We start from the raw sequence: 288,358 nt of genomic DNA, 5'->3' as shown, positions 1-288,358 counted from the left end.
TGGTGCACGGGCTTAGTTGCTCCACAGCATGTGGGATCTTCCTGGTCCCGTGCTCAAACCCATGCCCCCTGCATTGTCAGGTGGATTCTTAACCACTGCACCACCAGGGAAGCCCCCATATAGTTTCTTAATAAAAATAAATGCAGCTTTACAAGATATTTTTTTGCAGGTTTTTCTCTTTTGATTTTTAGTGCATGCTTAACTAAGTATTATTTTGAGGACATAATTAAAAGTAAAATATGCCCTTAAATATTGAAGTGGAAGTTTGAAGGCAAAATGGTCTGTAGTCTAACTCAATAAATACATTAAAATTTTAGGTAAGTGTTTTTATTTTAATATGTATAGAAATTTTTATTGATTCACAGATTCTTCTCAGCCAATTAGTATCATAAATGTGAAGTATTTTATGTAAGTGAGTATTTAGATGGGAGAAGTCTATATTAATTCTGTAAGTCGTTGTAGCTTTCTTAATACATTCAGTTGTATATTTTCTTAATCCTTGAATTTTGTTGGCTGAAGACTAATCTGCATTACAGTTGGACATTCAGACAGTCAACAGTGTTGCTAGACACTGAGATATATGCAGTGGACGTGCAAATTAACAGCCTGATGTACTATTTTGAAATTGTTAATGCAGTTTGTATGTAATGTTAACTTTATGTAATCTTACAAACATGTCAATGTAAATTCCAAATTGGCTGTGGAGGGTGTATATATATATATACATGGAGACATATATACATACAAATACTTGTGCATATATATTTGTGTGTGTGTATATATATATAATTTTTTAAAGCGGGGGTAGGGTGATGTAGTCATTGTTGGAATATGAATAAAATACATGTAGTGAAAGAAAATCCTAACTACATGTAATGCTATCAGGAGCTTCCAGATAATTCTATAATAACAATAATAGATACAGTCTGTCACTGTGCTGAGTGCTTTGCCTGAATTGTCCAGTTTAATCTATTTAGTAAGCTCATGAGGTAGATACTGTTATATTCAATTTAGAGGGGAAGAAATGGATTTAGAAAGGGTAAATAACTTGACAAAGGTCAAACAACTAGTAAGTATTTGTTTTAGTTTCTTATTGCTGGTGTAACAAATTACCACAAACTTAGTGGCTTAAAAATCCTTACAGTTCCAGAGGTGAGAAGTCTGAAATGGGTCTCTCTATGCTGAAACCAAGGTGTTAGGGTTGTGTTTCTTCTGGGTGCTCTAGGGGAGAATCTGTTTCCTCCCTTTTCCATCTTCCAGCGGCTGCCCAAGTTCCTGGACTTGGTGGCCCTTTCCTCCATCTTTAGAGCCAGCAACATCATCAAGTCTGTCTCTCACTGCCACCTCTCTGCTTCTCTCTTCCAGTTCTCTCTTCCCCTTTTAAGAACCCCTGTGACGACAGTGGACCCACCCAGGTAATCCAGGACAGTCTACCTAGTTCAGGGTCATCTGATGAGCAACTTCAGTTCCATCTCTTACCTAATTCTCCTTCACCATGTGACCTAGCCTACACATAGTTACCAGATATTAGGTTCTCACCCTCTTTGGGGGCCATTACTGTGCCTGCCGCAGTGGTGTGACCAGAACTGGTACCCACCTCTGTCTGCCTCTAAAGCTCTTCCTTCAGGAAGTTGAAGACCCCAACCCTGAGGTCATTTTTCAGAGTGGTTTTGCCCTTACTGAACATTATCTCAACAAGGGTTGGATAACTTTCATAATACTGAAAGCTTACCTTTCTCATTGTAACCTAGAAAGTGAGCTCATTTATAAATTGCAGGTGCCCAATACAGTTTAAGATGTTTAATTGGCAGAAAAAGAGGGGCATGATTAGGATTTAAATATAAGAATACTAAATACAGTGCCTTACAGAGATTTAAATAGTAAATATTGTCATTGAAAAGTTCCTACTACTTAGATACTCTTAATGATCTGATTCCTGGTATTTTTGGCATTGCTTCAGACAGGAATCCATATTTTATTTTATTTTATTTTATTATTTAATGTTTTTAAAATAAATTTTTAATTTATTTTTTGCCTTGTTGAGTCTTCATTGCTGTGCACAGGCTTTCTCTAGTTGCGGCGAGCGAGGGCTACTCTTTGTTACGGTGTGCGGACTTCTCATCATGGTGCTGTCTCGTTGCAGAGCACAGGCTCTAGGCGCGCAGGCCTCAGTAGTTGTGGTGCGTGGTCTCTAGAGTGCAGGCTCAGTAGTTGTGGCACATGGGCTTAGTTGCTCTGTGGCATGTGGTATCTTCCTGGACCAGGGCTCGAACCTGTGTCCCCTGCATTGGCAGGCGGATTCTTAACAACTGCGCCACCAGGGAAGTCCCAGGAATCCGCATTTTATATCTGTTTTTGCAATTTTGATAATGGTTAACTAACTCATTTCAAAGCTCTTCTTTTCAAACTGATAGCATTGGTTGCCTCCAAGGAAAGGAACTGGCCGTCTCAAAGATAGGGGCAGAGGGAAGGGTTTTCACTGTGTGTCCTTCTGTACTTTTAAATTTTGATAACTGTGAATGTATAAGCTTAACACAAGTAAGTAAAAGTGTTACATTTTGAAGTAGAATAAATGAACAGCTCCTATTTTTTCACTGTCTTCACTCTGCTAGGATCACCCATTCTGTGTCATTCTTTGAGGAAAATAAGTTCTCAAGGAGAAAAATCCAAACCCATCAAACAACCCCTTAAGAAGCCAAAGTTACCAGAAGGTCGTTTTGATGCACCAGAAGATTCCAATTTAGAGAAAGAACCACTGACAAGTGAGTAGAGTAAACCTCCTCTCTTAATTTTTGGTCTCAAAGAAAGTGTTTCTGTCATTGAGAAGCAAATGAAAGGAAGGAAGCATGTTATTATTTATAATTCTTCATTGACAGTAATAAAGAATATTTCAACAATGAATAAAATTACCATACAGTAAGTCCTCTATATACAAACGAGTTCTGTTCCTAGAGCACATTCGTAAGTCCAATTTGTTCGTAAGTCCAACAGAGTTAGCCTTGGTACCCAACTAACACGATCGGCTATATAGTACTGTACTGTAATAGGTTTATAATACTTTTCACACAAATAATACATAAAAAACAAAGAAAACATTTTTAATCTTACAGTACAGTCCCTTGGAAAGTACAGTAGTGCAATACAACAGCTGGCACACAGGGGCTGGCATTGAGTGAACAGGCAAGAAGACTTACTGACTGCAGGAGGGAGAGGAGGTAGGAGATGGTAGAGCTGAGGGATTGTCAGCAATAGGAGACAGAGGGCAAGCTGCACTTTCACTCACCCCTGATGTTGATGGAATGCACGTTCATATCTTTGAAAGTTTGCGACATGAAGGTTCGTATGTAGGGGACTTACTGAATTGACTGTCAGTATGTATGGGTTAAAAAAAAGATTTCCAGGTCCCTGGCAGTGATTGATTATGTTTGATTAATTTATTTATTACACCCCATTATTCGCATGGCAAAATAGATGAATTAAGATGCAAATAACAGAAACTTACTTGAACAGACTTAAGCAGAAGGGTAGGGTATGCTGTTATTAAGGTACAGGGAACAAGTGAGGCTCCCTAGGGCAGTAATGCTGCTGGGCCTTAGAAGAAGACTGGGACCTCAGGACTAAACACTGTATGGAAACCAGGGTGTTCTTCCTTCTCTTGTCTTTGGTACCTACTCTTCATTGTTTTCTGTCTCCATACTCCCTTCTGAGTCCACTGGGCAGAAAGTAACTGCTTCTAGCAGCTACTCAGTTCAAGAGAACAACAAGACTGAAAATACAGTTTCTTAGTCCTGATTTCAGATTCCTTAAGAAGAGAGCTCCTTGGCCTTCCTTGGATCAGATGTCCACAGCCAAATCAACCAGTGGCCAGTGGCCTGGGTCATAGGTGAAAATGTGGTTGTTCTCACTGTAACTACATGGCTGGGGAAAGAGAAGGGGATGTTTTGGAGAATAAAGGGGTTTTTGGGCGGGAGAAGGGATGATAGACTAAACATTATTTTGTATTCAGTATATATAAAATTTGTTTCATGTCTTAAAGCTTTTTTTTTTTTAAGTACTACTTTATTTTCATGCTATATCCTTTTGTACCTTTGAATTGTGGAAAATGTGCAGATATTAGCTATTCAAAAAATAGCATTTCATACAGCATAAATGTAAACATACCACTTTGAAACTTTGGCAAGGCTGCCCTGCTTGTCTGGTTTTTCCAGTCTCATGAGTGCTAACCCATCTATGAAGTGAAGCATCGTAGGCAAGAAGATACCAGTAGAGGATACAGGGACCTGTGTCTGGAATTCTGCCTAGAATATAAAAGCGTTGGGGGTTTGCTCATTCATTAAATATTTCAGATTATAGCACTCTACCAAGTCCAATCTCATAACCAGATCAACCAGCCAAGGTGATGGAGGCTTTTAAAAAGTTGCCATTAATCTAGAGGTAAAATTCTTCTTCAAAGGTTTTAGCTAAGCGTAAAAATCTGAGAGGAAGTATTTCCTTAAGATGTCTCACACAAAAGCAGCAGTCTCAGAAATAAACACTCACATATATGCTTAATTGATTTTTGACATGGTTGCCAATACCATTCAATGGCGAAAAGGACAGTCTTTTCAATAAGTGGTGCTGAGAAAACAGGATATCCACATGTAAAAGAATGAAATTGGACCCCTTACCTTACACCATATTCAAAAACTAATTCTAAATATGTCAAAGACCTAAACTTAAGAGGGAAGACTGTAAAACTCTTAGAAGAAAATTGGACAGACTCTTCATGTCCCTGGATTTGACAATGATTTCATGCATATGACACCAAAAGCACAAGCAACAAATGTAAAAATAGATAAGACATCAACAAAATTAAGAAATTTTGTTCCTATGAGAACATTATCAAGAAAGTGAGAAAAATAACCTACAGAATGGGGGAAAATATTTGTAAATCATATATTTGAAAAGAATTAATGTCCAGAATAAAGAACTCCTACAATTCAACAACAACGAAAACAACCCAATTCAAAAATGGGCAAAGGGGCTTCCCTGGTGGCACAGTGGTTGAGAGTCCACCTGCCAATGCAGGGGACACGGGTTCATGCCCTGGTCCGGGAAGATCCCACATGCTGTGGAGCGGCTGGGCCAGTGAGCCATGGCCGCTGAGCCTGCGCGTCTGGAGCCTGTGCTCCGCAACGGGAGAGGCCACGACAGTGAGAGGTCCGTGTATTGCAAAGAAAAAAACAAAAAAAAAAAAATCTACATATGGAACAATTTCACTGGAAACTAGCAGAAAGACCCTGGTACAATCAAGACTGTAAAAAAATATCCACACATAATTGGGTAGGAAGGGAAGAAAAGTGATCAGGTCAGGACCTGTGCCCCTGGGAGAGGACTCAGAAGAAAATGGAGAATCCATGGTGGAGACCCACCATGGGCAGTGAGTGCTGAGAACCACAGATTGGGTGCCCTAGTCCTGGCGTCCTCCACAGGGGAGACGAGCTCCCTTGGCTGGTTGGAGGGCAACTGGGACTCCCAGGAGGGCAGAGGGACCTGGACTCCGCTTGTGAGGAGGGCGCACACAGGCTTGGCCCAAAGGCAGGGCAGAGAGAGGTCTGCTCCAGCAGCTGCCAAGTCCTGCGGCTGCCTCATCATGCACCCCAGCCCCAAGCCAAGCCAACTCTCTGGTCCCACTCATTGCATTCTGGGGCAGCCACTACCAGGAAGAAGACTCAGCCGCGGGACACAGCGGTGACCCAGCCCCAGGGTGGAGCCTGGGAGGGGTAGCGGCAGCCATTGTCGGCACTTACTCAAGTGGCACAGCAGAAGCAGCCCAGACCTCTGACAGCAGCTGGCCTGCCACAGCTCACTCCTGGTACACGCCGAGAGTCCACACGGGCCCCCCGCAGCTCTGCAGTGTGGCTCCACAGCCAGATGGAGGTGACAGGGGCTGGGGGCAGTGATCAGCTGAGAGGGTCAAAGTGCACTTGTACCGAGGCTGCATCTGAGTGGAGCATGGGAAACAAATATGTGCACCTGAACAGGCAGTGAAGCAGAGACAGCTCAGACCTCTGTCTGAGGCTGACATGAGCGGAGAGCCCACACAGGCCCCACTCACTTCAGCTCTTCCTGCTCTGGGGCAAGGAGAGAGGAAAAGACCCACCTAATGGGAACAGAGCCAGCTCATGCCTGACCCTCAGGGCTTCTGCTCCAGCAACCTGGGATCAGACCCCACCCCTGATAGGACAGTGACAGCACCTAGCAGAGGGGAAGTCCTGCCCCACACCTGGCTCCAGCTCTAGCCCCTCCACCAGCAGGCCCACCTCCTACCAAGGAGATAGCTGTCAGCACACCCTGAGGAAAGACATGATTTGCGTCCATGTCAAATTCAGTTCTCCCACAAAAGGCATTGGGCACGCGCAGTCTGTATAGGGGCACTCCTACATAAGAACACTCCTTCGAGGTAACTTTCACCTAAATTCACAGAGGCAGGAAAAGTTAAGCAAAATGAAAAGGCAGAGGAACTTCTCTCAATTGAAAGAGCAGTAGAAAACCCCTGAAAAAACTACTAATGAAACAGGTGACTAGATAAAGAATTCAAAGCATTGGTTATAAGAATGTTAACTGAATTAGGGGGAAGAATACATCTACACAGCAATGTTTTTAACAAGGAACTAGAAAATATAAAAAAAGACCCAATCAGAAATGAAGAATTCAATAGTTGAAGTAAAAAACACACTAGAAGGAATGAATAACTGGCTAAATGACACAGAAGAACGTGTAAGTGATCTGGAAGATAGAATAATGTACATCACCCCATCAGAACAGCAAAAAGAAAGGCAGGGTTTTTTGGGGGGGGGGTTTTGGTTTTTTTTTTTGTTTTTTTGTTTTTTTTGCAATACACAGGCCTCTCAGTGTTGTGGCCTCTCCCGCTGCGGAGCACAGGCTCTGGACGCGCAGGCTCAGTGGCCATGGCTCACCAGCCCAGCCGCTCCGCAGCATGTGGGATCTTCCCAGACCGGGGCACGAACCCGTGTCCCATGTCAGCAGGCGGACTCTCAACCACTGCGCCGCCAGGGAAGCCCAAGAAAGGCAGTTTTAAAAAATGAAAACAGTCTAAGAGATCTCTGGGATAACATATAAGGAGCCCAGAAGGAGGAGAGAGAGAGAGAAGGGAATTGAAATTGTATTTGAGGAAATTGTGACTGAAAACTTCCACAATCTGAAGAAAGAAACAGATATCAAAGTACAGGAAGAGGGTCCAAACAAGATGAACCCAAACAGATGCACACCAAGACATATCATAATTAAAATGGCAAAAGTTCGAATTCTGAAGGCAGCAAGAGAAAAACAGTGTCATACACAAGGAAGTCCCTATAAGTCTGTCACCTGATTTCTCTGCAGAAACTTTACAGGCCAGAAGGGAGCAGCACGATATATTCAAAGTCCCGAAAGGGAAAACCTGCAACCTAGGGTACTCTATTCAGCAAGATTATCATTAAAATAGAAGGAGTGATAAAGGGCGTCTCAGATAAGCAAAAGCTAAGAGTTCATCAATACTAAACTTACCTTAAAAGAAATGTTGAAGGGACTTCTCTGAGTGGAAAAGAAATAAGCTGTAGGAAAGGGGAATCCTGATAGGAAAGGCAAATGTATAGTAAGGACTGAGGACCAACCACTTAAATAAGCCAGTACAAAGATTAAAAACAAAAAATTGTAAAAGCATTTGGTTAACTGTTGCCTGCAGTGACCTGGGACATAGACCCCACATACCTAATGAACTTGTAGCTGTAAGGGAAGGGCTGGAAAACAGAACCTTAATAATATCTGTTGGTTGTTACTGACTGTTTGGCAAGGAATTAAAAAGAAAGAGATGAACTTAAAAAAAATTGTAGAAGCAACTGTAACTACAATAAACAGTTAAGAGATAAACATGAAGATCTAAAATATGACATCAAAAACATAAAATGTAGGGGAGAGGCGTAAAAACTGTAGATCTTTTCAAATGCATCTGAACTTAAATGACTATCAGTTCAAACCAAGTTGATATAGTTACAGGTCAACATATATGAATCCCATGGTAATCACAAATCAAAACTACAGTAGATAAAACTAAAAAGAATACAAGCATACTACTAAAGAAAATCATCAAACCACAAGAGAAGAAACGAAAAGAAGAAATGAACAAAGAAATAGAAAAACAACTAGGAAACATAAAATGGCATTAACTACATACCTATCAGAAATTAAATGTCAAAGGACTAAATAATCAAATCAAAAGACATAGGGTGATGAGGCCCTTCTATTTGCTGCCTACAAGAGACTCACTTCAGAACCAAAGACACAGACAAAGTGAGGAGATGGAAAAAGTTATTTCTTGCAAACAGAAATGACAAGAAAGTGGGGGTAGCAATACTCATATCAGATAAAGTAGACTTTAAACAAAGACTGTAACAAAAGACAGAGAAGGACATTATATAATGGTAAAGGGATCAATACAAGAAGAGGATGTTATCATTAACATAAATACTTGAAACAGGAGCACCTAAATATATAAAGCAAATACTAACAGACAAAAAGGGAGAAATTCACAATAATAGTAGGGCACTTTAACACCACACTTCCATTAATGCGCAAATCATCCAGACAGAAAATCGATAAGGCAACACTGGTCTTAAATGACACAATAGACCTCTTGGACTTAACAGATATATACAGAACATTACATCCAAAAACAACAGAATACACATTATATTCAAGTGCACATGGAACATTCTCCAGGATAGATCACATGCTAGGCCATAAAACAAGTCTCAAAAAAATGTGAGAAGGTAGAAATTATATCAAGCATTTTTTCCGACCGTAGCAGTATAAAACTAGAAATCAATTACAAAAAGAAAAATGGGAAAAGAACAAATACTTAGAGACTAAAACAACATGCTACTAAAAAACCAATGGGTGAATGAAGAAATCAAAGAGGAAATCAGAAAATACCTCAAGACCAAAGAAAATGGAAATTCAACACTCCAAAACCTATAGGGTGCAGCAAAAGTAGTTCTAAGAAGGAAGTTTATAGCAGTACAGGCCTTTCTCAAGAAAGAAGAAAAATCTCAAGTAAACAACGTAACCTGCCACTTAAAAGAATTAGAAAAAGAAGAACAAAGCCCAAAGTCAGTGATAGGAAGGAGATAAAGATCAGAGGGGAAATAAAATAGCGATCAACAAAACAATAGAAAAGATCAATAATACTAAGAGCTGGTTTTTTTAAAAGATGAACAAAATTGGTAAACATTTAGCAAGGATCACCAAGAAGAAAAGAGAGAAGACCCAAATAAAATAAGAAATGAAAGAGGAGAAGGAACAGCAAAAACCACAGATACAAAAAATCATAAGAGAACACTACTAACAGTTATATGTCAATGAATTGGACAACCTAGAGAAAATGGATAAATTTCTAGAAACATACAACCTGTCAAGACTGAATCAAAAAGAAGTAGACAACTTGATCAGACTGATCACTAGTAGTAAAGTTGAATCTGTAATTTAAAAACTCCCAGCAAACAAAAGTCCAGGACCAGACAGCTTCAAAGGAGAATTCTACCAAACATATAAAGAAGAACTAATACCTAACCACCTCAAACTATTCCAAAAAATTGAAGAGGATGGAACACTCTCAAATTCATTCTACAAGGCCACCAATAATTACCCTGATACCAAAACCACACAAAGACACTACAAAAAAAGAAAATTACAGGTCAATATCGATGAATATAGATTCTAAAATCCTCAGAATATTAGCAAACTGAATCCAAAAATATATTAAAAGGATTGTATAGGATGATCAATTTGGATTTATTCCAGGGACACAAAGATTGTTCAGTATTTGCAAATCAATTAATGTGATACACCACATTAACAAAAGGAAGGATAAAAACCAACTGATCATCTCAATAGATGCAGAAAAACCATTTGACAAAATTCATTATCCATTCATTATAAAATTCTCACCGAAGTAGGTATAGAGGGAACATATCTCAACATAATAAAGGCTATTTATGACAAATCCACAGCTAACATCATATTCAGCAGTAAAAGTTGAAAGCCTTTCTTCTAACTCAGGAACAAGACAGGGATGCCCACTCTTTGCCCCTTCTATTTAACATAGTATTGGAAGTTCTAGCCACAGCAGACAAGGAAGATAAATAGGTATGCAAATGTAAAGGGAAGAAGTAAAACTGTCATTATTTGCAGATCCATGATACTACATATAGAAAACCCTAATGTCTCCACCAGAAAACTATTAGCACTAATAAATGAATTCTGTAAAATTGCAGAATACAAGATTAATATACAGAAATATGTTTCCTTTACATACACTAATAATGAACTATCAGAAAGATAAAGTGAAAAAAAAATCCCCATTAAAACCACACTAAAAACAATACAATACTTAGGAATAAACTTAAAGGTGAAAGACCTGTACTCTGAAAACTATGAAACAATGATAAAGGAAATTTATAAAAGAAATGGAAGGTTATCCTGTGCTCTTGGATTGGAAGAATTAATATTGTTAAAATGGCCATACTACCCAAAGCAATCTCCAGATTAAATGCAATCCCTATCAAAATACTCATGACATTTTTCACAGAACTAGAACAAATAAGCCTAACATTCATATAGAACCACAGAAGGCCCCAAATTGCCAAAACAATCTGGAGGAAAAAGAACAAATCTGGAGGTGTCAAGCGCCCAGACTTCAGACTATACTACAAAGCTACAGTAATCAAAACAGCATGGTACCGGCACAAAAACATACACATAGATTAATGGAACACAATAGAGATCCCAGAAGTAAACCCATGAACCTTTGGTCAATTAATCTACAACAAAGGAGGCAAGAATATACAATGGAAGAAGACAATCTCTTCAGTAAGTTGTGCTGGGAAAACTGGACAGCTACATGTAAAAGAATGAGATTAGAACATTTCCTCACACATATACAAAAATAAACTCAATGGACTAAATATCTAAATGTAAGACCTGAAGCCATAAAACTCATAGAAGAGAACATAGGCAGAACACTCTTTGACATAAATTGTAGCAATATTTTTTTGGATCTGTCTCCTAAGGCAAAAGAAGTAAACAGATGGGACCTAATTAAACTTAAAAACTTTTGCACAGCTAAGGAACCGTGGACAAAACAAAAAGACAACCTGTGAATGAGAGAAAATGTTTGCAAACGATATGACCAACGCAGGGTTAATATCCAAAATATATAAACAGCTCATACAACTCAATATAAAAAAACAGTCCAATCCAAAAATGGGCAGAAGACCTGAATAGACATTTTTCCAAAGAAGACGTACACATGGCCAACAGGCACATGAAAAAATGCTCAACATCACTAATTATTAGAGAATTTCAAATCAAAACTACAGTGGGGTACCACCTCACACTGGTCAGAATGGCCATCATCAAAAAGTCAACAAATAATAAATGCTAGAGAGGGTATGGTTAAAAGGGAACCCTCCTTACACTGTTGGTGAGAATGTAAATTGGTGCATCCAATATGGAAAACATGGAGGTTCCTCAGAAAACTGAAAATAGAACTACCATATGACCCAGCAATTCCACTACTATGTACATATCCAAAGAAAATGAAAACACTAATTTGAAGAGATACGTGCACCCCAGCGTTCATAGCAGCATTATTTACAATAGCCAAGATATGGAAGCAACATAAGCGACCAACAGTTGAATGGATAAAGAAGATACACACAGGGCTTCCCTGGTGGCGCAGTCGTTGAGAGTCCACCTGCCAATGCAGGGGACACAGGTTCGTGCCCCAGTCTGGGAAGATCCCACATGCCGCGGAGTGGCTAGGCCCGTGAGCCATGGCCACTGAGCCTGCATGTCTGGAGCCTGTGCTCTGCAATGGGAGAGGCCACAGCAGTGAGAGGCCTGCATACCACAAAAAAAAAAAAAAAAAAAAAGATACACACACACACACACACACACACACACACACACACACACACACTGGAATATTACTCAGCCATTAAAAAGAATGAAATTTGCAACAGTGTGGATGGACCTCAAGAATATTATGCTTAGTGAAAAAATCAGAGAAAGACAAATACTCTATCACTTACATGTTGGAACCTAAAAAATAAACAGTGTCTATAGCAAAACAGTAACAGACTCACAGCATAGAAAACTAACTAGTGGTTCCCAGTGGGGAGAGGGAAGGGGGGGCCAAGATAGGGGTATGGGATTAAGAGGTACAAACTACTGTGTATAAATTGGATAAGCAACAATGATATATAGCACAGGGAATTATTGCCTTTATCTTGTAATACCTTTTCCTGGAGTATAATCTGTAAAAATAACTGAATCACTGTGCTGTACACCTGAAACTAATACAATATTGTAAATCACCTATACGTCAAAGAAAATGAATGAGTGATTAGACATTGTTTAAGAATTGGGATTCTTTCAAATAGCTTGTTCCTCTCCTGATCTTCCTGTGTACAGATCAGTACAGTGTATGTACTGAGAGCAAGACTGCAGCCAGAATGTGTGAATTCAAACTCAGTTTCATCACTTAGTCTCGTCTTCCTCATCTATAAAATGGAAACAATAATTGTTCCTGTCCCAAAGGATTATTATGAGGGTTAAATGAATTAATATGTATAAAGTCCTCAGAATTGGGCCTGACTCAAAACGGAAAATCCTATTATGAACATACACTGTTAACAATAATAACAGTTGTTATGCCCATAAATGGCAGTTTCCGGGAACCAGTTGCTGAAGCCAAAACTGTATGATGAGGAAAATTAATACTCATAGCTAAAATTATTTGAGCATTCTTATGTAGCTGGCACTGTGCTAGACCTTTTACATGCATTTCTTTTTTTATTTCTCAAGATAGTAAGGCAGGTATGATGGTTGTACCCACTTCACTGTTAAGAAAAATAAGGCATTGAATCAAAGTAATCTTCAAAGTAATCTTGTTTCAAAACCTTCCAAACCCTGTGGATTTGTACTTTGTATTCTCGGCACCCCTTTCCTTCTGTTCTAACCCAGCCACTCCTCAGATGAGGGCCTGAGAGTCCTCTGAGAATTCTAAGTCACTAATGCAGGAAATAAAGTAGATTGGACATGAAGACTGGGTGCTAAAGTGATTTCTCAAACTGGGGAGAGGAACCACTCTCTGGGGAGAGTTTGTTGAAGGACCGCATAGTAGTAGCCTCATCAGTAGCATGCAGCCTGTTAACTGTCAGCTCTGCAGCCTCATCTGCAGAATTGACCATAATGCTTCTCCCATCTCCACTGACTGCTTTTTTTTGCATCTCTGTCTTTCTTCAGAATTTCCAGATGATGTTAATCCTGTTACCAAAGAAAGAGGTGGACCCAGGGGCCCAGAACCTACCCGATATGGAGATTGGGAACGAAAAGGACGCTGTATTGATTTTTAAGCCACGTATTCGTTAACTTCAGTATCTTTTTCTGATTGTGTACATCTGAATTAACTTATTTTTGATTATTTTCTTTCTGTATATCCTTTAAGTCATCTAATTTCTATAATGTGTTTAAAAATATATATGATAGCTTTGGAAGAAAATATGCTGTTATAAATCAGGAAAGAGGAAGTATTAGCACATTAATTTTAATTTAAATGTATTAGGATATTTAAGTGATGATTAGAGCTGCAAACTTTTATTTCATCATGTTTCAGTTTAAGTTAATCAGTTGCTTATAAGATACAAATGTAAACTATAAGATACAAATACAAACTTTTTTTTAAAATGATTTTATTGCCATGTGCTAGGTAATAGTGACTTTATAAATGTGAGTTAAGTAATGCATTGTAGTTCGGTAAGGCCACAGTAACAGCAGAAAATCTTTAACTCTGGAGCCAGATCACTTGGGTTCAGATCCCAGCTCCACTACTTACTAGCTTATGTGACCTTGGGTAAGTTATTTAACTTCTCTGTGCTTCAGTATCCTTATGTGTAAATTGGAGATAATCCTAGTTCCACCTCGTAGGACAGTTGAGAAGATTAAATGAGTGAATACATGTAAACCACCTGGAGCAGTGCACACTAGAAGAGCTGAAAGTAGTTGCCTCTGGAGGCAAGTTGGGTGGACAGGGACTGCGGTTTCTCATTAGATGCTTTTTCTCTCTTAAAGTTCATTGGGGAAATTTAGAAAACAGTATAAAGAAGAAAACAAGAATTGTCTATAAAACCTCTATACCTGCTTACCCTTTGACGTATTGTCCTTCAATAATCTAAGTAAGTATACATGTTTTGTATATCTGTTATCCTAACAATTTCGTAGTGAAAATGATGTTTCACTATTTGAATCTTCACTTTCTTAATCACAAGTGATGTTAAACACTCTTCTCTCTGTTTATCAGCCTTTTGTGTCTTCTGTTAATTGCTTTTTCTTATCTTTTGCTCATTTTCTGTTGGATGTTGGTCTTTTGTTATCAATTTGTATGAGACTTTTGCTTTTCACTTGTGCTTATTTATGTTGAAATTTTTCTTATTTTTGTGGCGTCAGTTTTTTTTATCTTTGTGTAACTTGGTCTCTGTGACCTTAATGTACTAATATCCCTTCACAAGTTCCTTGGTGGTTCCTGTCCATGATGAAGTCTTAAGTTCTGTGTCCTTCCTGTTCTGACCCTTTACATCTGTTCAGGCCCCTCCTTCCCAGTCAAGCCCCACTACTCACAGCCTCTTAGACGTGTTGGTAGATAAACATGCCTTCTGCCTGAAATGCCCTCTTCTTTACTTTCTGCCTAGAAAACACCTATCAAGCTATACCTCACTTCCTTGACTATCTTTTCTGTGTCATTTCCACATTCAACTATTACAGACATACTGACTTGTTTTAGAATTAATTTTCAATTCTGCATCCTCCATTAGTCCATGGGCTTCCCTATCTGCCTTATATTCCTGATTGATTTCATTCCGTTTTGTACCCCCAATCGCAGCATGGTGCTGAGCATTTAACAAACACTCAACAAACGTAGGCTCAGTTTTGAATCATCCAGCAAAACTCCACAATGGCCCCCGAGATTCCCTCTCCCTGGTGTGCATGTGAATACGATGAGATAGTCATTCCCTTGATTAAGTTACATAATATGGCAACGATGATGGAATAGTCATTCTGGGGCTCAAGTTACCTATGTAAGAATCCACTGTAGCCAACTGGAGGAAGGTTCTCCTGCTGGATTCGAAGAAGTAAGATGCTCTGTTGTGAAAGTGCCATGGACTAGCTCCTGAAGGCAGCTTTCAGGAGCTGAAAGCCCCCCTGCTGACAGCCAACAAGAAAACAAGAACCTCGGTCTTCTTACAGCCACAAGCCTCTGAAGTCTGCAAACCACATGAATGGGATTGCAAGCGGATTCTGAGCCTCAGATGAGATCCCAGCTCCAGCCGACACCTTGATTTCAGCCTGGTGAGGCCCTGAACAGAGGACCCAACTACCCAGACTCCGGACCCAAGGAAGCTGTGAATAATGTTTGTTGCTTTAAGCCACTGGGTTTGCAGTAATGTCTTGTGCAGCAACAGGAACCTGTTACAGTATTCGAGCTGCTATTACTAGGGCATTGGCCTTGAATCTCAGGAGCAGTGACTAGGCTGGTTTAAGACCTGCAGTTTGATGAACTGGATCCTTGTCTTCATTATTTGTACACAAAATTCCTCTCAGACCTGCTTTGCCAAACCGTTGCCCTGTCTTTCTTAGGAGAAACGAAGCCCTACTACCTTGCAGGCATTCTTCCCAGTACCACCTCCCTAGTGATCAACAACTAAGTTGAGTTCCTGCTCGCAGGTTCCCTCTTGCCATGTTCTGTCTGCACGTGATTCCACTCCTGCTACTTTATGGCGCGTCTCTTTCCCTGTGGGACCGCGTGTGTGTGAACTACACCTATTTACTGTGACATTTTTGTGTGCAGTGTCAAGCCTGCTGGACTGACCTTCCTTCGACACCTGCAGCCTGGTCTCATTCAGTGCCCAGAAGCTGGGATTGTTTCCTTCTCACAATGTCCCCTGTAATCAGTTTCCTGGCCTGGTATTCTAGAATTGGGCCAGCTGGGTCCGTCAGGCGAGATAAAATAATCCTAAATCAACCTTAAACTGCTATAAGAATGCCCCAAATTCTTTTAGGAATTTATAAAAGAGTAATGCATTTTTCTTTAAAACACCCAAAATACTAAAAGATTTGGAATCTTCTGAGGTTTCTAATTTTTTTTGGGGGGGGGTTGTTTGTTTTTTGGGTATGCGCGCGGGCCTCTCACTGTTGTGGCCTCTCCCGTTGCGGAGCACAGGCTCCGGACGCACAGGCTCAGCGGCCATGGCTCACGGGCGCAGCTGCTCCGCGGCATGTGGGATCTTCCTGGACCGGGGTACGAACCCGTGTCCCCTGCATCAGCAGGCGGACTCTCAACCACTGCGCCACCGGGGAAGCCCGGTTTCTAATGTTGATAAGAGACAAGTAGCAAAAAGTTCCCCTTGGGTTGCAGGGGCATGGGATTAGAAAAGGTAGGCAGCGGTTAAGGAAGACGAAGTGGGGCAGGTCTAGCCAGGGTGCAGCCCAAGGGGAGACAGGAGGGCTGGGAGGCTTTAACCCAGAAACAAGCTTGGTCACAAAACGTCTGAGACCGGTCCTGGTTTTAGCGTAATTTTTATAAGGATGTAAGCTGAGCCACAGGCATTGCCCTCGTGTCCTGCACATGAACCAAGAACTTCAGGCTATGTAAGGCTGACCCCACGTACTTTTTAGAACCATTAAATTCACTTAAACTGCCCACATTATTTACATTTAATCTTTATTGAGGAAATCTAAAGAGAATTACTAGAAATGGGGATCGGCTTCAGCAAGTGCCAAAATAACAGAACAAAACTCTTTACCACGTTCAGATACTTTGCAAAATTTATACGAGTAATTAAAATGTAAAAGGCACGAAGAGTTTCAGACAAGAATAACGTTGATATTTTCAGACGCGCTGCCGAAGCGAAGCTCCTCACTTGGCACCGAGCAGGCTGGCTTGCATGATTGGCAGTGAGGGGTGAGCTGCTGAGGACGGCCTGCCAGGCTCCCCCGCCCCACCTGCCAGGCCTCTCCGCCGCAGGCCCGCAGGCAGGCCTTGTCTCCAACTCGGGTCGGGTCACCGAAAAGATGCTTCGGCGTGAAATGTCATAGCTGTTTCAGTCATTGAAATGCGAGATGGTTCCCGCTTTTCTTCACAGTGGACACACTAGATAAATCTTTCAGGGCACACTCAGAAGCAGTTCAAGACCTACATATCATGGTTTAATTTAAGCCCTCTCCTGAAAATTGCTTTTCCCCGGTCTTTCCCCACTACACTCTCCGATACTCCTCACATTCGAGTCACTCCCGAAGGCCCCCACGGTCCTTACTGGTCACAGTTGAAGGTATTAAGGGGCGAGTTAGCATGTGTAGCTCATTAGAAGGTGTTAATTATTTTTTAAAATGTATTTATTTGGGGGCTGTGTTGGGTCTTCGTTGCTGCGCACGGGCTTCTCATTGTGGTGGCTTCTCTTGTTGCGGAGCACGGGCCTAGGCACAGGGACCGCAGTAGTTGTGGCTCGTGGGCTCTAGAGCGCAGGCTTAGTAGCTGTGGTGCATGGGCTTAGTGGCTCCGCGGCATGTGGGATCTTCCCGGACCAGGGCTTGAACCCATGTTCCCTTCATTGGCAGGCGGATTCTTAACCACTGCAACACCAGGGAAGTCTCGGTGTTACTTACTTTTCATGCATTCATTGCTACTGGGTATTAAGCAGTCCCCTGTGGAAAGTGACCAGACATGTCATCTTTGTTATTGTTGCTTAAGCTCTTATTTGGAAGTTTTCAAAATACACAAAAGTAGAAAGAATAATACAGTGTGTCCCCCATGTACCCATCGCTCAAGTTTAACAGTTATTGATATTTATCAGCAGTTATTAATTTTGTTTCATTATCCCCTTACACTTTTTCTCCCCTCTGACATATTTTATGGCAGACAACTTCAGGCTGAATGTGTAGTTTTTATACAGAGGAGTTAAGCAGGTTTCAGAGGATTTCAGAGAATGGGTCCCTGGCTGAGCAGCCAGTCTAGCTGGGGGGTGACACGGGTGTATCAGCGTGAAGGAGGCATGAGCCCAGGGCTAGGGTAGCAAAAAATCGATGGATGTTTTTAAATATATCTTTTCTGAGAAAGAAACAATTGATCTTGACTGCAAACCAAAAAAACGGTCTTGTTCTTTTAAGGTTTTGTTTCACCTACAGTATAGGAAGATTGTGCTTATGTTCACTTCAAGATATTTATTTTAGACGTAACATACTTACAGTTACACTGGGTTTAAACATCCTGTTGTAAGCACGATGGTAGCCCATTGACTCTCTGTTTTATAGCCTGCTCTTAAAGACCATGACAATGATTTCGCAAATTTTAGAAAATACATTAAAAAGTTTCATCATCGCCTACATTCAGGAAAATCATTATTATGGGTTCAGTTCTCTTTGATTATATAGTATATTTCCATCTCTTTTCCTTTGGGAAAGTGGCAGTTAAAGTCTTTGGGGCTGTTGTGTTACTTACGGGAGGCTCTGTTTCCAAATCCTCAGCACGCGTCGTTCAGGACAGTCCCCCGTCTGCCTTTGAATGTGAATGTAACCCAGCGAATGCGTCCCTCTCGCGCGGGCGTGTCCGGCAGAGGGGGTGTGTCCAGCGCCCTGTGTGGCTCAGCCCTCGGTGCAGAGGCGTCCTCCCTGCTGTGGCTCACAGCCCGTCCGCGCCTCCGGCGCCCGCCTCCCCCTGGGGGTTGCTGAGGGCGCGGCCGGGGAGCGCCGACCTCCTGCACCTCGGCGTCCTTAGCCCTCCGTGGCTCGAGCCGGCCTCTCCCGAGGGCGCGGGTGACTGAGGCTGTGGTCGGGATGGCCCAGGACGGGGAGCAGCGGCACGCTGACGTCATCAGTTGCTCAGGAAAAAATCCACTGGGCTTTGTTCTCAGGTTACTGTTTCCCTTCATTGTGGTGGCCTCGGCAGTCCAGTAAGGCGAGGCCAGGATTGTGTTCTTAGGGTCTTTTTCTGCTCTTTGAGGGGGACTCAACCCGACCACCTCTGAAGGAGAGGGGAGGAGCGCGCAGGCTTTGGCTTCAGTTGGTACATTCCGGTGCCCAGCCCCAAGCTGCGGCCCGGAGGAAACCCCCCGGGGGGATGCAGGGAGGGTACCGGACGAAATGCCGAGCCCACAGTCTGGAAAGCTGCGTTTGTTTCCTCGGGCGGCCATAACAAGCAGCACGGACTGGCTTAAAACAATAGGATTTTTTTTTTTGACGGGGGCGGAGGGGAAGGGGGAGGGTACGCTGGGAACACTGTAGGATTTATGCTCTGCAGTTCTGCGGGCTGGAAGCCTGAAGTCCAGGTGTCAGCAGAGCCACCCTCCCTCTGAGACGCAGGCGCGCACCCTCCCTTGCCTCTTCCCAGCTGCTGCTGGCACGCCGGCAGCCTCTGCCTTCGTGGTCACCTAGCGCTCTCCTTATGTGTCTCTGGTTTCACAAGGCCATCTTCTTGTAAGGACACCAGTCATGTTGGATTAGGGGCCCACCCTCCTCCGGTACGACCTTATCTGGACAAATGACACCTTTTTTCCAAATAAGCGCACATTCTGAGGTATCAGGGGTTAGGACATCACCATGTCATTTTAGGGGAAACACATTTCACCCGTAAGAAGAGCACAAGGTACCGGTACCGACCTGGTGCGAAGGAGGTGCCAGCGGCCTTGGACTAGGCCCGGCGAGGCGGCGGCACGCGGACTAGCCTCGGTATCAGCCGGCTGAGGACCGGAGGCTCTGCCCGACTGCCTAGGCTGTGCGCGTCTAGAGACACTCACACAGCTCAGGACACTTGCACAACCCCACTGCACACCTCCCACGGCAGAGTGTGCTAGCGTTTCCGGGCGGGGGGACGTGGAGACGCCGCCCTCGAGCGCCGGGGAGCGGGGGGCGGTCCGGACCCTCGCACTGGACGTGCGCGTTCTCAGCGCTCCCCGGGCCGTCCCCACCTCCCGCCACTTCCTGCCACCGCCTGCTTCTCTCCAGGTGCCTCCTTCTCTCACTCACTGTCCACGGTTGCTGCTACTCTCCTTTGATTTTGCCGTTCGAAACTTTTATGGCTTGTGTACACATAAACAAAAAAAAAACAGGGTCACTTCCTGGTCAAAGGTGCCACCTCTTCCTGGTCGGCAGGCTTAGTAATAAAACATGTTGCAGTGACGGTTTTTCTTTAATACACACTATATAAAATGTGTAGGAAAGAGCCCGCTTCCCTGCCAGACGCTATAAGCAGCAGGGGAGGGGTAGAAAAACACTCCTCAGTCAGCCCCTGGGGGTTGAGAATATGGGAGGTTAGATTTTTTTTTCTTCCAGTTACATAAAAATCACAGAAATGCCCCATTTCTGCTCAAATTCATTTGCGATATCACCGCTCTGACTTTTCCTTAGTTGAAAAACTAGTATCTGTCTGCAGTTTTTTAAATCGCATAAATAGCAACCTCCCACTCAGAGACAAACTGGAAACCTCTGTACACTGTTCTCTAATCAAAGCATCTTCACCCCAGTGGCACAGAGGGAAAAAAAAAAATCCAAGAAATAAGGTCCATCGGGCAAACTATGAAATCATAAAAATATTATGTAAAAGCATTTTAGTTATATTTGATAATACAACTAATTTAGCAATAAAATTGCTAAACCACTTGATTTATTGAATACTTTAAAAAAGTTCTCCTTTAAAACAATGAGAAGGTATGGCTGCAGGAAATTGCCCTGCACCTTCCCTTAGTAGAAATCATTAAGGCGGTTTTAACCATCTGAATGCAGGATCGTTTTACAAAGAGGAAGTCTATTTTATAGTTATAAAATTTCACATAGATAAAATTTGTCTTCAGGCCTGTGCGTGTTTGTGATCCATTGCCTGAATTACACCTGCAGCAGCCCAGGGAAAATGACTGATTCACCGACTCATTCCTCTAAAGCTTTATCAGCCATAACCTATTAAAATGTAAACGAGGCCGGTGGGAACCAGAGGACGATGCCAGATTCTGTTCAACTGGGAGCAGTGCCTTGAGTCTGCTCTCGCAGGTGGACCAGCAAGGCGCAGATGGCATCTCTTAGGAATGGGACTCTGGGTCTGAGGAAGGGTGTGGGTGAAGGTAAGATGCTTATCTTGGAATCACAGCTGTTAGATCCTGACCACAGGCTGTCGATCTCGAAAGTGCACAGAGCTGATCTCGGGTGCAGCCTTGTCAGCAGAGGTGCAGAGCCTAGTGAGAGCACGGGCTGAGGTCGCCCTGCTGCTCAGAAGCTCCAGGGCCAGGACTGAGGTGTCCTCACCCCCCAGTCAGTGCTCAGAACCTCCTCCCACCCCGACCCCATTGCCGCTCTTGAAACTAACTTTCAAATGTCACTAACTTAGCAGGTTTCCGGTTTGAATTTGTTTTATTGGAGGAGTCTACGGTAGATCGTTAATGTAATATTTTCGTCCACATTTAGCCATTTCAAAGATTAACATATGGCATAGATGAAACTGATAGTCAAGCAGATACCTTCTTAACTTTAGAAATGAGTTGCTAACCTCCATTGCAAAATTCTCAGGAAACCTACTTGCTTTCTTAACTGCTTAGAGGACTTTAAAGGGAGGCCCTCAAGCACAGTGTTCTCTGCCTACCTGCCTGAGTCTGCTGTCCCGGCCTTCAGCATCTGGGTGACACTGTCAGCACTTCCGCTGCCCTTTGCAGCAGCAGCGGTGGCTGTCAGCCTGAATTCACCCCCTGCACACCCATCACCCTCAGAAAGGCTGGGAGCGTGTGTCACTCTAACACCAGGGAGCACAGGCATCGACAGTCTAGTGGCCTAGTTACATGTCATTTCCATCTAGTTCATCAGTTACTTCTTGGTTTTAAAAGTATGGATACAAACTAAATTACAGAAACCATCCATTTTCCTTTATTTATTTAACTGTCATTACTACCAAGCAAAACAAAAACAAAAAACTCAGTACTCGTTACATTTTGTTAGGTCAAACCAAGTTGTTAACAGGGTGAAGAGTCAGTATACAGAATATTCAGTGAAAATCACACGAAGCCACTCTAAAAAATGTCATTGCTTTTATGTGGAATCTAGAAAAATGGTACAGATGAACTTATTTGCAAAGCAGAAACAGAGACAGATGTAGAGAACGAACTTACAGATAGCAAGCGAGGCGGGGGGCGGGGGGTAGGATGCACTGGGAGATTGGGACTGACACATATACACTACTATATATAAAATAGACAACTAATGAGAACCTACTGTACAGCACAGGGAACTCTACTCAGTGCTCTGTGGTGACCTAAATGGGAAGGAGATCCAAAATAGAGGGGACATATGGATACGTAGAGCCGGTCCACTTTGTTATACAGCAGAAGCTAACACACCATTGTAAAGCAACCGTACTCCAATAAAAATTTTAGAAAATGTCATCGCTGCCAAGCCATGTGTGGTTCGCATTCCTGAGAACAGGTAGCTGGTGAGAGTGGAGGACAAGCCCTCATTCACCCTGGTGATTTTGACGGTGACTGAGCACTTGCAAACCTTTCCACTCCTCCCTTCGGCCTCGGGGCGGCCATCCCAAGGGAGGAAGGACCGGGACAGGTGAGGGTTGCGGGGTGGCCTGAGACGCTGCGGTGGGGACAGCACGTTCGAGCTTCCCCACAACGGCCGCCCGTCCCGAGGTGGTGACCGTGAGGGTGGACAGACTCTCCGTGGCGCGCGCGCACGGAGGCCCTCGGCCCTCGTGCTCAACGTCCAGGGGAACCTCCACCTCGTCCGCGTCGCAGGCGCCACGCGCTGTCCCGGGCGCAGGCTGGAGGGGGCGGCACGGGTGCCGGCCGGTGAGGAGGTCACCCTGTGTGGCCCGACCCGCGGCTGCCTGCCCTCCTTCCCCAGGGGCACCCCAGCTCTCATCGGAAGTCAGAACAGGACCCTGCCGTGCGTGATACACCCGAGACAGCCAAAGCCCACAAGGACCATTAGCAGATTAAATCGTTTATATTCATACTGGTGATGTTCCGGAAGCTCTCTGCCTCAGAGGCGCTTGCAAAGCAGCTGTGACTAAAGGCGAACAGGCGCGACACGTGAGTCCTCCCTCCGGTTCCTGCAGCCAGGAGCCCAGGCTCATCACATCCCTGGGAGATGAGATTTCTGATCGAGGTGGACCGTCTGTCTTAAGGAAATAAGTAACCTGATGTAGAAGGATCGTAGAGCTTGGCACCTGGCTCAGAGAGGGTGAGCGTGGGAAGCACAGGATCTCAGCAGTCTCCCACCCTCCAGCGAGAGGTTAAAGGGACACAACCCACCAAAGCAACCTCCCTCCACTCATCCGTCCTTCCTCAGGGGTCCATGGCCAGGTCAGAGGGCTGACCTCTACCAGGCGGGGAAAACTTGTCCACCAGGAAGCTGCTGGCCTGTCCACATCCCAGAGGGCTTTCAGACATTTGGCCTGGGTTCTAGTTTATGGATTTTTTCCTGTGATTGTGAAATAGCCCCTTCCAAATGAAAGATTGACATATTTATTTATCTGCAGAACTGATACGAAGAACGCCTTGCTGTTTCTGCACACGGTTTGGAAACTATGCTTTCACTAGCGTTCGTTAAGATGCTTTGAAGGATCTCAAATTTGAACGGCAAATTACCAGCCCAAACCAGCACATTCATTAACTCCAAGCAGAAATAAATCTCAGTTTGTGAGAGTGGTAACATTAGCTTGAAAACAGGATACACTAAAATTATAAAAATCAAAATAGACTGTCACTTTTACTTGGTTTGTACACATTTTCTTAAAATTACAAAAAGGAATCCATAGGATAATTCTCCCTACTAGCAATATACATATGTATGCATATGTAATGCTCTCAAGCCAGCTTGGATAGATTTTAAAACGTTGTATATATTCATATGTATGTGTGTGTATGTTATATGTTTTCCTAAACCTGAGCAGGGAGTTATTCTTAGAGAATAGGCTGGGACAGGGAAAGAACAAGACAAGCCTGGAAAATCTACTTTTGTCAGAAAGTAAGGCTGTGTTCAAAGACTAATAAAGAGAAGAACACAGGCGCCAGCTTCAAAACAAAGGTCTCCCGCTGGCCAGATGGAAACATTTTGAGGATAAATGGTGATCCGTGTTATGCTGTGGCAAAATACACTGTTGCCTCGGAGAACTCAGAAGGCAGATGCTGTGTCTCTGGACTTGCGATTTTAGGGGAAGGGATTGGTTAATATTTGCCGCATTTCACAAATTACCACAAAATGGATGGGGTCAGAGACGACTGGCTACTTCATAAGCAGGAAGAAAAGGGAATAGACAATCCAGAAATTCAGAACTTGTAGCATTGAGAGGCAGCTGCTACTCAACTGCAAATAATAAAAGATGAAAATAAGAGAAGTACTAAGTTTGCAGCAAGGACTAGACCAAGGATATGGCTGTCAAACCCATGGTTTACATCTCTAGATGGATAAAATGGCACCCAGTAATTTCTTTCATTTGGAAAGAAGGGCTCAAGAAAAACAGACTGAAGAGAGTGGCTCTCTAGAACTCCCCAGTGTTAACATCGTACCACAGCGACCTTATCATATTCACTCTCTGCTATCTCTCTCTTTCCCCATAGGTGCATGCACACACACGTATCGCTATTGCACTTTCTGTACCCTTTGAGAGAGTAAATGGCAGATACGATGCCTGTTATCCCTAATACTTTAGCATTAATCTATGAAAACCCACAGCTAACATCATACTCATGGTCAAAGACTGAGTGCTTTCCCCCTAAGATCAGGAGTAAGACCAGCATATCAGCTCTGCCCCTTCTATTCTGCATCGCCCCGGAAGTTCTAGACAGGGCAACTAAGCAAGAAAAAGAGATAAAAGTCATCCAACTTGGAAAGTAAGACAGTTATCTCTGTTTGCTGATGATATGATCATGTACATGGAAAATCTGAAGGAATCTACTAAAAAACGATGAGAACTAATGAACAAGTCCAGCAAGGTTGAAGGCTACAGGACCAAAATACAAAAAACAATTGTATTTTTATGTTAGCAATGAACAAACCAAAATGACATCAAGGAAACACTTTTATTTACAATAGCATCAAAGAGAAGAGAGTACTTATGAATAAATTTTTGAAAGGAAGTGAAAACTGCTCTGAGAACTGCAAAACATTGTTGATAGAAACTAAGAAAGACGTCAACAAATGGAAAGACATCCCCATTCATGCACTGGAAGACTTAATGCTTTCAATGTGGCAATACCCCCCAAATTGATCTATAGGTTCAATACAAACTCTCTTAAAATATCATCGGTCTTTTTTTAATAAGTTGACAAGCTGATTGCAAAATCCCAGTGGAAATGCAAGAGACCCAGACAAGCCAAAGCAACTAAAAATAAGACAAAACAAAGTCGGAGGATCCATGCTTCCTGATTTCAAAACTTACTAAAAGCTGCAGTAATCAAGACTGTGGTACTGGCATAAGGATAAACATAGAGATCAAAGGGATAGAATTGAGAGTTCAGAAATAACCCTCACATGGTCAACTGATTTCTGACAATGATAGCAAGACAATTCAGTGGAGAAAGAATCATCTTTTCAAGAAATGGTGCTGGAACAACTGGATATCCACACGCGAAAGAATAAAGTTGTACCTGTTCCTTATAACGTATACAAAAAACTAACTCAAAATTGATCACAGACCTAAATGTAAGAGCTAAAACCATTAAGCTCTTAGAAGAAAGCCCAGGAGTGCATCTTCACCACCTTGGGTTAGGCGATGAATGGTTTCTTAGATATGACACCAAAAGAAAAGCTGGACTTCATCAAAATTTAAAACTTTTGTGTTTCAAAGGAAAACATCGAGAAAGTAAATGACATCCCACAGAATGGGAAAAATACTCGGAATGCATATATCTGGCAAAGGACTTACGTCCAAAATATATAAAAAACAACTTAACTCAATAATAAAAATACAGGGAGCCCTGGTCCGGGAAGATCGCACATGCTGCGGAGCAACTCAGCCCGTGTGCCGCAACTACTGAGCCTGAGCTCTAGAGCCCGTGAGCCACGACTACTGAGCCCACGTGCCACAGCTACTGAAACCCGCACGCCTAGAGCCCGTGCTCCGCAACGAGAGAAGCCACCACAGTGAGAAGCCCGCGTGCCGCAACGAAGAGTAGCCCCCGCTCGACGCAACTAGAGAAAGCCCGCGTGCAACAATGAAGACCCAACGCAGCCAAAAATAATAAATAAATCAATTAATTAATTTAAAAAGCTCACCATTAAAAAATTTTACAATAAAAATACAAATAGGCAAAGATCTTAATGCACGTTTCTCCAAAGAACATATACAAATGACCGATGAGGATGTGGAGAGATGCTTAACGTCATTGACCATTACGGAAACGCAAATCAAGACCACAGTGAGACGACACTTCACATATACTGGGATGGCTATAATAAAAAGTAGACAATAGCAAGTGTTGGAGAGGATGTGGAGAAATTGCAAGCCTCATACACTGCTGTAGGAACGTAAAAGGGTGGAGCTGCTTTGAAAAAATGTTCCTCAAAATAGTAAACAGTTTAGCGTAATTACCGTACGACCCAGCAACTGAAATGAAAGCATGTCACACAAACACTCTAAATAAATAGCCATAGCAGCATTCTTCATAACATAATTGTTGTATTTTAGATCTCTGCTAATTAGGCTAGCAAGCGTGGCCCTTTGGTTTACTCTTAACTGATTTCTAAGCAGGTAGAGCATTTCTGTGTTTATCACTTTCACTTGTTTTGTTTTGTTTTCTCCATGTCTTTTGCCCAGGCTTTCATTTTATTTCTGTTGAGGTGTCTTTTTCTTATTGAGCTGTATGTGAAGCAGATCTTACTAAGAAAATGAGCTGCGTTTGACATGATGGGTGGGGAGGTCTGAGATTCAGGGATCCACTTCAGTACTTGGCCCAGAGTTAATGGTGAAAAATCATGAACAAATAAGGATATCTGCTCTCACCACTTCTATTTAACAATTTAAATAGTGGGCACACCTGCCCCCCAAAGTGGGAGCAACCCAAATATCCGATTTGATGAATGGATAGATACACTGTGGCATATACAGCAATACTGATACCTGCTACAGCATGGATGAGCCCTGAAAACACTATCGTACAAGAAAGAAGCCAGTAACAGAAGGTCACGTTGTAGAGTTCCATTTATATGAAATGTCCAGAATAAAATCTACAGAGACAAACATCAGCGTTGAAGGCTAGAAGGGAGATTGGGGTGGTGGGGAGGATGAGGGGTATGTGCTCTTGGGTCTCTTCTTGGGGCTATGGAAAGGTTCTAAGTTGATTCTGATGATGGTGGTACAACTCTGTGCCTATACTGAATACCATTAAATTGTTTACGTTAACGGGTAAATTGTATGGTCGTGAATTATATCTTAAGCTGGGTTTTTAAAAAATATGTGTTTATTAAAGTGAAAAAAATTTTTTAATACTGAAAGTTCCAACCAATTACAGAGTTTAAGATCTGTTGGCATTTCTTTTTTATTTTTACACTGAGGGTAAAAGACTGTGTTCAAAATTACCTGGATTCATTTATTTTTTTCTCTGAAGTTATGTTTATTTGAAAAACAACAAGGTTAATTTGTTTCTGTTTATATTCAGTTTTAGAGTTGTATCTACATCCTTACTGATGTAATTTTAGTTTTGAATATTTAAAACTTTTATGTTTCCAGAATAAAAACTGTACATGTTATACCCAGAACAGTGTTGCTCCCTCTCTTATTCTTTCAACTTTGTTCCCACCCAAGTTCCATGTATCATTATGATCAATGTCATTAGTTTCTTGTTATCTTTCCTGAGTTTCTTTTTGGGAGAAGATTTTTGAGAAGCAACGAAGTAAAACATGAAGCAGTAAAAACTGAAAACATAATAAAATTGGATGATAGAACTAAAGTAAAATGGATAGACTCACTTATTAAAGGATAATAATATCAATTTTGGACTTCCCTGGTGGCACAGTGGTTAAGAATCGCCTGCCAATGCAGGGACATGGGTTCAAGCCCTGGTCCAGGAAGATCCCACATGCAGCAGGGAAACTAGGCCTGTGTGCCACAACTACTGAGCCTGTGCTCTAGAGCCCGTGAGCCACAACTACTGAGCCCACGCACCTAGAGCTTGTGCTCCACAACAAGAGAAGCCACCACAACAAGAAGCCTGCGCACCGCAACGAAGACCCAAGGCAGCCAAAAATAAATAAATTAAATTTAAAAAAAATCAATTTAGATTACAAAGCAAAACCTAAAACTAAGCACTGAGTTGGACACACACATTAAAAAAGTGACTCAATTTGAAAGTAAAAGATATATCAAACAAATTCACACAAAAAGAAAATAGAGACCCCAATACTATTATCAAACAAGATCGAATCTATAGAAAAAAACTTTAAACTAGACAAAGAAGTGACGTTACAATGATAAAAGGGTCCCCTGAAAATGCACACACATTGGCCCAGCAATTCCGCCTTTATTTAAGATGTATGTAAGGTTATGACTGTGTTATTGTTATAATAGCAAAAGGCTGAATATAGTCCACTACCCCCAAATTTTGTCATTAGGACTGGTTGAATGAATTGTAGTGTGGAACACTGTGTAGCCCTGGAAGATTAGCCCTGCTAAGTGACAGCCTCCAGGATATGCTGTTAAGTGAAAAACGCAGGACACAGGACAGTGTGTGCAGCTCGCTCGCTCCTGTCTGCGGTCGTGGTCTGTGCCTGGACGGCCTCGGCCTGGGCTGCGGGGTGTCTGTCATTTCTCTGCAGAGGAGGAGTGGGGAACGGAGCTCGAGGGGAGGAGGTGTTAAAAGTGGGGTTTTTTTTTCAAATATTGAAATAGGGTAAGAAAATGCAAATGGGCTAAGAAAGTATACAGGTATACCCGTAAATAACAAGGCATATACCTTCTTACCGTATTTGAATTCTTACCGTATATGGATGAATTACCTTTTCAATTAAAAGGAGCCCATTTTAAAAGGCTTAAAAGATGAAAATCCCTTCCAGTCCCAAAATTCTATTATATTATCACTATGCATTACACCGTTCAGTAAAGAATCTTCAGGAATCCACTGTGAATTGAGGTGTGACCATTAGAAAATGGTTGTTCATGTGATTTGAGACTTAGGGACTGCTGCGTATTTTGTAAACCACGTGTTTAATTTTGTCGCCAGAGGTTTGGATGTCAGAATGTACCACAGGGTAAGTCTGGTTATTTCTTTCCAAGATGAAGTGGATTGTCTGCCAAGGCCAGCATCTTGAAGCCCGTGGGAAAGTTTTAGAGGAACGCCCCCTTCCTCAACGCAGAGAAGGCATCGAGGTGGAGTAGAAAGTCCCTTGCTGTTTGTTTCAGGCTGTTTGAATCCTGGCTAACCGCTTCTTTCCGTGTGTTCTTGAGCAATTCACCTTGTCTCCTGCAATCTAAGATTCCTCCTACGGAATGGGGGGCGGCTACTTCTGCCCCACTGGTCTCCTGGGGGGTTGCAGGGAATCAGTGAGGGATGGATAAGGAGAGACTGATCACATCTAAGGGGTTATTTATGTCACTACTCAGCACCTGGAGGTCACATTGGAAACACCCCCAAAAGGAATAGCCCGATACTCAGCTGTCAGCTTTCTGGAGTCAAGAAGACAGCCACCGTGGACCGGCTGGCTCAGAACACGTGGGGACAGCTGCTCACTGACGTGTGCAAGTTGAAACTGTCCTGACACATGCGAGGCGACTTCAGGGCCGCGGGGCAGAGACACTCAGGCTAAGATCGGAGGAACAGAAAGGACGGTGACCTCAGACTCACAGCTGTCATGGCAAACCTGCCACGCCATCTTGCTTTGGGGAAATTGCCATTTCAAAGGCGGGTAAAGACGAGTGGGGATCAAAAGGCAATGTTAATAACTCAGAACCCAGATTAACGGTCGGGAGGGCCCTTTCCACACGTGAGCCCAAAGGAGAGGAATGAAGGGAAGTTTTCCTCCATCAGGTAAGGACTGCGGGTGGATCAGAGTCGGCCCGGCCCAGTTCCCGAGGGCCCCGCTCAGAGGCAGGAAGGGGGACACACGTGTGCCTTCCTGTACAGTTGGCAGGTGGGCACTCACACACACACCCGTGTCTCCAAAAAGGACCCAAAGCTGTTATGCATTACCGAGGTATTAGTATGGCAAAAGGTATTGCTTAATAAGTCAGCACATGCATTAAGAACGGTCTAAAAGTCATTTATTGGAAAGAACAAGCCCCGTTTCAAATGGTAATTTTATTACCATTTTATGCCGAAGGTTATCATTTGTCTTTTTAATATTTTCTTTTATATCCGATTTAATATTTTTATGAGACAACTTGAATAATAAATCATAAGATATGTCTTTATTTTATTATTTTTTTTTTTTTTTGCGGTACGCAGGCCTCTCATTGTTGTGGCCTCTCCCGTTGCGGAGCACAGGCTCCGGACGCACAAGCTCAGCGGCCATGGCTCACGGGCCCAGCCGCTCCGCGGCATGTGGGATCCTCCCAGACCGGGGCACGAACCCACGTCTGCTGCATTGGCAGGCGGACTCTCAACCGCTGCGCCACCAGGGAAGCCCATGTCTTAATTATATTTGACCTTTCTGAGTTTTCTCACTTCTCTGCTGTTCCTATAACAGAATTTCATCAGCAACAAGAAGTTAAACAGAGGTTTAAAAAGAGATGTTTCTGTGTGATGCAGGCTCAGAAAGACTTACTAGAAAAGGAACTTGTGTTAAAAAGAAAGTGGGGACTGGATATTAGTGGCTGATGAGCTTAGTACGCCCCACAGAATGATAGATGCTTAAAAAAAACCAAAAGGCAAAATAAACTTAGGTTCCATTTATGGAAATAAAGCGCTCGGAGCACAGGAAAGTAGTAGTTCTGTTTTCTGCTGATCAAACCACAACCGAGATAAAGAGCTCAATTTGGGGGAACACCATCTAGGAGCGATACGGAGGAGGGCCTCCAGAACAGGGAGAATCTGGCAACAGCCACGGGAGGAAGCACAGAAGGCACTGGGAGGATTAGCCTGAGAAGAGAAGAAGAGAGGGACACAGGACAATAGTCTGAACTTAGACAGGAAGCCACCAAGTGGAAGAAAGTGTAAACTTGGGTTCTGTGCATCCACAGAACTAGGGTCCCTATGCAGAAATCAGAGGGAGGCATGTTATGGGGTAAATTATCTAAAATTATGTTCTTGCAAGTAGATCTCTCTGAAATGGAATGTGCTGTCTTGGACAGTAGCCGGTTCCCAACACTGAGGTGCAAGATAAAGGGACATCTGGGGCTTCCCTGGTGGCACAGTGGTTAAGAATCTGCCTGCCAATGCAGGGGACCCGGGTTTGAGCCCTGGTCCGGGAAGATCCCACATGCCACGGAGCAACTAAGCCCGTGCGCCACAACTACTGAGCCTGCGAGCCACAACTACTGAGCCCGCGTGCCTAGAGGCCATGCTCCGCAACAAGAGAAGCCACCACAGTGAGAAGCCCATGCACCGCAACGAAGAGTAGCCCCCGCTCACCACAACTAGAGAAAGCCCGCGCGCAGCAACAAAGACCCAACGCAGCCAAAAATAAATAAATTTTTTAAAAAAATGATGAAGGGACGTCTGTCAGGCGCACGGGGAGCAGTGCCTTCTAACAGAAGGAGACTCGTGCAGGCTGGAAACGTCCTGGTCCATCCTGCCGAGACCCGAGCCCCTACCACAGGGGCAAGAGCCCTAGAAACAGACTGGTGTGACTGAGGGACTGAATTATTTTGTTGTAAGTAACTGTAATGTAACCGTCCTATGAGGGTAGAGGGGACCACATTGGAAAGTGCAGCCGGAGAGTCTAGAAGAAATCCCTGCGTTGAGCTGGAGTGTGGACTAAACCACCCTAAGGGTTCCAATCTGACCTCCTAATGCTTCCCTCACCCCACTCCACTAACACGAACTGGCTCGTGTCTCCTTGAACCCCCCGTGCTATTTCATGTTGGTGAAGGTTTTGTCTGCGTGGAACGCCCTCCTCCAGCGAGGTCTGCTTTTCCTCATCCTTCCTCACATTCTCAGTGACTCTTCTTCTGGAAGACCTTTCCCCCTACCCCCAACACTTAACGTCTCCTGTGTCTGGGAAGTGTATCTCTTAGTGAGGGCATCATGCAACGTTCCAACCATCCGCTGACATCTCCCGCTCACCCCCTAGCTTGAGACTCCTAAGGGAAGGGCAGCTTCGTGTCTGCAGCATCTTGGGCTCTCCCATAGCCATGCCGCTGAGCAGAGATGGTGCGTGAACATGCCTGACGCTCCACCAAACACACGTATTTACAAAATGACACCCAGAAATCTCCATATAAGGGGGGATGTTACAACTTATCAATTACAGGTAAGGATAAAGAAGTCGAGTTAGTAAAATAATTTGTCCAAGAGAGAACAAACTGGTGGTTGCCAAGGGGGAGGGGGTGGGGGAGGGATGAAGCGGGAGGCTGGGGTCAGCAGGCAGGTGTGAGCTTTTATGTATAGAAGGCAACAAGGTCCTACTGTACAGCGCAGGGAACTATATTCAATGTCCCATGACAAACCATAATGGAAAAGAATATTAAAAAAGAATGTATATATATGTATAGCTGAATCACTTTGCAGTACAGCAGAAATTAACACAACATTGTAAGTCAACTCTACTTCAAAAAATATTGATCAAATAATATGTCCAATATCATGCAAAGAAAAGTAAGTAGAAGACATTGGCACATGATCGTATTTTAGCGCTCATCTCACTGCCTTATTCCTGAATATCGCCATGTCAAGTTAAATACAGTTACTTTGGAAGAATTTTAATTAAAGCTCTTAGAGCCACGAGGGATCTCAAAGATAGTTCCTGTCTTTTAGCAGTGAGATCCAAAAAGGCTAAATAAATTTCCCAAGTTTATTCAGCTAGGAAGTGTCATAGTTGGCTTTAAAAGCAGATCTCCTATCTATTAAGAAGGTATGCCTCTGATATACTAGCTGTTATTTTAAAATTGAATGTGTTCAAATTTTCCTGATTCCAAAATACTACCTGTTTTTTTACAGAAACATTGGAAAATACAGGGGAAAAATAGAAAAGTAAGAGAATAATGATCATCTATAATTTCCAAATGCAAAGTTTCAATCATTCCTTCCTTCTGTCAACACCCACCACCAAAGACCACCAGGAACACAGCTGAAGTTGAAATAAGTTGAGCTTATGACTCATGGCAGTGAGTGGGGCCGTACGCCATGGAGAAGGGGACAGTCTAAGGACGGGGAGAAGGGGTTTCGCTCTAGACTGGTTCCTGTCGGAAAGCAAGACAGTTCTGTGATTGGGTATCTCAAGTCTTTATCTATAAGGAGGGCAGGCTAGAAGGAGGATAAAGCTGTAATTTGTAAAGAAGCAGTCACTCACTTTGTCCAAGAGAGGGGCATTTGGGGCAGTTCATTGATCTTGCTTCTGTCTGTCCTTAGACACAACCATGAAGTGGCCTTACTTGTCCCATTTCGTCGTGATGTCAGAGTAAGCTTGCCCGAGGCTGGTGTTCTCTGAGATGCTTTTTGTCTGATTGGAATATAACACAGCCCAACCCTGTCAGGCGAGCTCTGAATGTCAGGGTGCTGCTTTGTGTCTCTCTTTCTCAATTCAACTCTTCATTCAATAGATATTGATTGAGTATTTACTTGTAACTCAGATAAATGCATCAGAATGTAGAGAATAGAGCCTGGTCCGTGTTCTCCTGGGGATTACATTCTAATGTGGGGACTTAACTAAGCAAACAAATAAATACATAAACCAAGGTCAGGTCGTGCTGACCTTCAGGGTCAAATGCCAGGAAGAAACCTAAAGCAAGGGAGGAAGACCCAGTGGTAGAGGTTCTGTTTTGGGGAAGCCCCACTTTGGGGCTGATCTGAGCAGAGATCTGAATGAAAAGAGGGAGTAAACCCTGAAAGGTCTGAGGGAAAAGAATTCCAAGCAGAAGAGCAGCAATTGAAAGTCCCTGGTGCGGAGAGTATGCGTGTTTATGTCTGAAGAACAGCCAGGGGGCCAGCGGGGTGGCAGTGACGAGGGGTCTGCGGTAGGAGAGAAGGTCCCAAGGAGGGGCCGGGAAGGAGGTCCGATCATGCGGGGCTTTAAAGCAATGATGATGCGTTTGGACATTATTCTAAGTGCGATGGAACTCACGTCCGGGCAGGCCGCGGACGTGACCTTGCTTACATTTTTAAAGGATCGTTCTCGTTGCTGATAAGGGGAGAATACCTGTGGGAGGGCAGCGGAGGAGAGGCGTGATGTAAGCTGGGAGACCAATTAATATACAACCAGTGCGTCCAGATGGGAGATGACGCACCGTTCAATAGGGCAGCCGCGTGCGTTACATGTAGCGACTGAGCGCCTGCACTGTGGTTGGTCCAAAGTGAGATGTGCTTTAAGCATAAAACACATGCACGATCTGGAAGACAGCTGAAAAATGATGTAAAGCATCTCTTTTATAATGTTTATGTTTATTACGCGTTGAAATGATAAAAATTTGTATATGTATGGTTAAATAAAATATATAAATAAAGTTGATTTCACTCGCTTCTTTTTTTATCGTGTTGATATGTATTGCAAAAATGAGTTTTCTACTTTTTCATCTTTTTATCTTTTAAATTTTTGTCGTCATATAGTTGATTTATAATGTTGTGTTAGTTTCTGCTGTACAGCAAAGTGACTCAGCCATACATATACATATATCCACCCTGTTTTAGATTCTTTTCCATACAGGCCATTACAGAGTATTGAGTAGAGTTCCCTGTGCTATACAGTAGGTCCTTGTTGGTTATCTATTTTATATATAGCAGTGTGTGTATGTCAATCCCAGTCTCCCAATTTATCCCTTTCCCCTTCCCCCCCCCCCCCCCCCCCCCCGGTAACCATAAGTCTGTTTTCCACATTTGTGATCACTTGCTTCTTTTTTAGCTTCTTTATATGACTGCTAGAAAATGTAGAAATATACCTGAGGCTCGCATTATCTTTCTACTGGTCTGGAGTGATGGGGTGAAGGTGCCGAGGAAAGGTCAGATACGTGATGTATTCCTAAAGTAACGTTGGCTTGTTCGCCGGGAGACTCAGTACGAGGCGGGCTGGCTTCGAACACGTGGATGAGACCACCGCCAGTCCTTTGGGGGGCGAGTCCGGGCGTGGGCGAGTGCAGAGAGGGTGGCGGTGAGTAGGAGGGCGCGGTGGTGCCAGGACGTCATGGAGTTCTGGGCGGAGGAGTTCGCGGCGGCCGGACGGCGGCCAGGAGGCCGGGAGCGGAGGGTGGGTCCGGCGCCCCGTGCGAAGGCTGCGTTGGGGAGCAGCGCGCTGTCCTTCCTGCCAGCACCAGGGCGGGCGGAGGGCGCGAGGCCGGGCAGGGGCGCGGGGCAGCGAGAAGCGAGCCATCTGCTGAGCTAACACGGGAGCTGACAGCCCGAGAAACAGTCCCCTCCCCTTGGAGAGTGGGAGAGAGATGTTCTGAGGGAACGTTTCAGCCCCCGGGTCACTGTCACGCTGTCCCAACGAGTCCTTCCACGAAAGGCAGAGACCCCAGCACCCTTCCGAGGCTCTGGCCTCCCGGTCGTTGCTCTCCTCCGGTCCAGCGGTCTTTTCCTCCGCTTTACCCCCGTGACACCCCAGACCCTACATACCCCGGGTCGTCATGTACGTGGTAACATTTACATCAAACTGCCGCGCCGCCGGGACTTCCATTTCAAGCCTCCACTTTCCAGCCACCGCCTTCCAGCTTCAGCTCATCTCCGCTGGTGCCGGAGTCCCGGCCGGCCTTCACTCGGCCCCTGCCACCCCTTCACTGGCCCTCATTCCGCTCCTGTGTCAGCCCCCGCCTTTCATTTTCCTTCTCTTCTTTTCTTTCATTATACAATACATGCTGTACTTCCTCCCATCTTACTAAACACCAGTTTTTTATCCAGCTGCCTCCACTGCTGTGCTTTCTCTCTTTCCCTGTGTAGGGGAAAAAAAAAAAAAATCTTAAAAGAGTTGCCCTGCATTCACTGCGGCCAAGTCCTTTGCTCACATTTTCTCTGGAACTCTCTCTACTCAGTCTTCCCTTACCACCCGCTATAATTCCATCCTGCACCGTCTAATGATTTATTCTCAGTCCCCATTTCACTCCATCTATCGGGTTTCATCTTATCTCATCCTTGTCTCCACTCGACTTCCAGGACGTTCGAGTTTTCTGATTTTCTTCTATCTCACTGGCCGTTCCTCTGAACATCAGAGAGCTCAGGCCTTGAACTTCTCCTTTTTAATCTCCACTCATTGCCTCGGTGATCTGATTCAGCCCCATGGCCTTAAATGCTTCTGACTGCCAGGTTTTGTCTTTGACTCCCAGCTCTGTCTTCTGAATTCCAAGCTTAGCTCTAACTTCCTGCCCCACGCCCCGCTGGAGTGTCTGATTGCATCTCAGATTTGGCCTATCCCAGACCATCCAGGCTTCCTCAGCCAGGGTGGATGGCAGCTGCACCTTCCCAGCTGTTCAGGCCGGAAGCCTCAAGTCATCCTTGAGTGCTCTAGGTCTCACGTCTCACATCCGATGTGTTAGAAAACCTGCCCATCTCTACCATCCTGGGCCACCCCCGGTCTTCCCTGACTGCCCCAAAGTGCGTGGCTTCATATCTCTTACCCTGTTGGTCTGTGATACACTATTGGATAAGCCCTGAAGGTGTGGAAGAAAATAAGGGTGTAAGGGAACACGGAGAAGCTTTCTAAGCAAAAGAAGATAAAAGTGGGAAAGAATAAAGAGACGTATTTGGAGGACTGCTAGGAGTTCAGACGAGGCTGGAGCAACGCACAGCGGCCAGGCCACAGAAGGCCTCCTGTTATTAGCGAGGGAGTGTGACCTGAGTTTTGCAGGCAAGAGGCGTCCTTGAAAGGTCGTCAGTAAGGGAGACGTAGGCAGATGTGTGTTGGAAAAATCACTCTGACAGCAAAGTGTAAGGTAAGGAAGGCAGGACACACACCTGGAACAGGGGTCGGGCGAAAGGAGGACCAGGGCCCGGAGTAAGGCAGGCCCTGCGAGACAGAGAAAGAGGAGATAAAGCCAAGAAACTGGAGAAGTGCAGCATCGATTAGGTGCAGCGTTGAGCCTGGGGAAAGGGGAGTCCGGGCGAGTCAGTTTCCTGCTGTGGGCGGGTTTGGATGGCGGATGGGGCAGGAGTGGGAAGCGTAGGGCAGGGACGATGAGTTTCTGCCGGGCAGACTGTTCCAGGTCCAGGGACACCCCGCTGAAGACGGCCAGGAAGTTGTGCATTTTATGGGTCAGGAGGGCTTGGAGAGAGGCTTGGGCTGAGGTGTGAGCTTAGGAGTTATTTGAACACACGCCCCTTTGTTCCGGCCTGAGTGCTGGAATTGCTCAGCAGTAGTGCCTAAGGGAGAAGAAAAACCCTCCCAGGTGATATTAGGGACGTGTGGAGGGAAGGAACCCGTGGGGGGTCAGAGGGCTGGAGGGAAGATGAGAACCAGGGAGGGGTGGTGTCTCAGAAATTAGTTGTCCTCACATGGCAGAGACAGAGTGCAAGCGAGCTCTGGTTTCTCTTCTGCTTCTTAGGAGAACTCTAACCCCATCATCGAAACCCAGTCACCTTCCAAAGGCCTCACCTCTGAACACCATCCCATTGGGGGGTGCAGCTCGAACATAAGAATTTGTGGGAGACAACATTCAGTCCATCAGAAAGATTAAAGGGGTTTTCTATGGCAGTCAAGAAGCATTTGGTGGCCTCGGTCGCAACAAACTTTGGTGAAGTTGTGAGTGTAGAAATCTGATGGCAGATCAAGGCAAAGGTCAGAGGACCAAGACACCCATCTCTGTCCATTGTTCCGGTACCTGCAGAGAAGGAGAAATGTGGGCATGTATTTCTCCACAGAGCTGTCTGGGGATGGGGAGATTTGAGCAGGCTCACAGGCATCTAGGAGGTCTCAGCAAAGAACAATATTTACATTTATTTCAATTTAATTTAAATATAAAAAATGAAATTTAAAAGTGCTGGAGAGAAAGGAGGTGCCTAATGGAGAAGGTCTTTCAGTTAACAGGAGAGAGGAAGAAGAGCTGGACAGAAAACAGGTTGCTTCTGCTGGGATTAGAGAGGAAGGAAGGCTGGACAGACAGTAGACATGGAGGTGTGAGCGCGGCCAGCTTCAGGGGCCTGCGACTTTGCAGTGGCCAGCCTCACTCTCACCAGGAGCCCTAGGCTTGTCCGCTTTCACATTCTTATTTTTTTTCTTTTTTTATGTTTGGAAGAATCATTAATATTCAGATTTTTAATTTTGAGTTCAAAGCCATTTGTAGTGAGAATAGAGAAGAGTTTTTGCTTTTCCAAAGTCAGAAGATTAAACCACATCGTTGATGGATTGATTTATTTTTATTATTAATTTTTACTGGAGTACGGTTGCTTTACAATGTTGTGTTAGTTTCCGCTGTACCACAAAGTGAATCAGCCATACGTATATATGTGTCCCCTCTTTTTTTGGATTTCCTTCCCATTTAGGTCACCACAGAGCACTGAGTAGAGTTCCCTGTGCTGTACCGTAGGTTCTCATTAGTCAAATTCTTAACAATGTTCTCTTTGAACTTGCGTCTCACGTGTGGAGTCCAGCAGGACCGTGAAGCGCGCACATGAACAGAGAAGGTATGCCTGGCGGCCGTGTGCGCACATTCAAGTTCAAGCCCACAGACATGACAGGTAGCAGCAATCCATTATTTGCATTAAAGCATATTGGGGAGTTATTAGAATATTTCTAAGAGTTCAGAATTTCTGGGTTTGAAAAGTACTGCAGCACTGCCAAGCACATTTCCATGGTATACATTTACATTTACGATTAGATTCAGACTTAACACAGAACTGATTTGTATGCAGGGTTAAAACTTTTTAGAAAAATTGTCCCACAAGAATCACCAGCTCTAGATGTACTAAAATTTACATTTCAAAATAATTTGTCAGAAATTTATCTCAATGTTGTCATAGCTTATAAAATACTTTTTTAAATTGAGGTATAGTTGATTTACAATGTTGTGTTAATTACTGCTGTACAGCAAAGTGATTCAGTCAAATATATATATATATATATATATATATATATACACACACACACACACACACACATTCTTTTTTTATATTCTTTTCCATTACGGTTTATCACAGGGTATTGAATAGAGTTCCCTGTGCTGTACAGTAGGACCTTGTTTTCTATCCATTCTATATATAAAAGCTTACATCTGCTCACCCCAGCCTCCCAATGCATCCTTCCCCCAACGCCCTCCCCCTTGCCAACCACAAGTCTGTTCTCTATGTCCATGAGTCTGTTACTGTTTTGTAGATAAGTTTATTTGTGTCATATTTCAGATTCCACATATAAGTGATATCGTATGGTATTTGTCTTTCTCTTTCTGACTTACTTCACTTAGTATGATAATCTCTAGGTCCATCCACGTTGCTGCAAATGGCATTATTTCATTATTTTTTAAGGCTGAGTAGTATTCTGTCGTATGTATGTACCACATCTTCTTGTTTCCATGTCTTGGCTATTGTGAATAGTGCTGCTATGAACATAGGGGTGCACGTATCTTTTTGAATTATAGTTTTGTCTGGTTATATGCCCAGGAGTGGGATTGTTGGATCATATGGTAATTCTGTTTTTAGTTTTCTGCGGAATCTCCATACTGTTCTCCATAGTGACTGTATCAACTTACCTTCCCACCAACAGTGCAAGAGGGTTCCCTTTTCTCCACACCCTCTGCAGCATTTGTTATTTGTAGACTTTTTTTTTTTTTTTTTTTTTTTTTTTTGCGGTACGCGGACCTCTCACTGCTGTGGCCTCTCGCGTTGCGGAGCACAGGCTCTGGACGCGCAGGCTCAGCGGCCATGGCTCACGGGCCCAGCCGCTCCGCGGCATGTGGGATCTTCCCGGACCGGGGCACGAACCCGTGTTCCCTGCATCAGCAGGCGGACGCTCAGCCACTGCGCCACCAGGGAAGCCCTGTAGACTTTTTAATGATGGCCATTCTGACTGGTATGAGGTGGTGCCTCATTGTAGTTTTGCTTTGCATTTCTCTGATAATTAATGATGTTGAGCATCTCTTCATGTGCCTATTGAGCATCTGTTAAAATGCTCTTAAGAGCTAATAGTTGCATCAGCAGAAGGATCCTTCTCAAAATGAAGAATTAGCAAAAATTATTTGCCATCTTGCATTTGAAAAGAGCAACTGATGTTGCTTTCAATTATACCAATTGGAAATGAAGCTGCTGAGGGCAGAAACAGAGACACAGACGTAGAGAAGAAACGTACGGGCACCATGGGGGGAAAGCAGCGGCGGGTGGTGGTGGTGATGGTGGCGGGATGAATTGGGCGATTGGGATTGACATGTATACAATGATGTGTATAAAATTGATGACTAATAAGAACCTGCTGTATAAAAAATAAATAAAAGAAAATTCAGAAAAAGAAAATGAAGCTGCTGAAAGTAAAAATTGTGCCAGCCTAATAAATGAACTTGTAGAAAAGTGAGCCGGAATAATCTTGTGATTAGAACGTCACATTAATAAAATATTGTCATGTATTATGTACAACTATGATACCAAAGATATTATTTTTTGCAATTTAAGTTTATGTTTTTATTCACCTGTCACTATTACTCCTAATATATATTGTCATTCATAAAATATTTTTAAAGGAAAAAGCTTTATATTTTAGTGCCTGTAACTGCACTTCTCTTCTTGCTTTTAAAATTAGGGGCCCTGCATTTTCATTTTGTATTGAATCTTACAAATCGTGTCGCTGAACCTGGGTATAAGGATGGGATGATGAGGGGGTCCAGGCCTCATGTACTTGGTTTCTTTTTTTCCTTCTGAAAAGTTAGAGGCAAGAAAATGGGGGTCGTGCGGGAATAGAAGCAGGGTGGATTCTGAGTGTTGGCGCCAGGGAGAGTTTTAAAGGTTTAAAATGTCAGGTGGGGAATCAGTAAGTCCAAGGGCTTTAAAATACTTTCAATATGATAATTTCTGTAAGGTGTTTTTTTTTGTTTTTTTTTTTTTACTACAGCTATACTATTCATTTTACGGCCAGTCATAAAGAAAATTACATTTGGGAATTATCCTATCTCTGCCAAAACATTTGCTGGGTTTCATATCATGTTGTAAAAAGGGGAATAAAATTAGCTTGGCTCGATATGAAATCCATGGTGTGCTAGGATCTCATCTGCTGTAGATGACAGAGAATCAGTGTAAAAGTGTGGTGTAAACTGTAAAGCCTTTTAGGTACTATAGTCATTACATTTAGTTTTAGTAAATGATCTATAAAATGTGAATTTTAAAAATGTATTTTTGTTTGTAAGAGTAGAATTTTCCAAATTATAAAATCGGCATATGCTCTTTGTTGAAAATTTGAAAATTTTGTCACATAGAGAAAAAGATTACTCAGAGGTCCTTCTTTCAAAGCTTACTACTCTTATCATTTTGATATGTTTTCTTACAGATATTTCCTAGCAAATGAATTAGAATGCAATTGTGATCATATATTTACGTGTTATATAAATTCTTCATAAAAATCATTTTAATATTTATATGATTGCCCCTTGTGTTGCTCTGTCACACATGATTGATCCATTCACCTATTGTGGGGCATTTAGGTTGTTTTCAACTTTTTTTGGTAATTTTATATAACTACCTGAAGATCCCTCATTAAATTTCATTGCAATTAAAATATTTCTAAAATTAAACTAAATTTAATCATATTCCACTTCTCTGCCTGTTGCTCCTTTCCCCCCCCTTTTTTTTTTTTTTCCCCCCTTTTTAACAAGCACAGAAAAATGTGACCCACTGACCTATTTGAATCTTAGTTACTAAGCCCACTGTGCGTAAAAAAAAATTATTCTTGGAAGGTGAAAAAACGCTAAGGCTAACCTCACAGGAAATTACCTTTATGAACTTATTTTCTGTTATATGGCCTCTCAATTGAAATGCCTGAGAATTTCTTAGCAGGGAAGAAAGGCAAAGATTCAGGTATCGCATGATAGATGAATTAATTAATCAGAGGGTCCCTGACAGATATAATAAGCTGTTTCTGTCACCTCCAAACTATTTAAATGTAAGTAGGTCATTTGGAAGCACATTTAGAGTTTCCCAAATGACCACGCTAACTAGGAATGTCCCTCTCTCTCTCTCTCTCTCTCTCTCCAGCTCAGTCTAACCATACTGGCTGTTCCAGGAAATTTATTTTGTGGTCAGCAGACTTGAAAGAGTTAAAGCTCTTTGAAAACGTCCTGCTCGTATTTGGGATTCGTTTACTGTACAACAGGATCTGGCTGATTAGGGCTTCAGATCGGTCTGAAGAAAATTCTATGTTGCGTGCATCCCTGAGATGCCCGCTGTCTCACCAGGAGCCCGCGTGAAAATAGCTTGGTGGAGTAAACTTGTTTTCGTCTTTTTCTTGCCATGAGTTTCCCACAGAAGAGCTGGCCTTTTCTAAAATGAGGTCGACTAGCCATTTATGAGATTTGACAAGGGACTAATTGGTACTGTAAGTTGATTGGGAGCGTATCTATTCTTATTTAAAAAATCACGTATCAAGAAGCACTTGTTTGGCGGCTGGCTTGTCAAACGACTTTCCCCAACCAGGGTGTTAACTTGTCACTGCTGCGTAGGGACACGAGTCTTTATCGCTGCTGGAAATCGGGCCCATCGCCGTCAGTGTCACTCCGCTACATGATCGGACATGGTTTTACAGGCTGAGGCAAGAGAGCACAGAAACCCTGACCTCTTGTTTTCACAGATGTGCCTTCCTTAATGTTTCAAGTTAGAGGCTAGGACCAAAATGCATTTGCAGGCCTTTCCTTTGAGGATTGAGCACCATGAAGGTAGGAGCCATCTAAGGAGGCTTCATGGGGAAACCCAGGTGAGGATTAGATGTCTCTGTAGGGCTGCAGGAGGGGGAGGGGGAGTGTTACAGGCCGAGAGACCAAAACGAACGAACACGTGACAGCTGGAAAGAGCCTGAAAGACGGGTGAAATCAGCCAGACAGAGAAGGCTGGGAGGAGTCTCCGGCAGAGGTCGTGGCAAGAGTGAAGCCCAAGTCGTATCGTGGGTGAGAACTCCTTTAGACTGGCCTCGTTCTAGGTTCCTCAGGATAATACCGTGAATCTAGCTGCACAAGGCAGAAATCTCAGTCATTCTCCCCCTCGCCCCAGCTTTGAGATATAATTAACAATTTAAAATTGTATATATTTACGGGTCCAACTAGATGATTTGCTATATGTATACATTGTGAAATACGCACCATAATCTCATTAACCTATCCATCACCTCACGGAGTTCCCAATTTCTCTCTTCTTCCCTTTCATTTTTGTGCTGATCGCATTTAAGTTCTACCCGCTTAGCAAATTTCAAACAGACAACACAGTATCCTTAGCTAGAATCTCGTTGTTGCGTGTTACATCTCCAGAACGTACTCACTTCAGGGTTGTTCCTGATCCCTCCTTCTCCCTTCCTGCCCCTGTTGTGCGTCGCTAGGTCTCATTGATTTCACCTTCTCAATGCTTCTCCAGTCCACCCACCACTGACCATCTGCGTAAGCACCAGTCATCACCACCCCATCCAGACCTCCGCCAAGGATGCCTGACTGCTGCCCCCATGCCTCCAGTCTACTCCCTCCCCTGCTGCCAGGAATGGTTGCTTCTCAGACATAAATCCGATCACGTCAGTCCTGGGTTTGAAACACTCCGACAACTTCCTATAGCTCTTGGGATGAAGACTGAAATGACAGTCGCGGCCAGAAAGGCTGTGTCAATCTGAGCTCTCCAAGAAGCAGCTGCTAAGATGGGATTAGACGTGAAAGATGTTTACTGGGGAGAATGCCTGTGAAGAGTAAAGGGGAGGGTGATAGGGAAGATGGGGTGCGCGGCTAACCCCCCGACAGAGTGGGGTGAGGGCGCTCACAGTGGCGCCCACCCCTCCTCTGTCCAGGCAGCAGCCCGGGGGAAGCCTGGCCTCGGAGACCACAGCGGTGGGTCGGGAACAGCAACGGCTCACGTTGTGAGTCGGCTCTGCTCCCCCGTGGCCGGAACCCTGAGTCCTACACTTTCACGACCACCCCCAAGGCTCCCTGGCTGGTTCCCCAGCCTTGCTTGGCACCATGCTGCCACTTATGGTCTCATACTCTCCACATGTCTTTTGTTACTTCCCGGAACAATGGCTGTTATGTGTTTCCAACCCCTCCCCAACACAGACACCCATCTATGCCTATTAATCTTTTCTAAAAATTTCTTTTATTCAAGTAGAGTGGATTTACAATGATCTGCCGATTTCTGCTCCATGGCAAAGTGACTCAGTTATACATGCATACGTTCTGTTCTCGAATATTCCTTTCCATTGTGGTTTATCACAGGGTGTTGAATAGAGTTCCCTGTGCTCTACAGCAGGACCTTGCTGTCTGTGCATCCTGTGGACACTAGCTTACATCCGCTCACCCCAAACTCCCAGGCCCTCCTCCCCCACCCCCCTCCCCCTTGGCAACCGCAAGTCTGTTCTCTAGTCTGTGAGTCTTTTCTGCTTCACAGATAAGTTCACTTGTGTCCTGTTTTAGATTCCACGTGTAAGGGACACCGCATGGTGTGTGTCTCTCTCTGTTTGACTTCCTTCGCTGAGTATGATCACCTCTGGGTCCACCCATGTTGCTGCGAATGTGTGCCTGTTAACCTTTTAGTTGTCAGCTCAGTTCTCTCTTTGCTTGGAGATTTCCATGACGGGGGCCAAATCTCCCTTTTTCATGCCCTCATGGCACTATGCTCCTTTCCTTCATAGCATTATTTGTGTCATTATTTGATTATTGTCTGTCCTCTCCACTAGACTGTGAGGTACTTAAGAAGAGAAAGCGTATCATTTTTACTCGGGGATATGTCTCTAGTGGCTAGCGTATAGTTGATGCTCAAAATAGTTCTGTGGAATGAGTGAATAATGAATGGATGGGTGGAAGAAAGGATGCTCAATGTACCTGCTGGTACCTTGGGCACGTTTGGTCTTTCGGGCTACTTTATCTCCCTGGAGCTGCTCTTTGATGTGAAGTCTACAGAGTCTAAGAAAATGGCCTTGGGTGAATTAGGGTCAGGGAAAGAATGGAAACAAAGAGGCCCATCTGAGTGCGAGGGGCTGATGAACCGAATCACGGGAGACATTTTTAAGAAGAAATGAAGTGCATAGGTCATTCATTGGACATTTCCTTTCCCTGGAATGGATCAAAGGTGACTCTGAGGTCTGAAGTCAGGTGACTGGGCTCATGGAGATGCCAGTTCAGAGGCAGGAAGGCGGAAGGCAGGGCCCCAATTTGAAGACGCAGATTTCTGCACACAGCCAGGCTCTCCCAGGGGACATGTTCAGTGGGCACTTGGAGATATAGAATGCAGCTGGTGGGAGAGGCCTGAAGTCCACGGAGGGTCCCCTCTTCCGAGAAGCCAGCCACGGCCGCTGGGTTGCAGAGTCTGGGGGGTCTGGGTTGGGCTAGAGGGTAGGGCAGCTCGCCCACACCTGCACCTGGGGTGGCGGGGAACAGGGAGATGCCCGAGAGGCAGCACCATGGAGAGGAAGAAAGGTTGTTTGGGTGTCTGACGAGCCGAGCACACAGTCAGAGGAGCTCCCAGTGCAAAGTGGCCAGGCCGAGATGTAAATTCTGGGTGGGAGCTGATTGGCTGGAAGCTAGGGCTCCAGAGGAGATGGAAGGTTTGAAGAGGGTGATGGAAAAGAGACCCTGGAAAATTCTCTGAGCCCCTCAGGAGTGGCTTTCAAGGTCTGTAGCTCTGGCCACGAGCCAGGGTAGGACCTTTGTGCTAGTTCCTCAGAGTAGAAGTGCTGAGAGCAGCGTTTCAAGGAAGGAGAGGGGGAAATTCTCAGCACAGAATCAAGAATAATGGGAACAAACGAAACCAAATTATGCTCCGTATGGTATAAAGTCCCCCAATACCCTTTTTTCAATAGTCTTTCTATTGAGATATAATTTATGTATAATGAAATGTAGAGCTCTTAGGGATATAGTTGAATGAGTGTTGACAATACCTGTGTATATAACTACATACACCACCACCCTGATTAAGATACAAAACATTTACATCACCCCAGAAACTCCCACCTGTGCACCCCACCCCTGCTCCCTCCCCAGACCACTATGGTTCTGATTTCTATTGCCCTATATTCATTTTGTATACATATATACATGTATCTTTTCTCTGCCATACACCAAGTGGTCTTTCCTCTCTTTGTGGGTGTCTATGTTGTGTTTGTGTATTGCCGTGTGTGTGCGTGTGTGTGTGTGTTCCTCTGGCCTCAGTACACTTGGCCTCTCTTTAACTCTCATCGTTGCTGGATCTAACTTTGTTCTGCTGGTTTCCATCCTGGGGGGCGGGGAGGGGAGTGTGTTGCACAGCTTATGAAGAGAGCAGGGCCTTAATGCCAGAAAGGACTGGAACACACATGCCAGTTATGCTACTTAATAGCTAGGCAACTTTCAACAAAGTATTCAACATCTCTGAGCCCCATTTTCTGGGCTGGTCGGTGAGAATTCCATTCTTCCTTCTAGGTGCATGGTAGGCTTGCACTGTTGGTCCCCCTGGGATTAGGAGGGGTCACGTGCTTGCGCTGGCCAGTGAGTTGAGAGTGGGAGCAGACATGTCATTCCTGGGGAGAAGCCTGTAAGACAGTCGCCGTCTTGCCTTTTCCCTGAAAGATGACAGAGTCGTCTGGTCCCTGAGTGAGGAGCACAGTTCCCACCAACCCGAGTCACACGTGGCGTCACCATGTTGTTTGCAGTCATTAGGATTTGGGGGTTATTTATTGCTCAGCGTGAATTCGCCCATCCTGGCTGATGCTTCCCAGTACGAATAGTGAGATGGTAGGATTTACCGCCACGGTTGGTGTGGGGATTATCAGTGCCCAGTGGCTCTTACTACTCTCATCCCGTCCTCACAGCTCATAGCAGAGCCTCCACCCGCATCTCACACGTGGCTCCCTCTCGCCCATGGCGCTCCAGCCAGATTCACTTCCTCACCCTGCCACTTTCCCTCTTTTACTGTGGAACACTGGCTCCATTGTGTTCAGACTCTCTAGATTGTTCCGCATCTTCTTCCTCCAACTGGAAACAGAATTTTAGAGCTGAAAGGGACCTCCCCTCTCTAAGAATCTGCAGAAACAAACCTTCAACCTCACTCCCCAGCCACCAAGCATCCACAGACACCGTGACGTCCTAGACGCCATCAGTACCAGTTCTGTTCCTCCCTGAGAGCTGTCATAGACACTGTCTTCTCCAGCTGTCAGCGTCCATCTCCTAAGGACGCCTGATCACCTCTGGCCCCAAGGAGCCTGTGGTCACTCGGCTGTCCCCACACTCAGCTCGGACACCTCCCTTCCTGCACCCTCCACGGTTCACGCTAGCACTGCTTCCTACCCACGTACCTACATCTTCTTCTCCTTTCTTTTCCCTTCTAACCGTCTCCACCCCTACCTCAACAGTTTGTTGAAACACCAGGCAGTCAAAGCCCCCTGGGGAGCCTCAGCAGACCATTTGTCTTCTCTTGTTCCTGGCTAACGGCCAGTTATGCAGGAAAACAGTGAACGGTACAGACCTGTGACTGCATGCTGTGTGTGTTGCCTGAAACTGAAATAAGTGACTTTTCCGGAGCAGCTGGCATTCGTGTGTACCCTTACTTCTCAGAAACCCCTCCTCCCATGGCCTCTGGTTCTCTTCCTGGCCGCACTTCACCTCTCTCTTCAACAGTTCACCGTTCTCTGTCCACTCATTTAGCTGGCCATCCCCAGCGTTTTGTCCCTGGGACTCTTTTTTTAAAAAATAAAATTATTATTATTTTTAAATTTATTTTTGGCTGTGTTGGGTCTTCGTTGCTGCACACAGGCTTTCTCCAGTTGCAGCGAGCGGGGGCTACTCTTTGTTGCGGTGCACGGGCTTCTCATTGGGGTGGCTTCTCTTGTTGCAGAGCACGGGCTCTAGATGTGCGGGCTTCAGTAGTTGTGGCACGTGGGCTCAGTAGTTGTGGCTCACGGGCTTCAGAGTGCAGGCTCAATAGTTGTGGCGCACAGGCTTACTTACTCCGCGGCATGTGGGATCGAACCTGTGTCCCCTGCATTGGCAGGTAGATTCTTTTTTTTTTTATAAATTTTATTTATTTATTTATTTATTTTTGGCTGCATTGGGTCTTCGTTGCTGCGCGCGGGCTTTCTCTAGTTGTGGCGAGCGGGAGCCACTCTTCGTTGTGGTGCACAGGCTTCTCATTGCAGTGGCTTCCCCTGTTGAGGAGCACGGGCTCTAGGCGTGCGGGCTTCAGTAGTTGTGGCACACGGGCTCAGTAGTAGTGGCTCACGGGCTCCAGAGCACAGGCTCAGCAGTTGTGGCACATGGGCTTAGTTGCTCCGCAGCATGTGGGATCCTCCTGGGCCAGGGCTTGAACCCACGTCCCCTGCATTGGCAGGCGGACTCTCAACCACTGCGCCACCAGGGAAGCCCTGGCAGGTAGATTCTTAAACACTGCGCCACAGGGGAAGTCCCGGGACTCTTTTGTCTACACTCTTCCTCCCAAGGAATCTCATCTACCCTATGGCTCCTATTACCATTTAAATGCAGATGACGCCCAATGACCAGCGCCAGATTCTCTTTAGACAGAGCTCTACAAGTAGCTATGAGGAGTCCCATTAGACCTAGGGACACCTTAAACTGAACACGCCCTCAAGCAAATAACTTTTCTCCTCCGACCCCAAATCTGTGCCGTCCTTTCTATTTTGAGCTGGCTTAACGGCATTACCGTGTACCTGTCTCCCGACTTAGAAACCTCAGTGTTTTTCTCACCTGCTTCCTCTCGACCCCTACAAACAGCTGCCAAATCTTGATGCTTCTAATTTTAAAGCAACATTTTATTCTCTCTCTCCCAAACTCTATGCTACTGGCTTAAAATAGGCTCAGCATATCTTCTTTGGACTGTTTTTGCAACCTGGTCTGTAATCTGTTGTCCTGATAACATTTTCCCCCATCCACGTTCTCTAGCTTGCCACTGCCGTTACAGAAAACAAAGCTGGTCAGGTCTCAGCGTAAATGCTTCTGGAGGCTCTGTAAGCCCAGAGGGAAAATTTCCAACTATGTTGTTTGGCTACAAAGCTCTTAACCTCCTGGCCCATCTTCACCTTGATTCGTTTTGTGCATTCACATGCTAGGTTCCTGTCCCTCCCAGGCCCACTGCTTCCAGCACGGACGGTGCACTTTCCATATATATTTTGTTTCGAACTGTCCCCTTTCCTCCTCTCTACCCCTATTCACTTGAAAACTTCCTATATCTGTTAAAACCAAGTTTAAGCATCACGTACTTGGTGAAGCCTTCCCCAGTTCTTCCAATTCCTCTACTGCTGTTCTGCTCCTTTGGCTCCCAGGGCACTTTAGATTTGCTGCAGACTACAATGTCGCTCTTCAATCTTCTATTCACATGTTTGTCTCTCACCCTAGATAGGCTGTAAGCATCTGATGGTCAGAGACCTGAATAAAAGTTGTTTAATAAATGTTGATATGTGAACGCAAAGTTGTTTTTGGTACCAGTCTCTTCTTTTCTTTTCTGTTCTTCTTACTACATCTGTAAAATGCAATCAACCTGAAGTTAGATTTTTCATGCCTCTGGGCTCACCAGCTAGAGCAGGGCTGTTCAATCATATAGCCACCAGCCACATGTGGCCACTGAAACCCTGAAGTTCAGCTAGTCCAAGGTGAAAGGAGCTGTAAGTGTAGAATACACACTGGATGTTGAAGACAATATGAAAAAGAGAATGTAAAAATATCTAATAATTTTTTAAATTACTCACATGTTGAAATGATAGTATTTTGGATACACTGGAATAAATAAAATGTACTATTAAAATTAATGTCACCTGTTCCTTTTTCTATCTTTAAAGTGGCTACTAGAATATTTGAAAGTACATATGTGGCATGCATCATATTTCTATTAGACATTTCTGTACCCCTTCAATCCATCATGTAGATCATTTCTTGGTGGTAAGCCTGTCTTTTTTATCTTCTTCTTTCTTTTCTGAATCCTTGCAGTGGGAGAATTTTCTGGGGGAAAAGACACTAAAAAATAATGTTGTTAACTGGTTACTGCGGGACTGACTTTTCCAAAACACCCTCCCCCTTTTTCTCCATGCTACTCTCCTAGTTGAAGAATCTATAGGTTTTCTATTGTGAACTGCATTGAGGCCAGATTGCTTTGTCTGGTGTGGTAAGCCTCCTTCAATCCTGCTGCACCTGACTTAGCCAGCCTCGTCTCTCACTTATCCTAAGTAGCACCCTGTCCTTGCATCTGTTTTCCAAAAAGCTGCTTGAAGTCTTCGTGTTTCTACGCCTGCTGGTCTTGCACAGAATCTCCCTTCCTGGCCCCCTTCTAAATCAAGCCAGCCTTCAAGACATGGCTCCTAACTTCCACCTCCCACATGAGTGTTTTTCTGTTTATTGGCACTCACCCTGATGTCCTCCTAGTTACTATTTGTTAGAGCCATGCAGTTTAAGCTGTAATTTGTTCATTTACTCGGCATCTGCACTGCCATCACCATTCAATGTAATTCCACAAACATTTTTCTGTGTCAGAAATGGGGCTAGGTGAGCACTGGGGCGTGGGGTGGGGGGGCGGTGTCAGCTTTCTGCAGTGCCTGGGCTAGGAATTGGCCCTATGATGCACAGATTCCTGCCCAGGGCCTTTCTTAGCGTCTGCCTCACCACAGGCAAGACCCATGTTTATTCTGATTCCATAAGCCCCATGTTAGAAATTGCTAATAAGCCACAACATGCCAAAACATTCACCCTCCCTCACCCAGGGTTCATATCTCACGGGCCTGAACTGGGCAGCTCTGGACTCCAATCAAGAGTGTCTTCTTTCCCTAGTGTTCTTCTTCTTGCACTAAAGGTCACTGTTGATCCAGCTTCTCCTTAAAGCGACACGGCCCAGAGCCCTTGGTTCCACGGCCACGCTCCCTCCCCTCCTTGTGGGAGGAAGGCCTTACTGCTTTGGGTCTGAACCTCAGCTCCTGCAAGCAGCAGCTCGTAACCTGGCCACGTACCCTCACTCCTCCGGGCCTCACGGTCCTCGTCTGCACCACGAGGAAAACACTATCAAGAGGGCTGTTAAAAGGATTAGACGACTTAACAGTTCGCGGCACAGAATAATCATCAATCAACGCTGGCCCTCAATACACGTCACATCCCCTACAATGCAAGAGGCGGTTTTGTCTATTTGATTCCATGCGGGTCTCTAGCTTCTAGGCCGGTGCCTGTTTCCAAAGTGCCCGTGAAGAAACGTTGAATGCATGAAAGAATCCACCCGATCACTTATTATTTCTGCCTTTCCAATGTCGCGCCGCAAGAGCAGAGGCAAGGAAGCACATGGAAAGGTCTTCCTTTAGCGGGTCGGACCCGAGGCCCCCAGCGATAACCGTATCTGCAAAGCGGGGAAGCCCATCGCTGGCAGCGCGCCGCGTCTTCCCGGAACAACGTGGGCGCAGGCCCGGATCTAAAGCACCCGTCTGGCCCGTTTCCCGGGAGGCCCGGCGCATGCGCAGAGCGCCGGCGCCCGTTCCTTCCTTCCGGCGGCGCCGCCCGGAAGCCTCGGCCCCGACTCCTCCCCCTCGCCGGCTCGGCTGTGGGTGCGGAGCCGGCCGGGTGAGGAGGCGGGTTAACGTCGGCGCTGTCGCCGCTGCTGCCGCCCCTCCTCCTGTTCCAGCCGCCGCCGCCGCTTCACGGCCGAGTTCTCGCGGCTCCGGCGGCGCCCGGCGTGTCCAGCTGCGCGGCCCGCACCCGCGTCCGCCCCGCCGCCGCGATGGCGACTCGCTCGTGCCGGGAGAAGGCGCAGAAGCTGAACGAGCAGCACCAGCTCATCCTGTCCAAGCTGCTGAGGGAGGAAGACAACAAGTACTGCGCCGACTGCGAGGCTAAAGGTAGCGCGGCGTGGCCTTCGGGGCGGGGTCGGGGCCCCTCAGCGACGCCCCGGCGTCCCGGGCACGGCCGGAGCGGGCGGCCGGGCAGGTGCCTCCGCGGGTGGGGCCGCCGGGCAGGCCGCGTCCCGAGCTCGGGCTGCGGCGCTGGGCGCCCGGGGCAGGGCTGACGGTGCGGTGGTCGGAGCGCACCGAGTACGGCAGCCGGGGCGGGCGTTGAGGGTCGGAATTCATCCGTAGTGTGTTCTAGTCTGGCTTTTAGCCGGAACCAGGAGGAATTTCATTATGTGAGTCTCTTGGACGCTGGGCTTCTGTTCCTGAAGCCTTTAATTCGATTCTCTCCGCCCACCTAGCTGGGGGGAGTATATATGTGGACACTGGTTTGTATGCCCCTTAAACGTTGAAGGTGCAGTTTCAAGATCCAGAGACGAGAAGAACCTAATTTTAGTTTGTTCAGTTGGAGGGCTTTTGCCTCAGCCTTTGAAATAGAGGCGCTATTTTTAGCCTGTATGTTTTGGCTTTGGAGATGTGATGTATATTTAATGTCTTATAAGTAATCTCACGGGAAAAATGTTTCAGAGTTTTTTAAAAACAAACCTGTCCTACGGCTTGGCAGTAAAATCTTGCTTATATGTAGGTTTGGTTGGTTTGGTGATAGATCGGGGGTTCTCCAGAGCAGCAGTCAGCCTTTGGGAACGTCATTTAAGATTTCTGCACTGTTTGGCCTAGACCTTTCCTGAAGCTTTCCTGTTCTTCCTCGATAGTGTACAAATAAGTCACGTCTCAGCGGGCAGGTAATGTTTGATGAGACAGCCACACAGCATCGGCAGGTTCCTCTACTACAGCTCCCCGGCTACTGGGAGGTCCCGTGGCCAGACTGCAACTGGACCATTTGATGAACACTTTTCAATATCATAGTAGGCCGCTTGGACCAACCTTATATTTACCTTTCAGGTGATGAGTTGGAAACGCCTGACTATTGCACTAATATTTGTTTACCTGATATTGATTATGTGTGTGGTTTTCGGGGAATACTGTTCGGTACTGAGGCTCAGTTGCTCACTTACCACTGCACTAGTAAAACCCTGGAAAATGGGCCTTTGAAAGGCCCGAAAAAGGAAGGAGCTGAGGTTTTATAGTATGCATTTTGAGTAATAAGTAGCATAGTTAGATAGAGATGCTAGTAAGCATTACATCTCTTCATTAAAAGTTGAATAAGTTTCAGCAGTTACTTTCCTTTATGTATAGAAATCATTCAAAAATAATTTTTGTTCGAGTTTCTTTCCGCCAAAGGGTATTTTGTAAAATCAGATTTTCACTAATGCTTCCTAAAATAATTTATAGGTTTAAAAAAAGCCATTATTTACCACATGTTGACATTTCCATTTACTCATTTTGGGGGTGGGAGAAGGAGAATCAGGTACTTCTCAAATTAGGACCAAAACGTTATTTCTTCTGACCGGAGGCATAGGGAGCGTTAGTTTTGCTCACTAGTTGGATTGCCACTGAGGTCAGCAGATATGTATTGAATAGGTGTCTTTTTTATTTAGGTTTGTTTGGTCTTCTGTTTGTGTTTGAGAAGTGGAGAAGGTGGGAGAGAAGAGAGTAGTACCAAGTGCTCAAGGATGTGCTGTGAAAGGCGTGACCACCACAGTCATGATTTAGAAAGGTCACCACTTTTTCCTGTTGCTGATAAATCTAGAATAGTGTTAAAATGATCTAAATTATTTCACTGTTTTGTCTTAATCCTTCAGGGGAAAACAAATTACAGTTCAAACCACTTGTTGGTTGAATGAGACTTGATTTCATAGTTGTCATGATTGAAAAAAATGACATGATTGGGCAGTTGCTATGAGTAAATATATTTTGTAAAGTTTTTGAGTCTTTGGTATGATCCAGCTCCATTAGGGAGCTCTCTTAGTGGAATTCTTGGCTTATTACATGATTTTGGATCCATTATTATGTATGCCAGGTGACACAGTAAATGTAGGTAGTGGAATTCTGATTATATGTACTATTGTTTTTTTTTTTTTTTGCGGTATGCGGGCCTCTCACTGTTGTGGCCTCTCCCGTTGCGGAGCACAGGCTCTGGACGCGCAGGCTCAGCGGCCACGGCTCACGGGCCGAGCCGCTCTGAGCATGTGGGATCTTCCCGGACTGGGACACGAACCCGTGTCCCCTGCATTGGCAGGCGGACTCTCAACCACTGCGCCACCAGGGAAGCCCGTATATGTACTTCTAAAAGACATGCTAAAGGTCTTATTTTACAGCTCAGTTACTATAAAGCAGTTCCATATTGTATATATGAATTGATGTTCTCCTCACTGCCTAATAAACTATATCAAGCTTTTCATATACTTTGAAGCTACTTCCTAGTTAATTCAATTTTCTTTCTTAAAAAGAATGCTTCTTCCACTGCTCTTTGTACCAGAGCTAAAGTTTAGGGCTAGAGATCGCCCTATTCTGTTGCCTTTTACTAACCAGCAGAAGTCTGTCATTTGGGTTGTGGAATTTTCTTACTGAGTCACCAGTGTGTGCTTCCCCATTTGATAGTGTTTGGGAGGTAAGGAAGGAGAAAAGGATGGCATAGGTGCCAGTTTCCTGCTCTTGGTCCTACTCGTAGCAGATCTGTTGAGAGACTGGAGAATAGGACAGGTAGATGGTACCGCCCGTCCTCTCCCTGGCCTCCCTGGGGCTCCGTGGGAGTTTGAAAGCAGTTCTGTTGCTTGCCGGTTGGTGGCGCTTCACAGAGCCGTGAGGATTTGGAGCCAGACCCATGTCGACTTAAAAGTTTACTTTTCAGTGTTTAAAGTTTCGTTTGTGGTTAATGCTAGCAGTGATTCTGAGCACGTACGGGTTGGCATGAAAATGTGTCTAAGTTTTGGGGGGTCAGAAGCAGAAGGTGTTTGAACCCTAGAGACTGCCTGGTGTGGAGAGGTTAAGCTCTTGGCCCAGATCACCCACTCATTTCTTCACTCCAGACATCTTGACTTGAGGACACACTGCTGCGCGCTGTACTGGATTAGAGGACTGAACATGTTCCTAAGACCTGAAGGAGCTTGTTTAATAGGGGCTGCATTTTTGTGCATGAATAATTCCAAACCAGTGTGCCCAGTGTTAGAATAGTGGTTGTGAGGAGTGCCGCCCTCGCCACTTACTTTGGGCTGCTCTTCTCCTTGCACCCTGACTTTTGTGCCTTGGTTGTCTTCGCAGCTCCTAGAATGCTGTCTCAGGGCCTTTGCATATGATGTTTCTTCTGCCTAGGAAGCTCTCTAACAAGTTTTTACCTGGTCAGTTTACCTATCTTCCAGTTTCTGCTTAAGTGTCTCTTTAAGGGAAAGGATTCTCCTTGATCTTCCCAGGTTAGGCAAGGCTTCCGCTTATACATGTGAGACGCACCCTGAGTCCTTTATTACACTTAGCACAATTGTAATTAAACATTATTTGGGTAGTTATTGGGAAATCAGGGGTTGGGTTATAGCTTAAGAGGGAAGAGACCTCGTCTGTCTTGTTTTGCCTTGTAGGCCCAGCCCTTGGCACAGTGGGTGACATATGAGTTCATGCGACTCAGTAAATATCATTTGAAAGAGTGGATGTGGATGAGCACGGAGCTGAGGGCAGGCGGCAGGTGTGCGGACGTGAGTGCACATTTGGGCATGAAGACCAACCCGTTGGGAAAGACTCCCAGAAGCAGTCTCCTTTGATCCGGCTCTGAACGTGGGTGGGACTTCAGCTACCAGGTGGAGAAGGAATTAAAGGGCACAGTCAGGTATATAAAACAACATGAGAGGTTTCCGTACAACCCTTTTTTAGGTAAAGTGTTTTTAAGTATGCTCAGCTTTGGTGGTGGCAGGTCAGAGGAAGAGCTGGAGTGGTGAGAGTTGGCTGGCAAGTCACCTGGTTGTGACAGTGGTCCCCGCAAGAGTGTAAGAGGACCTGAACTCTCTTAATGTGAATGTACCGTAAGTCAGACCACAGGGCAGGAAACAGAACCACCGTAGCTGTCATATAATTTCTATTAAGGAATAGGCCGCTCACAGCATCATTGAAAGGGCTGGAGGAACAAAAGTCAGGGAGCCACTACTGGACTTCTGGTTTCAAGGGCACACGCTGTTGCCCCTGCCACCACTGCCCTGCTGCTTCTCCCCCCCGAACTGATCGGAGAACCAGGACTGAGGCTGCTGCGGCTAGTGTCTGTTAGACGTTTTTGTCGGTTGCCCTGACTGTAGAAAGATGGCCTCTGCTGCGCTTGTGCCTTCCACGTGCAGACCACTGGCCGACCTCATTGATATCCAGTCCCTTGCCTTCAAGGGAGCCTTTTAGCTTTCTAGCTTCTTCACAAATTAGAAACGTGAAATGGAGATTGTGAGGCCCAGTCCTAGAGTCCACTGTGGGTAGCTGAGGACGGGGAACATTTTTCATTAAGTGTTTGATACTTAAGAGTTCTTATATAAACCTATTTTAAAGCAATTCTCAGGGCTTCCCTGGTGGCGCAGTGGTTGAGAGTCCGCCTGCCGATGCGGGGGACATGGGTTCGTACCCCGGTCCGGGGGGATCCCACGTGTCGCGGAGCGGCTGGGCCCGTGAGCCATGGCCGCTTAGCCTGTGCGTCCGGAGGCTGTGCTCCGCAACGGTAGAGGCCACGACAGTGAGAGGCCCGCGTACCGCAAAAAAAAAAAAAAAAAAAGTAATTCTTATTAAAAAGTAAAGTTCACCTTGAGGTGTTTATGATGATGTTGATGCTTGTAGGATAAATTCATGTAAACAGAAGTCTGTGATTATAATTCATCTAAAGAGACCTGCCAAGCTAAAAGTTCCCCCAGAATGCTAGGGGAACTTCAGTCTTACGGGTCCGTTTGTATAATTCTGTGGATCCCGAGGTTTTCCCTGATGATTATGTGCAGAGTTGTGGTGTTGAAGCCGCGATGGAAACCACGGGTCTCTCTGACTCATCAGTTTATAACTTTGGCTGCATGTGGTCCCCTGCTTTTTTCCTCCCAATACTACTTCTTTGTCTTTTTTTAAGATTAAAATGTCCTTTCACTACTTGATTTCATTAATTAAGTAAATTTACATCTCCTTAATTCTTGCTGTACAAGATACGTATATTGCCCTTACTGACCTGTACAGACTTGAACCCATGCTTTCTGTAAGGCAAAGTCAGATATTTGATATTGTAATTATATACTGACTACATTATAAACTCAAGCCTTTTCCTCCTGCTGCTGCTGCTACTGCTAGTGTTTTCCCTGGATAGAATCAACTCATTTTTCTCTCCATTTCTCAATAGGAGAAGATCAAAGAAACTTGGAGGCCATTTTGTTTATGTTGTAGTTATTATCGAAAGTGTTGCCTGCCTTACATTCTGACCACTTTAAAGAGTTGATTTAACAGACTTAAATTTTGTTGGTAAGTCAGTATTTTCTGGTCACTGCAAAGATTAAGCATCATGTCAGGTACTGTCAAGCGTGCTAAAAAGTTTTGCATGTGGCACACAAAGTAGTTAGGGATCTCAATAGATAAGAAACAATAATCAGTTAAATACTAATCTATTTGTAGATTATAAGTTCATTAAAAATGTAATATGGGGAGAACTCACTGTGACTTGGAGAAGGTAAAACTGTAAGGTTGGAAGTTCAAATAAAAAAAGCAAATAATATTACATACATACAAATAAATTAGATAGTGCTTCCTTCTTGCCAGGCACTGGTGTGATCATATATTTTACACGTGTTAATTAACATGTATAATAAATCCTCAAAACAATCTTTTGAGGTAGGTAATATTATTCTGTCTTACAAATGAGGAAACTGAGGCACACAGAACTTAAGTAACTTTCCCAAGGTCATACAGCTCGGAAGTGGTAGAGCCAGGAAGATTTTTTTTTTCGGCTGCACCGTGTAGCATGTGGGGTCTTAGTTCCCCGAACAAGGATCAAACCCGTGCCCCCTGCAGTGGAAGCGTGGAGTCCTAATCATTGGACTGCCAGGGAAGTCCCAGGAGTTTTTTCATTAAAATTTTTTTGGTGGCTGCCATGTATTTCAAGCACTTCTCTAGGAGCTGGGAATGAATCAAGGAGCAGGTAGATGAGGTCCATTTTAAAGGATCTGTTGGTCTGTTGGAAGCAGGACTGATTGCAAGGTCGGCCCCTGGCTGGCATCGGGCCAGGGGGTAGGGGTGGGGTTTGGATTTGGGAAGGGTCTCACCGCCCTAAGTGATAAGCCAGTCACTGTGGCTAAACTCTTCATACAAATAGTGTGGTTCATGCTGAACACCTGCCTTCCTTTTGGGAGTCTGGAAATGGCATGTGTGGTAGACAAGCCCCTGGGCAAAACCCCTTGGCATGGAGTCTCTAGTGAGCTTCCCTGGTTGGTGACACTTCACACCTGTTGTGAGAACTCATTGCTGAGAAGCATATTCAGTGCAGCTCCACTGGAAGGGGACACCTGCATGTCTGTGCCCGATTTCTCCGCGACTTCGCTCCTTGTACCTTTTCCTTTTGCCAGCACGCTTGGTGGCCTTCTGCTGTAATAAATCACAGCCACGAATACAGCTGTACGTAGAGTCTTGTGAGTCCTCTTAGTGAATTACCAAACCTGAGGGTGGTCTTGGGAACCTCCCAACATAGTTGATAGTGTGTATTTTCCTCCAGTATGTTAAGAGACCATGTCGTCTCAGCTTATCTCAGTTTGGTCTAGAGCCCAGCCTGGGGGTGCAGCCCAGAGGAGCAGGTGTGAGCGTTAGGGGAAATTCCGACTTTACTGGGATGAGATAGAGGTGGGAATCTGGACTGTAGAGTCAAGATTTTGAACCCAGGAGATCTAGCTCCAGAGTGTATGTTGTTAACTGCATGTTCCCTGTTTGAAAGAAAACATATGCTTTTGTAGTTGAAATTCTTGATAGAAGAGGTTAATTTGGGGAAGAGATTACCACCTTCAAGCTGACTTAAGGTATTTCTCAGAGAGATTATTGCCAAATGTATGCAAATGTGGACAGTATTTAGTAAAGCCGGGTGTGAGTCTTAACAAGCTTTGCCTCTAACTTGCTTGGTGAACCTGTCCTTGCTGAGCCTTACTGCAAAGATTTATTTCATCTCCCTCATGATCTGTGTTATTTCCTGAATTCCCTACCTGTGGTCACTTCTATGTCAGTATTTACTATTATTGTTAATTTTAAAAAATTCTATTTTTGAGGGTGTATAATTATTATTGAGGGCATGAAATAGTTTGGGGTCTTATTGAACTTTGGATCATGATCAAACCTTTATACTGTTTAAAAACTTTTCAATGATGACTTAGGTCTTGCTGAGCAAATTTACTTGGTATTAGTTTTAATTATCTCAAGGCATATCATGTAACTAACAGGAATATTCCTCACTGGTTGAGAGGTCCTGTTTTGTGGAATGTTTTCATTTTAATGCTTTCTTGGAGTAGAGTAAAATCAAAGAAATACCCCCTCTTCCAGTCAATCACTAAAGCCAAGACATGGTTTCATTCATCATTTTAAAGAAAAAAACCTATAGGTATATTACATTTTCAATTACTTGTGCACATTTATCAACGTCAGTATTTTTTGCCTAAGGTGTTAGGTGGAGTTTTGTTAACTCTGAATGGCATTTAGCTGTAGTATCATATAGAAATGATTTTTTTGAAAATATTTTACTTGAAACAGAGCTTTAGATGAGGTGCTGTTGGAAATATGTGCTAATTTCTTGTTCACATGTATTTTGAGTGGTAAATGTGAGGACTCTGAGGGTCCAGAGGGGAGAGAATTATAAGCTTTCTAGTAATCTTCTATTCTCTTCGACATCCTCCTCTCCCCAACAGCTTTTGGTCTTCGTTTTATAAGAGATCCAAGTGATTGCTTCTAAGAGTGATTGATAACAGACCTTCAGATGTCTGCCGTTGATCTTTTATAGAGTGCATTTCAAGGACCAACGATCATCTTGAACTCAAACTTAAAAAGAAAATAAAAGGAATTTTTAAAATTGTGTAGCAGATCGTATTTAGGATAGCTTTATCTTCCAATATAAGAAAATCTATAAAAAATTGTGGTTTAGTCTGGACTTTTTCTTAAAAAATTGAAGTATAGTTGATTTACAGTATTGTGTTAGTTTCAGGTGTACAGCAGAGTGATTCAGTTATACATATGTATATTTTTTCAGATTATTTTCCATTTAGGTTATTACAAGGTGTTGAATTTAATTCTTGTGCTATACAGTAAATCCTTGTTTTTTATCCATTTTATATAAAGTGGTTTGTATCTGTTAATCCCATAATTCTGACTTGTCCCTCCCCCAGCCTTTAGTGACCATATGCTTGTTTTCTGTGTTTCTGAGTCTGTTTCTGTTTTGTATATAGATTCATTTGTGCTACTTTTTATTTTTTAGTTATTATTTTTTGGCCGCACCGCACAGCTTGTTGGATCTTAGTTCCCCAACCAGGGATTGAAACTGTGTCCTCGGCACTGAAAGCGCAAGTCCTAACCACTGGACCACCAGGAAATTCCCAATTTGTGTTTTTTATTTTTCAGATTCCCCATATAAGTGATGTTATATATTTGTCCTTGTCTGACTCACTTCACTAAGTGTAATCTCTAGGTCCATCCATGTTGCTGCAAGTGGCAATATTTCATTCTTTTTTTGGCTGAGTAATACGGTCTAGATTTTTTTTTAGTTCATGCATTTCTACTCTTGAAAGTTGCTTTTAGTGTAGGGTGGTGATGGTGCACGGTGCCAAAAAACTAGCAGAAGTGTGTTTATTTATTTATTTTTTTTAGAAGTGTGTTTATTGAAGTGAAATGATCATTCCTGGTATATTAATTTCCTGTTGCTGATATTACAAATTATCACAAACTTAGTGACTTAAAGCAACACAAATTTATCATCTTATAGTTCTGGAGGTTAGAGTCCAGAAAGAGTCTTACTGAGCTAAAATTAAAGGTGTTTCTTCTGGAGGCTGTAGGGGAGAATCTGTTTTCCTATCTTTTCCAGCTTCTAGAGGCTACCTGAGATGTTTGCCTCCTCACGCCTTTCCTCCATCTTCAGGGTGTCATCTTCAGATCCTTTCTCTCTGCCTCTCTGCTTCCGTCATTGCTGTGATTACATTGACTTTACCTAGATAATTCAGGAGAACACTATCGCATGACTTTACCTAGATAATTTAGGAGAACACCAGTGTCCTTAATTATTCCTGCAAAGTTTCTTTTGCCGTGGAAGGTGACATATTTACAGATCCAGGTATTGGACATCTTTGGGGCCATTATTCTGCTTACCACAAGTGAATTTGTGATAAAGTTGTATATTGAACCTAGATTTTTATAATAGGTACTGCTCTGGATGTACTTAAGAGGGCATAGGGTGGTGAAGTGAGTACAGTTTAAATTAGCCATTCTCACAGAAATTATTCTTAAAATCTCATATGCACACAAGAGTCATTTAACGAACTCTTTGCAACATGACCATTTATGTAGAAAATCCTTAGAAATTTATAAAAAAGGTATTAGAACCAGTAATTGAGTTTTCAAGGTTGCAGGAATCAAGGTGATTATAGAAAAATTAACTATTTCTATATACCAGCAACAAACAGTTGGTAAGTTGAAATAAAACTTACCATTTGCAATTGTAAAAAAATATGAAAACTTAGTGATAAATTTAACAAAATATATGCAAGACTTGTATGCTGAAAACTACCACAGATTGCTGAGAGAAATTAAAGAATACCTAAAGAAATGGAGAGATGTACCATGTTTATGGATTAGAAGACACAATCTTTTTAAGATTTTAGTTCTTTCCACATTAATCTGTAGATTCAATATGATCCCAGTAAAAATCTTAGAAGCCTATTTTGGTAGAAATTGATAAGTTGATTCTAAAATTTATAATGAAATGCAAAGGAGACCCCCAAATCTGAACAATTTTGAAAAAGCAAAAGAACATTGGGTTTCTTACACAACCTGTCTTCAACAATTAATAAAGCTACTGGGCTTCCGTGGTGGCACAGTTGGTAAGAATCTGCCTGCCAATGCAGGGGACATGGGTTCGAGCTCTGGTCCGGGAAGATCCCACATGCCGTGGAGCAACTAAGCCCGTGTGCCACAACTACTGAGCCTGCGCTCTAGAGCCCGTGAGCCACAACTACTGAACTCACACGCCACAACTACTGAAGCCCGCGCACCTAGAGCCCGTGCTCCGCAACAAGAGAAGCCACTGCAGTGAGAAGCCCGCACACCTCAACGAAGAGTTGCCTCCGCTCGCCACAACTAGAGAAAGCCCGCACGCAGCAACGAAGACCCAACAGAGCCCCCCAAAAAAAAAAAAAAAAAAAAAAATATAAAACTACTGTAATCAAGACAGTGGTATTGGTCTAAGGAGAGACATAGATCAATGGAACACAATAGTCAAGAAATAGAGTCACATATAAGGTCAGCTGATTTTTAACAGAATTGCCAAGGTAAATTCAGTAGGGAGAGGTTAATCTTTTATACAACGACAGAATATTCCTCGACCTTTAACTCATACTGTGCTTGAAAATTAACTTGAAAGGAGTAATAAAAGTTGCTGAGATCTTGAGTTAGGCAAAGATCTCTTGGATAGGATACAAAAGCACAATCCATAAAGATAGAATTGAGAAAATGAACTTCATAAAAATTAAAAACTTTTGATTTTCAAAAGACACTGTTAGGGGCTTCCCTGGTGGCGCAGTGGTTGAGAATCTGCCTGCCAATGCAGGGGACACGGGTTTGAACCCTGGTCTGGGAAGATCCCACATGCCGCGGAGCGACTAGGCCCGTGAGCCACAGCTGCTGAGCCTGCGCATCTGGAGCCTGTGCTCCGCAACAAGAGAGGCCGCGATAGTGAGAGGCCTGCGTACCGCGATGAAGAGTGGCCCCTGCTTGCCGCAACTAGAGAAAGACCTCGCACAGAAACAAAGACCCAACACAGCCAAAAATAAATAAATAATAAAAATAAAGGAATTCCCTTAAAAAAAATAAGGACATTTTTAAAATGAAAGAGAAAATCATAAACTGCAGAAAATATTATATCTGATAAGGACCCTTATTTAGAATAAGAAAAAATTTGTACTAGAATGTTAATAGCAGCTTTAATTCATAATAGCCAAACACTGGAAACAATCCAAATGTCCATCAGTTGATAAATGCATAAACATACTATGGTACATCCATACAATGAAATAAAACTTTGCAATATAAAGAAACAAACTAGTGATACAGTCAGTAATGTGGATTGATCTTAAGAACGCTATGCTTAGTGAGGAATCCATACACAAAAGACTCCATGATATATGATTCCAATTATATGGACTTCTAGAAGGGTAAAACTTATAGAAAATAGATCAGGGGTTGCCAGGGATTGGGGGTGAGGGAGGGTAGCTCATTTTACTTTTCAAAAGTAAAATGCTGTACCAGTATGTTGTTTTATTCATTTGGCAGTATAACAATTGCTGTAGATTATATAGCAGGTTCTAAATTACTTTAAAAGTCTGTACAACTTATACACTCTTGAAGTAATTTTCCTCTTCCATGGTCTGAGTAAAGATTTTGCAAAAGTAGTACTCTTTCTTTTTTTTTTGCGGTACGTGGGCCTCTCACTGTTGTGGCTTCTCCCGTTGCGGAGCACAGGCTCCGGACGCGCAGGCTCGGCGGCCTTGGCTCACGGGCCCAGCCGCTCCGCGGCATGTGGGATCTTCTCGGACCGGAGCACGAACCCGTGTCCCTTGCTTCGGCAGGTGGACTCTCAACCACTGCGCCACCAGGGAAGCCCAGTAGTAGTCTTCTTGATCCTGGCTTAAAGGGTAAAGGATCCTTGATTGGTGCCCCTCCCCCTTCCCCCTCCCCCCTCCCCCTCCCCCTTCCCCCTCCCCCTTCCCCTCCCCCTTCCCCTCCCCCTTCCCCTCCCCCTTTCCCCTCCCCCTTTCCCCTCCCCCCTTTCCCCTCCCCCTTTCCCCTCCCCCTTTCCCCTCCCCCTCCCCCCCATTTTCACGTCTATCAGAATACTAATGAGTACTTAAAAATAGTTTGGAAATTATTGGTTTAACCTTTTGTTTTTTCTTGGGAAGTCGTGTTATTCATACACGGCTCTGAAGTTCCTTATGGCGCCTTTAGAACGTCAGTTTTTTGGTGCCCCTAGGGTGCAGGATTTTCTATTAGGCACTATGATAATTTGTAGGGATGTAATGCAAATACAGTGTATAGATAAGATCGCCATAATATTCACCAGAAGAATGCCACTTAGTACTGTGAACTCTGAGGAGCTCTACGGTGATCTGTCGTGAGACCAGTGGCCCGCTTCCTAAGACTTGGAAATCATTATTTGAAGGAAATTCAAATCATAATAAGCAACCTGGGACCCTTGGGAGTCTTCAGTTGCTTAGGTTCCCTCCCAGCTTAGTAAAGCGCTTGAAGGCAGGTCTATGCCTACGTATCTTTTCCTTCTCCAGAAGGTAAGTTGGATTGTGTCTTTATTAGTTGTGTGTCTGCTGCAGTTTCTTGAAATTTGTTGAAAAAATTAAAATTTACTTGTTATGTGGTTGTACATATAAGGAATTCCCCTATCATAGATTCCCTGATTTTAATGGCTTTCTGTTGTACTCTGCAAAGATAAGTTATTGTTCTATTAATATGCCCTTTCAGCATCTAGAGTTTGTAATCACAGAGGGGTTTTCCTTAAGTTTATGGCTTTTCTTAATAATTCTTTGCTGCTGTTGAGTAAAATTCTATTTTTTGTCTCAATGGAGATAGCGTACTCCACTCCAGTATCGGGGCTCATGATAGTAAGACATAAATTTGAATAGATATCTCCGAACAGAATTGTGCATCACATTTGATGGCAGACCATGGGGCATGACCTTGATAATAGGGAGCTGTACCTGCCAGTCTTAAGAGTGTGAAGAAGTCACGTCTTACATAGGTGGTTAGATTCCAAAATCAGCTTTAACTGTGCTTTACACCCCCTCAAAGAACAGTGCGTATGATTTTATGTCTGTAACCCTGGGTAGTTATTCTTATGAAAACTAAAATCTCAGTATGTTAGAAGAGTTAGACTTTCATTAAAGGAAAGAAGAGGGAAAATTTCTGCATTTTGAACTGTTCTACTTAAAGTTAAATATCACGTTCCTAATGGTGAGTGGGGCATAGGTGGATATTCCTCAATTGTTTCTCCTTGATGGTGATGTTTCCTGTATACCATTTTCATATTAAGCTTGTATAATCTTAATAAACATGTTGATAAGTTGATAGGATTATCCATGATGGTTTTTGCATGATATAATGCATATGAAGCATTTATACAGAGTCTGATAGATATAAGTAGTCAGTAAATGTTGGATGTGACTCCACAACCTTGCTTTTTGAACAGCAGAGAAAGGAGTGTGATTGGAGATAAACTGAAATGTGTGTAATTAAAGTCAGGTTCCTGAAATCTCTTAATTCTTAAGAGATTAAGAGATCTGTTGTCTGCCAGAGTGAGTTTTGAAGATAAAGAGAAAGCAGGTGCAGTCCTGTGTACAACTTCGCTGAACACTTCAACCACATCCATTTTACTAGGTATTTAAAGAGGATCAAACACGGTACCTTCTCTCGAGGTGCAAAATTGTGCTGTTACTGTGTTGACCAGAGCACTTAGCCATGTCAGTTCTCTCCCCCATGAACAGTCTTTTCCTGCTTTCATAGAAGTACTTTGTGCGATTCCACAGCAATCCCAAGGGCATAAGAATTCCCACATTAGAGATGGGAACCCTGAGACTTTAACTTGGTCAGAGTTGCTTTGGTGCCAGGATTCTGACTGAACTCTGACGAGACCCTCCAGCCCGTTGTGCTGCTTCTCATGTGAGATGTTTGTCTTGGTGTGCTGGAGTAGACCATGAGGGATTTTAAGAAACTGCTTTAACCACTTCAGATGCCCTGCTGGAGCCCTTTCCATGTCTGCTTCCTGCCGACTTCTTGTGCCCACCTGCTGGATCCTTCCTAGGACCTGCAGGAGGAAGGAAGGTGGGCTAAGCTTCCTTGGAGCCCCCTGAAGCGAGGCTTAAAGGGCTCCTGGTTTCCAGGGGAAGGAGTGTGGGGGGGATTGTAATCTAGTGGTAGGAAGGTTGACAATCTGTATTTGTTTCATTTCATATTTTGTTTTATTGTATCTCATTTCATCGTATTTTATTTCATAATTCAGTAAGAAAACTGTACTGATGCTCTCTGTTCCCACCTGGAAGGATTTCAGAGTAATTCAGATGTGGGAAAGAAAGCTTGGGTGCCAGAGGGAGACATTTTGCAACACACATTTAAAAAGACATGGCAGTCTTGTTAACATATTGATATAAATGCTGAAGAGATTGTCATAGATGCACAGTTTTAAAGTGCCCTTTATAGCTGAATTTTAAAAATAAAGGAAAAAATACTTTTTGCTTTCTTTTTCCTCCCAATTACTTTTTAAGAGAATTGTCCAAGGTTTCAGATGTAAGAAAATTGCTTCTTCCTCCTGATTTTGGCTAAGTTTTATTGTTGTGAAAATTTTCTGAATTGTATTTATTTTAACATGTATAGATGTATTTGATTATTTCAGAAGGGTTAACTTTTTGATGTGGTTATTATAGGAAGTAAAAGAAAAAGATAAATTCTATTGAAATATTTGATACAGATACTTTCTCTTCTTTGTAATGTGGTTTCCTCTTCTGTTTCCATTAAATTATTATTTTTATATGTAAAGGTCACTAGTCTGTTGCTGCTATTACTTCCCCCGTATTGTCACATTCAAATAAATAATTTTTCCCTGTGGAAATTGTGCTCAACTATTGTACAGAAGCAGTTTTCCCTATAATTATTGACTGAAAATTAGTTATTTGGAATTTTTTAGTGGAGACAGCGGTTTCACTTCCGTAGATAAGACAAGGCTATCAGGTGGTTGCCTTCATTGGGCTTTTATCTCTTGTCCCACATTTAGGCAGTTACACTTCTGATTGTTTTTAACTTATTTGTTAAAGTATGCCTGTAAACAACAGGAAACAGTGAGTGGTTTTTACCTAAAATAAATGTTTTTCTAGTTTTCAAAAAATAGTGGAGGGGACTTCTGGATTTGGGTGTGGCTTCGAGACTGGAAGGAGGTTCAGGTGTCGCTCCGTCCTAACAACAAGGAAAAGCTGAGCAGGCTGAACAATCAACAGCTCTTCTTAGGTCTATCAGAAAAATGCGGTCGCAGGGCAAGCTGCTGTCCCCCAGATTGCAGAGACAGGTGAATACAGAGAATCACAACTTCCATCACAACTCTGGGAACCAGTACTGAGCTGGGAAAACGCAAACTGCAATAGATGAATTGCTGGAGGCTCCCCCTGGGCGGACTCAGGAGGGCCACATATGTCTGTGAGCTCAACCTCAAGGGGCTCAGCGCAGTGCATGCCGGAGAAAAGCTCCTAGTGCTTCTGGCAGGAGGAGGGGAGAAGGAGCCATTTTGACATGCACCAGAGCGTTCTGTTCTTTTTAGCAAGGTAGGCCCTCGGGAGAAACTATTTAAATAGAGCTTAACTGACCCCGGCAAGGAAGTACCTAACTGCAGGCAGCTCTAGCCTTTCGAGTGATAGAAGGGAAGTCCCAACTCCTGCCTAATCTAGCCGTCCTGTCCACCCGAAGGAAGGGGGCGGGGGTGGTGGTGGGGTGGGGGAAGAAACGGAGAAGGTTTGTGACGTTCCCAGTACAGAGGCAGAGACTCACTGGCAAACTGAAACCTAGTCACAGGGCTATAGCACGCTCCACTCGCCAGCCCCTCACCACCACATTGCTGAGGCCTATTTACAGCAGTTTCTTTTACCCGGGAGGGCATGTCCGGCCGTCAGGTAAAAGCTACAAGGCATACTAGAAGGCAAAAATATCGTTGAGGTTCTTAAATTTCATAGTAAAACTGTTATCAGGTATTCGAAGTATGGTGATAGTCTGCAGCCCACACCTTGTGAGATATAAATGTAATTGGAAAAACCTGGAAAAATATTTTCATATGTTTAAACGAATGTATAAAACACATGTATATATTACTTAGTATGTAACGGCTAAAGTTACTATATGTTCAGATTGAATAAGCTTATTTATTCACATCAGATGTATACTAAATTCCTTAAGTCTAAAAGTTTTTATAGAGGGAGAGTATCAGTCCCAAACAATACTTACTGATCCGCCACAGCTGAGTAACAGATCTTTAGACCAGTACCACTCAGCTGAGCTTTAATCTCTATGGTACACCTTGAATATTTATTTTCAAGTTACTTGTAGAATTCACACAAAGTAAGGAGCATTATATTGATCAGAAGACATTTCATATATGTATGTGTCCCCTGAAAATATTTAAAGTAGAGGTTGTAATTATTATTTATGTTAAGCCTGGGTTTAACATCTCTTTACCAAGTCAGTGGTAAGGAAAAAGTTGGGAGTGGGGCTCTTCAAAGTTAAAAGGCACTATACTTTTTGAAAAAGTCCTTTACAAAAAAAATTTTTTTGTAGGCACATTTTTGGGAAGTAGAATATGTACTGAGTATTAGAGGACACTGAGAACTTACTGTTAATTTGGTAGGTGTGGTAATTGTGGTTATGGGGAAAAAACATATTTTTTAAAGCTTCATACTGAAGTATTTAGGGGGGTGATGTCTTTTGCCTGAAATTACTTTAAGAAGCTTCAACACACACAAAAGATGAAGATGGCAAAATATTAACAATTGTTGAATCGGCAGTGGGTATGTGGGTGTTCACTATACTATTCTTTATGTATTTCTGTATTTGAAACATTTTGATAATAAAAGTTAGGAAAAATTTCTAGTTTTTGTGCCTAAGGAATAAACTCAAACAAGCCATCAGCAAATAAGGAGGACCCTTCTGGACTTAAAAAATGTTCAGTTCACCTTGCTGTGCATTTTTTTCCTCTTCAGTTAGAAGACTATATTAGTCATCTAGTCTTGACTGACAGTATGTATCTGGACATTTATGTAATCTCATACCGAATGACTGTTTTTCAACATCCTATCAACTATTCTGAACATGCTGGGAGTCTGTGTAAACATACCAAGAGAACAAAAGAAGTTAAAAAAAAAACCCTTCAAATAAACTATTATTACAAAGACAGTGATTAGGGAGTAAATAAATTAGCTGTTGGCTCTTTATGGTAGACCCTACTCATTTAAGGATGCTGGATCAGAAAAAGGATTATCATGGAGCTGTTTACGTACTGACTAGCTGTTGTTAAGAAAGTGTTTGAAAATGTAGTGATGAGTGTGGTACTAATTTCTCTTCTTCCTTATCCTGTTTTTTAAGAAAACAATGAATGGCAACAAACCATGAAAATACACCAGAACCTCTAATGCTGATCCCTAACTTATATTTTATCCAGGGGTTACTTAAAGAAGTATTGGGAAGCAGCCGCATAGCACAGGGAGATCAGCTCAGTGCTTTGTGGCCACCTAGAAGGGTGGGATAGGGAGGGTGGGAGGGAGACGCAAGAGGGAGGGGATATGGGGATATATGTATGCATATGGCTGGTTCTCTTTGTTGCACAACAGAAACTAACACAGTATTGTGACGCAATTATACTCCAATAGAGATGTATTAAAAAAAAGTATTCATTTCACATGTATTTTCTGAGCACCTCTTGTGCGTAAGGCATGGCTGCTCATTGCCATACAAATTGACGTTGTATAAGGCGCTAATGAATCCTGACCCCAGAGCTGTCTGTATTTAAGACTTTCCATCGTAGGGGATAGAAAAGGAACTAGAGTTAACCTAAGTAAAACAGCATTGAGCATTGTTGTTTGTTTGATCAGAAGAAGAGGGAGGCTTGCCCCCCCCACAGGACTCAGTTCTTGAATCTCTTCGCTTCTGTTTGTATTCTCTTCCTTGCCAGTCTCATACAGTCTCTTGCTTTTAATTATCGACTGTGAGTGGATGACTTCCTGATACATATCTTCAGACTAAAGACTTGATCTCATCCCAGAACTCCATACTCATATATCCAACTTCGTGCATTGTTCATCCAGGGGCTCGAAATTAACATGGCTTAACTTAATTCTTCATCTTCCTCCTCTAGGCCTGCTCCTTGGACAGTCTTCCCCATCTTACTGTGCCCTTTTGCTCAGCCCCCAAACTTTGGAATTTTCCCCATGTGAACTGCAGTAGTCTCCCAATTGGTCTCCCAGCTTTATTCTTGCCTCTGTGTCCGGTTCTAACCCAGCTGCCAGAATGATCTTTAAAAAGTCAGGTTAGGTAGTCAGATCATGTCATTGCTGTACCGGAAACCCTCCATTATTTTTGTCTGTCAGAGTAAAAAGCCAAAGCCCTTAGAGCAATCCACACCGCCCTCCCTGCCCCTGAACTTACTTACTAACCAGGCTTCTGTCGCCGCGCCTTCTCACTTGATGTTCTCTCTCCCTGGAGTGTGCTTCCAGATGTGCACATGGCCTGGCCTCTGCTTCTAGGTTAGGTTAGGTCCTCACTCATTGTGTACTTAATTTTGTTTAATATTTGTCTCCCTTTCTAGGGTGTAGGAAGTCGGATTTTTGTCGTGCTTGGTAAATATTTGTTGAATGAATAAATGTCCGATGAGGGGGAGAAGCATGTTCGGCACGAGAACAACGTGTGCTGCCAGTTTAAGACGTTATTTATGAAAACTGAATAACCACGATACAAGCAGTATCTGAAAAGCTGATTTATCTCAGTGGTTCTTGGAAGTATTTCATGCAGTATATTAAGTGTTTGATGAGGGTCTCTTTGACTTTGGTGATTCTCTTTCTGGAAAATAAGACCTCACTCAATATTTTTCTTTTTCTAACTTTTTCTTTTTTAGCTGATGTAAAACTTTGTTTAGTCAGATTTATAAAAGCCACTGTTTTTTCTTTTTTTGCGGTATGCAGGCCTCTCTCTCACTGTTGTGGCCTCTCCTGTTGCAGAGCACAGGCTCCGGACGGGCAGGCTCAGGGGCCATGGCTCACGGGCCCAGCCGCTCTGCGGCATGTGGGATCTTCCCAGACCGGGGCACGAACCTGTGTCCCCTGCATCGGCAGGCGGACTCTCAACCACTGCGCCACCAGGGAAGCCCAAGCCACTGGTTTTGAATACTAGAATCATATATTCTTTTCGTATGTAAACAAGTTGAGGTTGTTTTAGTAGGGCTTCAGCTCTGAAAACAGAACACTCTGGGTGTGTTGGCAGAAATGCTTTACTATAGGAAATTAGGTGCTTGTGAAAGGCCTAGGAGGGGTGGAAGAGCCAGTCCCAGATCACAGAAGGGCTGACCTGCCAGGGAGCCGCCAGCCCAAAGGCTGTCCCTGGACTGCTCAATGTGAGAAAGACCCAAGTTAGCTGTGACCCTGGGACTAGAAAGCTGCAGCTGCCCTGGTACCCTTACAAGCCGGTACTGGAATGTGGGGTGTTCCCGTCATCCCTCAGAACCGCTGCTTCTCACCCAAGACTCAGCTGGAGACTAGACATTCTACCTTCCGGTTTTCTTGCAGAAAACAGCCAGAAAGGCAGGAAGATAGTCTCTACCTCACTTTTGCTTTCAGGTACTGCATGAGTGCATCCAGTTGGTAGAAACTAATTCTCATTTGGAAGTCTAACTACAAAGGAGTCTGAGAAGTAGAGCTTTTTGAGCTTTCCGTCCTCTGGCACCCCAGAAATTGGGAGGGGTTGGGCGGTTATGTGAACAGATCAATATTGTCCCCATGGCCCTGTCTTAGCTGGTTTCAGAGTGAGCAGAAGAACATCCACAGCCTGACCTGGGAAGCTAGAAGGTCCCCGGGCAGCCAGTTTTGTGGCTCTGCACCTCTGGGCCCCTGGGGCGTGGCTCCCCTTGCCTGCTTCCCCTTTCCTCACCACTTGCCTGCCTTGTTCGTTTGTTTGCCTGTGCCTCAGCAGCTCCTGAGTCTGTCTGACCTGCTCTTTGGCTTCCTGTAGGCGGTTGTCTCTTTCTTTTGGTCATAAGGGGGGGCTGCAGGAACAGCAGGTGGTGTTCCTTCTCCAAGGCCAAGAGCGGGCAAGCTCTCCAAGAAGGAAGCTTGGCGTACATAGTTAACACGTGAACACAAGACTAGTTGCCGACGGGACGTGGTTAGCTCTGGACGGGAGAAGGAGGTCGGGACGGACGTGGAAGCGTTGGGGAGGAGCGAGAGTGAGGGGGTCTGCAGGGTGAGGGGTCAGCTAGGTGAAGTCTCGACGAGAGTGACGGCAGGGGGTGCTGAAGGAGGTTTGAGGGTGTCCTCTGCACAGAATACTTGCTAATAGTAAGTGTCTTAAGAGTATCGATAATTCATAAGTAGTTTAAACTGATATGTCCCCTCAGGGATGGGTACTTACTTTCTAACTCCTGTGGCTGCAGACAGCCCTGCGCCAGAGCTTTGTGTGAGCGCGGAGCTTCCTGAGAGCAGATCTCGGCTGTGGAAGGCGCCCCTGGGAGCGCTGCAGGGGAAGTCTGCCCGCCAGCGGGCCCCCAGCCTGTCCCTGGGCATTTGTGTTCTTGAGAAGTTTCAGTAAATGGGGTTGATGCAGGCGGTGTCACACTTTTATACTGCATTTTTTGACACTCTTAAATCGAACATTTTTAATACGCTATTGGTCATTTCTAGTCTTTTATGATTTGCTCCTTTATTTGGAGGTGGGGATGGCTGTCATTTTCACATTTTTCTCATGACCAGTTGTTGGGTCATTCCAGGAACATTCATTCCTCTGAGTTTGGTGCCAGGCACACCATTTACCCCTAGATCATCGGTCCCCAACCTTTTCGGCACCAGGGACCGGTTTTGTGGAAGACAACTTTTCCAATGCCGGTGGCCGGGGGCGGAGGGGAGGGATGGTTCAGGCGGTAATGCGAGCGACGGTGGGGAGCGCCGGGGGCGGGGGGAAGCGCCGGGGAGCGGCAGGTGAAGCTTCATTCGCCTGCCTGCCGCTCACCTCCTGCTCTGCGGCCCGGTTCCTTAACAGGCTGCGGACCGGTACGGCCTGCGGCCCAGGGGTTGGCCCAGGGGTTGGGGACCCCTGCCCTAGATGCTCTCAGCCTGTGAATAAGTGACAGTCAAGCACTTTGCACGGATTTTCAGTCACTGAAAAGTCTACTCGTTTTGTAACTATGAAATTGTAAAAAGTTTAGAGATAGAAGAGACCTGTCAGGTACCTGGTCTGATCTCCTATTAGAGATTAATTAACTAATTAATAGGTTAAATGCCTTGCTCCAAGCTGTGACAGTGAGAGGATGTGGCAGTGAACCACATTTTCTGCTTTGTGAGGCCAAAGCAGCAGATGGTCTTCCAGACAACTGGAATGTGTTACTACCCTTGACCTTCAATGAAGGTATCTCTCAGCTTTTCAATTTTTAAATTCTCCTTAAATTCAGCCATTGTACAAAATGAGAAGGGAGGTAAATTCTGGGTTTTTGTGCTTAACCAAACTGTATCTGTATAATGGCAGAATATTAAGAAAAAATTGAATGAGGAATGATTACATATTAAGTATTTACTTACCTGTTTATTTAAACATAGATTTGGCAATAGCTGTGATACAAACATGCTTTAAAACTTGGAACGCTGTTTGTTGGTGTCTGCTGTGTTCATTGAAAGCACATGTCATCTCATGAAATAGTGTCAAGAATAGTTTAAAAAAGAGGTAGTTGTAAATACTGAATACCTTTCTGCTTGAGAGAGAAATTTTGCAAAGAAAAAGTACTAGAATATTTATTAAAGTAAACAAGCTAAAGGAAAACTGTAATATGCTTTCTCAAACTTCTGAACTTTTAAGCTGAATTTCTGAATGATAATCACCTGAACAAAGTGAGAAATAGGTTTGACGAGGCTTAAACTTTAGGACAGGTGAAACAAAGATTATTGATTCTTAAAATTAAGCTTCATTTTATTTTCTCCTTTTATCTTATATCACCCTGATGACCAGCGGACTCTTAAATGATTACCACAGTTTAACTTCTTTGCCAAAGTAAATCAACATTTGGAAAATGGCACAGGAATGCTGTATTTGTAGATTTTGTTAGTTCTCTAAAGAATCTTCTTAGTTTTATAGTCTTTATGGATGTTTTGAATTTATTTACATATTTATTCTTTCTTCCCAAGTTTAAGGAGGTAAATATAATAAAAAATGATGTACTTATATATTTTGTAACTTTTGCTCTGCTGTTACCCTTGAGAGGCACCCTAGTTCAGTAGCTCAAAGCATGGGCTTTGAAGGCGGAAGCTCTGTGTTGAAATCAGCTCTCCCGTGGTTGCCTCTGGAGCTCTTTTTCTTTTTTCTCCCCTCCTCTCCCCTTCCCTTTTTCTCCCTCCCTCCCTCTCTCCCTTCCTCGCCTCTTCCCCTCCCCTCCCTCCTTCCTTGTGGTGGGAGTGTGGTATTTAAACTTCTAAGCCTCAGTGTCACTACATGTAAAACGGTGATCCCTGTGTCACAGGATTGTGAGGGTTAACTGCGCTGTGAAGTGGTGCCCTGGCACAAAGTAAGGGTTTGATAATTTAGTCAGGTCTTTGTTTTGGTTTTTTAGCACTCGTAGTTATTTTACTACTTTGAAGGAAGCATTTGTGAATTATGTTTTCTCTGGTAAACAATGAAATTGAGCAAATCCTGAGACTGCTCCCACTCAAGAGTACTTTATGGAAGGCTCAGGAAAAGAAGGCAGCTACCTCTCTCTCTCTCTCTTTCTCTTTTTTTTCCCCCCCTTTATCTGCTGGTCCCTTAAGAGCAGACATGAGCTAGAGGCGTAGGACAGAAGCCCTCCTTGCCCTGCCTTGCCCCGCCTTGCCCCGCAGGAGCCTTCGCTCTAAGGGGACAGGCTGGCCGAAAGCACAGCGAGTAGGGCCAGCCTTGCAGAGGGAGCTGGGGAAGGAAGGGGGGAGCAGGCTTGGAGGAGGAGAGCGGCCGTCACTCTGGGGAGGAGGGGCTGGGAGCGGCTCGAGCGTCCACTGAGTGCACCGGCCTTTCCCGTTCCAGGCGCCAGGCGGAAGGCTAGGGAGGGGCTTGGGGGTCGTCGGCACCGGAGGCCTGCCCCGGCGCTCCCGGCCGAGGGGCTTGCAGGGCAGAAGCGGGGGCGGGGTCGAGGGCGGGGCCGCAGGGAGGAGGCGGGAGGGAGGTGGAGTCGCCGGGAGCTGGGGGCTGCGCGGGCTGCTGGGAGAAGCCTTGGGAGAGGGGCGGGCCTCGGGCCTCGGTGGTGCGGAGGGGAGGGCGGGGCTGCGAGGGGCCGTGGGCCGGTGGGCGGGAAGCCTCTCCGGCTCTCTGCGGGAGTGTGGTGGAGCGAAGCTCAGCCGCCCTGGAGTCGGCAGTGACAGGGCGGGTCTCAGCGTGCCAGCGTCTCTCTGGTGGTCCTCATGCACACCTGGGCCGCTTCTTAGCACCTTTGCCAGATGCCATTGTTTGTTTTGTTTTCCGCGTTTAGTTTATTTTTGAACGGAATGCTTTATTTTTCTACGGATTCTGACAGCTTTTACACTGTGAGGAAAATTGTTTAGAATTTATTTTGCAACCCATGGAAAAGTGTTAATATGTAAGTAAATGACCTTGAAATTAAGGCTTGGTTGACGTTTTATTTGCCAGGGTTATTTTGTTTTGTTTAAGGAATTACAGTTAACTCATAAATAAACTGATAAAATTGACAAAACTTTTCTGGGGAGACCTGTTAGTTTATTTTTGAAAAATATACGTTTCTTTTAGCACATTTCCTCTTTTACTTCTGCAAGTACAGTCCCTTTTGTGTAAGTGAATGTAGTAGTGTCTTTGGATTCAATCATTTGGACTTCTCAGATATTTGAAATTGGCATATGAAGTGTGGTGTTTGTGACGTCTCTCTGCCCTCTGCTGGTCAAAATGTACTATTGCTCTTAACTCTGTAGCTTCAGTCATTCGTTTGAATGAAATAATACCCTGTAATATCAAGAGTGGCCAAAAAATCAAATTTGGGGGAAAAAAACCTTTATTGTTTGAAAGGACTGTATTCTTCTTAGGGAAATCCTGCACGATGAATTGTTCTTCCCCAGAGGCCAATAGTGCTGTGGGTGAGAAATATGACTGTCTCTACCACACTGATGATCATTTTTATATTGTGTGTGTTCGTATTCTTTTCTGAACTTTTCTGTAAGTTCTAGATCTGCTCTGTCCAGTGTGGTTGGCCACTAGCCATATGCTGTTTAAGCGAACTTAAATATTCACTTCCTTACTCGCACTAGCCACATATCAAGGCCTGAAAGCCACACATATGGCTAATAGCTACTGTGTTGGACAATGCAGATTAAAGAATGTTTTCATCTCAGAAAGTTCAGTTGACAGTGCTGTTCTGAGTTTTAAATTTTAAATAACAAGGATTATCATTGTCATGAAGTAATCATTGTTTTTACATTTACAACGAATTTCTTTCTTTGGCATGTACCCTTTTCACATGAAAACAGTTTTAACTGAGGGAATATGTTTAGTAGGATTTTAGTTTATTAAGATTTTTTTGTACCATGTAATTTACTGCAATTTTTTTTTTTTTTTTTTTTTTTTTTTTTTTTTGCGGTACGCGGGCCTCTCACCGTTGTGGCCTCTCCCGTTGCGGAGCACAGGCTCCGGACGCGCAGGCTCAGCGGCCATGGCTCACGGGCCCAGCCGCTCCGCGGCATGTGGGATCTTCCCGGACCGGGGCACGAACCTTTGTTCCCTGCATCGGCAGGCGGACTCTCAACCACTGCGCCACCAGGGAAGCCCTGTAATTTACTGCTTTTATTGCCAAATGATTACGGTACAGTTTTCTCAATGTAGAGCATTGAGCATTTCTAGTGTTTTCTTTCTCTGTTTTGGAGATTAAATTTAAAGTTAAAAATATTGGCCATCTTTCTCTGTGCCATTTAATTGAGGTGATAGCTGCTTTCTCCTTTTGGTGTGTGTTTGGGATGGAATGAAAGATATAAATCAGAGCATATGTAGAGAAACTAAGACTTTGTGACATTGTGAATCATACTTAATATATGTTGATTGTTTAAAAAGAATACATTTTACCCAGATTTCTCTAACGGCAACATTTTGCAAAACTACAGTATCACAACTAGGATATTGACATTGATACAATTCCCAATTTTACAGTGATTTCTGCAGTTTTACTTGCATTGGTGTGTGCGTGAGGGCATGTTTTCTGTAAACCACCAGGATCTCTCGTGTTGCTCTTTTATAGCCACACACGCCTTCCTCCCACCCCCCCTGCCCCCTCCCATCCCTGCTTCTGGCAACCACGAATCTGTTTTCTACTTGTAAAATTTTCTTTTTTAAATTTCAACTGTTATGAATCTTTAATGATTATAAAAATGGCTTCAATTTTTTTTTTGACAAAGGAAGGTACCTTTTTTCTAAACATCTTTATTGGAGTATAATTGCTTTACAATGGTGTGTTAGTTTCTGCTTTATAACAAAGTGAATCAGCTATACATATACATATATCACCATATCTCCTCCCTCTTGCGTCTCCCTCCCTCCCACCCTCCCTATCCCACCCCTCTAGGTGGTGACAAAGCACTGAACTGATCTCCCTGTGTTATGTGGCTGCTTCGCACTAGCTGTCTATTTTACATTTGGTTCCACTTGTAAAATTTTGTCATTTAAAAAATGTTATATGAATGGGAACGTCTGATACTTTGGGATTGGCTTTATTTGCTCAGTGTAATTCTTGGGAGATTCACCCAGGTTGTTACATGTATTAATAGTTTTCTGTTTTATTAAGGAGTAGAATTGGGACTTCCTTGATGGCTCAGTGGTTAAGAATCCGCCTGCCAATGCAGGGGACACGGGTTTGAGCCCTGGTCCGGGAAGATCTCACATGCCACGGAGTAACTAAGCCCGTGTGCCACAATTACCGAGCCTGCGCTCTAGAGCCCACAAACCACAACTCCTGAGCCCGCGTGCCTAGAACCCGTGCTCTGCAACAAGAGAAGCCACCGCAATGAGAAGCCCACACACCGCAACGAAGAGTAGCCCCCGCTCGCTGCAACTAGAGAAAGCCTGAGCACAGCAACGAAGACCCAACGCAGCCAAAAATAAACAAATAAATAAAAATTTTAAAAAAGGAGTGGAATCTTATGGTATGTATGTCCTACAGTTTGTATAATCATTCACTCGTTGAAGGAACTCTGGGCTGTTTCTAGTTTTTGACTGTTAGAAATAATGCTGTACATTTGTGTAAGTTTCCGTTTATCTGGTGAGTGCCCAGTAGTGTAGTTGCTTTGTTATGGTGCAAGGGCTTCTCATTACGGTGGCCTCTCTTGTTGCAGAGCACAGGCTCTAGGTGCGCGGGCTCAGTAGTCGTGGCTCACAGGCCTAGTTGCTCTGCGGCATGTGGGATCTTCCTGGACCAGGGCTCGAACCTGTGTCCCCTGCATTGGCAGGCGGATTCTTAACCACTGCACCACCAGGGAAGTCCTCTTTAATATATTTTTATGTGTTGTCTAATCTCCTCTTAATTCTCTCCAGTGTGTTTTTTATCTCAGGCATTGTAGTTTGCATCTGTAGTAGTCACAAATACATACATGTACACACATACACATATATACATATATATACATTCCCCCCATCCCATTCCATGCCTCTACTTGTCCAGTTTTTTCTTTCTTTCTTTTTTTTTTTTAATTTATATTTGCTGTGTTGCGTCTTCGTTTCTGTGCGAGGGCTTTCTCTAGTTGTGGCAGGCGGGGGCCACTCTTCATTGCGGTGCGCAGGCCTCTCACTATGGGGGCCTCTCTTGTTGCGGAGCACAGGCTCCAGACGCGCAGGTTCAGTAGTTGTGGCTCACGGGCCTAGTTGCTCTGCGGCATGTGGGATCCTCCCAGACGAGGGCTTGAACCCGTGTCCCCTGCGTTAGCAGGCAGATTCTCAGCCACTGCGCCACCAGGGAAGCCCTTGTTCAGTCTCTTCTGTAACTTCTTGGACATATGGAAGTCACAGGTGATAATAATGTCTTTGTCTGCTAATCTTATTATTATGTTATTTTGGGGCCAGTTTCAATTGATTGACTTTTCTTCTTTCTGTAGATAGTATTTTCCTGCTTCTAGCATGCCTGGTAATGTTTTATTGGACGCTAGATATTGTGAATTTTGCTTGTTGGTTCTGGATTTTTTTTGTGTTTCTATAAATATGCTTGAGGGTTCTTTTTCTTTTGATGCAGTTATTTGGAACTAGTCTGACCCTTTCAGATCTTGCTTGTAAGCTTTGTTAGGTGAAACTAGAGCAGCATTTACTCTAGAGTTAGTTTTCCCTGCTAATAGGCAAGATTCTTCTGAATTCCCCATCTGATGCTCCATGAGTGATGAGGTTCTCTGGTCTGGCTGATGGGCAAAGACACGATTCTTGACTGTTTTGAGCTTTATGAGTATTCCCTCTAGCTGTTTTGGATGGTACTTTCCCTGTCTGCTGTGGTTTCCTCATACTTGCAGATCAGTAGTACTTGGTTGTGTACCTGAAGGTGACCTTTTACAGAACAGGCGTTCTCTGTGTGCCTCCCTCCTCTCCTATACTCTGCCTTAGGGAATCTAGCCATTTGATCTCTGTGGTCCTGGCTCCATTGTAGGGAGACCACCAGGCTGCTCCTCGATTTATCTTCCCGGTGCATAGCGTGGACTTCCCCCAGGCAGGAAGTGCTTCCTCTTCCGTCTCTTCATTCCCAGTCTCTTCAGGAATATTGTCTTATATAGTTTGTTTGAGGTTTTTTAAGTCAATAGGGTAAACTCAGTGTCTGTTCCTTCATGTTGGCTAGAAACCTGGAACTCAGTATAATATTTTAGTAGAAAAGGGGCACGAAAAGAAAATTAATTTTAAAACTTCTGTTTCTTTTTACTGAAACCTTAATTTTCCCTAGGCTTCCTGGAGAGAATAGTTACATTGAATTTTCTCAGAACATTTGTTTTCATGTAATGCTTAGAGCCACTGGCACAACACAGGAGGACGTGGCAGGACTACTGATGCTGCTGCTGCCCTGCCGCCCCATTTCAGTTCCAGGCCTGCCTCTGCTGACCTGGTGGACGCAGCAGGGGCCAGCCACCAAGTCCGTCCTCCCCGTCCTCTACAGGCTGACTTTGTTTGTAGAGGAAGTCTCTTATGATAAGCTCTTCAGATATAAATTTGATGTTACTTCGCTGACTGATGTCACAGAGTTTTTTCAAGTCAAAACATTTGATTATGGTCTGCAGCATATTATTACATATTTCATGTTTCAGAGATCATCACATTCTTTTTTGTACTATTGAAAACATCTGTTTATGTAATTATAGCTTGCTAGTCTCAAACAGGTACAGAATTTGGCTTAGTCTTTGCACTGAGTCTTCACGCTAAAAATGCAAACAAGACTAGTATGTTCCACAGTGATGTTTGTTGAAGTCGTGATTTATCAGTGTTTCATTGATTTATTACTGATGCCGAAGACATGAAGTGGGCTTAATCAGCCATCTCCATTATTTGTGAACGTGAAAAACAAAAAAGTAGTTGAACTTTGTAGCTAATTCAGAGTATCATGTTAGCCAACAGTTTCTGCTTTCCCCATATCAAGGCTTTTTTTTTTAAAGCCATAGTTTTAATATATAAAATATATATGTCAAAAATATAAAGACGCTAATTATTTAAATTCATTTTTTCACTTAATGTTGAAAGTTGGTGTTAATTGAGCCAGCATCTGAAGAGGTGAAGAAAAAGCAAGTTACTTTTTGTTAATGTGTAGTTAACAGATAATTGTAAACTCTGAATAATCGAGTATTCATTACGCTTTTTCTTAAGCTGTGGTTTCATTCATTTCACTGGCCTGTTCATAACTGTTCAGTGAGTCCTTGTTGCTAATAGCATAAAATCAAATTTGGGAGTCCAGACTCTTTGCAGTGTCTTCCGCCTGTATTTTCACTTATGCTCTTATCCTTCATGTTTTGTTAGAAGCTATTGACCAGAGATGCTATGTGCCTTCACTCTACATGTGTGTGTGTGGTTTTTAATCCTACTGGAATTACCTCAGGGTCTATGTGCTTGTTATTCTCTCCGTCTGGAACCCTTTCCCCAGATATCTGCCTGTTTCCTTGCTTTGGGGCTCTGCTCAAATGCCACTTCATCAGTGTTGTGTTCCCTGACCGTTGTATTTAAAATTGCATCCCAGCTTTTTTTCTAAGCACTTGCTATTCTCCGTACCCACTTAATTTTCTTTTCTCCATAGCCCTTATCACAATCTGAGATCCTAAACATTTTATAGCTTGTTTGTGTCTCTCTCTTGCTCCACTGGAACATGTAGCTCATGAGGGCAGGGACTTTAATGTGTTCTATTTCCCTTCTGGATCCCCACCATCTAGAAAGTTCTTGGCACATAATAAGCATTCAGCACAGTTTTGATGACGGTGAGTCAATGAATGAGTGAGTGAACGATTACCCTTCTAAGTCTTTTCTGCTCATCTGACCCTCATCCGTCTCCCCTGGCCCACTTCAGGTCCCACTGCATTCCGGAAGCTGCCTTTGAATGAAACTGCGTCCTGCTGCTTCAGCTCATCCTGATCTGTTCCTCCTTTGAACTCGTGGCATTTTCATATTAGTATAAGAGAGAATTTTCTGATAGATATAATTGCGTGTGGTTCGTGTAGGCTGCAAGATGGTAACACTCTATTACTTGAAATGTTTAAGGAGTGACAGGATGGCCTTGTCAGTAAAGGGGACTAGACTTGACATGTATAGTTCTCTCTGTGCTAGGTGCTGTAATTTCAAGGGACCCTAAAAGGTGTAGATGAAGTCGCCCTGTTTGATAGTTTTGGAAACTGATGTTTAGACGGGTCACATAATTTGTCTGTAGTTCATAGCCGTTTAAGTGTCTTGGCTGTTCAGACTTGGGTCTTTCTCTGTAGAAGAGCTGTTATGCTGCCTTCATTGAGTAACTACTTCATGAACCCAAGGTCCACTACGATTGTGTGAAGTGTGGCAGTTTGGCATGTTTACCAAGGAATGAAGGCCTGAATGGGGAAGAGTGATGACGCTTGGTTAGGGAGAGAAAAAAGTTAAAAAGTTTTGGATAATGGTGTAATTAGAAACACCCAAAGGGAAACAGAGGCGCCAAACCTTACCATTCTGTTCAAATCTTGGCCTGGTGATAGATCAAGATTTTGACGGCAAAGTTGGTGGATCTTATTTTGATTTCTTTAAGAAAACATTTACTGTTGGGGTTTATTGCTTTGGTTTTTATCTTTATATGATCCAAGTGATCTTACTTTAAAATTAAAATGAAAAATCTTAACTATTAAGCCAATCTTCAGAGGGGTAATACCTAGCATGCTTAATTGGGTTATATATTAATGAAAAATTAATACTTATCAAGGGCTTACTTTGTGTCGGATACTGTGTTTCACGAAGATTATCTCATTTGATGTTTTCCACAACCATAATTGTCAGCTTTCTATTTTCAGCACCATTTCACAGATAGGGAAGCCAAAGCTTAGGGAGGGGTCCAAACTCACACAATAAAATGGTGGAGTTAGCAGTGGCTCAAACTTTTGTCTTGGAGACACATTGAGAAAAAAACATTTCACATGGTGAGTCAGTACATACGTACGTATGACTGAAAGAACTGTTTCGTGGATAGTGACTCTTACTGTAATGTCGCACACTCTGTTCTGTTCTGTATTGTTATGTTTAACCCAGAATAGATATAACACATAATGGGCTGTTACCTGCAGTCTGAAAAATCTCTGTTCTTCACAACTATGCTGTGTATACTCCCTGACTTTATAAAATAGTAACTCACTTTTGGCTTCTTTACTTTGTTCTTTCATGCCTGCACCCTCTTTCTTATAACTACCAACATGTATTCTGGCAGCAGAAAAAAAAAAATTAAGTCTTGTAGTACTAAAAAAAAGTATTTTTCCCAAGTGGATTTTTATTTTAAGTTAAAACTAGTGAGCTAATTCCTTGTTTTTAGTGAAGATCATGTTTACTGATAGCACGTTTTGAACTTGCCTTTCCTCACAGTTTCACGTGGACCAGGCAGACCATGTTAAACTGTTTATTTATTTATAAGTTATATTATTTTTGGCTGTGTTGGGTCTTCGTTGCTGCGCACGGGCTTTCTCTAGTTGTGTCGAGTGGGGGCTGTTCTTTGTTGCAGTGCTCGGGCTTCTCATTGTGGTGGCTTCTCTTGTCACGGAGCATGGGCTATAGGAGTGCAGGCTTCAGTAGTTGTGGCACTTGGGCTCAGTAGTTGTGACTCCCCCCCCTTTAAACTATTTAATGTCAGTCCTGTTTCAGACAAATTTTAGGAGAAGAAATTAACTACCTAAGGTAGAAAGTTGCTGTGAGCTCATTTTTGAGTGTTCACACTCACTTGGCCTGTATTAATGCTTCATATTCTAGCCTCCAGAAAATGATCGATTAAAATAGCACGTGGAACCTGTCTTGTAATCAGCATTGTAGTGACTCTTTTTGAATCTTGAAAAGTTGTGCACAAACTGTCAGATGTTATCCCTACTTGTCATGTTGTTGCATTACTGATGCCACTTTACAGAAAAATGTGAATATGAGGTAGATCAACCATAGACAAGTAGGTCATACCAAAATGTTACTTTCAGATTTTTAAAAAAAGGATATTTTATTTATTTAGTTTTTAATTTAATTTTTTTTTTTTTTTTTTGCGGTACGCGGGCCTTTCACCGTTGTTGCCTCTCCCATTGCGGAGCACAGGCTCTGGACGCGCAGGCTCAGCGGCCATGGCTCACGGGCCCAGCCGCTCCGCGGCATGTGGGATCTTCCCGGACCGGAGCACGAACCCGTGTTCCCTGCATCGGCAGGCGGACTCTCAACCACTGCACCACCAGGGAAGCCCAAAAAAGGATATTTTAAAGAACATTTTATTTCCTTCCTAGTAAAATATTGTATGTTAAAATATTTAGTGTTTTAAAAAATAAACTAAAAAGGAAAACATAGGCAGAACACTCTTTGACATAAATCACGGCAGTATATGTTTTAGATCTGTCTCCTAAAAAAGTAAAGGGAATAAAAGCAAAAATAAACAATTGGGACCTAATTAGAGTTAAAAGCTTTTGCATAGCAAAGGAAACCATCGACAAAACAAAAAGACAACCTACTGAAAGGGAGAAGATATTTGCAAATGATATGACTGATAAGGGGTTAATATCCAACATATGTAAACAATTCGTACAATTCCACATCAAAAAAACAAACAACCCAATTAGAAAATGGGCAGAAGAACTGAACAGACATTCTTCTAAAGAGGAAATGCAGATGGGACTTCCCTGGTGCAGTGGTTAAGAATCTGCCTGCCAACAATGGGGACATGGGTTCGATCCTTGGTCCGGGAAGATCCCACATGCCTTAGAGCAACTAAGCCCTTGCGCTACAGCTGCTGAGCCTGCGCTCTAGAGCCCGCGAGCCACAACTGCTGAAGCCCGCGCACCCTAGAGCCCATGTGCCACAACTACTGAAGCCTGCACGCCTAGAGCCTGTGCTCCACAAGAGAAGCCACCACAATGAGAAGCCCGTGCACTGCAACAAAGAGTAGCTGCTGCTCGCCGCAACTAGAGGAAGCCTGTGCGCAGTAACGAAGACCCAAAACAGCCAAAAATATATAAATAAATAAATAGATTAATAATAAAAAAAAAGAAATGCAGATGGCCAGCAGACACATGAAAAGATGCTCAACATCGCTAATCAGCAGAGAAATGCAAATCAAAACCACAATGAAATATCACCTCACACCTGTCAGAAAGGCCATCATCAAAAAGAACACAAATCACAAATGTTGGTGAGGATGTGGAGAAAAGGGAACCCTTGTGCACTGTTGGCGGGAATGTATTGGGTTGGCCAAAAAGTGCCTTCGGTTTTTAAGTAAAAATAAAAGACACATTTCTCATTTTCACCAAGAATTGTGTTGAACAACATATTCACCCATTTTCCACTACCTTCTGGCAGTTTTCAGACAACTTCGTAATTCTATCTTCCCAAAACTTTTTAAATTTTTGAGCAAAGAACTGTTCCAGGTGCCTTTTACAGTCTTCCAGGGAATTGAAATTTTTCCATTAAGAGAATTTTGTAAAGACTGAAATAAATGGAAGTCCAAAGGTGCAATGTCCGGTGACTACGGCGGATGAATCAGAACTTCCCAGCCAAGCTGTAACAGTTTTTGCCTGGTCATCAAAGAAACTTGGAGTCTTGCATTATCCTGATGGAAGATTATGCGTTTTCTGTTGAGTAATTCTGGATGCTTTTTGTCGACTGCTGCTTTCAGTTGGTCTAATTGGGATCAGTACTCGTTGGAATTAATCATTTGGTTTTCTGAAAGGAGTTCATAATAGGGGACTCCCTTCCAGTTCCACCATATACACAACATCACCTTCTTTGGATGAAGACTGGCCTTTGATGTGGTTGGTGGTGGTTCATTTCCCTTGCCCCACGATCTCTTCCGTTCCACATTGTTGTACAGTATCCACTTTTCATCACCTGTCACAGTTTGTTTTAAAAATGGAACGTTTTCATTACGTTTAAGTAGAGAATTGGACACAGATATACGGTCATGAAGGTTTTTTTCGCTTAACTTACCTGGAACCCAAACATCAAAGCGATTAATATACCCAAGCTGGTGCAAATGATTTTCAGTGCTTGATTTGGATATTTTGAGTATGTCAGCTATCTCCCGCGTGGTATAACGTTCCTTGTTCTCAGTTAATGTCTCCATTTGATTGCTGTCAACTTCAGCTCGTCTACCCGACCGTGAAGCATCGTCCAGCGAGAAATCTCCAGCATAAAACTTTGCAGGCCACATTTTTTTTTTTTTTTTTTTTTGCAGTACGCGGACCTCTCACTGTCGTGGCATCTCCCGCTACGGAGCACAGGCTCCGGACGCGCAGGCTCAGCGGCCATGGCTCACAGGCCTAGCCACTCCGTGGCATGTAGGATCCTCCTGGACCGGGGCACGAACCCATGTCCCCTGCATCGGCAGGTGGACTCTCAACCACTGCACCACCAGGGAAGCCCCCGCAGGCCACTTTTGACACGTTCCGTCATCACAGCACCTTTTCCATACACTGCACAAATTTTTTTGTGTGTTTTGGTTGAGTTTTTACCTTTCTTGAAATAATAAAGCATAATATGCTGAAAATGTTGCTTTTTTCTTCCATCTTTAATATTAAAATGGTTCCACAATAATTCACCAATTTTGATAAGTCTTTTTAAATGCACGCTGATATGAAAGCTGTCTCATACAGTCTAACAAAATTGTTTCGAATGACGTTAAAGACAACTAAGTGCTACTAGAGCCATCTTATGGAAAAAAATGAACAAAACTTTCGGCCAGCCCAGTAAGTTGGTGCAGCCATAGTGGAAAACAGTATGGAGGCTTCTCAAAAAACTAAAAATAGAACTACCATATGACCCGGCAATTCCACCCTTGGGTATGTATCTAAAAAAACCAAAAACACTAATTCAAAAGGATGCATGCACCCCAGTGTTCATAGCAGCATTATTTACCTTTGCCAAGATGTGGAAGCAACCTGAGTGTCCATTGACAGATGAATGGATAAAGAAGGTGTGGTACATATATACAATGGAATATTACTCAGCCATAGAAAAGAATGAAATAGTGCCATTTGCAGCAACATGGATGGACTTGGAGGGTATTACGCTTAGTGAAGTAAGTCAGACAAAGACAAATACTTATGTGTGGAATCTAAGAAATACAACAAAGTAGTGAATAAAACAAAAAAGAGCAAAGACTCACAGATATAGAGAACAAATTGGTGTTTACCAGTGGGGAGAGGGAAAGGGGGGAGGGGCAAGAGGAAGAGGGGGAGGGGGAGGTACAAACTATTGGGTGTAAGATGGGCTACAAGGATGTAGTGTACAACATGGGGATTATAGCCAGTATTTTGTAATAACTGTAAATGGAGCGCAACCTTTAAAAATTGTATAGAAATAATTTTTTAAAAAAGTGAACTACACATTCTGTTGAGTATGTTTGCTGGAAGAAGCTGTTTGGCACTTTAAAATAACTGCTGTTGAAATAGTATTAATGGAACTACTGTTTAAACTTATGGGTTTAATTATGAAACCGTTTTAACACGATCTGTGTCCGTGTCTTCCTGGCCGACGCTTCTGTGTATCTGCCAGACCTTACGTCCTGAGGTCACCCTGTAACGTCTTCTCAACTTCAGCCTACTGGTTCCCCTACTGGCTGCCATTCTTCCTTTTTTGGTAAATTAAAGAAAAAGTAGTAAAAGGAATGTATGATACTTCATTCCCACATTTAAAGACACGTATAAAGTTGTTTTTTTTTTTAAGCAGCCTTACTGAGATGATAATTTACATGCTTTAAAATTCACTTCTTTTAAGTGTATACTTCAGTGATTTTTCATGTATTAGCAGAGTTTTGTAACTGGCACCGCTAGCACATTTAGCACATTCCTGTCATTCCAGAAAGATCCCTCATGCTTACCCACAGGCTCGCGCCCCCGCACCCCTACCTCCACACTGGTTCTTTTGCAGGTTAGTGGTTTAGCTGTTTACATGTGGAAAACATGTCTTATGGGCTGTTGCTGGCTCTCTTGGTCGTCCTTAAGCAGACCTGGCCCGAAACTTAGCCGACTGTGAGCCGTGAAAGGCAGTCAGTGCTCCTGGGTGAGGAATGAAGCGCCTCGTGGCAGCAAAACAGAAAGGCCTTCGTCCTCGGCTCAGCCTTGGTCCTGGCCGCGTTTTGGTGTAGGTGGCTCCTCTTCAGGACCCCTTTACTGCTTGGTGTGTCTCCCTTTCCCTAGAAACCCAGCCACCACTCAGGGTGCTGCCGTGTGGATTACCTTTCCTGTCCCAGGTGATTTTGCCCTCCTCCCCTCTGTTCCCCTTGGTCAAAATTCTCTATCCTTGGCAATTTCCTTCTCCAACAAATAAAACCAGACCAGATACAGTTCTTACTGCCTTTAATCTTGGGAATTATGAGGAAAGAATTAAATGAACTTTTAATAATGTGGGAAGAATTGATACTTCTACAGAGATAAAGAGATTATTTGCATCTTTAAATCTGTATTACTAGCTTCAACAATAAGTGACTTGGCATTTCAAACCAGTCATCCGGTGGAAGGGAATTTCGTTTGGAAGGATGGAATTATCATAGTAGGAGATGCAGGGTATTCACAAGTGCATTTGGCATCTGCCCATGGCATACTCTTAGCTCTCTCTCCCGCTTTATAGCATTTTTCCTTTGTTTTGGCCCAAAACTTCTCAGTCCTGAAAATGGTTTGGTAACATTATCTACTTCATATGTTTATTAGGATTAAATCAGGCAGGGTTCCTAGAAATACAATGAATAATGTCTTGCATGTTCAGTAAGATGTTAGTTTCCTCTAAAAATACTTTCCTGCATGTTTTGGCAGCAGTAACTCCGGTGGTACAAGGTCTTAGGTATCATTTGTAAGCTAGAGACTGCCTACGGTTTTATACCAGACGTTGTGCTGGGTACAGAGCATGCAAAGATCAATAAAATGAAGTCTCTGTGCTCAAAGAGATCACTGTGTCACAGAAAAGACAGCTAAAACAGTTAACTGTAAATCACTGTGATAAATGTTATGTAAAAAGTTTTAGGGGAATTAGAGAAGGCTTTATGGAAGGATTAAGTCTTGACAGGAAGTTACGTTAGCAGTTAGTGATATGTTCTTTGTTCCTCATAAAAAATTCAAAGAAGCTTTTCTGTTTGCTGGTCTGTCATGGTAATCAGAAACTTGAGAAGTTTCTTCTCAGAAGAGCATACGATTTCATCTTATTTCTCAAATGGTATGAGATCTATAAGGAAAGTATAATGAATTCTCAGTAAAATTCCTGTTCTTTTTTTTTAGATATATAGTATGTTTTTACATTATTTAGATATATAATGGTTTCTCATTCAGGAAACCTCAGTCTTTCTACTTTCTGTGCTGTAAAACTGTCTTTAATCTCTATCTGAAAGCTAGTAGTCACTTGTACTATACAAATTTTAGGTGCATATATATATCACAACCTAAAAAAAAATCAAATCAGTATTTAAATAAAGAAACTTAGCAGAAATCAGGTGCTGTGGTATTGTATTTCTTGGCTGCAGCATTACAGCACAGCTGAAGCTCTTCAAGGTGGGAGGGCCACTGTACATTTTACGTAGAATGCACCTTGTCCTTATACCTTGTCCAGACCTTACCTGCTGTAACTGGACTTACGTTTTAGTGACCACCTGAATTGCCACTGTCTCTGCAAAGCCTGTACTAATATCCCCACCCGACATTCATCTTTTCCTCTCGTGTTTCCACATCCTTTGCACTTACACTGTAACCACTGAATGACTTATTAGAGTGCAAGCTCCCTGAAGGTGGGATCTGTGTTTTGTTTCCTTCATTTAATACTTTGGTGAAACTAGACACTTAGTACATATTTGGTGATTTAAATTGAGTCTAGAAAACTAAGGTTTGATGAAAATGTGCTTTATTATTCGTAAACACCTCTTCTTACAATTTTGGCTCTGAAGTAAGGAATAAATCTCTGGTACGTTCTTATGACTGCTGCCAACATGCAAATATACTGCACAATGAATTAGGTAGATTACAGGCTTAGCTGTTGTAACAAAAAGACCCCCAAATACTGTGGCTTCAACAGGATAGAAGTTTGTTTCTTCACATTAGTCTGGAGATGAGCTAGTAGTTCTGTCCTCTTCACCATGAGGCTTGCATGTCTGGATCCAAGGTAGCAGGTTGTTCACTTCTTACCATCTTCTCAGCTCATGGGAAAGGGGAAGAGGCAAGGGGAACAGGCCCAGTATGGATAATGTCAGCACACATCATTTCAGCTCACATTCCACTGGCCAGGACTTGGTCATGGGACCACACTTTGCTGCAGGGGGAGCTGAGAAATGGAGTCTCTGTCTGGGCAGCCATGTCTGTAGTTAAAACTTGGGGGCTTTTTTTTTTTTTTTTTAATTAAAAGGAAGAATGGCAAAAGGATATTAAAAAGAAGTTTGTGCCTCATGGGTTTTGCCTGTGCTTCCATTTTTTTTTTTTTTTTTTTTTTGCGATACGCGGGCCTCTCACTGCTGTGGCCCCTCCCGTTGTGGAGCACAGGCTCCGGACGTGCAGGCTCAGCGGCCATGGCTCACGGGCCCAGCCGCTCCGCGGCATGTGGGATCCTCCCAGACCGGGACACAAACCCGCGTCCCCTGCATCGGCAGGCAGACTCCCAACCACTGCGTCACCAGGGAAGCCCTGTGCTTCCATTTTTAAATAAACAGATGGATTGCTTCAGGTATTAAAGAACTTGTGTATTTGACCAAGTCATCAGACTTGGCAGATTTTTTACTGCGCTGCCTGCTGCTTTATCTGGACCTTACGCTAGGTGATGCAGGCCATAGAGAGCCTTCCTGGTGAGAACGTTACCATTTACTCTAGTAGACATGACCAAGTACAAGCGAAGAGACAGCAGGTACTTGTTGGTATTGTGTGAGAGAAGCTGTCATGGGCTATAGACATTTAAAGGAAGGGGGAATGGAGGTATGGAGTCATACGGAAAGGCTTTTTGGAGAATATGGGACTCTGGTTAGGCCTTGAAGTTGAGATAGGATTCGTGTGGTCACAAGCAGAACATCCTAGGCAAGGGAAATGGTGTGCAGGAAAGTTTTAAGACTGGATAACTGAGTTGTATTCTAGGGAAAGCAATGAGTCTTCTGATTTCTGACTAACCAGTTGGCTCCCCGTGTGTGTAATTTGGAGTAGTGCAAAATAAAGTTGATTTATGAAGGATCAAGATTATAGATGTGGTACAGGTTTGGAGTTGGACACTGAAATGGAGAAAGAGTTTAACTGGGTAATGGGATTCAGATTAGGTAAATTTCTGCCCCCCTCCACCTGGTAATGGAATTCAGAATGAATGAATTCAGTCCCTCTTTCCCTGCCTACTCTCCACGAGGTCACGTATGCCTTCTCAGTTAACACATCCACACGTTCTGTCCGGGCTTCCTGGTGGCTCAGCGAAGAGAATCGGCCTGCCAGTGCAGGGGACACGGGTTCGAGCCCTGGTCTGGGAAGATCCCACATGCCGCGGAGTAACTAGGCCCGTGAGCCACAACTGCTGAGCCTGCGCGTCTGGAGCCTGTGCTCCGCAACAAGAGAGGCCACAACAGCGAGAGGCCCGCGTACCGCGACGAAGAGTGGCCCCCACTTGCCACAACTAGAGAAAGCCCTCGTACAGAAAGGAAGACCCACACGTTCTGTCCTAGCCCCATTCTTCTGGACTTCTCTGAAATTTTTGACACTTTGACCATCTTTTTTAAAAATTTTAACTCGGGCCTTCTCTGGTTTTGCACTGCTCTTCATTTTCTCCATAAGACTTAGCGTTCTTCTTTTTTTGCGCTTTTTGTTCTTGGGACTGCAGGTGTCCTCTTGAAGGCAGTGCTTTCTTTACACCTCCAGTTTGAGCTTTAGTCTTCTGTTCCTGATTGCTTGCTGGACATTTTCATCTCGATGCGTCACTTATTTAAAGCACTCAACAGATTTCCTGCAAAGCTTTGTGACTCTGCAAGGACCTGTATGCTTTAGATCCCTTTATGCTTTAAAGCAGAACTTGCAGGCATCTGGGTCTGTGCCTTCTGCCTATCACTGTGTCACTAAGTCTTGTCAGTTCTTCCTGGTGATTCTCACGTCCGTTCATTTCCATTCTTACTGTTGCCACGTTTATCAGTCTGAACAGGGTGTGTTTGGATTGTGAGCGGTCCTTGAGGACTCACTGATGATGAATATGAATCAAGGTGCCATAACCTCGGTGAGGCCAGATAGTACCTTCTGTTCTGTCGCTGGAGCTTTGCTTTCGTGTGGTTGAGATTATCAGCTGACTCATATGTGTTGAGTTGGTGCTAGCTTATTTGTGTTGTGTTTAGTGAGATGGTGATATGGATAATTTAATATTACCCAGTATTTGAATTCTCAATAAACTTTTGACTTCTTTTCCTCAGCAGATTTGATTCTTAGTTTGTTAAAATAAATCTTCACAGCTTAAGTCACACACTCAATAAAAATAATGAAAGCAGATCAGGAAGTATGCAGAGTGCTTGAGATGAAGACTTTGTCAAGCATAATCTAGAGTCGGAGGGTGAGGTCCGCATCGTGGCAGCATGAGACACCCCATTTGTCTTCCCCGCTCTGTCTACAACCAGTAAAACGCCTATAACTCAACATAGGTCCACCGCCTAGCACCCCAGATACGGGGGGGTTCCACACATCTGTCCATGTAAAGGCGAGTGGACTGGAACACACAGAGGGGGCTGAACTGGGGAACAGCTGAGGCAGTGCTTGCGAGCCCAGACCCATAGCCGTGGCGGCTGAGCCTGCAGCCCCAGAGAACCCAGTAGAAGCAGAGAAGGCCGTGCACACGCCTGGCCACTCGGCTGCAGCAGCGCCCACGGTCACGGGGAGCCGGGCAGCAGTGGAGGGGGATTGCGGCCCTGGTCCTCCAGTCATGGTGACGCCCCTGACTCGGCGGCCTGTGCATACCTGACAGCCCCATGGCCCTGGCTGCCCCCTAAACCCTCCCCTGGGGCAGCCGAGCTTGCAAGCCAGGAGACCCTGGACGAGGTGGGGATGCCGCCATCCCAGTGCCGTAGGTGGCAGCCCAGTACAGCAGCACCGGGAGCGTCAGGGCACCAGCGACCCTGGAGTCATGAGCAGCGTCACGGAGGGCACCAGGGACACCTCTGACGGGCGTGGTGGAGGGTGGAAAGTGCAGAGCCTCCTATGTGATCAGAGGCAGCGCAGGTAAGAGAAACCAAACACTGGGGCCCTAGCGCCACCTTCTGGAAAACAAAAGAAAGGCCTCTAATTACCAACCAGTTGAATCATTAGAATCAAGTTGGAGAAAAGCTTTACTTAAAGAAGAGAGGTGTTCACTACTTCAGATGCACTGGCAGAGGAACACCTCATCAGGTGACATGAAAAACCACGGTAACACGGCATCACAAAAAGAAAACGACTGATCTCCAGAAACCAAACTTAAAGTTGTGGAATATTGCAGTCTGACTGATAGAGAATTCAGAATAGCTGTCATGAAGAAACTCAACAAGCTATAAGAAAAGTCAGAAAGGCAGTTCAGTGAGCTCAGGAATAAAATTAATGGACAGAAGGATTACTTTACCACAGAGAGTGAAACGCTAAAAAAAGAACCAAACAAATTCTGGAGCTGAAGAGCTCAATAAAGGAGATGAAGAACACATTAGAAGGCACTGGAAACAGAGCAGAGCAAATGGAAGAGAGAATTAGCAAACTCGAAGACAGAGAGATAGAAATGATACAGCTGGAAGAGGACAGAGAAGTAAGATCTAAACAAAATGAAGAAATTCTGAGTACTGTCCGAGTCGTTCAGGAAGGGCAATGTTAGGGTGATGGGTGTCCCAGAGGGAGAGGAGCGGGGGAGGGGAGCAGAGAGCTTATTTAAAGAAATAATAGCTGTGGGGCTTCCCTGGTGGTCTGGTGGCTAAGACTCCGCACTCCCAGTGCAGGGGACCCAGGTTCGATCCCTGGTCAGGGAACTAGATCCCACACGCCACAACTAAGAGCCCATGTGCTGCAACTAAGAGTTCGCATGCCGCAACTAAAAGATCCTGCATGCTGCAACGAAAATCCCATGTGCTGCAACTGGCGCAGCCAAATAAATAAATAATTTTTTTTTTTTTAAAGAAATAATAGCCGAGAACGTCCCAAACCTGGGGAGGGAACTGGATAAACAAGCCCAGAAAGCTAACAGAACCCTAATTGTCTCAATGCAAAAAGACCTTTTCCAAGACACATTATATTAAAACTATCAAAAGTCAATGACAAAGAATTTTAAAGCAGCCAGGGAAGAAGGATGGTCACCTATAAAGGAACCCCCATTAGGCTACCAGCAGATTTCTCAGCAGAAACTCCACGGGCCAAGAGAGGGGAGTGATATTTTGAGAACACCGAAAGAGAAGAACTGTCAGCCAAGAATACTCTGCCAAGTAAAGTTACCCTTCGGATATGAAGGGGAAATAAAGGCTCTCCCAGACAAACAGAAGCTGAGGGAGTTCATCACCACCAGACCTGCCTTACAAGACATGTTGGAAGGAGCTCTTCTACCTGAAACGAAAAGGCAAAAGTACACAAACTTTGAGTAAGGTGGTAAATAGAATCAGAAAATTGTGACTCTGTATCAGAATAGGTTGTTAAACATTTAATTCCAGCATAAAGGCTAAAGGAAAAGAAAGCAGTGAAAATAACTATAGCTACTTCAATTTGGTAACAAAATCATAACACAAAAAGGGATAATTTGAGGTAACAAACAACATAAAATGGGAAGAGGAAAAGGACAGAAACCACACAGGCAAATGAAGATGCTGTCAGCAGAAAACGGACTACTTTATCTATGAGACATTTTATACAAAAAGTAATCTGGAATCTTGCTATTCTAAATGTGGTCTGTGGTGGCAGCATGGGCATCTTGGGTTGCTTGTCAGGATTGCAGAGTCTCAGGCCCCGTCCAGGGCTACCAGATTAGAATCCGCATTTTCATCACATCCCCAGGGATGTGCATGCGCTGGGAGACACAGATCTAGAACTGACCGTGCAGTTCTTCTCTTTTTCTTAGTGGGAGACTTAGCTTCTAAAATAGTTAAACCCTCCAGCTGTTTATCTATTTGTGTTTTTCTGTATTTGTCTTTTTGTTCACCTTAGATTTTTAGGTGAACTTCAGAGGAGACTGTTGTAAGTCTTGTGAACGATGGAGAGTAGCTGGGGGAGGTAGCTGGGGGAGGCACCTGGAGCTGCAGGGTCATCGAAGTCACCTGGAGGAGGCAGCGTGTGGCCGAGTGAGCCCGGCCTGCCGCGGCCTGGAGAGAACATTCGGAGCGGAGGGGCAACACGTGCAGAGGCAGGAAGGCAGGAAAGGGCATGTGTGAGTGGGAGTGCTGTGGTGAACTTGCAAGAGGACAGCGGGCCTTGCCACGGGGTCTGGGCCTGTCCCTTTGTTGCTGTCTGAGGTGTTCCGCTGTGCTGCCTCCGCTGTCAGCTCCTGAAAGTTTCCCGTTACTCTAATGCCCTGCCCTTCAGCTCTCCCAGACTCCCCTACCATCCTCACCTTGTTTAGCCTTTGCCAAGATGTGTTTTGGTATATTCTGTGCCAGGGGCCTCCTAGACAGCCTTTAAACTTCATTTCAAGCTCTCTGTGAGACCTGCACGCCTTCCAGCAGACTTGTCTCCGTAGCTGGGGTCCTCCTTGCCCCTTATGTATATTTTACATTGTGCTAAAATTGATTACAAACGTAACGTTCAACCATGTTGATGTGTGCAGCCTATTCATTTTCACTGTTGTGTAATATTCCATGTATGGAGATAATCATAGTGTTGAACGTTTCTAAGGTATTGTCAATCTTTTTAGAAATCATGCTGCTGTAAATATTCTGGTTACATGGCTTCTTGAGTATATATATATATATATATATATATATATATATATATGAGTTTTTTTTAATAACTTTATTTATTTTTGGCTGTGTTGGGTCTTTGTTGCTGCGCACGGGCTTTCTGTAGTTGTGGCGAGCGGGGGCTACTCTTCAATGCGGTGCGTGGGCTTCTCATTGTGGTGGCTTCCCATGTTGCGGAGCACAGGCTCTAGGTGCGTGAGTTTCAATAGTTGCAGCACGCGGGCTCAGTAGCAGCACGCGGGCCTCAGAGCATGAGGGCTTCAGTAGTTGTGGCGCGTGGGCTCAGTAGTTGTGGTGCACAGACTCAGTAGTTGTGGCTCGCAGGCTCAGTAGTGTGGCTCGCAGGCTCTAGAGTTGTGGCGCACGGGCTTAGTTGCTCCGTGGCATGTGGGATCTTCCTGGACCAGGGCTGAAACCTGTGTTCCCTGCATTGGCAGGCAGATTCTTAACTGCTGTGCCACCAGGGAGGTCCCGAATATATGTATGAGTTTGTTTGTAGTGTTTTCAGTCTTATTTGACTGTGATCCAGAGAAACAACACTTTATAACGTGACCTGATTTCTGTGTGTGTATATATATATATATATATATATATATATATATATATATATATATGTATGTCAACTGATTTTTTTAAAAAAGTTTAACAAAGTTATATTTACCCTTTGTGTGATGCACTCATATCTTTTTTCCTTCTAAAAGTGAATACTTGTTGAGATTAAATTAATGAATTATGACCTGTTTAAAATATTGCTGTAGGGTGTGTTGTGTATGTGCGAATGTATATGTGTACATAGATGTGTCATGTCATGACTATAAATTGATAAACATATATGTATGTGTGTCAGCACGTGTGTGTGTGTGTGTGTGTGTGTGTCAGAGAGAGAGAGAGAGAGAGAGAGAGAGAGAGAACAGATTGTCTGGTGGAAGGGTTTATTCATCTAGAACTTGATTACATTTTACCACATTGTTTTTTAAATGGTTATACCTGTTTATATTGGTGTGGCCTCCCGAGTCTGGGAACTTAGCTTTTTATCATGTGTCCATGGTCTTTTAAAGCATTTACTTGGCACAGAATTGGTAAGTACTCATTGAGTAGTTTGGTGAAAGAAAATGAGGATTTCATACCTGTAACTGCATGACTACCATGTTAAGCAGCTACTGTTTTATCAAGCCAGCTTTTTAGTTAAACTCACAAGGCTAATTTTATAGAGTGGATAACCCATTTGTAATATCGGTTAGGCTTTTAAAAGTCTATTTTTAGGGGTTCTTGACTATATTGTTCAGTTATGATAGTTATGTTCCAAAGAAAGATACATTGACAAAATTACATTATTATTTCAATTGCTAAAAAGTGATTGAGGCTAGAGTTTCCCGTAAGTGATAACAAGTTTTTTTTTTCCCTTGCAGGAATCAACAAAATGGTTTTCATAGCCTTAAATTCGTAAGACCTAAACATCATCTAACATTTAATTATATCTAGCTTTTGCTCAATAGTAATATAGCCATTTAAAAATTTTTGCTAGCATTATTCTTGTGCAAGGTTTTTTTACATTAAAGTCCCTTTCTTTTGTTGTTATAAAAATGCACCACTGTATTGGGTGCTACAGCTTTTTACCTGCATGGACAGTCATGTCCCATTATGCAAGTTCATTCAGCCATAGCCTTCACATCAGGAAAATCGTGCTGTATAGAAAAGTCTCCATTTGTATTTGGCTGAGGTTGTAGCAGATTATTCTGAGGGGAATCATTCTATTTTAATAACAATGAAGCCCCACTTGGAGTGTGTTGAAAATCTTTGTTTTCTCCTCATGCTCTGGACCCACTGCCTGAGAGGGAAAGTTAAGATACAGTTGTTTTACAGACCAATGTAGGAACTTCTCTAGAGAAAGAAAGGTATTGTATTTTGATTATCGAAATTTCTTAACATGACAGTAACTTGCACTTAAGTAGTGCTTTAAAACTTTAAAAATGTTTTCCATACATGTCTCACCTAAGTACTGAGGGCAGCCATTCTAACTCCATCTAACAGATGGGAACCTGGTAGCTCAGTTTATTACTAGTTCAGGGTAATTTATGCAGCTCAGAGGTGGCCTAGTACATGGGCTGTGCTGGTCTGTTGACCGCTAACTCATTTTGACACTCTCGACAGTCAAACATATTTAAATAGAGCATGTCCCAGATGTTTGTCAGCTTATAGGTGTCACTTCTCAAATTTAAAAGCAGGATATTGTGGCATAAATTGTATATGCGTAACCTCCCTCCTAAGGAATTTTGGGGGAATGTGTTTAGTTTTACTGGGTTGAAATTATTGGCCTCAGTGGTATTTTGTAGATTCACTCTCACCTTTAGATAAAAAGTATGTACTTAAACAGAAACCTGAATTTTTAAAAAAGCTTTTTTTTTGTTTTTTAATGTATTTATTTATTTATGGCTGTGTTGGGTCTTTGTTTCTGTGCATGGGCTTTCTGTAGTTGTGGCAAGCGGGGGCCACTCTTCATGGCGGTGCACAGGCCTCTCACTATTGCGGCCTCTGTTGTTGCGGAGCACAGGCTTCAGACGCGCAGGCTCAGTAGTTGTGGCTCACAGACCCAGGTGCTCCGTGGCATGTGTGATCTTCCCAGACCAGGGCTCGAACACGTGTCCCCTGCATTGGCAGGCAGATTCTGAACCACTGCGCCACTAGGGAAGCCCAAAAAAAGCTTGGTTTTTATTGATACCTCTTACTGTATTTTTTTCATAATCAAGTGATTTATAGAAATCTGTTATATATAAGCTTCTGAATATTTGATACAGTTTCCAGATAGTACTTTTATTTTCCATTTTACTTTAATTGTACAAGCAATATGTGAAGATAATCATAAGAGCATTTAAAATTATCAAGAAATAATACATTCAAAGATATGAAGAATAGTACAGCTGAGGCCTGTATTCTTGTATACTTAGGTGAGTTTCCCTACCGTGTTTTTCAGAGTTTTTTGACCATGACCCAAAGAGCTAACATTTTATAATGAACACCTTAGTTCATCTATAAGTTTTCTTAATCTCAGGGTTCTAGCTGAGATTTATTCATGTTGATACAAGGCTTCTTGAGGCAGTACTTGCAGTTTCTCATCCTACAATTAGTATTAATGGATTAAAAAAATCTGCCGCGCTGCCCCCCCCCCCCCCCACCCCCGCAGTGTGTTCATTGCAAAATGGAAGTTGTAGTTTTCAAGGGCATTTCCTCCTAATTACCAGTGAGGGTTTTTATGTGTTTATTGGCTGTACATTTCTTCTGAATTACTCATTTGTATCTTTTTGTCCATTTTTCTGTTTAGGTTGGTTGTCTGTTTCCTACTAATTTCTGTTCCATTTTTTAAAACCTCTTTGATTTTTACTTGTTGGTAATCTTTTAAGCAATACCCTACACATTTAATAAAGGACTTTTTACTGTGGGATATTACTACTCCTGGTTCAAATATGGTGAGTGAGTAAACTGTTCACATAAAGTAGTTTTAAATTCTTAGATTTGGGGGGAAGCTGCTAGGAAAAGAAAATTAGTAAACTCATTAAGGTTCTTGAAGGTTGATTTGTAACCTTTCAGCACAGCCAAGACACACATCTTCTTAGCAAGCTGCTGCTGTGCCATTTGAAAATATGAACGCGTGAATTCTGTAAGCCTCCATTAATTACGATTGTATAAAGAACCAGAATGCTTCTTATATGCTGTTATATTTTATTTTATTTATTTTTTGTGTTTTTTTTTTGCGGTACGCGGGCCTCTCACTGTTGTGGCCTCTCCCGTTGCGGAGCACAGGCTCTGGACGCGCAGGCTCAGAGGCCATGGCTTACGGCCCCAGCCGCTCTGCGGCGTGTGGGATCTTCCTGGACTGGGGCACGAACCTGCGTCCCCTGCATCGGCAGGCGGACTTCCAACCACTGCGCCACCAGGGAAGCCCTATTTTATTTTTTAATACTAGCTTTTCTCTGTTTCTTCTCTGTAATTAGGTCCTCGATGGGCTTCCTGGAATATTGGTGTGTTTATTTGCATCAGATGTGCTGGCATCCATAGGAATCTTGGGGTTCATATATCCAGGGTCAAGTCAGTCAACCTAGACCAATGGACACCGGAACAGATCCAGGTAAACATCTCCCTACCGAGAAATTATTGAAAATATTTAAAATGGATTTATAATCTTTAATCCTTATTGCACCTAAGGATTAACATTGAAAAGTAGTATATTGAAATATGGATACGCCACATACAAAATTCGAGTGTTATCTGAATTGTCAGTTCACAGATGTGTATTTTTTCTTGGTTCTATAGTAAAGTCAGTTTTTAATCTATTTTTACATAAAATGTTGATTTTGAAGTATTTAAAAAATAAATTTATTTTCCTTGTGCTGATGAAATTTGCAGATATAATTCCATAGTCTGTTTTGCTTTGCTGTCAGTAGAGGGCGCCTGGGTAAAGACAAAGAACAGACCACCTCTTCCTGAGCGCTAACTGGAAGGCCTTCCCTTCTGTGCAGGGGTGGGTGTTCTCCATAGGCAGATAGGGCCGAGGGGTCGGAAGACAGCCCAGTTAGCAAATGTTCTCGTGACTGATTTGGGCTTGTTTCGAGCGGTTTAGCTTTTTAGAGAGAAATTTGTAATTTTAAGGGCTTGCCCTTTTTCCAGTGTGACAGTATTAAATCCTCAAAATCATACTTGCTAGTTCTTAAGGTTAATTGCTAATGTAAAAATGATTATTTCTCTGGTTTTATTTTATAGTTCACAGTGAAATTACATAACTTTTTCTTACGACCTTTTCAAATTACTTTTAGTCAGCATGAAGCCTAAATATACAGATATATGTAGTTGAACTTCAGTGATACACACACAAATCTCACAATCATAAAAGAACAAAAATAACACAAAAATTGGCATGGGTGGGGTGGGGTGGGGTGGGGTGAGGGTGGAAAGAATAGAATAGAATGCTGGGAGGGTGTGGTCATTAAAAAACAATACATAGACTTGGTTAAAGAAAGTAAAATTTCTATACTGAAGACATATTTATGCCAAAGTAAGTTCCAGATGTAGCAAAGATTTAAATATTAAAAAAAATTAAACCTCAGAAATACTCAAAGGAAAAAAAATAGAATAGAGATTTTTCAGGCCATAAAGTCAAGCATAATTTACTTAGTTTAGTCTTAGACTAGTTTTTGAACATTTTGCTGGCTAGAGCATAAAAGGAGATATGGAACTTTGTGTATTTTCGAGATCCTTGAGGAGAAATTTTACTTGTTAATCAAGGAAGCAGAGCTTTTTGAACATTTTATATGAGGCAGTGTTCTTAGTAACATCTCTGTAGTAACTGTGGTGACAGATTTCATGACATTGTTTAAGTTGTTTTTAAGAAAACATGTAGCTTGAAAATGTAGCTTGGTGTCTGTAATGGATTATGGAGGTACAAAACATTCAAGACCCAGTGTATTGCCTTTTTAATGGTTCATTTCAGACTAAGGAGAAAATGTGAAATCCCTGGACAATTAAATTCTCCAGAAATATTATTTTTCTCAATTAGGCTGCTGAAAGGAGTTGAGTAGCAGGTTATTTGAAGTAGGCAGTTGTTCTTTTTTAATAGTTTAGAGCATAACTTCCCAAACAGAGGGCTGTAGTCCACTGGTTTTCTGTGGGATTGGTTACAGGTACAAAGCAAGATCCTATATTATTAAATGTGTAAGGATTTTGAAAGCAATTATTAAGTAACATACAGTCTTTGAAATGGTATTTGAACACATTTGCATGGTTCCAACTGTCAGCTTCTTCAGATAAGAATTACTGTTTTCGAATGCAAGACTTTTGATGAGTACTTCTCACAGAGGATGCTCTGTGTGGCTCCGTAAGCCGTGGGGCTGCTTCTGCAGGTGAGGAGGGTAAAGGTAGGTGCACTCCTGCAAAATCAAATTGAGGAGACAATGAAGTTTCACTTTAAAGAAGAGCAGGGAAGCCTAACCACACGGACAGATCTTGTGGGGGGCTTGTCGGCTTGCTTGCAGGCAAAGCCAGAGTTGTTCTTTGGAAACTGGCCCTGGACTGCTGTGTGGTGAAGAGGAAGAAGCGGTTGGCCAAGACCCCAGGCTCCACACTGCGGAGCACAGGGGTTGTTTTAAGGCCGCTGGTTCTAGAGAGGCCGCAGAGCAAAGTGATTGAGAAAGTTGTCTCTGGAGCCAGATGGCCAGGTAGGCCTGGGCGGTGCTGACAGGATGCCCAAGCGCAGGTGCCTGAGCGCGGTTGTCTGCGAGGTGGGGTGGCAACTGTCCCCATGCAGGGGCTGTGAGGACCAGCTAAGTTAGGGCGGGTAAAGCATTTACAACGGTGCCTGGCATGCTTTTTATTGAGGTATAGTGATTTACAGTGTTGTGCTCTTTTTAGACGGGCACGTCTTGAACACTCAGTAGCGCCGACTTGTCAGTTACCAGTAGGATTAGTCCATCTGTTCACTGCGCAGACCCTCGCTGTTGCTGCTCTGAGTATCTTTCTGATCTTAAGCAATTGGCTTCCCTAGTGAATCTGCTGTGATGAATTGGTTGCTAAATGTACTACTGAGTAAACAAACAAATGGACCCATTGTGTGGTATTACTGAGTATAGAAGAATTACTTCTTGAGAATATTTGTGAGAAGTAATTCACGTTTAGTGGTATTGGATGGTAAGGCATTCAGAGATGAGTGGTTAGGTAGTGGCATCCATTGTCTGTTGAGGTCACTCCTTATTCAGCTTTAAGCAGATCCTATTTCCTGTGGTGGTAGGTGTGTTCCTTACAATCCAGTTCTATCCACCCTTGGCATTATTTATTTATTTATGTAGGGAAAAAAAAGAGGTATGATTACAGAGAGAATCCAGATAAAAGTTTTACGTACCTTGGCAGATGTCTTTATAGTCATCCACCTGTATCCTCGGGAGGTTGGTGCCAGGACCCCCACGGACACCGAAATCCGTGGACGCTCAAGTCCTTTACCTGAAATGGTGGAGTTCCTGGACACGGGGCCGTGCATGGGCAGAGCTGACTGTGTGTGTCAGCAGAATCCCGGTACGGATACTCTGAGCGCGTCCATCACTAGGGAGAGGTTCCTTGTGTCCATTTCTAGTCAGGACCCCCCAGGGGCAGCCGCTGCACTGATTTCTGTTCCCTTAGGTTGCTGTGCATTGGAACTTTTGTCTTTTGGAGTCTGTTCTTATTAACTCTGAGTCTAGGTTCAGATTGGGGAAAGTGAAGATCGCAGTGTGATTTAGTGCTCCATATCCTTACGATGTAAGAATTTATTTAGCATAGAAACTGCTTGGGCGATACTTGCTCACAGAGTAAGAGAAATGCTTTCACTGCGTGTCGTCAGTTCTGCTCTGGGTCTTCCCCACCACCACCTGTACATGTCATGGGGATCGTGTCTCTCATTTTTAAAGATGATACTTCGTTTTGGTTTTATTTATTTATTTTCTATATTTTATAAGTAAATGTGGAAACATCTAATCTCTGAGCCCCGTCACCCTGTTGAATAAAAGTGGTTTTTGTTAACATACTAAGTTTTGCCTCAGGACTTCTTATCAACTGATATTATATATACATCATATTTATGTCAGTTATTTATATGTTTGTGTGGCAGTCAGTGTTTAGGGCATCTGTCATGTTATAGCTGTGTTAGTATTGCTGTATGCTTACTTTTAAAAGAAAATAATTTATCTACCAAAACTTATTTGTATTTTGATAGAATGGAAATAGAGTTATTCACCTTAAATTTTAATAAAACAGTTTTTTTAATAGTGGTTCATAGATTAAATGTCTTTGATCTTGGGTTTATTATTGGGTACTTCTCAAATTTTTGGAAAGGATCAATGTGTCAATACTTTTATAAATACTATAGCTTTTCTTTTAAATTTTGTACTGGTTCATCAACTCCACGTCTCGATTACCATTTTTCCCCATTATTTAAAAATTCTTAATTATTCATTTTCCAGTGTCTGTATTGAAGGAGTTAAAGTAGAGAATACAGTAAACAACAAGGTCGCACTGCATAGCACAGGGAACTGTATTCAATATCCTGCAAGAGACCATAGTGGAAAAGAACATGAAAAAAATTACATATATATATGTATAACTGAGTCATTCACTTTGCTGTGCACCAGAGAGTAACACAACAGTGTAAGTCAGCTGTACGTCAATAAAAAAGGTAAATTAAAAAAAAAGAAATGGGGATTAAAAAAAATGAAGAGTAAAGTTTCTTAGCTCACTTTGTAGATAGCTTCGTGTAAATTGTGTTGTCCAATAAAACACCTTAGTGAGACTTTGTCCATAGTGGAAAGTATACTACGTATATTTGGTGTTTAAATTGATAACTTTTGGACCACTTTTAATATTTTATGTATCTATAAATCTTTTAGTAATTGTCTCTCACGTGCTCTTTGTTTTACTACTTACTAGTGTCATTTATTGATATGGTATTGGTATTTGTTTGGAAACACCAAGATAACACAACTAAAATGTATTCATGTATAAAATATATCCAGTCTCCCTAGGCATAGTGGACTTGCCTTCAACATTTTGTAGGCATTTTCCCTTCCATGTCTTTATAGCTTTACCATTTGTGCTTTAGCTTTGGACTACACTTTGGACTAGAAGGAGGGGTCTTTGAACCCAGCTCTCCTCACATCATCGTTTACTGTTACAACAGAAGAACAGAAGCTCTCCTCTCATTTTCTGTCCACCCATCCTCTGAATGTTTCCGATCTGACTTCCAGCTGTTTGTTCTCGTTTTAGGGGCAGGGTGGAGGAAGGTGGTGGGTGCCGGTTTCGCTGCCTTTATTTTCATTCTCAGCCTTCCTTCCTGCTTTTCCACCTAATTAAAAAAATTATGTTCATTTGGAGACATCTTTTCCGGACGCGCAGGCTCAGCGGCCATGGCTCACGGGCGCAGCCGCTCTGCGGCATGTGGGATCTTCCCGGACCGGGGCACGAACCCGTGTCCCCTGCATCAGCAGGTGGACTCTCAACCACTGTGCCACCAGGGAAGCCCCTGGAGGCATCTTTAAACTCTTTTCTCCTCTTTGAAACACGCTGCCACACTCCGGCCTTTCATAAAAGTTTCGCCTTGTACCCTCTGACCCCCACAAACAGCCCCCAACTCTGTTGTGCTCCTTTACTCGCTGGTTTGCTTGTTCACCAGTTAGCGTTTACCAGGTACTCACGGTGGCCGGCCACTGTCCTCCAGCGACTGGCTCTTACCCTCCTTTAGCAGCTGAATTTCTTGAGTAAGGTCTTTACCTGCTATTTCATTTCTTTACCTGACTTTTGCCTCTGCTAGCTCATTTTTATTCCCGTCACTCTGCTGAGTTTGCGCTCACAAAGAGTACAGTCACTCCTGTGGCCGCGCCCAGCTCTCCGCCCACCTCCGCCTTGGACTCCCTGCTTCCCTGACACTCGTCGCTGCGTCCTTGAAGCTTTTTCTTTAAAGTTACTATCCTCATCTTTTGTTTTGTTTCATTATTTAGGCGCTGTATTTTTTTTCCTGTTTCTTTTTCTGCTTTTCCCTCCTGCTGGGGACTTGATACAGTTTTGTCTTTAGCCTTTTTGCTCTTTTATCTTTCTCCATGTGGAAAACTCAGTTACTCTTGTGGGTTCAGCCGGTATTTTTCAGTGCAGATGGTTTTTCCCTCTCTTTCCAGTAGTGACTTCTATAGAGTTTCAGTTCTTCTTTTAGATTGTCTGTTCGAAACCTTTGGTATTCATGGATTCATCATGCCTTAAGAAACCTTGGATATCCTTGGCATGAAGTAATTGGTAATTTTCCCAAGTGTGTTTGGTAAGGCTGGAGTTAGCCCGTTAGGTTGATTCCAAGGCACTGGAATTTCAACATGGTTTTACATTATCTACTCATATTTGTATATTGAAGAACTCTTGTGAAGTAATTAAAAACCTTGTTGCTGTGTGAAAAATGTTTTGCATAAAATATAGAAAGCCGACTGCTAATGCAATGATAGAAGTTAAGAGAAAGGAATAGATGTTACCAGGCATGGATTTTTTTTTTTTTTTTTTTGCTAGATAACATGATGCATTTGAGTAGAATAAAGAGCAGAATATCAGAATTAACAGCTGCTCTTTAACAGTATAAACAGAACCTCTAGCTGTTTCATACGGAAACAGGAAAAAAGGATTTATGAAATTGTTTCAGTGTTTCATTATGGAAAATCTTGCCCACAGTCATAGTAATTAATGTGTATGTTTGTAAATGTTAAGATTGGTAGATGTCTATTTACCTGTAGCTTGGTACATCGAAAATTTAAATAATCATCTGGTTATCCAGACTGGCTTTCTTTCCTGTGCCTTTGTATTCCATCAGTTCTTAATTTTTTCATTGTTTCTTTTGCTTTCCATTTTTCCCCCTTTTCTCCGCATGTTCCAATATACTTGTAAAATTCCAAAAATACGGCAGCCATAGGGAGTCTAACTTAAGCTAGTGTGTGGAAGTTCCAAGGTAACACATGCAGGTACTAGAAGGCAGTACTTTTCAGCATTTCAAGCCGCCCCAAACTGAAATTGATTGCCTTGGAGAGTAGTCAGTTTACCATCACTGGGTGGTTTGTGCCGAGGCTGGACGAGCACCTGGAGGTGTGTAGCTGGGCTCCAAGCATTGGGTGGCAGGTGGGGAGAAGTTTGGACGACTGAAGTCTCTTCCATGCTTGAGATTCTTTGATTGTATGCCCGGTCCTCTTTGGTTACCACAGCAGTTCAAAATACATTTTCATTATCTGTGTTAGAATAAAGACGGCGAATCACAGTTAGAGATGTGATTCAACTTTTTCCAAAAATCAAATTCCACCCCAGAGGATAAAAATGTTCTGAACTCTTCAGTAATTCAAAAGAATGTGACAAGATTATTGGGTTAAGTCTGAAAGACGGGTTCTAAAAATGTTTTGGACGAACTTTTTTGCTCTTCATATTTTATTTCATAAAGAGAAAATCACTAGCTAAATAAATAGGTATCGATTTCTATGATAACCTTGTCATTCCCGGAAAAACCTACGGTAAGGTAACCTGTTGTAGCCTTTAGTTTAATTTGGCAATAGATGTGTCATAGCGTTGACCTGCTTGTCTTAATTTAAACTTTTGATTTTTCTTAGAAAAGGATTTTTCCTAAGGAAGCTACTAACATCATGGATTTCTGGCTAATCTTCATCAGTAAGCTTTGCTGTATTCTGTCACCTCAGCTTGAATTCCTAATCAGGCCAAATCAGGGAGGATAGGCAAAAGGGACTTGATAGTTACTTTAACTACTCTGTAGGTAGAAAGGCAACTAAAATGACAGGTACTTTTTATGTTGTGGTCATGTTGTGTGCATCCTCAGTGGTAAAATTGGGGTGTAAAAGGTTTAAGAGTTGGGGATGAAAGTGCCTGAATACACTGAAGAAGTTTTCTCCTCTTTCACTTTCTGACATAGTATGTTTTGGATGGAGTTATGATAAATTTTATTCTCTGGAAGCGTATTAATTTTGTGAAATGAAACGACTTGCAGTTGATGTTAAGTTCAGCCTCCTGTGAGCTCCCTCTGCCGTCTTTAAAAAATGGAAACCGGGAGCTAGAGTGTTGTTAGGCAATCAAAACTTAAATTTTTACTTGAATCATGCGGTTGTGCAGGTTTGTTTAACTTGGAGCAGGATCCAAGGATGTATCACATTGATCCTTTCTCCGGGCCTGGTGTTAGCCCTTGGTGAGTAATTAAATTGTCAGTTCCTTGCAAAAAATGGCATTATGGCACCATTTTAAGTCTTTAGGTGCAGGTGAGATAAGGTATTATGTTTTCCTGGGAGTTCTGCAGAGGAGAAAGATGCATTAAATAAAACATATTATTAACAGTAATCTTACCTGTGTTTTTAAATGAGGCTACTAGCACGTGTAAAACACTGTAGCTGGCTCATTATCTTTCTGTTTCCCAGCGGTGGTGTAGATGTGTCGCGGCTGTTAGGTGGTCGTCTGGAACCACTGCAGCCCTCTTTTGCTTGATGTTTGCATGATCTGTCTTCTTTCATGCTTTTATGTTTGACCTGTCTCAGTCTTGAAATATAAGAGGTTTCTTTTAGACAGGAAATACCTGCATGTGGTATGCTCTTCCAATATGTAGTTTCAAATTTTTTATTTCAGTGACTTTTTAAAAACTAGTTTTTTAGTATCGTGTTTCCTTGTTTGAATTTCCTTTTTCAGTGACTCTTACCTGGCTGTTGGGTCTTCATTGCCTGACTCTATTATTTGTCACTTTCTTCGATCCTTTTCATTACTTTTTTTTTTTCATTAAATTTTTTTTCTTCTTTTGCCTCTCCAGTTTTCTTAAATCGTTGTTTGCTGTGTTTATTTGTTCTGGTCATCTATTTGATTTCATATTCATTTCTGAAATATTTTTTCTTTTATTTCTAATTCTTTTCCTGAGTTCTCGTTTTAATTCTGCATGTTTCTAATTTCTGATCTAGTTGTTCTTTCATAACACCACATCCTTAAACTCATTTTACATATTTTTTCGTATTTTGTATTTATGTCTTCTAGCTTTAGCTTAGAATTAATAGGCTACCGTTTTGATCTGTTTCCTGGGTGTATTTGTTCTCGTGTGGCTTCACCGTCAGAGATGTTGTTCCACGTCTTATTCTCCTTTTCTGATAACTTTAATGAGACTTGACCTTGATTTGTTTTCCGTTGATCATCTTTATATGACATTGGTTTTTCATTACCTTTAAAAGGAACTCATATTCAAGATAGCTTTGCTAACCTCACAGACCTCTCTCTTCTGTTGTTTTCACATGATGTTTAAAAAGTAAAACCACTTGTTTTCTGAGATGATCGCTCTGTTCCCTTCTCCCACTTTTATCTGGACCTTCTCGTCCTTTATCGCCATTTTTTCTGTCCTGCTCCGTTTTGAATTACTCAGTGTAGGGCCCTGTCCTGGAAGGGAGATCTGGTGGTTCCTCATGGGAGCGCCTCCCCATTCCCAGCTTCTTGCACTTCCTTGCTCTTCGGGTGGGTAAAATCCCTTTCAGCTTCATCTGCTTTCTTCACGTTGCTTCACAGCAGTTTCCAGTTTGTATTTCTCCACTGTCTTAGTGGTCTGTTCTCAGATCCACCTGACACCTCATTAGCTGCGGGCAGGTCTAGTGGTCAATTATGCCTCGTCCTTACCTGATGGCATCTCGGGATTTGTGGGGATCCTCCATCACCAAATTTCAGTGTGAATATTGTACATGGGTTTTTAATCTAGTACTACTTTTTTTTTTTGTAAGGAGCATCTCAGAGCTTCAGAAACTGTCACTGCTGTTACAGAATTCCCATGACAAATAATATTTAATAGAATAAAATGGTCATTAAAACAGCTAATTTGAAGCACTCCATGATTTAACCACATTTGACCTGTATATGTTAGAACATTGTTTAACCTCTCAAGGTTTTGACCCTTAGATAAATTTCCATAGGGCCTTATATAACCAGACACATAATAAGCTTTCAGTTCACAATTCTTGGTATACACTTATTCAAGAGACCCCTGGTCAAACAACTTTTTTCTTATTTTGTGGGAGGACTCATTATAATTCCATCAAACTGATGAAATTTCTCAAATTGTGGCCTCATGTACACACTTAACTTTTTTTTTTTTTAATTGTGTATCCATTTTACAGATTTTCTGCAATGGCCCATTCTCATTGTATTTTTTAATTTTATTTATTTATTTATTTATACAGCAGGTTCTTATTAGTCATCAGTTTTATACACATCAGTGTATACATGTCAGTCACAATCGCCCAATTCATCACACCACCACCACCCTGCCGCTGCCCTGCGAACCATTTGACTGAGATTCAGCTTAGGCCACCTCCTTGCCAGGATTGTTAAATGTGTCCTCAAAGGAGCAGAGTAAGGTGGCAGCACAGTGCGGGGTTTATCTATTACCTGATGTGCAGAAAGAAATGTGATACTGTCTATAGCAAAATTTAATCTGTGAAGTTTCATAGGATGTTTGCATTTTAAACAATCCATTGGGGGAACAGGTCACATTTATTTTGAATCTGAATGTGCACGATTGTGATTTTTCTCTTGATTTTATTAATTGTTTTTGAGGTTAAACTTTTAAAAATATCAGTAATGCTTTTTAGAGTTCCCTTTTCCTAGTGACTGGCTATAGTTCTTGGCTCAAGTCACTCATTAACCCTATTAATTCCGTACTGTCTAGGTGGGACTGAGAGTGTAACCAAAGAAATCACAAGCTACTTGAAGATAAGGGATTCTGTCCCATAGGGAGTGCTCTGTTGGGTAGGAAGTTGTTGAGTGGCAGTGAATGTAGAATACCTGTGTGAGTGGATCATGTGGGAACACAATTATTGTTAATTTCATTGCACACAGTATTTTAGAGGCGAGGTTGCTTCTCTTCCTGCTTTCTGTGAATGTAAGATGATCGAGAATAGCAGGTGTGGTCAGGGCGCTGGCCTGGGACTCTGTAGACCTGGGCTCGGGGTTAGGCTTTGTTGGCTAAATGACGGGCCATTTTCAGCAAGTTACTTAGTAGTGGCTCCTTTTTTTCCCTTAAAAAAAAAATACCCTCAGTGTCTAGTGATATCATAAGTTCTAAACATATCTTTTAAATGTCTCCTTACCTTTTTGACAGTGACCTTTATTTATTAATTTCTAAAAGCATGCAGCAGTGTGCAGAGGGCCTTCTAGGCAGAAGGATAGAAAACGTGTCGTATTTGAGAAAGTAAGGTAGTTATCGGGTGCAGTTGTATGTGCATAGGGGGTGAAGGTGGAAGTTGTGGGCAGGGGCTGGTTTGGCCTTGATCCTGTGAGGGATGGGGGATGGGGAGAGGGACAGCCTACGAGCTCTTAACGTGTTCTCAGTTGAAGAGCGAAACCTAACGTTATGTTCCTTTTAAGAACATAAATCCAAGGGGCTTGTTCCTGCAGTGGCCTAGGCAGTGGGTGACTAGATCTTCAGCTGAAGTAGTGGCAATGAGGTTGATTAACGGGATAAACCTACAAAAATATTAAAGTTAGAATCACTAAGACTTCTGACAGAAGGGGCAAGAGTCCAGATGACTCCTGAGCTGGGTCTTAATCACCTAGGACGAAAGTAGTGGTTTATCCCTGGACTTCAAATGGTATGATTTCATAGTACGTAGAGATAACAGAAGACTGTAATGTGAAACTTTTCCAGTTTTGTCATAACAATGTTTAATTTTATTGCTTAAAAGAAAAAAGAATTCATTCTCTGAATTTGTAGCAACTTAGCCAGTGCTGCACCTTATGAATCAAGATCTGAGAATATCTAGAAATTGTGAAAAATAGGAAAACTGGTACCTCTGATTCCACATCATCATTTAACAATTTTAATGTTTAAATACGTGTGGTTTACTTACTTTGTTCTTAAAAACAACAATTAAAACAGAAAGAGATCAACTCCCCTAAAACGCAATTTCATGAAAACGGAAGGAATGGACTCTGTATTAAATATTTCCAAAGAGCTCCTGAGACCAAAAACAGTGGCCCTTCTTTTCCAGCAGCTGGAACCCAAAAGATCTTGAAACCAGTCCTGAAAAGCTTGCTCCTATGCAAGAAATCCTGGTGGCTTTTGAGAGGAAGATAGAGAACTATTCTGGGAAATTTCAAGTGGTAGTAGAGGTGAGTCATTGACATGAAGAATTGCCAGGGACTACAATTTCTCTGTTTAATTATGAGGTTTTAAAATATATACACACACACACGCACACGCACGTTCAGCTAAGGCAGTTTGAAATGTTAGTCTTTGTGTTCTACAAATTCTAATGAATAGAAAATAGAGCAAGTGGTGCTCCCTCTCCCGCGCAAAACCACATACATGGAAATCTTAAGAAGCAATAACTAATAGTTGAAAGTTTAGTGATGTCATCTTCAGCAACAGTAATGAAGGTAAGGATACTGGGAAAACACCTGGCATGTAAATGGCATATTTATATTTTGAATGTATTCTGACTGTGAGATATTCTTGGATGGGATTTGTTAAATGTATTAATTTTATTCGATCATAACGTCTCGGATTGTCAGGAGACCCTGTTCTCTTAGTGGAGGTGGAGGGCCCTAGTGAGAGGAGGTCTCCTTGCTCTGAGTCACATGCTGCTTGGATCCCTGGCTAAGCTCCCTCTGGATGTATTTTATTTAGGAACAGTGTAGGATTAATGAAGCCCCCCTCTAACTCTTTTATTGTGTTGGGGAGTGGGAAACATATGGACACGGTACAAACATCAAAGGGTACAGAAGGTGTAAGATAGGTGGTCTCCCTCCCATTTTTGTCCCTCAGTCATCCAGTTTCCCTCTGTAGGAACAACCCTGTTTTTCAGTTTCTTGTATATTCTTCCTGAAATGTTTTATGCATATATACAAACATACAGATGATACACATTTTTAGCTATTTTCATATCCTTACACAACAATCTTTTGACCTGGGAGTAAGAGTCTTCTCTCTCCCACCCCCGTCTATTTCTCAGAAAATGGGTAGAAGTGTTCTAATTTACATAGTTTTTTACCTTTTTTTCTCCAGATTTAGCATAGACCTGTAGCGTATTTCCATGACATGCTGATGTGTAAGATTCTATTATTTTGATGTTTTGCATTTTTGCCATTGGGAATTTAGAAGATCTAAGTGCCACATTATAACCTAGTCATTTGCAACAAAGCAATTAGTAATCTCAGTGCTTTGTTTTGTAGCTGTTATTCTTTTTTTCCACTTACTCCATTTTTAAAAATAGCCAGTAAACCCCAAAGGGCAAGTCAGTATACACATAAAAATTTATGAAAACTATGCAGATAGCTTCCTGAAACAGTCCATTAATGTGGGTTTCAGTTTGCTCATAAATGGTTGTTGCCAAGAGAGAGAAAGTACAGGAGACGCTCCAGGGACACTTGGGGTAGGTGCTGAGCAAAGGGGAGGGCGCACAAGGTGAAGGAGAGGGGAGGCCCAGGCGCCTGGCTCCTAAACGCAGACCCAGGCCCTGGGCTGGACTGCACTGGGTGTGCGCGGGCTAGGGCAAATAGGAGCAGCCTGCCCTGGAGTAGTGGCTTCACATAGTTAGATTCCACATCCCAGGAGTTTGGAAGGTTAAAGAAAAGAAAAAATGTGACGAATTTTATTCTCAGGAGAATGAATCATTGAGTTGGAACTTCAGGTGGCCTGTCACTTACCTTGTCTTTTATTATTTCCTGATATTGACAATGACAAACTTGGGCACACTGTGTTTCTGTATGTTCCTGTTGCCTTTTATCTTTGCATTCATTTCATGGCCCTTTTTGCAGTAAAACTGTTTTTGTGTGCTGCTTAATTACCATGTTTTTCCACTGGAGATGCCCCATTGACATAAAACAATGCCTTTTTTTTTTTAACATACACAGTAGTGTTACATAAAAATAAAATTTCCTATTACATTTGTTTGCGGTATGTTTATTAAATTACACAATCCAATAACTAAATGCCAATTAAAACTTTAAATTGACAACCTCAGTTCTCTGTAAAACGTTAAAAAGTTTAGAACTCTTTTAGCATATAAGATTTATTGTTTTCTTTGGTTTTTTTTTTTTTTTTTTTTTTGTGGTATGCGGGCCTCTCACTGTTGTGGCCTCTCCCGTTGCGGAGCACAGGCTCCGGACGCGCAGGCTCAGCGGCCATGGCTCATGGGCCCAGCCGCTCCGCGGCATGTGGGATCTTCCCAGACCCGGGCACGAACCCGTGTACCCTGCATCGGTAGGCGGACTCTCAACCGCTGCACTACCAGGGAAGCCCAGTTTTATTGTTTTTTAGTGCAAAAACTGGGACTGGGTGATATGTTGTCTACTTAGAAAGTTTCAGAAATAGAAATGCTCCATCTACATTAGATTGTGATGACAATGTGTTTAGCCCACAGAGGCTTTTCAGCATTTTGATTCAAACAGTATTTTTAAAAATTGAATCTCAAGTGATGTGTTAGGCTTTGGTCAACTGTTGTTCTGTGTATTGGATTGTGGGGGAGAAACTGAAAGCACTCAGATTATGAGGACAAGTGCTTTTTAATAGTGGGCTTTGGGATTCTTAAGTCTGTCCTATTATACCATTTCCAGGTGAAGCCTTCCTTTGCGGTTATAATGGTGATGGTTTTGGATGAAGATCGTTCATCAAAAAGTACAATGTAAAATTCATCTTTCTAGGACGATATAAAGTATAAAAGGAGGACAGATTGAATTTAATAGGCATAGTAAATAACATTAATTTTTAAATATGTCCTGCCTAAATGGCATTTATCATAACTGCGGAGTACACATTTCACTTATTCTTCAATATATTAATATATCTTTTCTTAAAGTAAAAATGAATGTGACTTTGTATTTCATATATTCTCACAATGGTTTGTTTGTCAAGAATATCAATACATTTCTGCTCACTGGATGCTTGCCTTGTTTTTAAAAAATCAGTTTTGAGATGAAGTATAGTTTACTATGTAAATAAATATTTCTTTTAAAATATTTTTAAAACTCTGTAACTAATTCCTTGAATTACCCAGCAGGGAACCTCTTTGTGCTTGTTTCCTCATCTGTAAAATGAAAACTGAGCCGCTAAAGCAAAGAGCCTGGTGTTCATGAGCCTTGTGTGATATGGTCCCCAGTTCCATTGGCTGCAGCCTGAGGTGTCTAGACTGCCAGTGGCCGATGTTGGTTCTGTCGAGTTTAATTCTAGTGGAGACTCCTGGGCCTGTTACTTAACATCTTGCAGCTTCAGTTTCCTTTCCTGTCAAATTAGGGTAATAATACCTAAATCCGGATTTTAAAAACTTTGAAATGACATATATATAAGCAATTGACGTATTATAATATATATGCAATTTATATATTATATATAATACATCTAATTTATAATACTGTATTATTTATATATATTAATAAGATATTGAGGCTAATGCTTGTTATTGTAGCTGTTAGGCTGTTTCATTATTTTCTTCTGCCAATTACCAGAATTTGCTCTTAAGTCCAATAGAAGAAATTTTCACGTGTTCTGTAGGGCCCTTGCCTGTAGTGTCTTGACACTCTGAGGGCAGGTAGTTTGTACCACACTCCTATCACCTCCCCAGAATGCCAGCTCCTGTTGTTTTTTTCTCTTCACTCTAACCATCTCCAGTGGCTGAACCAGCTTTATCTCCACTAATCCTTTCATTGCAGACTTTCCTTCCACCCTACTCTGTTCTACTTTTTAGAAACTTAGAAATTATTTGAGCTTACTAGTGTCTTCCTTCTCCTTACAAAATGATCTCTCTACATCCGTGATGTTATTGAATCCTTGTTTCCCCCAGTCCCAGCTAATAGAGACACACACACACGCGAGCACCTGCGTCAGGTCACTTTTTGGCAGTGGTCTCCTGTAGAAATGGCTCATAATTTCACATTACTTCTCCCTTTCAGATTTTATACCTTTTTGTCCTCCTGTCTAACTGTGATGGATAGCATCCCTAGAACAAAATTAAATAATTTGGTATAATGTACTTGTATGTCTTGTTCTTAATTTTTTATTTTGCCCAAATAAAATATTAATGACCTATATTAAAGAGAATATTTATATAAAATGTATAGAGTCATATGTATTGAATATAAGATAATATCACTGATTGTAAGAAACAACTACATTTTATGGACTAATTAGAAAAAAATGATCACTTACAAGACACGATCAGTTGTAAGATGCAGTTCTACTTCATGAATGTTATAATATGAAGAAAAATGTAACTTTGGATCAATGAGATATGGCAAGTATAGCAGTTACTGTTTTAGTCTTACTAAATTTTCTGTTAAAATTTTTATGTACTCTCGTTTGTGTGTTAGAAACTTCAAGTTTTCTTATTTTTGTAGTTTCTGTGAGCTGTATCTAAGTTACTTTTTGGTTCATTGCATATATTATGCACACTTTCTCTTGGTCTCATTCTTTCCAAACGTTTGATGCCTTTATGATGACGTGAGTTGGTCGTCTCTACTACTGAACTCCCACGTGCCCCCGCACAAAGATGCGGCGTCATTGAATGCTTGCGATGGAAAGCAGTCTTCCTTTTTTCAGGAAGGGTTAGCAGTCCTGACAGTCTCTCCGCTCTTCTCCCCACTCAGAGGATTGTTCCCTAGCCCTCCTCACACTGACTGAGTCCATGCTGCTGTGCCTCATGACACGGGGGAGCCCTTGGCCTGCTCTCTTCTCTCCAGAGCTAGAGAGCAAAACATTTTCTTGTTTCTCAGCTTACTATCCCTTAATGTTTCCCAGCCCTTTATTACTTCACGTTCTCATTATCTCTAGAGGAATGACTTAGAAATCTCATTTACCCTGAAAGAATTCTTATGTTGAGGTTGGGTGGTGTAGGTATCCAGAAATGGGTTTACATTAGTATCTTGCATAACTTAGAACTCTCAGTTGGGAGAAAAGTCACTGTATTTTTTTAATCTGAAGGAAGATGGTTCTGTATCCCCTTGAGGGCTACAACCCAAGGGTGACATCTAGTGATCTGTTAAGCCTAGATTGTCTTCTTGGGGATGCGGGGTGGGGGGGTGTGTGTTTAGGAAATCAGGGGAAAAAGGAATTATAAAAGCAGATCTTTCAACCAGTTAAAATATTTTAAGGAACTTAAGCTCCCTGAAAATGATGTAAAATAGTGATAGAGTAATGTTTCGTTTGTAAATGTTAGTTCAGTTTCTAATGTAATAGAATATCCTGGAAGTACTCTTTGGTTAGTCCTTACTCATAGGTGATCCAGAAACTTAATTTAGTAATCATTTCAACCAGTTTAATTATCTTATGCCTCCTTAGCAATGGTTCTTACTCTTGGGGTTGATAGATTTTAGGGAGAGTGCTGTGAACTCCTGAACTTATATGTAAAATTTGACCATTAGGCACAGTTTTTTGGTAGCGAGAGGAAGATCCATAGCTTTTGGCAGAATCTTAAAGAGATTAATAACCCCAAAGAAGTGAATCCACTTCTGTTGTGTTCTAGGGCGGCCCTATTTCTGCCTCACTGCTCTCCATTGTGGCCTTGGTTGTAAATCATGAAAACCTCAGAGTATTTTGAAGCTCAAAACAAAGAAAATTTGATCTTGAGTTATTGGCCTTAGAAATGGCAGTGGTGTTCAAGTGGTACATTTAAAACAATAGTAATACCACGAACTGCCAGGGAATCCACTTTTAGGAAGTAGTGAGTGTAAATGAAGGTGGTATCGTAGTCACGGGAAAAGACATTCGAAAACTGCAGATCCACGTATGTTGAAGACATGTGAAGAATTAAAACTATGCTTCTGTTTTGAACTTGAGTAATTAATTTCATAGTTGTGATTTAAATTATTTTTCTAAAGAATATTGGAAATGATAAATGTCTGGTGTTTGTATGTATGTGTGTATAGGAATTACTTTTTAATGTTTATATGAATAATGAAAATATGTGATTTTTTTTTTTATTATAGTGCATGCAAGATATGGGAAATACTAAAGCAAGACTACTATATGAAGCCAATCTTCCAGAGAACTTTCGAAGACCACAGACAGATCAGTATACTTTAACATTTCTTTATTGTGGGGTTTAAAAGAATCAGCTCATTTTTCTAGTTCATATTTTAACTTTGTATTGAATATTTAGGAAGAAGTGACCTTTATCATACTGTTGTTCATGAAAAATAGAAATTGATTTGCCCTGAGCTATGCTTTGTATATGGTAAGTTTTTAATAGGAATCTGGTAATACATGATCTATATAGTATTTTTATGTAATTATTATTGAGTATAAAATATTATAACTGATTCCTCTTTTTTCTTGTTTTTTTTTTTTTTTTGCGGTACGCGGGCCTCTCACTGTTGTGGCCTCTCCCACTGCGGAGCGCAGGCTCAGCGGCCATGGCTCACGTGCCCAGCCGCTCCGCGGCATGTGGGATCTTCCAGGACCGGGGCACGAACCCACGTCCCCTGCATCGGCAGGCGGACTCTTAGCCACTGTGCCACCAAGGAAGCCCCAAACTGATTCCTCTTGGTTGATCTCCAACTCTTGATTGGAGCATATAGGTTGTTTATTATTTTAGACTATTATTAGAGGTTTGATTTGTGAGCATCTTGAGTATTTTTTGAAAAATCATTTCCAGAGAAGTTTCCTTTGAATATTTATTTATTTGGCTGCATCAGGTCTTGGCTGCATTGGGTCTTCGTTGCGGCACTTGGGCTTCTCTCTAGTTTTGGCATGCGAGCTCTAGAGAGCACAGGCTCAGTAGTTGCAGCGCATGGGCTCTCTAGTTGTGGCATATGGGCTTAGTTGCCCCATAGCATGTGGGATCTTAGTTCCCCGACCAGGGATCGAACCCGTGTCCCCTGCATTGGAAGGCGGATTCTCAATCACTGGACCACCAGGGAAGTCCCTGGAGGAATTTCCTTTGATCACCTTTATGTGGTAATTATGTTTATGTGAAGCAGTTGACAGACAAATCCCATACTTGGTGGACGTGGATGGTGGCAGGGATGTGGGGTCATGTCACTGCTGACCTTCCGTGGGTCACAGGCTGCATGGCTCTCTCTGCTTTCACATCTGACCTAATGAATGAGGGGAATATTTTCTCACAGGCGTTTTAGTGAGGATTTTTTTTTCACATGTTAAAGAGAAATCGTTTGATTTTATAGGATTCCTCGAACTCATATTGAAGTTTGAGAAAAAGCTCATTAGAATAAGATTATCTAATTGACTGTAGGTATATGTGATTTTATCCAAAGGTGATTTTTGTGATTTTGGCAATATAATGTAGTTTCTTAAAGATCAGTTGTGTACTGGACTCTCCTGGTGATCCAGTGGTTAAGAATCTGCCTTCCAATGCAGAGGACGTGGGTTCGATCCCTGGTCGGAGAACCAGCCCGCGTGCCGCAACTACCAAGCCCGCGCACCACAGCTAGAGAGCCTGTGTGCCACAACTACCAAGCCCGCATGCCACAGCTAGAGAGCCTGTGTGCCACAACTACCGAGCCCACGTGCCACAACTAGAGAGCCTTGCGCCACAACTACCGAGCCCGCGTGCCACAACTAGAGAGCCCGCGCACTGTGCAGCCCTCACGCCACAACTAGAGAGCCTGCACACCACAACTACTGATCCCGTGTGCCACAACTTGGTAAAAGCACCCATGCTGCAAGGAAGAGCAGAGCCCACGCACCACAACGAAAGATCCCACGTGCCCCAACTAAGACCTGACGCAGTCAAGTAAATAAATTTTTTTTTTTTTTTTTTTTTTGCGGTACGCGGGCCTCTCACTGCTGTGGCCCCTCCCGCCGCGAAGCACAGGCTCAACGGCCATGGCCCACGGGCCCAACCGCTCCGCGGCATGTGGGATCCTCCCGCACCGGGGCACGAACCCGCGTCCCCTGCATCAGCAGGCGGACTCTCAACCACTGCGCCACCAGGGAAGCCCAATAAATATTTTAAAAAAAATTATGTGTAGCTTAAAAAAAAAAAAAAGGAACAGCTGTGTACTACCCGTGTGTATACTAAAACAGTTTGTGTGATCAAACAATGAAAAAAATTGATCTTTTCTCAGAGATACAGGCCATTATATATATTTTTTCATATTTGTATAGAAACCTTTTGGGTTATACTCAAGAAGTTAGTATTTGTCCTGTTCTGTTTCTGCTTCCTCCACCTTCTTCCCACACATTTAGCAGTCTGATATCCCAAGCTATTTTTATTACAGCAAGATCCTGGGGTAGGAGTGGGTGGTACATTTCAGGCATAAAAAATTGTGTGAGCAGAAGTATGAAGGTGTGAGGACACTTGACATTTTAAAGTTTTGATATGACAAGATTTAAGTTTCGTGGGCCAGTGGCAGAAGAAGCTCATTTTTCCAGATTGTGAAGGGTTTTCAGTACCATATAGAGCAGCATATAGGTAGCATATAGAGCACTACCTCATTTCATTGGCCCAAAGGATTGAAGGATTTGAAAAGCCATGAAGAATTTTGAGGCAGGAGAAACATTAGAAATATTAGCTTCTACCACAAGGAAGATGAGTTGGAGGAGGTCGTGGAGTCACAGAGGGCATGTAGAATACTAGTACAGCCCTGAGGGGAGCAGTGATGAAGAGATGAATTACGTGGGAGACTTGAGAACAGGCAGGAGGGAATTGGGGAGACTGGAAGGGAACTGGGAAGGCAGGGGCAGTTGGATTAGGTTAAGATTGCCTGGGCTTCCCTGGTGATGCAGTGGTTGAGAGTCTGCCTGCCGATGCAGGGGACGCGGGTTCGTGCCCCGGTCTGGGAAGATCCCACATGCTGCGGAGCGGCTGGGCCCGTGAGCCATGGCCGCTGAGCCTGCGTGTCCGGAGCCTGTGCTCTGCAGCGGGAGAGGCCACAACAGTGAGAGGCCCACGTACCGCAAAAAAAAAAAAAAAAAGAAAAAAAGAAAAAAAGAAAAAGATTGCCTTTGTTTCCAGGGAAGACATTGCAATGACCCCAAGTTTCCTAGCTTGGCTGAGGTTCTGTGAGTGAGGTAAACTTCTTCATCGGGGAAGGAATTCAGTACCAGATGAAAGTGTAAGGGTTATAAATTGAAGACAGTGAGCCATCACTTTGGGCAGGATAAGGTGTCTGTGGGACACATGCATGGAGATGCCCATCTAGAAGCTGGAAACAGGAGTCTGGACCCTAAAAGAAAGCAGGAAATGCAGTGTAGACAGGAGAGTCACTTAGCACGTAGGTGATAGAAAAATGCTTGCTAAAGTTGTGTTTACCTAGGGCAGTGATCCTGGATTCTTTTTTTTTTTTTTTTTTTTTTTGCTGTATGCGGGCCTCTCACTGTTGTGGCCTCTCCCGTTGTGGAGCACAGACTCCGGACGCACAGGCCCAGCGGCCATGGCTCACGGGCCCAGCCGCTCCGCAGCATGTGGGATCTTCCCAGACAGGGGCACGAACCGGTGTCCCCTGCATCGGCAGGCGGACTCTCAACCACTGTGCCACCAGGGAAGCCCCTGGATTCTTTTTTAAATAAATATATTTATTTATTTATTTTTGGCCTTGGGTCTTCGTTGCTGCACACAGGCTTTCTCATTGCGGAGAGAGGGGGTACTCTCCGCTTCAGTGCGTGGGCACTCTTCTCATTGCGGGGGCTTCTCGTTGCGGAGCACGGGCTCTAGGCGTGCGGGCTTCAGTAGTTGTGGCTCGCGGGCTCTAGAGCTCAGGCTCAGTAGTTGTGGCGCACGGGCTGAGTTGCTCTGTGGCATGTGGGATCTTCCACGACTCAGGCTCGAACCAGTGTCCCCTGCATTGGAAGGCAAATTCTTAACCACTGCACCACCAGAGAAGTCCCTGGTCCTGTATTCTTTTTTGCGGTTTTATTGAGAATCTTGGGAATGCTGTTTTCCTTCTCCTCTGGAAAGTGAGGGCATAGGGCAGAATCCTGAGGAAGAGAGCATGGTGGAAGGAGATACCACAGAGCAAATAAACTGTGTTCCAGGTGGTTGTTACCACTGCTTGCTAGTTGTATTAGGTTATTCCTTTCTCTGCTTCTCACCCCCAAGCCTGAGTTAACATATAAAATCCCTCAAATTGAAGAATTTCCCTTGTCTGGAAGTTTGTGTGTATGTGTGTGTTTGTGTGTGTGTGGGGGTTGGTTTGGTTTGAATTGGGCTTCTTGGACTTCTCTTGAACGTTATGAGGGTAAATTACTTGAGGTTCTTGAGATTTGGGGTAGTGTCCTTTATGTGGTATCTGGTGGATGAATGTGGCTTCCAAGGTATTTAGTTCATCCCCATGATGCCGTGTTGCTTTGAGAAAGTCCTGAAGGTATTCAGGGGAGGATAGGACCTCGGTGTCCCCTTACACTGCCCTCTTCTGTGTACCATTTGGTACACATTCGTAGGAATTCTGTTTCTTAAGTAATTACTATCCATTTTATGGTGAACCTAATAGAAGTAAAGGATTAGTGAGATGGTGAGTTCTTTTTTCTGGTGTTTTTTGCCATGTCCTTAAATGTTTGGTCCTTATCTAAACATTTCAGGAGAGATGAGATTTTTGTAGTGAATTGATTGGTGTCTGGTATCAGTAAGTCCTTGACCTTTGACACAGTGAGGGTGTGGCATTGGAAACAACTGCAGTAGCTTTCCTGCTCAGCGAGGGTTCGCTGCGTGCCAAGCCCTGAGTTTGGCACTTTATGTACATTAGCTTTCTAAATTTTCAGAGCAGCTCAGATAGAGCATAATATTTTTATTCTTGGCAGGCAAGAGGGTAGGGTTCTCAAAGAGCTGTTAAGAAACTTCCCAAAGCCTCCAGACTTTCCCTCGTGTGTAAGGACACTTGGATATTATTATACTTAATGATGATAGTCTGAGTAAAATCAGTGTTGTCACATTTGAGTCCTGGTGGGTGGCTTTTAAAAATAGATAGGCTTATAGTCTGGGACTCTTTGCAGCTAAGACCATAAGGTCTAGGTGAGAATGTCAGTTTTTGAGTACCTGGTATGATTCAGGTCAGGCTCTTAGATAATGTGTGTCTTTGCTACTGTTAGTTCAAGCATGTGTGTTTGATTTTTCAAACTAAATGTTACTTGTAAAGCGGTTGCAAATTATGGTCATGTTCATATGAGGTGTTGACCTCTTGCTGTTTACAGAAAGATAATCTAAGTTTGTCAGAAACTAAAGAGGGATTTTGTCTAAAGACATTTGAGATAGATGACTACTAATGATAAGAGTATAAGATGACATCTCTTGGACCATAAGACCAGCTTCTATATCTAGTGTAATACTATAGTCTTCAAAAATGTTTTTTACCAAAAAAAAAAAAAAATGATTCTGAAGAACCTAGGGGCAGGACAGGAATAAAGACGCAGACGTGGAGAATGGACTTGAGGACACGGGGAGGGGGAATGGTAAGCTGGGACGAAGTGAGAGAGTGGCATGGACTTATATATACTACCAAATGTAAAACAGATAGCTAATGGGAAGCAGCCGCATAGCACAGGGAGATCAGCTCAGTGCTTTGTGACCACCTAGAGGGGTGGGATAGGGAGGGTGGGAGGGAGACGCAAGAGGGAGGAGATATGGGGATATATGTATACGTATAGCTGATTCACTTTGTTATACAACAGAAACTTAACACAACATTGTAAAGCAATTATACTCCAACAAAGGTGTTAAAAATGTTTTTTACCTTAGTTATTACAGCTACGTCACTTTTATCCCTCCTTTTAATTATGAAGCACTGTGATTTGGAGCTATTATTAGGGAGACTAGTAAAACCAGTCCCCTTTTTTTATTTCATCAATCATTGTAAAGCTCAGTGCTCTTTGAGAAGCCTAACATCTCTGCACTTTTACTGATTTAAATATAGTTGTCTCATCCTTAGAGGCAAGTAAAACTCATATAATATGGGACCTCACTGCATTCTTAACAAGATTTGTTACTTTTTAAAAGCTTTGCAATTTACAAAAGTTAAGCAGAAGCTGCTGTGAAAGTGTAATTTCTCATGTGGCCTGTGGTTAATTCTACGTGGCATGTATGAGTGCATGACAAGTGATAAAGCTTTACATTAAAGCTTTTCATTAGGATCTTTCTTCTTATCTGATAACTTTAATTACCTCAGTTCCATGAGTTCTGGTGTGCACCAGAGCTAATCAGCGGTGCTTCTCCTTGGAGCTTTTGAAAATTTTACTGCTATCTGTGTTTTGTGTCTGGAACTGGAACATTTTGTTCTTGGGAATAGATATTAATTTGTATTTTAAGTGGCATCTTTAAAGAAAGGAAAAATCTTAAAGTACAAATAAATACATGTGAAAAGATAAAACACATAGTGATGGGAACATTTTTCTGGACTTCTGTAGTGCTTGCTGTCTGTTAGTTTGGAGGATTGGGACAGTGATTGGTGCCGTGCTGAGTGTTTTGTGACCAAAGGCATGGGGGGTATTCTGGGGTATTTCGTTGTTTGTGTACTAAGTCCCAAGTCAGCCACCTAAACTTGCGTTGTCGTTGGTATATTCCTTACCTTGATTTGCTGAAAATATTACTGTTCTATTTCTTTTTGTGGGGGAGGAGTTGTATTATTGATGTCTGTCAGTAATAAGTCCTTTTGTCTCAGATGGCACCTGGATGCTGGAAAATGAAGATAAGTATTCCCTGATCTTCAAATTTATTGGTTCTTTTGTTGCTGCTTCTCACTTGCTCATGTTTAAAAGTTGGTGATAGGCACGCCATCTTAGCCTTGGCTCAGCAGTTTTCTGTTTCCTCCTCTGCTGTGGGCCCTGTGTTTAAAAGAGCTGCCTGTCAGAGCATGGTGATTGATAATAAGAGCTGAGGGTTAAACAGTAGTCACTCTGCCCCCCACTGCTCTTAGGTCTTTCCACACACTAGCGTGTTTAATCCTGCGAGATGAGTCTTGGTGTTATCGCCATTTTAAAGGTGAGGAAACTGACACCAAGTTATACAGAAATAAAAGCTAACTTCATTTATGCTTACTGTTTGTTAGGTACTATGCTGAGGGCTTTATCTATATTATCCACAAAACTGTCAGCAACTTGGTAAGATATGGAGTATTATTGTCATTTTCACTACTGGTACCAGAAATGAGGGTATGCATTGGAGACCATCTTCCTTGAGAATTAGTGCTATAGTCAGCATATAATGCAAAATTATTGTCAAATTTCCCTTGAAAATCCCTTACATTGTCTACAGTGGCAGTTTGCAGACACAGAGACCCTCTATAAATCCAACTGGGCTGTTCTTGGCCCACTAGAGTTGGAATAGAATTCAAGCATCAGTGACTACAGGCCCATGAGCCAACTCCTGTTTTTGTAAATAAAGTTTTATTAGAACATATCCATACCCATCCATTTATCAGTTTTCTGTGGCTACTTTGGAGCTACAAATGCAGAAGTGAGTAGTTGCAAAATAGACCAACTGACCCACAGAACCTAAAATATTTACTATATGGCCCTTTAAGAAAAAGTTTGCTGACCCCGGGAATAAATCAGCGTTTCTTTAGGTGAATTAACAGTGAAGAATTGGCTTGCTTTTGGGACGTTTTACAAAAATACATGAGGACCATGTGATACATTCTTGGCCTAAGAGGCCATGTAGGGCCTGAGAGCATCCAAGGATGTGGCATGTTCCCTGAATCACAGTTCTTCTCAGGTGACTCCACTGAGTTTTAAAAGTTCACTTTGTGGTGTGCTTTGTTTTTTAAAAAGCAATGTTTTATGTTAATAATGAGGAATATCCTAGTACATTGTCGTATCTTGATGCTTTAATTTTTTTATGTCCTTGAAAAACAGATCAACTTTCATCTCATATTAAGTTCTTAAAATTACTTACTGCTTAGATAATTTCTGATAGGGTTTCTTTTTTAATATCATAAACAGTAACCAGACTCAGCTATATTTGAATTATTTATTTAAAATACACTAAGTATAAATTAAGATTTCACAGATATCTGTCATTTCTGAAAATTCACACAACATATCATTTCATCAGATGTTAGTATTGTTTTTCACTCCAAAAGATTGTATACTTAAAATGTTTGCCTTTTTCAAATCGATATTTATAAAACCATCATAGTTTTCAATATTTTAGTTTTACAGTGGTGGTTAAATTATTTTATATACTTTATTTTTAATCTTAATGATTAGTTTCCTAAAACTAAATTTTGGTCATAAACAACAATCTTTCCTTTGTCATAAACATTTCATAAATGAGAGTATTAAAATCTTTCCAGGCTTTAATATGTAGTACACTTGAGGGACTTCCCTGGTGGTCCAGTGGCTAAGACTCCGTGCTCCCAATGCAGGGGACCCAGGTTCGATCTCTGGTCCAGGAACTGGATCCCACGTGCATGCCGCAACTAAGAGTCCACATGCCACAACTAAGATCCTGCATGCTGCAACTAAGACCCAGTGCAGCCAAAATAAATGAATAAATATTTTAAAAATATGTAGTACACTTTAAACAATATCCAAAATAGACTGTTGTTTCCATCTTTAAGGAGGAAAAATATCAGTGTTGTTCACCTCCCAGATATTTAAACATAAAAATTATACTTTAAGAATTTAGGGGCTTCCCTGCTGGCACAGTGGTTGAGAATCCACCTGCCGATGCAGGGGACACGGGTTTGAGCCCTGGTCCGGGAAGATCCCACATGCTGTGGAGCAACTAGGCCTGTGACCCACAACTACTGAGCCTGCGCATCTGGAGCCTGTGCTCCGCAACAAGAGAGGCCGCAATAGTGAGAGGCCTGCACACCGTGATGAAGAGTGGCCCTCACTTGCCGCAACTAGAGGAAGCCCTTGTACCGAAATGAAGACCCAACACAGCCAAAAATATATAAATAAATTTTAAAAAATAAAGAATTTAGATTTCCAAAATTTTCTTAGTTAAGAAATAACTATATACATATTATATGTAATATTTATATCTAGAAATAAATATAATTACTGTTTTTAAAATAGTATACAGTTTTTAAAAACAGTAAACATATTTCCTGTCATCTAGAGTGGAAATGACATCAGTCTAAGTAAATTCTATTTTCTCTTCCCTGTTGCGGTGGTAAATAGTTGTCTCTGCAGTGAAAGTTGCTCAATACACCACATCCACACACCTCATCCAAAGGGCCTGTCTTTTTGATTGTTTCATTTTTTCCTGTTAGAAAACTAGAATAATGTAATATTGAACATGGATTTACAGTCATGTGCGAACTTAACATTTAGCTTATTTACATGTGAAATAGTTGGAATAAATAACATTCTTGCATTTTATGAAAATCTTGGGGTGTTTTGGTAATTTTTTGGTACTGGCTGCCAAAATGTTCACATATCTAAATAAATAATCAGCCTTTGACAGCTCTGGGGCCTTTCACCTGTAAGGTCTCCAAGGCTACCTTGAAAATAAAAGGCACTCTCCACATTTGACCTTCTTCTCTAGATTTGAAAGCATTTGTTATCATTAGCAGAAATAAATGACTGATTCACAAATGAACTTGTGATGACCAGTAACATTTTGAAAAAAGTGGAAGTCAGACATTCTGGTTTCGAATCATCACAACTCTCCCTTCCTTGTACTGTAGAATCCCAGAGAACTTCTTAAACTTTCTGTGCCTGGTTTTAGTTGTAAAATGGCACCTACCTCATAGTTTACGAGGACAAAAGGAGATAAAGTACCTTTCACATACTCAATTTATAAAAATCCATCTTTAAAAATGGCTTTCAATTATTCAGCTTACTTAATAAATTGAATGTTTAGATTTTCTGTCTTACTTGCCCTCCCTGGCCCCCTTGGAGTGCTTTCTTTTAATACCCACTGTATAGTTGTCTGTCAACTCTTTCTATTACCTATGGCCTCAACTGTCAATTTAAAGAGCTTTTATTAATTTCTAATAAGGAGCTTTTGACTGAAAATATATTGTTTTACTGCTTCAGGTAACTTTTCTTTGAACAGGATGTCTTAACCTGGGGATCTACAGAGAGATTGTATTTCAGTGTAATTCATTTCCTTTGTAATTCTATGTATTTTATTTTATGCATTTTTTTAAGGTTTTTTTATTTTAAGTGCATTCTTTTTAAAAAATTAATTTATATTTTGGCTGCGTTGGGTCTTCGTTGCTATACGTGAGCTTTCTCTAGTTGTGGCGAGCGGGGGCTACTCTTCGTTGTGGTGTGTGGGCTTCTCATTGCGGTGGCTTCTCTTGTTGCGGAGCATGGGCTCTAGGCGTGCTGGCTTCAGTAGTTGTGGCATGTGGGCTCAGTAGTTGTGGCTCGCGGGCTCTAGAGCACAGACTCAGTAGTTGTGGCGCACGGGCTTAGTTGCTCCGTGGCATGTGGGGTCTTCCCGGAGCAGGGCTTGAACCCGTGTCCCCCTGCATTGGCAGGCGGATTCTTAACCACTGCGCCACCAGGGAAGTCCCTTTTTTTAAGGCTTTTATTTGTTTTTATTAAGTCAGTGCCCAATTTATACTATTTTATGCATTTAAAAGCACTATCTCCACAGGCTTTACTTGACTATCAAAGAGGTTCATGGTACTAAAAAATTAAAAAGTTACAAATCCCTGATGGAAGAAGTTCCATTTTAGTAGAATATGATAAAGCCATGGTTGTTGGACTGCTAAGAGAAGTCATCTCTGTAAGATAACTCAGGACTATTGGATCCCACTAGAAATGACTCACCTATCAACAGGTAGGGCTGGTCCCCCCAACTTCAGAAAATTAAATAGTTCTCACCTTGGTTTTAGCTTCTTGACTTCTCCATTTCTAGAACCTTTGCAGGAAAAAAAATAGCCACCGTTTTTCTAATATACAGAGAATCTTCTCTGATACAATCAGAGGCAGCCATGTATGGTGGAAGGGACATAAGTATTGAAATCACAATTGTTTAGTCTTTCCAAGTTGCTGATTCTTCATCTATGATGTGGAAATAATAATATGCACATTACTGTGTTGAGGAAGGATTAAAGGAAAAAACTATGGACAGGGACTTCCCTGGGCACAGTGGTTAAGAATCCACCTGCCAATGCAGGGGACACGGGTTTGAGCCCTGGTCCGGAAAGATCCCACATGCCGTGGAGCAACTAAGCCCGTGCGCCACAGCTACTGAAGCCCACGCACCTAGAGCCCGTTCTCCACAATGAAGCAAAGCCCCCGCTTGCTGCAACTAGAGAAAGCCCGCATGCAGCAACGAAGACCCAACACAGCCAGAAAAAAACTATGGACAGCACACAGCACACAGTGTCTGGTGCGCTGTGGTTACTGTATGGGCGTTAGTTTCTTTACTTACACCGAGAATCCAAAATGAACATTAAGTGAATTTAGAGCTGAGTCAGGGTAGAGGGCTGTGGAGCGTGGTGGAATTGAGAAATGTGGTTACTTTTCTTTTTAGAATCAGGTTGAGTGGGGACAATTTCCTGAAAGAGATAGACTCTTCGGCAGAAAGAAAAGTAGGTTGCAGAATTTAGTTGCAGAAATAGTGTGTGAGTAAAATACAGACCGGAGAGTAGGAAGATTGAGTTTGAAGTCCAGGCTTTGTGGAGACAAATGAATAAAGGGGAGTGTACGTGTCACTGAACTCATGCTTTTCCTTAAGTTACCTGTTTTCAGAGCAGTGGAATTTTTCATCAGAGATAAATATGAAAAGAAGAAATACTACGACAAAAATGCTATAGCTATTACAAATGTAAGTAAAATCTTCATCTCTATTGCCAACTCGTGCTTGTTGAGTAGATCTGGAACTTTTAACATATGATACAGCTCTGTTTATTTATTGCGAAAATGTGCTAGTTACATACTTGAAAAATTTGAACATTGGAAGTTTTTGTCACATAATGTTACTGAGCTTTCACAAAGCAGGACCCTTGATTCAGAAAGGAGCATATTCTATGCTAGAGTCTGATAACTGCTTAAATGGCATTTAATTAATTTTATGAAATTTGCAAAAAGATAAAGTCCCTAATTGAAAAATGGGGGAGAGATAATTATTTTTACTAGATTTGGGAAATGAACGAAAAAGGAAAATCTGTCTTCTTTTAAGGGCTTTGGTGGATCTGTCCAGATATAAGTTTATTAAAACATGGCATTTTAATTGGTTATTATCAAGTATTATCAAGTAATAGTTGAGACCTTACTGAAGTGATCCAAATATGTTATATCACTGATCCTTTTTAAGTTTTTCTTTCTGATTAAATTTTCCTATCCCAGTTAAATGCTGTTTAAGGCTAATTATCTTTAGTGCTGCAGTCATTTTTTAAGTCTTTGATTCCAAGATTAATAATAAAGCTATAAGCCAGTTAATTGTGTGGCTAATTCGTCTGTCACGCAATTTAGAGACAATAATTTCCTCTCATTTTGCATATAAGCTGGTTTTCCTTTTCAGTCCATATGGAGAAGCAGTATACTAAAAAATTCAACCAAATACTAACAAAGTAAGGATATTGTAATACTTGGTCTCTGACCATTAAAAAAAATCTTTTAAAACAATGTTTAAAGTATGATTAATGTATACTTTGGAGCAAAGGTACCCTTGATAGAGTTTAGGCTGCATTTACAGTGGGTGTAGGAGAGGACATCTCTTGAAAGATCAGTAAAAATTGACAATATTGAGAGTGATGCTTATCACATCCATGAAATTAAGTTTACTTACAGCATTGTGGGGGAAAAAGGACAAACTTTAAAGCATAAGTAATATATTTTCATATGAAATTCTAAGAAATCATTTTAAAATACAGGGTGTGTAAACCAGGGGTGGGAGTTTTGGTGGCCACCTTAGAATTCTTCCGCCACGGGGACACAGAATGAGTCTGCCCTCCTTGGTATTCCTTAGTGATGAGTGATAGGGGACATTTGAAAAACTGAGTACAGAAATTGTCCTGTCTGTCCGCCCCTCACTCCCCGTAAGTAGTGGTGCAACACAGCTTGGCAACACCGATCAGGTGAGTTCTTAGGAGATCTAGCAGGTGTTGAGCAGATGAGGTTGAGCTCTGCCATGTTGTTTGCCCTTTCCCAGCAGCAACTTTTCTCTGTTCCCCTCTCCCCCCTCGCTCTTCCTCTTCTCCCCTCTCCCCCGCCTCTTCTTTCCCTCCCCACCACCCCCTCGCTTCCCCCACCACACACTTCCATCCTCACGTGATTCATTTGCTATTATAATCATCAAAAAGAAAATCTGTTGCACCAGGAAAATGTATAGGTAACCCTAACTATTTAATCCTTACCCCTGACTGGCTCAGTTTTGTCTTGGAAGGACAGCTAATAGTTGTTGGGAGTTGGCAGCTTTAAAATGAGCACTCACTTGTTCTTGTTTCAGTTTATCTTACATATTTCTTGCCTCCTTTGCCACTTCTCATCCCTCACAAGTAACCTCTTGAACTCAGTTTGAGTACATGCTTGAGTTTGCATCACACAAAGGTTTTAATTCTCCAGTCTGAATTTCACATGAAATTACTGTTCCAATCAGTTGCCATATAATTGAGTATTATATAAAAGTTTAAAAACAGGAAAACTTTCACTTATTTTGTTTTATATGTGTGTATCTATATATGTATATACACATATGTATAAAGACTAGTATTTAGTACAACAAAAGTAAAATTAAATCCGTTATTTCAACTTAGAAATTGTGGAAACAATGTTTCTGTACTGTATTATAATAAAAGAGCTAGCACTAGTAATTTCATTAAGCTCTGTTTACAGTTAACTGGTGATTATATAATTCATTAATATAAATGAGCAATAATTTTAAGACAGTGTGAATTGCAATAAATTTTAAGATGTCCTTCCTGATAGGGATGAGAAACTTAGACGATGAATGATCAGGTGGTGATTTAAGATTACCCTGAAATAGCAGTTTCACGTTGGGCTTTTGTTGTTGTTGTTACTTCTTGTTACAGTTTTAGTTTCCTCTTCTGTGGAATAGGGATGATCACGGCATCCACTTTTGACAGTATTCTTAAGGAAGTTAAATAAGGTAGGGCCCGCTGCATTTCTGTTGCGTGCCTGGCACAGGAGCCCTTAACACATCGGAGCTCCTGGGAGGAGCGCCTGGTGGGGAGGGAGGGGCACCTGGCGGGGAGGGAGGGGGGCAGGAGCAAAGGGGCCCAAGCGCAGGGGCGGGTGGGGCTAGAAACCACGGGGCTCACACGCCGCCCAGAGGCGTATCTCATTGGCACCACTGACTTGAGTTCTGTCGGATTAATACTGCCACATTTCAGTCAGCCTTTTTTAAATTATGGGCTGCCAGGCGACTGATGTGGCAGTTATAGGACTTCTATTTGAAATTTCTCCAGAATTCTGCATTTCTTAGTGACTTATCCAATGATTTTAAAGTTAGCATATTAAAATTCAGGCTTCTTCTACATATCTGGTGGCTATGGTTACTTAGTTAAGCTGTCAAAAAGTCTTTTCACTCTCCTACTGATGAGTTTAATCCATGGTTTCTTTTGTATGACTTTAGTTCAGTAAATGTATTTTCAGCTTTTGTACCTAACACATACCATGGAAGGTAATTTGCTTTGGAAACTATATTTTTTAAATGATTTCTCAACTCCTGAAAAAGTAAAGCTTCACAGTGTATTGAAAGGTCATGAGATAGCCCATTTGAGAACTGCCGTGATCAAATCTTCACTTGGAAAATATATTCAAGAATTTCCAAAATGGGTTTGAAGTGATGTATTGCTTACAGTTAATCCATAAGGTATTTTTCAGCATCTTGAAGCACCAGATTTTTATTATAACATTATTCTGTCAAAAAGCGTGAGAGAGTAAAAAGAAAAAATCATCAAGAAAATAATGTGATCTTTCCTTGAAAAGATAGATGAGCATTTTGCCTTACTACCTTCAACTAATTGTACTGGTATTTTTAGAATACTTGATACTTTTTCACCTTATCCTGGAACATGGTAGTTCGAAACCTGTTTTACCAGGTCAGTTTTCCTTCTGCAGTAGGTGCGTTTGTACACTTGGATTGCTCTGGGAGTTTCTTCGGTGGTGGCCTAGAGAAGAACCTCTGGTCTTAAGAATAATTGAAGGGAGGACGTTAGCTCCTATTCCCGAAGGAGATCTTTACTGAGTTCCCACTGCGTGTTCTCTCATGGCTGGGGGTGGGGGAGAGAAGGGTGGGGAATAGAGGGACAGACAGTAAAGCATGACGACTGCCTTTGCCAGCGCCACCAATTCCCAATGCCATTTTCAAGGTCAAAGTCTTGTCCCCTCTCTCTATAAAAGTACTGGAATCCAGTGAAATGGAATTATCATCTAGTTACAAAATAAATTCTGAATTTGACAATGAGTGTATTGGGTTGGCCAAAAGTGCCTTCAGTTTTTAAGTAAAAGTAAAAGACACATTTTTCATTTTCACCAAGAACTTTATTGAACAACGTATTCACCCTTCTGTTCCACTACCTTCTGCCATTTTTCAGGCAACTTCATAATTCCATCTTCCCAAAACTTTTTATCTTTTTGAGCAAAGAACTGTTCCAGATGCCTTTTACAGTCTTCCAGGGAATTGATTTTTTCCATTAAGAGAATTTTTTTTTTATGCGTTACGCGGGCCTCTCACTGTTGTGGCCTCTCCCGTTGCGGAGGACAGGCTCCGGACGCGCAGGCTCAGCGGCCATGGCTCACGGGCCCAGCCGCTCCGCGGCATGTGGGATCTTCCCAGACCGGGGCACGAACCCGTGTCCCCTGCATCGGCAGGCGGACTCTCAACCACTGCGCCACCAGGGAAGCCCCCCATTAAGAGAATTTTGTAAAGACCGAAATAAATGGAAATCCGAAGGTTCAATGTCTGGTGAATACAGTGGATGAATCAGAACTTCCTAGCCAAGCTGTAACAGTTTTTGCCTGGTCATCAAAGAGACATGGTCTTGTGTTATCCTGGTGGAAGATTATGCGTTTTCTGTTGACTAATTCTGGACGCTTTTCATCGAGTGCTGCTTTCAGTTGGTCTCATTGGGAGCCGTTGGAATTAACCTTTTGATTTTCCGGAAGGAGCTCATAATAGAGGACTCCCTTCCAATCCCACCATATACACAACATCACCTTCTTTGGATGAAGACCGGCCTTTGATGTGGTTGTTGGTGGTTCATTTCCCTTGCCCCACGCTCTCTTCCGTTCCACATTATTGTACAGTATCCACTTTTTATCGCCCATCACAATTTGTTTTAAAAACGGAACATTTTCATTACGTTTCAATAGGGAATGGCACACAGAAATATGGTCAAGAAGGTTTTCTTCCATTAACACGTGGAACCCAATCCTCAAAGCGATGAACATAACCAAGCTGGTGCAGATGATTTTCAACGCTTGATTTGGATATTTTGAGTATGTCGGCTGTCTTCCGCTTGGTGTAATGTTGGTTGTTCTCAGTTAATGTCTCGATTTGATCGCTGTCAACTTCAACTGGTCCACCCAACCGTGGAGCATCGTCCAGCGAGAAATCTCCAGCATGAAATTTCACAAACCACTTTTTTGACATGTTCAGTCAGTCACAGCACCTTCTCCATACACTGCACAAATCTTTTTTTGTGTTTCAGTTGCGTTTTCACCTTTCTTGAAATAATAAAGCATAATGTGCCGAAAAGGATGCTTTTTTTCTTCCATCTTCAGTATTAAGATGGTTACGCAAAAGTTCACCAACTTTGATGTTTTTTTAAATGCACACTGATGTGACAGCTGTCACAGTACAGTCTAACAAAATTGTTTTGAATGAAGTTAAAGACAGCTAAGTGCTACTAGAGCCATCTTGCAGAAAAAACTGAACGAATCTTTTGGCCACTTACATGAGATTTCAGAGAAGTATGTGAGCAAGCCAGTGCACTTTCAGAGCACAGTGAGAACTGCTGATGTGGAGCCTCCTTTTGGTTGTGCCTCTGAGATGCTCTCATCCTCCTGTTTCCTTTTTGTCAATTAAAAAAAATTTATTGAGACCTGTTGAATGTCACATGCTGGAGATGGTGAACAGAAGAGAAACAACGTCTGTCTCAGAGAACTTCAGATGAACGAAGAATACCGATAAGGAATTGCCTCTGTACTGGACATCACATGATCATGTCTGCCAGAGGGAAGCGTTGTAGGAGACTGGAGGATGAAGGGACACTTCCTGGAGGAGGCCATGTCAGGACGGGTGGGACCCGCTGGGAGCGTGGGTGCTTCCAGCAGAGGAAGAAGCCGGAGCAGAGACCCCTGGAGGCTGGGGCGGAGACTGGAGCGCTGGCACCAGAGGAGTCGCGTGTGGCTAGATGCCTGGTTCGCAGGTCAGGGAAGGCGGGGACAGGCAGAGGACCTGTGGTCTGGTTAAGGGGTTTAGACTCTGGCCTTGTATAATGTGTGTGAACTGTTCAAGCCTCCTAAGTAGGGCTAGGTGCTGATCACCTTTGCATCTGCTATCGTCACAGTTTGTAGAAGAGCAAGACCTGGGCAAGGCGACCCGTGAGGAGTGCTCATCCAGGCGCTGGAGGCTGGCGGGTCACTGCTGGTGGTCAGTGCAGGGGTGGTGGGCAGCACTTGTAGAGAATTGGAAGGAACACACGAGCGCCTGGTTTTTCTTGCCTCTGCGTTTTTTTCTCCCCCCCCCACCCACCTGCCTTTTGCTTCTCCCCCATCTCTCTGTTCTGTCGTCTCTTGCTTCCAGCTGAAGCAAGACGTGTAGACTCTAGTTCTTCATTCTTTGCTCGCATGATGGGGCTTGCCCCGCTCATCGACTTTTTAAAAAACCAATGTTACTGAGGTAGAATTTACATACAATGCAAGGCAGACAGTTTAAGTTATAGTTCAGTGAGTTTTGGAAAATACTCTATGTAACCACGACCACAGTCGATTGGCACATAGACCCTTTCCTTCTCTCCAGAAGGTTGCTTTGTGCCCCTGGCCTCCCACCCCTGGCCCAGGTAGCCGCTGATCTGCTCTTTATCACGGTAGATTGTACTTGTCTCTGCTGGAGCTTCATATGAATGGTATCATACCCTGTTTACTCTTTGATGTCTGGGTTCTTTCAGCATGTTTCTGAAATTCACCCCTGATTTCACGTGTACTATTAGACCATCTGTTTTTTATTGGCTGATAGTAGTTTGATTTATGGGTACACCAGTCTGTTCACATTCACCTGTGGATTTGTCCATTGACTTTTCAGATGTGTTTCCTACTGAACAAGCATCTCTGTTTTTTCCTAGCTGGAACTTAGTATTAATGCTTTTTTATTTTTGCATTAAAATGCTTTGTTAAATGACTGAGATTTATTGAATAGTCTTATGTTGCTCCTTCTGAATTTTAAAAGTGGCCAAATCAGTTTATCATCCTCTGGAAAGGAGAACAAGCACTTTTACAGGGAATTATGTTGACTTAGTAACACTCGACATATTAAGTGTCCCTATTCCTCTCTTACATTTTTATGTTCAGCTTTTACATGAATTTGGGCAAAAATGGTCTTTATGATACAGGTTATTATCTTAAGTGATTTTATGTGCTTTTTCTAATCTCTTGTTTTCTACATAGCTCTAGCAAGTAAATGTCCAGTGGGATAAACCAGCTTTGAAGCTATGCTTTAAGGCACAGTTTGTCTTTTTTAATATTTTCTTCTACATGTAATTTCAGTCAGTAGTTACTGAATGACTAGTTTGCATACTTTTAGCAGAGCTAACAGTGTGCCAGGGGAAAACGCCCCTAAAGATTATGGGCTTGGGTTGTGAGTCAAGAATTGCAGCTGTAACTAACTCAGTAACAAGCAGATTAGAATGAGGACTTGTCATCTCACACTGTTATTTTGACATTGCATAATGACCTTTCTATAATCGCACCTTTTATTTTTAAAGATTCCTCGTAGGCACTGTTGGTATGATAGGGCAATATAGAGATGTCAGTTTTATGGCTCCAAAGATCTACTACGTATTTTGTAAACGTATTTCAGTTATATTTTGGCAGTAAAGAGGGCAGGAAGATAACGCTTACTTTAAAGTGATGAACCACGCATGTAGGAATTGGGTAGGAAGATGTGTGAAAAGGCTTTTGGACGAAATTGTCTCCACGTATAAATTGCCTTTGCTGCATCTGTAACTGTCTCATAGTGCTTTGGGGTGATTCAGCCAGGGCAGCCCTGGAGATGGTGTCTGTGTGCACGGAGCTTAAAGAAGGAAGTGTAGGAGTGGCTTCACGATAAGTCTTGTTTGCTGCTCAGCTGTTATGCTCCATTAATCCACTCTTTTTTCTCCCATCCTTCTTTCTGTTTTCTTAAACAGTTGATTAAAACTTGAGCTGACTTTTACTGTTTCAGCTCTGTGTTATTTCCCATTCTTGAAGCAGTTACGGTCCGTAAGAACGAGAACTCGCTCGTGCTCTCCGAGGGGCCACTTGGAACGGTGTGTCTTCGCTTCAGAGCACGAGCACCTTGGCAGTAGCGCTGACGGAAAGGGAACCACCAGTGACGCTTAGTTGTTCTTCACGTACTTTGTGGGGGGATGATCTTGTCTGAGTGCATTTTATATTTATGTCATAGTGAAATCCATTTTAAATCGTACACTCTTCTGTAGTAAGTACTTTTACTTATAGAAATTCCACATGGAAGCATTTAGAAAGCAAGACTTTTCTCTTGATGCATTATTTTCATTTAACATACTTCTGAGTGCTTCTGTATCTCTGAAATACACGAGTGTGTGTTTCTTTCCTGTGCCTATAATTCTGATTGTCTTCTTTTTGTTTTTTTCTCCTGACTTTCCATCTGCATTCCACAGATTTCCTCCTCTGATGCTCCTCTTCAGCCTTTGGTATCCTCTCCTTCTCTACAAGCTGCTGTTGAGAAGAACAAATTGGAGGTATGGTAGTGTTTTAGCTATAGCCTCATTCCATAGCGCTCGGTGGTAAATGTGCCATCGTTTGGGATGCTGTAATAGTTGTTTATGTCTTGAATGGTCGCCAGTATTAAAAATGTTAAATACAACAAGAATACTTCTCTGTGCCACAGGTAGGATCACAGGGTTTTAATCTGCATTTAATTTCAGAAGGACTAATTTATTGTTACCGTAGATATATCTCAGCATTTAATAAGCAATTCGTTTTTGGTTGTTTCCATTACCACCTACGGTTAAAGGAGCTTTTCTGTAGTTGCTCTTGAATCCTTTGATTTATTTGGAAGGTTTTTGGTTAAAAATGTTTTCTTTCTGTTATTATAAGCACTTGAAGAAAGTTAATGTCAAGTTTCTTTTTTTAAACAATAGTATCCATCACATAGATAAAACGTAGGAGTGTAGAATCATCAGCGATGATTGTTGGAGTGTGTGTGGGGTAGGGGTGGTTAGGGTGCACGGTACTACCATTATGGATTTGTAAAGTCATGCCTACCAATATTTGAAGGTTTTTAATTTTTTTGACTGTGTATCTTTTTGTTGTTCTCATCCTGACCTTAGTGAATTAGTTTGAGACGTCCTTTCAACTCACACTGTTTCTGTGTCTCCTCCTTGATAAATGGAGTGCTTGACACGGGGGATATACAAAGGTAAACAAGGTGTGTCTCTCTGCCCTGGAGCAGCTTCCATCTAACCGAGGAAAACAGAGAACTTTACAGAGGTTTCTAGCGCGGCCGAACGTGTGCTGCGATTTGCCATGTGCTCACGGTGCTGCTCTGAGCGCAGCAGGGGTCCTTCTGATGCGTCTTACACTCTTCATAAACATTAGCTGTGAGGACTAGGGCACAGTGCAAGCAGAGAAAGCATCTTGTGGAGAAAAGCCCGTGGGCAGAGCTGGATGACTAGGGATTTGCGGGGAGAAGGGCGTGGCTGGGACACGCGTGGGCCCGGGAGAGAAGCGGAGAGGAGGCTTCCTGTGAGCCTGCTGGCGTGTTTGGCCTTCGTCTTGAAGGCCCTGGCACTTCGATGAGTTTCAGGGGCAGAAGGAGTATTCAGGTCATAGTACTCTGCTTCACTGTCTCCGGAGAGCCAACTTCATGCGGATGGGTGCGGAAAGGCTTGAGGACCTGTTGCACTGGTCCATGAATAAATGGTGGGCGGGGTGCTAAAGTGGAGACAGAGGGAGTGAAATGGCGAGCGCAGCTGTCAGAGATCTCGAGAAGGTCGAGCCTGTGGGGTTTGTGATCAGTGGGCTGGGGAGGCGCTTTGGGAGCGTGGATGGCTCCTGGCTTCGGGCCCGAGCACCTCAGTAGATGACGGCGCTGCCCAGTGAGAAGGGATCCGGGCTGAGCGGGTATGAGGAGAGAGCAGGGAGGGCGGGACTAAACGCTGGGTGTGTTGCGTGTGAGGTGACGGCGGGACGTCTGGGTATCTGGTCAGGGCTTGGATGCACAGGTCCATAGGCCAGAGGAGAGATCCGGGTCGGAGAAGGGGGGAGGGGGCGGCAGCCCGGGGAGAGCCATGAGAGTGGAAAGCTGGGTGCACTGAAGAGTTAGCAGAGCGAGGGGAGGTCCCCGGGACAGTGGGGGACAGTTTGGAGCAAGAAGGGCATGGTTGGAGGTGAACAGGCTTTAGAGGTCAGAGTGTTGTAGGGGTCAGAGGTCAGCAGGCAGGCCCAGGGAAGAAGCACCGCAGGAGGGCGGAGGTGGCCTCGAGGAGGTGGAAGGATGGCAGCGACACTTGGTCCAGAGGGTGGAAGCCCTCAGTTTCCGTGTCTGTGCTGTGTGGTGCCTGCTGCCAGGTCCTAGAAAGCAGGGGTCTGATCCAGCCGAGCACTAATCATCGTGCCTGATAGCATTTAGACACTGGGGAGCCCCACAGGAGAGTCCACTAGAATGTCTCTTCGTGCTTTCTTTTTCTTACCCTTTTAAAATTTCTATTTTTATGTATGTTTTGTAATGTGTATAATATAGTGCTATATGTGCTTTATAAATATATACGTACATGTGGTAGAGTATATATGCTCCCAACTTTTTAAGATAAGAGTGCATAAAAAATTTGAGACCGTATCTTTAATTAAATCACTCAAGTGTAGTTTGATTATAATGAACCCAAGATGTACTTCTCTCTGTCTTGTAGGATGTGAACATTCATTCCAGTTTTCTTTTGCAGGAGGTCTCCTGTTTCACTATACTGTTTGGATATATAGTAACCAAGTTTCAGGAACTACTGTTTTACAATACCAAACACCACTGTGTTTTATTCTTGATGAGAAAATAGTTTAAAGCAACTTAGCTTCTCACAGTACTCTTTGATCTTTCAGCAGCTTTTGATTCTAAAGATGGGGGTCATCTGTCGGTCAAACTGTATGATCTGCGTTTAGAGCCCATGTTTTTTTTTTGTTTTTTTTTGGTTTTTTTTTTTGCGGTACGCGGGCCTCTCACAGCTGTGGCCTCTCCCGTTGCGGAGCACAGGCTCCAGACGCGCAGGCTCAGCGGCCATGGCTCACGGGCCCAGCCGCTCCGTGGCATGTGGGATCTTCCCAGACGGGGGCACGAACCCGTGTCCCTTGCATCGGCAGGCGGACTCTCAACCACTGCGCCACCAGGGAAGCCCTAGAGCCCATGTTTTTACTTCAAAGCCTGTGTTCTAAAACCACTGCTGGCATCAGTAGATTACAGCCATATTTTGACAGCTGAAATTCCAGTGTTTAAGAGCATCTCCCTCTGTTAAACATAGCTAACTAATTTATTTTATTGTTGGTGATTTCAGATGTGCCCACCAATCATACCGATTAGAAAGACTGGCTTCTCCCCCATCTCCTGACGGTGACTTCCTTGAGAAATAACTGAGAGCTCTGAGCAGTTGCAGAACCGTTCATCCCCAGCATAGTAGTGAGAATGATCAACCACATTGCCTTCCTCCCTAAACTTGACTAATATCTGGAAAGCATTTTGCAATATATGAAGGATTTTTGCACATCTTGTTTATTCTTCACTTACACACTGGCAGTGATACTGCTTACCTCATACGGTTGTTGTGAGGATTTAAATGAGTCACATGGTGTCTGGCACATGGGAAGAGCCCAGTAAGTGTTAGCTGTCCCCATGGGGAAGAAAAACTGCATAGACGGCAGCCCTCCGCTGGGCGGCAGGAAGCAACTGACGCTGGACAGTCTGGGCCCTGCAGCTGCTCGGCCCTATTACGATTAGCTCTGTGTGTTACCTTCCTGAGATTTTGTTTCTCCATTTGTAAAATGACAATAATGACTTTTTCCCCAGACATCACTGTAAAAATTAAGTTAGACAATAAGGTGCTTATCACAGTGCCTGGCCCATAGGACCTTTAGTTATATCTCTTACATTATGGCCTAGGAATTGCCGGTGTTGGCTTTCTTGATTTACAAATAGCAAAAATTCTACTCTTGAGAGGTGGTGTCAAACACCCTTTTAAAGGCACAGGTGCAAATGCGACCTCTGGGCATTTTGACTAAGTTTCATGTGTTTATTATTCTGCCTTTTCTAGGTTCACCAGTTTATCTTTCATGTTTGCTGCCAGGAAACTAGGTCAGCACTCAGTTGCAGTATCACCCAGTTCTAGGTTTCTAGGCATCTTTTCCCTCTACATGCCTTATGAATGCTCTTTGTTTAATCTTTGCTTCATTTTCCTTTTTTTAGCATCTTTATGGACCTTAAGTTTTTATTATTATATCCTATTTCAACCTTCTTGGAAATTGTGAACATTATAATACCATTATAGTTTATCTAGACTGGGTTGGATTAAATATGCCAACTAGTCAGCTGGCTCTGGTCCCCAAGCACTATCTCCAGCATTCTTTTCGTGAGAAAATTATTGTATTTGCACTTCTAAAAATCACAACGCTGTGGTAACAGACTGAAAATGTTTTGTGTTATTTTAAAAAATTAAAGTGTTTTTACCCTTTTCTCCTCATGTTTACATGTTGTAATTGGTCTTCATCTGTGTGATAAAGAATTCTGTTCCATCAGTTAGTTTGCTTTTTCTTTGTATTCAAATTTCAACTTTATGACTGCTGTTAGAAAGCCTGACCTTATGTAAAGATGCAGTGAGAATTTATTGAATAGAGGTCTCATTTCTTTAAAACAAACTCTAAAATATCAAAGAAGTTCTAAATTGTCTCACTTCTTTTTTAGAAAAGTTATTTCTTTTTTAGAAAAGTTATTCTTTATTGTGTTATCAACATACTCAATGAGAGTATGAATTTGCTGTGCTTACTTTTACATCTCAGTATCACTGGATATTGTCATCATTGAATATTTATTTGTACCCTTTTCAAATGATGACTCAAACTAATAAAATAAAAATGTGTTAAGAGCTAACATATTTAAAAAAGTAAACTTATCAAAACTTTCGGCTATGTTTTAGAAAGAAAAAGAAAAAAAAAAGGAAGAGAAAAAGAGAGAAAAGGAGCCAGAAAAGCCTGCAAAACCTCTTACAACTGAAAAGGTAAAATTTCTTCTTCTTTTTTTTAATCTACAAAGATTACGACCTTATTTGTATAGTTATATATGAATGACTTTTGGGGTATTCATGATATGCAAATAATCATTCTTTCAACAAGTGTTTGTGGCATGAATACTGTGTGCTAAGCATGTCCGTCTGGCTTGTCCTGTATGATTTGTAATCGGCTACATATGTGTGGGTGTAGATTCATGTGAGTTCCTCAAGGGCAAGTATTATTCCTGACATAAAGAAGTGGTGGTTTTAGCTTCATGCATGATCAGACTTCAGCGAAAGTTGAGAGGATGCGGAGACATACCTGCAGGGGCCTTCAGAAAAGACTCCATGCTGAAGGTAGCACTTGAGCTGGGTTTTGAAGTGTAGGTAGGAAGGGTTAAAGTGTGAGGCAGGAGTGTATCCTGTGGAGAGAACGTTGAGGACATGGAAACTGGAGATAGACAAAGTATGTTTTAGAAAAATAAATGAGTAGTGGAGTTTGAAGAAAGATCTATGTCTGTGTATAGAAAGTAGTGGAAAATAAGACCAGAATAGTAGATTGAGCTCAAATTGTAGGGGAGCTTAAGGTCCAGATTGATTCTTTTTTGAAGGAAAGGCTGTGGCAGCATTTAATTCAGAAGGGTTCTCCTGGAAGATTATTTTGCAGTGATAAGCAGGATAGAAGTGATCAGGCCTACTAGAGGTAGAGAGAACATTAGATTTCTGTCAAGCGCTTGGTTAAATAATCATGGTGGCTTGGCTTGAATGCATTTCCTCGTACAAGAATGGAAGCACAGTAAGGGACTTGTCAGTAAAGGGAGCATCCTTGATTTTAACTGTTGAAATTTTAATAATCAACTTTATGGAGGCATCAGTTACATACTACAAAGTGCATCCATTTAAAGTGTGCGAGTCAGTATTTACTGGTTCTTTTCCCATCATGTTTATTAGAACAGTCTCTACCTTCAGAGAGTTATAAACATGCCTTCTGCATTTAAGATGTGCTAAGTATCCCAAGGCTCCTTAGTCCTTTATGTAGCAACCAAACACGTCCACCATCTGCCCCTTGACCCCCCTCCTAGCAGTCGACCCCCGTCCTTCATATCGGGCAGACTTGCGTCTTGCCCCCTGAGCACACTTGCCATCCCTCTGGGCACTGAGCTGCCTGGCCAAGGATGTCCTTTGCTCTCCGCACCTCTTATCTAGGCTTACTCGTTCCTCCTCGTCCATCCAGCCCCTCTAACACCCCAGCCTCATAGGCTGTCTCCCTTCCTCAAAGTTCTGGTGACATTGTCCTACATTTGACTTTATTACTTCCTGCCTCATATTATTGTTTAATTGTGTTGTTAGATAAATTTCTTTGTCTAACACAGATGCACCCATGTTTATGTTCTGTTTCCTGAGATTAGGTATCAATCAGGTGGGGACTAATAAGTCTTAGGTTTCTTTGTATTTCTGACAGTTTCTTGTGTGTATCAGATGTTTAGGATAAATACATGTACATTGATTTGATGTTTTCCATCTCATAATTCCTGTTAATGTTTTGATCCCAAGGTCATGCAGAACAATAAATTGCAATTTATTTCTGAATAATTTGTTAAATACTGAAGACTTGCTAAGTGGAATTCTTTGAGATATTTTTTGAAGTACTTTTCAGTTAAAGTTAGTTTTTTTGACTATCACTAATTGTTTTAACAATTGTTTACTGAATTAGATTCTTACCTTTCACCAAATTAAATTTAGATGTTAAGTATTATAAAACTTTCTAAAAGGAGTGATTAAGTTGGTAATTATAGCCTGATTACTTAAATAGCTTTAATTCTGCTCTGGAAACTTTCTCTTCAGCATGCACCAGTAAGAAGGTGTAAGTGAAATCTCTTACAATTTCCTATTTGATTACAAAGGAACTTAAAAATCATTAGTAGGTTTTATCTTTTATTTCCAAAAGTTGAAAGTATCAGAGTTTATATAATGCCTTATTGTTGTACTTGGCAAGATGTAAAATTTAACCACTTTTAAAACATCATATATTTATTTTTTCTCTTAAAAAATATTTACCATCCAAATACAGTGAGCATTTGATGTAGTGACCATGTGTGTTTCATGGTCTTGCATGTAAACACTTGCTTTCTGTTGCCTGCTGTGGAGAGGGGCCGCCAGGGTTACCTGGGAACAGTCTCTGGATTGGGAGCTTGAGAAGAGCAGTTCAGGGCGTGTGAACAGCGAGGAATCCAGCAATTTTCCGTTACCATTTCCCTTTGGTACTTAGGTTTTGTGTGGTTTTTTTGTTTTGTTTTTTTTTTTAAATAAATTTATTTGGTTGCACCGGCTCTTAGTTGTGGCAGGTGGGCTCCTTAGATGCAGCACACGGGCTCAGTTGCTCTGCCGCATGTGGGATCTTCCTAGACCAGGGATCGAACTCATGTTCCCTGCATTGGCAGGCGGATTCTTTATCCACTGCGCCACCACGGAAGTCCGGTACTTAGGCTTTAAATAAACCCAGTTCATACTTCATCTGTTATTCTTGCTCGCCCTGCAGAGGTCAGGACTCCTGTTGCCAATGGTGGGAACCTTGCGGAAGGAATAACCACCCAGAGGGGAGAGCTTTAGTTCCTGTCAGAATTTCGTGGTCAGGATATTGTAGGTTATATAAGGAGGAAGATAAATTTACAAGCGTAACAGTGGGGAGACTGAAAGAACAATAGCACAAGCAGGCTTTACTTCATTCACGTTAGGCGTTTTTCTTTGTGTTCTCCCTGAGCTGATGTTTTCAGGGGGCATGTATAATCTAGAGGAGAAATTAGCAGTAATAGCAGTGAAAATCATAGCAATAGTAGTCAGAATATCATTCTCGTAAGTAGGTAAGAGTTGGCTTTGTTGGCTGTCTGGTATCTGCCAGGAGCTGGGCTGGTGTACAGCTTGCATGCACACTTGTGCATGTACACTTACATGTGAAGTGACCAGCCACGTATTCACCACCTAGTCAGGAAACAGAACATGGCTGCTGCCCAGAAGCTGCCCTCCCCAGCTCTTCCTAATTAAATCACTTCTCTTCTCCCAGAGATAGTCATTTCCTTGTATTTTAGAAATAGATTTACCTTCTCTGTGTGTGTTTCTAAATAATCGAAATATTACTTAGAAAATACTGTTTTTATCTGTTTTTTGAACATACAAATGAAATGATGCCACAAATATTCTTTTGTGTTTTGCTTTTTTCAGTCAACATTGTTTTTGTAAGGGTTAATCATGATCTGTATAGATACAGTTTACTCAGTTAATTGTTGTGTAGTATTCCATTATTTATATGTTCCTTACTTTATGCATCCCATCGTTGATAAACACTTGGATTATATCCAGGCTTTAGCTGTTATAAATAGTGCTGCTTTAAACACTTTTGTACATGCACCTAAGTATGTATTTCTTTAGGATGTACTTAGGAGTGGACTTGTTGGGTCACAAAGTATCTGTATCTTGAACTTTACAACATAACGTCAAACTGTTTTCCAATGTGTATACCAAATGTATTCTGGTCACACTACATTCTTTACAACATTTGGTATTGTCAGAGGTATTATTACTTGCCATCTGATGGGTATATAAGGATATCTCATTGTATTTTACATGTCCATTTCTTATATTACTAATGAGGCCCAGTGCCCGTGTCATATGTTTATTGCCCATTTGGAATCCCCCTTTTGGAGTTCTGACTCAGATCTCTTGCCTATTGTTAAATTGGATGGCTTAACCTTTCCCTTATTGATTTGTAACAATCTACACACACACTTACACACATATATAGAGGAAACTAGTCCTTTTCCAGTTACGGGTTTGTAAATATCTTATCTCTGTGGTTAATTTTATTGCTCTTTTTATTTCTGGTTTGTGAATCAGTGATCGAGGGCATCCTTGTCTTGTTCCTGACGTCAGAGGGAAAGCTGTATGTGTTATCTTCATTCCTTACAAAAACTACAGTTATTGTTTAGTTAGAGAATTTATGGAGTCTGGTTTGGAAAAATAGATTTTATTTCTTTTTTAAAGGCTAAACTCCATCTCGTGTCTCTATGTGTTTAAAAGAATGATGCTTGATAGGTGTTATTTTTTCCCAGGACACTTGTTCTGAGTCCACTTGCAATTAAAGCCATTAGTATGGTTCTTGACACACAGCAGTGAGTTAATAAATGATTACTTACAAGTATGTTAATTGGGGGGTTGGAAGGAACCTTACCTCTCTTATTTTATAAAAAAATTAACTAAACCCTAGAAGGATTCTGAGTCACCGAAAAGTGACTTGCTCAGTGCTAACAGTTGGTGACAGGTCAGGGATTTGAACCCATGTCTTCTTCTGATTTAAGTCCCGCGTTGTGTGTATGTGTGTTTCGATTTGACATATATGTCTTCAGTTTCCTTTCTTGATGCAATTTTTAGTCCTTTTGTACATTCTACATCATTTTATAATGAACAGTCCAGAGCTCTCTAAAAAAGAACAGTGTGTTTATATACAACGCCATCCCATACTGTCCTAACTAGTGAATTCATAATTTTTACTGATTTGTTAAGCATCCAGTAGGGACTTCTTCATTCTGTAAACACACTTGTTTTCCCTGAGCAGTCTACCGCTTTGCTTAAATTATATTTTGTACCTAGGTCTCCCTAAGGTTTACGTTTTGTGTTGTGTGAGCATCTGTTGCCAGTGGGGTTAGCTGGAACCAGGCTTACTTTCTTTTCTGAGAGGAGAAAGGTAAAACCTAAAAATTTAATGAATCAAGTGATTAATAGGGCAGATGCTTTTGACACTTAAATAGATGTCTCTCTGCTGTGCTTTAGATATTCTGCTGGAAAATTGTGTATAAATTTGACTTTTTCTAAAATATTCTGTCATACGTTTGACATTTCTAATTCACTTAGTTTGGATTTATCTACTAGGCTGTCTCCCAAGTAGCCAGTGGTCTATAAATATGTTTAGGTAGATGAGAAGTACTCTACTAAAGGAATGTACATGAGTTCTCTTTCAGTTTATATGAGCAGATCTTAATTTCTCCTTTGGGAGGTTCTGAGTTTTACAGTTTTTCTTTTCTTAAAGATGTGCATATCAAAACATGGAAAATGGGCAAATAGTCAGTTTTGGGGATGGGGAAGTTAAACCCTTTTAAGGTAATTTAAGGTAATAACCGCAGTAGTGGTTCTGGTTTTATTGCTATTTATCATAATACGGTTTGTTACAATATGGGTTGTTATGTTTTAAGTTCTGAAACTTCAGAATTGTATGCTAAGAAACCTTTAATGTAGGGGTCAGCAAACATTTACCAGAGAGTAAATATTTTAGGCCGTCGGATGTCTTTCACAACTACTCAGCTCTTTCTTTGTAGCACAAAAGCAATAAATGAGTGTGTTCCAATGAAATTTTATTTGCAAAAACAGTCGGTCAAGTTTGCTGAGGACCGTCCCCCTCACGCCTCCCCACAGCTGAGAATTGGTCGCAGTGGGAGAAGCAGGGTCAGGAGGATAGCCAGGTTCAAGCCTTGGTCTGTGTTCACTGTCTTCTTGGCAAAGTCAGTTAACTGCCCAGATCTGCTTTTTCCTCATATATTAAATGACAAGCTTTGCTTAGATGATCTCTAGAGATCCTTATGGTAATAAATAGTTTTAAATTTAGAGTTACTTATTATACCTACTGAATATAGGGACAGATTCCTAAAATCATCTGACTGTGTCCTTAAAGATGGCTTTTACAACTCCACAGAGTTGGTTTCTATTCAACGAATTCTCTTTATTGTTTCAAACTGGTTTTTCACTCACCTTAGTTGCTATTATATTTTAATCAGCTAGTTTTCCTATTAAAACACAAAGTATAATTTAGGAAAAGAGTATTCAGTTCTTCCTAAGGCAAGCTACTTCTGTATTTACATAGAACATGTATGTGTGTGTGTGTATTCAGAAAAACTGGCTTACTTTAAGGTAGTAGGTATTTCTGTTTAGGTGTCTATCTGTGCAGGTGTTACTGCATCATTGGTTTTATTTGTAATGGGTGCATTAACGGGATAATTTAGATTATTCTATCAAAGTAATGATTTTATATTTTCATAGACTTTCTTAAAATCTCTCTGAGATAGTTATGAGATTAGGACATAATTATGCACCTGTCTTGGAATATTTTTATATTTTTATGAGTTAAAATTCTTCTAGTATTCAAACTTTTATTATTTATTTATTAAGTATTACATATTCTGTGTAGGAAAAAATAAAATATACAAACAGGCCAAACATTAAAAAAATATGTAACTTTTCATAATCCCTCTACCTAAGGATGACTGTCTTAAACCTCTTGTGGTATAACTTTCTATGCTTGTGTGCACATGTGTGTATTCTTACCAGTCTCTTACATGTGCCTTGGTGGAATTCTTTAAAGAGATTTCTGTGAATGGCATGTGGTTCCCTAACTATGTGTTGTAATTTTTTTTAATGTAATATTTTTAAAGTGTTTTTTGTGTAGATACTTGCCACTAGCTTCTTGAAGTTTATGAGAGCAAGTCAATTCATGACGTGTATCAGTGTAAAATAAAAAATTCCAGGAGGGAAAGTGGCGGAGCAGTGATGCTGTGGGAAGGAGACGGCCCCCACTTTGGATCATACTCACTGTCATCGAAAAGTGATCTCAATATATGACAAGTATTCAAATCTTTAAGAAGATGATATAGAGAAATAGTGATTGTTTTTAACTAGTTGGGAAAAAACCAAAAACAACCAGCAGAGTTGCTTTTCTGAAAAAACCTTATGTTAATAAAACTTTAAAAAGTGCATTTTTACTTGATAAATATAAATGGTCTACCTTCCAATAAGCAAAAGGTACAATTGCAAATCTCTTGAATTTGAAATTTCAATATAGCCATGTAAAAGTAAGCAACCAGCTGTAAATCAAATAAATTGTCCTTAGTAAACCATTAAAGTGAAATTAAGTGGCTCATTGCCAGATGCTGAATTGGTAGGTTATGTTGTTTAACAGTCTGACAGAGACACGCAGCCACCAAGCTCTCAGTGTAATTTAGGCTAAATAAACATTTCATGTGATGCGTGTATGCATTTGACAATAAGATATTTCCAGTAATTAATGCTTTTGTAGAAATCATGGAAACACATGGTCTAGGTGAGTAAGCAGGTCAGATGTCTTACAGAGCATTTTTATAAGTGGGTTTGGAAGATTCTTTGTATTTTCCACAAACCATTTCGTTTCTAGCTAAAAAGCTGACACTGGAGATTAGTTTGATAATACTCTTTGTAGATTAAAAGTAATATAGTCAACGTTACTGTGCTTTAGGCTTAGCAAGCATTTTGGTCCTGCTTCTCTGTGGTCTACATTTTATTAGGGCATGGATTGCTGGCTCCTGTTGACAGCTTTCTTTCTTTAGCTGTTAGGTTTCTTTCTTTAAGCAAATCCTTTCTCTCTGAGAAAGAAAAGATCACAGTGCTGCTCCTAAGTAAAAAGAAATCATATGTCCTGTCTAGTAAATTTATAGTTTTTCATTCTTTAACCAGGAGACTGAGTACATAGAGACCTAGTGGATTTTTTGGTAGCATCTCGCTTCTACAGCCCGTAACGCCCAAACCATGTCTCTTTTAAGAAGTTAAAAAACACGCATAAGCAAAAAGAAAAAAACTCACCATAGATCTAATGACTTAGAAAAATTATCACTTTTTTAAAAAAATAAATTTATTTATTTATCTTTGGCTGCATTGGGTCTCCGTTGCTGCACACGGGCTTTCCCCAGTTGCAGTGAGCAGGGGCCACTCCTCCTTGCGGTGCACGGGCTTCTCACTGCATGGTCCCCCTCCCGTTGCAGAACACAGGCTGTAGGCGCACGGGCTTCAGTAGTTGTGGCTCGTGGGCTCCAGAGCACAGGCTCAGCAGTTGTGGTGCACGGGTCCAGTCGTTCCACGGCATGTGGGATCCTCCCAGACCAGGGCTCGAACCTGTGTCCCCTGCATTGGCAGGCGGACTCTCAACCACTGTGCCACCAGGGAAGCCCTCATTAACGTTTTGATGTTCATCCTTCTAGATTGTTTCCCGTGGAAGTATATGTATCCACACGGAATCATACTACACATATTATTTTGTAACCTACTCTGCTCCTCTGTCATATAACAGTATATCTTGAATATCCTTTCTTGTTGATAAATATGCATATGCTTTTCTATCTTTAATAACATTCCACTGAATAGGTGTATCATAATTTATCTTCCTCTGAATAAAGAGAGATTCTTCTTAAAATTTATCTCTTTTGAATAATGAAAATCTGTACAAATAACCAGTGTACAGCTGTGTGATCACTGATTAGGATGAGCTTTTAAAACTGGAATTGCTGAGTCAAAGGATCTGGACTTTTAAAAAGTCTTTTGAAAAATACTAAAGAGCTATTGGAGGATAAAGATGGCAGAGCCTGGACTTGGTAAGAAGACTTTAATTCCATTCTCTGCTGTTTACTAAATACTTGACCACTCTGAACCTCAGTTTCCTCATATGTAAAACTGTTAATTCAATGGGCATTTTTGTACCCACCACATGCCGAGCATTACTTTAAATTCTAGGAGTAGCGTGGCAGGGGCACGTCTGTGTCTCGCAGATTGTTTAGCCTCATCCTGCCAGTCCTGGCAATCAAAAATGTCTTCAGACGTTGCTGCGTGTCCCCTGAGGGCAAAATTGCTCCTGGCTTCAGAATCGCCGATTCACATTCCAGGTCCATGAAACTGATCTCAGTGGAAGAATGAAAGCCTGCCTGTTGTACGACTCGCCGGAGAGCACCGGTGAGATCAAGGCTTTTTCGGATATAGACACAAATCTTTTTCTCAGCAGATTTACTCAGATGCTGAAAGGAAATAATATAGTTATACTATGAAAAAAAGTTTATAACAATGCCATTAAGTGGGAGGTAAAATATAAGCGCATTTGAAACTGAAATGGGTGTTTCTTAATTAGAAGTTACTCAGAGTCAAGTTTATCCTGTAAAATCACACATCGTTTCATCCAATTCCCATCTTATTAGAATCATCTGCATTTTGGATATAGAGAACAAACTAGTGGGCGGGGCGATACAGGGGTGGGAAGTGGACGCAGAAACTGTTGGGGGTAAGGTAGGCCCAGGGGTGTATTGTGCAACTTAGGGAATATAGCGAATATCTTGTAATCATTATTGTAAACGGAAAGGAACCTTGAAAATTGTATAAATTAAAAGAAAAAGAATCATCTGCATTTTGGAGGTAAAAACAGAACAGCGTGTTAGGATAAAAATTGGATTAGATACATGGTCTTGGGCCATAGATAGCACTTAGCCCTGTAGCCATAAACTTTGTTGTTACTCCCCTTCTGGAAGCTTACTTTTGTGGTACTTGCAGTTATTTGTCTGGATTACTGCATTTATTTCAGAGCATTGCCTTGCCGGAAAAACTGGGTGCAGAAAAGAAAGAATTCCAGCTTCATCAGAACTTGGTGGGGGCCCGAACACTGGGAAAGATTAACAGATAACTGAGCCTAATTGCTTATAGAATAAAGTACCTGAGCCCTTCAAAGTCTAGCTCCTCCTAAATCTTTATCATTGTGGTAATGCTATCAGCCATATTTCTTTTTATAGCCATTTCCCCCTTATTATACAAACCATGGAAAATACAAGAAAAAACTGTCAACGAAAGCCTGTCACCTTACTATCCAGAGTCTCATCACCTTTAACCTTTTAGTTTTTACTTTCAGGTTTTTTTTCTATGTAGACTATTTTTTAAAATATTTTTCTTCCCTCATCCCTCACTTAATATTATATAATGAGTGTTTTCTTATCCAATATTTGTATTACCATGAATTTTAGTGTATGGACAACATTAATAAGATTTTGTATCTTCTAAATTTCTAGCTTACTTTATGGCATTCTTACATATAAGTAGAAATGAAAACTTTTATAGGATTTTAAAAGGGTACTTTATATCTTACACCCATTAGGACGACTGCTGTCAGAAAACCCAGAAAATAACAAGTGTTGGTGAGGGTGTGCAGAAATTGGAACCCTGTGCCCTGTTGGTGGGAATGTAAACTAGTGTGGCCATTGTGAAAAGCAGTTTGGTAATCCTTCAAAAAACTAAACATGGAGTTACCATTTGATCCAGCAGTTCTACTTCTGGGTATATACCCAAAAGAATTGAAATCAAGGACTCAAACAGATATTTGTATGTCCGTGTTCATAGCGGCATTATTCATAATAGCCAAAATGTAGAAACAGCTTAAATGTCCATTAGTGGATAAATGGATAAACAAAATGTGGTGTGTATGTACAATGGAATATTATTCAGCCTATAAAGGAAGGAAATTCTGACAAAGGCGACAACATGGATGATCCTTGAGGACATTATACTAAGTGAAATAAAGACGAAAGGACAAATACTGTGTGATTCTACTTCTAGGTACCTCATGCAGGTACCTAGAATAGTCAGATTCATCGAGATAGAAGGTAGAATGGCGGTTGCCACGGTACAGGTGGGATGGGGGGAAGGGCAGTAATTGTTTAATGGGTACAGAGTGTCAGTTGTGCAAGATGGAAAGAGTTCTGGAGATGGATGGCTTTGGTGGTTGCCCAGCAGTGTGAATGTTTAATGCCCCTGAACTCTGTGCTTAGAAATGGCTGTTACCACAATTTAAAAGTTAGTAAATAAAACTTTAAAGGTACTTTGTAAATATATACAGCTTTTCCTTTATAATCCAATTTTAATGAATTTTATGGTATAAAAATTTCATGTTGGGCTTCCCTGGTGGCGTGGTGGTTGAGAGTCCGCCTGCCGATGCAGGGGACACGGGTTCGTGCCCCAGTCCGGGAAGATCCCACATGCTGCGGAGCGGCTGGGCCCGTGAGCCATGGCCGCTGAGCCTGCGCGTCCGGAGCCTGTGCTCCGCAACGGGAGAGGCCACAACAGTGAGAGGCCCGCGTACCGCAAAAAAAAAAATTATGTTATCATGTTTTTCTTTTGAATACATATTCAGACTCACGAATTACGGCATTTATTTTGGCTACCTTTCAGAGGAATATTCTGTTTATCTGAGTTACAACCTTTTCTTTTGTAACCATGGTGTGTTTCAAAAATTTTTTTTAAATATGATGTTTAAACTTTGACAACAAGGCATAACTGATTGGCCCTGTATGGTGCTGTGTGTGCTCCCTGTGTTGGTGTGGGGAAGGAGTCCAGGCATCCAGAGGATCCGGGGAAGGGTCCGTCTGTCCAGCCGAGCAGTGACCACCTGCCACGTAACAGATGTGGATAAGGGCAGTTTATACCTTCCTGTTTATTATGCCATCCTTACCAGTGAGAACGATAATGAACTGAAAATAAACTAGGGTTACGTTTTACAGATTTGTGCGTAACCTGTTTAATGAGATGAGTGCATCTTGTGCTCTGAGCTGCTTCTCGCCACCAGCCATTTACACACTGTGACACACTGCTCAGAAGGATTAAAGCTTAATGTTATGTTTTCTTCATTACGTAAAACTCTAAACAGAAAAACCTGATGTATCATTTTTTACCTTTTATTTTCCTATTTCCCCTCCTGCCCCTGCCAAAAAAAAACTGTTGGGGAAGGACTTATACTTGTCCTAAACTTACAGGGCTCTGGCTATATTAACACATGCTTTCCCTAGTAATTACTTGTTTTTTAAAGAAATTAAAATTTTTTTTTCTAAACATACAAAAACTTCAAGAAAAGTTTCAAAACCTGTTTCCTATTGAACTTGAAGATATTTTCTTTATGTTCTTTGTCCCTTAATTTGATGGGTGGCATTTGACTTAAAAGCAATAATATCTGACCAGAAAGTAAAAAATGCACAGTGATGAGAGGCTGGGGTGCTTCTTCATTCCCGTGGAGGCATCCCCGCTCTGTTTTTAAAAAGTACCCACCTGAGACTTCCCTGGGGGCGCAGTGGTTGAGAATCCGCCTGCCAATGCAGGGGACACAGGTTCGAGACCTGATCCAGGAAGATCCCACATGCCATAGAGCAGCTAAGCCCGTGTGCCCCAACTACTGAGCCTGTGCTCCAGAGCCTGCGAGCCACAACTACTGAGCCCATGTGCCACAACTACTGAGCCTGTGCTCTAGAGCCCACGAACCACAACTACTGAGCCTGTGCACCACAACTACTGAGCCTGCGCTCTAGAGCCCACGAGCCGCAACTACTGAGCCTGTGTGCCACAACTACTGAACCCGCTCACCTAGAGCCCGTGCTCTGCAACAAGGGAAGACGCCGCAATGAGAAGCCTGCATACCGCAACAAAGAGTAGCCCCTGCTCACCGCAACAAAGAGTAGCCCCTGCTCGCCGCAACTAGAGAAAGCCCGCGTGCAGCAACAAAGACCGAGCGCAGCCAAAAACGAATACATTTATTTATTAAAAAAAAAAAAGTACCCACCTGTGCGGAGCACAGGAAGCCCTGGCCCCGGGGTTATGATTCTCCCTGCCTTGCTGCCTTCTGCTGAGGGCCACTCACTGGCTCTCCCAGGCCTCTCTTGTTTGGGCTTATGGCCTCCTGCAGTCAGCCTGGCCGGGTTATTACCACTGTGTTTCACCTTCTTAGCTGTGCCTCTGGAGAGGTAGACAGACACTCTCTTTTCTGGTGGATGTGGTAGGCAGTCTTGAGGCAGTGTTTTTATGTGTGGATCGTGAGAACAAGTTTCATCACTGACCAGCTGGTGAGAACATCCCTACAGTCTGGTGCGGACACTGGAAGCAGTGAATGAAGAGCCTTAGCGAGACCACGGTGCAGCCTCTGTGCCCAGGGCTCTCCAGGCCTTTCGTCACTGGATGCTTTTCCTTTGAGCTTCACGGGCTGTACAGCTCCCGTGTGCCTGTATCTTACATCTGTGGCCACGGTTCACCTGAATGCAGTTCCCTGAGTCCCCGACTGACCTCTTCACCCCCACCCAGACTCAGCCCTCCTCTCTCGACTGTGTGAAGTGTGCTCTAGGACCAGTGGGTGCTGCTATGCCAGCTCCTGTGGTATTCTGTGTGGTGTAAGTGCAAGGCTGATACGAGTAACCATAAGAGGGAGTTGATCTGACAGTTTGGTTGCCTTTCAGTAGTTTAAATGCTACTGACGTTCTGTATCCAGGGGAGAGGTATGGTGAAAGATTTCTGGGAGGAAATATTTGGATTGAATGTAGCCACTGTTAGGGTGCCTGCAGTGTACAAGGCAGCTAAAGTGTTGGAAGCAACTTAAAAATGAAGACAGAGCTCACCCTCAAGAATCTTAAAATTCGGAAAGACCAAGTGATTGAAAGGGGATGACAGGAAAAATCACTTTAGCAAAGGCTGTTACAGGCAGTTGGGGAGGTACAGAGGGTGGAGGCTCAGAGAGGTGAAAGAGAACACGCGGGGTTATTAAGAAAGTCTTCGTGGAGGTGCTTACACTTGACGTGAGCTTTGAAAGACTGTCAGGAAGGAGCACAGCACAGTAGGCAGAGGGGTGGCGTGAGCAGGTAGCTGGCGTTGGGAAGCGTAGTTTGGCAGCAATGCCTAGTTCAGTTTAGTTAGAGTGGACTAGAGGGGTAAGACAGCAGAGATGACACTGAGAGAACCGTAAGTTTCCTGATGAACGCTCGATCGCTGGTTTTGAGTAGGGAAGTACATTGATTTGAACGATGGTTTAGTAGGATGGTGCCTGGTTGCAGGAGATGTATTGATGGGAGGAGATGCCGTGACCTGTAGTCCAGGCAGTAAGACAGTGAGGGCCTGACGTAGACTGCTGGCTGGAGGTTGTCGCCATCTGCTTCCTGAGGAAGAACGATTGACAGACTGTTTAGCTGTAATGCATTTTACTCGGCTTTTTAATGAATAGCCTTGTCAGACTCTAACGGGTTGTTGTCTCAGAGTCACTCAACAAATATTTATTAAGCAATCACTGTATACACAGTACCAGGGATACAGTAATAAACAAAACCAGAATTCCTGCCTTCAAATTAGAATGTATACAGAATCGTTTCACATGCACGTAAGGTTCTTTACCAATACAATATATTGGTGTGCTGTTTGGTAATTCCCACCACCACCTTTACGTTAGCCAAATGCCTAAAAAGACATTATGATGCCAGCTCTATTTTTTTTTTTTTTTTTTTTATGCGTTACGCGGGCCTCTCACTGTTGTGGCCTCTCCCGTTGCGGAGGACAGGCTCCGGACGCGCAGGCTCAGCGGCCATGGCTCACGGGCCCAGCCGCTCCGCGGCATGTGGGATCCTCCCAGACCGGGGCACGAACCCGCGTCCCCTGCATCGGCAGGCGGACTCTCAACCACTGCGCCACCAGGGAAGCCCGCCAGCTCTATTTTTATCTCCTGAAAGGTAGACGTTAAACTTACAGCATTGGTAAAGACTTTAATGATCTAGTCATTTGATTTTAATGATGAATATGCATTTACTTATTTTTCAAGGAATTTTAGCAGATGCCTCTTTCAGATACATTGGTGATTTACAGACATTGCATTGAGTATAACAGATCCTCCCAGTTCCGTCTCTCCCCCCAGCCAATAGCTGGGTGTTAGTGACAGGACCTCCGAAGCAGTAGTTCCAACACTGTGAGACTCCTTCCACCCCAAGTTATTGTGACTCAGCAGATCCGGTGGCCCCGCATGTTGTGTGTTAATACACAGATTCTAATGGAGGTGAAAGGCAGCGGGAAGAGGCGGTAGGTAGCGTTTACTCTGCTTCTCAACCGCCCATCCTGCCGAAGCCAAACTTCTGTGACTGCTGAGTGGAGGAGACTAGTCCAGGGTCCCTATTTTTCTTACTACACCGTAGGTTCTTGTTTCTGTGGCGTTGTAAACTTTAAATGTGTGGAACTGATAGAAGGGGAAGCACTCCTTTCTTCATCACTGATTTGAAAACACCTGGGGAAAAATCTACTTGGTTTCTGCTCATCTTCTGATCCCTAGAGCCATCAGCAGGGGCCTGAGGTGCAGAAAGCCACACTCACAACAAAGTAAGGGTCCATGCAGGCGCCAAGCAAGGGAGTGGGAGACCAGCCTCAGGGCCGCTCCCGCTTGGGCTTTGAGTTGGGGGTGTTTTTAAAGCGGAAGAACAAAGAGGCTGGGATTGACCGTCATCTTGTGATTTTGCTTAATCACAGTTTTGAGGGTCAGGGTGTCTGGTTTATGATTCTCTGGCCAGGTGGTCCATGGCTTGCTTGGGGGCCTGTTAGTGCATCTTGCCTTGGAGAAACAGCCTGAGTTTGTATGTTAAGGACAAGGTCTACAATAGCAATGTTAGTCCTTAATGGTGTTATTGTCGACTGAAGAAAACGCACAACCTGAGAGCTGTGAATTATTTGGGGCAAAATGCCGACTATAGCCCTGGAGACAGCCTCTCGGGTAGCTCTGAGGAACCGCTCGCAGGAGCTGGGGGGAAGGGCGGTATTCTATACGATGTCAGTGAAGGGGGCACGTGCAGTCAAGCGCACGTTGAGGCAGAGGCTGGCTGCTGGTCCTGAGGAGCAGACGTCACCAGTGATGATGGTAGTGCTTTTCTAGATACCAGCAGATGCAGGAATCGGGCTCATACAGTCTTCTCCAGAAAATATCTAACTATATGAAGGTCTGTTCTGCCGTTTTTCCCAGAGCACAGAGGGCCTCACTCCTGATCTCCACCTTGAACTCCTTTCAGGGGGTTGAAGGTCAGCGACTGCAGCGGCTCACGACCTTTTAAATGACAAACAGTCTAGGTGCTTGACTTACTGAGAGCGTTCGTTGTTTCTTCTTTGTTCTTTTTTATTATTCCCTTTGTAACGGTTGTATTTCTAATTTCTCAAAGTTGTTCACGAAGTGTTTTTTTTTTAATTTTTATTTTATATTGGAGTATAGTTGATTAGCTGTTCACAAAGTTTAAAACCTCTTTGACTCCATCTCTTTGTTGATTTGTAAAGAGAGGTCACAAAATGAATTTAATATTTATTTTTCGCTGCCTGGCTACTTTGAGTTCCCTGAAAACCAAGTAGAAGCCAATAAGATCCATAAGGGAGTAAAGTGTTCCCTTGAAACCCATTTTGGAAAACCCAAGGATGTTGAGAATTGTCTTTGAAGCAAAAGTGTTTGTAATTACATTATAAAATCTGAAAAAACAAATTGCTGGGGTAAATTGTTATAATTTAGGCATAAATTATATAGGCATTTAAGCATAAAATTGCCTTTATTACAAGATCATAACTCCTTGGGATTTGTTTCTCAAAGTGTACATTATCTGTAAGTGTAAATTTATTCCAGATATTTAAAGTTTCATTTTATGAAACTTTACTTGGAAAATGTCAACTGTATACACCCGTTACTCAGCTTCAACAGTTAGCAAATCACACCTACCTAATCTTGTGTCAGCTATACCTTTACTCTTTCTACCCTTATTATTTTGAGGAATTTTTTTTTTATTGAAGTAGAGTTGATTCACATTGTTGTGTTAGTTTCCGCTGTACAGCAAAGTGACTCAGTTGCACATATATATATATATATATACATATTCTTTTTCATTATAGTTTATCTCAGGGTATTGAATGTAGTTCCCTGTGCTGTACAGTAGGACCTTGTTGTTTAGCCATCCTGTGTGTAATAGTTTGCATCTGCTCACCCCAAACTCCCACTCCATCCCTCCCCCACCCCCCTCCCCTTGGCAGCCACAGGTCTGTTCTCTAGTCTGTGAGTCTGTTCTATCTGTGTCATATTTTAGATTCCACCTGTAAGTGATATCACATAATATTCGTCTTTCTCTGTCTTACTTACTTCACTTAATATGATAATCCCTAAGTCCATCCTTGTTGCTGTAATGGCATTATTTCATTTTTTTTTTTAATGGCTGAGTAGTATTCCATTGTATATATGTACCACATCTCCTTTATCCGTTCATCTGTCAGTGGACATTTAGGTTGCTTCCATGTCTTGGCTATTGTGAATAGTGCTACTATGAACATAGGGGTGCATGTATCTTTTTGAATTATAGTTTTGTCTGGATATATGCCCAGGAGTGGGATTGCTGGATCATATTGTAACTCTATGTTTAGTTTCTTGAGGAACCTCCATACTGTTCTCCATAGTGACTGCACCAGTTTACTTTCCCACCAACAGTGTAGGAGGGTTCCCTTTTCTCCACACCCTCTCCAGCATTTATTGTTTGTAGACTTTGTAATGATGGCTATTCTGACCAGTGTGAAGTGGTACCTCATTTCTACCCTTACTATTTTGAAATAAGTCCCAGAAATTGTCATTTCATCCATAAATATTTCATTATATATCTCTAAAAGACAGGGTCTCTTAAAAAGAATAAAAGGCCATTATCCCTGTATACTAAAACAAAAAATACAGCGATTCATTATTCCTCATCAAATACCCTATAAAGGATTCATATTTCCGGTTATCTTACATGAGTCATGAGTTTTCCCCCAGTTTGTTAGTTTGCGGCAAGCTACAGATTGGGTCGGCTTGTCATTTAAGCCTCTTAGCCTAGCAGTCCCTCCCTCACCTCTGTTTTCCTGTAACTCACTTGTTGAGGGAGGGGGTCTTCTCCCTCCCACAGTCTGAGTTTTGTTGATCGGCATCCCTGTTGTCCCTTTGTCCTTCGGATTTCCATTTGATTTATTGTTTCATTTTACGTAGACTGTGGTGTTATTATTTCTCCGTCAAGAGGCACATAACGTCTGGTGTTTCTTATTCTGTCTATTAGCCCGTTCACCTCAATACCTGTTTCTTTTTTTTTTTTAACATCTTTATTGGAGTATAATTGCTTTACAGTAGGGTGTTAATTTCTGCTGTGTAACAAAGTGAATCAGTTATACATATACATATATCCCCATATCTCCTCCCTCTTGCGTCTCCCTCCCTCCCACCCTCCCTATCCCACCCCTGCAGGTGGTCACAGAGCAGGGAGCTGATCTCCCTGTGCTATGCAGCTGCTTCCCACTAGCTATCTGTTTTACGTTTGGTAGTGTATATATGTCCATGCCACTCTCTCACTTCGTCCCAGCTTACCCTTCCCCCTCCGCGTGTCCTCAAGTCCATTCTCTACGTGTGCGTCTTTATTCCTGTCCTGCCCCTAGGTTCATCAGAACCATTTTTTTTCCTTAGATTCCATATATATGTGTTAGCATTGTTAGCATACGGTATTTGTTTTTCTCTTTCTGTCAGTACCTGTTTCTAGCAAGTCATCAGGCCCTGCAAAATGGTGATTTCCTAATTCTGTTATTTCTTTTTTAGTAGTTGAAATATTTCTACTAGTTTGGGTTACGTGGTAGTTCATATAGGAGAGGCAGCTTGATTCTTTCCCTAATCGACCAGTTTTCAAAATAATAAGTTGATTCGTTAGCATCCTCTTGTTGTGTCCAGTTAGGGTCTGGGGGGGTCTCACTGTATATTCATGGATTTAAACAGGTATAGTATGTTTGCAACCATCCATTGCGGTTATTATCCTTTGATGGAAAACCTCTTCATATTGGCTCCTGTATCTGTGATACAACTGTAGTCGTATGATAATGTCCTTGATACTTGGTATGGTAATTGTTTTAAGCTCATCTTCTACGTTACCTACCCTGGACCTGTGTCCATTTTACTAGGGACCCCTGGTGCCTTTTAATGGAAAAGGATGTTTTATGACAGTACAGGCCCTGAGGACGCTCAGTGTCACTCCAGATATAACATAGTTTCTCAGATTTAAGTTGTTTACTCCCTGCACCTGTCATTTTATAGAAAAAAGTTGCTAATAGTGGTAGCAAATCAAGAACAGATTGTGGGTTTGAGTTTACTGTGTTCTTAGTTGAAAAGATGTGTCTCCCTCAACTGGACGGCCAGTGGTGACCCGGCTGCACTGTGACCTGGCTCCTCAAGAGCCCGGCAGAAGGTGCTTCCCTGCGTCCCATTTCTCACTTGTTTTCACTACCCCCGTCGCTAAATCCTATTTTTAAATATGCTAGTACATTAAAAATGGGGAGGGTACCTGCAAATCTTCCCTCAATAAATGCTCTGATGAAGGGTAGACTTACTAAGTTAAAGCCTGTGCTTAAGAATGTTGCAGCCAAGGTGGAAGGGTCAGCAGTTAGGTTTGATGGGTCATTGCAGGTAATCAAGAGTCCATGCTTCCTGAGGGCTTAACTCTGCCAGCCTTGTTCTGAACCCTCAGTGTGTGTTATTTCACAGTCCTCAGAGCAGCTCCATGAGCTTGACACCATTCTTATCCTCCTTTACTGCTGAGCACCTGAGAGAGGCAGCTTTGGTAATTTATTCATGGTCACACAGCTATTGAGTAGCCAGGCTGAGATTTGAGTCTGAACGTCCTGCCTTCAGAGTATTTGCTCTTAACTACTGCCCCTCAGTGTGCTACTGTTAGAACCAAAAGCGGAGAAAGAAAGGAGGATGGTCAAGGGATTAACTGAGCGTCTACTAAGTGCTTTGCGTTGTGCAGCATCTTATGTGTGCTAATTAATTCTCACAGAAACCCGACATAGTCATCGTGCAGTCATCACACTAGGAGAAACGTAAGATTCAGAGAGTGAGATTTACCCAGGGTCCCACAGTGGTCGAGTAGGTCTTTCTAAAAAGGAGGCCACTGATAGGGAGTTACTGTCTTCCTGTGAACGTCTGCTGTAGATTAACTTAAACAACTGTTAATACCCATCAGGGAGTAGCGAGCTGTTTCTATCTGAGGCCCACAGCTTCTAATGCGAGTGTTCCTGGAGTGATTCAGCATTCCATCTCTGCTAAATAATGGCAGTATGGTACCTGAAAAGAATATGGACTTTAGAGTCAGAAAGGCCTCAGTGTTTATGATTAAAATTTAAGTTTAAAATGGTAATTAGAAATCATAGTTGATAAATATTTTTGGATGGGCCACTCACCTGCCCAATTCCAAAGATGCACCCAAATCATTCAGCAGATGCATAAGGGGTGCCTGCACTGTGATGGACACGGGGGTACCGTCTTGGGGGCGACAGTGAACAAATCAGAAAAAAATCCCTGCCCTTTAGAGCTTACAGTCTGTCAAGTGTATTTAGTTGCTTTTCTGATCTTTACATAGGCACTGCCTTCCTGTCATTCAGATTTTACTTTAAACAACACCTTAGACAGAGGGCTACCCTGAAGGCCTAATTCAAAGTCGTCCTGAGTCATTCTTGATTATGATGCCCTTTTTTAACTTACCCTACGGCACTTAACACCGTCTGCTGTTTTATTTGTGGTCGTTTGTTTTATTGTCTGTTTCTCCCCTCTGCATCTCCTCCGCCCATCCCCAAAATGCAAACTGTAGAATGTCAGTGCCTTGGACACTGCCAAGCATGTATGTGTTGGCTTAATTATTGAAAAAATGACTCTCAGTGGAGTCAGCGTTCTTTGTGGAAAATGATGGTGGCAGAAACGATCCTCTTTATGATGTGCTGGTGGGAAGGTTGCACGTGAAGCTGGCACAGTTTAGGGGGGTGGAGAGAGCTGAGGGAAGGGTCATTGCAACTTCAGACCAGAGAAGAGTTTAGTTCCTGGCTGCTGACTTTGCCTGTAATGCAGACGGCTCACCGTCAGGTCACTTTACTAGACAGGGTGAGTGTTGAATGAACAGCGGCGACACGTGGTTAAACACGTAACACAACCACTGAGCCTGCAGGGGGTATAGAAACAGCTTAGTGTTCAGGGTACTTTTCTCTCCAACTGATACTTTTAATAACCCACCATAGGGAAATTTTTTTTTAAATAGGGAAAAAAGATAAAACCACCTTTATAATACTGGAAAGTACTTAGCCAAACTGTAGAAGGTATTTTTAAAGAGTAATATCTGTAGCTGTTGTCGCAAAAAGTTCCTAGCAAATGAATTTTCAATAAGTCTTTGCAGTTCTAAGAGGATTGGTTAATATGGTGCTGACAGCTAAGCTAATTTATGTCTTTTAATGATACATCTTAGAATATCTAATATATGGACGTTGTCATTTAAAAAGGTGTTTTCCTGCTCTGGAGATGCTGGTGCAGTAGCTGGCAGGCTGTATGGAAACGTATGCACTAGCCCTTGGGAAGGCCCAGCGGTACCCACACCCACACAGGAGTTCTGTAGAGACGAGATACTTATTTGTGTTAGAGCTGGTAAGGGCATAAGCAGCTGCGAGCTGAGTGCGATGAGACCGTCTGTAAGTGGTGCCGGGGTGAAGCCCCACGGCTCCCGACCAGAAGCTCCGCCAGGTGTAAGGTGTTGGGAGCGGCTGTCTTTAATCGGGAACAGTGCACCTGGCACTCGCAGTGAGCGTGCACATCCAGCGATGCAGGCAGCCTTCTCTATCCATTACCTAGACCTGCAGGAAATACTTTGCAGCTTTTGTTTTTGTCTCTGACTTTGGAACTGGAGCAGTAGTTTTTCATACACAGTAGTCTGTTCATTGGTTGTTGGTAAAACACCTGATAACTCGTACACTCTGTTTGGTAGCCATGAAAGTTTCTTCTGACGTCCTTCCCTGCGTAGCCTCCCTAAGCTGAGGGCCCACATTTCTCCGGCAGGCCATGAGACAGGAGCTTGTGGTTACCTACCTTTGCCCTGGTTTAAGAAGAAGATATAAAGCTGGAAGGGAAGTGTTGAAAGACAGCATCATATCATTCGGAAGCAGCCACAGCCAAGTGCCAAAGAGAGAGGATATCCATTCTTCAGGAGAGAAGGAAAATAGGCCAGCTTGGAGTGGACGGTAATGGGCGGGGGGTTGGAGCAGAAGGGGAGAGGTAACCGTAGTGGTGTTTGTAGTAGAGAGGCGAGAGTGCTATTAGTAACTGTAGTGGCAAGACAGCATTTCAGCTCACTGTGCCTTGTCTGAATGAGCACAGTCTCCAAACCCTTACACATCAAGGTGATTCTTAGATTCTGCCGTTAACTAATAAAAGTAAAAAAATTAGAACATGGGGAACTGCATAAATGGCAGTTGTTAATTGTGGTTGTGTTGGTTGTGCTAACATTAAATTATATCTTTGGATGGATTTCTTACCAAATTACTAGACTACTTGTAACATGATTTAGACATACTAGGTATCAAATAATGTTATCTCCTAATAATATATAAATAACATTCTGAAATAAAGTAACTATAAAGTATCAGTTCTGTTCTTTGCTAACAATGTTTTCACTTTATTAACAGATATTTTACTTTATCAAAACCAAGAACTTTAAATAGACACCCTCTGTGTTTGAGAATTGAGTGAGTGGTTTCTGACGCTCAATTTCAGTTTCCGCTGTAGACTTAATGCATCATCTTAAGGCAGACAATGAAAGGATGAAAACCTCTAGGTTTCTTGTGATTTAGTCATAAATGGCTGTAATTTCTAGAGAGTTCCCAACCTGGCTATGAAGGAAATCTTGAAATAGTGTAAGATATCTGATAAAGCAGGCTGACGTTCATGTGGTACCACTCAAGTGTGTTTGGTAACACTGTGTTCTCTCCTAGTACCTTATGGTGCGATGAAACGTAAAACTACCAGCTTCCGAGATATTAGTGAAGAAAGAGAGTAGGAAGAGTCAGGTTATAATAGTAACATCAAAATCTCAAATGTTGGGCTTCCCTGGTGGCGCAGTGGTTGAGAGTCCGCCTGCCGATGCCGGGGACACGGGTTCGTGCCCCGGTCCGGGAAGATCCCATATGCCGCGGAGCGGCTGGGCCCGTGAGCCATGGCCGCTGAGCCTGCGAGTCCGGAGCCTGTGCTCCGCAACGGGAGAGGCCACAGCAGTGAGAGGCCCGCGTACTGCAAAGAAAAAAAAAAATCTCAAATGTTTATATTTTTTTATTTTTACAGTTTACAAAGCACTGTTGTAATACTTATCTTATTACCCTCACTTATTCATCCTCTAATGTTCTTCCGTTCTTCAGCCATGTTCAGTCTGCTGATGAGCCCATCACAGGCATTCTTCATTTCTGTTGCATGTTTTTGATCTGTACCATTGTTTTATTCTTTCTTGAAATTTCCATTTGTCTACTTACGTTACCCGTCTGTTCTTGCATGCCGTCTACTTTTTCCATTAGAGCCCTTAGCATATTAAACATAGTTCTTTTCAATTCAGTCTGATAATTCCCACATCCCTGCTATATCGGAATCTGGTTCTGATGCTCATTCTGTCTCTTCAAACTCTGTTTTTTGCCTTTTTGTACACCTTGTAATTTTCTGTTGAGGCTGAACATAATGTACTGGCAAAGGAACTCCAGTAAATAAGCCTGTAGTAACGTGGCAGTGGGGTGTGAGGGCGGGGCAGTGTTCGGGAGTCCTGTGATTAGGTCTTGTCTTTTGCTGAGACTGTGTCCCTGGGCTGTGAACTCTACAAGTGCCTCTGCCCTTCCCCACCATAGGTGGGACAGGATGGCCTGGGTGGGCGGGAGCGGTGTGCTGAAGTTGGCTATTTCCCTTCCCCAAGTAACAAAGTTTGTTTATGCAGCTTTCTTAGCCGTGAATTGCCTAAATGGTGATAACAGTCCTTTCTTTCCTCCTGGTGTAGGGAGGATGCCTCCACGTGGGAGATTTATTTCCCGCTTCAGGTGGACAGAGGAGGGTCAGAGTGTTTCGGACTTTTTCTTAATATCTTTTAAGAAACTATCTTTTTTTTCCCCAATTAATATCTTTTTTTTTCCTCAAGCAGCTTTGATTTAGAATAATCAATATGTCACTGAGGCATATTTTCGGGTAGCCTGTCCTGGGCCCCAGCACTACCCTGGTGTTGGTTTCTGCTCTAGTGAGTTATAATTCTCTGTATTCTCCTGTCTTCTCCAGTTTGGGGTGAGGCTTGGGGAGCGGCTATGGTTTGCCCATGACATTACTTCTCTGATGGATCTAAGAAGAGTTGTTGATTTTTCAGTTTTTTACTTGTTGTTAGGATGGAGTGATGACTTTCCAGCTGCTCACATGCTAGACCAAAAACTAGCCTGGGTGTGTTTATCTTAGTTATGGTTTCAGTAGTCATAAGGTCAATATGACAATTATTCCTTTTTTACTGAGGCCCAGGGACAAGGCCAGCTACATAATTTGCAGGGCCACTGCAAACTGAAAATTAGAGGCCCCTTGTTCAAAAACAAGAAAAAAGTACCATTAAAGGTACTAAAATATAAAGCTCTTTTTTTTTTTTGATGTGGACCATTTTTGAAGTCTTTATTGAATTTGTTGCAATATTGCTCTGTTTTATGTTTTGGTTTTCTGGCCACGAGGCATGTAGGATCTTAGCTCCCCGACCAGGGATCGAACCCGCATTCCCTGCATTGGAAGGTGAAGTCTTAACCACTGGACTGCCAGGGAGTCCCTATAAAGCTCTTTTTGTTCTTCTGCAGTCTCTCCACTTGTCTCTCAAAGTTGATTTGCTTTTAATGGTAGAAAAATTAAAAATTTACATCATTAACATGAATCTTATTACTCATTTTTATATTCTACAGTGAAAGTCTTCATTGCAAACACAAGAGCACATAGATGTGGAATCATCTGAATTATACAATTTGTGTTTCTTAGCGTGTACATGCCCATGAATTTTGCTCTTAGGCGGGAACGGTGGGCACTGGTTCCCTAGGCCAGGGATTGTGGGTCCTTGGACTCTTTAATCAATAGAAATTGATAAGAAGCCAGACGAGCGATTCAGGCAAGGCTTTACTGGGAGCCCAGGGAGCAGAACCAGGAAGCAGGTGCCCTGGCTCGCGCCCCGAGGGGTGGCGAGCGGGTCCCTTAAATGGGGCGAGGGTAGGGGCGGGTCAGTGGGTCGGGCAGGAGCGGGGGCTCAGGCGGTCCGCCCACCCCTGGTGGCGCTGTGTGCGGGGCTCACGCGCAGGACCTGCTCTTGCTCCCAGCTCCTCAGAAATGGCGGTTTGCTTTGTGGCCGCTTTGTATCTTACTGGTCGTAACTGCCCCAGCTGCACATGCACAGTTATTTTTAGTCCCGTGCTGTCACGTCTTCCCTGTAAGTGGTCTGCTGAGTAAGAGGCAAGGAAGGTGTTCTGGGTCTTTCCTGGGCCTTAGGATCACGCCCCTGCTGCCTTGTGTGTTGGGAAGAGAAGGCGTGGCCCGCTAGGGCGTCAGCCCCACCTCGCAGTGTACCTCTTGCCCTTGTCCCGCACCGGGGTCTGTGCTCACGGAGCATCGTGGGCCCTGGTCCACTGGATGAAACGGGCAGCGAGGCACCAACCGAGGGGACACACGCAGCTTCTCTGGAGCGTCAGCTTACCTTCCCTTGGCCCTTTGCATTTACAAGGTCAAGTTCAAAGAGAAAATGAAGAATTTCCAGATGTAATTGCAGAGTATTAAACCTCTGTGGGCTCTGGGGGCTGTGCAGCCTATGCCTGTGAAGTGACCCTAATCAGAGGTGTCAAGTGACCTGTTGAAGCTTCCCATACAGACTGGGTTTAAAATTGGGCTGTTTTTCCTTTCCTCCCTCCCTCCCACCCACCCTCCCTCCCTCCCTCCCTCCCTCCCATCCTCCCTCCCTCCCTTCCTTCTTTCTTTCCAAACCCTGGTGTCGAGGGCTGACGTTCAGCAGGTCGCAGTGAGGGAGAGCCCGACCCAGAAGCAGGCCGGCCGAACGCTTTAGCACCAGGTCCTGGGAATGTGCGTGTGTGACGGGCGGGCGGTGGCCCCCTCTCAGCGGTGCCCCATTTAATTGTTTTCTTTCTTTCATACTTTTGCTAACAAGTAAGTGGTGAATTATAAAAAAACTACCTTCTTTTTCCTTCTCTGCAAACCTCCAGACTACTGTGTAGACAAGGGTAAGAAATTGGGGTGGGTATTCGCAACTGGGTCCTCCTAAGAGTGAAACCGGAAGTTGGAATCACAAGCACTGAGTGGGGTTGTCCCGAGCAGACTGGGGCGTCCGGCCACCCTGCCACCCTAGGGCCATGCGTCTCACAGGACACCTCTCAGACGCTTGCGGAGCCCCGGCCTGCTGCTCCTCTGAGCTTTTACTCCATTACTGCGCCGCTCCACACGGAACTGGAATTATGTTTGTGTCCTTTTGCTTGAGCAGAGTATATGCCTCTTAAGCTTAGCAACCACGTCTTAACTCATCCTTGTGTCTCTAGTGCTTACGCTTCTGGCGCGTATTTATGAAAGGCACCCTCACAACCACCAGCAGCTGCCGGTTTGGAAGCCCCGGTTATGTGCCAGCCGCTGTGAGAAGGACTCTGTATATTATTTTAACCCTCACAAAAATTCTGCACAGTATTCTTTTAAGGGAGCTTGTCCATGTAGGCACTCGATGTTTGCGCTGAGCGGGCAGAAACTTTGCAGGCCCGATGTGTGAAGCATGTAGGCCACTCTTTGAGAAGCTGTCCCTAAGTCAGGACCCAGGAGTTTAGAGAGAGGCAAATGTCCAGATCTTCAGAAGGAAAATGTAAGTGGGTCATGAATGCTTGTATCATTGTCTTGGCATGAATTCTATGCAGAACTCAAATGGAATTTTCTTTCTAATGACTTAGTCCTTTTTTCAAAGTGTTAGCAACATTCACTGGTCCCTGCATGGGTTCCCTAAGAACAGTTCCTGTCAGACTAAGCTTAGGTTCCCAGATCTCCTTCTGGTCCAGAGGTAGGCAGCTGGGCCGGGTGAGCAGGCTGTGGGTGGACTGAACGCTGGATGGACGGCTGTGCCCGGAGAAGTGCAGGGAGCAGAAGTGAAAGAATGAAGTCAGTGTTGAGGGAGCTCGCTGCATTCCTCAGGGCTCAATCCTGGACTTCGCTCTCTTCTGCGTTTTTATCCACTCAGCATATCATTGTCATATTGTTCGCATTTTCAGATGACCAGGCAACAGAGGTTAGTTAAGCCATTGCACGATAGAATTTAGTCCCTCAGAAACTCTTAGATACAAAATACTGACAAATTGGGTAACAGTAAGATTCTGAAGTAAAGGCACCGGCACCTCAACTGCCCTGAATATGATAGCACAGAAGAAAACGTCAGGGACTTTTAGATGGCGGAGGGCCTGGTGTGAGCGCGTGGTCTGCCGTGGCTGCTGGGAGTTGGTGCCCCATCTGTTCACTCCTCATTTCTCTGCTGCATGGCGGTGTCCAGAGACTAGGGGTAAGCGGGTAAATGTTACAGGCTGCCTGAGGAGGAAACTTTCTCATCTTCAGATTGTCTGAATGTACGATGTGCTGGGTCATCATGTCCAGTGATTCCATAACGCCAGGGGATTTTCTTACCCAGAGTGGCCCTGTATGTGACATGTCCCAGTGGTGCTTCACGTGCCATGTAATGAGTTGAGTAAATGTCGTCTGAGGCTCCTTTGTGTTCTCAAATTTATATAAATCTTTGCTGCTTTTCCAGCCCAGGGACATACTGTTTGGGGTTGTAGTGTCCCTAGACCATGAGAGCCATTTACTGAAAGATGTCCATGTGGCTGGGGAAATTAAATGTAGATTACAGTTCGAAATCGAACTCTAAAAATACGACTTAAGAAAGAATATTAAATTCAAAACCAGTGTAATGAGAGGTTTAATGGGGAAAAGATCCATATATATATTATAAAGAATGGTTAAAAAGAAAAAGGGAAACTTTAACAAGATTCTAAATAGGTAAAACAGGAAGATTTGGGGAATAACCAAAAGCTGCGTGCAAGATTAATTCTCAGGTTGTATATAATTTGGTTGTGAAAGCACACGCATACAAACATGGTAATTATAACTATCAAAATATAGTAGGAATGTGGGACTTCCCTGGCCGTCCATGCTTCCACTGCAGGGGCTGCGGGTTCGATCACTGGTCGGGGAGCTAAGATCCCGCGTGCTGTGTGGTGCTGACAAAAAAAAAGATAGCAACTTGAACACCTGTATTTAGCTCAGCTCTTTCCCCAAACCTCTTAAACCTACAGTAAAGGAATTTTTTAAAATATTAGGAACGTAAGACAGTGATTTGTATTAATTATTGATATGCCATTGAACGGCTTCAGTGGGTGAACAACATGGATGACACAGTCTGACTTCTGTTTCTACTTTAGAGTAGAATATATGATGATGTACAACCCAACACCTTTGAGTAACTCGTCATTCATAAAGTTTTACTAAAATCTGTAGTAAAGGTGAAATCCCACCATTAGTATTTCAGAAGGCACCCGGACGAGGTAGTATTCTGGGAACTGTGTGTTGTTGAGTAGCTATTAGAGAATGTTTCAGGTTTCAGGCTGTGATGGGGCGGCGCGTTCGTGTTCATTTTCCTGGGCGTTGCTCTGCTCGTGTCGTGGCCGCACACCCTGCCCCGCAGTGGCAGTGGTCATCTCCTTTCTCAGGGCTGTTCCAGCGCACTGCCCCGCGAGGAGTAGCTTTGTTTTTGCGACCTGCCTTGAAAATTCATCCAATTCCTAGCTCTGGTGGGCCGTTTGGGTCCTTGTGTAACGTGGCTCAGCTTACTTTTTCAGCTTTACCTTTTATTCCTGACACTAGACCTCCAGATTAGGCAGGTGGGTCTGCCGTCTTTTCCACACTCGGTTTTCTTCCCAGGGTGCCTTTACCAGCTCCTACCTTTTAGACTCCTTCCTGTCTTCCCTGCAGACCTCCCTGCCTTTGTATCACTTTAATATCCTTAACTTTAAAATGAGAGAATTAAACAATATGTTTTGTCTCATCTAGTTGTATGAGTCTATGAATGTTAAAGGAAACTGATTATAGACAAACTAGTTAAGGCATAATTTATGATGTAGTCAGTTTTTAAAGAAAAATTCTAATAATTACGTCTAGACCTTAGAAAGTTGTCTTACATATTAACACTATTATTTACGTTAATTGGTCAACTGAAGAATAGTGAATCACATTCTAGAGGCTCAGCTGTTATTTCTGTTGTTTAAAGGCTTAGGAAATGCTGGTAAATGTAGGAGTTGGAAACTAAGTGGTTTTTGATTCAGTTACATTCTGTGATGTAGTCTTATGAGTTACGAAAGGATTGGCCAGTGAAGTTTCTGCTAATACAGGTTTTAATAATTTGAATGAGACATTTGCTCGGTATGAATCTAAGGAAAATTACATTTTTATAAAATTGCTTTATCTAAGCAGACCTGGGTTCTTGCTTGTTAGGAAAGTTTGTTTAATAAATTATAAATTGCCTAATTTTACCCATTGACAGCCAGCTGCATTCTTCACTTATTAAAAGGCAAATTCCATATGTGATGTTTTCAGTAGCAGGAGAATTTGAAGTGGAATGATTCTGTACATACTGCTTGAATATCAAAAGGGTGACAGTTACTTGAGGGAAAATGTGCCTCTCAAGGTCTTGACTTACTGTTCTGACACCGTGTTCTGTGTCTGCCCCAAAATCTAACAAGACAATAGCATTTTCATTCTTAAGTCTTCTAAAATTTGACTTTATATGATAGCTGTATTTCAAATATCTCAATTTTATCTTTATTCTTTGCAAAGTACAATGGAATTGGTACACTATAGAGCAGAAGGTCAAATTAATAGTTTGTGTATTAATATTTTTGTTTGAAGTTTACTGTTTTTATATCCTGAAAATACGTGATAAATAGGACCGCTTGTGTTACAAGCAAGTCTGGTAGAAATCAGGTGTGTTCATTTCAAAAGAGCTTGCTCAGGAAGGCATAACTTGTTACACACCTGTTTGTTTATTACACAACGTGCTTAACTGGAATACATTGTGGGAATCTACTTGTAGTTCTTCTCTGACATTAACCAGGTTCCATATGTGTATATTCTTACATACGTAAAGATAGGGAGTGACAACTATGTTTAGCTGTAGAAACTAAGTAGACTTCAGAGTGGCCATTAGACAGGGTTTCCAGGATGAACTCAGGGCACATCTCTTTTCTTGATAAATCCAGGCGGATTTAGAGGATTTTATTTTAGAGTTTTTTTGAACCTCCATAATGGTAATATATAAACACAGATTTTTTGAATTTCCTGGCTCTATATTTTTAGATATTATTACTCAACTAAGGCTAGGAAGGCTATTCCTGTCATGTTACACAAAGATCTATGAAAATAATTATAAATATGGCTGAGAATTAAATTTCAGTTATTGGAAAGTCACCCAAAGAAATTGAATAGAAAATTAAAATCTTTTTATGGATATTTAACTCTAAAAGGTATTATTATAAGCATTATTCTGACTAGAATTTCAGGAAGATGTCTTACCTATGTAGTTTAGTGCTGTGGTACATGTCCTTCAATATTTTAATATGTTTTAAAATACAGACAATGAGGTTACTTTCTTATGTTTACATTGACGGGCAAAGAAGAGTGTCATCTGAATTCAGTCTTTGTAGTTCTCACTAATGCATATAAGGCAGCACTTGGATTACTGTGCAGTTACAGAACGATCTCTAAAATGATCTCCGCCATACACCGATGTGTTCACGATGCTGCCTCAGCAGGATTTCAGGTTGAAGGGATACAAAACAGTTTTTAAAGTGATCAACTCTTTTGCCATTTTGATTTGTGGGACAGCCTATGAGATGCCAGCTGTAAGGGTCACTCGTGTCTGAATTATTGAAATCCATGTAGAGCAGCTCTATTTGGAGTGGTCGGTAAGGTTTAGGGCATAGACATTGCTCACTCAAGAGAGCTGACCCACTGTAGCAGCAAAGGAGCAGACCATCTCTAGAACAGTGTTTCTCAGCCCATGACTCTGGTAAGAAATTTGTTTTACATTATGGTCCAGCCTTCATGCGCTCACATATGTGCACAAATGTGCAAAACAGTTCATGAGTGCTTACCTTTACTTTGTGCAGTGTGCTCTGTTTTATGTTCTATTTCATTTTTTTAATACCAAAAAAAAAATCTAGTTGTTACACATAAAAGGGGCTTCAAGAACCCACTGGCGGGCCGCATCTGTGGTTTGATGAACTCTGTGTCGGACATTTCCTTATTCTCGCCTCCATGTTTCTCTTTACCCTGCTCACCTACACACCTGCTCTCTGTTATGCAGTTTCCTGTGGAAATGGTTGACATACACCCGTTTAAAACTATGATGCAGTCGAAATCCAAGGAAGAAGAGAAACTCTTGGGATGCGTGTAGGTGTGTGATGTCTGGAAGGAAAGATACTTTCCAGATTGTTTGCAGTGGTGCTGAGGGCGGGAGCCCAGCTTGTGAGCGGGCCTCGGTGTTACTTGATTTGGCGTTTTCTCGCCTTTCCAAACGTTGGGGGGCGGGTAAGTTCATACTCAGTAATGTTTTCAAAGGTAGTTCTCTAATTGAGTGGGAGGATAACTCATAACCAGAATTTGAATTTTTAAAAAGAAATCATTTTAGCCTGAAGAGGTTCTGGATTCTTAGACTGTAGAAAGTGAGTAGGAAGAAATCCGTCACAGGTTTGTGCTGTGCTTCTTTGCACGGAAGAAGATTCAGTAAAATATTATACCAAAGAAATCAATCTGAATTGAGGGACAGAAAATAAATTTTAATTACTCTGTCCCCATTTGGCATATAATATCTGACCTCAGTTAATAATGCAGAATGAATGAGTTTGCCCATATTATCTAAGTTTATTTTCAACTTTAAGGCTTTCTGATTTTAAGTTAAGTCAGGGATTAGATTTTTAAGTGCCAACTGAACATGTGACACTTGCATATATAATATACAGAGTACTGCAAGGAGTGTGACAAGGGAAGGCCTGCCCCGGGAGGGTTTTAAGTTTGTGCGCTCTCTCATGGCCATTTAATCCCCCATTTCTCTTGCAGATTTAAGTGCTTAGAGTAACATAGGTTGTCCAGTTTAAAAAAAAAAAAGGAAGGAAGGAAGGTCTAGCAGTTTAAGTATTCAGTTGAAAAGATTGCTTACTTTGTTACTACAAACTGTACTTTCTTTGAAATTATTTTGCTAAAAAGCAAGGTAAGTCTTACCTCTGTTGGAGGTTGAAAAAGAGAATGCAAAATGAATTATGTTAAACTTCTGAGAATTATATAGTTACAGGCTGATAATTGTGTATTTGGGAAGGTTACTAAATAATTGATATCTAGGGCTTCCCTGATGGCGCAGTGGTTGAGAGTCCACCTGCTGATGCAGGGGACAGGGGTTCGTGCCCCGGTCCGGGAAGATCCCACATACCGCAGAGCGGCTGGGCCCGTGAGCCATGGCCACTGAGCCTGCACGTCCGGAGCCTGTGCTCCGCAACGGGAGAGGCCACAACAGTGAGAGGCCCGCATACTGCCAAAAAGAATTGATATCTATAATGATTGGTAGGCTAATTAGTTAAAAAGCTGATTTTGAGCGGGAGACAGTAAGTGACCAGAAACAAGTAAGGGGAGATATATATGTATGTTCTTAGAAATTTATGCATTTGTAGAGCTAACAAAAAATGAACTCATGTAACAGCTGAGCTATGAGTTCTTTAGGTAGTCGAGGAAATGATCTTGTGGGAGTGGTTTGAGAAATAAATGAGCAAATGAATGAATGTTTTATTTTCTTGGCATAAGAGAGGTGGGCTACATATTCAGTGGAATATTACTCAGCCATACCTTAATTTAAAAATACTGTATTGCCGAAAGAAAGCTAACCATCATCTGGGCCTTCAGCAGGCCGTAGTCTTTTTGCAGGTGGAGGGTCCTACCTCCGTGCTGGTGGCTGCTGGCTGATCAGGGTGCTGGCTGCCGAAGGTGGGGCGGCCGCGGCAGTTTCTTAAAGTGAGGCAGTGATGATGTTTGCCGTGTGGATTGATGCTTCCTTTCAGGAACGGTTTTTCGGTTGCATATGATGCTGTTCGATAGCATTTTACCCACGGTAGCATTTTTTCAAAATTGGAGTTGTTCCTCTCAGACCCTTGTGCTGCTTTATCAACTAAGTTTATGTCATATTCTAAATCCTTTGTTGTCATCCAGCGATCTTCACAGCATCCTCACCAGGAGGAGATTCCATCCCAAGAAACACTTTTCTTTGCTCCTCCGTAAGACGCAACTCCTCATCTGTGAGAGTTTCATCCGGAGACTGCAGCAATTTAGTTATTGGGTTGGCCAAAAAGTGCCTTCGGTTTTTAAGTAAAAATAAAGGGCACATTTTCCATTCTCACCAAGAACTTTATTGAACAGTATAGTCACCTCTTTTTCCCACTACCTTCTGCCATTTTTCAGGCAACTTCATAATTGCATCTTCCAAAACTTTTTATCTTCTTGAGCAAAGGACTGTTCCAGATGCCTTTTACAGTCTTCCAGGGAATTGAAATTTTTTCCATTAAGAGAATTTTGTAAAGACCGAAATAACTGGAAATCCAAAGGTGCAATGTCTGGTGACTACGGCGGTAGAATCAGAACTTCCCAGCCAAGCTGTAACAGTTTTTGCCTGGTCATCAAAGAAATATGTGGTCTTGTATTATTCTGATAGAAAACTGTGCATTTTCTGTTGACTAAATCTGAGTGCTTACTGTCGAGTGCTGCTTTCAGTTGGTCTAATTGGGATCAGTACTTGTTGGAATTAATCGTTTGGTTTTCCGGAAAGAGCTCGTAATAGAGGACTCCTTTCCAATCCCACCGTATACACAGCATCACCGTCTTTGGGTGAAGACTGACCTTTGATGTGGTTGGTGGTGGTTCATTTCCCTTGCCCCACGATCTCTTCCGTTCCACATTATCGTGCAGTGTCCACTTTTCATCTCCGGTCACAGTTTGTTTTAAAATCGGAACATTTTCATTACGTTCCAGTAGGGAATGGCATGTGGAAATACAGTCACGAAGGTTTTTTTCACTTAACTTACATGGAACCCAAACGTCAAAGTGATGAACATAACCAAGCTGGTGCAGATGATTTTCAGCGCTTGATTTGGATATTTTGAGTATGTCAGCTGTCTCCCGCGTGGTATAACGTTGATTGTTCTCAATTAATGTCTCAGTTTGATTGCTATCAACTTCAACTGGTCTACCCGACCATGGAGCATCGTCTAGCGAGAAATCTCCAGCACGAAATTTCGCAAACCAGTTTTGACACGTTGGATCAGTCACAGCACCTTCTCCATACACTGCACAAATCTTTTATTGTGTTTCATTTGCATTTTTACCTCCCTTGAAATAATAAAGCATAATTTAGAATTTGACATCTTTGTCGTCTTTGTTTTAAAAGCACGCTGATATGACAGCTGTCACATACAAGCTAACAAAATTGTTTTGAATGAAGTTAAAGACAACTAAGTGCTACTAGAGACATCTTACAGAAAAAACTGAGTGAACCTTTTGGCCAACACCATACATCTTCAGGCTCCACTTCTAATTTTAGTTCTCATGCTGTTTTCACCACATCTGCAGTTCCTTCCTCCATGAAGTCTTAAACCCCCCTCCAAGTCATCCATGAGGGTTGGAATCAACTTCTTCCAAACTTCTGTTAATGTTTGGACCTCTTCCCATGAATCACGAATGTTCTTAATGGTATCTAGAATGATGAATCCTTTCCAGGTTTTCAAATGACTTTGCTCAGATCCATCAGAGGAATCACTATCTGTGGCAGCTGTCTCCTTACAAAATGTATTTCTTAAAGAATAAAACTTGAAAGTCAAAGTGACTCCTTGATCCGCGGGTGGCAGAATAGACGTTATATTACCAGGCGTGAAAACAACATGAATCTCGTCCGTCTCCATCAGAGCTCTGGGGTGACCAGGTGCATTGTCAGCGAGCAGTAATATATTGAAAGGAATCTTTCTGTCTGAGCAGTAGGTCTCAACAGTGAGCTTACAATATTTAGTAAATCATATTGTAAACAGATGTGCTGTCATGCAGGCTTTTTTGTCCCATTTAAGAGCACAGGCAGCACAGATTGAGGGTAATTCTTAAGGGCCCTAGGATTTTTGGAACGGTAGATGAGCATTGGCTTCCACTTAAAGTCGCCAGCTGCATTAGCTCCTAACAGAAGAGTCAGCCTGCCCTCTGAAGCTTCACAGCCTGGCAGTGACTTCTCCTCTCCAGCTATGAATGTCCTAGATGGCATCTTCTTCCAGTAGAAGGCTGTTTCGTCTACCTTGAAAATCTGTCCACCTTCACGAATTATCTCAGCCGGATCTTCTGGTAACTTCTGGAAGAATGCTCCACGCAGGTCGCCACAGAGTTTCAGTTTGTAAGCAGCGTGATATCTGTGAAGCACAGTAAAGGGAAGAGCGGTAAAACAAGGTCTGCCTGCACATCATATCAGGTTCCGTTAGTGCCGGTGGCCTCTGCTCGCGAGGACCCGGGGCCTGCCCGGCAGCAGGAGTGAGCAAGTATAATACACTATTATAATATTGTAAGAGTGTGGAATGTTCATGTGAAGGATTTACATGCTTAGGAACAATTACATTAAGATTACATTTCTGCATTCACTGTTTTGGGGTCCTCGTGTCCGGTTTATCAGTTCAAGTTCAATGATTGTGTTTAAGTTTATGATAATGAATGCTCTAAGCTTTATCACACTATGCTTCTTCATAGGCTACATTACACGAACTTTATCAAAACTATGCCTAATTGGGGCTTAAAAGTATTGTTCAGTTTATTTGAAAAATAATAATAAATCTGATTGTTTACTTTAAAGCTGCAGAAGAAAGAAGATCAGCAATTGGAGCCTAAAAAAAGTACCAGCCCTAAAAAAGCTGCAGAGCCCACTGTTGATCTGTTAGGACTCGGTAAGTAGTAAAAAAATACAAGTCATCATTAATTAGAGTTACAAAACAATTGAAACGTTTACTTGAAACGAATATAATAGCTTTATCATCAGTGTGCCAAAAGATACCTGTTAATTGAATTTGAAAATGGTATGATTAGTGTTTTGAGTTCCCACCAAAAGGGAAATCTTTAATAAGGGAGCTGGTGTCTGTCAGCAGTGCCTTCATGGAAATACAAGTAATGAGTTCCTTGGGGAGAGAGGATAACAAAGTACTCTTCAAAGGCTTGGTGGACTGTGACGTCTCAGCATTTGAAATGTTTTCTCCCCCCACCCCACCCCGCCTTCTCTATTTAGTTTTGTTGGAAGGGGGGTCCCTTAGCAAAATAATTGTGGTGTAGCCTTATTATAACATGTGCTATTTTAAAGGACACTTTAATTTTGGTTAGCTGAAGCAACATGCTTTATACCCAGATCTCGTGGCTAGATTCATTTTATGTGCCTGATGACAATAAGAGTGTGTGTGCTCATTTTAATGTCATATTTATTCTTATGGCCGACAGATAGATGTTGTCTGCCTGGTGAGTAAACAGACGTCCATTCAAGGAGTGCTTGTACTGTCCTTATCTACAAATACTGTCAGCTCTTTTTACATTTTTCTCCTCTTCCTTTTAAAATAGCTTGATAAATGGTTATTTTTAGTAATATCTGAGCCTTCAGCAGTAATTAATTTAGAAATTTTTTTTAGTTTAGGGAAAGATTAATAACAGGAAAACAGTGAAAGATAGTTGGAAGGTAGAGTCGACCTTCATACACTGCTTTTCTAAAAATTGATCTTTGTTCTATTGAGAAAATTGTTTTCTGTCTTAAGAATTACAACTGAATGTTTTTGTCTTACTTAGGAAACTGGTGTATCATGCAGATATACCCCTTATAGATAAACATCTTCTATGGTGGTGAAAATAAGTGGTATATCAGAAATATAAAAATAGGGCTTAGTCCAAGGGCTCTAAATATAATTGTGTTGAATACTAGTTCTCATAATTTCTGTATTTTATTTCCTTTGCTATAAATGAGAAAAAAGACTTACTGCCACAGTACGGAAAGATCCTACTAGGACTCCACGCGCCTTTGTCTCGGCGGCAGCATTTCCTTCCCGGCTGTGAGTGCCTGGTTATCGGTCCATAACTTAGAAACGTAAGAGCTGAGCCAGGCCTGGCCCTTACCCTACAGACTCGCTCACTGACCTCGCACCTCCTCCTGAAGTGTCTGCCGTGTGTCCGGGCGCCGTCGTAGGCACTGGGGAGAGAGCTGTGAGGGAAGACAGACGAAAGTACCTGACCCCTGTCTGGGGAAACAGTGAAGAGATAGTTAAGTAAGATACGTCATGGTCATGTTTGCTAAGTGCTGTAGCTAAAAGAGAACGAAAGCAGTGATGTGATTTTAAGCAGGGTTCGGGGGGTGGGTGTTGGGGGCCCCCTGAGATACCGTCGGAGGGAAGACCTGAGGAGGCTGGGGCTCCCTGGCTGTGCGCGGTGAGGCCAGGGCGGATGCAGTGGCCCTGGGCATCCCCGCCGGGAGCGGGCGGGGCCAGGAGGAGGGCCCTGGCGTGGCTGCTGGCGAGTGACCCTGGGACCTGACTAAGGCTCCTACTCTGAGTGTCCTGGAAATGCATTGGAGGATTCAAGCAAAGAAGTACCTCATCCGACTTGGGTTTTTTAGGAGCCCTTACGGCTACCCTGTTGAGAATAGTGTAGCAAGGCGAGGCTGCAGGCTGGTGAGACAGGTGGAAGGGGGTGGTGGCCACGGGAGCTGCGAGAAGTAGCCGGTTCTGGGCCTGCTTTGAGAGAGGGCGCCAGTGGGGTTTGCTGCTGGGTGGAAGTTGTAGGGTGTTTCCCTTGGGGAGTGACCCTGCGGGACAGGCGGGCCTGCTAGGCGGTCCCCAGGAGGCGCGCGGGCTGGGGCCCGGGGGACAGGTGGTGGAACTGGTCTCGGGTGCCCAGCCCTTGGTGCGGTGCTGCTGCGTAGTTGCGAGCCTGGAGCTCGACCCCTGACCTCCGCAAATGCTTGTTCCTCTCGCTCTCAGTGTGTGGGTCAGCGCGGGCGTCTCTGCCTTCCAGCCGTTCACTGTCACACGGTATCTCCGTTTGTCGAGCTCCTGTCCGCGTGTCCCTGCCTCCACCACCTAGTCCCTGGGTTTTAGGGTTTGGGGACGGCAGCACCCCTCTTCTGGTGTCAGTGTCTGGGAGAGTCAGCCGCGCTGGCAGCGGTTCCGCTTCTCTCACTCACGGGCCTGTGATCGGGAAGGCTGCTGTCTTTTTAGACGGGGGAGAGCGTCAGGAACCCGTGTCCTTAGGGGAGAACCGAGGTCTGCCTAGGGCAGGAAGGAGTGGCAGTGTTTGAGGGAGAGGTTAAGGGCATAGAGAGGGCTTTGTGGGCGATGGGCGATTCTGGATCATGAGCTGGAACAGCTCCAGAGGTGGCAGGGTGGGCGCTAGGGTCAGAAAGAGGGATTGGGGGTCTTGCTGAGGGAGTGTTAGCAGCAGGAGACCGAGAGCCCTACCCAGAGCACATTGCAGCGCTTCCCTCCCGCTGCTTCTCAGTAACCTGGAAGGCACTTCCAGACTTTCAGAGAACAGCACTCCCAAACCGGATCGATAGTTGCTGTCGCCCTTGAGCAGCAGACTGTTTTTCTGCTGCCCAAGGTGAGCATGGCGCTCTGGTTTTCCCCTGTAAAGTGAGACACAGTGGGGAGGAGGGGCAGGTGCCGTGCAGTCTGATTTATGGTCGTGCAGAAAAGATGGCATATCCCCATGTGAATGAGACCAGAACAGACGTAAACTGAAAACATTTGCAGAAAATATAGAGAAAATTCCCACAGGGTTAGTTCAGTTACACAGCCATGGCGGGCCAGGATCCCAGGGTTACTGTGCGCTCAGGATCACGTTCAGTGGACTCCTATAGTGTGAGAGTCAAGATCGTGTTTTAGAAATTCGAACTTCCCTTTAAACGGCCTTTTGGCAAATCTTTTTTTTAACCTGTTTTCTTCGGCTCACTTTTCCAGATCTACTCCCCATCCCAAGGTCAAATATAAAATGCTGTCTGTATACTTTCTAGCAGCAAGGGTCAGCAAATTCTTTTCTGAAAAGGGCCAAAGGTTTTTAGCTTTGCAGGCCTTACTCAGCTGTGCCCTGTGATGGGCACGAAGCGTACACGAGTGTGTGGGTGGTGACTGAGGCTGAGCTCTGCTGGACTTGAGGATGTGCTCGATCGTACCTGCAAGGGTGACTTTGCCTTTGGGTGTTAACTCACGTTGGAAGCTTGTAGAAATACTATTTATTCAGTGCTTTACTGTCTGATATCAGAAGTGGGGTCATCGACTTGGTTATTACCTGCCCTCTGATCTTGGAAATAACCAAGATCTTAGGGCCCCTCTCGACTGAGGCCCAGAATGAACAAGCCCTGGATGCTCCAGACACAGACCCGCTTGCCTAGAATGTGTCCCCCGCTGTGTGAGAAGAGAATTGAAACTGGCTTCCAGGGCCTGTGCTCGCCACGCCCCTACACTGTATGCTCCTGTCTGTCCTCACATGATGAAAACTGACAGACTGCTTAGCAGTTGGTTAGGATAATCCCCCAGGCTTTTTTTTTTTTCTTTCTTTTTCTAGAAGATCCCATCTGAGATTAGAGTCTTCAGGGGTGAGCACCGGCTGTCAGTGGAAGGCTTGAGCAGCATCGTAAACTGCAGGCTTCAGCTCAGTCTCCCCAGAGGTGGGGAGCCCTCCGCGGGTGTCTGTTCCGTGTGCGCACCGCTGCCGCCTGCTCCCTGCTCAGGAGGCCTTGACCGCAGGCCCATTGGGCACGGGGCAGGGTGTGTGTGTGTGTGACTCGGGGACCTTGAAAGAGCTCACAGAGAATCGACTGTGAGCTCGGTGATGAAAATCATACTGAGCTGTAGAGATGTATTTAGATAGAGGCTTCCTCAGTTTTTTCTTAATTGAAAAGCTCAAAGGAACATACAGTACAGCTTTGGGCAAGTTTTAAAGTCTTCGCTTCATGCCTCTGTTTCAGGAAATAAAAGCATTAGCTTATCACAGCAGCCAAGTTCAGGTGGGTTGACAATGCTAGTTAAATGTGGTTTTTAGTAAATAACCAGCTTAATGATCTAGTAATATATATTCCAGTTTTATATAAGGAGAGGTGAATATATTACTTTTTTTCCTTAAATTTTTTTGTTTTTATAAGATTTTCTGGACAGAAAACAAACTAAAGGATGAAACACCCACAGAAAACACTCTAGTTACCTTTAAAGCAGAAAACTCCTGCAGGGAGATTTCTGTTTTTCAAAGGCCATACGCTGTCAAGTGAAGCAAGCTTGTGACTGGGCGGACTGAAAGAATGCCAGCCGTGGCCCAGCCCTGGACCCCGCCTGCGGCCTGGAGCTGTACACTCGGCGGATCCGGGGCTTGGGATAGTTGTGTGCCACCCCTGTTTTCCAGGGAGGGAGGAAAAGGGCCGCTCTGTCTAGCGTGAGTGCCCGAAGTAATTTTGTAGTCTGTTACGCTTTTCAGCTATGGCTTAAAACCCGATAAAAATGTTTATTTTTTCTGCTGCCAAGAGTATGGTCCGCGAACGATTATAGACTGTTATTACCCTTTCAAAAAGGAGGTCTCGGGAATTGGTGGTAGTTCTGTGTGATCACACCTGTGGAGGGAGAGCAGGCAGGTGGGGGCCCGCGTCGCTGGGGGAGACCCGGCTGCCAGCAGCTCCTCGCGTGGCCCCGAGTCCGGGCTGGGAGGCAGCCAAGGGCGACAGGCAGGCCAGCGGGAGAACCAGCACGGCAACCCGGGGACGAGGGCGCAGCCCTGCCAGACCTGGGCCGAGAGCAGGAGGGCATCTTCACGGGCCTCCGGGGACTGTACCGGCCACAGGAAGCAGGCAGGCGACGCTCAGGTGTTGAAGGAGCGAACACGGCTGTGGATGAGGCGCCTCGTGACTGCAGGTGGCTGAGCGTCTGAGCGTGGCTGAGATGGGCGGCGTCTGACGGTTGTAGCGGGCGAGCAGTTTGGGGGGCGGCGTGGGGGGCGGTGAGGTCGGGAGCCGGGCTCCTCTTTCCTGCCCACTGTCCCGTCCCCCTCGGAGCCCTGGCTCTAAGCTCCGGCCCCAGCCCCCCGGCCTCAGGACCACGTCCAAACTTTGGTGCAGCAGTTGCTTTTCTCAGGAGGGAAAACTTCTCCCAGAAGATCCCCCAGCAGAGTTCTCAGGGACCCGCCGGGCCAGAGTTGCATCCCGTGGCCTTTCTCCAGGGTGGGCGAGGCCTCTGCAGTGGAGACGGCTCTGCAGGCAGGAAGCCTCTGCGCAGCCCCTGGGCCAGGTGCGTGTCAGCCTGCGACGGCCCTTCAGCGGGGAGCATACTGTACACACACACACATCTTTGCCCCTTTTCCTTCTTCCCCCCACCTTTTTTTTTTTTTTTAAATAGACAAGGATACTGAAGCTGACAGAAGTTGGCTTCCAAGGCGCGGCTTCTAGATGACAGAACTGGGTTCAAACCCAGTTCTCCCTGACTTCACAGTCCAGTCTCGGCTCGTAGATGAACCGCAGCAAGATGTTTGACTCAAGTAGTAATTAAATTGTCATCTTGTTACTTTAAGAAACACTGAGATAGTGCCTACCGAGTGCCAGCCACTGTTTTGAGTGTTTACAGACATTTATTCGTTGGATCTTTGCAACAGCCCTGAAATTGGTGAACTACCGTTGTTTTCATTTTACGAATGAAGCAACTGAGGCGCAGAGAGGTTAAGTAAGTTGCCCAAAGTCACACCACTGGTAGATGACAGAGTCTGACCCGTGTTCTTAACTGTGAACACTGTGTTGAGCTCTGATAGGAAATGAAATTCCGAGACTGCCAGCTGACACTGTGTCGCATAAGACAGACGTTAGGCCCATTTGTCCAGGGGACAGCTGGCAGCATCGTGGCACGGGGGAGCCCTGGAGTTAGCGGCGGTGCCCTGGGCTCTGGCGTCTTCACCAGGAAGTGAACGCAAGAGCCTCTCCGTGGTTGTTGGCCAGAGCGTGAACGAGTGGAGAGTGTGACATAGGCAGCACAGTACTGTGCACAGAGTGGGGAGCACGTGTCTCTGTGGGGACTTGTCGGGGGCGGGGGTGCTGCGGGAGGTGCCGGGCAGAGCGGTGGCTGCAGAGAGCTGACCTGTCCTGTACAGTCTGGCTTCATATTTGCAGAGTTCTTGTCTCTTGAGGCTGTAAAGTGGTACAGAAGTGTTTGAGATATATATCTTATATACATATGAAAGCTGTATATTTATATAATTTTTAAAGAGCAATCAGTTCTACGATGTTTACTTCTGAAACCGCTTCTCAGCAGTTTCAGATGCTCTCGGTCAGTGTGTGTGTCCCCGGAGAGGTGGCGGCACTGCGGACCCCTCTCAGCGCTGTCATACCCGTCCACAGGGCACCGACTGCCCCAGAGTCCCCCAGCTTGCGGGGACCTGCGGCAGGAGGGGCTTGGAAAGGAAGGGGTAAACAGAGCAGGAGGTTCACAGCAAATGTTAAGGCCACTCAGTCATTTCAGTAGATTAGCCTAAAAGCCATCTACTTAGCAGTAAGAAAAGTTAACTAAAAATAAATAATTCCACTTGACTCTCAGCCATCTTTTTTTAAGCTTTTGAAAACAGTTTGAAGCTTGAAAATTTTAATATGCTTCAAATGAATGTCTGTGACTTGAGTTTACAAGGTAACACACGTGGGAGTTTATTTCATTTCATAAGGCAAGTGTGTGTTTCAATATAAAGGAATTCCAAGTAACATTTTTATTAAGGAAAAGGCTTTAAATGGTTTCTTGAGTAGAAAATGAAAAGGGCTCTTTGAGTAACATGAAAACATACAAAGTTTTAAGAAGAAGGAGTTTTGCCGTTAAGGAGAGCATCACTGCATCTCATGGGAGCAGGCTTCTTTCTTTGATCCGTGCTGTTTGCACTTCAGATTCGCTCCTTCTCAGGATGACGCCTCGCTAGTTACGGGTGAAGAATTAGACTCGGCACCTTTCATTGCAGCCAGGGTGTGCTCAAGGCTGAGTGTTCACGGTCAGTCAAGAACAATAATGAAAAACATAACTTCCACTACTTACCATGTCCCTCTCTGCCTTACGCTAGATTAGTAATACACGAAATCTCATGCTGCTCTTTGAGATTTTTTATCATTTGTGCAAATAGATTATGACCAGCTAATGCCTCTGACATTCAAGTAAAGGATAAATTCATTAATATTTACTGAGCACCAGCCAGGTTCACGGGACTCTGGTAAATACGGGAGAGCACAGCTCCATTTGTGTCTAGTAGTACAAGTGGGGATGCATCCACGTGCAGTCTGGAGATGAGAAGACAGAGGACTGTTGTTCAGGGAAGAGTGGGATTGTGGAAGAGAGATGTTTGTGAAAATTCAGCATGAAACCTGGCATAGTGCCAAAATTCGCATTTTATTTTCCTCCACTCAGAGGTTACTTTTCTTGCTGCTGCTAGTCAGAGGAGGAACAGATGAATTTTTCATGCTGTGCAAACTGACGTCAGGCAAACTCTCATGTGTCCTGGGGGTCATCTTTAGCGTGAGTGGGCACCAGGAAGGGCGAGCGAGCCCCCAGATACACGAGCTCCTCGCGCCTCCCCTTTGTAGAGTATCTTGTGATTTAAAGCCCATCTACTTCTTGTTGAGCAGACAGCTTCGGATGACCGACGGGTCAGGGCTGTGGTGGTGCTTGGAGCAGAGCTGTGGAGAGGGGAGTAGGGAGGAGGCCGACCCAGGCGTGGGCCGTTGTGTGTGTGTGTGTGGGGGGGGGTGTGTGTGTGTGTGTTATGTGTGTAGTGTGGTATGTGTGTTGTGTCTGTGGTGTGTGTGTGGTGTGTGTGTGCGGTGTGTGTGTGTGGCTGTGGCTGCAGCGATGCTCCCAGCTGTGGACAGAGTGATGCTGGAGGACAGGGTTCTGATTGAGAGAGAACTGCAGCCTCACTGCCATGGTGGCCTGGAGTAGGGATTCCAGCTGGGATGCAGTCGCGGTACTGAGGTGGCGGGTCGTGTGGCGCCGAGGCTTTGAGACCAGGAAGGGGGACAGCAGGGGTACCGGCAGCAGTGGCTGCAGGGTCTTCCAGGAGAACGTGGACACAGAGGAGGAGGCTTCCCGGGAGGAAGGCTCAGCGAGGGCCAGATGTGGAGGAGTGCAGAGGGCAGAGACCAAGAGGGGTTTGTAACCAGACCACTGGTTCTTTTCAGAATCAGTGTCATTATTTCCCTTCTCCTAGCAGAAGCAGGATCGCTCCCTGACTGTCGTTTTTCCCCACGGCTCTGCTGTCCCCGAGAAACCCTCTGGTCTGTGTTTGGAAAGCATTTCAATTCACCAGTATTTGTGGAGCTTTTGCTCTGTGCCAACACTGATTGAGGAGACAGCTGCACCCTCTTTCTGACAGAGGATGGGGGGACAGGGCCTAGGCAGTCAGTGTGGTGCAAGTGTGAGCACGTGGGGCGTGCCCGTCACTCTCAGTGTGTTCACATGCCGACAAAAACCAAAAATGACATGACTTATGTTAAGGCACCTGGGAAGGCTGCCGCTTTGCAGCCCCTGGATTTGGGGGGGAGGAGTTGGGAGGCTGCCTGGCCAGCGGGGGGGTGGGGCGCAGGCTGGGGGGGCCCGGGGGCGGGGCCGCGGGGGTCGCAGGGCTGGGGGCAGGGCCTCGTGCACTCAGTGGGGAGCTGGGGCCCAGGACGGCGCCCCCGACTGGGCGGTGAGGCCAGCCCCACCCTCTGTGCCCTCTTCTCGGGAGGTGGGGCAGCAGGCCCGGGAACTGTTTTAACCTTGGACGCGGTAGGGGCACTGCTTCTGTTTGGGGGAACCAGGAAAGGCTGCTCAAAAGGTTATAGCAGTTGAGTTTTCCAGCTGTACCACCAGACTTCTGTTGAAATCCTCGTCTTATTGTGTCAGAATCTCTGGAGGTGATGGGGGCGTTAAACTGAGACACTTTATATAGAGCTTGATCAGAGTACCCGGCAACAGAACTTAAAAATGTTAGTATTAATAGTGGGTTATTAAAAATCCAAACTGTTCTATTCTTATTTCCTTTTAGTTTATACATGGTTATCATTCAAAAGCATTTGGAATGGGCCAAGAAGAAGACACTAAATATTGTTTTAAGTACTTTGTTTACCTTTACTCATTTGGATTTTTGCTGTCAGGTGAGTTCTGGTATAGCCACGATTAACAGAATCGACAGCTACTTGGAAGGTTTCTAGATGATAGAAATGGCCTTCATGACGTTGTGATATTTGAAATGCTACCTTCTTTCTAAGCATCTACCAGTGTGATGATGTGAAGTAGGCCAGTAACTGCGCGCTGGGCAGGCCTTCTGTTCGTGTGAGATGTAGCACTGATTTTTAACAACTTTCTTTGGCTCAAAATGTTTAAGCTTTTCTTGTGAATTTCTGGTATGTGTGCAGTATAAAACAGTCGTCTACCAACTGGGTTTTCAGATCAAACAGTCTGAAATCTTCAGGTAACTAGAAAGAAAATGGTTGCCCACAGGCAGCTAATTGTAGGCTTGATGCCTTGCCTTTAAAATGGAAATTCCTTCCCTGTTTTACTGCGTTGTGGGGTCCTTTGTGCTTCATTATCCTTCTTTCTGGTGGTGTTCCAGCTAAGTTTCTGCCATTTGCCTCCGGCTGTTCTTGTACTCTGGCGCTCCCATTCTGTTTGCTGTCCACCGGCTACTGTTTCTGCATGTTGATGAGGGGGCCTGCTCCTCCCACCCCTGCAGCCGAGCAAGGAGCCCGTGCGCATGGGGAGGTGCTGTGCGTGCAGGTCCTGATGCGCTATCTGCACAGAGGGCCACTCCTGCCCTGGAGGCGCTAAGTGGCCTGGCCCTGGGCTCCCCAACCCCTGGAGGGGGAGGTTTCCATTGGTCTGGGTGTGTGTGCACGTGTGCCCATGTGTCTGTACACTCAAAATGTAGCCCATGTGGATTTAATTATTTTTCTTACATCATAGTGCTAATGTAAACATTTACACTGTTTAAACCATTTAATTTGAATAAGACTTACTCTTTCTAAATTTTTAAATGTTTATCTGAAAAACTGCTTTTAACATCTTGGTATTCTGTGGCTTTTGTGGCCTCTGAGCTTCTATTTGATCGGCGAGGACTGTGCTGCTGGTGAACCCTTGATGGAGAGGCCGCGTTGAGCTGCAGTGGTTGTGACGGGGCTGCCCGTGCGGCCCAGGTGCCCCTCCGTGGCCGCACCGGCTGGGCCCCTCACTGTACCCTGAGGATGCTGGGCCTGGCAGGAGGATGGGGGCGGTGGTGTGTGTGTGTGTGGAGACAGGCTGGCACGGAGTGGGTTCTGAACTGTTGATGCCACTGCTTCTGTAACTTTGTACTAATAATTATTAACTATGTAAGGGTTGGTTTTTAATGTTCAGACTTTTAAGTGATTTCTTTATCTACAGCTGTAACTACATGACTTTTGTGTAATGTGGCTTAAAGAAAGGAGCACGCACTGGTCCAGGGCTCAGAAGACTTCATTCTAGTACAAGTTTTGCTGCTTCACTAGGGAAGCGACATTGAGTCTTTAATCTCTCTGTGCCCTGGTTTCTGTAACTGGGGGTGATGGAAGGAGATGCCTTCTCATCCTCCATGGAGACAGAAATGATAACATGGAAACGTTCTTTTAGAAAGTCCAGGAAGCAGGTGATGTTTATAGTGATGGTAATGATTACTAGCCTTCCCCTGTCCTTTTTAAATTCTGGAAATAAAAAAACACAAGTTTTGAAACAAATTGAAACAGTCCTTGGTAGAGAATGTGTTTTAGCAAGTCAAATGTAGTACGTCAAATTAGCAGACATTGAAATCCAGTGGGAAAACTCGTTGGGAATTTGTGTACTGATTTTGCAAGGGCAAGACGTTTTCATGTAAGTTAAGGATTTGTTTTTCGACAATTCTGTGAATGCTTAGCTTTTTTAGTGACAAGGAGAATTGATGGGAGTTTCAATCCGTCATATTAGGGGATTGTGTGGGGAGAAGACTGGAGGACTTCGAACAGACTTAAAAGACTGTACCCCTTTGAACAGACTTAAAATTTCTGAAACATGTTCAGTTTCTGAAGTAACGCAAACACATGATTTGCCTGCAATCGCTGAGCCTCTTGGTTCTCACACAGTGCATCCTGCGCTCACTGATGTTGTACGAGCCAATTGACATGTCCTGGGCCAAAAAACAGATCTATACCTTTTCCCCCAATTCCCCCAAAATAATAATAGTGGTAATAATAATAAGTTAATGATAGCATTTTCTCATGTTTAAGGTTTTTTTAATATAAATTTATCCTGATTGTTAGTGTTTGCTATTACTTGAAACAGCAAAAAGTTTTAACTGAAAAACTGGAAATAGTTACTTATGCTCATTTTTACTTTTGTTCCTCTTGGTTGTGGTTTATTTTGGAGGACATGTGCTTCTGTTTGTGAGTTTAAGTTGCATGAAATAGTCATATTTTCTGCTAATAAAGTGCTTCCATGTTCATGTGATAGAATGAACATGTCTGTTTGATGAGGTTGCTCCCCTGTCCTCAGGTCTGTAGCTTAGGGGTTCAAGCACCACGGACTCACATGGCAGTGTTATTTGAGTTTCTTTACTGAGTTGTGGATGGCACAGAGATGTTCCTTTAGTTGTGTTTTTAATCTAGAATACCCTGTCCTTCTAAAATATTTTATTTCTGGTTCATATTACCTGATGTACTACACATCAGGTAAATGGAATGTGGAATGGGCTGGAAAACATAAAATAGCACCTGAAAGAAGTCTAACTTCAGAATGAATGTTGCCGCTTTGAATGAGTTAGAAATGGAAAAAATTACTTTCATATATGAGTTATATTTGAATTCTTTTATGTCATGGTTGTGTGTTAGCTTAAAATTCTGTATATTATAAATTAGTAATAATCTACGCATTGTTTTATTGCTTCACCTTTAAATTGTCCGTAGTGCTTATAGAGATATAACATGTGTACCGCATAAACATATGTGCTGAGTATATTTTTTTTATGGCTCTGATAATGTGATATCATGGAAAATTATTGAAAAATATTTGCAGTTGGCTTCTTCCAAACTAACCTTTCATGGGTTTCACACACACTTTTATAAATTAAGTAGTAAAGAATATTTTACTGTGACCATTTATTCATTGCAATTAATGATAATTTGTTTCACTGAAGCTTAAACAGGGAAATAAAAGATACTAATTTCTATAGTTACACCTCAAAAAAAGAGAAGAAATCTGTGAGTTTCTGTGGGTTGTGTTAGAAATACGTAGTACGTGGTAGATCTTGCATTAAATCTGTTCAGTATCCAAGGATCTACTCTGTGCAAGACGTCCATCCCCCTCCTTGTCGAAGACGTCTTAGAAGATGCCTCATTTGCCTTTGAGGAGTGTGTGGTTCAGCAGAGGGATCAAGTGAGGTTGTAAGCTGTAAAGTGGGAGCTCGATTAGGATGTAAGTCCTCAGAGATTGGAATTGTGATGTTCTGAACTGCTCCTTGGGTCGTGACCACGGAAAACTGAGCTGTGTGAGCTGTCCTGCTCCCTGAAACCCCGTGCTTGCAAGCTCTCTGCACCGCCCCCCACCCGACACTTGTGAGTTCTGGACTGACGTCAGGGGTGTCGGTGCCGCCCGGCGGCTCAGTGCACCCAACACTGAGGGTGGCCGCACTTGAGTACAGAAAGGGTCTGTTTCAGTGTTTTGTGGACACTTCCTACGGAATCAGTGTATAGTGTATGTTTGTTTTCTTTCTGTCCAGTTTTTTTCCTTATGTAACTTTAAAATTTAACATTCCAGACATTTTAAACCATTAAAATTTATTTCCAAGGTAGGTAAACGTGATATGAAGTAATATTGGAAACACTCACACACACGCGCGCACACGCGCGCACACACACATGCATATTTATGGAGAGGCATCCTTCGTAGGAACATGGTATCGTATCCCAGGTTAGCCAGTGACCACAAAAGTAGTGCCAGTTTCATAAGGTTATGGGATTAAATGAGTTAATATATGTAAAGTACTCAGAACAGTACCTTACATGTAAGGAAGCATCAGGACACAGAATAATGTCAATAGTATAATACCATTTGTTAAAAAGGGGTTTGCATATATACTTAGAAACTGGCAGGTAAAGAATATTTCTTTGAGAACAAACAAAACTGGAAATGGTTTCTTTGGGAGAGAGGAGAGAGCCTGGGGTAGAAGGAGGGCATACATTTTGTTGTTAACTTTTAACCATATATTTTTAGAATAAAGCCATGTTTCAAGTAATTTAAGAGATTCTAGAATCTTTAAGACAAGAATCTACGTTCTTTTCAGACGGCCCTGCCGAGGTGCCAGTGACTAATGGGAACACAGCCACGGGACAGGCCTTGAACGATGATCTGGACATCTTTGGACCGATGATTTCTAATCCCTTACCTGGAACTGTCCTGCCGCCAGCTCAGGTATGTGTTAAGAGTATGGTTTTACACTGTGTATTTTCTTCTTGGAAAGTTTCAATTTTGAATTGTTTCTTACTTGAAAGCCTCTAGATCTTTAGGCCAGGAGTTGGCTAACTAAGCCTGCAGCTTGTTTTTGCAAATAAAGTGTGATTGGAGACAGCCACTCCGTTTACTTGCATGCTGTCTGTGGCCGCTTTCACACTGCAAAGGAAGTTGAGTAGTTGCAGCAGATATTCCATGACCCACAAAGCCTAAGAGTCACTGTCTAAAGTTTGCTAACTCTTGCTCTAGGCAAACGGTGTTTAGAATGAGTAAGTGGGAAAACTCGGACTGTTTCAGCCTTGCCTGCGATCCACAAGGTTACTTACTTCAGAGGGTTTTGAACTGTTTGGCGTGTGAACGTGGACTAGAAGCCCGTAGTTCTTTTCTTGTGCTCTTTCGGGCCAGCCCAGGACAGTGTTTCCTTCCGGGTGCCGGCAAACTGAGAACAAGAAATTCTAGCAAACTCAGTACCCATATGCTTTTTTATGAAGACATGTTATTTCTTAGCCTTAAAATCTGCCTTTTTTTATTTTAATGATTTTTAAAAAAATTATTTAGAACGTAATATTAACAATAAAGATTTTTAAAAAGTATCAGTGGTAAAGAAATTTTGACTTGCCTTCTTTACATGGAATTTCTTTTTTGCCTTTATTCTTTTTTTTTTTTAATTGAAGTCTAGTTGATTTACAGTGCTGTGTTAGGTTCAGGTGTACAGCAAAGTGATTCAGTTATACATATATGTTCTTTTTCAGATTCATTTCCCCTATAGGTTATTACAAAATATTGAGTATAGTTTCCTGTGCTATATAGTAGGTCCTTGTTGGTTAACTGTTTTATATATAGTAGTGTGTATATGTTAATCCCAAACTGATTTATCCCTCCCCCCCTTTCCCCTTTGGTAACCATAACTTTGTTTTCTATGTCTGTGAGTCTATTTCTGTTTTGTAAGTAAATTCATTTGTGTCGTATTTTATTGATTGATTGATTGCCACACCACACAGCATGTGTGGGACCTTACAGGGATCAAACCCGTGCCTCCCGCCCCCTGCAGTGGAAGCGAGGAGTCTTAACCACTGGAATGCCAGGGAAGTCCCTGTGTCGTATTTTAGATTCCACATACAAGTGATATCATATCATATTTGTCTTTCTCTGACTTCACTCAGTATGATAATCCCTAGGTCCATCCATGTTGCTGCAAATGGCATTGTTTCATTCTTTTTATGGCTGAGTAATATTCCATTGTATATACGTACCACATCTTCTTTATTCATACCTCTGTTGACGGACGTTTAGGTTGCTTCCATGTCCTGGCTATTGTAAACAGTGCTGCTATGAACATTGGGGTGCATGTGTCTTTTTGAATTACGGTCTTCTCTGGGTATATGCCCAGTAGTGGGATTGCTGGGTCGTATGGTAGTTCTATTTTTAGTTTTTTAGGGAACCTCCATACTGTTCTCCATGGTGGCTGCACCAATTTACATTCCCACCAACAGTGCAAGAGGGTTCCCTTTTCTCCACACCCTCTCCAGCATTTATTGTTTGTAGATTTTTATGGTGATGGCCATTTTGACCAGTGTGAGGTGGTACCTCATTGTAGTTTTGATTTGCATTTCTCTAATAATTAGAGATGTTGAGCATCTTTTCATGTGCTTTTTAGCCATCTGTATGTCTTTGGAGAAATGTCTATTTAGGTCTTCTGCCCATTTTTGGATTGGGTTGTTTGGTTTTTTTGATATTGAGCTGCATGAGCTGTTTGTATATTTTGGAGATTAATCCCTTGTCGATCACATCTTTTTTTTTGTTAAATATTTCAAATATTTTTTCAGCTTTATTGAGGTATAATTGAAAAATAAAATTATATATTTAAAATGTATAACGTAATGTGTTGATATATGTATTCGTTGTGAAGATTCCTACCACCAAGTTAATTAACACATCTATTATCTCACAAATTTACCTTTTTTGTGTGTGAGAATGCTTAAAATCTACTCTCATTGAATTTCATTTATACAATACAGTATAATCAACTATAGCTACCGTGTTATGCATTAGATCCTCAGATCTTACATCTTATAACTGAAAATGTGTACCTGCCTCCCAGCCCTTGGCAAACACCATTCTGCTCTGTTTCTATGGGTTTGCCTTTTTTTTTTTTTTTTTAAGATTTCACATATAAGTGATACTGTGCAGTATTTGTCTTTAAGGTGAGATATTAATATATAACTTTCAGGGACATAGGTTACTCTTAAGCCCACAACTTAAGATTCTGTTTTGGGTTTTTGTTTGTTTGTTTGTTTGTGTTTTTTTTTTTGTGGTACGGGGGCCTCTCACCGTTGTGGCCTCTCCCGCTGTGGAGAACACGCTCCGGACGCGCAGGCTCAGTGGCCATGGCTCACGGGCCCAGCCGCTCCGTGGCACGTGGGATCCTCCCGGACTGGGGCACGAACCCGTGTCCCCTGCATCGGCAGGCGGACTCCCAACCACTGTACTACCAGGGAAGCCCGAGATTCTGTTTTAAATTTACAAATAAGCAACTAGTTTTTTGTAGTAAAGTATAATTTTTGAGGTAAAATATTTCTCTTTCTCTAGAAAACCTGAGCCAAATGGGAATTGTTTGGATGGAAAGTTTTAACAAGAAAGAACCAATGTCTTATTAGGAAGACGAATTACGTATATTTTTATTATATATATTTATTGTCATTATGATAGTCATTGTATAATTAACGCTGGAATTGAGCAAATAGATTTCTGAGGAATCATTAGTTTAAGTGGAGCTTTATCTGCAGCATCGCTGTTTATTTTCAGAGAAGATAGCTTTATTTTATGGCTTTGCCTCTTCTCCTCCTTCCCCCAACACGTAAAAAGAGGAACTAAGTATTGCTGGTATCGTTTCGGTTAACATTAATTACCTTGTGAATGTGTGCAGCTGTGGGTATGCGTGTGGTAGTAAAAGAAAAAGTCTAACGCTAACATTTTGGGTGTGGAAAGAAGTATTTGGGATACTTGACAGTCCGAGCATGCAAAGCAGCTTCTTTTGGTCTAGCGTTCTAGCGGGGCCATTCAGCCGGCCCGCCTTCCTTAGACTCCACTGCGGGGCGGGAACCGCTCTGCAGCTGCTTGCGCGTTAGACCCCAGGCCAGCCGAGGCCCCGTGGGTTCTGTGCAGGGAGAGCAGCGAGCCAGACATTGCGGACCTCAGCCCCCCTCAGTGTGCGTGCAGCTCCTCCTCGTGCCCCCAGGGCCGCCCTGGCCTTCGTGCTGGGCCTCTGTACCTGAGAGGAAACAGGGCAGGTCTTCAAAATCACATCTCATTCTTTTTCTGGAATGTTTTTGGACCAAAATGGTGTCAGTTTTATGGAGCCCTCTAAAATAATTTGGTGAATTATCTTCCCTCCAAACTACATGTAAAGACTCTAATCCAGACATTTTGTCAAAATAATGTCTTTGAAAATTGGGGGAAGGAGAGAGAAGGTGGGTTAAAGCACACATTTTACACACACACACTGTACATAGTTTACTAATTTGGTGGCTTTTTATGCTGTGAAATTGAATTGGACCCCACTAGGAATTACTCTGAACCCTGCTTCTTTCAGTCCTCATTTTCTGAGTGTGGTGCAAATTCTGGTTGAAGATTTCCCCTCACGTGAATGTGAGCTGGATTGATGTGACCATCTGCTTTCCTGTCTGGCTGTGCAGTCTTCCCTGAGGGGCTGGGAACGCTCAGCTGACCCGAGAGGACGCGTGTACTGGGGGTTGAGGGGGCATCGTTCCAGTGTCCCCCAAGGTGACACGTAGAAGCCCTCCCTTTCCTGTTCTGTCCATAATATCCACATCCCCACAGCATCTAGACTCACACAGGTGCTGTGGCCTGTCCTCGGTTTGGCCCCGGATCCCAGACGGCCAGAGAGCCTTTGGCTGGGGATCCTGCAGCCTCCGGAAAGTGCGCACGTACTGGCAGCAGTGGTTCTCCTTTTACCTTGGAGTGGTCCTGCCGGCACGTGGGGCGCCCCCATCACCCGCCCCGTAAATGGCCGTTCGAGCACCTGCTAGCCAGGCTGCCTGGCGTGGCTGTGCTTTAGACTGTGTCCCTGTGGAGGCAGGCGTTCATCGGAAGAAACACACGCGTCTGGAGCACGGGGCTGCTCTAGCCTGAGGTGGAATAATAGTAGCTTTCCCAAGCACTTCGGGTTTTCTCACTCATCTGTGTCCTCCTAGGACAGGGAACAGATCCCAGGGTTTTGAGCAGGTTCTTAGACTGAACAGAAACTAAACGTGCTGGAGGATCATTTAGTGAGGTGTGGCTGCCTTGTCACCTAGCAACACTAACAGCAATGCTGGCGTCTGCCGAGCACTCCTTGTGGCCGTCGGGCGTGGCGGTAAGGCAGCTCCTCCCTGGGCCCAGAGGAGGGCATGGGAAGGTGGAGTGGCAGGTCCGAGGGCACTGGGGCGAGCCTGCAGGCTGGCCGCAGGGCCCACTCTCTCGGCCTCTGCCTTCTGCTGCTTCATTGCTACGTCAGATATATTTGATTCAAGCCCACTGTTGTATTTGAATTCCATCATGTCCGGTTTCTTACACATTTCAGATCTTTTGCAAAATTATGTGGCTTTTTTTCCTGTCTTAAAATTCTTGTTTGATGTCATAATAGATTCAAAATATTGTTCTGCTTAAGTTAGTTTGTGAGCATAATGCTTGGATGCTAATTTATTGAAAGGTTTTTTAGCCAAGGCATTAAATGTTTGATTTTTTAAAAATTCAAGCCAAATCATGTACACTATGATTTAACTTCTACTTGCTGCTCACCTCATTCTGTAGTTTGAGAAGACTCTTATCCAGTTTTTACTAGTCTTCATAGACTTCTCTGAAACTCTTCATATCTAAGTCAATTCCCTATACGCAAACGTGATTGAATAGTGACTGCAGAGATTAAAGTGAGGTGTCAGTTGTGACTGTGTAATACTATCTGTGTGCAAGATACAGGAGATGAAGTGAAATTTTTTGTTTTTTATTACACTATGCACATGCTCATTTGTATTCGTGTTCTTACCCCTGTCTGCAAGCGGAATGCAAGGTGTAGGGGAGAGTGCAGGTGGTCGCAGTTTTGCTGGACCTCATATCTGGGTAGACTGGAAGCATTCTCATGTTGCGGTAAAAACGGATTGGATTCGGTTCATAAAAATATCATGATGTTGCTTTTGAAAATCAAAACTTTTCTTTCCCCCCCCCCAAAGAAGACAAAATCGGCCATTGCAGGACCCTCCTGCAGTCTGCTGTAGTTGTAGAAATGTTCTTCACTCCAAGGGATACCAGTTCTTGGCAGCAGTGATTGTGCGAACAATCAGGAGATGTGCGAACAATCAGGAGATGTGCGAACATCTCCCAGGAATGCTGGTCCTCAGGCAGCACCACATGCCTGTTGTTGAAGCCACTGTGGTCAGGATGTGGTGGGCAGAACTCAGCATCAGAGAGGTTCTATCTACTCCTTTTACATTAACAGATTCAAAATAGGAAATGTTCCTCTATCCTGCATGTAGGTTTTGCATGGGCTTTGTCAGCGATTCCCTTTAGTGTCACCATGTTTGTTACCTTCTACAGTTGTTTAGTTTCTAATTTCATAACTTCATTTGGATTTCAAGGAATGGATGAGCTGTGTTTTATTATGCAGAATTCGACAGCTTGTTTTGGTATCTGTCTCAGGGGACGCCCTCTGTACCAGCAGTTGCCGCTCTGTCTGCAGTGACATCTGGGGATCTGGATCTATTCACTGAGCAAACTACTAAGTCAGAAGAGGTGGCCAAGAAACAGCTCTCCAAAGACTCCATCTTGTCTCTGTATGGCACGGGGACCACCCAGCAGCAGAGTGCTCCTGGTAATCCATTTGAAATCTGCTTTCCGTGAATTGCAGTGACATCACTAGAAGTGTGTTCTTTGTGCTTATGTAATGTCAGTTACATTTCTTCCTTGTTTTTCCTGTGTAGTGAGTGCTTCTGTTGTTGTGGTTTACACAACTACAAAACTGAAATGAAAGAAGCGTTAGGATTAGAATGCACAAAACTTTATTCATTTAGGGTTAACAGGCTGGTCGCATGTCACTTAATGTTTCACAAGCCTTATAGGACAGGGATTATCTTTGAAGAGTTATTTAAATTTGATTTGCCTGAAGTTTATAACTCTGTACAGTATGGTATTCTTTCTGCATGTAAACAGTAAGTCTGAAATACCACATGAAATCAAAAAAAGCTTTGAGGTTTTTTTTTAATATATCAAAAAGAAATACTAGCATGGTAAAGATTTATGTTTACACAGTTTTAATCTGTCATTTCCTCTCAAATAATGGGCTGCATTTCACGTAAGAGCTGAAATTATATGACGTCTCAGCTGCTTCCATTAAAACCAGAGACAGTCCACTCTGACTTGTTTACTTGGTAGTGAGAGACCAGTGGTGCAAATCAGCAGAAACACAGTCTCATGCTATATAGTTTGGTCTTCACAGTGGATATTTTATGTAGCTGTTGCACAGGATTTATTTACCCTAGTTAAATGTGCTCAGGCTCCTAACTGATTTGTCTGCTTCCTGGAAGTAACCAGCCCTGAGGGTGCAGGTGTGAGCTGCTCTGAGCAACAGGAGCCAGACCAGAAGGAAAGCCTTTGCCGTGGGTAGTTCAGCAAGACGGGCTCCTGTTTCTGTGCTGACAGAGGCGAGTGCAGCGCTGTGCGGTAACCCTGTTCTCTTCGTTTGTTTTCTCTGCTCGGTTCTTCTGCTGCAGGTGTGTTTATGGGACCCACAAATATACCATTTCCCTCACAAGCACCGGCTGCATTTCAAGGCTTCCCGTCCATGGGCGGGCCTGTGCCTGCAGCTCCTGGCCTTGCGGGAAGCGTGATGGGGCCGAGCGCGGGCGTGATGGTGGGCGTGCCCCTGCCCAACGGCTTCATGGGAAACGCACAGACTGGGGTGATGCCACTTCCGCAGAGTGTGGTCGGCCCCCCAGGAGGGATGGTGGGACACGCGGGTGCAGCCCAGAGTAAGTTTGGCCTGCCGCCAGCTCAGCAGCCCCCATGGAACCTCTCCCAGGTAGGGTCCTTTCTCTCCAATTTCTCCAAAATCAGAGAAACCAGATCTTGTTTTCTAAATGGTTTTATTTGTTTTTAAATCTAACAATCTGGCAGAAAGAATTGAGGAGGGATAATGTTATAAAAGGTAAAAACTGTCTAATCAGATAGACAAATGAGCTGTCATTGTGCCTGTATTTAGAATATTCTGTAGAGAATGTTAAGCATTTTTTCATTTCTGATTATAACACAGCTGTAATGGTGAATGTCCCTCATTTGTTTGTAACAGCTAGAAATTATCTTGGGCATCTTTTGAAATTAGCACCAAGCTTTAAACCCAGCCCCCTGGTGGGTTGTTTGTATAGACTACTTAGACCAACCTATTTTCACTAATAATTTTGGGGGCTCTTGGTAACTTTCACAAATTAGAAAACAACCCAGCCTCATATTCTCAGAGCACCGTTTCTGAGAGATCTAGGCTGTGCGTGGATTTATAAAAAGTCTTTTTGTGTCAAATACATTTCTAAAGTTGTATTTTCTTCTTACTTATAGTCACATTTATGTTTAAAAAAAATATACACTAGTTCAAGAATTCCCGTAAGATATGAACCAGTCCATATTTGTGTCTTACATCCCCTCATATTACAAAATCCTATTTCTGCCTAACTTAGTTTAGAGCCAGGAGATGACATTTTAGCATTACCTCTTTCAAATCCATTCTGACTTTCCTCTGGCTTCACAGACAGAGGCCTCAGACCTAGGTTCGTGGTCCCACTCTTCCTTGTACACTTCCTTATTTGATGTTCCTCTGGTATTTTGATGCCCTTGACTTCTGTTCTCGTCAGCATTCAGGGAATAGTATATAGCAATTTCTAACCGACATTATTAGCAAAATCACTGTATATCCCATGAATGTTCCAAGTTATTTTTTACTATCACTATTTAAAGGAATATCTATATGACATTGGTCTGTGCACTCTGGGAATCTCAAAAATCGTTAAGTGTCAAATGTCAGTAATAGCTTTTGTGCAGCCGGAATGCTGAAGCAGACCCAGCCCAGGTTAGGGTGCCTGCTGAACCAGTAAGGACTTACCCCACCTTACTTCCGGGCCCGCCGAAGGGGGTGCTCTTCTCCAGCTCTCTCTTGGAGGGGTCTGCTGGCCATGACAGGTACTAAACATCCTTTAGTACCTAGGAAGAAGCGACCTGCCCCTCCAGACACTGTGCCTCATCAGTGATGTGGTTAGTATTAGGGTTTTTGAAGAACTAAGAACTGCAGACGGTTGAACTTTATTAATACAATCCAACCCTGAGCATAGATTTTTTTTTTTTTTAATCTTTTTTTTTTTTTTTTTCCTTTTTTGCGGTACGAGGGCCTCTCGCTGTTGGGGCCTCTCCCGTTGCGGAGCACAGGCTCCGGACGCGCAGGCTCAGCGGCCATGGCTCACGGGCCCAGCCGCTCCGTGGCACATGGGATCTTCCCGGACTGGGGCACAAACCCACGTCCCCTGCATTGGCAGGTGGACTCTCAACCACTGCGCCACCAGGGAAGCCCTGAGCATAGGTTTTGAATCCACTCTACTTAGTAGTAAATCTCCTTGCCTTTCCTTCATTTACCATCAGTCTTAGAAGTGAGAGCACCACAGGGGAGGGTTAGGAGGCTTATGTACACACGGCTCCAGTCTGGAAGAAAAGTACATGTAATCTTACACCTTTAGGACTCCAGTCTGGAAGGAAAGTACGTGTAATCTTACACCTTTTGTCATATAATAGGCGTTTATATGGTTGGCTATAGCAAAAGAAAAATATGTTTTATGACCTTTTAAAATGTTTATAAAGTATACAGAGCTGTTTAAGACTTGAATAAAGACAGAACAATTGCCATCATACAATTCATAATTTTGGAATAGTTTACTTTCAAACATTTCCTTAGTCCTTAGTAGTTAAACTATAGTTGAAGGCATATCCTAGAAAGTATATAGTTGAAAGTATTGCTAGTATAGTTGAAAGTTCGAATAGCAGACTCATGGTACATCCAGATATGAATTCAGCGATTGCTTTGGTGCTTTTTCCAGTTGTGGTTAATCTTTGGGGGACAAGAAATTGAGTCCAGAAAATGAATAAATATAAAATGACTTGAGACCACTTTATAGACAGGGTTGGAAAGCGGAAGGAAATAGCAACCAAGAAGCGAACACGGTAGCTATTTGCTTTCTGTGGAGAAAGCATCGTGCGGTCGTCTGCTTTTACCCCAGGGCTCGGACGGCTGTTCACATGGATGAAAAATACTTAGAGTTGCTATTAAGTGTCCGTGTCTCTCTGAGTAAATCAACTTCGAGTAAAGGCCCACTTCTACTAAAACAGGCTGGCCATTAAAAACGTCTAGCAGTGGCTGAAGAAACCAGGCCTGAAAAGTGAAGGATGCCTTTTGTGTGTTCACAGGTGAACCAGCAGATGGCTGGCCTGAGCCTGGGCGGCGCAAGCCCCGCAGCAGGCTTCAGCCAGCCCCCCAGCACCACGGCGGGGGCAGCGGGGTGGTCGGGGGCCTCGTCAGGTCAGACGCTCAGCACGCAGCTGTGGAAGTGACCCTGCAGCACGGCCCACCGCGCTCCCCCCTGACATTCCTGCGGAGATGCAGCCGGGTTCCCCTGTTCATTCGTGTACATAATATTTTTTTCTTTTCTCCCCATTTGTTCATATTAAGAATTACCTGATTGATTGACCGTGTTGGTCTGTACTGATGATGGATTAAATTTGCTGTGGTGAAAAGCAGGTTGAGAAACCATTTCATGTCGAGGGCAGCTTTTGCTCACATTTCCCAGGGTTTCATAGACACAGTATCTGGGCAGCTGCTCGGTCAACGTGCATGATCAGTTTCCCTCCCGAGGAAATTATAGCTCTCACGTTTGCATATAAGGGAAGTAGCTATCATGTTTGTTAGTAATACCTCCAACAGTATGAACCCCACCCCCAGATTAGCCAGTAATCCTGTAGGAAGGTACTGTATGATCAAATGTTTCATCATATAAATAGAATGTCAATGTATCACTGAGCACTGTTTGTTTTCTAGTGTATCCAGATTCTTTTATGTCATCATTCACGTCACTGTGCTGTTGCTATGATGTGCTTAACCGGGAACGTGGTTAGAGAAAGGAAGATAAGCCTGGACGTTACTACAGAGTTAGTTAGTTGTTTAACGAATGTTTGAAGAAGTCAGATTTTACCTGCCTCCCTTGTAATTGGGATCTCTTCCTATGTACACATAGTGCTAACAAACACGAGACCTTTCTCTGCACTAGATGCAAACAGGGTAACTAAACAAGCCACTTCAACCCTTGAAGGCGTATCCAGGTTTATGACAGTAATTGTGTTTACATTTTATGGTGCCTAGTACTGACAGATGTCATATCCCTGTATTAAACAGATGAATCCATAGACCTTTTTTTGTGGGTTTTATTTCCTATGATGTATACTGCCACCAGTCTTACAAAAGTTACTTCACGTTGCAGAGTCACAAATTGGGAATGTGTTGTTGACAGAACACTTGTCATCTGTTTGTTTTGAAAACCTGTTCAGTTCTACCAATTAATTATAAAGCCAAATGGGAAAAAAAAGTATGTAAGAAGATTCTGAGAATGGTACTAGCCTGCGTGCCATTAGCTGTGCTGTACAGAGACCCTCCGGGTTGCTTGTAAGGGAGCATGCAGAACAAACAGAGACAAGAGCAGATGTCTCTACCCGCGCTCAGCTTCCGGACACAACCGCCCTGTAAGCAGGTGCCCGTCGGGAGGAGAGCAGAGGAAACGGCCCCCGGGTGCCCGCAGCCCTACCCCGCACGCCCGCCAGAGCACCAGCTGCGGCTCCGTCACACCTCGATCGTCACCGTGTCCAGGTGGTACTTGGGCTCGTTGGCTAGGTTCACCTTCTCTGTCCGAGTGTGCCACACGAGGACCTGCGGGGAGGAGACCTGATGGGTAGCCACGCTCTCAAGGGACACACAGCAAGGTCAAGAGGCACGAGTGCAATGAATACCTTGGTGCAGTTACTTGCTTTCGGTTCCAGTTCTTCGACGGTCGTGATCTGCTTTAGAAAGTCAGATTCCTGCATCCCAGGCTGGGACCCACGACGCTTAAATACAGCTTTGGGGTTGGACAAGATGACTTGAAGGCTTACAGCAAATCCTTTGTGAAAGTTAAAACAAAAAAAAGTCTTTAAAGTAAAATACTGGTGTACTTCTCTTTTTTCCTATATAATTTTGGTCACATCAGAACCCATTTTTTTCAGTATCTACCATGGGCCAAGGCTTGGCTCACAGAGTTGAACAGGAGTGTTACCTGCATCATCGTCTCAGAAGGGACAGCCTGCCTTTACAATAGAGCACGTCTGCCGCCCTGATCGAGGCTGTGTGTGGAGGGGTGGCTTCTGGACACTGCGTAGCCTGTTGACGACAAAGGGTGCACGGCGCAGAGGCCGTCACAGCCGCGGCACGTTTGGCCTCGGGGAGTAACTAGAACTCAATACACCTGAAATGCACACAGTCTTGCCCTGCCTGTCCCCAGGGAGGAGGCCGCCCCGCTTTCCTGCCTGTCCTCTGACATCTCCATGTGTTGCTACCAAAGCCAGCGCTGCTCTGATGGACCCTGAGGTTAGAAGACGGAGGAATACAAGTCCGGTCAGTTAGCTGGGAAATGAATACTCTATAGTTATTTGGTAATAAATCTCCAACTTGATTCAGTCTGAAAAGCGGGGCGTGGGGGGCTGGAAATCAGTACAGGAGATGATATCAGGCCATTTGGCAAATTTGGTTTTTGTAGTTCATTTTTCAAGGAAACAGATGAGTGTCAATTTCCTTAAATGGTTTGGCGTTACGAAAAATCATTACTCTTCAGTCTGTAGTTTAACAAACTCTGTGTTACAGGCTTAGCCATTAAGCGCTCCACAAGCCGTCTCTGGAAGCAGCTGTCACAGCCGTCCTAATTGTTGTGAAAGTCTTTACCGCGACCTCTGCTCTTCACGACTAAGCTGACACTGTAAAGCCAGGCGCCCTTCCAGAGTTAGGAGGATCAGTCTCCAGGAACGTTTCCTTAGCAACTTTTTGCCCTTCCCTACGTTAACTGAGCTGATTTATGCCGCTTTGTGCAAACGCATAGTTAGCAAAGTTAGTATCAAATGATTCCAGTCAGTCGCGGGGGGGCTGTGAGCAGAGCACAGCCAGCATCCTCTTAACCTCTCCAGATGCGGGACTGCAGACCCGCGCTCCCGACCCCGCTGCCCCCGTGGGAGAACGCACCGCGAAGCTGCCCACAGACACCGGTGGGTACCGCAGGTGCTGAGCGAGCCCGAACACGGAGACAGGTGCTGCGAGCGTTGTCCCGAGGCCTGGCCCGGGATCTCCACCAATCCTGGCGGGGCAGCACGTCCCGGCAGAATTCGGAGTTAGCACCTCCGTTTTCTCGTGGGTCCTTGCGGCTGAGAACCGGCCAAGTCACTCAGCCTCTCTCGATTCTGAAACTCCCCCGTTTCCTCACCCGCCAGGGTGGCGTGACACCCCCTCCCCTCACGTCTGATGTGAAATTAGTGAACAGAAAGACTTCACTAACTGCAAAGCTCTGTTCAGAGGACCCTAAGATAGATAAATGCCGATACCATTGTAAAAACTACCATGAGGGGAGGTGGATTAGCCACCGCTTATGGCTGGAGAACAGTGTTGACCGGAAGAGGCTCAGGAAAGTTCCAGGCCACCTGCGTTTCACCCCACTTGGCTAACAAGTCTGAAGCCTTCCTCAGATGTGGCTTCAACAGCCCCGGGCCCCAACAGAAAGTCAAAGGTTCAAATTAACACCAAAAAAGTGACTTCTACTAGGTCAACTCAGATCTTAGGATGAAAAGATTTCTGGGGTGGTTTTCATGTGCTTTTAAGTAAGCTTCATCCTTTTTTTTTTCCTAGCTCAGAGTCTGCCCTTTTTAACCATACTGAAGCTCCTGGTATATTTCTCACATGGCCTCAAGGTACTGATTTTATTTCCCCATTCTCTTAAAAAAAAAAAAAAACAGGATCCGAGTTGCGCAGAAGTCATTGTGAAAATTATATGAAGCCACTTGGATCTGACTTTCCCCATTTTCCCTCAGACTAACACATTTATCATCGTGACCACTGAAGGATTCAGATTAAGAGTGTCTTCTTGCTTTCTGTAGCTCAGGAATATCCTGCTAGCTCTTCAAGCAGTTATATGGCAAGGTCTACCATATAGACAGGCAGAGCTGACAGCCAGCTGTGAAGCTACACCCTGCTCTGCTGCAAGGCCCTTTCCTGGTCCCACTGGAGAATGGGGTGCAGGCTGGCAGCCCGGGGAGAGAACTGGAGGGCAGCCGGCTCACCACCGCAGCGAAGTGGTTTTCTATTTAATACAAAAGCGGGGGGTGGCATTCAGACACCTCCCCCCCCACCCCCACCCCCGCCCACTGTCTTCACCAGGCCCTGCTCAGTGAGCTCTTCGAGGGAAGCGGGTCACAGCAGCACCGGGAGCCAGTCGAGAACTAGGCCAAGCCCTGGGCTGCCTTCTGGGGAACCGTCTGACCTGCTGTGAACCTGGGAGTTAGAATCCTCCCTCTGAAAGTCGGACAAGGAGTTTTTCGCTCCTAAACCATTGCTTCCAACCCAAGATAGGTACCTTGAGTTTTCTTCATTTCCAAGCACTTATTACGCCTCAGGTATCGTATGTACCCTTCCCTTTTGTCAGTGAAGTTAATTTAGTTTTAACGATGTTCTCAGAAGCCTTTGAGATACTAGGAGCTTTATAAAAATCGTGAAGTAGGAGTCTCTGTCCGGGTCAGTTGTGTAAAAAAGTGCAAGCGAACACTGGTTATTCACAGTGAAAGCAGGATTTCCTGGCTTCTTCAAGTGGACAGGGTGGGTGGTGGGGACCCAGTGCCTCCCAGTCAGAAGGACCGCCCTGCTCAGTGTACGTTTACCAATGAACACGTGCAGCTCCAAGTCCATCAGGCCATTTCCACTTACTTATGGACAAGATGGCCAAAGCAACAAGGACTGGGTTTTCCCTACTGTCTTAAATAGCTAAAAACCAGACAAAACATTTGAAAAAATAGTTTCTAGCACTGGGGAAAAGGCACACAGGACAGAGATCTCTGAAAAGAAGAGACAAATGTGAGCCCTACAGTTGCCCCAGCTTCCCTCCTGAAGGCTACACCCCTGGGAGGGGAACACACACAGCTCTGCCGTCTCCTTGAGCTGAGGAAACAGAATGGAGAACTCGGGGAGGCCAAGACAGCTGGAATTCAGGGGGCGTCACCCCAAGAGCAGAGGGTGCGACTGTCTGCAGAGGGCTTGCCTCAAGTCCTACTGAGTCTGGTCAGTAGATGCTGGTGAGACTCCCTGAGTTCAAGAAAGGAACCACTGGCAGGAAACAGGTGGATGGATCAATCCCTAGAGGCCACTCAGGGCTGGGACAGGCCACGTGCCCCATGGCCAGGGCACAATGGGCAACAGCTGGGATGCTCGGAAGAGTGCTTGCACGGCCACTGGTCCACTGTGAGGCCAAACTAGCCCTAAAATGAAGGCTTAGCTGGTTTGCCCAACACTTTAAAAGTAAGCCAGGAAAGGATCAAAATGTTTCTAAGTAAATTATAGCCCAGAAAAAAGCTAAAAGTAAATAAACAAATACATATATAACATGCAAACATACAATTATATACACACCCACATGTATATGTGTGTGTATATATGTAGAATAAATGTATGTTACACATTTTATATATACAAATACAATGAAATATAAGGAACTAGACACATTTTTTTCCCTAGGACCTAGCAACATAAAATTTTTAATGCCTGAGATACAAAAATGACCAGATGTGCAGAGAAGCAGGAAATTACAATCCCATAATGAAAAACTCAGCAATCCCACTCCTGGGCATATATCTGGAAAAAACTGTAATTTGAAAAGATACACGCCTCTCAGTGTTCACAGCAGCACCATTTACAATAGCCCAGACATGGACGCAACCCAAGTGCCCATCAACAGATGAATGGATAAGAAGATGTGGTCTACATATACAATGGGGTACTACCCGGCCATAAAAAAGAATGAAATAATGCCATTTGCAGCAACATGGATGGACTTGGAGATTATCATATTGAGTGAAGTTAGTCAGACAAGGACAAATAACCATATGATACCACTTGTATGTGGAATCTAAAAAATGATACAAATGAACTTACTTACAAAACAGAAATAGACTCACAGACATAGAAAACAAACTTACGGTTACCAAAGGGGAAGGGGAGGGGAGGGATAAATTAGGAGTTTGGGATTAAGATATATACACACGCAGTAGATATAAAACAGATAAACAAGGAACTGCTGTACAGCACAGGGAACTATACTCGGTAGCTTGTAATAACCTATAATGGAAGAGAATGTAAAGAATATATAAATATATAAATGAATCACTAAAAAAATTACATAAATTTCATGTGTACAACATTATGTTTCAACTTCTGTATACACTACAGTGTGCTCATCACCAAAAGCTGACCCTCTCTACCCATTTGGCCTTCCCTCTACCTACTTTCCCCTCTGGTGACCACTACTCTGTTCTATATATCTGTGTGTTGGTTTGGTTTGGTTTGGTTCATTTGTTTGTTTTTAGATCCCACACATGAGTGAAGTCATACCATATTTGTCTTTCTCTGACTTATTTCACTTAGCATAATAGCCCTCAAGGTCCATCCCATGTTTTCACAAATGGCAGGATTTCATCTTTTGTTTGTTTTTCTTATGTCTGAGTCCACTGTATATACATACCACATCTTCTTTATCCATTCCTCCACTGAGGGGCACTTAGGCTACTCCTATATCTTGCCTATTGTAAGTAATGCTGCAATGAGCATAAGGGTGCATGTACCTTTTCAAATTAGGGTTTTCATATTCCTTGGATAAATATTCAGAAGTAGAATAGCTAGAAAATTAGTTATTCTTAAAATTTTTTTAGGAATCTCCATAACATTTTCCATAGTGGCTGCACCAATTTACATTCCCACCAACAGTGTAGGAGGGTTCACCTTTCTTCACATCCTCTCCATCACTTGTTTTTCTTGCCCTTTTGATGGTAGCCATTCTAATGGACGTGAGGTGATATCTCATTGTGGATTTGATTTGCATTTCCCTAATAATTAGTGACGTTGAACATCTTTTCATGTGCCTGTTGGCCATCTGTATGTCTACTCTGGAAAAGTATTCAGGATGTTTGGGTTTTTGTTCTTGAGTTGTATGAGTTCTTTATATATTTTGGATATTAGTGCCTTATCAGCTGTATGATTTACAAATAGCATGTCCCATTTGATGGGTAGTCTTTTGGTTTTGTTGATAGTTTCCTTCACTGTGCAGAAGCTTTCTAGTTTGATATAGTCCCTATTGTTTACTTGTGCTTTTGTTTCCCTTGCCTGAGGACACACATCCAGTAAGATATTGCTGAGGTTGATGAAAAAATATACTGCCTATGGTTTCACCTAAAAGTTTTGTAGTTTCAGATCTTACATCCAAGTCTTTAATCCATTTTGGGTTAATTTTGTGTATGATGTAAGATAATGGTCTAGTTTCATTCTTTTGCATGTGACTGTCTAGTTTTCCCAACACCATTTATTGAAGAGACTATCCTTTCTCCATTGCATGTTCTTTGCTCCTTTGTCATATGTTAACTGTCCATATACATGTGGGGTTACTTCTGGGGTCTCATTTCTGTGCCATTTATCTGTGTCTGTTTTTCTACCAATACTATGTTGTTTGGATTACTATAGCTTTGTAGTATAATTTGAAATCAGGGAGTGTGATACCTCCAGCTGCATTCTTTTTTTTAATCACTATTTTTTTTGCTATTTGGGGTCTTTTGTATATCCATATAAATTTTAGGATTTTTAGTTCTATTTCTGTGAAAAATGTCATTGGGATTTTGATAGGGATTGCATTGGATAGACTGCACTAGGTGATATGGACATTTTAACAATGTTAATTTTTCCAATCCATGAGCATGGATTAACTCCACTTCTTTGCATCTTCTTCGATTTCTTTCATCAATGTCTTATAGTTTTCAGTATACAGGTCTTTCACCTCCTTGGTTAAATTCATTCCTAGGTATTTTATTCTTTTTGTTAAAATTATAAATGGCATTTCTTAATTTCTCTTCCTGATAATTCATTGTTAGTGTATGGAAACAACAGATTTCTGTACACTAATTTTGTACCCTGCAGCTTTACTGTATTCATTTATTACTGTTTTTTGGTGGAGACCTTAGGGTTTTTATGTATAATATGTCATCTGTAAATAGTGACCGTTTTACTTCTTCCTTTCCAATTTGCATGCCTTTTGTATATTTCTCTTGACTGCTCTGGCCAGGACTTCCAATACTAATAAGAGTGGTGAGAGTGGGCATCCTTGTCTTGTCTTGATCTTAGAGTGATAGCTTTCAGTTTTTCACGGTTGAATGTGATGTTAGCTGCAGGTTTGTAATGTATAGCCTTTATTATGTTGATATATGTTCCTTCTGTACCCATTTTATTGAGTTTTTTCCATGAATGGGTGTTGAATTTTGTCAAATGCTTTTTCTGCATCTATTGAGGTGATCATATTTTATTTTTCATTTTGTTAATGTGGTGTATCACGTTGATTGATTTGCAGATGTTGAACCATCCTTGCATCCCTGGAATAAATCCCACTTGATCATGATGTATGATCCTTTTAATGTATTGTATTCAGTTTGCTAATATTTTGTTGAGGATTTTTGCATCTATGTTCATCAGAGATACAGGCCTGTAATTTTCTTTTTTGTGTGTTTCCTTGTCTGGTTTGGTATCAGGGTAGTGTTGGCTTCATTATTATTAAGTTATAAAGCGTTCCTTCCTCTTCAGGTTTTTTGGGAAGAATTTGAGAAGCATAGGTATTAAATATTCTTCAAAATTTTGGTAGAATTTCTTTTTAGATTTAGTTGTCTGTCCTCTTCCACCTGTATCATTTCTATTTTTCTATCTGCGAGCTTGTTAATTCTCTTCCATCCGATCTGCTCTGTTTCCAGTGCCTTCTAATGTGTTCTCTTCATCTCCTTTATTGGGTTCTTCAGCTCCAGAATTTTTGTTTTGTTCTTTTTTAGGTTTCAATCTCTTTGGTAAGTTATTCCTTCTGTTCGTTCATTTTATTCCTAAGCTCAGTAAACTGCCTTTCTGAGTTTTCTTGCCACTCACTGACATAACAGCTCATGGCAGCTGTTTTGAATTCTCTATCAGTTAGATGGCAGTATTCCGTGACCTTAAATTTGGTTTCCGGAGGTTTGTCGTTTTCTTTTTGTGATGCTGAGTTACTACGTATTTTTTATGGTACTTGACGAGTTGTTCCTTTGCTGGTGCATTTAAAGTAGCGAACACCTTTCTTATTTAGGTAAAGCTTTAAAAAACTTGATTCTAACAATTCAACAGGATAGAAATTAGAGGCTTTTCTTTTGTTTTTCGGTAGGCGGCGCTACAGCACAAGTTTTTGCTTTCTCTTACTTAGGCTGCCTCTGGCTATATTTGAGAGTCAGCACTTTCCCCCCTCCACTGCCCCTGCCAGAGGTGTCACCTGGTGCCCTTGCTGTTGCTGCCTGTGTCTCCGGGGTTGCTGGTGCCTTGCTGTTGCCAGTATCACTGCTGTCACTGGCATCACAGCTTGGGGCCCTGGGATGGTGGGTGCCTGCACTTCGTCCAGAGTTGCTGGGGTCAGGGGCTCTACAGCCGTGAGGGGAGATAGCGGGTGGTGGGCGAGCTGGGGCTGTGGGTGCCTCTGCCACAGAAGGGGCTGTTGGGCTGCTGCTGCTGCTCCTGCTGCAGGTGAGGGGGTTGCAGGTGCCTCCATGGCGGGGGTCGGGTTTGCAGGTCCTGCTGCCACTGCTGCCTGGTTTCCTGTGGCCAAGGGCCCTGCTGCACCAGGAATCTGGATTCGTATGCACAGCCTCCCCTGCTGCTACCGGGTTCTCTGGGGCTGCAGGCTCACCTGCCACACCCCCAGGGTTAGGATCACAGGCTCTGCCTTGGCTGTCTGCTCCAGGCCACCCACCTTTAGATGTACAGATGTGTGGAGATCGCTGGCATCCTGGCACGTTGGGCAGAGGAAACCTTGTAGATTGAAGGGAGAGACAAAGGGAGCATCTCATGCTGCCGTGATGCTGACATCAGGCACTAAACACTTCTATTAGGTAAGAAGAGAGGTCTCAGTAGAAAAAGAAGAGTAAATACAAGCCGAAAGTGAATAGAAAAAAGGTACTGATAAATACAATCTGAAATTACTGAAATAGAAGTAGAAAACAATAGAGAAATCAGTGAAATCAGAACTGTGTCCTTTGTGGGGGTGGGAAGTGAATAAAATTGATCGATATCTACTTTTACTTATCAGAAAAAGAGAAGACACAAATTACCAGGAATGAAAGAGGAGTATCAATACAGATCCTACAAACATCAAAATGATAATAAAAGCATATTATGAACAACTTGATGGAAGTAAATTTCATAACTTAGAGAAAAATGGACAAATTCCTTAAAAGATACAGGCCATCAAGCTCGCTCATGAAAATTAGATAATGTAAATAGCCCTGGATCAATGAAAGAAATTAAGTTTATAGTTAAAATCTTCCCACCAAAACAAACAAAAAACAAAGGTAAAAAAAGACCTTCCAGGCCTAGAGAGCTTCATTGGTGATTTCTAACAAATGTTTAAGTAAGAAATAATATAACTTTTCCAGAGTACAGAAAAGGTGGGAATACCTTTCAAATTCTCTGAGGCCAGTAGTGCCCTGATGCCAAAAGCAAACAGAAACATTACAAGAAAACTACAGACCAGCAACCCGCATGAACACAAACAGAAAAATTCTTAAAGTTCTAACAAATTGAATCCAAAAATTAAAAAGACAACAAATCATGATGAAGTGAGGCTTATTTCGTGACTGCAGTGTTGGCTTAACCTTTCAGAATCAATCAATGTAATTCACCAAATTAAGAGGCTTTTAAAAAAGAAAGAAAAAAACCCCACACCTGATTATCTCAATAGGTGAAGAAAATGCACTTGACAAAATCTAACATCTAAACATGATTTTAGGAAAGACTCTCAGGTCTTCTCTGGTGGTGCAGTGGTAAAGAATCCGCCTGCTAATGCAGGGGACACGGGTTTGATCCCTGGTTCCGGAAGATCCCACATGCCGCAGAGCAAGTAAGCCCATGCGCCACAACTACTGAGCCTGCGCTCTAGAGCCCGCGAGCCACAATTACTGAGCCTGTGCACCACATCTACTGAAGCCCAGGCCCGTGCTCCACAAGAGAAGCCATCACAATGAGAAGCCTGCGCACCACAACAAAGAGTAGCCCCCGCTCGCCGCAACTAGAGAAAGCCCGTGGGCAGAAATGAAGACCCAACACAGCCAAAAATAAATAAATTAATTAATTAAAAATAAAAAAAGAAAAGCCTCTCAGCAAATTAAGAATAGAAGTGAACTTCCTCAACTTGATAAAGTGCATTACAAAAAATCTACTGCCAACAGTATACTTAATGGTGAAATATTGGGTGTTAAGTAAACCACTGAAGATTGAATGAAGCAGGATGTCTGTTCTCAACCTTTATTCAACAATGTACTGGAGGTCCTAGCCTTTGCAATAAGGCATAAAAAGTAAAGAAAGAAAGAAAAGGCAGACAAATTGGAAAGGAAAAAGCAAAGTCCAGTAAACCTCTTCTTCCCCATTCAGCCACGTTCGCAGCATCAGTAGTGCTTATCATTTCCTTCTACTGTGTATCAACTTAGTCTCCCCTGCATATACTTGTCTCACTAGCACATGCTCTCTTTCCTAACTACACATAATCTAATTTCAGCAAGGTTCTTACAGATGAAAACTGTTTCCATTTCCCAAAAGATAGTTTTTGGCAACAATTCCTTTATTGTCTGGTCACAAGAAAGATACTAATGGCTTTTTTACTTGAACAGTCACTCTGACTAGTTGTACTAGAACACTGGGCGTTTGACACACTTCTGCTGTTGCCAGTAAGTATCAAGTACTTTCAAAAGTCTCTCCCTCTCTCCACTTTAAACAAGAAGAAGAAAAGATTCCAAGTTCCCACTTAAAATGTATACACACAATAGTCTTGGGGAACTTGTTGGAGAAAGGTATGTGTCCAACACCTCCTCTCCTCTCTTCTCTAATTTTTTCTGTGGTCGACTCTCCTGTCATCTCCCCAGCAAAGGATACACTTCATGTGTATGTGTGAGAATCTTCCCTACCCTCCTTTATTGAGATATAATTCATCTATTGAAAAATGCCTTTTTTGAAGGATATGAAATAACGTGGCTTTTGGTATAACTCTGGGCACCATTTTTGGTAAAGACTATTCTTTCTCTACTGAATGGTCTTGGCACCCATGGCAAAAACCCTTGACCATAAATGAAGGGTTTCTTTCTGGACAGTCAATTCTATTCCATTGATTCATATGCTTATCTTTATGCAGTACCACACTGTCTGTTACTTCAGCTTTATAGTAAGTTTTCAAATCAGGAAGTGTAAGTCTTCCAACTTTGTTCTTTTTCAAGATCATTTTGGCCATTGAATCCCTTGCTTTCCCATATGAATTTTAAGATCACCATGTAAATTTGGCTGCAAATAGGGCAGCCAAAATTTTGATAGGAATTGCATTGAACCTGTAGGTAAATTTGGGGAACACTGCCATTTTGGTAATATTAATAAATCTTCCCCATAACGTCAAGTCTTCTAATCCATGAACGTAATGTGTCTCCACTTATTTTGTTCTTCATTAATTTCTCTCAGTAATGTTTTACAGTATCTAGTGTACAAGTCTAATACTTTCTCTATTAAATTTATTACTATTTTATTATTTATGACACTTATGAATGAAATTGTTTTTAAATTTCATTTTCAGATTGTTCATTGCTGATGTACAGAAATTAAACTGATGTACATATATTGATCTTGCAAACTTGATAAATTCACTTATAGCACTATTGGTTGTGTGTGTGCATGTGTGTGTGTGCATGCACGTGTGTGTATTTCTGAGGATTTACTATGTAAGAGACCATTTTACTGGGTAAAAGGTCTTCCTTTCTAACTTAGATGCCTAATTTCCCTGTAATTTACAGTAAAATGGAGAATACAAATGTCAAGAGGGGTCATCCTTGTCCTATTCTTCATTTGAGGGGAAAAACTTTCAGTTTTCAACTCTTAAGTATGATGTTGCTGTGGGTTTTTCGTAGATGCTGTTTATCAACTTGAGAAAGTTCCTTTCCATTCCCCAGTATTGATCTTCTAGTGTTTTTTGTTTGTTTGTTTGTTTGTTTTGCGGTACGTGGGCCTCTCACTGTTGTGGCCTCTCCCGCTGCAGAGCACAGGCTCCGCACGCGCGGGCCCAGCGGCCACGGCTCACGGGCCCAGCCGCTCCGCGGCATGTGGGATCTTCCCGGACCGGGGCACGAACCCGTGTGCCCTGCATCAGCAGACGGACTTCCAACCACTGTGTTGGAAGGGAAGCCCTCTTCTAGTGTTTTGATAATGAAAGAATGTTGAATTTTGTCAGATGATTTTTCTGCATCTATTGATTTATGTGGCTTTTGTGCTTTATTCTACTGACATATTAAATTTATTGACTTTTGTATGTGAACTAACCTTACATTCCAGGGATAAATTCCATCTGGTCATGGTGTACAATTCTTTTTTATATGTTGCTGGATTAACTTTACTAGTACTTTGTTTAGGAATTTTGCATCCATATTCATAAGGGATATTAGTCTACAGGTTTTTTCCTTTCTGCTGCCTGGTTTTTGAATCAGGGTAACACTGGCCTCATAGAATGATTTCAAATGTGTTCCTGCCCTTCTATCTTTTTGGAAGTGTTTGTAAAGGATTTTTCTTAAATCCTCTTTAAATGTTTGGTAGAATTTACCAGTGAAGCCATCTAGAACTGGGCTTTTCTCTGTGAGAAGTTTTGATTACTAATTCAGTGTATTTCTTATAGGCTTATTCAGATTTTCTGTTTCATTTTGAGTCAGTTTTAATAGCCTTTTGATGAATTTGTCCATGTCTTCAAGGTTATCTAATTTGTTTGCATACAATTTTTCATGGTTTTCTCTTATAATAAAAACAAAAGTCTGTTCCTGTTTTCATCCCTGAATATTGTATTAATATGAAGCTTCTCTTCTGTTTCTTGGGCAGTCTAACTAAAGATTTGTTAATTTTGTTGATGCTTTTAAGGAACAAACTTTTGGTTTTGTTGATATGCTCAGTTGTTCTTCTATTCTCTATATCAGTTATTTTTTCTCTAATTTTATTTCCCTTCTGCTGCTTATTTGGGGTTTAGTTTGCTCTTCTGTCTCTAGTTTCTTATGGTAAATGATTAGGTAATTTGTTTGAGATCTCTCTTCTTTTTAATAGAGGCATTTGGAGCTATAAATTTTCCTGTAAGCACTCCATATGTTTTAGTATGTTTGTTTACATTTTCATTCATCTCAAAGTATTTTCCAATTTCCCTTGTGATTTCTTGGTATTTAGGAGTATGCTGTTTAATTTCCACATACTTGGGAATTCCACAGACTCCTTTCTGGTATTGATTTCTGACTTCACACCAGTGTGGCCCAAGAACATACTTTGAACACTTTCAATTATTTTAAATTTATTAAGACTTGTTTTATGGCTTAACATAATACTTATGTTATGGTCTCTCGTAGAGAATGTTCAATTGTGCATTTGAAAAGAATGTGTAATCTGCTGTTGTTGGGTGAAGTGTTCTATAGATGTCTTAGGGTTAGTAAGTTTATAGTGCTTTTCAGGTCTTCTATCCCAGTTGACCTTCTATCTAGTTGTTCTATTACTGAAAGTGGAATGTTGATGTTTATAACTATTATCTTTGAATGCCTATTTCTCCCTTCAGTTCTGTTGTTTTAGCTTTATGTATTTTGGGTCTCTGTTTTAAAATGTGTACACATTTATAATTGTTTTATCTTCTTGATAGATTGACCCTTTTTTTTTTTTAAAGGCTGTGTTGGATCTTTGTTGCTGCATGTCGGCTTTGTCTAGTTGCGGCGAGTGGGGGCTACTCTTCATTGCGGTGCACAGGCTTCTCATTGCGGTGGCTTCTCCTATTGCGGAGCAAGGGCTCTACGTATGGGGGCTTTGGTAGTTGTGGCATGTGGGCTCAGTAGTTGTGGGTCTCAGGCTCTAGAGTACAGGCTCAGTAGTTGTGGTGCACAGGCTTAGTTGCTCTGCGGGATGTGGGATCTTCCTGGACCAGGGGTCAAAGCTGTGTCCCCTGCACTGGCAGGCAGATTCTTAACCACTGAACCACCAGGGAAGTCCCTATTGACACTTTTATCATTATAAAACAAACTTTTTAGTGTTTGGTAACAACTTTTGTCTTAAAGTCTATTTTTTCTAGTATTCATATAGCCACTCCAACTGTTTTTTTTTTTGGTTTCTGTTTAAATGTCTTCTTCCATTCCTTTGCTTTCAACCTACTTGTGTCTTTTAATCTAAAATGTTTGCCTTGTATATAGGATATAGCTGGATCATATTTTTCTACAATCTGTCCATCTGCTTTTTGATTGGATTGGTTAATCCATTCACATGTAATTACTGATAAATTAAGATTTACATCTTCCAGTTTACAATTTGTTTTCTATGTGTCTAATATATTTTCATTCCTCTATTTCTCCATTTCCATCTTCTGCTGCATTAAATAGGTATTTCCTAGTATACAATTTTGCTATCTACCATATCTACCCCTCCTCCTTTGTGCTGTTGTCATACAAATTACATCCATAAACATTGTGTGTCTCTCAACCCAGATTTCTAATTATCATTTTATGCAGTTTCCTTTTAAATCAGAGAAAGAAAAAAGAGTTACAGGTAAAAATTATACTGTCTTTTGAATTTATAGATAGAGTCACTTTTACTGGTTCTTTTATTTGTCCATGTGGATTAGAGTTACTGTCTAATGTCCTTTCATTTTGGCCTAAAAGACTCCCTTTAGTATTTCTTGTAGGTCATCTTCGCTAGCAGTGAATTTTCATGGCATTTGTATGTTGGGAATATCTTAATTTCTCCTTCAATTTGGGGGGATAATTTTGCTAGATATAGAATTCTTGTTTGACAGTTTTTCCTCCAGTATTTTGAATATGTCAAACCACTGCCTCCTGGCTTCCATGGTTCCCATGAGAAATCAGCTGTTAATCTTTATTGAAGATCCTTTACACAGGATAGGTCACTTCACTTTTGCTGCTGTCAGGATTCTCTTCAGCATTGTCTTTCGATAGTTTGATTATCATGTATGATGTACTCTTTGAGTTTATCTTACTTAGAGTCCATTAAGGTTCCTGGATGTGTACATTAATGCTTTTCATACAAATTTGGGAAAACCATTTTTTCTTCCAATGTTCTTTGTAGTCCTTTCCTTCTCTTTCTCTCAGACTTGTGGCATGCATATATTTGTACCCTTGACCCATAGGTCTCTGAGGCTCTGTTCCTTTTTCTTCATTCTTTTCTATTCCTCAATCATCCCAATTGACCTATCTTTAGAATACACTGATTCTTTGGTCTGCTCAAATCTTCTCTGACCCTCCTAGGGAATTTTTCATCTCTGTTACTGAACTTTTCAACTCTGGCATTTCTACTTGGTTCTTTTTAATTTTTAAAATTTAATTAATTTAATTTTTACTTCATTATACCCCCTATTTGATGAGACAGCATTCTTACATGTTCTTTTAGTTATTTAGACATGGTTTCCTTTGATGGATTGGATATATCTAAAACAGCTGCTTTAAAGTCTTTGTCTAGTAAGTCCAATGTCTGGACTTTCTCAGGGACAGTTTCTATTACTTGTGTATTGGCCATGCTTGTTTCTTTGCATGTCTTGTAACTTCTTGTTGAAAATCGAACATTTTACATAATAGAATGTGGCAACTCTGGACGTCAGATATTCTCACCCCTCTACTACAGGTGTTGCTCTATGTTGTTGTTGCTTGTTGTTACTGTTACTGTTTGTGACTTTCTTGAACTCTATGAAGTCTGTGTTATTTGCTGTGTGTAGCCACTGAAATCTCTGCTCAGTCAGCTTACAGGTCAGTTAAATATTGGACATATGTTTCCTTAAATTCCTGGAACCAAAGAGGCTCTCAGTCTTTGCCAAGGGGCTCTGTGTGCATGTTGGGCCTGTGTTCAACACTCAGCCAAGCAGTTTACAACTCTGCCTTAACCTTCACCACTTCCTGCTTGCACAGAGGCTTGATCAGCTGGAGAGGAGAACTCAGGGCCTTGAAATATTTTTCTTAAGCACATGGCACAGCTCTGGACATGCACACAGACCTAAGCATACACATGGCCTTCTAGAATTCCAGTAATATGTCAGAGCTTTTCAAAGCCTCTTATGGAATAAAATATCCCCCCCACTTTTTCTTTTAAATGTTTTGCTCAGCTTAATGTTTGCCACAACTATAATCACTGCCTCATGGAGCTGTTATGGTAAACAATCAATATTTTTTTTTATTTCTGTTTTTTGTTTATTTTGGTTTTGTTGTTTTGGGATTTTTGTGTTTGTTTTTTGATTTTGAAAAAATGTCCCCAGAGAAAAGGCTGTTTGCCCTGGGTGAGCTCTGAGTGAGGTCAGAAAAAGATAAGCTTTGTGAAAGGAATTTTCTAGAGAACTGTTATGTCAAATAATGGTAATTTTCTTAGAACAGAGCTATGAATGAGTTCCAACCTTGTTCTTTCCTCCCAGTGAATGCTAGGGTCAGTAGCTGTTGATTGTCGCCACGACTGTGGGGCTCTTCATTGTCAAGGCTACCATGGAACTGGGAAGAATGGGTGGGAATAGGGAAAGTTGAAACAATGCAGTACTCACTGTTTTACAAAGGTAATAGCCATTTTTATTGAATAAACACTCTCCAGATTGATGTACACCTTGGATTAGTTTCCATAGTCCTGAAAAAGTTGATTTTGACAATTCTTGCAGTATTCTCATTGCTTTTACATAGAACAGGCTCTTTAAAGATCCTTACTCTGCCAATACCAATGAGGGCACTGCCTTTCTTTTTACAAACCCCCAGTCCCATTATAATCCTTTGATGTGGATAAGCATGGAAGAAGAAGCTACAGTTACATAGGGCATGAAGGTTAAAAATGAACAACTGCTGAGGAATCAAAAAATACCTTGAGACAAATGAAAATGGAAATACAACGTACCAAAATTTATGAGATATAGCAGAAGAGTTCTAAGAGGGAAGTTCATAGATATAAATACCTACATCAAGAAATTAAAAAAGATCTCAAACAATCTAACTTTATCCTTCAAGAGAATAGAAAAAGTACAGATAAAGCCAAAAATCAGTAGATGGAAGGAAATAACAAAGATCAAAGCAAAAATCAATGAAACAGAGACTTAAAAAAAATGAAACTAAGACCTGGTTTTTTGAAAAGATAAACATAATTGACAAACCTTTATAGCTAGACTCACCAAGGAAAAAAAGAGAAAGGACTCAAATAAAATCAGAAATGAAAGAGGAGATATTATAACTGATAACACAGAAATACAAAGGATCATAAGAGACTACTGTGAATAGATATACACCAACAAATTGGACAACCTAGAAGAAATGGATAAATTCCTAAAAACATACAATCTACTACAAATGAATCATGAAGAAATAGAAAACATGAACAGACCAATTTCTAGTAGAAGATTGAATCAGTAGTCAAACACCTCCCAACAAACAGAAGTCCAGGACCAGAGTTTCACTGGTGACTTCTAGGAAACATTTCCAAAGAATTAATACCAATCCGTCTCAAGCTCTTCCAAAAACAATAGAAGAGGGACCACTTCCAAACTTATTTTCTGAGGCCAATATTACCCTGATACCATAACCAGACAAGGATACCATAAGAAATGAAAATTATAGGCCAATATCCCTGATGAACATAGACGCAAAAATCCTCGACAAAATATTAGCAAATTGAATTCAACAATACATTAAATGAATTATACATCATGATCTAGTGGGATTTATTCTGAGGATGCAAGGACGATTCAATATCTGAAAATCAATCGGTGTGATCCACCAAATTAACAAAATGAAAGCTAAAAATCATATGATCATCACAGTAGATGCCGAAAAGGTTTTTTAACAAAATTCAACATCCATTTATGATAAAAGCTCTCAACAAAGTATATATAGACAGAATGTACATCAACATAATAAAGGCTATATATGACAAGCCCACAGCTAATAATCATACTCAATGGTGAAAAGTTGAAAGTTTTCCTCTAAGATCGGGAACAAGACAAGGCTGCCACTTTTATTCAATATAGCATTGGAAGTCCTAGCCAGAGCAGTCAGGCAAGAAAAAGAAATAAAAGGCATGCAAATTGTAAAGGAAGAAGTAAAACTGTCACTATTTGCAGATGACATGGTATTACATATAGAAAACCCTAAAGACACCACCAAAAAACTGTTAGAATAAAAATATTCAATAAATTGCAGGATACAAAATCAATACACAGAAATCTGTTGCCTTTCTATATACTAATGACAAACTATCAGAAGTAGAAATTGAGAAAACAATCCCATTTACAATTACATCAAAGAGAATAAAATACCGAGGAAGAAACAACAAAGAAAGTGGGGCGGGGGGAGGGATAAATTAGGAGTTTGGGATTAACATATACACACTACTATATATAAAACAGACAACCAACAAGGACCTACTGTATAGCACACGGAACTATACTCAATATTTTGTAATAGCCTATAAAGGAAAAGAATCTAAAAAAATATAATAGATATATATGTATGTATAATAATCACTTTGCTGTACACCTGAAACTAACACAACATTGTAAGTCAACTATACATCAATTAAAAAAAAAAAAAGAAACTTAACCAAGAAGGTAAAATATACCCTGAAAACTATAAGACATTGATGAAAGAAATTGAAAACAACACAGAAAAGATATGGAAAGATATTTCATGCTTATGAATTAGAAGAGTTAATGTTAAAATTTCCATTCTACCCAAAGCAATCTATAGAGTCAGTACAATCCCTATCAAAATTACAAAGGCATTTTTCTCAGAAACAGAACAACAATCCTAAAATCTGTATAAAACCACATGACCCTAAACAGCCAAAACAATCTTGAGAAAGAAGAACAAAGCAGGAGGCATTACACTCCCTGATTTCAAACTATATTACAAAGCGATAGTAATCAAAACAGTATGGTATTGGCATAAAAACAGACACACAGATCAATGAAAAAGATCAGAAAGCACCAAAATAAATCCACACATATATGGTCAATTAATTTACGACAAAGGAGCCAAGAATATACAATGAGAAGAGGACAGTCTCTTCAATAAATTGCACCAGCAAAATGGACAGCCACAGGCAAAAGAATGAAACTGGACACTCCCTTACATCATACACAAAAATTAACTCAAAATTGATTAAAGATTCGAACATAAGGCCTGAAACCATGAAACTCCTAGTGATCATAAGCATAGGTGGTAAGCTCCTTGACATCAGTCTTGGCAATGATATTTTAGATCTGACACCAAAAGCAAAGGCAACAAAAGAAAAAATAAACAAGTGGGACTACATCAAACTAAGAAACTTCTGCACAGCAAAAGAAACCATCAGCAAAATGAAAAGGCAAATCATATATCCTATAAAGGGTTAATATCCAAAATATATAAAGAACTGGAAGCAAAAAGCAATCTGATTTTTAAAACGAGCAGAGGATCTGAATAGATATTTTTCCCAAGAATACACACAGATGGCCAACAGGTACATGAATAGGTGTTCAATATCACTAATCATCAGGGAAATGCAAATTGTAACCACAATGAGATACCACCTCACACCTGTTAGAACGTCTATTATCAAAAAGACAAGAAATAACAAGTATTTATGAGAATGTGGAGAAGAGGGAACCGTTGTGCACTGCTGCTGGGAATGTAAATTGGTGCAGCCAGTATGGAAAATGGTATGAAGGTTCCTCAAAAATTTTAAAATAGAACTACCATATGATCTAGCAATTCTGCTTCAGGGTGTTTATCACGATAAAATGCAAACATTAATTCACAAAGATTCATGCAGCCCAATGTTCACAGCAGCACTATTTACAACAGTTAAGATGTAAGATGTGGTGTATGTATATACATATAATGGAATATCATTCAACCCCTGCAAAGAAGGAAACTTGCTCTTTGCGACAACATGGATGGACATTGAGGGCATTACGCTTAGTGTAACAAGTCTGGGAAAGACAACTACTATATGATCTCAGGATTCTCATATATGTGAATTCTAAAAACAACCCAAGAAACAAAAAACCCAAAATCAAACTCATAGAAACAGAGAACACATGGGTGGTTCAGAAGTTGGGGATGGAGGGTGGCTAAATGGGTAAAGGTGGTCAAAAGGTATAAACTTCCAGGCTTCCCTGGTGGCACAGTGGTTGAGAGTCCGCCTGCCGATGCAGGGGACACGGCTTCGTGCCCCGGTCCGGGAAGATCCCACATGCCGTGGAGCGGCTGGGCCCATGAGCCATGGCCGCTGAGCCTGCGCGAACGGAGCCTGTGCTCCGCAACGGGAGAGGCCACAACAGTGAGAGGCCCACGTACCGCAAAAAAAAAAAAAACAGTATAAACTTCCAGTTACAAAATAAGCCCTGATGAGGTAATGTACAGCATGATGACTATAGTTAATCATACCCTATTATATATTTGAAAGTTGCTAAGAGAGTACCACCTTAATCTTAAAAGTTCTCATCACAAGAAGAAAATAAGTTTGTAGCTATGTGTGGTGATGGAAGTTAACTAGACTAATTCTGGTGGTCATTTTGTAATATATATAAATACAAATCATTATGTTGTACACCTGACAATAATATAATGTCATATGTCAATCATATCTCTATTAAGAAATGGAAAATGATACTTAGGTACATTTTTTCATAATCTTCTCCCTTCCAGTCTTAGCATCTGCTAACAATTCAACTGAAAAAAACAAATATGTTAACAGTAGTGCTTCAAGAATCATTTTCACTAGACTTAAATCAGATACAGAAAGCAAAAAGAAGGGCTGTCTAATAGGAATGTGTCCTTTATCTATTTACTATCATTTCTAAACTGCCACTGTTTCATGCAAATGTTCAGCTACAGATTTTCATGGTTCTAAGAGTGAATGCTTACATGTCAGGCTGTGCTCTTTAATGACCACGATAATGATTCCTTCCTAATCTCTTGCTTCCTAAGGGGCAGACAGAACTACAGCTTTCCACACTTACTTCCAATTATACTTTAGGGTGATTTTCCTCTAGCACAGAATAGGAATGAAAAAGCATGGCCTGGCCGTTAAATAGGTCTGTTAATCTGCTCCAGAATACTGCCTGGAGCTGTATGATTGCTTCAGGGTAAACTATTGTTTTGTTTTGTTTTGTCTTTATTACCATCTAAAGGCTTCTCAAAAGCCTTTTAGCAGCCATTGTTTTTGTGGGGGGGGGGGGAAATTCTTTATTTCTAAGAAGTGTTATTTAATCTATAAACAATTCATTTAAATCTCTACTCTGGAAACAATAAACCATCATAGAAAACTAAATCTTCCGAGGAAACAATCAGGATGCTGAACAAGGATGGAAAACTTGATCCACAGAATAAAAGATAAATTCAGGGGGGTTAGTTAACTGAATACTAAAAATATGCACGAATGATTTCCTAGTAGGTTGGTGGCAAAGAACTGAGACATACTAACATCGAAGGCTCTGTAGAGGGGAAGGTAGTCCTATCGGCTCAACAAAGGACAAACATTGTATAAGTCCACTTATATGAGGAACATAGAATTGTCCAGTTCACAGTGATAAGAAGGTAGAACAGTGCTCACCAGGGACTTGGAGGAGTGAGTGGGAAGTTACTGTTTAGTGTGTGGACAAAAAAAAAAAACGTCACCTGCCAAATCAGTAAACAACAAATGTTGCAGCCATGAAGCCATCAGCCACTACGGTTGCCCTGACACATATCCTGACGAAATTCAGGATGGAGAAAGACAGGATACTGGCCCTAGATAGTTCAGGTGCATAAATATTAAAGGGAATAATTTCAGGGAGCCCAGACTCTTGCATCTTCCCATACATAGAAAAGCACAAAATCCATTAACTTGCATTGTGTTTTTTTGTGATTAGCAGTAATCTTTTGATGTTCGACTACTTTTTTGTTTTCCAGCAAAAATGCCTATATCTCCTGGCTCCTCCCTTACCTCTTCGGGACAGTCCCTCAGAGCCATCTGAGAGGCCAGTTCCTGGGCTATGGTCCTCAGCAATGTCCTCAAATAAAATGTAACTCTCAACTTTTAGGGTGTGCTTTTTCTTCATTCGACAAATGGGTACAGAGTTTTGGTTTGTGAGAAGAAGTCGAAGTCAGGAGATCTGCCCAGCTACACACGTGCAGAAAGGCTCCTCGAAGGTCAAAAGGGCAGCGGTGCCACCCCATAGTAAATGATGTCAACCTACCCATAGGCCTCTTCGCTAGAATCCATCTTGGCTAAAAGATGCTCATGCATACATGGGAGGACCCTGAGATAAACCAAATACAGACTCAGAACCAGGCAAAGCAAGATGACTGGCCAAAGGAAACCCAGAAGAAATGCCCCACAAAAGTGATTCAAACTGCCATGAGGGTGTGACTCTCTCTCTGAGTCCGCCCGTGTGTCTACCCACACATACTGTATTCTTTTTCCTCCTAATAAACATTTTACCTGTTTCACTAGTTTCCATCTTTGTGGGAATTCTCTTCTGCAAAGCCATAGGGCCAGGGCCTTGTCACCGGCCACTGGTCTAGTGGCTGGGATTTGGTGCTCTCACTGCCGCGGCCTGACCTCAATCTCTGGCCGGGAACCGAAACCCTGCTTCAAGCTGCTGCAGGCTGAGGCCATCCAAGATTAGCATGGAAGGGAGCCAGCCTACAGAATGGACTAGAATGAACCAGAGGAGGGAACATGCAGCTTCTGACCACCTACACCAGCCGTTCTGGTCTCTGGCTGCACTTTATAATCCCCTCAAGACTTAAAGTAAATATACACACTCCCCAACACCAGGCCTACATCCAGTGGTGATGGTTGAATTGATCAGCAATGGAGCCCAGGTTTCGGTATTTTTTCAAAGCTCCCTGGGTCATTCTGAGGTGTAGCCAGGCTGAGAACCACTGAAGGAGACCCTGTTTAGGGAGCTGTCTGGAATATAGCTAATTATCCTCCCCTTAAAAAAAAAAATCACAAGAGATAAGGGCAATGAGGTCTCAGAGGAACAAGAAGCTTGTAAAACTTGGAATTTTGATAATCCTTAAACTGGAAAAGGAAGACGAGTAAACATGAATTCAGCAGACATTATTCCAGCTACAACATCAGGGACGGTGCCAGGCCTGGAGAGGCAGGGGGAGACCCGTGCCCCCTCCTCTGGCGGAGGGGGCGGTGCAGCAGGAGTCCCACGCGAGCGCCACCTCGAGGAGGAGCGCCTAAGTGCAGGGCTGGGGGAGCACCTGGGATGCACCTCTACGCTGGAGGGAAAATCAGGAAAAACTTCCCAGAGAAAGTGATGCTGGCGCCACGAACGGGTCTTGAGGGGTGACAAGAAGCTAGCCAGGCAAACGTGAGAAGACAGAGACGATCTGTATTCCGGGCTGCTGGGTGGTACCAGCTTAGGGCGAAGCTCGGTGGGTTTGAGATAAGGTGGGCTGAGGGCAGAGGGTCTGGGGTGGAGGGAGAACCCAGCTGACTTTACCCTCTGAAGCCAGTCTCAGAAGCAGCCCCAGGTTAGCAGGGCAGAGCAACAGTCCTTAATTCTCATCATTTCCACCAACAGACTGCCTCTTTAACAGATTCCATGTGAAAATTACATCTATGGACGCTCTCAGGAAGGTCACAGTGGTAGAAAGGACATTCCTGCGCCCGCTGTGACCTGACTAGAAAACGTGAGAATCATCTTGTAAACCTTCCCCTGGAGCCACTGCAGAGAACAACGCTCCCTCTTCGCAGCGGGTGGGGGGGGGGGGAGGACACGACGACACAGAGGCCACACCCAACACCTTGCAAATCTATCATACATGCTACAAATGGCATTTTCTTTTGAAAGCTCAACTGCTTTTTGTTTGTTTAGTTTTTCAGCTGGGGAATTACAAAAATGAGTACATATCTGTTTCTAAATTCTTTTTTTTTTTTTGCGGTACGCGGGCCTCTCACTGTTGTGGCCTCTCCCGTTGCGGAGCACAGGCTCCAGATGCGCAGGCTCAGCGGCCATGGCTCACGGGCCCAGCCGCTCCGCGGCATGTGGGATCCTCCCGGACCAGGGCACGAACCCGTGTCCCCTGCATAGGCAGAAGGACTCTCAACCACAGCGCCACCAGGGAAGCCCCTAAATTCTTAAATGATCTCTCTAGGCTTGTTTTTCTCTCTCTGGGGCATATTTTCTCTAAAGTTAGGGCCAGTGTTTATCTCCACATGCCGTCCTGCACGCGGAGCCAATTTGCGGAATGAAAACGAAGGCAGGTCCACCAGCCAGGGGAGAGAAGCTCACGAAGAGCCCTGAGCAAGGAGTCCGCATGGTCTTCAGTATTAACCTTCCAGGCGGATCTGAAACAGACGCGCGAGTGCAGATTCAAACCTTCACGAAACAGCAGGAACTTCGCAGGTATCTCTTCTCCTTTCTGCCTCACCACAGCCCTCAGGGCAGCCGGTCTGATCCCTAATCCACAGGTGAGGAATCCAAGAAGTACAGCCTGCTGTGCCCAAGGGGGGCTCCGGAGTCAGAGTCAGCGCCCCGCCCGCACAGATGCGACCCCCCCATGAGCGGAGTGGTCCCACACCCACGGCGCTAAGCGTATCCTGCTTCCTGTCGCTAAGCGACATCCCGGTCGGCGGGTGTCTACAGTGTTGTAGCCTGTGCTCCGTGTGTGCTGTCTCGTTCTGTGAAGAACCCCACGGACTCTGACCTGAGGAGTTAGAGGACAGCTGCTCAGATCGAGGGTCCAGTCCCTTGGCTGTAAGTGGGTGGGATGGGATTCAAAGCCGGGTGGCAGGGCCATCTCCGGACCTGAGTCTGAACCCCGGTTCTACCGTTTAATCACTGAGCGGCCTCGGACAAGTTACTCGGCTTGTCTGGGCCTCCATTTCCTTATATTTAAACGAGGATAATAACGCGAGCCGCGTGGAGTGAGGGTTCGATAAGCAAAGCACCGAGAGCGCCTGAGGACGCCTGCCGCCGGGTGAAGCCTCAGTAAACAGTTAATTACCGAGTCTGCGGACGACGCTGCCATCAGGGAAACCTTGTGGTTTTCGAAAGTCCTACAGGAACTAGGTCTTATTCCGCTGAGATTGTGAAGGAAGTTACAGTCTGCTCTGTTTGAAGTGAGATGGGGCGCCGGCATCCCTCTGCCCTCTCCCCCTGCAAACCCTCCCCCTCGTCCAGCCCCAGTACGGCTGCCCCGTCCGCAGCTACCCCAGGAAAGGGCCCTGATTACGGGCACACAGATGCCCCTTACCCCGCACACCCCCCTCTACCCGGCACGGTCACGCTGCCTGTGGACAGCACTGAACAAGCCACCGCAGTCGGCGAATGCCTGCAAGTCTCCAGGATACGCATCTCGCTCTGGGGATGGATAAGAAAAGGGCGCCAGGCTTCCGGCTGCCGAAACCTCCGCCACCATTCCTGCGGTTCTGCCTGCTGTCAGGACCAGCCGCTGCAGGGAGAGCCACACTGCACTGACCTAGGGGCAGGGTCCCGCCTCGGTCTCCAGATCCTGCACCGAAAGGTACCATGGGACCCACCAAGTCACTCTACGGAGAACATTCAGTGACGCGCTAAAAACCGCACACAAATTACAAATGGCTCCCAAGTGGCAAGAAGGTCACTCTCCCCATTTTCTTGCTTATATATTTCGTGCTTATATTCACGGAGCAAGGTCGAACTTTGTCAATTTTGGCTAAGCTCATTTGGCTTTGATCTTCACCTGATCAGGGCTGGGCCAACGTTTATTATTGCATCGTCTATACCAAGTAAATTAACCTGGGCTAACGTCCTTGTCAACAAGTGCCAAGAGAAAGAAGGCCCTGCACGACGATTCTCTCCACCAAGCCCCCCGAGAGAGCTTCAGCGGTCCTCCTGTCATTTCTCGGCCCTCATCAGGGGAACAGTCATCACTTATAATCACTTTTTAAAATAAAGGGTCTGCCTGCTAAGCTGGCGGTGGGGCAGAGACCCTGGTGCAGGGCAGTTCCTCGCCCACTGCAGGCTGGGGCAGGGCACACGGGACCCCAAACTGAGGACGGAGTGGAGGCCGGGACACGGAGGCTTCAGCCCCTGCAGAGGCTGTGGTCAAGAAGCACAGTTACAGAGGTACCACCGCTGTGGAAAGCACTGTGGGGCAGAAGAGCAGAAGTTTCCAGGAGTGAGTGACTGGCTAGGGGGCTATCTTCATCTGGGTGCCGGCAAAGCCTCTGCTGAAAGAGGGACCTGGGAGGTGGGGGGCAGTGGGGAGCAGTGTGGCCCCAGGAAGCCCGGGCAGGGCTGGGTCTCCCCTGCATCTGCAGGCCTGCAGGACAGCACACCCACAAACTTTAGTCCAGGGATGTGACCTTTTCCCCCCTTAATATGCAATTTTCTATTTCAAAACAACCACCTCTTCTGGTCAACAGAATATTCTAATTACACAAGATGACCATATCTTCTGCTCCTAAGTTACAACTCAAAGGTAACACAACAGATCACACCAATTAAATCGACCCCAAGTTAAAGGGACTATATCTGCTGTCCCCATACCACTCAAGTGTTAAAAAGACCTAAATTTCTGCTGACTTGTGAGCAGAATCTGAAATGGCTCGTTACAATTTCTAAGTCCCTGACAGCTGTCCCATAAGAGCTGCCCTGGCCTTCCGCTCCCTCACCTCGGCCTCAGCATCCTGCCCCTGGATCCCAGTGGCCTCCAGGCCCCCCTCTGCCAAGGTCCAGGCCCTACTCAGAACATTCCACAGACTCCCCAAGGCCACAGAGATGAGGGCAGAGGTCTCCACCGCCCCCCGCCAGTCAGGCCTCACAGCCCGACCCCAGCTCCCTCTCTTTAGAGCCATGGGTTCGCGGTCCTCCACTCCCACCCCGCTGCCCCACCCTGGCCCGCGTGGAAGGCGCCCCTTAGATGTAAACCCAAAGCATCCACCTGCACCTCATCTTGTGCCTCGTGGGGAGCCAATCATGCACTGTCACCCCGTTCCCTCTACTGGGCGCGCGCTGGGCGGAGCGGGCCCTGCTCCCCCGACAGCCCTGTGCCCAGCAGCCTCCGGGGAACTCAGTGTCTTGTCACCTCTGCTCCGTGGACCCTGCAGACGTCCGGCCCCCAGCACGCAGCCCTTCACCTTCCTGGGTCTTGTTTCCTCGTCCAACTTGGCCCCTCACGTGGAGGAAGAGGAGAATCTGCCCAGGTGAACGCGTCCATCTAAGGTCCCGAGTCCTCCTTGTTTCCTCTCCTTTGGGACTTTCAACACTTACCTCTTTTGCCTCAAAAACTGCACCCTTCCGGCCTCTCACGGATCAAACTGCCCACCCTCTCTGCTCTGTTGGAAACCTGACGTTGGTTGGACGACCCTGCTGACCTTTCACTCCCCTTGCTGCCGGGCCTTTGTCCTCCCATGTTCCCCCTTCCAGGGAACCGTCTCCCAGCCGTCCGGCACTCTCCCCTCTCACCAGCTTCCCCTCTCACCAGCTTGTCCACATCCGAGACACGAGACGCCCGACAGCCGAATTCACGGCTCTGCACCTCTTCTCCAGGGACTGTGGTCACCCCTCCCCCCACTCCTTCCTGTGGGGCCCCGCCCCTTCCGGGGCTCCTCCCCCTGCAGCCCCACTCCGTGGCTGCTCCCAGGACTCACTCAGAGGCCACCCCCGGCCTTCCCGTTGGAGCGCATCCCTCCCTCCCCTCCCCCCACAACCCCTCGTGGGAGCCACTCCATCCCCAGGGCTGCAACACGCCATCCACAGGACACCAAGACCCTCGCTCCGTGCTGTAAGCTGCACGTGAGAAATAGTTTTATCACTGTATAGTCATGTCTCATCAGCCATGACAAAGTGACCCCAGGACACCCCTTAACTCACCCTTTGCTTTTGAGGGTGAGAGTACTAGTAATGCGGAGATGGGGGCACTCTTCTTTATGACATCAAAATGATCCTTTACTGAGCCTGGTAATTAAAAAATGTGTGTGGTTTTCGTGCCAGGTTCTTGGCAAGGAGCTTGTAAAACCCTTAAAACTTCCTGAGTGACAGGGGTGACTCTGCTATGCTAATGAGGTAGCTCGAGGTGGACCCTCCATGGCTTCAGGACGGGGGTGGGTACCAGAAGGACCAGCTGCGTGGTTAAAGGGTTGGAGGCCTGCACCATCCCAACCTCTGGGGAGGGACTGAATCCAAACACGTGGCTCAATCACGCCTACGGGATGAAACCCCAATGAAAACTCTGAACACGAGAATCTGGTGGAGCTTCCTGGGTTCTGAGCACATGAATGTGCTGGGAGGGTGGTGCACCCTGATTCCACGAGGAAAAGGCACAGAAGCTCTTCCTTCTCTCCCAGACCTCACCCTGTGTGTTGCTTCACCGGCTGATGCTAATTTGTATCTTTTAAAATAACAAGTTGAAGGCTATCCTGAGTTCTGTGAGTCCTTCTGTTAACTGATCAAACCTGAGAGGAAAACAGCAAATGTATAGCCCATTGATCAGAAGTGCAGATGGCCTGGGGACACCCAAAGCGGAGCTGGTGTCTGAAGGAAGGGGACCACACCCTCTAACTTGTGGGGTCTGGGCTACCTCTGGGTGGTTAGGGCCAGAGCTGAACTGTAGCGCACCCGGTTGGATTTTTACCAGAATAAAGTCCCTACAGCGTGCCAGCGACTCAACTGGAAACGGTACGTACTTCACACAGGGAGCATACTGCCCGCCCTGCCACCCCCCAGAGCTAAGAATACGGTACACGCAAATGTTGAAAACTCAAAACAAGTATCTCAGCCTTAAGTTCTGAAGTTTATCAAATCTACACCTCCAAGTGAGGCTGAAGATTACTTTAAGCTTGGTTCTTTTGAGCAATGGTTCTTACCACTTGAAAGCAACTCCCTAAAAACTAAAACTAAAAACTTTGTGTGGGGCTTCCCTGGTGGCGCAGTGGTTGAGAGTCCGCCTGCCGATGCAGGGGACACGGGTTCGTGCCCCGGTCCCGGAGGATCCCACATGCCACGGAGCGGCTGGGCCCGTGAGCCATGGCCGCTGGGCCTGCGTGTCCGGAGCCTGTGCTCCGCGACGGGAGAGGCCACAACAGTGAGAGGCCCGCGTACAGCAACAAAACAAAACAAAACAAAACTTTGTGTGCACTGCCTTGCTTTCAGGCACTGAGAACTAGCCAGTGGCCAGATGCCTGGGGTGTTGGAATTAAAGTCTGAGGCACAGGCCAGTGTAGACAGCCCCAGGGCTCACTGGCTTGGCAGAGTGGGGTGGCCACTGACCAACTGCTGAAGCCAACTGCACGCCACAGCCAGGGCAAGGGCTGCCTCCGACGTGGTCTTTCTATCCTGTGGGTGAGTACCTTAGTTCTTGCTTCAATAGGAATCGTTAGAATTTTTAAAATTACGTCCCCATGCAAGAGGGGCAATCATGACTTCTCCCACTACCACCGTGCGTACAAGGAAACTCCAGGACCAGGTTTTCTCATCTCAGAGCAAAACTCACATCTGTGGTGTTCAGTGTGGCAAAATAAAGACAGACACGGAGTCAAACTCCACAAACGACATGAAACATTCCAGTTCCGATGCCTGATATGCAAATAAGCTTCTGGTGGAGGCTAGGCTGTGGCTTCACAGAAATACAAACAGGGCAGACCCCGAGGGGCTTCTGCTGAATGTATGTTCAACCCCTCAAAGCAAGACAGCTGTGGAAATGTTATGCGTGGGCTCTTTAAGTTCATGTTTCTTTTTTTTTTTAAAGGAATATGTATGATTTTATTTATCTTTTTGTTTAAGAAATATTTTCTTTTTTTATTGAACTGCAGTTGATGGATAGTATTATGTTAGTTTCAGGCATACTACATAATGATTTGATATCTGCATAACTTGTGAAATGATCACCACGATAAACCTAATAATCATCTGTCCTCAAAGTTATTACAATATTACTGACAATATTCCTTATGCTGTATATTATATCCCCATGGCTTATTCATTTTATAACTAGAGAACCTCTTAATCCCCTTCACCTGTTTTGCCCACCTCCCACCTCCTCCCTTCTGGCAACTACCTGTATGTTCTTTGTATCTATTAGGATGTTTTCATTTCGTTCCGTTTTGTTTAGATTCCACATATAAGTGAGGTCATATGGTATGACTATCTCTAATTTATTTCACTTAGCCTTATAACCTCTATATCCATACATGTTGTCACAAAGGCAAGATTTCATTTTTGATGGCGTCTTTAGGATTTTCTATATATAGTATCATGTCATCTGCAAACAGCGACAGTTTTACTTCTCCCTTTCCAGTTTGGATTCCCTTTATTTCTTTTTCTTGTCTAACTGCTGTGGCTAGGACTTCCAATACTATGTTGATGAGTATGGCCATTCTTGTCTTACTCCTGCTCTTAGAGGAAATGCTTTAAGCTTTTCACCGTTGAGTATTATGGCCGTGCTTTTGTTGTATGTGGCCTTTATTATATTGAGGTACATTCCCTCATTACCAACTTTGTTGAGAGTTTTTATCATAAGTGAATGTTGAATTTTGTCAAAAGCTTTTTCTGCATCTATTGAGATGATGTGATTTTTATTCTTCAGTTTGTTAATGTGGTGTATCACATCGATTGATTTATGGCTATTGAACCATCCTTGCATCACTGGGAAAAATCCCGTCTGATCATGGAGTGTGATCATTTTAATATATTGTTGAATTCAGTTTGCTGATATTTTGTTGATATTTCTGCATCTATGTCCACCAGTAATATCGGCCTGTAAATTTCTTTCCCCTTCCTTCCTTCCTCCCTCCCTCCCTTCTTTCCTTCCTTCCTTCCTCTCTTTCTTGTGTCAGTGGTGTCTTTGTCTGGTATCAGAATGATGCTGGTCTCACAGAACAAGTTTGGAAGCATTCCTTCCTCTTCATAATTTTGGAATAGTATGAGAAGAACAGGTATTAACTCTTTAAATTTTTGGTAGAATTCACCTATGAAGCTGTTTGGTCATGGACTTTTGCTTGTTGGGAGTTTTTAACTTACTGATTCAAGTTTATTAGTGGGAACTTGTCCGCTATATTTTCTATTTCTTCCTGATTCAGTCTTGAGAGATTGTACATTTTTAGGAATTTATCCGTTTCTTCTAGGTTGTCCATTTTATTGGCATATAATTTTTTGTAGTAATGTCTTATAACCCTTTGTATTTCTGTGGTGTTTGTTGTAAGGTCTCCTCTTTCCGTTATGATTTTATTTATTTGGGCCGCCTCTTTTTTTCTTGATGAGTCTGGCTAAAGCTTTATCAATTTTTTTATCTTTTCAAAATACCATTCTTAGTTTCATTGATCTTCTCTATATTTTTTTCCTAGTCTCTTTTTCATTTATTTCTACCCTGATCTTTATGATTTCTTCAACTAACTTTTGGTTTTGTTTGTTCTTTTTCTAGTTCCTTTAGGTGAAATGTTAGACTGTTTATGTGGGATTTTTCTTATTTCCTGAGGTGGGCCTGTATCCCTATAATCTTCCCTCTTAGAACTACTTTTGTTGTGTCCCATAGATTTTGGTACTTTATGTTTCCGTTTTCATTTGTCTCCAGGTATTTTTTGATTTCCTCTGTGATTTCTTCAAGACCCATTGGTTGCTTAGTAGCATGTTGTTTAGTTTCCACATGCTTGTGTTTCTTGCATTTTTTTCCTGTACTTGATTTCTAGTCTCATAGTGTGTGGTCAGAAAAGATGCTTGATATGATTTCAATTTTATTACATTTATTGAGACTTGTTTTGTAGCTATCATGTTATCTATCCTGGAGAATGTTCCATGTGCACTTGAAAAAAATGTGTATTTTGCTGTTCTTGAATGAAATGTTCTCTATATATCTATTAATTCTATCTGCTTTAATGTGTCATTTAAAGCCATTTTTCATTATTGATTTTCTGTCTAGATGATCTGCCCACTGATGTAAATAGGGCATTAAAGTTTCTACTAACATTACTATCATTTTTCTCCCTTCATGTTTGTTAATATCTGCTTCATGTATTTAGGTACTTATAATGGGTGCATATATATTTACAATTGTTGTTGGATTCATCAATTCTTGTTGGATTGATCCCTTTATCTATATCTATAATATTCTTGTCTCTTGTTACTTCTTTGTTTTAAAGTCTTCCATCTGATGTAAGCATTGCTATCCCTGCTTTTCATTTCCATTTACATGAAATACCTTTTCCGTCCCCTCACATTCAGTCTTCATGCGTCTCTAGATCTGAAGTGAATTTCTTGTAGGTAGCATATATATGGGTCTTGTTTTTTACCCATTCGGCTCCTCTGTGTCCTTTGATTGGAGCATGTAGTCCACTTACATTTAGTGTAATTATTTCACATCTTTTTGTTTGTGTATTTCTTAACTACTTTGGTGGATACAGATGATTCTATACTTTTGTCTTTTAACCTTCCTACTAGCTTTATAAGTGGCTGACCTACTACATTTACTATGTTTGCTTTTACCAGGGAGATTTTTCCTTCCGTAATTTTCATATTTCTAGCTGTGGTCTTTTCTTTTCTGTTTAAAGAAGTCCCTTTAACATATCTTGCAAACCTAGTTAGTAGTGCTGAACTCCTTTAGCTTTTGCCTACCTTTAAAACTCCATCTTTTCAAATCTGAATGATAACCTTGCCAGGTAGAGTATTCCTGGTTGGAGGTTTTTTCCTTTCATCTCTTTGCATATGTACTGCTACTCCCTACTGGCCATTAAAGTTTCTTCTAAAAAGACAGCTGATTGTCTTATTCTCTTGCATGTAACTAGTTGCTTTTGCTGCTTTTAAGATTCTCTCTTTAATAATTGCCATTTTAATTATAAGGTGTCTTGGTGTGGACCTCATTGGGCTCACCTCTTTTGGGACTCTCTGTGATTCCTGGACTTGGATATCTGTTTCCTTCTCCAGGTTAGGAAAGTTTTCAGCTATCTTTTTCTCCAAATAAGTTATCTGCCCCTTTCTCTCTCTCTTCTCCTTATGGGACCCCTATAATGAAAATGTTAGTACACTTGATGTTGTTCCAGAGACCTCTTAAACTATCCTAATTTTGTTTGTTTGTTTTTTGTTTGTTTTGGGTTTTTTTTTTTGCGGTACATGGGCCTCTCACTGTTGTGGCCTCTCCCGTTGCGGAGCACAGGCTCCAGACGTGCAGGCTCAGTGGCCATGGCTCACGGGCACAGCCGCTCCGCGGCATGTGGGATCTTCCCGGACCGGGGCACAAACCCGTGTACCCTGCATCGGCAGGCGGACCCTCAACCACTGCACCACCAGGGAAGCCCTATCCTAATTTTTAAAATTCTTTTTCCTTTTCTCTATTCAGCTCGGTTGATTTCCACTACTCTGTCTTCCAGATCACTGACCTGTTCCTCTATGTCATCTAATCTATTGTTGGATTCCTCCTAGTGTATTTTTTATTTCAGTTATGTATTCTTAAATTCTGTTTCATTCATTCTTCTCCTCAGTTTGGTGAGCATGTTTATAATTATCACCTTGAACTTTTTATCAGGTAAATTGCTTATCTCCACTTTGTTTAGTTCTTTTTCTGAGGTTATCTTGTTCCTTCATTTGGAACATATTCCTGTCTCCTCATTTTGCCCAGTTTTGTTTGCTCTATGTGTGAGGTGGGTCAGTTACGTTTCCCAATCTTGGGGACGTGGCCTCATGCAGAAGATGTCCTATGAAGCCCAGCAGCCCCTTCCCCTCTCATCTCCAGAGCTACATGCTTTAGGGGTGCCCCCTCTGTGGGCTGCATGCATCCTTCTGCTGTAGCCAGGATGGCTACTGTGGGTGTGATGGTAGCGGGCCTGGGCCCTGGCCTGGCTGGCTGTGAGGCCGTTCCTCTCACAGGGATGCAGGCCTGCTGGAGGGCGGGGTAGCATTCTCACATGGTTGGCTGCACATTCCGTGTGGGCCTCCAGGCTGGTGCTTGCCCGCTGGAGGGCAGAGCTAGGTCCCCATGAGGCTGCCAGTTTCATGTTTTTTAATCAGTTTGTGGCAGTCCAAGCGAGACGCAGGCTCCAATGCAGTCCCCTCACTCATCCATCAGAACCACTTTTAAAGCAGTGATCCTCAGGCTTTCCTGGGTACAGCAGGGAAGTGGGCTTCCAGCTTTCTATTCTCTAGAGATTGTGAGTGTCTGTGTGTCTGTGTGTGTCTCTTGAAAATGAGGTGGGAAGTACCATTTGTACATGAACATCTAAAAGCCCTGTTCTCTCTTCCCACTAAGAGTAAATGAATCATATGGAATCTAAACAGAGCTGTAAAATTGCAAGTTTTAGAATGAGAACAAACTGCTCAAAGTCAGATCTTTATCTCATCAACCAAATCCCTCTCACTTAAAGGTTTCCAAAAATATCAATAATTCACTGAAAACTAATTTGCAAAGCAAATTCACATGCAAAGAAAATAATTTAGTGTTTCAAAAGTTGTTTTCTTTGAGACAAATTTTATCCCTATTTTAAAATAAGGATAATTAATAAAAACAAGCAAATCGTTCATATTTTACAATAGGTCTTATATTATGCTTTGAAAATCTATTAAAGTGCTTTTAAAAATCCGAACACCCGTCATGCCATGGAGAAGTTTCCCAGAGATTCTGGCAGTGACAGAGTGTGAAATATCTTGTCACCAGTCAGGCCTAATTCACAAAACCCATGTGCCCTTCTTGAATTTTAGATATATCTATTTGGATCCAAATTCTGGGGGGAACAATGCAAAATACTCGATGGGTTTACTGGATACTTGATCATCTACATAAAGTTCTTACAGCAAAATCCAGGAAGACGTATCTATGTCACCCTCACCTTGAAGTTAGCTTGAAGGGTGATGGGCAGAGAGCCCATGTGGGAGACTTGAACTCCTGGGGACCAGAAGGACCCAACATCTGCCAGCCGGCTGCGTCAGCGGCCACACCCTCACTTAGAATCCAGGGACCTGGACTCTCCTTTGAGCTTCCCAAGACAGGAAGCCAGGGAAAGGCAGAACTCGTTAGCAAAGACCTCAGTGGTCATTCACGCTACTGCCTCATTCTACACGAGGAAACTAAGTCCCAGAGAAGCACAAGATTTTGCCTAATGTTCCTCAAGATTTCTGCTCAAATCTAACACTTCTGAGCAGCAGAAAACTTGATTTTCAAGACACGCTATGGTCGGCCTTATCGTTTCAGACTGGATTGATAATCCTCGTCACCTTCCAAATACAGCTGACCTGCCTATCCGTCTGCCTTCAGGAAGATTCTTTGGGTGAGATGCCAGCTCAGCTCTGCGGCTGCAAGAACTGGGGACCGAGGAATAAGGCTTGGGTTGGAAGGGGGACAGAGGGGTCGGGATGCAGGGAGGGGGCCTGGGAAGGGGGAGGGGTCAGGGAAGGGTCAGAGGTCTGGACCACCCTTGGGTCAGAGACCAAGACACACAATCCCACAAAGCTGGCCCTCAGGAAACGCTGTTAAACGTTGAGTTAAAATACCCTAGTTTGTCTTCTCCCACGAAGCAGGGCAGCAGGCCGGCCATCCCCAGCGCTTTTCCACAGCAGCTTTTATTCCTAGCGCTCTTCATCACCTCGCTCCCTCAAATTTATAGTATTTTCAGAATAAAATTCATGAAGCCAGTCAGAACACAGCCTCCATCCCATCACAATTCTGAGCAGTGATTCTGACTACAGCTGGGAAATAGCACACAAAAAGATCGGCCAAGCACAGGCTGACAGACAGACAGACAGACAGAGCTCTGTTTCGGCGCTGAGATGGATGAGATCAACTTTGAAGCTTCTCTGCCTTCATATTCTAGGTTACAGACATCAGTGATTTTAGCGATTTTTTTCCTCTTTTGCCTCCAAAGCCTCACGTTTCAAACTGCATCGTTCCACAGTTATCACAGGCATCATTTTATATAACCCCCAGAGGATGAGTCACTTTATGATAAGGTAGCATTTTAGAATTTGTGGTCTACAGTAGGTTTCATTCAATTTAGTTGGTTGGTCAGAGAGTAAAAACTTTGAAAGACACTTCTACTCCACGTTAATACCTGTTTGAAAAACCAGAAATCCAATTTTATATTTTCACTCTCAAATGTATCAATAAGCACTCAATGTCTCAATCAATAAGCATCAAAATGGTTAGCTTGCCTATACCACGCCACTGTTAAATGTATCAGTACGCATGTGGTATATCACAACCAGTCGGACTTGTAGAGCGAGGCATGGACAGGTATAGGCTGTAGACCCCTGTGAGGCCGGGGCCAGGTCTGTTTCTCACTGCCCAGCTCCCCGCCGCCCAGCCCAGCACCTGGATGAAGGGATGGCTGCGTGGACAGGTGACATGGAATGGAATGGAATGAGTGTTTCCTAATCACTCCCCGAATCAGTTTCCCCTTGAATCACCCAACCAGCCTGCTCTGAAGGTTTAAACGTCCATCTGCTGAACATAACACAACGTAGGGTTTACGCAAAGCGGTCTTTCAGAGCGTCCTGCCTGCAGTACAGTTACACGCGGGGGTGGGGTGGGAGCGGGAACAACCCGGCAGGAACAAACCCCATGATCTACGCGCTCACCTGCCATATCGATGGCAAAGGGCCTGTCTGCTCTCCAGCCGGTGTACCAGCCGACGACCTTCCCGTTTTCCACCAACGGACGTTCATAGCGCCGCCCGCCAACCAGGCCCACTGGCCACACAGAGACCTTGCGCGTTGTTCGCATCTACAAAAGGGGAAAGAGATGTAGTTGAAGCTTCCTTAGGGGAAGGAACCTGAACGAGGAAAGGAATGTGAGCCACAGAAGAAACGGGGGGAGTGGAGATTTCCGAACGGTGAAGGTTTCCGAGCGGAACCAGAACCCTCCTGCGGGCAGACTGTTCCCCGGTTCCCTGCCGTGTGGCTGCCTGGTGCCACTGCCCTGTGCTGTCACGGACTCAGCCAGGGGCTCAGGGCTGAGAAATAAAGTGGGTCCATGTCTGAACATCGCTCATCGGAAGCTGTGACCATCAAATACTGTCTATTTGTCTCAAAGCTGGATCTTCAACTACGCTTGGTCCCCCCACAAGTGCAAGTTCCCGACTGCCCCTTAGGCAGCCTTATTACTTATCAACAGCAGCCATTCCTCTCAGAGGAGCCACAGGGGTTGCCTGTCTCTGATTTCTGTTTTACTGTTACAGACAGAGAGACCTTGTCTGGGGACATTCATAACGGGATCCAGATCCAGAACAGACACCAGGCACCCTCCGGACAGAAAGAAAAACGTCCCCTAAATTCGCCTGTCTTTCAAAGGCGATCAGGCCAAATTAGAGAGGAAAGGCCCACACGGGCTGCTGGAATCTCTGGTCCTCTCCAGGTACATGCTCTTAAAGACAGCCCTCAACTGGGAGTTATCTCCTGGATTTCTTTAAGGGGAAAGACATGTTGATACACAACACTGTAAAGCAACTATACTCCAATACAAATTAAAAAATTAAAAAGCAAAAACAAACAAAGACATGTTGATAACAAAGCTGGCCTCTAGCAGGTAGCACTTTGGGGGAAAACCATCACTATCACCACCACCTCCTTCTGGGACACGTGCTGGGGCCAAGTCAGCCCATGTGGTGCCTTTCTGCAAACTAGAAAGAGCTGCCCCTTTCTCAGGTGGACACACCCATGCCGGGGCCCCTGGCTTGGCCATCAAAGCACAGGTTGGATTTCAGCAGTGCCTACTCTCCCAGCTGGGTGTGCCACACCGCTGCACCAGGCGGACCCGTTGTTGGGATCGTTATAATTTCAACACCAATGCTTGACCTTTTATTTGCTATAGAACTGGGTCATGGTCAGTTAACCAGTGAGTAAAATAAAGATTATCAATCAAGGAATTATTTAATGAAAGGAAGAAAAATTATATTCTTGGCAAAGATTTTCAAGTACAATTCAAATTAAAAGTTAGACTACTGTATTAATGAAACTATAACTCGAAGCTCCCATTTAGCAAATATCCCAACTTTACTTATTTATTAATGTCCCACTTCACTCCAAAGAGCAGATTTTAGAGCACGAAGCAATCCAGGTAATGAAGATCCCATTCTATTGGTCTTCCACAAATCTGAAATGACTGTTTTTTATAGTCTATCACTTTTCCAGTAAATTAATCATCATTGCCTTGTGCTAGTTCATACTAACTTAATTTTTTTTTTTTAAAAGTGCTACTGAAAAAAAAAAGAGTGCTACTGAGGTATAACTGACTACAGAAAAGAATTAACAGTCCTGAGACTATGATTTTCAGAAAAGCCTGCTTATAAGCTGGCCCTTGGCTGGCACCTGGGAATCTGGCTTTTGAAGCAGTTCCTACGCTGATAAGGTTGTTTTGCCCGCCTGGGCCACTGAACACGTTTTCTTTTGGGGCATCTGAAATACTGGTGGGCAGAACCCTGAACCTGAAATGGGTTTCAGTGGGCATAACCACTGTACCTCCATAGTTACAGCTTTGCTGCTGGAGGGAAGGTGTGCTCTGTGGTCCCTCATGGGGGTCAGAGGACACAGGAAGTGGCACACGGATTCCTCCAGACCCTTCCTCACGTCTTTCCCTCACTGATGTGTCTATGGAACCTTACTGCATCCTGGTGACACATCTTATCCACAAGTACAATACATGCTGGGTGCTAGGGGTCCCAGTAAATCACCAAGCATGTGAGCAGTCTTAGGGACCCCTGAAAGGATAAAATGCATGTTTTTAAGAGTAAAATTTGATACACTTTGACCTATGTAAATGGCCATGAACACATGGCCAAAATGAAGATAATAAACATATCCATCACCCCCAAGTTTCCTTGTGCTGTGTTTTTGTTTTTGTTTTTGCGGTACGCGGGCCTCTCACTGCTGTGGCCTCTTCCGTTGTGGAGCACAGGCTCCGGACGCGCAGGCTCAGTGGCCATGGCCCACGGGGCCCAGCCGCTCCGCGGCATGTGGGATCTTCCCGGACCGGGGCATGAACCCGTGTCCCCTGCATCGGCTGGTGGACTGTCAACCACTGCACCACCAGGGAAGCCCCCTCGTGCTGTTTTTTAAAGCCATCCCTCTTTACGCTCTCCACATCCCCTAACCCCAGGCAACCGGTGATCTCCACAGAATTTTATATGAATGGAAGCATATACTGTTTTTTCTTTTTTAATTGGGCTTCTTTCACTTAGAATAATGATATGGAGATTCAGCCAGCCTACAATGCGTATCAACAGTTCATTCCTTTTGCTGAGCAGTATTCTACTGTATGGATGCATGGGTATGCCACAGTTTTGTTTTGTTTTTTTAAATCCATTTACCTGTTGATGGACTTTTGGGTTTTTTCAAGCCTCTGGATATTACAGACGAAGCTCTTATGAACATCGGTGTATGAGTCTATGCAGACTTCATTATATTTGGATAAATACCTAAGAGTGGAATGCCTAGGTCACATGGTACGGGTACATTTAACTTTTTAAGAAAATGCCAAATTATTTTCCAAAGTGGTTGTGCCGTTTTACAATCCCGCCAGCAGTGTGTGAGTTCCAATCATTCCGCATCCTCAACGAGACTTGGCGTGGTTGCTGTTTCATTTTAGCCATTCTAATAGGTATTAGTAGTATGTCACTGTGGTTTTAATTTGCATTTTTCTAATGACTGATTATGTTGAGTATCTTTCCATGGGCTTATAAGCCATATGGCATTGCTTCTTTGGTGAAGTATTTGTTCCAATCTTTTGCCTACTTTTAAAATTGCTTATTTCTTTCCTATTGTGCTTTGAGAGATATTTATATAGTCTGCATACAAGTCCTTTTCTTAGATATGTGACATAAATATTTTCTCCTTGTCTGTGGCTCATCTCTTCTTTTCTTTCTTTTCTTAATTGGGGTATAGTTACTTTACAATGTTGTGTTGATTTCTGCTGTACAACGAAGTGAATCAGCTCTATGTATATCTCTATCTCCTCCCTCTTGGGAGATATGGCTCATCATTGGAAGGACAGGCAGTTTTAATGTTGACGAAGTCCAGTGCATGCATTTGTCCTTCACGAAGAATGCTGTTGGTGTCATAGCTGAGATAGTGTTGCCTGACCCGCAGTTTTCTCCTCCTTTCTACAAGTTATCACGGATTTAGGTCTTATATTTAATTATGATCTATTTTGAGTTAATTTTGTGTATGTGATGTGAGGGACTGAAATTCTTCTCCTTTTTCTTTTTTTGCATGTGGATAGCCAATTGTTCCAGCTGTATCTAATTGTCCCAGAACTACAGAACAGCCTGTGTACTCTTGTCAAAAGTCAGTGGCCACCTACGTGTGAGTTTCCTTCTGGACGTTCTCCCTGACCCATTGGTCCACCTGGCGATCTAATGCTACTACCACACAGTCTTGATGTACTGTGGTTTTCTGACAACCGCCGTAACCAGGTGGTGTGGGTTCCCCATCTCTGTCCTTCTTCAGCAGAGTTGTTCTGACTATTTCCATATGAGTTTCAGAGTCAGTCTGTAAATGTTGGCAAATTTTGATCAGGACTGCGTCAAATCTATGTATCAATTCATTGAGAACCGACAACGTAGCAATACGGAGTCTTCGAGTCCATGAACATGGTCTCTCTCTCTCTCCAGTTATTTAGACCTTTCATTCCTCCCAGCAAGGTTTTAGAGATTTAACTTTGAATCAGTATTAACATTTAATGCTTTTGTGTCCTAGATCTTTGCCATAGGTGGGAAAAGAGCCAGAAATTTTATGAAAAAATTTCACAAAAATACGGCCCTCTCCTCAACTCACTCCACCCCTGTTCCCTCCCACACTGCAGAAAATGAAAATTTTCCATTTTTTTGTTTGATATCTCAAATATGCCAAACATACTGAGAAATCAAGTTAAATCTAGTACGTGTTTTTCTTACAGTGACAGAATGGCCTTGTATCCAACAAGGTACTGAAAATAGTGCTGTGTCCTTTTTTTGATATTTCCTTAAAATGCCTACGATTTTTTAGCTCCTAGACTGCTTTTTCCTGGAGCACTAAATTTTCGAATCTGAAAAGCTGGCAAGCGGACCTCGTCTCAGACCTGGGTATCCTCTTGAGAATGCATAGGTCGTGCCTGCACACAGCAGGTGCCAAAACATTCTTGACAAGTGTGTAAGCGCATGTGATACCTGAGACCTGAGCCATATGTAGCAAGCAATCAGGATGCTGTGTTGTGAAGGGGCACCTCACAGGCAAGAGGAAGACAGACAGGAAAAGAACAGAAGGAAAGGGGAAACAGGAAAAGAGAAATTCCCTTACAGAGGAGAACACACGGAACTGTGGGAGCGCTCCTACCGGGACAAGCGAACATGGCCAGACGTGTTTGGCGCCTGGCTTTTCACTTAAGTAGGGTTGTGAAAGACACGTAGGATTTTCCCCACAGACTACAGAATGGCTTAGGGTTCCGGGTAATGGGATGAATCAAAGAAGCAACGCTTCACGCTTCTGTGCTAGTCTCATGCTAGAACATGTAGGTTTTATTTAGCATGCTCTAAATTTCTGAGAGCAGCTCAGAGTGAACATTTGTTCATGTTTTATTTTTTCAGAGGGTCGGGTGCTAAAGGAAATGCAAGGACTATTTGAATGCAGGTGATATGGCAGGACTACGTTTCCAAGCATGCCACATTTTTAAGAGTCTGTCATTTAAATACAGGCAGCCCGTCACATCCGCGGGTTCCACATCCTTTACACTATCCGCGGTTGTTGAATCTGCGATGCCGAACCTGCGATACAGAGGGCCCGGGATGGGACTTGGGCAGGTACCAAAATCCAATGGGACTCGGATTTTGGTACCCACAGCGGGTCCTGGAACCAATTTCCCGTGGATACCTAGGGACGACTGTAGTTTACAACTTCAGAAAGATCCAGATGCCCTTGACGTGTATGCACGGCTCTGAGATTCAGCGTGGAATCCTTCGTTCCAGGGTTAGACACACAGCCCTCAGCACACGACCACTACACTGTACAGAGTGTGCCCGGCATTTCAAAGGAAAATAGCACAGCTGTTTACACAACTTCTCGGCACCCCTGGGACCCATCCTTTGTGGTGTGTCCTTTTCTCTCCATCTGTGCTCTTTAAGGATTCCTAAGCAGCCTCCTTCTTTTCTGAGAGGGGGAAATGTAACAATGACTGTTCCTATTAAAAGTAAAAGCACTTTCCTATAACTAAAATATTCTCCGTATTTAGAAGCTCTGTTACCTTCTTAGCACAAAATAGCAGTTACGTCACAGGCACGTCTTCCGGTGCCCGGTGTGAGCTCCAGTCTGAAACTGAAGAGTAAAGCGCTGGATGTTAAGATGAAGAGGAAGCAGGTCACGTATTGATAGGACAATATTATGACCAGTTCCGGCCCCCAAAGGCATTCTCTTCCTATTTATTCCACGCTAGAGTCACACTCTGTCACTTACTCCTCCCGCCGTGACCCCCAGTGAAGTGGATAGGACTCGCAAGCCCAAATCACGGGCAGATCCAAAGGACCACGAGATGCATGTGGGACATTTGCATGCTCCTCCAGGCCACATGCCTTTTAAACTCCCACAGGGCAGGTGGTGCCGGTTCTTCTGCACCTTCTCCAGGAAAGCAGGGCGGCAGGGAACTGCCGTGCACTCCTGGGTCTGGTGACTCTTACCAACAACCCGCTCCTGTTTCTTTAGCCAGCGTTTTTTCCTGCAGCTTTAAGCTGCATGGCTTTGGCCCCTCTCTGGGAGATGGCTAGCGGCCAGCGTTCCAGGACTGGGACGCTTCAGAAGATCACACGTATGTGATCATCAGAATGCCCTTAGAGTAAAACAGAAAAAGTTAAACAAATGCCCTTTAGCTTCCTTTAAGACCTGCCAGTAGGCGAAAGCTTGTTTTATGTTTTCCAAAGGGAAATGAACAAAATCCTTGATCTTATGAAATGTAAAATGCCATAGGCAACTTCAAGAAGCAGCATTACAAGAAAGAAGTTTACGTTTGGTATCCTCCTTTGCAAACTAATCATTTCAGTGGCAGAAAAACACCCCAAACCCCAAACCACAAAAGTCACCCTAAATGGGGCAGGATCCAGTGAGCTAAAGACAGAAAGGAAAGAGCACAGAGTGAGGACCTGAGCCCAGGGTCTTTTCCAATATTATTGTGTATAAACATCTGGCATTTTCCAACACAGAAGCTAGCTACGTTTGTATGATCCAACACACCCGTACATTTTCTGTGAAACAAGTCTGCGAATTAACATCATGCCTGCTTTGTCTCTTGCATCTGATTCAGCATCCATTTCCCTCAACTAATTGTTACTTGGCTCAGGGCTATTCACTCAACAATGTCCTTCACGTAACTGTACATTGCCCTGGATTTTTTTTTTTTTTTTTTGATTCCCATACACAACCATTTCCAGAGCATGAACTTCTGAGGGGCAGAAGCTAATTACTTAAAGGAGCTAAGAATTCGAGAAGCAGAAACGTCCCTAATGTTATATTCTCAACCCTTCTCCTGTGTCATCGGGTAGAAGACCCAGAAGACCACGCCTCACGTTTCTTCCATACCTCTTGTATCTTTTCCCTAAAGACTGGTCACATACCTAATGTGTGTCCAGTGCTAGCCCCTGAGCAACTCACACAAGGTCCTTGCCTACGAAGCCAACGTTCCGGAAAAGAAAAAGCAGTAACACAACCAACTGCAAGATGAGCTACTTAAATTCGACGCTGATAAGGGCTGTAAGGGAAGCAGATGGTGCCACGAGGCATGTTGCAGAGACTCTGACCTGATCTGGGACCTGCTGAGGCTTCCCTGAGCTAAGTCTAAAGCATGAGAAGCACTGACCACTGCGGAGAGGAAGAACAAAGTCTTTGCAGGAAGAAAGCAACTCAGGTGCTCCAGGCCCTGGACAGGAGCGATCTAATGAAAACAGATCCATTCTGGACAGTGGCTGCTGGGAGCCAGGTTTCTCACCACTGGAGTGAGAACTTACAGGTAAGCAACAGAGGAGGCTAGCACGACCCATGTGGTCACGGATGAGTGTGGGAGACATCAGTATGAACTCAAGTTTAGCTTGATATAGAGATGGTTATACACATAGATATGTGTGCATACACATGTTGGTTGGTACACACACCTATTCCCTTGCTCTGTCAGCTGAGGGGGCCTAGAAGCGGTGACACTCCAGCAGCAATGAGCCCACCTGGCCCCAGATCTCGGTTCCTAACACTGGGCTCTAATAAAGGGAACCAGAGCTACTCAGAGAAGCAGCTGACTCCAGGACTGGGGCAGAAAATATACAAGACGATCCCGGGGTATCTTTAGAGCCAGAAAGTAAGGAAGCACTAAACAACACACACCAAAAAACACACATTGACGGGGGCATACAAAGAGGCCCACGGGAGTCTACCAAATGGCCAAAGCTGGAACAATTTAAGCAACAAAATTAGATTACAAACTATAGCAGAAAATAAACACCAATATGATTGAAGTATATACACAAATGCTTGAATAAATAAGCCAATGGGGAATACACAAACTTCCCATGCAAGAAGAATTCCAAATAATGAATGTAGGTAACCCTCCTTCCACCCAAGGAGGTAGAGCTAACTCCCCACTCCTTGGGTATGGGCTGCACAGTCATTTCATTCTAGAGACAACAGTACGGAAGAAACTTTACAGCGGAGGAGCCTCAAAGTTACCATCCACGGTTTTAAGTCATGTTGACCCTTGATGTGCTGTGCTGAAAATGGCACTTTCCCTCTGTGGTCTTTTCTAACCTGTGTGGTTCTTTCTTCCCCTCCCCTCCCCTCTCCTCCCCTCCCCTCCCCTTCTTCCCTTCCCTTCTCCCCTTCCCTCCTTCCCTTCCCTCCTTCCCTTCCCTTCCCTTCCTTCCTTTCGTTCTTTCCTTTTTTTAAAATTAATTTTTATTGAGGTATGGTTGCTTTAGGTTCTTTCTAATAAAAGGAACCAGGGCTCCTTAGAGAAATGGCCGATGCTAGGACAGAAATGGAAAATAAACAATATGGGCTTAAATCATCCTGTAGTGCCAGAAAGTAAGGAGGGGTTTATAAAATAAACAAAGACCTCACACAAACCCACGTTGATGAGGGTCTGCGAGAAGAACACAGCCGACTGAAAGAGCTCCCAGCGGCCAGAGCTGGAACAACGTGAGCTATAAACTAAGGCTGACAGTACGTACCCTGGACCTGATACTATGAAAATGGCACTTTTCTTCCCCCAAACCCATAACCACGTTCTAATCATGAGAAAAACCTCAGAAAAACTCCAACAGCGCGGCCTGCTACGATATACCTGACCAGGACTCTTCCAGATTGCCAAGGTCATCAAAAATAAGGAAAATCGGAGAAACTGTCACAGCCAGAGAGGAAGCTATAGAGACATGAGGACTGAATGTAACATGGTGCCCAGAATAGGATCCCAGAACAGAAAAAGGACACCAGGTAGTAAACACTAAGGATATGTGAATAAAGAGCTGACTTTAGCTAATACTGATTCATTCATTATAACACACGTAACATATAAATATCAATGTATAATGTTAACAGTGGAAACTGGGTGTGAGGTGTACGGGAACTTACTAGTATCTTCTCAGTTCTTCTGTAAATCTAAAACTGTATTAAAAATAGAGGGGCTTCCGTGGTGGCGCAGTGGTTAAGAATCTGCCTGCCAATGCAGGGGACACGGGTTCAAGCCCTGGTCTGGGAAGATCCCACATGCCGTGGAGCAACTAAGCCCGTGCGCCACAACTACTGAGCCTGCATGCCACAACTACTGAAGCCCAGGTGCTCTAGTGCCCACGCGCCACAACTACTGAGCCTGTGTGCTGCAACTACTGAAGCCCACACACCTAGAGCCTGTGCTCTGCAACAAGAGAAGCCACCGCAGTGAGAAGCCCGCACACCGCAACGAAGAGTAGCCCCCACTCGCCGCAACTAGAGAAAGCCCACGCGCAGCAACAAAGACCCAACGCAAAACAACAACAACAAAAGTCTATTATTTTAAAAAATCCCTTTTCAAAGCACTTAAGGTGACTATTCCTTCCCTGTCCAGCCCTGTCGGGTATGATGCAGATTTAATCTCTAGCCTGGGGTCAAGTTTTCACTCACTTTCTCTGCCCTCATTTACTGTGCAGACCAGAGGTCACAGCTGGAGCATTTGGCCATATGTGGCCCTAGAGGAAAGGTTGGTTTGGTCTGCAAAAGTTTTTGCATTTTAAACAGAGATGTCTTAAAACCCAAAGATGTCCGGCCTCTTTGAAGATGTGGCACACTGGGCTGGATTCCTTTACGGCGACAATGGCGTCAAGGGCTATGTCCCTTCCGGCAGCGCCAGCGCCCCCATCCCTATCGCAGCCCCAAAGCCGAGTCTACCAGTCTGTGCTGTCATGGGGGATGGTCCTCTCTCCAAAGTGGGCAACTGGAAAACAGACCAAATGGGCCCCGCATTCAAGTACACAGGGATAGAGCACTGTTATATGGATGGGAACGAGGACTGTTCCTGTATATATGCAATTTTTTTTTTTTTTTTTTTGCGGTATGCGGGCCTCTCACTGTTGTGGCCTCTCCCGTTGCGGAGCACAGGCTCCGGACGCGCAGGCTCAGCGGCCATGGCTCACGGGCCCAGCCGCTCCGCGGCATGTGGGATCTTCCCGGACCGGGGCACGAACCCGTGTCCCCGCATCGGCAGGCGGACTCTCAACCACTGCGCCACCAGGGAAGCCCTGTTCCTGTATATTTAATATGCAAAGCATGTGTACAGAAGATGCCGTTAGAAATAATAACAACCATGAGAAATATACGGGAAAGGGACGTAATTAAAAACCTTAGTAAATGAAAATAAATCAGGCTCAAGTTTTAGTCCTTTAAGTTTTAATACAAAAAAAGCAATACTGCTCACACCTGGCCAAGTTCACTTAATTATGTCACTTGCTTGAAGGCACATGACTGCGAATCCTGGTACAGAACGTCTGGGAGGAGCTGGCCGGGCTCTGCCTATCGTACAGCTACAGTAATCAAGACACTGTGGTGTCAATGTAAAGACAGACACTTTGGTAAACAGAAGAGATTCGACAGTTCAAAAATAATTCTTCCTACCGATGCCTGGCTGATTTTTTTTTTTTATTAAGATGCCAAGAAAACTCAGTGGGGGAAAGGATAGTCTTTAACACATTGTGCTGGAACAAAAGGACATCTATGGTCGGGGCGGAGGGGGAGGGAAATAACCTCCATCCCTGTATCTCACAATACTCATAGAAATTAACTCAAAATGGAATCATGGACATAAACACAAAAGCTTAAGTTATAGAACTTGTAGAAGAAAATATAAAAGAAACTCTTTGGGGAGGGGTGGGCGAAGGATGGACGGGGCGTTTGGGATTGTCAGATGCAAACTATAATATATAGACTGGATAATAACAACGTGAATGAATCTCAGAAACACAATGTTGAGTGAAAGGAATCAGAGAAAAGGCTGCATGTTGCATTCTTTCACTTCTACAAAACTCTAGAATAGGCAGAGCCATCTACAGGGACGGAACGCAGATTAGAGCCACACGTGGTGACAACTGCCTGCAAACAGCTAAGTCAGGTGATGCATACAAGCGTGCGAGGCGCTAAAACGTGCCAAACTCCACAGTTAAAATGAATACATTTTATTATCGGTAAATTACACCACAGTGAAGCTGATTTAAAATAAAAACAAAGTAGCTAGGAGGTTTTAATACAAACTCATGACTACAGGGCTTAGAAATATTAACAGCCCAGTTGCAATAAACACACCGAACACCGAAATCTTGGTCTGTAAATACCACTCTCCACTAAAGGGAACCAGGGCTCCTTGGAGAAGTGGCCGATTCCAGGTCCGGCATGGGGAAAGGATGAGTTTAAAATGTTTTGCAGCAAAGAAGTGGTCAAAGACAGACAATAAAGACAGAAGCTGGTCTGCCAGATGGCTGGCCAAGCTGTAAACAATTTGAGCGTCAGAAAGAATGACATTGATAGATTAAAACACATTGAGGGGGAGGGGAACTCCCTGGAGGTCCAGTGGTGAAGACTCGGCGCTTTCACTGCTGGGCACAGGTTCGATTCCTGGCTGGGGAGCTCAGATCCTGCAAGCCACGTGGTGCGGCCAGATAAAAAAAAACTGAGGGGTAAAAAGGACCCTAAAATCTATGGTTATAGGTTGGGGGTGGGCTGTGTGAGAGAGAAACTGTCCTTTAAGAAGAATGCCAGCTAACAAGTGCAGAAGGAAGGACACAAAGAGAAAAGCACCACTGGATGCCCCCAAAGTACGGCAATAACTAATTCAAGCAAGAATCATCCCTGGATGCTTGAACTCTTGGGTAAAAGTTGTTGGGAAAGAAGATACTCACACTGGCTCAGAATATCAATCTATGGGTTACTCATCAATTACAGAAGAAAAATGTGCCTTTACCATGGAGAGATTTGGTGGTCCCTCCCTCGACCAAGTGGTCAAGCTTGGCATCAACATCCATGAGGTGACCTACCACGTCACTGGATGCAGAAGGATGACAACGGCATCTCTGTGGTGTCCTTGCTGAAAAGGTATGGCCTGAATATGTTTATGAGCAAACAGATGACCGTGAGGGAGACCAAACAGTCAAATGCAATTTTTTTTTGTCTGTGTGGACTTATCACAGCCCAATCCAGGACTATTTAAATTTCTATTTTCCTCAAGCCTTCTAGGAGAGTAGGCACTGTTGCAGAAAAGAATTCCAGCCTGAGGGTATAATGCTATCGTGACAACACCGGACAGGACGTGAGAAAAGGCCTCTACTTTGGAGGTCCTCCCACCCACATGCGCCCATCCTCTCTCCCGCCATCAAGGTTAAGATATGTTCTTTCCAAAAAAATCGAAATAAGCTTCATCTATTCCACTATTCCTTGTATAGATCTATACACTTTAGTAAGATTTGATGTTTATTGAAAATATAAACATAATTCACTGCCAGCAACCCTGATAATACTTATTTGGATACCAAAAAGGAAAACTTTACATAAAGTCAAACGCATAAGATGTGGCAGCATCCTCAGTGGCCATCAGCACATGAATGGATAAAGATGAGGTACATATACACAATGGAATACTACTCAGCCAGAAAAAAAGAATGAAATTTTGCCATTTGCAGGAACACGGATGGACCTGGAGGGCATTGCACTAAGTGAAATAAGTCAGACGGAGAAAGACAAATACTGCACTTATACGTGGAATCTAAGAAATACAACCAACTAGTGAGTATAACAAAACAGAAGCAGACTCACAGGTATAGAGACCAAACTAGTGGTTGGTTACCAGTGGGGAGAGGGAAAGAGGGGAGAGAAAACACAGGGGCGGGGGAGGAGGTACAAACTCGTGGGTGTAAGATGGGCTATAAGGATGTAGTGTACAACACGGGGAATAGAGCCAATATTTTAGAATAACTGTAGATGGAGTGTAACCTTTAAAAATTGTATAAACATTTTTTTAAAAGGCAATAGTAACTGAAAAAAGAGGAAAAAAAATCAAATGTCTAGTTAGGTTTGCAGAAAACTTCCACAAATCAGCATGCTACCGTTAGTTCAATACTCTCAGTAGTTTCCCCCTTTAAAATCCGCTCCTTTGGCTCACACGTTGCCCACCACGTTTCAAGAGTCCTGAGTTATTTAATGGCAGACAGCGCCTTACTCCCCTCTGCGGCTGTGTGTCCAGCCCATAAAGGAGCTGTACAGCACTCAGTTCGCGCATCTGGAGCTCCAACCCACATCTGGTGGCTGGTCTCTTACTCCACCAACCTTCCATGTAACAGACAGACTCAGATACAAAGAAGCTAAGCCACACTTTGAAAAAAGTTATAAATGAATACTTCTGACTTACAAGCTTTAAAGAAATGACTATGGTCTCAGAATTACAGCGCTGTGTGTGTCTGTGCCTGTATGTGTAGGGCGGGGATACTGGGGGCATATACTGGATTTCCCAACCCCTTCCCATCAATCACTGCATGGGAGGTGGCAGAGTTCCCTAGGGCTGTGGCCTTGACCGCGTTCAAGACATTTTCCTAAACGAGTACTGACCCTAAAGGCCTCTGCTCTGGTTTGCTCAGTACTATGAGTAGGTGAGGAAATTAAAATTCTCTCATTTCTGTTTCTGAATTTCTCCGTATGAAAACCAACTATACCCATCTCCCATTCTTCCCAGAGAGAACAGTGGGGAAAGGAGGTCCCTAAAACACTCAGATATTCTTAAAAGATGTTGTTTATTCACCATTCAGCTTCAGCATCAGGTATCATATTCTGGGACATTAAAGAGATCACACCTCCCTGTCACACACAGCAGTGTCTTAAAGCAAGTTCTGAAAAAGATGATCCCACTTTTCCCTCAGGCAATGAGATGTAAACTGTCTTTGTAGACTAAATAAGGTGTGACATATAAAGAGTATGGGAACCCAGGAGACTATTTTCACAGCAGAGCAAAAGTTCTGTGGATCTCCACGCCGCCAAAGGTGGGAAATACAGATACAGGAGGGAACCCGGAAAAAACAGCAGCAGCGGTGACAAAAACAACTGTCTTTTCATACAAGTGGAGTATAATAAAATATTCTCTGCTTCTTACTCTTCAGCTGAATTTAAGATCCTTACACCTCTGGGTTTCTTTCTTTCTCGTATTTACTTAACATCTAATGTTACTCCCAAAAGGATATAAGGAAACTTACAGAGATACAAGAAAATTGAACAGAGGTGACTGATAACTGATAGCTTCCCTATACCCCAGCAAATACCGTGGAAAATAGCATTACTGTAGCAAGAGCAAGTAGGAAACGCTAGGCATAAACTCACTGAGCACAGTGCGAGAACCAAATGCAGAAAATCACAACCCTCACTAAGGGTAGGAAATGATGTGAAAGGCAGCAGAGACTGCCTGCCGCGGACACTGCTGGCTGCCTACTCAACACTGCCTCCCTCCTGTTCCTTACTGGATGAGCTTCAGTTTAGCTCAGTGGTGACCAGCCTTCTCTACCACCCCCCCCACCAAAACATGACCGAGGAGAGGGTGGCCCTCTCTCAAGGTCAGGGGTAAATCCTGACTTGTCAGTGATGACTTTGAATGTTGGCAGTTCTGGTCATCAGAGGAAATGTGCTGGGCTGCTTCTGGGAAAGGTTTCCCCACTCCTAAGGAACTCAGCACACAGCCATGTCTGGGTGTGATGGCTGGAACTGCAGCAGCCGTTTTGTAACTGGGAGGAAAAGAGTGGAAACACAAAGCTGACATTCTGAGGGTGGCAACACGCAGACAGATGGGACTAAGTCAGCCAGCCCTGAACGCTGCTCTCCATCTGGGCTTCCTGAAATGGGAATATGGCCCCTTGTTCACTACAGATCCTCCTCCTGGCCTCCCAGGAAGACTCCATGTGTTCGCATCCCTTGCAGTTAGGATGGAGCCATGTGACTGACTCTGGTCCTTACAAACAATTGGTGCAATCCACCAGCCCTCCTCTCTTACCAGGGGATCACTGTATTACAGACGGTGCAGTGACAAGATGGAAGCACTGGGGTGTCTGCATCACCAACTTGACCCAGGAGAGTCGCCAACCCCCAGCGAACTTTGCGGGACCATCAATAAGCTTCTACTGTATCAAGCTTCTCAGAGGTCCGGGTTTGCTGCTGCGGTGGCCAGTAATTAATTATTCTGCTAATAAAAGGAGACTATGTACGTGCTCATTGTTTAAGCCAACTTTTTGTCGTTTCAGTTGGGGTTTGTAACTTGTAGCCAAAAGTTTCCTGTTTCTTACACTCCCCGTGTTCTTGGACCAGAAGTCTCAAAAAATATATAGGATTCTTCACACTCGTGCCCAAAGTGACATTCCCTGACAATAGCTCCCTGGATGTAGCTATTTGGGGCTGTTAGTTTGGTCCAGCGTTATAAAAGCTTTAACTGTTGAACCAGGGAAATGTATGGTATGCTTTTATGAAGACAAACCTAAGGCTTCCAACAGAGATGTGAACGGGACTGGAGGAGGCCAAGGTGTCAGGGGCATATCCTCCCCAGGGAGCTAGTCCCAGGGCTGGAGGTACAGGTCATCTCTGCAGTGATCACCGAAATCACAAGAAAGTGGGAACTTTTCATCTTGGAGAGTCTTTGACTAAATTAGTCTCTTAGCAGCAGGTCTGGAGTTTTTCACCAATTAATAAAGCACTAGAGGGCTTCCCTGGTGGCGCAGTGGTTGAGAGTCCGCCTGCCGATGCAGGGGACGTGGGTTCGTGCCCCGGTCCGGGAAGATCCCACATGCCGCGGAGCGGCTGGGCCCGTGAGCCATGGCCGCTGAGCCTGCGCGTCCGGAGCCTGTGCTCCGCAACGGGAGAGGCCATGACAGTGAGAGGCCCACGTACCGCAAAAAAAATAAAATAAAAATAAATAAATAAAGCACTAGAGGGCTGTGATGATCTATACAGCAGAGTACCTCATGACAAATTCTAATTTCCCAAGTAAACAGAGCATGTACGAGAATTCCAATTGAAAAAAGAAGCTTCACAGAAGCCGAGGATTAGAGATGCATACTGCAATAAAAATACATCTTTTAAAACATGGTACAGCAGGGAAAAATAGAAAAAAATATATTCCATAATGCCACTTATATACATCTGAAATACTGCACACACAGCACTATAGTTTTCAACAGGACACATACAAATGAAACAATCCACAGCATGTGTATTAGAACAGATGCCTGAAGATAAGGATAAAAGGAAACAAACAATAGAACAAGGGAGGAAACTGGCACAGAACGATGCTGACAGCAGCTTAGAACTGGGAAGTAAGATCAACTCTACCTGTACCTGAAAACTAAGGAAAAGAAAAAAATGTTCAGGTTCTCCTGGTAGAAAACATATTCAGAACACGTGATAAATGAATAAAAGAGGAACAGGGAGCGAAGCCTCTAAGGTTATAGAAGTTATTAAGCACTCCCAGAAAATACTGAAAAGGAAGAATACTATAGGACATTCCCTAGAACGGTAAGTTAAACTCTTTGTAGCCTCAGTAAAAGGTCATTTTACAAAGACCATCGGTTATCATGATCAATCTTTACTTTGGTCAAAGGTAGAGACATAGGTGAGTCTTGAAAGGAAACCTAATTTAGAAAGTCCAACTTACAACAAAATACAGAGGCTCTTTACTCACACAAGAGTCACAGCAGGGGTTATTTAAATAAGGCTTTGTTTACGGACTGCTAGGTCTTTTTTTTTTTTTTTTTTGCGGTACGCGGGCCTCTCACTGTTGTGGTCTCTCCCGTTGCGGAGCACAGGTTCCAGACGCACAGGCTCAGTGGCCATGGCTCATGGGCCCAGCCGCTCCGCGGCATGTGGGATCTTCCAGGACCGGGGCACAAACCCGTGTCCCCTGCATCGGCAGGCGGACTCTCAACCACTGTGCCACCAGGGAAGCCCCATGCTAAGTCTTTTTAAAATAAATTTATTTATTTTATTTATTTATTTTTGGCTGCGTAGGGTCTTTGTTGCTGCGAGCGGGCTTTCTCTAGTTGCGGTGAGCGGGGGCTACTCTTCATTGCGGTGCACGGGCTTCTCATTGTGGTGGCTTCTCTTGTTGCAGAGCACGGGCTTCTCTTGTTGTGGAGCACGGACTTCATTACTTGTAGCACGTGTGTTAGGTCTTTAACTTGGGAGAAGAGTAACAGAAAAGCAAAATGGATGAAGAAGCAAGAACAAACATTATGCTATTTACAACAGACACACTTTAAAAGAACAGAGATAGGATGAAATTCAAGGATGGAAAAAGGAATACCATGCAGACAGCATGCATATGAAGGCTATCGTGGTTATATTAGTATCAGATAAAGTAGCTTTCAAGACAAAGAGATTACCAGAGATAATGAGGGTCATTTCATAATGATGAAAGCATAAATTCTTCAAGAAAAAAAAATAACAAATCTAAAGGTGTGTGCACCAAATAACATAGCTTCAAAATACATGCAGAAGAAAACAAGTAAGTTGAAAAGGAGAAAGAAAAATTCACTATCAGAGTGAGAAATTTTAACACAGTTCACTTCGTGTTTGACAGAGAAAGCTCCCTAAATATCAGTAGGGATACAGAGAATTTAAGCAGCATTCAACTGACATCTATAAAACCCTATGCTCAACCACAGCAGAATACACATTCTTTTGAGGTACACATGGAACATGCCCCCCAGACAGCCATATGCTGGAATATAAAGCAAATCTCAATAAATTTCAATTGAGTGGAACCAGACTATGTTTTCAGACCACAAAGCATTGAACTAGCAACCAAAACCAAAGACAATAAAAAACTAAGTATTCAGAAATTAAGTAACATACTTTAAATGATTTAATTATAGAAAGATATGAAAAATAAATCAGTAGAAACTAGAAAATATTTGAAATGAACAATACGAAAGCACAGAGTCAAAATTTGTGGGATGCACGGTTTAGAGTGAAGTGTATAGCTTTACGCATATATTAGAAAAGAAGATAGAAAAATTAAAGATCTAACTTTTCATTTCAATAAATTTTTTAAAAGAAGAAAAATTAAATCAAAAATAAAGGAAGCGGGCTTCCCTGGTGGCGCAGTGGTTGAGAGTCCGCCTGCCAATGAAGGGGACATGGGTTCGTGCCACGGAGCGGCTGCGCCCGTGAGCCATGGACAATGAGCCTGCGCGTCTGGAGCCTGTGCTCCGCAATGGGAGAGGCCACAACAGTGAGAGGCCCGCGTACCGCAAAAAACAAACAAACAAAAAAAAAACAAAAAATAAAAATAAAGGAAGGGAGGAAATAAAAGGGCAAAACGAAACAAACAAAAACTAAGTGAATTAGAGACAGGCAACAGAGAAAAAGCAAAGTGAAAAGCTCGAGCTGTGACCCCCTGCCCTCAGCATTCAAATCTCAGTTTCACCACTAATTAGCTGTGTGGTAGCAGACACGTGAGTAGGGCTCTTTGTGTCTGTTTCCATATATATAAGTGGGTATGATTACATTTTAGCAACATCTCATAGGGCTGTTTGTACGAGTAAATGAGTTAAAAGTGTAAAGCTCTTATGACTCTGGTACATAGATAAGTGCTGTACTGGTGTCTGCTGTCACTGTCATCGTCACCATCATCCCATGTTGCTCAGGGGCAGAGATTCACCAACCTTGGCTTAGACACTGGGACCTGTCACCAGGGAAACCCTTTTCCTACATGTTTAAGAAACAAAAGACACATATTTTCTAGGAAAAACTGCACCACGTAAATTCCACAAATCCAGGCCTGGATTAAAGGGTGCCCTTCCTTCTGTGTTTCAGGATTTACAAGTTTAATCTCTGATGCATGTTTAAGGTCAGCCCTGAATATGAATATGAACAAGAATCAAGTCGTTTAAAATCATGCCTAGAAATGTCTCACCAGATACCACTGTTCCACGGAACACAACTCAGAAAATCTTGAATTATTTTATTTGTGTGTGTCCTCATGAAATGAGTAATACTTTGTGTGCTGTATTTTAAATATACATTAAAAAACAGCATTGTGGAATAGATTTTTTTAACCATTTTTTCTATGCTGTACCATATTTTTAAGATCTACTTATGTTGCTCCATGCACCTTAAGTTTCCCTCAGTCGTGGATTTTTCTAGTTCTATTGGTAGCATATGATAATATTTTTCAGATATAGGACAGACACCAAAACTAACTTATTAAAACCCCTAAAAGGTAACACCAAAAAGAACAAAATAATTAAGAATAATCCTGAGACGAGGGGAAGATGGCGGAAGAGTAAGACGCGGAGATCACCTTCCTCCCCACAGATACACCAGAAATACATCTACACGTGGGACAACTCCTACAGAACACCTACTGAACGCTGGCAGAAGACCTCAGACCTCCCAAAAGGCAAGAAACTCCCCACGTACCTGGGTAGGGCAAAAGGAAAAAAAGAAAAAAGAGACAAAAGAATACGGACCGTACCTTCACCAGTGGGAGGGAGCTATGAAGGAGGAAAGGTTTCCACACACTAGAAGCCCCTTCGCGGGTGGAGACTGCGGGAGGCGGAGGGGGGAGCTTCGGGACCGCGGAGGAGAGCGCAGCCACAGGGGTGCGGAGAGCAAAGCGGAGAGATTCCCGCACAGAGGATCGGTGCCGACCGGCACTCACCAGCCCAAGAGGCTTGTCTGCTCACCCGCCGGGGCGGGCGGGGCTGGGAGCTGAGGCTCAGGCTTCGGTGGGAGCGCAGGGAGAGGACTGGGGTTGGCGACGTGAACACAGCCTGAAGGGGTTAGTGCGCCACGGCTGGCCGGGAGGGAGTCCGGGGAAAAGTCTGGACCTGCCGAAGAGGCAAGAGACTTTTTCTTGCCTCTTTGTTTCCTGGTGCGCGAGAAGAGGGGATTCAGAGCGCTGCTTAAATGAGCTCCAGAGAAGGGCATGAGCCGCGGCTAAAAGCGCGGATCCCAGAGACGGGCGGGAGACGCTAAGGCTGCTGCTGCCGCCACCAAGAAGCCTGTGTGTGAGCACAGCTCACTATCCACACCCGCCTCCCAGGAACCTGTGCAGCCCGCCACTGCCAAGGTCCCGGGATCCAGGAAAAACTCCCCCGGGAGAACGCACGGCGCGCCTCATGCTGGGGCAATGCCACGCCGGCCTCTGCCGCCGCAGGTCCGCCCCCACTCCGTGCCCCTCCCTACCCCAGGCGTGAGTGAGCCAGAGCCCCCGAATCAGTGGCTCCTTTAACCCCGTCCTGTCTGAGCTAAGAACAGACGCCCTCCAGCGACCTACACGCAGAGGTGGGGCAAATCCAAAGCTGAGCCCCGGGAGCTGTGTGAACAAAGAAGAGAAAGGGAAATCTCTCCCAGCAGCCTCAGGAGCAGCGGATTAAATCTCCACGATCAACTTGAGGTACCTGCATCTCTGGAATACATGAATAGACAACGAATTATCCCAAATTGAGGAGGTGGACTTTGAGAGCAAGATTTATGATTTTTTCCCCTTTTCCTCTTTCTGTGAGTGTGTATGTGTATGCTTCTGTGTGAGATTTTGTCTGTATAGCATTGCTTTCACCATTTGTCCTAGGGTTCTATACGTCCGTTTTTTTTTCTTTAAAAAATTTTTTTTCTTAATAATTATTTTTATTTTAATAACTATTTTATTTTATCTTACTTTATTTCATCTTCTTTCTTTCCCTCCTTCCCTCCTTCCTTCTTCCCTCCCTCACTCCTTTCTTTCATTCTTTCTCTCTTTCTTTCTACTTTTTCTCCCTTTTATTCTGAGCCATGTGGATGAAAGGCTCTTGGTGCTGCAGCCAGGAGTCAGTGCTGTGCCTCTGAGGTGGGAGAGCCAACTCCAGGACACTGATCCACAAGAGACCTCTCAGCTCCACGTAATATCAAATGGCGAAAATCTCCCAGAGATCTCCATCTCAATGCCAGCACCCAGCTTCACTCAACGACCAGCAAGCTACAGTGCTGGACATCCTATGCCAAACAACTAGCAAGACAGGAACACAACCCCACCCATTAGCAGAGAGGCTGCCTAAAATCATAATAAGGCCACAGACACCCCAAAATACACCACCAGTTGTGGACCTGCCCACCAGAAAGACAAGATACAGCCTCAAGTCCCCTCCACCAGGAAGCCTACACAACCCACTGAACCAACTTTAGCCACTGGGGACAGACACCAAAAACAACGGGAACTACAAACCTGCAGCCTGCAAAAAGGAAACCCCAAACACAGTAAGATAAGCAAAATGAGAAGACAGAAAAACACACAGCAGATAAAGGAGCAAGATAAAAACCCACCAGACCTAATAAATGAAGAGGAAATAGGCAGTCTACCTGAAAAAGAATTCAGAATAATGATAGTAAAGGTGATCCAAAATCTTGGAAATAGAATAGACAAAATGCAAGAAACATTTAACAAGGACCTAGAAGAACTAAAGATGAAACAAGCAACGATGAACAACACAATAAATGAAATTAAACATACTCTAGATGGGATTAATAGCAGAATAACTGAGGCAGAAGAACGGATAAGTGACCTGGAAGATAAAATAGTGGAAATAACTACTGCAGAGCAGAATAAAGAAAAAAGAATGAAAAGAACTGAGGACAGTCTCAGAGACCTCTGGGACAACATTAAACGCACCAACATTCGAATTATAGGGGTTCCGGAAGAAGAAGAGAAAAAGAAAGGGACTGAGAAAATACTTGAAGAGATTATAGTTGAAAACTTCCCTAATATGGGAAAGAAAATAGTTAATCAAGTCCAGGAAGCACAGAGAGTCCTATATAGGGTAAATCCAAGGAGAAATATGCCAAGACACATATTAATCAAACTGTCAAAAATTAAATACAAAGGAAACATATTAAAAGCAGCAAGAGAAAAACAACAAATAACACACAAGGGAATCCCCATAAGGTTAACAGCTGATCTTTCAGCAGAAACTCTGAAAACCAGAAGGGAGTGGCAGGACATATTTAAAGTGATGAAGGAGAAAAACCTGCAAACAAGATTACTCTACCCAGCAAGGATCTCATTCAGATTTGATGGAGAAATTAAAACCTTTACAGACAAGCAAAAGCTGAGAGAGTTCAGCACCACCAAACCAGCTTTACAACAAATGCTAAAGGAACTTCTCTAGGCAAGAAACACAAGAGAAGGAAAAGACCTACGATAATGAACCCAAAACAATTAAGAAAATGGGAATAGGAACATACATATCGATAAATGTATCGATATGTAATGTAAATGGACTTACATTTAATGTAACTTACATTTAATGTAAGTTACATTACTTACATTAAATGTAAATGGACTAAATGCTCCCACCAAAAGACACAGATTGGCTGAATGGATACAAAAACAAGACCCATATATAAGCTGTCTACAAGAGACCCACTTCAGACCTAGAGACACATACAGACTGAAAGTAAGGGGATGGAAAATGATATTCCATGCAAATGGAAACCAAAAGAAAGCTGGAGTAGCAATTCTCATATCAGACAAAATACACTTTAAAATAAAGACTATTAGAAGAGACAAAGAAGGACATTACATAGTGATCAAGGGATCAATCCAAGAATAAGATATAACAATTGTAAATATTTATGCACCCAACATAGGAGCACCTCAATACATAAAGCAAATACTAATAGCCATAAAAGGGGAAACTTACAGTAACACATTCATAGTAGGGGACTTTAACACCCCACTTTCACCAATGGACAGATCATCCAAAATGAAAATAAACAAGGAAACACAAGCTTTAAAGGATACATCAAACAAGATGGACTTAATTGATATTTATAGGACATTCCATCCAAAAACAACAGAATACACATTTTTCTCAAGTGCTCATGCAACATTCTCCAGGATAGATCATATCTTGGGTCACAAATCAAGCCTTGGTAAGTTTAAGAAAATTGAAATTGTATCAAGTATCTTTTCTGACCACAATGCTATGAGACTAGATATCAATTACAGGAAAAGACCTGTAAAAAATACAAACACATGGAGGCTAAACAATACACTACTTAATAACGAAGTGATCACTGAGGAAATTAAAAAATAACTAGACACAAATGACGATGTAGACATGACGACCCAAAACCTATGGGATGCAGCAAAAGCAGTTCTAAGAGGGAAGTTTATAGCAATACAATCCTACCTTAAGAAACAGGAAACATCTCAAATAAACAACCTAACCTTGCACCTAAAGCAATTAGAGAAAGAAGAACTAAAAAACCCCAAAGTTAGCAGAAGGAAAGAAATCATAAATATCAGATCAGAAATAAATGAAAAAGAAATGAAGGAAATGATAGCAAAGATCAATAAAACTAAAAGCTGGTTCTTTGAGAAGATAAACAAAATAGATAAACCATTAGCCAGACTCATCAAGAAAAAAAGGAAGAAGACTCAAATCAATAGAATTAGAAATGAAAAAGGAGAAGTAACAACTGACACTGCAGAAATAAAAAAGATCATGAGAGATTACTACAAGCAACTCTATGCCAATAAAATGGACAACCTGGAAGAAATGCACAAATTCTTAGAAATGCACAACCTGCCAAGACTGAATCAGGAAGAAATAGAAAATATGAACAGACCAATCACAAGCACTGAAATTGAAACTGTGATTAAAAATCTTCCAACAAACAAAAGCCCAGGACCAGATGGCTTCACAGGCAAATTCTATCAAACATTTAGAGAAGAGCTAACACCTACCCTTCTCAAACTCTTCCAAAATATAGCAGAGGGAGGAACACTCCCGAACTCATTCTACGAGGCCACCATCACCTTGATACCAAAACCAGACAAGGATGTTACAAAGAAAGAAAACTACAGGCCAATATCACTGATGAACATAGATGCAAAAATCCTCAACAAAATACTAGCAAACAGAATCCAACAGCACATTAAAAGGATCATACACCATGATCAAGTGGGGTTTATTCCAGGAATGTAAGGATTCTTCAATATACGCAAATCAATCAACGTGATACACCATATTAACAAACTGAAGGAGAAAAACCATATGATCATCTCAATAGATGCAGAGAAAGGTTTTGACAAAATTCAACACCCATTTATGATAAAAACCCTGCAGAAAGTAGGCATAGAGGGAACTTTCCTCAACATAATAAAGGCCATATATGAGAGACCCACAGCCAACATCGTCCTCAATGGTGAAAAACTGAAACCATTTCCACTAAGATCAGGAACAAGACAAGGTTGCCCACTCTCACCACTCTTATTCAACATAGTTTTGGAAGTTTTAGCCACAGCAATCAGAGAAGAAAAGGAAATAAAAGGAATCCAAATTGGAAAAGAAGTAAAGCTGTCACTGTTTGCAGATGATATGATACTATACATACAGAATTCTAAAGATGCTAACAGAAAACTACTAGAGCTAAGCAATGAATTAGGTAAAGTAGCAGGATACAAAATTAACGCACAGAAATCTCTGGCATTCCTACACACTAATGATGAAAAATCTGAAAGTGAAATCAAGAAAACACTCCCATTTACCATGGCAACAAAAAGAATAAAATATCTAGGAATAAACCTACCTAAGGAGACAAAATACCTGTAAGCAGAAAACTATAAGACACTGATGAAAGAAATTAAAGATGATACAAATAGATGGAGAGAGGGCTTCCCTGGTGGTGCAGTGGTTGAGAGTCCGCCTGCCAATGCAGGGGATATGGGTTCGTGCCCCGGTCTGGGAGAAGCCCACATGCCGCGGAGTGGCTGGGCCCGTGACCCATCGCCTCTGAGACTGCTCGTCTGGAGCCTGTGCTCTGCAACGGGAGAGGCCACAACAGTGAGAGGCCCGTGTACCGCAAAAAAAAAAAAGAAAGGAAAAAAAATAGATGGAGAGATATACCATGTTCTTGGATTGGAAGAATCAACATTGTGAAAATGACTCTACTACCCAAAGCAATCTACAGATTCAATGCAATCCCTATCAAACTACCACTGGCATTTTTCACATAACTAGAACAAAAATTTTCACAATTTGTATGGAAACACAAAAGACCCCGAATAGCCAAAGGAATCTTGAGAACGAAAAACGGAGTTGGAGGAATCAGGCTCCCTGACTTCAGACTATACTACAAAGCTACAGTAATCAAGAGAGTACGGTACTGGCACAAAAACATTAAGAGAGATCAATGGAACAGGATAGAAAGCCCAGAGATAAACCCACGCACATATGGTCACCTTATCTTTGATAAAGGAGGCAGGAATGTACAGTGGAGAAAGGACAGTACTTCAATATGTGGTGCTGGGAAAACTGGACAGGTACATGTAAAAGTATGAGATTAGATTACTCCCTAACACCATACACAAAAATAAGCTCAAAATGGATTAAAGACCTAAATGTAAGGCCAGAAACTATCAAACTCTTAGAGGAAAACATAGGCAGAACAGTCTATGACATAAATCACAGCAAGATCCTTTTTGACCCACCTCCTAGAGAAATGGAAATTAAAAACAAAAATAAACAAACGGGACCTAATGAAACGTCAAAGCTTTTGCACAGCAAAGGAAACTATACACAAGACCAAAAGACAACCCTCAGAATGGGAGAAAATATTTGCAAATGAAGCAACAGACAAAGGATTAATCTCCAAAATTTACAAGCAACTCATGCAGCTCAATAACAAAAAAACAAACAACCCAATCCAAAAATGGGCAGAAGACCTAAATAGACATTTCTCCAAAGAAGATATACAGATTGCCAACAAACACGTGAAAGAATGCTCAACATCATTAATCATTAGAGAAATGCAAATCAAAACTACGAGATATCACCTCATACCAGTCAGAATGGCCATTATCAAAAAATCTAGAAACAATAACTGCTGGAGAGGGTGTGGAGAAAAGGGAACACTCTTGCACTCTTGGTGGGAATGTGAATTGGTACAGCCACTATGGAGAACAGTATGGAGGTTCCTTAAAAAACTACAAATAGAACTACCATATGACCCAGCAATCCCACTTCTGGGCATATACCCTGAGAAAACCATAATTCAAACGGAGTCATGTACCAAAATGTTCACTGCAGCTCTATGTACAATAGCCAGTACATGGAAACAACCTAAGTGACCATCATCAGATGAATGGATAAAGAAAATGTGGCACATATATACAATGGAATATTACTGAGCCATAAAAAGAAACGAAATTGAGGTATCTGTAATGAGGTGGATGGACCTAGAGTCTCTCATACACAGTGAAGTAAGTCAGAAAGAGAAAGACAAATACCATATCCTAACACATATATATGGAATTTAAGAAAAAAAATGTCATGAAGAGCCTAGGGGTAAGACAGGAATAAAGACACAGACCTACTAGAGAATGGACTTGAGGATATGGGGAGGGGGAAGGGTAAGCTGTGACAAAGCGAGAGAGTGGCATGGACATATATACCAAGGTAAGGTAGATAGCTAGTGGGAAGCAGCCGCATAGCACAGGGAGATCAGCTCGGTGCTTTGTGACCACCTAGAGGGGTGGGATAGGGAGGGTGGGAAGGAGGGAGACGCAAGAGGGAGGAGATATGGGAACATATGTATATGTATAACTGATTCACTTTGTTATAAAGCAGAAACTAACACACCATTGTAAAGCAATTATACTCCAATAAAGATGTAAAAAAAAAAAAAAAAAAAGAATCCTAACCAAGGAAGCAAAATATTTGTACACTGAAAACTATAAAACACTGCTGCAAGAAATTAGAGAAGGCATAAATAAATGGAATGATGTCTCATGTTCATGGATTCACAGACTTAATATTGTCAAGATACCAATACTACCCAAAGCAATCTGCACATTTAATGCAATCCCCATCAAAACTCCGGTGATATTTGCAGAAATAGAAAAATCCATCCTAAAATCAAATGGAATCGTAAGGGAATCCAAATAGTCCAAAAAATCTTGAAAAAGAAAGCTGAAGGACCCATACTTCCTGATTTTAAAACTTACTTGAAATCAACAGTAACCGAAATAGTATGGAACTGGCATAAAGACAGACATATCGACTAGGGGAGTAGAATAAAGGGCTTAGACATAAACGGTCACATATATACGGTCAAATGACTTTTAGCAAGGGTGCCAATACCATTCAATGGGGAAAGGACAGTCCTTTCAACAAATGGGGCTGGGAAAAACTAGATATCCACATGCAAAAGATACCATGTAATAGTGTGTACAGAAATTAACTCAAAATGAATCAACATTAATTACCTAAACAAAAGAGCTAAAATTTTGCAACTATTAGAAGAAAACACAGGGGGAAGGCTTCATGACATTGAATTTGGCAACAATTTTTTTGGTCGTGATACCAAAAGCACAGGCAACAAAAGAAAAAAATAGATAAGCTGAACTCCATCAAAATTTAAAACTTTAGGACACTATCAACAGAATAAAAAAGCAACTCTCATAATGGGAGAACATATTTGCAAATCACATATCTGGTATAGGACTAATATCCAGAATATATAAAGAACTCCTAAAACTCAACAAAACCAAACAAACCTAATTCCAAAATGGGCAAAGGACACGAATAGACATTTCTCCAGAAAAGATATACAAATAGTATAAGCGCAAGAAAAAAATGGTCAGCATCACTCATCACTAGGGAAATATAAATCAAAGCCATGAGATATCACTTCACATTCCTTAGGTTGTCTATTATAAAAAATAAACAACAGCTGGAAAAACAGTATGGCAGTTCCTCAAAAATTTAGACACAGAATTACCATAGTTTCCACTTCTGCATATGTACACATAAAAGCATTGAAAGCAGACACTCAAACATATATTTGTATACCAACGTTCAAAGATGCGTTCGCAACAGCCAGAAGGTGGAAACAACCCAGTATCTGTTGGTGGTGGAATGGATAAACAAAATATTTGCCCGTACCTACAACGGGATAGTTTTCAACCTTAAAAAGGAATGGAATTTTGATACGTGCTACCATGTGGATCAACTTTGAAGACATTGCGTAAAGTGAAATAAGCCAGACCCCAAGGGACAGATATTGCATGATTCTACCTCATAGGAGGGACCTGGGATAGCCCAATTCATAGAGACAGAAAGTAGATTATAGGTTATGAGGGGCTGGAAGGGAGGGCCATTGGGGAGTTCTTGTTTAAAGGGTACAGAGTTTCAGTTTGGATGACGAAAAAGTTCTGGAGATGGACAGAGGAGATGACTGCACAACAGAGTGGCTGTACTCAAATGCCACGGATCTGCACACTTAAAGACGGTTAAAATGGTAAACTTCACGCTATACATATTTTACCATGATAAAAATTCTAATACGCATACTCAACTTTTGTTTCTGCCCCTTGACAAGGAGGGAAGAGAGACATAACAAGAAACAGAGAATAGGTGTTTGCTTTTAAATGTCACCGGATTTCCAAGAGCAACCAAGTGAATGCCTATATTTTAATCTACAGGACCATCAACTGGTTTCCAGAGGAAACTCTGGAGTGCCGTAAAGCCACAAGTCATCACCCATAGACACCACAAGCATTGTCAACACGACTTTATATTAATGCTTTGGGGGTTTTAAAAAAATTATTTAAAATGAATTTTTCTTGGAGTATTGTTGATGTACAGTGCTGTGTTAGTTTCAGGTGTACAGCAAAGTGAACCAGTTATACATGTACATACATCCACCCTTTTTTTAGATTGTTTCCATACAGGCCATGTCAGAGTGTTGAATAGAGTTCCCTGTGCCATACAGCAGGTTCTTATTATGTTTCTGTTTTAAAATCTTTTAAAAATCCCTAAACAGAGGGGAAAGGCAAGACCAGAACAGGTAAAGAGCATAAAACCTGTCTTTTGAGTATGCCCAGCAGGGATCAAAGGCAATTAGCAAGAGCCCCACGCCCCAGCTCTCCGCAAAGTGGGAACCCGGGCTTCTCTGCAAAGCGAGGCTGCAGCTCCCCTGGCAGAGAGACTTCCCAAGGACGCCTCGAGCACTTTCGCCAGCGTGAACAGATGCAGTGGAGGAACCTTTCAAAGTTACAAAAATATCCCCAAACTGTCACTTGACCTTTAAGAAGGACACGCATTTTAGTCTTGCCACATCGAGTTTATCTAGATGATAACGTGTCCACACGTGGAGCCCGTCGGCCGACTGCTGGGGCTGTGCAGGCATGGCAGCAGGGGGCGCTGGGGCATCGTGTCTTCTGCAGCCTCTCCCCAGCTCCTGGGGCCAGACCCCCGGGATAGCAGATGTCGAGGTGGGCTGGGAAGCTGCCCTTCTGACCCACGTGACACATGTATCCCCTCACGGAGTCCCTACAACTGTACACGTCACCCCCAGGCCCGTGAGGAAGCTGAATAGTAGGGCTTCTCTTCATTTGTAAAAAGGACACCCTGGTTCCCGCCTTAGACACATGAGGAGAATTAAACATCTCAACGCCTAACATGGGGCCTAGCACACAGCAAAGGGTCAACACCTCTGCGGTCACGAGGGCTGAGCGCCGAGGGCTTTGGCTCGGCCGGGCCTGGAGCCCACAGTTTCCAGTTCCTAACTTAATGCTCCTTCTACCAAAACAGCAGTTTTCAGGCTGGGGGTGCCTGGGCCTCGGGCATCTGCGAAGACTCTCCTGGACCATGTGAGCACAGATACCTTTAAGGGGACACGTTCTCAACCCCTGGGCCACCCTCCATATGCTCCCCTAAATCTGCTCCTTGGATGGAGGGGCAGGTCCTGCCTTTCATCCGTCCTTGTCCCAGTTGGCCTGCTCCAGCTTCATATCCATCCTGGATCATATTAAATACGCTCCAGGACCAAACAAAGGCAGTTAGAAATACTGCCGTCTTACGAAGAAAACTAACCTCTCTAATGAATGGGTAATAAGTCCTTTTAGAAGACAGAATGTTTCGACACGATTCTTTTCAACAAAATTGAACGAATGTCATCAACAGACTATTAAAATCATTTTTGCTAAGAGATCAACATGACTTTCGGCTTAGAACTTGAGGGTTCAAAAACGTGAAGAACTCTGCAAGAAGAAAATGCTTTCCACCTTATTTACTTCTTCATCTAAACAAGGGTGACCCAACGGCAACCAAACTTCTGCTAAACCCCACCTCCTTCTAGCAATAAGCAACACTCAGCAATGATACAAAGTACGTATCAACAGCAACAAAATGCTTCATCTATTTCAGTAAGAAATCAAGTTCCGAGAAACGTAGCTTTTATACTCAATGAATTATCCAACTCTGTAACATTTACGTTGTTTTGAGGACTTGTTTACACCTCCTAATTATAATGTTAACCCAATCCCACAGAGACCTTTTTTTATTGAAGTATAGTTGATTTGTATTATTATTAGTTTCAGATGTACAACAGAGTAAGCCACTATAATACACTGGAAATCACGTGCTTTGCAGCGATTTTAAATGATTTTTGAAAGGTAGACATCAATTTGAAAATATCCTAGAGGGCATGTAATTTTACCGAATTCTTTTAGGAGTTATACGAACAGAAAATATCAAAGACCCCTGGGTGAGACCACACTTCTGGTGAGAGACTAACCTGCATGGCACAGACTCTGTGAAGAAAGAACAGGGAGAGGAGAGCGCCATCTGCACCCGTACAGCCCAGAAGGTGCCCAGGGACCTGCGGACGGACAGATGGGGACACATGCACGCACGCACCCCCCCCACTCCAACGGCTACGTCTTCCCCAGGATGGCAGGGAATGGGCTATAAAATGTTTTTATTTATGAAAATTTAAGCAACATTTGAAAAACCAGAAAGCAGCTCGGGGTGAACTTCCCCGTAAGTGCCAGGCGGCTGATGCCCCTCAGTGTTCCAGCCAAGGCTGGAGGGGCCTGGGCACAGGGAAAGCCTGTCCAGTCGATCCTCCCTGCTTCCTCTGTCAATAGGTGCTGGGGAGCCCGATACAGCTAACCTTCCCACCCAGCAGATGACCCTTAAAAAATCAAGCTATTGTTTCTAATCACGTGCCTGAAAAGTGGATTCATTTCATTCCTATTAAGCTGCGCCCTCCTTTGTAACATGCTGCCTCTTTGTTTCGTTCATTCATGCCAGAAAGAACCTATCATGTAAAACACCCTAGGTCCACGCCAGAGGCTGGGGCCCCAACCGTAACTAACACGCACGCCCAGGAGCTGCAGGAAGTTGCGTGTATGCCCTGCTCTGAGACCCAGGCACGCCAACCTGCGACCTTGCACACACTCCCCAGCCAGCCCCACACCTCCTGACCCGCAGGAGGACATCCTTCTACATCCTCCCAGCCTAAAACCTCCTTAAGCTGCTTTCTACTCTCTCCCATCTCACCTCCTCCAGGACCCTTTATCGACAAGCTCTCTTTAACTCCTGTCTCGCTAATCACCGTCCTAACCCAGCGGTGTAATTCAGATCCCCAATTTCCCAGTTCCCCCGGATACAGACTAACTTGGGAAAATCAAGCACTTCTACCCCCTCCTCCCCTCCAGGCCTCCAGAAACTCTGTCCAGATTTCAGGAGCAGAGGACTCAGAGGACCCAAGTAGGACAGCGCAGCTCTGCGGGAGACCCGTCACCTGGGCAGCCACCGCAGGGAAGCAGGGGAAAAGAACGTTTATGGAAGCACCCTAAGTGCCCATCATTGGATGAATGGATAAAGGAGATGTGGCACATATATACAATGGAATATTACTCAGCCATAAAAAGAAACGAAGTTGAGTTATTTGTAGTGAGGTGGTTGGACCTAGAGTGTGTCATACAGAGTGAAGTAAGTCAGAAGGAGAAAGACAAATACCGTATGCTAACACATATATATGGAATCTAAGAAAAAAAAAAAAGGTCATGAAGAACCTACGGGTAAGACGGGAATGGAGACGCAGACCTACTAGAGAATGGACTGGAGGATATGGGGAGGGGGAAGGGTAAGCTGGGACAAAGTGTGAGAGTGGCATGGACATATATACACTACCAAATGTAAAATAGATAGCTAGTGGGAAGCAGCCACGTAGCACAGGGAGATCAGCTCAGTGCTTTGTGACCACCTAGAGGAGTGGGATAGGGAGGGTGGGAGGGAGGGAGACGCAAGAGGGAGGGGATATGGGAACATATGTATAACTGATTCACTTTGTTATAAAGCAGAAACTAACACACCATTGTAAAGCAATTATACTCCAATAAAGATGTTAAAAAAATGTTTATAAGGCACCTCTGTTCAGTACTGGGGGCCATCGTAGTAGGGCAGGCAACCCTCGCCTATGTCCCACGACCTCTGGGCGGTGAAGCTGGACTTGAACGTGGGGCTGTTTAACCCCCAAGCTCCCGCTCAAGCCCCCCACCAGCCTCCAGCCTCACACGTGGAAAGTGGGCACACCCCCCGCGGACTCCACACCCCTCCCCTCGCCCTCAAGGCATCCACAGGGACGCCTGGCTACACACTAATGTTCACGGGTCTCTCTCCCCTTCTCCTTAGCACTGAAAGCTCTCAGAGTCAGAGCAGGGGCCAATTTTTCTTCCAGTTACTACTTAAAGGGCTCAGTGTAACCCTAGCCCCACACACAGACTTCAAGGCTGTGATCTGACTGACAGTCTCTGTGTGGGAGCCCCTTTCCAGGAACAGCCTCCTTCGGGAGGGAACAGAGTCCCTCAGCTCCAAAGCTTCCTACAATCCACTCAGTTTTGAGTGAGCATTTACTAAATGCCAGACACTAGAGACACAGCAGTGAACAGAAGAAAATTCCTACCCTCACGGAATTTATATTCTAGCGGGAGAGACGGTGAACTGCAACACACACGCTGCACTCCGTTACATAAAGTGACGTTAGCTGCCACAATGAACCACAACTGTCTACATTAACAACTCCTTGGTACAACTAGATGGACAAATATATATATCTACATTTTTTTCTATTTATTTACTACCCACCTAATCCAAGTTCTAATTAAGAACGTAAAGGTCAAAGCTTTGCCTGATGGGGGATCTGAAAAGCAGATGTAAAAAAGTAAAGGCATGTCCCTCACACTGCTGTGTCCACACTTTCCAAATTCACGGACTGTTGGTGAGCATGGCTTTCTCTGCCTGGAGGGCTCTTTCCTCCCTGCCCCATGCCCCAGCCGGCCCTCCTCCTTTAGGTGTCAGCTCACATGTCACTCCCTCCTACAACCCACAGCTCCATCAGGGGCCTCTGCTTTACCCACCCAGGCACCTGTGTTTCTCTCAACAGGCACTGATCTTACTGTGCAGATGTGGTCCAGATGCTCAATCTGAGAGGGTGGGGACGCTCTGCGTTCACAGCGGTGTTCTGCCCTGCAGTAACTAACACAGTGCCGGGCACGTAGTAGGTGCTCAATTAACACCTGTTAAGTGGAGGAGGATATGAATTCATTACGTTCAAATATCTTCTGAACATGGTCATGTTTAATTAAGCCCAAGTAGGCACAAGGAATCTGGCACAGTGATACCCTATTACTGCTAAAATACACTTAGATCAGGGAAAACCCAGTTAATGGCGAACATTCAGCATTTAGCACATGCAGCTTTCATTAGAGAGATGAAGAGACAATCGACAAATACCTACCATTTGGGCGGCAGGAACGACGGTCTTAGATCCCGCACATAACTCACATACTGTCTAAAGTTCTCTTTCCACTGATGGAGGAGATTGGGGGGGGGGGGCAAAAACAACTGAGTTTTTAGTTATTTGGGGAAAAAGACCAAATAATCTGACTTTTGGTAAAGAACAGCCATCCTCAAGGTTTTCCTAGGATGCAAAAAGACTCAGCTCAGGATTTACTAATTTTGTTTTTAATCCAGGGAAATTTCTAGTACCAGAAGAATCAGACCATTAACAAACCTCCTACCCACAAGGGAGTCGTCTGGTGAATCTGTGAGTGCGGGCCAGCAGTGGTCAGTATAATGACCACCTCAAAGGTTCCTACAAGCTCATCTTGTGCTCCGGGGGTGGGGGGAGCTGCCCCAGCGCCCATGGGAGGAAGCAACTAGCAGGGGTGTGTCACCCACACCAGCTGCAGCTCAGACTGGCTGAGGTCCTCAGCCCCGCTCCTCTGTCCTGACGGTAAACCACTGGGCCCACCTGGGACAATCCAGCATCACCCCCCATCATCATTCTATCCTGAAAATTATTCTTCCCTTCGATCTGTCTGCCCTGACAGGGTACACGCCCAGCAGATACCGTTGCTGATGTACACATATCAACTGAGGGAAAAAAATTAATGTTTTATCTTCTTGCAGAAATTAATTCTTACCTGTTCCCAGGAATATACAGTTCAAGAGCATATAAGAATACAGGTTACGTACTAACTTGGCAGTTTTCACCTGACTTGAAAAAATAATCTAAAAATCAAACGGTCTCTTAGCGAGACAGGGAGGAGGTAAAATTTTCATAAGATCAAATTACATCAGGAAGAAAAGGTCAAGAGAGAACATTAGAAGTTGACAACAGCCCAGAAGACAGACCCATATCTAAAACTGAATCACTTTGCTGTACACCTGAGATGAACACAACATAGTAAATCAACTAGATCTCAATACAAAATAATTAATATAAATGCTTAGAAAAGAAGATAGACCTGAGTTCAAGTATGGCAGAAGCTAGAATGGTATCAGAGGACTCCGGCTGATTGGATGCTTTATTTGTCACAATGACACGTGCCCACCTGACTATACACGTTAGTGGGATGGGTTGCAGGGCGTCAGACGGCAGGCTCCAGAACCGGGGCACTGGGCCCCCCATCCTGTCTTGGAACAGCTCCATGACCTCGTAAGCCACTTCCTGCTACTTCAGCTCTTCTGTAAACGGGGGACGCTGATTTTAGCGATCCGGGTAACGACTATATTAGATTCAGGCTGCATTTTCAAAAGTCCCTGCACTCACCAAAGAACTGTGTTCATGCCTAAACATTAGCATTAGGATGGTGGAGAATGGGGGCCATACTAGATCCTGCCTCAGGGGCCGATGTGAGGATCAAATGAGCTAATACACGTAAAACCCTAAATATGGTTCGTGGCCCACAGTAAGTGCTCATTTTGCTTGCATCCATGGTAAAGGGTATCTTACACATTCATTTAAAGTTGTCCCCCAAAATGACCTGGTACGAACAATGGATTATCTTAGTTTATTTCTATGAACTGGAAATCTAAACCTACCTACTTAGCAGCCTACCTACCTACCTAGGGATTGGTATGACGATTTTATTTGTTTCAGGAGAGAATTTGATAACTACGTAAAACTTAAATGGCATGCTTCGACAGCACTGCAAATCAAAGATAAATAATGTTATCTTAATTTATGCAGACCACGCAAATATTTCATCAGAGTCCAAGAGGTCGGAATAGATGTCTCTGAAGATTATTGAATTCTGTACCAAAAGAACCCCACTACTCAAGTAGCACCTGGAATAGTTAATAAATAAGGCTGTCGACTTCGGTTCTTCTATTCTGTTTTTGTAGCATGCCTTAAAAGCAATTACTATTCCATCACTGTTCACACGAGAAAATTTACAAGCCTGCAATCCAGAGGCAAGTGGGGTAGATGGAAGAAAACGGAGTCGCCCACTAGTCTCCAAGAAGCTTCAGACAAAGTCTAAATGCTTAAAAGACACACATTCATTGTAGCCGACAACAGTCCGGATATGCCTTCATGTCTATTCATGAGACAGAATAATCGGTGAAAAGTAGGTTGGAGGACGAAGAATGGGAAAAAGACAATAGGAAGAGGCAGAAGAGAGAAGGCCTTTTAAACCCAGAGTTATTTCTGGCCCATTAAAATATCAAAATCCAAATGAAAACTGCTGGTGTCCAAGGAGAACCCTGTCCAAAAGGAACCACAGCTCAACTACTATACATCCAGCGGGAGTAAAGAAAATGTACAGATTTAACGCGGATAGCCTAAGAAAGCTGCCCGTAGTTTTATAAATCCAGTTTACACAATTCTCACATTTGATCAGACTTATGGCGTGGCTATTAACATGCTTTCAGGTGGGAAGAAAGAAAACACAAGGGGAGCATTTCAGGTAAAATCGTCGTTGGATGCTACCCCCTAAGAGAATCTTTGAGGTTTCTCCACTTTGAAAAGACAATCATCGTTCACCAAGTAACTGCGTCAGGGGAAAAAGGAAAGGGAGATCTCCTGTCTCCTTTTAGGAAATACATTCAGAATCTACTATTTTGGGGGAAAGTGCCGAACACTGTAAATCTGAATATCCTTTGGATTAGGGGCTCCAGTGAGCTGCAGGTAAAGGGAGGAACATAGGTATAAATGATCAGAAAAGAGCAGGACAAACTCGCCCTCACCACTCCCAGCCCACAAACCGCTTCACTGCACCCAACACAGCATCCAACAAAGGGCCTCTCGAGTTCACTGCTTGCCAGAAACGTCTTCCAAAGCCGGTCTCATTAACTGAGCCCTTTCCTGAGCCCCTAAGGTGTTTTCAGAGTCAGCTTGTCTTTCAGCCTCACCTCGCTCAATTTAAAGTTTTAAAAGTTTCATTTTCTTGCTTGGAAAGTGCCCTTTTTTTAACCTTTCAACTCAACGGGTTTCCCAAGGTGAAAGTAACTTCACCTGAAAAGCAACTGCTTTGAACTCAAGAGAGCTTGGAAGGTTTTCTAGCAAAGGACAGAAATCTGATCAATAGCGTTATTGAAAATGTGACCAGCTACAGTCCCATTTGTCTGTGGCTGCCATTTTTATGAAAGCCGCGTACATCCTTTGCGAATCAGCGTTTCCGGAGAGCTATGTCGATGGGGTGTGCAGGAGGCAGGCAGCAGGATTACCCGTGAGCCACGGTGCCAAACCCCATCAAGGCCACAGGAAGAGGCCATGTTGAGTTACTGGCAACGTGGAAAACTCCAGGCACCTCCTTCTCCAACGGACAGCCCAGCTTCTGCGGCTACAATTCACACAGCTTCATTTGCAAATGGATTTGGCTATTAAGCATAGGATTGTTTGATGCAAATATTTCTTTCCTGGTGGCACAGCTCAGTCGAAAGGGGAGCCTGAAAATTAGCTAGCTGGACGGGAGAAGAAAGCTCCATTCCAGTTACCAGGGAGGAATAATTGGACACAGGGTGCCTATTGCACCTTTAATTTAATTTGGAGACCTTTCAGCTTTTACTTTCCTTCATTTGCAGCCAGTGCTTAGTGAGTTCATTTGTACCTGGTTCATTTTCCTCCTTTTATCTTATCTGTGTTAACATCAACCGTGGAAATGAGGGGCACCATGAATAAAAGATGAAGGTTAGCTCAGGACACTCTTTCCTAAGGTACTGTGAATTACTTAAAAATGAATTTGTGTGTGCACCACAGAAAGGGCTTAGATATACGCCTGGCCCTACAGCATCCCTGATCAGCATCTGCCCTCCCACCCAAGGAGCTGTAGTTTTTAGATGTTTTAACTGGTCCCACCTTTTCTCCAAGAAAGCACTGTCTAGACTGCAATCCGCATGGAATCATTATTCCTAGAACTGGTGGAGAGTAGGCCAGCTCATTAATGCACAAGACTAAGGATGCATAAACTCCACTAATCTGACTTTTTAGAGAGTGCAATCCTGCTTGCCATGAAAAGAATGTGCTGTAAAAGAAAGCTGCATGTCTCAACATAGATGCCTGGTGAACAGAGAGATGCCTGCTTTGTCCAAAAACACTGTGTTGGGGGAGGGATGGTGGGTGAGAAGGGGATTAGTCCTAAAATGCCTGTCTGGGAGGAACCTCTAGGAGCTACAGAACTTAAATTCTAAGTGTATCATGCATATTATGCTTTTTAAAAAATCCCTTCTCTTGTTTATTTTGTATATGTGGCACCTCTCCTTAAATAACAGTTGCACGTGCTCTTAAGTTGATTTTGAATATTTCATTACTTCCAACTGTACAAAATGTTAGTGTCTTGAAAGTTTTGCATTTCTTTCCTATATAGTTTCCTCTCAGCCAAAGCTATTTTTTTCTCCTTACTCTCGCCTCTTTCTTTTATCTTCTCTCTTTTCTCCCCCATGGACCAATTAAAAAAAAACCCTACTGCATTCTTCTCTTGCTGCTTCATATCCACCACCACCAAGCCTTCCTTTCAGTTTGGGAAGCATCAAAGGAAGACTGTGTTCTGAGCCGTTTCTCTGCCCGTCTGTGCTAACTCTGTGCCAATTCAATCCAATACCTCACAACAACCGGCTAGAAGCTGGAAGAAACTGAAACTCACGGCTCTTCATAGCCCGTCCCCTTAAAAGGTTAATTAATAATAACGTTCAGTATTTTGCTTACATAAGATCACACATTTTCACAGGTAGGGCAACTTCCAAGTTGTAGAAGAAGGAAAAAAGACTTTGGGGTTTACGATAGCTGGTGGGAAGCAGCCACATAGCACAGGGAGATCTGCTAGGTGCTTTGTGACCACCTAGAGGGGGTGGGTGGTGGGTGGGTGGGGATAATGAGGGTGGGAGGGAGGGAGACGCAGGAGGGAAGAGATATATGTATATGTATAGCTGATTCACTTTGATATAAAGCAGAAACTAACACACTCTGTAAAGCAATTATACTCCAATAAAGATGTTTTTAAAAAAACTAAACCTAAGATCCTACTAGAATATAAGCAATAAATAAATATTATTTTAAAAAAAGACTTTGGGGTTTAAAATGATGGTGTACTGAAATGTAAGGGTCTTTGCTTCAGAATACAAACCACGTCTCTTGGGGGCAAGAGTACGCAAACAGGATCACAATAAGAACCCAACTTAAAACATCAGATGATATCTCTAATCTTGGTTATAATAAAGACCATACGATAGATGACAAGCTTATTGATTTCTTCGAGGGGGAGGGAACATGTGAAGAAAGCCCTTCATCGCGAAAGCATGAAAAGAAAGATGGGAGCAATGACTGGTCCTTTTATTCATGAAGCAGGAGAGGATGAACAGAAATGAAGGCAGCGTGCTTCCCTGGCGGCGCAGTGGTTGGGAGTCCGCCTGTCGATGCAGGGGACACGGGTTCGTGCCCTGGTCCGGGAAGATCCCACATGCCGCGGAGCGGCTGGGCCCGTGAGCCATGGCCGCTGAGCCTGCGCGCCCGGAGCCTGTGCTCCGCAACGGGAGAGGCCACAACAGTGAGAGGCCCGCGTACCGCAAAAAAAAAAAAGAAAAAAAAAAAAAAAGAAATGAAGGTAGCAATTGCCCTTAAGAAATGGATTTTTAAAGCCACACAGGCAGAAAAATTAAGCCGGAGAGGTACAGAATAGCTCCGTCCTGAGGTTATGAAAGCCAAACTGAGATATCTGGATGAAAGCATGGGACGTTTGTGATTTCTAGACGTACAGATTGTCCAGTTTACTTGGCGGAAGAGGAGGGATGATGGCGTCTCGGAGGCAGGATGTCAGGAATTTGGGGGAGAGGAAGGCAACAGTCCCACGATATGTCAAAAAGCCCAAGATTTTTTTCCCGCTATATTTGTGGAAGAGGAACAAGAAAAATGAAAAACTACGCAATCCAGCCTCATTTGCAGAACGCTCGCGCATGCGCACACACTCAGGCGGCAATATACCAGCCTCAAGAACTAACACCTGTTCTAACCGGGTGCCTGATGGCTTTGTGCACCTGTAGCCTCCAAGGGAAACTGTGCCATCGCAGCAGCAGCAGCAGGCCGGGCTGCGCCGAGGACCTCATGGCGGGCACCAGGGTGCAATGGCCCGGTGCCAGCGCGTCCAAAGAGGGTCCTAGAGAAGGGTAAGGAAAAGGAAACGGGCAGTCCAGCTGATACCTCGGACTGCAGAAAGAGAACCACAGGGCAGGGCAGTCTCGACTCAGTTACTAGAGGGCTTCCTCCTAAAGGGGGTCATCTTTAGAGTCTGAAAGGGCCTTTGCGGGGTGCGGGAAGAGATGGAAGGAGGACCCCTTAGAAGTCAGGGTTTTCTCTAGTAACCATTTCCGTGCCAGCGGACTGTACGAGAGAAATGTGTCTCTGGGCTGATTTTTAGTTTCCTTCTCCACCGTCCTCCCGATATGGTTCTAGACTCAGAATCACACCTGTGTGCGCAGAAGGGCCTCGGAGACCACCGAGCCCGCCCCCAGTGCGCTGGGTCCCTCCCCGGTCTCTCCTGCAGCCCGGCCCCACGGAGCTCCATCCTCAGGCCGGACAGAGCCCAGCTCCTAGAAATCATCCCCGCGCCTCACACCTGCGGCACCGCCTCGGCCCAATCGTTCGGCCGGTGTGTGTGTGTGTCGGGGAGGGGGAGCAGCAAAGCCCCCGCCAGACTCCCTCCCCGAGTCACAGTGGTCCTCCCACCCCCTCCACCCCCGGGGCCAGCGGGGGGCTGCGGAGCTCTGCGCCCAGAGTCCCGAGTGCGCGCTCAGGTAGGTGAGCACTGCCCAGCGCAGCGGCGTCAGGACCGGCACGCGGGGGCCCCTCCCGCCCGCCTGCCCGCCCCGCCCCCCCGGCGGGGCGCGCCGGCCGCTACCTCCTGGAAGAGCTCGAGACTGTAGGTGTTGTCGTCGTCGGCGAAGAAGAGCACGCCGGGCTGCGCGCGCTGGTGCCCGTGCCTCTGGCGCAGCCAGGCCAAGCCGGCGTTGCGCTGCTCGGTGGCGCGCGGCAGCCCGGGCCGCTTGTAGCGCCGCGGCGTGGGCACGTGCAGGTGCGTGCTGGGCAGCCCAGCGCGCGCCAGGAAGCGGCTCACCAGCTCGCTGCGCGCAGCCGCGTCCTCCACCAGGATCCAGTGCAGCTGCGCCACCTGGCGGAACGTGTTAGCCAGGCGTGTCAGCTCGGCCTTCTGCACCGGGCGGCTGTAGGTGGGCGTGATGGCATAGATGGTGGGCAGCGGCGGCTCGGGCGGCTGCGGCGGCGGCGGCCGCGACTCGTTGCGCTGCTCCCGGCCGCGCCCCGGGCCGCCCCGGCGGAGCGGGAGGCGGGCGCCCCCGCGGCCCCCGGCGTAGGGCGAGAAGTAGGGGCGCGGGGTGAGCGGGGGCGCGGGCCTACGCGTGTCCACGTCGAGCATGATGATGACGATCAGCATCCAGGGCAGGAGGATGAAGAAGCGGCTGAAGAGCACTGACTTCATGGTGCGCTCTCCCCTGGCCTCTCGGACGCCCCGGACCGGGGCGAGCCGGGGGACCCCAGCGCGCAGTTTGGACGGCGGCGGCGCCCGCGCTCAGGAAGCCGCGGCCCGCGCGCTCTCCACGGGGTGGGTAGCGGGGCGCTGCGGGGGCGCGGAGCCGGGCCTGGGGGATCCGCGCAGGTGCCGAGGAGCTCGGGCTGCAGGGCGGGCGGCGATGCCCCTACTCCGGGGAGTCGGCGGGAAGCGGGACGCGGTCCAGTCGCGCGCTGCCGGCCCCGGAGTTACGCCGAGCGCCGGGAAGGCGGCGATTCCACCGCGCTCTTTCCGAAGAGTGGGACCTGGGAGCCGTCCCGCGGCGCTGCGGGAAAAGGGACTCCAGCCGCGGGCCCCCGATGCGCTGCTGGGGGCACCTTCGAGGGCGGGGGGCAGGCGCCGAGGGCTCTCCTTCGTCACATCCCAGCCCCGGCGGCGAGGACCGAGGGCGACGCCGGGGATGCCGTGCGCCCAGCTCTGCTCGCGCGCTGCAGCGGAAGCCTGCACTCCGATCCCTCGCTCCGCTCTGCTCTTCGGAGAACCGCTCCCGGCTCCGGCAGCAAGATCCCAAAGCCAGGAAAGAAAGAAAAAGCGAGGGGCGGGGGCGCTGCGGACTCCAGCGTCTTCCCAGTGCTCCTGTGGGGAGACAGCAGCGCTGCTACTGGCGGAGAGGGGCTGAGAGGGGGAGGCGGGGAGGGGGCCCGGCCAGCCGGCTCCGGAGGCTGCTGCTGCACCGCCGGCGGGGAGCGAGAGGAGGGTCCCCCTCACCCCGGGCGCCACGGCCTCGGGCAGGGGCTGGATGCTCGCTCGCCCGTCTCCGCGCGCTCTTAGCTGTCTGAAACGCTACGGGGTCTTTGGAGACCAGCCAGGAAAACCCAGGCGCGTGCGGAAAACTCGGGAGACCTCGGGTGGAGAGTGAGAGGAGAGGGGAGACGGGAGAGGGCGAAGGATGCCTTCTCTGGCGTCTGGCCGCGGGGTTCGTGTGCTGGGGGTGGACCGCACAGCGCCGACAAAAAGCGCTTTCACCCAAAGGCAGAGCTCAACAGAAGCCCCGGGAGACGGAGGGGTGCCTACACGGGTGTTTGGCTTGTGAGATAGCCCGGAAGAAAGAATCAATCCGAACGTTTGCTGCCTGACTGCAGTTAGATCATTGCGGGGAAATTCCTAAAACTCCAGCCGAGGACGTGGAACTTATTTTCCTTCCTTAATTTGGAGTCCCATTTCCTCACAGTTGACTGCCGTCAGAATTATTCCGTTCGACCCGCCCAACGATCCTTTCGAGAAGGCCTGGGGAGTGGAATCACCTCGTTTTCTGGATGAGGAAGCTCCGAGGCTGGTGGCGTTGGCCCAGAGGAAACGGGATGCGGATGCCCCGAGTCTAGCCAGTGGCTTCTTCTCTGCGCGGCCTGCACAAGCCTCTCCCGACACAGCCCCGCCGGGGGGGGGGGGGGGGCGGCACCCCCTAGATGTAAGCATGGTGCGCTCGAAACCAAACGGAGCGCACAGCGACGTGTGGGAACCATGACAGTGCCTGGAAGGCACGAGTAAACGTAGGCGCTTGGTTTGGATTTTTTCTATCTAGCGTACCCACTGGCTAAGTCCCTGGCTGTCTGTGATGGACGGGGATGAAAGAAGAGGGACCTCGCTTCGTAGTCACGTCCCGGGGAGGTGCTCGCACGCAGAGCAGCAGGAAAGCCTGTCCCACCAGACTATGATAAATAATATCTGAGCCCGTCTTCCCGTGGCTGCCTTTCTCAGGCTCGTTCACAAGTAAATCCCTGGGATCGCGCTCCGAGTGTGCGCGCGGGGAGCGCCCTGGGGCGGAGGCCCCTCTGTCCGGCGGTTCTGCCTCTCCTGGTTTTCTCAGGACCGGGAATCTGGTTCTGCCCGGCCCGGGATGCTGTGGTTGCTCCCACCCGTCCTCAGGCCCTGGCGCGTCCGTGAATTTCCCCAACTTCCCTCCCAGAGTCTGAAGCCTGAGAGTGAAATTTATAGATCTAACCCCGCCCGCCACCCTCGCAAGGGCTAACCTTCTCTTCCACTTCCCGGTATCACCTACAGCTCATACTTCACATCGGCGGATCACTGCCTCCAAGACATAGGACACAATGAGTTCATCGGACCCCTTCCCATGTTCGCGGATAGCTTAACGGGCCTGTGAAAATAGCACAACCTCGGGAAAACGCGTCCCGGTCAGGCCCCGGGCTTTCAAGGTCAGCATCCTGGGGGAGGCGGACGGACGAGGGTGGGGGAGGGGATTCAGTGGAGGCTTTTCTCAAATACTGGAAAGCAGCACACACACCTGCCCACCCTGCAAAGATTACTGAAGTCTCTTTCGGCCTGTTGGAATTTTTTTTAATGCAGTTGAAGAGAAATGCCTTGTGTGTTACCTGTAGTGAAGTCGGAGTGGGTACAGAATTGTTCTTAAAAGCGTCACTGACCTTCGTTAGTAGGAGCCTCTTGGTTATTCCCTGTGTACCATAAAACATATATCCTAATTGCCTCTTTTCCAGCAACCGGGACTGTTTAGGGGTGAGACACTTAGCAAAATCAATCAAATTTTGGGATTTATTTTGGGATTTTGACTGCTGCCCAGGATCCACAGGCGTCATACGACACAACACTTCACCAGCACACACACATCCAGGAGGTCCGTGCATCTTTTCTGTTATCCTTAGTCAGCGTTCGCACCCAGGTTCATCTCATCCAGTCATCTGCTGGGAGCCTCCTGTTTGTTGGAGTCAGGTGGAACGGGGTTTGATCCCCAGCTGGGCTGCTTGGGCAACTTTAGAAAGTCAATGAGCTTTTCAAAACCTGTTTCCTCATCTGGAAAATGGACTTGATAAAACATACTCCATCGAAATCTTGTAAGGATTAAATAGGATACGTTAGGTAAAGTGTTTTGCAGAGGAGCTGATGGTATTTAAACACAGGTTAACACTTCCTCAAAGGAACGTCTCACCCCAGGGCATTTGTGTGATCCTCATGACAATGCCTCGAAATAGGACCCGCACCTGTGGAGAAGGTGTTGGGGTGTGTGGTAGAGTCTTCCGGAGGTGGGGTAGGGACCGGAAGAAAGAGGAAATCAACTTTCCCCAAATACAAGGTACCCCTTGTCACACAATAAGGGTGACATGATTCCAAGTGACATTTATTTCAAACAACTGAATATGCCACATTGTTCTACATTCAGTGCCTCAAAAATGTGGACCCATATCTTTCATGATCAAATCTGAGCAAAGATATAAAGCTATAAAAATTATTAAGAATGTCCCTCTGAAGCCCCAAACCAGGGTAAAACATTTTCGAGTGCAAAAATGTATCATGCTTTAAAAATCTCGAGAGAATTATCAGGTGCTAGAATGGAAACAGCTTCTTTACATGGAAGCATGAAGAAAATGCCATTTTTCTGAAGCATAATCACGGGTAGCTGTAGTACATTTCCATATTTGTTTACAACCTTCTTACATGAAACAATTTAAACGTGATCTGTAGCTGACAATGAAGGTTGTTGAAAGTCACTAGGGTAATTAAAATGATTACCTAACTTCAGAGCTTCTGTATATCCTCTTGGTGTTTATTTTCATCTAATCTCTCTAATTATTTGTGTAACAAAGTGAGCATTGCTTCTTCTGTACTAGTGAAGCCTTGGATTGCTGGCATCGGCTACTGTGTTTCAGCATTCAGCTGCTGTTCTCAAATAAACAGAGGTTAAAAAAAACAACCTCATCTGGGGAGTTAACAAACAACATAATCACTAAACATTGAGTAATATGCAACTGTTACTTCGGCAGCAAAAAGATTGCAGACCGATTAGTGCTCTGTATAAGAACTGATCCCATTTGACATTTGAGCCTGGGGTTCTACTAGTGTGACTAAATCAACCTTCACGTGAGCATTTTGGAACTTCCTTGATATTCTTAGTCAAGTGAGAAGGAGATCAAGAAAAAAAGCTATACACAATTAGGTATTTGTAAATATCTGTATAATATTATGGGAACGCAAATCAGGTTGTAAGAAGAATCAGCTAACTCATGTGGGAATAATAATGTAGTGGGGACGGTATTGATCATCAATACCCACCTGTGTGTGAACATAAATATTTTCTGATAAATATCAGACACAATTATGTGAAAGAATGACGTCAAGATAAATAATTCGAATAGTCCCAAATTCCAGGGATACATGACAATTTCATTGATCACTGTCAGAAAAATGACATCCAAACCACAAATTAAATGGCTCATTTGGTTAATTTATTTTCATGCATCTGGATCCTTTTCTAATATCAACTTTGGCCTAGAATTGTTCTAAGTTTTAATGCTTCCTTAAAATTGTAGACATCTGCAGCTGTTATGTACAAAATGTGACATTAGAAGTAGTCTGTCAGTAAAACTATTTTTGTAGGATGGGTTGGGATCAAGTTTATTCAGCAAAAGTGGTTTTCTCGAAAATTAGAAATTGGCAGTTTATCCTAATAATTTTATTGAAAAATAATTTCGTTTTGTTTGGATAATAGCGGAAGATAAAACATACCAGCGTTCCTCCTTTTCTCTTTATTAATGAATTAGAATGCACAAAAGAACAATAAAACATGCATAGGGTATATTAGCATCCTTTATATCTTTTCCCCTCACTATCTTAAGTATTGGCATTTACGTTAAAATGGTAATTTGTTAGAAATAGGATTTTTCCGTAAAACTACATAATCTACCTTTCACAGTTGTCATGAGAATCAAAAGAAATAATGCAGGTGAAAATATGTTAAACACTGGAAAGTCATTTATACATGCAAAATACAATGAAACAAGATTGGCCGTGAGTTGATAATTGTTGAAGCTAGGATATTACACATGGCGGTTCCAATATTATTGGACCTATTTATACATGTTCCAAATTTTCCATAATTAAAGGTTAAACTACATAAGTGATTATGTACTACTGTTTGTTTACCAAGATGGGACTGCTGGACCCAGAAGCTGGGTGGGTAGAGTATCCCATATCTCATGGAATCAGTCTCTTGGTCCAGAGACTAGGTTAGTCAGTTAAACAGTTATGTCCTATTTCGGGAGGCAGTGGTGTAGGTGGAAGCTGTGAGGTGGGGATATCTAAATTAGGCCTTAATATAGTACGAGTACCAGTCATTTAATAAGGGGCATGTCTATGGAAATAAAAGAAAAAGGTTAATGATTAGAACAAACTATAAACTGAATTTTTTAGCCCAGAGGGCAGTCAGTCAAGACTTTTAGAGGTTGGGCTTGAAGCATCTTTAGATGGTAGACTGAGGATAGGTAGTGGCAATCTAATATATATATTTTTTTTATATATATATAATTTTTGGTAATTTGACTATCTCTGGTGATGGCATCAGGTGATATGTATCATGGTGAAATTTCTGAGGGGCCTACGGCCAGCATGAAGGCTGTCTATACATGATCTGTTGTGATTTCCTTGGTTTCTTCTTTTTTGTATCAAGTTGTCCAACTTCAGCTTGCTGGGATTCAGAAAAAGGGCAGCTTTAGTTTTCAGTGACGTTAGGTCAAGAGGGTGGGAGAAAAATTGGAAATAGTAATTATTGACGAAATGCACAAAATGGCAGGAACGAGATTACGAAGAGGAGAAAAAGCCCAGTCAGTGAACATGGCACGGTTCAAAAGCCACGCGGGCGTGTCACAGCTTTCACTGATACAGAATTTTCCCCAGACAGTCACCCCCACTTTTACCAAAGATAATCGAAGGAAGATGAATTTGTTTGTAAAACAAGTCTACTCTCAAGAAAATTGGCTTGATTATTTACATAAGTACAACAAGAATAGTGATTTATCATATAGGCCCTTTTAAAGTCTGTTTTGCTGTAACTTTTAAGAAGGAGTCTCAGGAGAGTGGCAGAGATGGCGGAGTAGAAAGACCCTGAGCTCACCTCCTCTCAGGAGCACAGCAAAATCACAACTGTCTGTAGAACAACCATCAGTGAAAAAGACTGGATGGAACCTACCAGAAAAGATCTTCTACAACTAAATACAGAAAGAAGGAAACACAACGAGGCAGGTAGGAGGGGGCGGACTCACAATATAATCAAGTCCCATACCCCCAGGTGGGTGACCCACAAACTGGAGAATAATTATGTTGCAGAGCTTCTCCCACAGGAGTGAGAATTGTGAGCCTCCCGTCGGGCTCCCCAGCCCAGGGGTCCAGAGACAGAAAGAGGAGCCGCCAGCAGAACTTAGTTTTGGAAGCCCCACCGGCCTGGGGGAAATAGACTTCACTCTTTTTTTTTTTTTTTTTCCTGTACGCGGGCCTCTCACTGCTGTGGCCCCTCCCGTTGCCGAGCACAGGCTCCGGACGCGCAGGCTCAGCGGCCATGGCTCACGGGCCCAGCCGCTCCTCGGCATGTGGGATCCTCCCAGACCGGGGCATGAACCCATGTCCCCTGCATCGGCAGGCAGACTCTCAACCACTGCGCCACCAGGGAAGCCCCTAGACTTCACTCTTAAGTGCCACACACATCTCACATGCACCAAGACCCAGGGCAAAAGCAGTAATTCAACAGGAGCCTGGGCCAGATCTACCTGCTAGTCTTGGAGAATCTCCTGGAGAGGCAGGGGGTGGCTGTAGCTCACCCTGGGGACACAGACCCTGGTGGGAGCCATACTGGGGAACATTCCACTGCACGAACACTACTGCTGGCAGCCATCATCTTGGCTCATTATTGCCAAGGCTTAACCCCACCTAACAGCATGAAAGCTCCAGTGCTGGGATGCCTCAGGCCAAACAACCATCTGGGCAGGGACACAGCCCCACTCTTCAGATGCCTAAATTGTTCCTGAACCCACAGCCCCTAGACTTGGCCCTGCTTCCCAGAGGGCCAGGACCCAGCTCTACCCACCGGTGGGAGACACCAGCTTCTCCCACCAGGAAGCCTGCACAAATCTCTAGACCAGCTTCACGCCAAAGCGGGCAGACACTGACACAAGAAAATTACAGTTCCACAGTCTGCAGAGCCAGCCTTCCCACAGCAGGCCAGACCCTACACTGGGACCAGCTGGGCTCTGGCCTTGCCCCGTAGCAGGTCAATGCATGCTTTGGGACACCCAACACCCCGTACTCAACTGTGTTAGGAACCCCCACACCTCCACCCAAAGATCTGAAATGAGCTCTGGGATCTGTGAGCCCTGCAGTCAGACTCCAGGAACCAGCTCTGCCTGCCAGGAGTCCAGCACTAACCCCAGTATCTGGCTTCACCCACCAGTGGGTGGGCAACAGCTCCAGAGTCTTTGGGACCCTGTCTCTGCCCGCTGGTGAACCCGCACCAGTCCAGGGGCTCCGAGGGTTCTGCAGCCAGCAGGCTCGTGACCAGGAGCCACTAAGCAGCAGCATCTGCACTAAGGCAGGGCCTGGCAACCAACTGGGCTAGGGGCCAACCTAGCCTGCTAGGTCACCCACATAGTCAGCCCGCCACACGGAAGAACCCATTCAGCCCTCTTAGGAGGAGGGCACATAGCTCAGGTGATGAGAGGGGAGTGCACTGCTGGGATGAGTAGGATGTCTCCTACAGAGGGCAACTTCTCCAAGGTTGACAAACATAATCTAATCTCCCGCATACGTAAACATACAAATAGTTATTTAGACAAAATTAGGTGGCTAAGGAATATGTTCTAGATGAGGAACAAGATGAAACCCCAGAAAAAGAACTAAATGAAGTGAAGATAGGCAACCTACCCAAGAAAGATTTCAGAGTAATGATCATAAAAATGATCAAAAAACTTGGGAGAGAATGGTTGCACAGAGCAAGAAATTAGAAGTTTTAAACAAAGAATTAGAAAATATAAAGAACAACCAAACAGATAAAGAATACAATAACTGAAACGAAAACTATACAGAAGGAATCAACAGTAAATTTAATGAGTCAGAATGCACCAGGTTCCTTAAAAAACTAAAAATAGAACTACCATATGACCCAGCAATCCCACTACCCTGAGAAAACCATAATTCAAAAAGAGAAATGTACCACAATATTCATTGCAGCTCTATTTACAATAGCCAGGATATGGAAGCAACCTACCTGTCCACTGACAGATGAATGGATAAAGAAGATGTGGCACATATATGCAATGGAATATTACTCAGCCATAAAAAGGAATGAAATTGAGTTATTTGTAATGAGGTGGATGGACCTAGAGTCTGTCATACAGAGTGAAGTCAGAAAGAGAAAAACAAATACTGTATGCTAACGCACATATATATGCAATCTAAAAAAAACGGTACTGATGAACCTAGTGGCAGTTCAGGAATAAAGACTCAGATGTAGAGAACGGACTTGAGGACACAGTGGGGAAAGGGGAAGCTGGGATGAAGTGAGAGAGTGGCATGGACATATATACACTACCAAATGTAAAATGGATGGCTACTGGGAAGCTGCTACATAGCACAGGGAGATCAGCTCGAAGCTTTGTGACCACCTAGAGGGGTGGGATAGGGAGGGTGGGAGGGAGATGCAAGAGCGAGGAGATATATGTATACATACAGCTGATTCACTTTGTTGTACAGCAGAAACTAACACAACATTGTAAAGCAATTATACTCCTATGTGTGTATATATATATATACACACACATATATATGTATATATACATATATATACATATATATATATAAACCCAATGGATCAGTGAGCTGGAAGACAGAGTAGTGGAAATCACTGCTGCTGAACAGGAAAGAGAATGAAAAGAAATGGGACACCATCAAGCACACTAATATTCATGTTATAGGGGTCCCAGAAGGAGAAGAGAGAGAGAAAGGGCCTGAGAAAATATTTGAAGGGATAATAGCTGAAAACTTCACTAAACTGGGAATGGAAACAGTCACCCAAGTCCAGGAAGCACAGATAGTTCCACACAGGATTAACCTGCAGAGGAACACAACAAGACACATTGTAATCAAAATGACAAAAATTGAAGATAGACTATTAAAAGCAGCAAGGGAAAAGCAACAAATAACACACAAGGAAACTCCCATGAGGATATCAGCTGACTTTTTAGAAGAAATGCTGCAGGACAGAAGGGAGAGGCATGATATATTTAAAGTGATGAAAGGGAAAAAATTACAGCCAAGAATGCTCTACCTAGCAAGGCTCTCTCCTCAGATTTGATGGAGAAATCAAAAGATTTCCAGACAAGCAAAAGTTCAAACAGTCCAGCACCACCAAACCAGCTCTACAACAAATGTTAAAGGAACTTCTCTAGGAAAAAGAAAGGCCAAAACTAGAGACAAGAAAATTGAAAAATGTAAAAGCTCACCAGTAAAGACAAACATACAGTAAAGGTAAGAAATCATCCACACACAAAGATAGTAGGGAGGTTAAAAGACAAAAGTTGTAAAAGCAACTGTATCCACAATAAGCAGTTAAGGGATACATAAAACAATGATATGTAAAATATGATATCAAAACAGTAATAATGAGGGGAGGAGAGTACAAATGCAGGGTTTTAAAAATGCATTTGAAATGAGGAGATCAGCAACTTAAAACAATCAACTGTATATACAGATTGTGACACAAAAGCCTCGTGGTAACTGCAAACAAAAAATCTATAACAGATATACAGACAAAAAAGAAAAAGGAATCAAAACATAATACTAAAGATAGTCATCAAATCACAAGAGGAGAGAAGAGGTGGGAAGACCTGCAAAAACAAATCCAAAACAATGAATAAAATGGCATTAAGAGCACACCTATTGATAATTACCTTAAACGTAAATGGACTAAATGTTCTAACCAAAAGACACAGACTGGCTGAATGGATACAAAAACAAGACAAGTATACATGCTGTCTACAAGAGGCTCACTTCAGATCTAGAGACACACACAGACTGAAAGTGAGGGGATGGAAAAAGGTATTCCATGAAATGGAAATCAAAAGAAAGCTGGAATAGCAATACTCATATCAGACAAAATAGACTTTAAAATAAAGACTGTTAGAAGAGACAAAGCCACTACATAATGATCAAGGGAGCAATCCAAGA

The 288,358-nt window shown here is 43.4% G+C and overlaps 3 protein-coding genes across 17 annotated transcripts in view; 2 read left to right on the top strand and 1 right to left on the bottom strand.

The window, feature by feature from the left end:
- SDHAF4 (succinate dehydrogenase complex assembly factor 4) overlaps positions 1-16,223 on the top strand; it is a 24,564-nt gene extending 8,341 nt beyond the window's left edge. The window contains exons 2-6 of one of the 13 annotated variants that reach the window (XR_004352592.1): positions 2,613-2,762; positions 13,348-13,478; positions 13,902-13,954; positions 14,173-14,276; positions 15,346-16,223. Coding sequence is in view for 3 of the 13 variants with exons in the window: in XM_032651672.1 (XP_032507563.1) it covers positions 2,613-2,762; positions 13,348-13,457 (260 nt within the window). In the remaining 10 variants the exon portion in view is untranslated. Of the gene's footprint in view, positions 1-2,612; positions 2,763-13,347 lie in introns of all 13 variants that reach the window. The other 12 variants (XR_004352591.1, XR_004352593.1, XR_004352590.1 and 9 more) reach the window with 12 other exon arrangements.
- A 35,542-nt stretch (positions 16,224-51,765) lies between these two features.
- On the top strand, positions 51,766-203,504 carry SMAP1 (small ArfGAP 1). Of its 3 annotated transcripts, XM_032651911.1 has the most exons (11): positions 51,773-52,098; positions 99,529-99,662; positions 117,014-117,099; positions 128,637-128,712; positions 136,751-136,831; positions 141,266-141,346; positions 176,776-176,866; positions 190,254-190,381; positions 196,115-196,286; positions 197,185-197,492; positions 199,913-200,905. In XM_032651911.1, the coding sequence occupies exons 1-11, from the start codon at positions 51,981-51,983 to the stop codon at positions 200,054-200,056; spliced, it is 1,419 nt and encodes a 472-aa protein (XP_032507802.1). In that variant the 5' UTR covers positions 51,773-51,980; the 3' UTR covers positions 200,057-200,905. The 3 variants fall into 3 exon arrangements, with proteins under 3 accessions (XP_032507803.1, XP_032507802.1, XP_032507804.1); XM_032651912.1 differs by lacking the exon at positions 136,751-136,831 and having other exon boundaries at positions 51,766-52,098; positions 199,913-203,504; XM_032651913.1 differs by lacking the exon at positions 99,529-99,662 and having other exon boundaries at positions 51,969-52,098; positions 199,913-203,504.
- B3GAT2 (beta-1,3-glucuronyltransferase 2) lies at positions 201,315-278,308 on the bottom strand. Its single transcript, XM_032651914.1, has 4 exons — positions 277,712-278,308; positions 237,358-237,502; positions 201,503-201,651; positions 201,315-201,422 (listed from the first exon to the last, which is right to left on the bottom strand). Exons 1-4 carry the CDS (start codon positions 278,306-278,308, stop codon positions 201,336-201,338), a joined length of 978 nt encoding a protein of 325 aa, XP_032507805.1. The 3' UTR covers positions 201,315-201,335.
- Positions 278,309-288,358: the final 10,050 nt, after the last annotated feature.

Source organism: Phocoena sinus, chromosome 12 (assembly GCF_008692025.1).
Source record: "Phocoena sinus isolate mPhoSin1 chromosome 12, mPhoSin1.pri, whole genome shotgun sequence".
Taxonomy (NCBI): domain Eukaryota; kingdom Metazoa; phylum Chordata; class Mammalia; order Artiodactyla; family Phocoenidae; genus Phocoena; species Phocoena sinus.
The sequence above is the reverse complement of the archived record's forward strand: the minus strand, read 5'-3'. Positions and strand labels throughout refer to the sequence as shown.

What these genes read in the sequence shown, in the direction of transcription:
- SMAP1 (XM_032651911.1), top strand. Translation starts at nt 51,981, where the DNA reads ATGGCGACTCGCTCGTGCCGGGAGAAGGCGCAGAAGCTGAACGAGCAG. An exon ending in CGCCGACTGCGAGGCTAAAG is followed by an intron (nt 52,099 to 99,528) that starts GTAGCGCGGCGT and finishes CTCTGTAATTAG; the next exon opens with GTCCTCGATGGGCTTCCTGG. An exon ending in CTGTCCTGCCGCCAGCTCAG is followed by an intron (nt 190,382 to 196,114) that starts GTATGTGTTAAG and finishes TATCTGTCTCAG; the next exon opens with GGGACGCCCTCTGTACCAGC.
- B3GAT2 (XM_032651914.1), bottom strand. Translation starts at nt 278,308, where the DNA reads ATGAAGTCAGTGCTCTTCAGCCGCTTCTTCATCCTCCTGCCCTGGATG. An exon ending in GTCTCGAGCTCTTCCAGGAG is followed by an intron (nt 237,503 to 277,711) that starts GTAGCGGCCGGC and finishes CCCCTTTTGTAG; the next exon opens with ATGCGAACAACGCGCAAGGT. An exon ending in CTTTGCCATCGATATGGCAG is followed by an intron (nt 201,652 to 237,357) that starts GTGAGCGCGTAG and finishes ACTTTCACAAAG; the next exon opens with GATTTGCTGTAAGCCTTCAA.